The sequence below is a fragment of the Toxotes jaculatrix genome, chromosome 17, assembly GCF_017976425.1.
Source record: "Toxotes jaculatrix isolate fToxJac2 chromosome 17, fToxJac2.pri, whole genome shotgun sequence".
Taxonomy (NCBI): Eukaryota; Metazoa; Chordata; class Actinopteri; family Toxotidae; genus Toxotes; species Toxotes jaculatrix.
This window is the reverse complement of record NC_054410.1, coordinates 13393862-13672524: the sequence shown is the minus strand read 5'-3', so window position 1 is coordinate 13672524 and position 278663 is coordinate 13393862. Positions and strand designations below refer to the sequence as shown.

General features: G+C 41.2%; 26 protein-coding genes across 44 annotated transcripts; 14 read left to right on the top strand and 12 right to left on the bottom strand.

Annotated features, from left to right (window-relative positions):
• Positions 1-2115: 2115 nt before the first annotated feature.
• Positions 2116-23853, bottom strand: LOC121197105 (G patch domain-containing protein 2-like). Its single transcript, XM_041060515.1, is given in 11 exon segments — positions 2116-5627; positions 5629-5690; positions 10626-10711; positions 14891-14982; positions 15099-15138; positions 15255-15319; positions 15421-15500; positions 15699-15857; positions 16490-16551; positions 21972-22637; positions 23820-23853. Coding segments are annotated over 10 exon segments (1371 nt in total). The 5' UTR covers positions 22634-22637; positions 23820-23853; the 3' UTR covers positions 2116-5564.
• A 20520-nt stretch (positions 23854-44373) lies between these two features.
• LOC121197382 (intraflagellar transport protein 43 homolog A) lies at positions 44374-57798 on the bottom strand. Its single transcript, XM_041060971.1, has 9 exons — positions 57720-57798; positions 56351-56452; positions 53685-53755; positions 51113-51148; positions 50209-50255; positions 46250-46322; positions 45378-45453; positions 45178-45240; positions 44374-44923 (listed from the first exon to the last, which is right to left on the bottom strand). The coding sequence occupies exons 1-9, from the start codon at positions 57762-57764 to the stop codon at positions 44813-44815; spliced, it is 624 nt and encodes a 207-aa protein (XP_040916905.1). The 5' UTR covers positions 57765-57798; the 3' UTR covers positions 44374-44812.
• A 1329-nt stretch (positions 57799-59127) lies between these two features.
• tgfb3 (transforming growth factor, beta 3) lies at positions 59128-70078 on the top strand. The gene is made up of 7 exons (XM_041060157.1): positions 59128-59895; positions 64321-64484; positions 65861-65990; positions 66123-66230; positions 67949-68099; positions 68731-68884; positions 68976-70078. The coding sequence occupies exons 1-7, from the start codon at positions 59550-59552 to the stop codon at positions 69132-69134; spliced, it is 1212 nt and encodes a 403-aa protein (XP_040916091.1). The 5' UTR covers positions 59128-59549; the 3' UTR covers positions 69135-70078.
• Positions 70079-70213: 135 nt separating this feature from the next.
• On the bottom strand, positions 70214-114906 carry ttll5 (tubulin tyrosine ligase-like family, member 5). 3 transcript variants are annotated; one of them, XM_041060155.1, is made up of 32 exons: positions 114817-114906; positions 114273-114417; positions 112088-112194; positions 111860-111942; positions 110923-111029; positions 110503-110633; positions 110294-110376; positions 108300-108369; positions 108127-108211; positions 106448-106549; positions 106255-106346; positions 105915-106022; positions 100684-100765; positions 100221-100282; positions 97199-97293; positions 96563-96604; positions 95549-95656; positions 95318-95409; positions 94659-94721; positions 93847-93995; positions 93314-93569; positions 92103-92220; positions 91504-91650; positions 91309-91400; positions 91031-91179; positions 90179-90757; positions 89888-90075; positions 87783-87922; positions 81435-81633; positions 78161-78369; positions 74690-74772; positions 70214-71895 (listed from the first exon to the last, which is right to left on the bottom strand). In XM_041060155.1, exons 2-32 carry the CDS (start codon positions 114329-114331, stop codon positions 71843-71845), a joined length of 3933 nt encoding a protein of 1310 aa, XP_040916089.1. In that variant the 5' UTR covers positions 114332-114417; positions 114817-114906; the 3' UTR covers positions 70214-71842. The 3 variants fall into 3 exon arrangements, with proteins under 3 accessions (XP_040916089.1, XP_040916088.1, XP_040916090.1); XM_041060154.1 differs by lacking the exon at positions 114817-114906 and adding an exon at positions 114499-114575; XM_041060156.1 differs by lacking the exon at positions 114817-114906 and adding an exon at positions 114499-114575 and having other exon boundaries at positions 81435-81627.
• Positions 114907-115604: 698 nt separating this feature from the next.
• erg28 (ergosterol biosynthesis 28 homolog) lies at positions 115605-118012 on the top strand. The gene is made up of 5 exons (XM_041060623.1): positions 115605-115728; positions 115969-116110; positions 116577-116667; positions 116755-116873; positions 117014-118012. The coding sequence occupies exons 2-5, from the start codon at positions 115978-115980 to the stop codon at positions 117100-117102; spliced, it is 432 nt and encodes a 143-aa protein (XP_040916557.1). The 5' UTR covers positions 115605-115728; positions 115969-115977; the 3' UTR covers positions 117103-118012.
• Positions 118013-118239: 227 nt separating this feature from the next.
• flvcr2a (FLVCR heme transporter 2a) lies at positions 118240-137951 on the bottom strand. Of its 4 annotated transcripts, none has more exons than XM_041060621.1 (11): positions 136969-137951; positions 128676-128817; positions 126784-126924; positions 125629-125696; positions 125174-125277; positions 122975-123085; positions 122263-122368; positions 122049-122160; positions 121475-121539; positions 120168-120287; positions 118240-119554 (listed from the first exon to the last, which is right to left on the bottom strand). In XM_041060621.1, the coding sequence occupies exons 1-10, from the start codon at positions 137551-137553 to the stop codon at positions 120213-120215; spliced, it is 1509 nt and encodes a 502-aa protein (XP_040916555.1). In that variant the 5' UTR covers positions 137554-137951; the 3' UTR covers positions 118240-119554; positions 120168-120212. The 4 variants fall into 4 exon arrangements, with proteins under 4 accessions (XP_040916555.1, XP_040916552.1, XP_040916556.1 ...); XM_041060618.1 differs by lacking the exon at positions 136969-137951 and adding an exon at positions 132108-133204; XM_041060622.1 differs by lacking the exon at positions 120168-120287.
• Positions 137952-139045: 1094 nt separating this feature from the next.
• jdp2a (Jun dimerization protein 2a) lies at positions 139046-143977 on the bottom strand. 2 transcript variants are annotated; one of them, XM_041061504.1, is made up of 4 exons: positions 143796-143977; positions 141442-141659; positions 140501-140605; positions 139046-140356 (listed from the first exon to the last, which is right to left on the bottom strand). In XM_041061504.1, exons 1-4 carry the CDS (start codon positions 143881-143883, stop codon positions 140171-140173), a joined length of 597 nt encoding a protein of 198 aa, XP_040917438.1. In that variant the 5' UTR covers positions 143884-143977; the 3' UTR covers positions 139046-140170. The 2 variants fall into 2 exon arrangements, with proteins under 2 accessions (XP_040917438.1, XP_040917440.1); XM_041061506.1 differs by lacking the exon at positions 143796-143977 and adding an exon at positions 143654-143787.
• Positions 143978-144390: 413 nt separating this feature from the next.
• On the bottom strand, positions 144391-147485 carry fosaa (v-fos FBJ murine osteosarcoma viral oncogene homolog Aa). The gene is made up of 4 exons (XM_041060725.1): positions 147132-147485; positions 146198-146425; positions 145769-145876; positions 144391-145673 (listed from the first exon to the last, which is right to left on the bottom strand). The coding sequence occupies exons 1-4, from the start codon at positions 147483-147485 to the stop codon at positions 145005-145007; spliced, it is 1359 nt and encodes a 452-aa protein (XP_040916659.1). The 3' UTR covers positions 144391-145004.
• Positions 147486-148243: 758 nt separating this feature from the next.
• On the bottom strand, positions 148244-155193 carry mlh3 (mutL homolog 3 (E. coli)). 4 transcript variants are annotated; one of them, XM_041060722.1, is made up of 13 exons: positions 152417-155193; positions 152109-152240; positions 151946-152028; positions 151758-151862; positions 151577-151661; positions 151417-151485; positions 151205-151313; positions 150643-150802; positions 150506-150529; positions 150325-150403; positions 150070-150221; positions 149895-149966; positions 148244-148367 (listed from the first exon to the last, which is right to left on the bottom strand). In XM_041060722.1, exons 1-12 carry the CDS (start codon positions 154995-154997, stop codon positions 149895-149897), a joined length of 3651 nt encoding a protein of 1216 aa, XP_040916656.1. In that variant the 5' UTR covers positions 154998-155193; the 3' UTR covers positions 148244-148367. The 4 variants fall into 4 exon arrangements, with proteins under 4 accessions (XP_040916656.1, XP_040916655.1, XP_040916657.1 ...); XM_041060721.1 differs by lacking the exon at positions 148244-148367 and having other exon boundaries at positions 149783-149966; XM_041060723.1 differs by lacking the exon at positions 148244-148367 and having other exon boundaries at positions 149783-149966; positions 152139-152240.
• Positions 155194-156197: 1004 nt separating this feature from the next.
• Positions 156198-157834, bottom strand: acyp1 (acylphosphatase 1, erythrocyte (common) type). Of its 2 annotated transcripts, none has more exons than XM_041060726.1 (3): positions 157750-157834; positions 157458-157545; positions 156198-156596 (listed from the first exon to the last, which is right to left on the bottom strand). In XM_041060726.1, exons 2-3 carry the CDS (start codon positions 157536-157538, stop codon positions 156381-156383), a joined length of 297 nt encoding a protein of 98 aa, XP_040916660.1. In that variant the 5' UTR covers positions 157539-157545; positions 157750-157834; the 3' UTR covers positions 156198-156380. The 2 variants fall into 2 exon arrangements, with proteins under 2 accessions (XP_040916660.1, XP_040916661.1); XM_041060727.1 differs by having other exon boundaries at positions 157735-157809.
• A 627-nt stretch (positions 157835-158461) lies between these two features.
• On the top strand, positions 158462-160192 carry LOC121197619 (zinc finger C2HC domain-containing protein 1C-like). Its single transcript, XM_041061304.1, has 2 exons — positions 158462-159826; positions 160088-160192. The coding sequence occupies exons 1-2, from the start codon at positions 158462-158464 to the stop codon at positions 160190-160192; spliced, it is 1470 nt and encodes a 489-aa protein (XP_040917238.1).
• A 787-nt stretch (positions 160193-160979) lies between these two features.
• LOC121197534 (serine/threonine-protein kinase Nek9) lies at positions 160980-168293 on the bottom strand. Of its 2 annotated transcripts, none has more exons than XM_041061185.1 (23): positions 167853-168293; positions 167003-167180; positions 166845-166900; positions 166695-166765; positions 166459-166564; positions 166052-166183; positions 165847-165957; positions 165636-165700; positions 165456-165506; positions 165174-165366; positions 164936-165080; positions 164631-164831; positions 164416-164462; positions 164114-164275; positions 163916-164024; positions 163656-163817; positions 163350-163517; positions 163207-163266; positions 162909-163096; positions 162637-162795; positions 162417-162521; positions 162279-162332; positions 160980-162193 (listed from the first exon to the last, which is right to left on the bottom strand). In XM_041061185.1, the coding sequence occupies exons 1-23, from the start codon at positions 168036-168038 to the stop codon at positions 162014-162016; spliced, it is 2889 nt and encodes a 962-aa protein (XP_040917119.1). In that variant the 5' UTR covers positions 168039-168293; the 3' UTR covers positions 160980-162013. The 2 variants fall into 2 exon arrangements, with proteins under 2 accessions (XP_040917119.1, XP_040917120.1); XM_041061186.1 differs by having other exon boundaries at positions 163213-163266.
• Positions 168294-170183: 1890 nt separating this feature from the next.
• Positions 170184-172565, top strand: LOC121196892 (CD209 antigen-like protein B). Its single transcript, XM_041060069.1, has 6 exons — positions 170184-170337; positions 170445-170564; positions 170792-171055; positions 171137-171303; positions 171546-171691; positions 171968-172565. The coding sequence occupies exons 1-6, from the start codon at positions 170274-170276 to the stop codon at positions 172113-172115; spliced, it is 909 nt and encodes a 302-aa protein (XP_040916003.1). The 5' UTR covers positions 170184-170273; the 3' UTR covers positions 172116-172565.
• Positions 172566-173369: 804 nt separating this feature from the next.
• On the top strand, positions 173370-175722 carry LOC121196891 (C-type lectin domain family 4 member M-like). 2 transcript variants are annotated; one of them, XM_041060067.1, is made up of 6 exons: positions 173370-173522; positions 174035-174130; positions 174596-174862; positions 174964-175130; positions 175231-175367; positions 175476-175722. In XM_041060067.1, the coding sequence occupies exons 1-6, from the start codon at positions 173420-173422 to the stop codon at positions 175627-175629; spliced, it is 924 nt and encodes a 307-aa protein (XP_040916001.1). In that variant the 5' UTR covers positions 173370-173419; the 3' UTR covers positions 175630-175722. The 2 variants fall into 2 exon arrangements, with proteins under 2 accessions (XP_040916001.1, XP_040916002.1); XM_041060068.1 differs by lacking the exon at positions 174035-174130 and having other exon boundaries at positions 173387-173522.
• A 1420-nt stretch (positions 175723-177142) lies between these two features.
• LOC121196890 (CD209 antigen-like) lies at positions 177143-180231 on the top strand. The gene is made up of 6 exons (XM_041060066.1): positions 177143-177337; positions 177721-177810; positions 178529-178795; positions 178904-179070; positions 179441-179577; positions 179728-180231. The coding sequence occupies exons 1-6, from the start codon at positions 177217-177219 to the stop codon at positions 179876-179878; spliced, it is 933 nt and encodes a 310-aa protein (XP_040916000.1). The 5' UTR covers positions 177143-177216; the 3' UTR covers positions 179879-180231.
• Positions 180232-181183: 952 nt separating this feature from the next.
• LOC121196888 (C-type lectin domain family 4 member M-like) lies at positions 181184-183917 on the top strand. The gene is made up of 6 exons (XM_041060063.1): positions 181184-181423; positions 181593-181700; positions 182478-182738; positions 182844-183007; positions 183097-183227; positions 183455-183917. Exons 1-6 carry the CDS (start codon positions 181273-181275, stop codon positions 183594-183596), a joined length of 957 nt encoding a protein of 318 aa, XP_040915997.1. The 5' UTR covers positions 181184-181272; the 3' UTR covers positions 183597-183917.
• Positions 183918-184263: 346 nt separating this feature from the next.
• Positions 184264-186841, top strand: LOC121196887 (C-type lectin domain family 7 member A-like). The gene is made up of 6 exons (XM_041060062.1): positions 184264-184447; positions 184733-184846; positions 185256-185513; positions 185589-185752; positions 186362-186501; positions 186612-186841. Exons 1-6 carry the CDS (start codon positions 184330-184332, stop codon positions 186766-186768), a joined length of 951 nt encoding a protein of 316 aa, XP_040915996.1. The 5' UTR covers positions 184264-184329; the 3' UTR covers positions 186769-186841.
• Positions 186842-187891: 1050 nt separating this feature from the next.
• LOC121196889 (CD209 antigen-like) lies at positions 187892-191043 on the top strand. The gene is made up of 6 exons (XM_041060064.1): positions 187892-188052; positions 188396-188512; positions 189677-189928; positions 190024-190187; positions 190361-190497; positions 190679-191043. The coding sequence occupies exons 1-6, from the start codon at positions 187935-187937 to the stop codon at positions 190827-190829; spliced, it is 939 nt and encodes a 312-aa protein (XP_040915998.1). The 5' UTR covers positions 187892-187934; the 3' UTR covers positions 190830-191043.
• On the bottom strand, positions 190849-195832 carry ttc8 (tetratricopeptide repeat domain 8). The gene is made up of 14 exons (XM_041060061.1): positions 195663-195832; positions 195021-195141; positions 194865-194928; positions 194604-194763; positions 194299-194388; positions 194175-194219; positions 194005-194090; positions 193820-193907; positions 193575-193685; positions 193329-193468; positions 193054-193228; positions 192755-192877; positions 191982-192065; positions 190849-191873 (listed from the first exon to the last, which is right to left on the bottom strand). Exons 1-14 carry the CDS (start codon positions 195774-195776, stop codon positions 191757-191759), a joined length of 1518 nt encoding a protein of 505 aa, XP_040915995.1. The 5' UTR covers positions 195777-195832; the 3' UTR covers positions 190849-191756.
• Positions 195833-196372: 540 nt separating this feature from the next.
• Positions 196373-231745, top strand: eml5 (EMAP like 5). Of its 4 annotated transcripts, XM_041060732.1 has the most exons (44): positions 196373-196859; positions 202691-202850; positions 205391-205489; positions 205874-205942; positions 209462-209647; positions 210206-210341; positions 210988-211189; positions 211414-211551; positions 211682-211938; positions 212023-212235; positions 212322-212489; positions 213762-213868; positions 213979-214097; positions 214282-214468; positions 214613-214718; positions 215150-215243; positions 217426-217526; positions 217643-217836; positions 218224-218335; positions 218541-218668; positions 219704-219845; positions 219937-220089; positions 221170-221301; positions 221429-221517; positions 222483-222659; positions 222803-223004; positions 223092-223218; positions 223510-223524; positions 224282-224290; positions 225189-225267; positions 225567-225696; positions 225868-225966; positions 226273-226293; positions 226722-226895; positions 227015-227223; positions 227469-227626; positions 227862-227976; positions 228064-228252; positions 228423-228595; positions 229381-229543; positions 229627-229730; positions 229872-230025; positions 230387-230487; positions 230583-231745. In XM_041060732.1, the coding sequence occupies exons 1-44, from the start codon at positions 196663-196665 to the stop codon at positions 230617-230619; spliced, it is 5925 nt and encodes a 1974-aa protein (XP_040916666.1). In that variant the 5' UTR covers positions 196373-196662; the 3' UTR covers positions 230620-231745. The 4 variants fall into 4 exon arrangements, 2 of the variants coding, with proteins under 2 accessions (XP_040916666.1, XP_040916667.1); XM_041060733.1 differs by lacking the exons at positions 227015-227223; positions 227469-227626; positions 227862-227976; ... (5 more) ...; positions 230387-230487; positions 230583-231745 and having other exon boundaries at positions 225868-225962; positions 226722-226886; XR_005896232.1 differs by lacking the exons at positions 225567-225696; positions 225868-225966; positions 226273-226293; ... (9 more) ...; positions 230387-230487; positions 230583-231745 and having other exon boundaries at positions 224177-224290.
• A 333-nt stretch (positions 231746-232078) lies between these two features.
• Positions 232079-234067, bottom strand: isca2 (iron-sulfur cluster assembly 2). The gene is made up of 4 exons (XM_041060734.1): positions 233981-234067; positions 233581-233746; positions 233000-233115; positions 232079-232902 (listed from the first exon to the last, which is right to left on the bottom strand). Exons 1-4 carry the CDS (start codon positions 234040-234042, stop codon positions 232728-232730), a joined length of 519 nt encoding a protein of 172 aa, XP_040916668.1. The 5' UTR covers positions 234043-234067; the 3' UTR covers positions 232079-232727.
• A 295-nt stretch (positions 234068-234362) lies between these two features.
• Positions 234363-237441, top strand: LOC121196790 (NPC intracellular cholesterol transporter 2-like). Of its 2 annotated transcripts, none has more exons than XM_041059919.1 (5): positions 234363-234513; positions 234773-234876; positions 235956-236063; positions 236161-236333; positions 236933-237441. In XM_041059919.1, exons 2-5 carry the CDS (start codon positions 234795-234797, stop codon positions 237017-237019), a joined length of 450 nt encoding a protein of 149 aa, XP_040915853.1. In that variant the 5' UTR covers positions 234363-234513; positions 234773-234794; the 3' UTR covers positions 237020-237441. The 2 variants fall into 2 exon arrangements, with proteins under 2 accessions (XP_040915853.1, XP_040915854.1); XM_041059920.1 differs by having other exon boundaries at positions 234381-234493.
• A 336-nt stretch (positions 237442-237777) lies between these two features.
• Positions 237778-242194, bottom strand: LOC121196791 (gsk3b interacting protein). Its single transcript, XM_041059921.1, has 3 exons — positions 241930-242194; positions 239083-239328; positions 237778-238962 (listed from the first exon to the last, which is right to left on the bottom strand). The coding sequence occupies exons 2-3, from the start codon at positions 239323-239325 to the stop codon at positions 238804-238806; spliced, it is 402 nt and encodes a 133-aa protein (XP_040915855.1). The 5' UTR covers positions 239326-239328; positions 241930-242194; the 3' UTR covers positions 237778-238803.
• Positions 242195-242208: 14 nt separating this feature from the next.
• LOC121196789 (autophagy-related protein 2 homolog B-like) lies at positions 242209-256513 on the top strand. 2 transcript variants are annotated; one of them, XM_041059917.1, is made up of 43 exons: positions 242209-242272; positions 242959-243370; positions 243483-243645; positions 243771-243923; positions 244014-244116; positions 244455-244617; positions 244704-244883; positions 245004-245100; positions 245211-245375; positions 245482-245633; positions 245828-245939; positions 246261-246504; positions 246629-246791; positions 246928-247020; positions 247137-247325; positions 247541-247814; positions 247931-248039; positions 248114-248315; positions 248864-249006; positions 249212-249369; positions 249491-249666; positions 249797-249947; positions 250052-250254; positions 250640-250720; positions 250872-250978; positions 251077-251169; positions 251277-251347; positions 251439-251515; positions 251616-251786; positions 251888-252020; positions 252114-252313; positions 252422-252651; positions 252746-252863; positions 252962-253153; positions 253231-253332; positions 253447-253525; positions 253612-253819; positions 253913-253982; positions 254067-254149; positions 254275-254396; positions 254751-254905; positions 255003-255152; positions 255256-256513. In XM_041059917.1, the coding sequence occupies exons 2-43, from the start codon at positions 243209-243211 to the stop codon at positions 255484-255486; spliced, it is 6228 nt and encodes a 2075-aa protein (XP_040915851.1). In that variant the 5' UTR covers positions 242209-242272; positions 242959-243208; the 3' UTR covers positions 255487-256513. The 2 variants fall into 2 exon arrangements, with proteins under 2 accessions (XP_040915851.1, XP_040915852.1); XM_041059918.1 differs by having other exon boundaries at positions 242261-242388.
• A 123-nt stretch (positions 256514-256636) lies between these two features.
• Positions 256637-258941, top strand: noxred1 (NADP-dependent oxidoreductase domain containing 1). The gene is made up of 6 exons (XM_041059922.1): positions 256637-257006; positions 257129-257313; positions 257766-257946; positions 258045-258199; positions 258286-258484; positions 258727-258941. The coding sequence occupies exons 1-6, from the start codon at positions 256849-256851 to the stop codon at positions 258881-258883; spliced, it is 1035 nt and encodes a 344-aa protein (XP_040915856.1). The 5' UTR covers positions 256637-256848; the 3' UTR covers positions 258884-258941.
• Positions 258942-259350: 409 nt separating this feature from the next.
• Positions 259351-262442, top strand: tmed8 (transmembrane p24 trafficking protein 8). 2 transcript variants are annotated; one of them, XM_041061551.1, is made up of 6 exons: positions 259351-259492; positions 259875-259986; positions 260130-260223; positions 260339-260432; positions 260663-260956; positions 261096-262442. In XM_041061551.1, exons 2-6 carry the CDS (start codon positions 259877-259879, stop codon positions 261311-261313), a joined length of 810 nt encoding a protein of 269 aa, XP_040917485.1. In that variant the 5' UTR covers positions 259351-259492; positions 259875-259876; the 3' UTR covers positions 261314-262442. The 2 variants fall into 2 exon arrangements, with proteins under 2 accessions (XP_040917485.1, XP_040917484.1); XM_041061550.1 differs by having other exon boundaries at positions 259840-259986.
• Positions 262443-278663: the final 16221 nt, after the last annotated feature.

Sequence of the window (278663 nt, the reverse complement as noted above, 5' to 3'; positions counted from 1 at the left end):
AGCGGTGCCCTCCCTCCCTGTGCTGTAAAAGATTATCCGCTCACCCGCTGGAAACAAAGCTGTGATGGAAATTCGTCTCGCATCATCAGCAACAAAATATCTACACGGTGAAGCGGGAGTCTCTCATTTTTCATGGGCTATATATTAAATAAAAAAGGGCATTAAAGAAAAAGGGAAGGGGGTGGTCTGAGTGATAGCGCTAGTTAGTATTTTTTTTTAAATGGGCCACTTGAATCAGGGAGATTATAAGGTTTTTATTGGCTGTCAGGAAACACAACTTTCTGCGTACTTCACCCGCTGAAGCTCGTAACGCTCTGATTAGAATGCCAGCAGAAATGAAAAGGGATGGTGCTGGTGTAAAGACACCGGAGAAGCAGCAGGACAAGCACAGATGCCCTGGAATCTGCTCTCCCTCAAATACACAAGAGGACCAACACACGCACCAATAAAGCACAGAGTGAATGAACAGGCTGCACGTAAGCTTTAGACAGAATTTATACACTGAGTTTCACAGTCGGATCTGGTGTTAGAGACTGAGCCGTGCCTATTCTGAACCGGATACACGAGACACATCACGCAGGGTGTTATCTCTCGCTAAGTGAATATTGCATTCAGCTGATATGTGATATTTGAATTTCCCATTAGAGGGGGAATAAGTGTCGGAGTGAAAAAGCTCAGTGATGCTTGCTCATTTCAGAGCAGGCAGTGAATGGAAACCTTGCTTCACAGTTGCAGTGTGTCTTCGTGGTGATAAGGATGAAGTGATGGGGTGGGGGTGGGGTGGAGGGGAGGCACTCCTGAGGGGGAGACTAGTAGGAAAACTGACTGCTGTTACTCACTGAATCACCTACACAGAAGCCTTTGAGTCTGTTTGAAGACTAACCATCATTTACTAGAAACTCAACCAAGTCAACCTGATGGCTGTGATCTTCTCCAGTGGGCTTCCAAGTGTTTTTAAAAGGGAGAACTGAAAGCAGCAGATTGAAATCAGTCATTATATCGACTTGAGAGACTCCAGTCTGTTCACGTCTGTCACTTTGTTCAAACTCAGCTTTCAATTTCCCATAGTGGAGAGAGAGAGTAAGAGAGGGTAACATCAAACTCCCAAACATGACAGAGCTGGCTCTTTCTGACGAGAGGAAGCCATTGATTTTTCCTCCATTTCACCATCAATCTGGTGGAGAAGAGGTGGCTGTGGGTGCTCAGACAGCTGATGATGTGATTTGTAACCGTGGACCACCGGTGAGCGGAGAGAATTGCTCCGACTCTCAACACGTGGCAAAGTGACTACCACCGTCTTCAGCATTCAGCCGCAAGATTAACAGTGGGGGATCTACTGATAATCTCCAGCGACTGAGGGAGTATTTTCTCTGTCAGCCACACTGCAGCCACACCAACATTTGTATTCAAGAGGATCTCTGTCAAATCTTGTGGGGATTGTGTCAGTCCATTGTGAAAAGTATTCTGGGGCTGCAGCAAATGATTATCTTCTTTATCAATTATTGTTTTCTCAGTCTATCGATAATTATCCTATTAAATAGCAAAAGTTCTCATCACAAGTTCCCAAACATCTGATTGCTTGTTTTGTCCCACTAAAAGTGTCCCACCAAACCCAAAGATACTCGATTTACAATGATACGAAACAGAGAAAAGCAGAAAATCTGAATGACTGCAACACATGATAACTACGTACTTTGGCAACTGCTCAAATATCAATATGTCTGATGATTAATTTTGTCAATCAGCTAACTGATTCATCAACTATTGTTTCACTAATAATGTATGTGGTATCGATGCCAGGGCAATAGAATGTCTAAATAAAAATACTTAAGGTGTCCCAGTGGTTGAGTGATTAAAATGCATACCATGTACTGTAACCACGATGCTCCCAGTTCGATACCAGTCAGAAACCGTTGTCACATGTAATCATCCCCTCTCTCTTCAGGGTTTCCTGTCTCTCCAGACTGGAACACTATCAGACAAAACATGTACAAAAGTCCATTAAAATCCCAAACAATAATACACTGACATATGAATATGTACAAAAAATTATGTACAGACCATTTAACAACGCCAAGCCAAATTGTCACACACTATTTCACAACATAATGATTGCCAAAATTTGTTTATTACACACAAATTCAGTATTTGAAATAAACAGATACTGCAGTTCTTCTTTAAATACTCATGACATGGAGGAATGATTTTAACATGACAGGCAAGACATTACATAATCCTTCAATGACATAAGAAGAGGTACAGAGGTTCTTATTATAACAATCCATAATCATGTTCATACAGAGTTTATTCAAAAGCAGAGTACAAACCTCACACTGACAATTACTTTGACATAACACTGGCTGACGATCACGGAAAACAGAGCTGCTGCATAAACGCTGCGCTGCAGGTTTGACTGAATTTTACCACTGTAACGTCTCTAACATCTAGTGACACCGTGCAGGCTTTCTAAGGGAGGAGTAATCCTCTTTAGATCATTTGCAAAGCAATTAGGCATGCCTCTGCTGCTATTAAATATAAAGATAACAGCCTATGAGATAAGATGCTATTTGTACCACGTATCAAATGTGGATAGCTGCCTAAGAGCCCTGATATCAGGGAGATATATTTAAATCCTTGTAAATGAAATTAAAAAATACGATAGTAAAAATTCAGAGAGACATATCTACTGTACTATCTATCATGAAAATGAATTTCTGCATTTAATGTCTTCAGACCTAAATCCTCAATCAATGGACCTATAATTATGCATCACATCATAAATACTACACATTTTACACAGTGCAATCACTTTAAATGCATGGCTTCATGGATAATATAATCTCTAACATTCCACTGAACAAGGCAAATATATAAATACTTTTAGCTGCCAAGAAAACATGAGATAATGTCAAATATATTGATCACCGCCACACTGACGGTGGCAGGAAACCCTAAGACCGCACAAGCTTGGATTTCATTGTGAGAGACTGCCCAGATCAAACAGGATCACTTCTGAAACCCAAAGTGAACTATGGTGACTCGCAACATGCATTTGTCAGCAGGAACCAGAGAGCCTCTTTTGCATGTGTTTCTGTCATCACTACACACTACATAGCAAGAACAAACGCCACTGACAAGAAAGGAGCAAAAAAAAAAGAAAAAAGAAAGAAAGAAAGGCAAACTCCCTGCTGACCTATGACCTGGGGTACAAAGGTGGGTGGGCTGCCCTGCATGCATACAGAGGAGGTTCAAACAGAGTTTATTACTGCATTATCTCTCTTCTTCCTCATCACCTCTCCACCCATCAGTGGACACTGGAAGCCACCATGCTGGAGCAGACAGACCAGGCATCACTCATTCACTTGCCTCCTAGGTGCCTTTGTCAGGTGATTGCTTGGCGGAAAAAGGAAAACAGATCAATACATCTCCCATGGGTCTGACAGGTAATCTTTACCTGGGATGAAATATGAGTGGTACCAGCCTGCTGGATTCCTTAACTGTAACAGGGCAATTGACTGGCTGCACGGAAACCATTCCCCCACTTCCTGGCCATTGGAAATTCATTTTGGGGCATACGGTCTGGCTGAAATGTCATTATGGTGACTGCTAATTACCAGTGAGGCAGGTGAGGGGGTTTCCCCTCCTGCTACTAATGGAACTGTATCTGAACTGATGCGTCTTCCTCCCCTGTCAATGCCTTGGCACCAAAACACAGACTGACGGATAAGGCTCCGGCGAGAAGCTCTCCTTAAAACACTACACGGTCAATACTTGTCAACGCGTTCAGGGGTATATGTCTTAAAAAAGCCATCAACGTATTTATCAAAAGCTTCTTTTTTTTTCTAATTGGGAACCAGAACCTGTGCTATTCCTATCGATCAGGGATGTATCCCTGGTGTTGGAGGGGTTGGAGATGCTGCTGGACTCCCTGGTCAAGCTGCAGCTGCAGCAAGCTGGGGGTGAGGTGAGGGGTGGGGGTGGGGGTGCTCTCTGCTTCAACACTTTGACTGATTCCTGTGGCAGGATGTCTTGTGTGAGGCATCCATTTAGACGAGTGTGCACACACAGCATTTATAAATGTCATCCCCGGCCAACATGATCACATAAAGCCTTCTCAGACGGATTATTGCAGACATATAACTCACATTAATTGGCAAATCTCATTCTACTAAATGCGATTCTTCTCTTAAATAAGGCTTTAAAGTGTCTGAAAAGACATGCGATACGTGGCTGATGATTATGCAGTTCATTTCACTAAAAAGATATCGTGCAATCATTATAGAAAGTGCACAGTTCCTTCGGGTGCCAAGAGGGTTTTAAGCACGCGTACATTTTTTAAAAACAAGAAAACTTTTGCTCACAACCAGCATCACTCTGCTGTTTCTCTTCAGGTTAACATTTTATTGTAAAATAATTTTTTAAGACTGTACAGCAGAGGGGCCTGGGTTGTATGCAGGAGTTTTTGTCCATGTTTTAAAGACTACAACAGTTATCGCCCATATGGTTCACGTCAAGCAGAATGAATATCACTTGACTCAAATGCATTTTTTTCTGAAAATACTGCTTGTTTACCAGCTTGGCGAGAACTGTTGTGTTTGATCTCACTGTATGATGCCATTGATCTTTTAATGCATCTGATGCTGAGGGAGCCAGGGAAATGTATACCCCAAGGGTAGGTGAAAATAACGTGTACAACTCTCTCCTCTCCTGTCTCCGAGAGCTCCTCCAGCCCCTTTCTGCTGGCTCTCATCCACTCTCTGCACAGCTCCAACAGCAATGCATCCACCTCGGCTGAAAAACAGGCAGTTCAAACAGAGTTTGCGGCTGGCCTTGAACTTAAATACGTTTGGGGGAAAATTTGAATATGGAAGGTAAGCTGGAGAGAACAGAGGCGGCCCTCCGAGGACCGCGACTACACTCCCCCTGTGTTGTGCTAATGAGCACCTTTGTACAAACTGTAGCTTTTCAAATCCATGCTAATAGGAGGCCTGTACTTTGTGTGGCTCACTACCGGTGGTCGCCTCTCTGAACCCGGGAGCAGCATGTGGTAGCTAAACATTCTGATGCTCTCCTTGTCTCAGAGCTAGCTACGTGCTGCTGCACAGCCATTGTTGGCTGCCATAAAGTAGAGCAGACTCCCTCCCCTCCGCCCCTCACCCAGCCTCACCTGACCACTGTTCCCGCTGACAAACACTGCGCTACTAGAGTGGACATAATTGGTGGATTGTGTGGTGGCAGGTGGCCTGGAGACTGTGTGTGGAAACAGGAGGAGCCACAGAGTCTTGAGTCAAACGAGGAGCCTCTTGAAGCTGCCGTCTTTCTTGTGGAGATGACGGAGGGCTTAACAAGGCTTGATTGCATTAACATTTGTCATACTTAGTATACTACCTGGAAAGACTGGATCTAGCAGTAACATGCTGATTTGAGGAGTAATGATGTGCTTTGTATTTTTTTTTTCTTTGTCATAAAGTTTGTGCAGCAAGAGGAGTTGAAGCCTTTTCATTCTCAGGCACAAGGGATTTCCTTTTGTCATGTTCTTCCAAGTCTGGGTACTTGTCCAGTGTTCAGGTGTCCTCATGGTCCCCCTGAAGGACTGCTGCACTTGCTGTCCCCACAGCCTCTGGGGTTGGAGGTGCTGCAGGCTCCCTGTGCCTCTTCTCTCTGGTGATCCTCATGAAATGGGTTGCAAGCTGCAGAGACAAAGGAAGCGCATATCATATTCCGGACATGTAACACACATACACAAAAAAAAGACCAAACAAAGTAAAAGATACTTACATAAATCACATTTTTCTTCACTGTTTCAATGGACTGCCTCTCAAATAAAAATTAAATTTAGTCCACGACTCATGGATCTCTCCCTGTTTTAGGTATATTGAAATAAAACTTTGAAGCAATCTTGTTCTAATAGGTTAAATATTAATGAGGTTTTGGTCAAGTGAGCCAAATCCAATTTGGCCCCATATGACTTGTGGACATGGTTATTAAAAGGCCAATCTGTGCTGCTCCTATGGCTTAACTTCCCCCCTCTGGTTGTGCTGCGAGAAGCTGTATGTTTTTAACTCCATTCATCACACGTTCACATCTCACTGACTGCCTTCCTCTTTAAAGATCCTCTTTTCTCTCGATCTCACTCACCTTTAAAGCTTTTTGTCCCTGTGAGTGAAGGGAAATATCTGAAAGAGAAGCAGGGCCAATTTTCGGACGAGAAAGAGGAACTCCAAAACAATTGCACTCCCTAACGCTCTTTCCTGCTTTTCCTACTTCATGTTGATGAAGAAATCTTTCTAGACGCCCCCCCCCCCTAAAAAAAAAAGTTAGCGGTTAGCGGTGGTCACGTAAGATATTTGTGAGGCAGTCCCAGAGCAGAGGACAAGCGAACTAGAAGTGACATTGTGGCTCTGGGCTGTCTCAAAGGATTAGGCATTACAGCATTCACTGGCATGTGCTTTTGCTCGCTCCCATTATATCTGCTTGTGCTTCTTTCCAGATGACTTCTTCTCCAAACTGATCCGGCGGGCAAGATAATTGATTAATATTTCTTGAGGGAATGATGACTAACTGTTTCTGAGGTTCAACCCAAACACTCAGGTTAAACATAGTCAAAGGCCTGGATTCAAATTCAAGGGTTTTCATATTTGACAGATACAAAGAAATGGCTGGGAACATTTAGTTTGGGATTGTGAGTTAACATCCACAGGGCACAACCTATACTACCCTCTATCCCAGGCTAAGGTCACAGTCAGGGCGAACTGTTGACACACATTTTTACATTGTGACTTATAGAACAGACATTTAAATAAACTTAATATTTACACACACATAAATCTGTGTGTGTGTGTGTCATGTAGTGCGCAGAAGCAGAAAAGCACGGGAGCAAATGTACTCAGCGTCCACCACTGATTGTTTGGAGGTTGTAAGTGAAATAACTTACAGTTCATTCAAATGATATTATTGTTGTATATGAATGTTTCTAATAGAATTCAAAAATTATAAATGCAAATAATCAACTGTTTAAATAAAAGATAAAATAATACATAATGTAGATAAATTAAAAGGCCAGAACACGTCCACCTACACTCAACCTGTTTTACATCAAGGTCAATAAAGAGATTACAATGCAAAGGTTTTCTGTCAGTGGCAGAATTACAGTACATGCATTTGTTGTGGGTGATAATGGGAGGTTGAATGGAACCATCTTACCATCTTAATAAGCTCTCATGTGATGCTCTCTAAAAACAATCATTACAGGCCTTCCTGGAGCACTCCCCTTCCCCCTGTTTATTAATCAGCTAATTACACATTGACAGTAATGGGCCTGCTGATTCCCACACTTAAATGAACAGGGCTGAATAGCTCTTTAATGATTAGCCTTTGTGTTTCTCTCTCCCGCTCTCTCTCTCTCCCCTTCTCACTCTCATACACACACATACACACTGCTCTTTTCACAATTGGAAAAAAAAAAAAACCAGGACATTCAAATCAGAATCCTGGTGAGAAGGTTTGCACACAAGTGAGCTGAGGAGCACCTGACCGCCTGAGCTGCTAAAAACAAATGTGCCTCCAGAAAGAAGAAACCAAAACAATTAGAGTGAGTTACAAAGGCAGCAGGTTTGTGGTTACACTACATCAACTTGTGTGGGTTTCAGTGTTAAGCTAAGCCTCCAGCAACAGCAAAAAAAAAATAAAACACCATGAAAGTTTGGTGGAGCAGTGCAGGCAGGTGCAGGTGGAGACGGAGGAGATGTGGAGGGGGGGGTTTGAAGGACGAGAGCAGGGTGCGGAGTGGAGCCGGAGAGGACGAAATAGTGCGGTGGGCTGCATTTCTGTCAGCAGAAGTGATGGCTGAGTGGTAGCGTTATTTGTCTTGTGCTGCCATACGGCCCTCGCACCAACCTGGGCATTAATGAGAGGGGGCCGGACCGCCGGGCAGGAACACGGCGGGCCTCCGACGCAGGTGATCTGTCACGCAGCCATCTTGCTCGGGCAAGGAGACACATGAAGACAGAGGGGAGAGGAGAGGCGGCAGGGCTGACCGAGGGGCTGGCCTCCACATGGGCACCCTCGTGTGGCACTTAGCAGCACGTAGCGATAACGCGCTAACAGTCTGACAAGGTTAATCAAACTAAATTCAACCCTACTTATTTACTCCAAACTCTTAAGTCTTCCTGAAATGTAGCCCATTGAATAAGTTCAAGTTTGGGTTTATTACCATCATCCCTTTATAGAGATAAAGATAAGAAGGGCATCATAGGAGACAGCAGGGGAGGGGTAAAATTGCAATAATTAATTAGTCTGTGTGTGAGACCAGCCAAGGCTATTAAAATCCATCAGGATCTTTATACTTCCTGATTCATCTCTGCCTAACAAATAATTCTTCCAAAATTGTGGTGTGTGTTTCTAATTCATTTTCATTTTTGATCACTGAGCAGCGTGTGACATTATCTATAATTCACTAATCAACCACAATACAAATTAGTATTCTTATTATTGTATTATTGTATAACGTAAAACCGAGAGCTGGCATGCTTTGTTCGATATCAAGTAAGGATTTGTTGGATTGAGTTGGATTTCTGGATTGATGGTGGTGAGAAAAGTAGAAAATGGCCAATTTAAGGTTGAGAAATAGAGTGGTCATCTCATCCAAACAGATACCTGGCTTGATAAGTTGTGGGGGGGTTTTTCCCCACAACCAGCTTCAGCACTGTCGTGGAAGTGCTAAAAGGGTAAAGAAAGAAGACAAAGCAACAGCTGGGTACCGCCTCAGTAATTCCCCACGGAGCCCTGGAAGACACCTCGAGCTGCAGACCATTTTCACTCCTGATTACAGAGTTTCAAATCAACCACTAACACATACAACAATCCACTTCCTCTAGCCAACTCAAACAAAGACTCGGCTGTCGTGTTCACTAAGAGGAGCCGCGCCGTTCTCTCTGCTAAATGCAGTAAACAGTCTTTCCATGCAAACAAGATGTTTACCAGAAAACAACTCCACTCAGCAAATCACTGAATCTGATTTTGTCTCTCTACAAATTTATGTCAGAACGGCAACAAACGAGAATTTGTACACAGACAGTGTGAAAGCTTGTCAGGGTGAATGTGCATCTCCTGGCGGCGCTGAGATTACTGAGGAGAGACATGGTGCAGCAGGCTGCCAAAGTAAAGATTTATATAGAGCAGTTGCAGCTGCAGAAACTGACATTGGACGACATGGGAAGCATGATAAATCATGGTGGACAGGGGGCACTAGACTCAAGAAGCAGGAAAACACTCTGAACAGGGCTGAGGGGGGATGTGCCAATCAGGGAACTCTCCTTCTGCGCAATTTAGGAAACACATCATCTTTAAGCCACTTACTCCTAAAGACACACACAACGTATCTGAGAGCACATAACAGTGTATCAAGTTGAAAAACATTAAAATATACAGTATTTCTGAAAGCACAGTTATCATTGCCTTATTTGTAGTTTGATATTTTTGCACAGGTAACACTAATAACTGGTTCAATTTATGGAAAACATTTGATTTAAAAACACGCATTTTCCCTTTGCAACAGACAGTGGATCTGTTAACTGTGGAAAAACAGAGCCCCTCGTTCCGTATGTTGAATATGAGGGGTCCTTAAGGGTCAGGGGTGAATCCTTTTTTTACTTTTATGGGAAGTGGTTCAGTACTGGGGAGGTGAAGGACAGAATTGCCGGCCGTTCCATCACTCAGTGCAATAAATGGATGCAATCTGTATCCAAGTAAAGCATTGGCTGTTTTTAAATTCCACCTCTTTTATCCAAATGAATGATGGACCCTGGTACAGCACACTGTGCAGCAATATTAATATACATCAGAGGCCTGCACCCCTCACTAAATCAGGGAACCACCAGCATTTGTTATTTAAATGACAAACAGCAGCTGCAGGAGTGAAGCGCAGAGAGGGGACGCAGAAGAAAAGGTGGACAAACCAATTCAGATTTCAATCCAGCAAAGACACAAGGCCCCAAGCCATCAGTCTAATGAAAAAAGGCAGCTCCACTGGTCCAAGCACACATAACGGCTGCTGCTTGATGCCACCTCCAAAAGGGGCAAACTCCGCATCGCACTACTTCCTCTGCTTCAAACAGAAAGCTCTAAAAATAACACAACTTCCATCTAACTGTACACTTCCCTCTCCTGCTAACTCTACAAATATTTTACTTTTTTTATAATTTTGGTGGACTTACAAATAATCACTTAACAAGACTTCGAGCTAACTAGCTACCTTTGCTACCTAGGCTCTGTGAGGCTGTATTTACGCAGAGCATGCTAACATGCTCAATAGCAATGGTGCAGGTGCAATGTTTAACATGTTCACCGTCTTAGTTCAGTGTGTTGGCAGGCTAACATTTTCTCTAGCATTAAACACCAAGTACAGCCGAGGCTGATGGGAAGTTTTGCAGGTTTTTGACCATAAATTTGAGTTTCAAACAACTTGATATTTTGACCTAATGGAAGAAAAAAAAATCATTCATCATCTGGGCACCATGAGGGTTCACGGCAAACCATCCAAAAACTGTTGAGATTTTTCAGTCTGGACCCAAAGTGGTGGACCAACATCTTAAGAGCAATTCAATAGTATGTGTGGAAGGTGTTACCTGATGTTGTGATGGACACAGCTTCCGTTTCCCTACTTCTCCTCAAGTCTCCTGTGCATGACAGGCTGGGGGTGCTGTTAGTCTGTCTGGGGAGGGGGGGCAAACAGACAGACAGGCAGAGCAAACATTACACACAAATATGATGAAGTAGCTCCCTCCCATAATACACAAGCATACATGTAAAAATTTATAATTTCATAGAAGTCAATAAATGCAAGCGCCGCACATTTGCACAACACTGCAGTTTATATTTAGCCTCAGTGCAGGGTTTTTTTGGCCACATCTTAATTTTTCTTCATTAATCCACGTTTTCAACACAGAGAATATTTAATGAGGTGAGGTGCTGGGGTACATGTGGCTGAGTCATTGCAGAGTTCACATAAACAAATTACACCTGCTCTATGCCTCCTGTGTCATATGTCAGGAGCCCTGAAATAGGAAAAGCCCCCCCCCCCCCACCGGCTTAATAGCCCTGACTTCAGAGATGTAAAGTTAAGGTCAAGGTCCGTTCCATCAGTAAGGGGGGGTGGGAGCAGCTGATGTGATCCCGTGCAGTATGTATGTTTGTGTATGGGGCGAATGAAACAGAAAAAAGGAGAACTATGTGAAGGAGTGTGTGAGTGAGCTACAGTACAATATTTAGGTTAAAATCTTGCATATTTTTCTTGTTATAAACAATTATACAGCATCTCAGAGAGGCATGCTGTTTAAAAATAAACATAACCTGTAAAAATGAGTTCATGACAGACTGCAAAACAACAGAGAACCGTGCAGAAGAAAGCTCCTTGTTAACCAGCATGGCTCATCTCAGGCTGCAGGCTACATAAAGCTCACAACCCTAACAGGCACATGCTACAATAAGGCCCCGTCAGGGCAGCCTTTTAACAGGCAGCATGTTCCGTGACCTCAACACCCATAAATCACATGACGGGTGTGCAAGCATGGGGTGTCGAGAGCTGTGCAGGGCACGCTTTGAGCGAAGTCTCTATGTTGTATAATCAATAGATATAAAAATAAATGGCCTGACCGTTATTCTCTCCCTGCTACCCCTCTCTAATAAAATCCCAGTAATGCATATTTCATTTACTTTTATACTTATTGATTAGCTGTACTCCAGTTAGTAAATCACGCGCCTATCGATCCCTCAATCGTACCTCTGTCGGACAGCACATAACCAGCCATTTGCGCCCCTGATAAAGAGCTCAGGCATTGAACTCCCCACAGTAAATCTTTGCAAACTAACTTTTTAATTCCAAAATCGATCCACGTTTAAACGTTGCATTATTTCACGAGGCACGCCTGTGGTATTAAAAGTAATACCCTGATGCATTTGGTCTTAATGTGTGGAGGTCCATCCCTCCATCTCTTCCCTCATCACACCAAGGCCGAGGCACTCCGGGGTCCCTGGCAGCCTGGAGGGAGGCGAGGGCCCTCCCCTGCCGCTGAGAGCTCCGGGGGCCACCAGGAGCCCACTGAGACACTCAGCACAATGCTAATCAAACATGAGAATGCCATCAGCTGGCTCATTAACCAAGACAAAACACCACCATTCATCTCAGAGCAGAACCCAAAGGCTTTTTATAAGCATGTTACATGGCTCAGTGTAAAACTGAAAGAAGTGGTAAAAAATGCACAACACTGTTTTTATTATTTAACATCTGTTACTTCATCAGTTTTAACAGCCTGACAGATGTTGGCCTGTTGTTTTGTCCCTAAATATACAGAAACTGTGATGAGAAAACAAAGATTGACTTAGAGGCAATGAGCAATGAAAAAACAAGCAATATGTAATGAAGATGGGCAACAACAACTAAATTCTATCAAAGACACAAGGACACTGAAGAAAAAGTCTCCAAGATAGATTTTTTTCAGGTCATATGAGACACTTTTAAATGCAGCGCCGTCCCTTAGGGTATAAAGTAAAACAGCACTGACACAGGGTCAATTGTAATTTTGGCGCCCACATCCAAAAGCAAATATATCAATTAAAAATAATAAATCAAAAGAGTGAGGAGCCGCGGTTACAAAATGGCCATCTATTTTCATTAAGGTACATGGTGCTTCAGGTGTGAGCAGGATCTCAAGATTAATAGAGGTATTCAAATGAATCAGAAAGGATTAGGGTCTCCAGGGAACATAATCGATAGCTCCAAATCAATAATCAATAGGCCACTCACACCAATATACTAACTGCTGACACCGAGATCTCACAATTAAAATGAAAACTGGGAAGGGAGTGGCGTAAGACTATGATTTATCTCACAGCACAAGTGTCATTTAGAAATAAATAAGTCAATAGATAAAAGCTGCTGCTGCCTGGCTCAGGTGGGAGGCAGTTATGCATTTTAACGTGGCTGCCGTCCCCGAGCATTACGGCCCAAATCCCACAAAGCATTGCGCCTATTCACGCGCCGATACCAGGATAAACAGCATGCAACCTCATACAGCCTTTATCACTTAACATCAAATCTCTGATTGTCGCCGCCAAACAGGAGATGACAGCTTTTATTAATACAGTATCATTTCAACCTGGCCGCAGTACAAGATTAATGTTTACACTCTGCCCACAGAGAAAACACTTTTCTCTCAAGGGTGTTTGGAAACAAAAGAAAAGTCAGATGTATGGGAGCTCGGCGTTAGAAATCGATCACACGGGTGAGATGTTCAAAAGAAATGAAAATGTAGTGAAGCGAAATCAAGAGTGGACATTAAAAAGTTTGTTAAGCGCAGGCACGAGCGACTATAGGGTTTCTCACTGCCATGCAAAATAACCTTTCTAACTGTCTGGCGTTGTGTTTGTATGCGAGTGTGTTTTGGAGGAAGTTTAAGGAAGTAAATGGGTGCTGTGCACGAAGCTGGGTCGTGAGGACAGAGCAGCCATCTCACTGGAGAGTGGATTTGAGCAGCTTTGGGAGATAGATTCAGCTCGTGCCGTCCAACGGGACACATCAGAAGCCCCTCTCGTCAATCCCCCCTCTCTCCCTCATTCATTTGGGAGTATGATTTATACTTTTTGAAGTGAAGGGTCTTGAATCCCACTATAAAGGAATTAAGAGGTCTCCCCTGAGTCCGCCATTCAAATGAGAGCATGGCAGGGATATGAGGGCTTTTTAATAGAGAGAAATTAGTATTCACAATGCCTCAAACTGGAATCTGAAGGAACCTTTCAGGTGGAGAAGAAAGGGCCAGTTTAGAAAAGAAAGCCCTAAGAAGTCGGGGGCTTTTCATAGCAGTCGTGTTTTTGCCCCTCATCAAGGAGTGCTGGAGCGCTCTGTGAAATAACCCAAGAGAGTGGGAGGAAAAAGAGTGTGTGTGTGAAACAAAATTAAGAATGCACCATAAATAGACAGAGTGGAAACAATACAATGAGGAGTCCCACAGTCTCGAGGCCAAAGGGGGCTGCTCGGCTCCTCAATAGTCCCCCATGCAGATCCAACAGTTCTGGGGATGACTGGGAGCGATGCGATGCTTTGACAAACATCTTTTGGATAAACCTCTTTTTAATGTTTCCGTGCAGTCCCAGAAATGCAGGGATTAGAATCTGCATTACAACTATGTCAACACATACTATTTCTCCATTTTGGAACAATGACCTTGAAAACTATTGACTTGAAGTGTTACTGCATCCAGCTGTAGCAGTCTCATGTCACTTCAGCTAAGTCTTGGGGCCAGGATTGCCATTAACACTAACACTGGGGTCCCAGAGACCCCTGGGCCTCTGTACTGATTACATGTTTCAGAAGTCTACTACAGAAAATGATCCATTATTTCTGTGTGCTGTAAAACATGGCAAAAAATACGATGGATTTATATTTGATCTACAGCTTCCAAATTCTAAATTAGTTTATTTAAATAACACGGACATTAACATGTTCATCTGTGTGTATTATACACCACTGCAATAGAACATGCACCATGTGTAAATTAAAGATTAAATCTTTCTCTAGCGTATTTGCAATCTGAATATTTTAGCTTTAAGGCATGTCTTGAATTCGCTGACTGAAGCCTAATCTAATTTTGATGGGGAGGAGGAAGAAGATTTGGAGCCATCGACCACAACCCACTGAATGTGTCTGCCCACACACAGTCTCTGAGGCATAATTTTAACAGATTACTTTTGTTAGCACTGACCTGTGCTCTGCAACTGATTCACTTAAGTGACTTGGCCACAGACTTGTCTATCAATATATTGAGCTTTGATTGAAAAGACCTATGTCTCCAATAGGCCCTTGAGAGGCTGTTTTATTTAACATGGCATCAACTACCTGTTTCTGCAGATTGAGGAGGAACATCTGAGATGGGAGCTCTCTGACACCATGTCAATAGGACACACGGGTAATGGGCACAAAGGGTTCAACTGGAAATTGAAAGTATCAATAACATTTAGATTTTGAAATTTTACCACAAGTGTCTGAACAAACTGGGGTCAAAAAGATAATAAGGGCTTAGAAAAAAACTTGTATTGTAACATACCTGGCTTCGGTCTCGTTTTCCAACAGAAGGCAGCCAAAAGCTTAAAGGAAATGGTAAGAGTATAATTACTGGACACAAACAATGGTGGAAACAGATGGACATAATACTATAAGAGTTCTTTATAATGTTTGAAAAGTTTGAAACAGTATATCTTACTCTCTGTGGTAAGGATCTTGGGAGAAATGTCTCAGTCTCTCTACAAACACTGGCACACTGTTACCCTGTTCAACACAAATCAAACGCACACAGTCGGAAACAAACATAAAAATTTTTTTCAGTAATTGCAAGACTACTAACATGAAAGATGCACGTTTGCTGTCACCTTGCTGGGAATCCTCCTCCTATACTTCCTGATGCAGCAGGCGGCGGAGCCAGGCAGAGGTTTAAGACGTGAACGATACCCTGAAACAAAAAAAAAACTTGGCTTTATTTGACAGTGACAAAACCACTGGGGAGCATAATATTTAAATGGTACAGAATTATCTTTAAGATAATTCTAGCACACTGGAAGTCAATGCAGTGAACAAGGACAAGTGGTTTCTTCTCCAGACTGTTGTTAAGATGAATTTGTTTCTAAAAGACAAAATTGTCCTCAATTACCTCTGTGAGAGGGCCTCGCAGGTTGCAGAAAAGTGGGTGCTGGGCGGTTATCCTCAAGGGAAAGCTGGCTGTCTGAGTCCCAGTTGGGCAACAAGCTGGCAACGCCCGTCCCAGCTCCACAGTCCCCTTCGAAGAACCAGTCACTCTGCTCATCATCGCCTACGAACAGGGACAGGGAAGATGATGCTTTGGCTGGTATGTCACAGCTGCATGTTTCTATCAGAGTTTAACAGCTGATATTGGTCTATCACAGATATATTGGTGTTAGTGTATATGTAGTCCAATATGAAAACTTTTTTTTTTTTTTTTAAATGACCATAATGCTATATTAGCTATGTCCAAAAATCAAATGTCCAACTTTAAGCCACAGGCCTGTTCCAGGACAGCCAGCTCTTCTCAGACCTGTCAGTCAGCAAAGCACATGCAGGAACCATGCCTCTCACAGTCAAGGTGTAGTGACAACTGTTAAATCAGGGGCCGCCTGGCCCCGCCACGGCTAATGAGATTAGCAAAGGCTTCAGCGCTCATTAACACGACATGACAACGTCTTATTAGAGTCGCCTGGGTGCCCAGCAACCAGCCCATTGTATCAAAACCTCCCTCTCTAGCCCCAGCATTCCCTCAGAGTCGTCCAAATCTGACAACTCTTCATCTTTCTTTAAACGACCCAGAGAGCTTTGTCTGTGAGCTCCAAATGCTCTAAATCGAATCAGCTGTTTACTTACTAGTTTTGATTGCAATAAGTGATGAAGTTGCTGCACTGTACGTTAAAAGTATTTGTTTTTTAATACCTTGTCTTCCTTCATCATTGGTGAAAAGGCCGGGGTCACTGCTGCACGTACTGCTGGTTTCCCTGCAAAGAAAAAAGGAAAAACGTCACATGTGAATGACCGTAGCTGACCTGTTTCTTTAATACCAATGACATTTGAGGATGGAGAACTCTGTTTTGATCTGTCATCTCAAACCTGATGGGTTCCTTAGGTCAGACAGTGTAATATACTATCTGAAAAGTGAACAATGTAAATCAAAAATTTACATGGCCCTGTAATGTCAATATTTAACATGTAGCATTCAGTGATGAAGATAATGAAGAAGTCCGGAGCTAGAGGTCGACATAAATGGAAATGACACAAAAAGACAGAGCGTGCTGTGTTCTCCCTTGTTGCGATAGCAAACACAAAGGCATGAGGAGAGACTCTGATCGAAGCCACTGAGTGACATGCACAATCTAATTGAATATCCTCCGCTGTCAGCTCCAATCTAATCTGGCCTGCGTTGTGGAGGATGACAGGAGAGCGAAACACATTCCCCTGCCAGCCCCTCCCTCTGGGTGTGCCCCACACAGACAGCGACCCACAGACGTGCCGCTTCCACACAACAACTGGCCAACATCTGCTGTGTGGGCTGCCACTTCTTATTGCCTGGCCTGCTCCATCGCCGCTCCCTCTTCACACCCCCAGGCAACCCCAGCTACACCCCCCCTCTGTGCCCCCCCACCCCTCTGCTCACCCAGACCACCCCGGTGTTTTTTCTGCCTTTCTCACACCTCAGCCACCTTGGACTGGGACCTCCAAACACTCCAAGGTCAAGGGGTGGGGGGACTTATGAAGACAAAGGGACAAGAGCTCAAAGAATGATTCCTTCTTTCTGAAAGTAAACCAGAACACTCAATCCAACAACCCTTATGTTTAAGTCCTGCCCTCACAAGTCCGTAAAATTTTGTCCCATCTATCCCATTCCACTCAGTGCTTTGATGTTTGATACAGAATGCTGCTCAACTTTGTCTCTTCAAAATTCTACACAGGTGCACAACAGGGTTGAGGTCAGGTGACAAACTTGGCCATTGCAGCACTTTCACCTTGTTCTTCCTTAAGAATGCAGCAGTGGCCTTGGAAGAATGCTTAGAGTCATTGTCATGTAGAAGAAGTGCCTGGTGATCTGCAGTGTGCAGAGGGCAACATCTTCTCTTTCAAGATTTTGCAGTAAATCTGTGAATTCATGATGCCATCAGTGAAGTAGGAGTCCCTCACACTTACATTTTGCCAAAATTTGCTCATCTTGAGGTTAAAGCTTACAGCAACGACCTGGACGTTTCCATCCTTTTTGAATTTCGGTGTCACTTTTGCTACTGACTTCTCACTTTCTAATCCTCTTGACCCTTGTCCTTTTTGGTCCATCTCAAGTCTCCAGAAAACTCTCTCCCACATGTTGCCAGTGATGTCAGCATCAAGTCTGACAATAATTCAACGCGTTAAGCGGCACTTTACTTGTCAGCCTGTTTGAGTGAGATGGTTCACAGGCTCATCTGGTGATCAACTCCCCTTAACAAGCATTTTATTAAGTGTTATTTTATAACTTTCAGCAGGGATGTACCTGGCCTTTTACCCTTTTTACATGAAAATCCTATTTTCCTCTATAGTATTGACATATATCATCGATAACTGATAAAGGAGAGCTGCGGTAAAGATCTCATACTCATTTATGCTACGTACTGTAGCTGCCTTGCATTTTGCTTTCTATTCATCATCGTTGACCTTGCTTATAGGAGAAAGCTGGAGGGTCAGATATGCGCTGATACGGTGCTTTGCCATATTGCAGAGGCCGGCCAGTGACGGCATCATCAGAGAAACGTCCGTCCAACCTGCCCGTCTTCCTGGCCAGATGGCCCTCCATCATCTCCCCTCACATCCACGAGAAGCAGATGTTAGAGGGAGCAGGCCTCTCCGGGGGAATCTGGAAGATGTCTGGCCTAGCCGAGAAATCCTGGACGGTCCCTCCAACCCCCGTCCCCACCCCCTCAGCCTTCCTCTCTCCAGACTGATTCCCCAGGCCTCTCCTCAGCTTCACCCCACCTCTGGACACATTGGCTGGCATCTGGAGCACACAACACTCAAACATCAGCAGAGGACACAGCCACAAGATCTACAACAAGCAATAACTACCATTTTGGATTCACGCTTCATTCTACCAGCTTTCTTTGAAATTAGGAACCAGTGATAATTAACTACCAGGACCGTGGCGTCTTCCACCATATTCCAAGTACAAAAATGTGTTTGCTTCTTATTGGAGGGACTCTGTGCAAAGTTTGAAAAAGAATCACAGGTATAAACAATTAATTAGTGACACTCATTAAGTATTTATCTGTATTAAAGGTGTAATGTGATGTCGCTTGGAGCAGCACAGGGCCGATGTGAGACCGTTTCCATTAAGTACTGCCTAATTAATGCCATGAATTATTGAGACCCCCATTTTTCTCGGGACCAAAAGAAACACCTCTTGTCTCTTCAGCAGTGACCTTTGTCAAGAAAAGTTGACAAACATTTCAGGCAAACTTGTCTCACATTGAGATTTAAGTTTAAAGATATCATGGCGGTGTTTGATGAGGGCTCATCAACTGCAGAAAGCCAAGTCCGCACAAAATAGCTCTTCTCCAGTCCAATAGTAAGATATTCTATTGTGGATTAGGTGCCATAGAAACAAATAAGTCTTAATTAGATAAAATATCGCATGTCCATGGTGAAACAAAAGCAAGGGCAAAAACAAAAACTGTATCCCAGTGTTTTAGTGCTGAACTTAACTCCCCGCATGACCCTATTGTCTCTACACAAGCCAGAGAGGTGAAGCAAAACACAGTATCCAGATGAGCACTAATCATTAGGATATAATCCCCAGCTCCTGGGAGAGACAGACCAGTTTGCACAGAGATTACAGGCGAGCCGCCATTTATTGAGCCTGGGCTCATTCTGCAGAGGAATAAAGAAGAGGCAGAGACGAAGGGGGGCAAAGCGCTGATAACAATGGATCTGTGGGCTCTTCAAACAAGCCGCCCCAACCCAAATCCATGCTCTCTTCCATGGGTGTCTGATTATAAGGTTATCCCACCCTCCCTGAGCTGCAGTAATTGGATTAGTCTCAGAGATTTATGAAAATTAACTTCAGCAAATGCTGCACTGCTTTCCCAAAAACTCCTCATAGAGTTTTCAAAATATAAATTACAGCACGATTAAGCTGAGTGTGAGAAAAGCACACATGGTGGCTTTGTTTTCTTTCTTTTTTTTTTCCTTGTGGCAGAACTGGAGTCAACATCACCAGTAGAGGCACACAGCTGGAGATGGAGGCTGAGCCCGGGACAGCGTCTACCCACAGGTGAGGGCTGCCTGCTTGGGCCAGCCTGGGTGCCAGGTGGCCTCACTGCCAGCAGGCTGGGCCAGGCCTAATCAAGGATGTGGAGCCCAACTGGAGCTGCCAACATCTGCTCCCCTTGCACTTGGGTGGCTGAAGGCAAAGCTCCGCTCAGTATGCACATAAGAGGAGTGACCTTGAGAAAGAGGCATGTTTTAAGAGACCAGACACTCCATATAAAAAAGGTTAATGGAATGAACGGAGACCAAAGAAATCCGAGTGCTTCAAAAGACATTTCAGCAACGGCATCTGTGTCTGACATCAAATGGACCGCACACTCTCTGAGTATAAATATTGCTGTTGTACCACTGTCAGCCCCTCATCACTGCTGCCATTTGTTCATATCCTTTGCCTCCGCCAGGGCTTAACCATTAGATCGTTGAGCCCTCAGTACGGCGTGGCAGTCTACTGAGCAGCAATCAAGAGCGTTGACGTTGTGTAAGTGAGAAATGATTGACAGCGTGCCATGGTGTTCCCATTTATTTCTTCTCCGGAGCTGTTTTCTGTCAGAACGGCTATTGATTTTTCCATAAAGTAAGAAAACAAGTACCGTTTAGGGGCTAGGGAGGTCAGCACAAATGAAACCAGAAGATGTAAAGCCTTTTGTCTGTCCCATTACCAGTTACCTCAAATGTCTTCTTCTCACATCTTTTTAAATGATCCACAGATAATGAGGCCACCAAGGAAATACACCATGCAGTATGGCAGGACTGGGAATTACAATGCTTAAAAAAAGCTAAAGTATGACACTATCCAACTGACCAGCACTGTCGAACCTATATGTCTATCAACTCATTATACTAATGTATGGTATTTCATGCTGAAAACACCATTTATATTTTGTGAAAACAATTAACTATTCATTAATATTCATAAAGAAGGGAAAAACTAAACAATTAAAAACTCCTGGTTCTCTCTTCTGATGTTTCTTCCTTTTTTCACCATCAAGGAATTTTTGGTGAGTTCTACCTGAACCAAACCCAGGATCCAAGTCCCTATTTACAATATAGCGCATTATTTTTGCTATCCTCCATGGTGAGAAAGTTTAAATAACGTTGGGTAGTTTAATCTATAACAATGAGACCATTTCTTATTTGCTGATCACACGATTTGCATATAAAATTTGAATCTTCAAAGTAACCAGTAACTACGACTGTCAGATTAATGAAGTGGAAGAGGAAAGAGGCTAAGGTGACAGAAGTTCATGGTCAGAATTCAGATTCTGCCACAATTCAGTCTTTTGATAACACACTGTACTGAAATATTCGCTTCACTGTAATAATAAAATGTCCTGTCTGCTGCCAGTTCCAGCCACATTTAGTTTTGCTAAATAAAATGCAGGGTGCACTCTGGGACACTGGGACACGCACAGCTTTAATTACCCAGCCCAAGACAGGAATTCATTTCAAAACAAATCGATACCACACCAAATCACTTATTTATTTGTGACAATATTTCTCGAAAGGAAATAATGAGCTGGCAGATGCCCGGAGGCGTAACTATCAAAGATCCCTCCCTGGTGATCATTTCAGCTATAGGAGATGAGGATGAAGAGACTCTATCATTCATTTTTAATGTCAACTCAATACTTTAAAGTGGAGTGGCATGATTGTGATACATTTTTTTTGGTTTAGTTGAGGACACGCTGAATATTGACAACTGGCTGGATGAAGACAGGCAGTATAGATCATCTTAAATGTCGCCTTGTTTAATTGCTTCTGTCTGATAGTAGTTATGCCCATGACTTTTATGTTATGGGTTTAACTGCCTTGGTAACTTTCCATTTAAAGGGTAAAAAGGGCTTTTAGAGTTTTGAGCTCCTTATTCGTTATGGTTTTAATCCTGACTCTTTAAACAATGACAGGCTTAACATTTGGCTTGTTGCAAAACTGTAAATTAAATGAAAGGTTTTGAAAGCTGGAAATGCTGATTTTTCACAAATAATGGCCCACAAAGCTCTTTCTATTAACCTAAATGGATGCCAGGTGAGGACTGTGTAACATGAATGAAAGGGTTTGGTTTCACTCGAATGGAAACACAAAACGAGGAAGAAAATGAAAATATCCTTCCTTGAAACAACAACAACATTACCCGTCAGACATGTTTTCATCTGCACCATCTCTGTGTTCCTTGGCCATCTTCCTCTTCCAGCATTCCTTTCCCATCAGCCTGGCTCCTTCAGTGTGTCTGTCTGCTCCCATCCAACCACCAGACCTCTTCTTCGATCTTGACAGGTGCTGCATCCTAGACGACCTGTACCTCCGTTTCCCATCCACACCAGAAACATTTAACTTCTGCTGCAGCCTGACCGTGACGCCTGAGGTCATACGTTTGACCTTCCTTCGTCTCCTGAGTGGCCGTCCTGGATTATTCTCAGTGAAGGAGTCAGACTCTGGCCAGGAGGGATGCCTCGTCCTGGCCGGGCCTCTCATGACGGAGTGCCACTGGTTGGTTGAAGTGAAGTCGTCAGAGTCACTGCAGTTGGCCACAGAGGCAGCGATGGCTGAGGAAGAGTTCTGCCTGTATTGTTTAGCCTCGTCCAAGCTGGACTCTGAGGCCTCAATCCAGCAACGTCTGTGCTCCGTTGGATATAGGGAGGACTCACGGTAGCGCTTGCGGACTCTGCGGCGGCGGATCTGCCGGCGCTGCTGCAGCGGACTCAAAACCATTTCCTCCCACAGCTCTCCCAGCTTACCCTGCTCCGAGGTCTGCTCCAGGGCGGACACTAGGTCCTGCACCAGCTCATCCATCATGGTGCTGAAGACAAGACACAATAGAGGACACTTGTTAGTGGTGTGGTGACAAAGAGTTAACACTGTGGATGATGGTACATTAAAATAACCATATATATATATATATATATATGTGTGTGTGTGTGTGTGTGTGTGTATATATATATATATTTGGGTATAAGCAGGGCAGATGAGTCTTCTGGTTTGCAGGATTTTTGTCACTGACATGATGAATCTTTCAGTCTTTCAGTTCATTGGCCTTTCAGGTTGTAAATTTCCAGAATAATCCACATTCCTATGTGGTTAGTTTTTCTATACACAGTTACTACTACTACTGTCTCAGGCCATTGTACCCTGACATCATGGTTGAGGCGACTTAAGCAAATTGGGGTTTTCTGCTTCCATTGCTGAGCAGTAAATATAATCACTCAACACCATGACATCACTTTAGAAAACTATAACAGCTAAGGGGGTTACAATTGCTAGTGAACCAGAAATAGTGCTAGAGGAGGCAGACAAAACAAGCCTGTCTGCTTAGCACAGGGTCTGCTATGGTTATCTGTGCCTCTCCTACAATGGATTTCTCTCTATACGGTGCAATGGTATAATGGTCAAGTGAAAACTGGTCTATCTAGCAAGAATCTTTCAATGGAAATCTGTAGTTGATGTAGTGGGGAGTTCAGAGATTTCCTATATTATATCCAACTGTGAATGCAGCATCAGTTACATCTGGTCAGTCGATCCTCTAAATGAAAGAGGAAATACCAAAATAGATCTCGCTTTTTTTTCTTCTGAGTAACAGAATATTACCAGGCTGGTTTTCCATTAAGTAACAGCACAAAATTGTGGATTGTGTGATTGCAACGGTTTTTTAAAATGGACTGTTTGAGCGTCTGCTATTCGTTAGCAGCTTCAAAAACACAAAACTGAGAAGCTGCACGGCATCAGCGCAACCAAACAATAGCAGAGGCAGACCGATCTGTCTGCATGCTCAGTGCAGACCGAGTTACATAACAACTCACACGTGAGCTCAGCACAAGGACAGCCTCAATACACACATCCTCCCACTGTTAGCTATCAGCGACAAACACCGTTTAACATAGTTTAACACTGTGTCATATATATGTATATATATACGGCGCACACACAGCAGCTATCACAATGCTACGCAGTAACAGGCAGTAACCCGCTGTGTTTCGGGACTCACCAGTCGCAGCTTGTCTTGTTTTGTTTTCAGCGCAGCTGGGACGCCACACGCACTTCCGCCCTGCTGTCCAGCCAATCAGGTGACGCCGCCTCGCTGTGACACCCCTGCAAAAAAAATAAATAAATAAAAAAAACAAAAAACTGCTACAGCACTACGACGTTCATGCAGATAAGGACCCACACTCAAGTCTGACCCACCTGTCTGCTGCAGATAATACAGTTTAACACTGATCGCCATTACGTTCATTTAATAAGCGGATTCACTGCTGGTGCATTCACTTGAATTTCTGTACTTTTCCTAAAAAGTTCCTGTGTGAACATATGGTGCCCAATAGAATTATGGTGATTCTGTTGTTTTGTTTTTCATTTCAAATGTCTCATATGCATGGGGTAATGTAAGCCTTGTGTATGATTAACTTTTACAACTTTGAATAATGCAATATATGATTTGTAGTGTTATCTGCTGCATCCCACTGTGTTGTGGATATGGCTAAACTCAGTAGTAGCAATAGAAACACTACACAGCAATCCATTGCGATTTTTAAAACCTGAGCAAATGCGTTTGTGTTGAATTGTATTATATTGTCAGATTAAGCAACTTAGCAATACGCCATATAAAATAAGACAGTGTGATACATTACAAAAACTAATGAACTGTCCAGTACAAAACCTTTTCTGACAGAGTTTCAGTGAAAATCAAAGAGGGCAGACTCGACACAGATTGTTTGATGGCTGATAAATGAGTACCAAGAAGTCCATACACAATGTTGCTTCAGACTTCAGGCCATTGTTTTAAATCTACACGTTATGTTAACATTTTGTTAATTTCTTCAAACAAAATCCAAAACCATGTTAAGTTTGTAATTACTGGAGTTGTAGATTATAAGATTACAGTAATTCTATTACATCCACACTTTTTAAAACAATAGTGAACTAATAAGTGTTTTATGATGTGTGACAACTCTCAGTAATGAATTGTCTCTCAAAGCCAGTGTATTGCTGAATGAAGCAAAAAAAAAAAAAAAAAGTCATTTACCACTTCTTTCATCTCTCAGATGAAGGCAGCCCAAATAATAAAAAAGAAAAGTCTGTGAAAATGAGTACAAAAGCCATTTAATCTCTCTCATCTTCCTCTTAATAACTGCAAATTTCCCCTTGGGCCCATGGGAGAGGGCCTCTCTGTGCTGCTGCCACCTTATCTGTCGCCTCCATATTTCAGCATGCTGAGCGGCTCCCTCAGTACCCAGCCCCCGGCCTCCTCTCGCCGGGGCCTGTGGGGAAGCTGGGCTCCTGGGCCCGCCATTGTTCTGGCCTGGGAGGAAAGTCCGGAGAGAGTCCTGAAAGCCGGAGAGTGGGAATATTAAAATAATAAAAAAAAAAAAAAAAAAAAAAACTTGAGCCACTGCTTCATTAAGCGGCAGCCTTTCACAAGCAAACATATCAGAAATAGCCCCCTTTCAGAGGCAGTAATTAGCAATTTGGAAACCTTGCCCCCTCAGGATATACAGTTTCAATTTAGTCAGCAGCTTTAGATTCTTAGGCACTTAATATTCATTGTTTCTGCCATCTTCCCAATTTCTCGACGTACATTGTCTAGTCTTTCACTGGCGATAAAGTGTTTTATCTTTCATGTAATTCTTCTTTTCAATGAGCCCTCTGCAAGAGAAGTTAATTTTTATAAATAATTTTCTAAGGGATTTGCAAAGAATGTGAGGGATGTGATAGCAAAGTGCTCTTCAGGAAGTGCCAGGCTGAATATCATATGGAGCTTGTGCTTGATTGATTAAGTCTGGCAATAAATAGTGTATGGGAAAAGTTCCTGCAACTTACTAGGATGTTATGTTAGAGAAAACCCTCTGCATCTGATGACATGGCCCAAAAAGTAAATTATATTCAAGTTTAAACGATAGACCGTCATCATGCAAAACACATCTTCAGACTTTGCCAGATTTGCAGCTTAACTTTTTGCCATTGTGTAACAATATCTGACTGAGTACTGTTATCATTAATTATTTGCTTTTCTTTGTATCGGTATGGATTTAATGGCAAATGTTTGCAAACTGCTTATTAAGCCAAACCACATATCATACCTCAGGGATACGGAGGGGGGGGCAGAGTGACACTTATCTTTGCCTCCATGGAGCCTTTGTTTCAAAATGCTACCATTTCCATTCATTTCCAATCACCATTGTCTAATAGAAATAATTGATTTTTGCCTCTCCTCCACAAATGAAAAACGCTTGTGATTAAACATTTTGTCTCCAAATCTAAATTCCAAGATCCCCATCAACACATGAGAAAAATAGGCAACTCATTAAAGCAAAAAAATAAAAAAAAATGAGAGAGAGAAGTCGCTAAGATGTGAAAAGAGGAGACAGGGAATGAAATAATGAATGGAGTCCAAGTGAGCTATCTTTCCCAGGCAGAGCGCCACTAGGGATGCAAACTCTCAGCCACAAGAAATGAGCTACCTATCTGTGAAAAGAGTGACTGCTCCATCCTATTTGATTTGGCTCTCCTATCATCTCTTAAGAAGATGTCAGCCTTGCTTCTTCTATTGCTCTGAGCCTTTATCAAGCCGGAGACGATTTCCCTGCTAAAAAAAAAAAAAAAAATGGGAGGGGGGGCATTTCAGTGCCTTTCAGGGAGCAACACTAAAGAATAAGTGTTATGCGATAAAAAGGGGGTTGTTAAATAGATCTGTCTATTTGTATGGTAATAATGATCGCTTAAAGACTCGGTGCTCCGTGACTTGTAGAACAAGGAAACAAATCTGTATTCACGTATTGTGTTAACATGACTCTCCAAACGACCTTGTGAAACTTTCATACAGTAAAAAATGAGTTGGATTCTCAAGTTTTTTTTTCTATGTTTGTATCATTCTTTTCCCTGTCCTTTTAAAGCAGAGGAGTCCCTGCACTGAGCAAACCTGTCCATCTCAAACAAATGCTTACTGGGGCTCTTTGATTACTTACTTACTCTTTGATTACTTTATTTATTATGACCATATCTGGCACAGATTTGAAAGTCAGCATTTAAATCTGTATATTAGAAAAAGAAGTTTGTAACATGATGTTGTTAAATGTGATGGTACAAAAGTATTGATGACAAAATGTACTAAAAGTAACAAAAGTCAAAGTACTTTTCAGAGGTTTCAATTTTAAAATATTATGAAATTATTACTGGTGTATTAAGAAGAATGTGTTGCACATGCTCAAACTGGTGTAAATTTTCATGTGGAATATGTTTTATATTTGGATTATGATATGTTTGGTATGAAAAATTCAAATTTGTAAACAAATATTAATTATAGTAGTATTAAATGTGTTGGAGTAAAAAGTACAAGCACCTTAAATTAGTATCCAAGTAAAGTACTTCCGTAAATGTACTTAGTTACTTGCCACAACTCAATACTGGCTACTATCTTGATCAATTACCATTATAAGTGTGCCCCAGTTTAGCCATAACCATTAAGCCCACAGAGATACCTACTGATTCAAAGGCCCCACTGTTCTGTCCCTTGGCGACATACGCCATTAACAAAAGTATCTGGAAAGCTGGCCCATAAACCTCAGGAGCATCGTTTTGTTGTCAAGCAACTCAAACTGTGGTCTGTTTATTGTTCTACGTACCTGGAGACCGTCCTGTACATTGTTTCAGATGCATCACTGCAGCGGGTAGTCGTGTCAGTCTGCTCCACGAAGGTGTATCTGACATGTCAATTTAGCAGGTGGTGGGTTGGCATTGAGCCTGTTAGATGATCCTTTATCTCCTCTTTTGATGCCTGCATTAAAAAAAAAAAACAGCTCAGCACAAAATTGTCCAACCACGGTTTTGCAATAGGCGCAACTGATTCTTCAAGCAAAGAACTAGACAATTAAAAGCTTTTATTAAGGAAAAGCCCCCATGTCACGCACGGTGACGGTGTATCCTGTGGTAAATGTGGTGTTTGTAGAGTAAAACAACTAAATGAAATTTTCTGACTAGAAAATATTGAGCAGCTTTTTTTCAAATAAACGAAACCTAGTGTAAATATTTCCTTCCTAAAGACTGTAAGAATGTTTTTCTGTGTCAGAGAGGTGTTAATTATTTTAAAACTCTAGCTTGTGAAGTTGAACAGACCTTTAACATTTTGACCTGTCGTAGCAGGAAAAACTGGGAAGCTGGAAATGCAAGTGAGCCATCCTGCTCAGTAGCAAGCTCCTGGAACTGAAGCCTGTAGTAAAAGGAATGCAGCAATTATTAACATCAACAATTATACTTGTGCTTTTCCTTCTAATCAAAGGACATAGTAGGAAAAGTGACTTTCCCACTGGGACATGCCAAAAATTTCTCTTTCCTTGTAATATATGGAATTATTAACAAAGGAACGAGGAAGAACCAAAAAGCTTCTATATTTTGTTCATGGTCCTTTACTGGTTAATAGTGTAAAACATGACAACAAATAAAAGCAATAAGGTCTGAAAACTGAAAATATTAAGGAACATCTACTAGAAAATGTAGTTTTTTGGTCAAAATTAGTTTTTAGTTGTTTTGTTTCTTCTCAGTTTCAATTGTTTATGGTGTTTCTAAAGGTCTGTTAATGTTAATGAAAGAAATGAATGAGACCAATTAAATGACAATGAAATGAAGAAACATTTAAAAATGTAACAAAGTATGAGCAAAATTTAAGGTGTACAGAAACCGCCCTTAAACATCTCACCAATTACATCCCTGTGCATTCTGTATTCATCCCTCACAACTGTATTGCTCTCTACTACTGCTGAACAGAGGAGGAGGTGGAGGAGGAGGAGGAAGAAGAGGAGGAGGAAGAGGAGGAGGAGGAAGATGCAGACTACACGTAGCTCTCCAGGCCCCGCATGGAAAGCACTAGAGGTAGATTGATTAGCCTGCTCAGTTTGGCTGATTAATCAGGGCCTGTTAGGTGGAAACGAGCACCATTTATGGCTGATTATCTTCCCAGAAGGCAAAATCTGAAGGTACAATCCACAGTGGTACTTTTCAACCTCCATTTAAACCTACGAATTTCTATCCCTTTATTTCACTGGTAAAAATGCTGCGTACACGCATGGTTTCAAGTGTATGAGTGCAGGGCTTAATCAGAAGCTACAGGATACACAAGGGGAATAATCCAGTTTGTTTTTATATTTTGATTCCATCTTTCAGACCAGAAAAGGGAAAGCTAGCCTGCATTTAATTCAGCTAAAATGAATATTTTACCAGATAAATCCTGACAGCTAAATTATTTGCTATAGTCTAAAACCCTCAGGCAGGAACATTTTTATCATTTTTTTGCTGCATTTTTTGTTAATTGTTTCATCGAAGAAAAAATGCTGAATTTTCACACATTCTGGCTTTTTATATGTGATGATTCACTGTTTTTTTCTGTTTCACATAACTGCAAACTGAATATCTTTAGGATGGGTCTGTTCATCTGAAGGCGTTCATCCTTTTGGGCTCAAGAAAATTGTGATTATATTTTTCAGAGGTTTTGCAGATCAAACAACTAACTAGTTATCCACTGCACACGCTCTCCAAGTCGAGCAAAAACGGCGTCCATCTTATGCCACAGTAGAAACTGAAGAACCAAAACTAACTAACTCACCACAGGCTCTGCTCCAGTAACAGTGAAACAAAGACTTTATGCAAAGTGTCTGTGACCTTTTACATTCAAGCGAGCTTGATATTATAGTAATGCTGACACCTCCAAATTGGAACGTGAACACCTATCACCCTGAGGACAGTTGCAATCACCCTTTTCATCTTCTACAGTTCATTCTCAATGGAGCTAAACCACAGTGTGACACGGCACTTTAACTTTCTACTCTGTCACTACAGTAAGAGTTAGAAGGTTTCACTAACACAAACCAACCTATACCGAGTGTGTGTACATGCTGTGTTCTAACAGCAGCAACAATTTCTAAGAGGTTTCTCTGTGAACAATCAGCGAGGACGTCTCTGGTGGAAACAGTGTCCTCGTCTCTGTGGTCAGCCCTTTAATGCTCACACTACACCAGCCCGCTGTCAGCCTGCAGAGTGGCCTTCCCCAGCCTGGTCACCTGTTTCCATTTGTCTGCTGGGATAACTATAAAAATCTGTCAGGAGGCAGGGTGGGTTTTTTCGCTCAGCTCAGCCCAGCTGGCAGATTGAGAGCCCCCTGTAATGTACAAGTCTGTTTTTATTATTCTTGCTGGGGGAACACTATTTCATCAAGTGCATGATTCCACAGAAGAGAGGAGATAGCCCCGGCCCAGCTATATTTCTTCCAATCAAACATTCCAAGGGGAAAAAATGAGTGGGTGCCATCAAATCCCAGAATAATGCTGCCAGATTTTATGTAAAAAGAAGGACTGATGGACAAATACAGGAAGGCAAGACAAGTTTAATGACGTGTGTTCAGGAGCTGAGATTGGAAAACTGACAGAGAAAAGCAGCCTCTTTGCTGGAATATAAATTGTTGTGCGCTGTAAAAAGGCTTTTATCTGGAGTGAATATGGGACGTAATACACAGGTCAGGGTTAAGTCATTTTCTCCGGCAAGTTAAGCGAATAATGAAGGCGAGCCCGCGCGGAGAGGAGCACTGCTACTGCCAGTTTGTCTTCATTTATTATGCCAAATCTCATGATTTTGGCGTTGGCGCGGTGAGGGCTCTGGCGCGCACCGGTGGACGACATATCGCTTAATTTACACAAGGTAATGAAAGCAGGGAATGGGAGGACAAAACAATTTACCTGCTGACACGGGGAGAAGTGATTTGCGAACATGGGGGGTGAGCGAAAGAGCAGGCAGAGGGCCAGGGCCAAGGGGTGGAAGAGGAGCAGAGATAGGGGATGAGGGGAAGGAAAGAAGGGATATGGGGGGGGTGGGGGATAAAAAGAAAGGGAGGTGGAGGGAAAAACAAAAGGATGAGCCTGACAGGCAGGGAGGCAACTCACGCTTCAGCCTCTGCTCCTTAGGTGATGATGATGGCTTCAATGAGGCAACAGTAAACTCTCTCACTCAGTCTCTCCCTCCCCCACAGACACACACACACATCACATACACAAACACGTGCAATCAGGGGGCGAAATTGACCTCAAATCTGGAGGGTCTGTGCTGACAAGGCCCTTGTTTTACACCCCCCCCCCCCCCCCCCCCCCCCCCTTCCCCACCCACCCAACAGTTGTAATCACTTATCAGAGAGCCACTTGTGTGGCAGTGATGGGCGGCTTCAGCATCACTCTGCAGCCGCAACAGGTATTTTCTCTCAAAGACCAAATCTCTGTCTGACTGCTGTCTGCTGCTGATTCTGCTGACCAGTTCACTGAGCGCGTGTCTGACTAACATATGTTTTGATTTTTCTAAAGAAGATTAAAAAGCAGAGAAATAACTGACATCATTTCAAATTCAAATGCAGAACTGTTTGCTTTGTATTCATGTTCACTGCCATCAGAGGGTTACCCAAATTAGGATTACCTCACAAATGATCCAGATCTAAATTAGCTCTGACAACAGCCAATCACTCCACAGTATTGATGGATGCGTTCTAAAAGTGCACGATGGCCCATTCAGCTGATGGCGTTTCACACAAATAGAAAAGAGTCTGGCCGAGACTCCCCGACAATATGGCTGGAGCAGCACTGTAATTTTCCAATCACTAGCCCTTCAGGCCAGGCCACTCCTTAGGGCAGTAAGATCAGATGAGCTCCGGCATTTTCTTTTGTAAGAGGCCAAACTCTATTTGTCTGCTCACAGGAACAAAAACAATCAGGGAGCCGAAAGAGACTGGCTTTTTGGTCTCCCTGGAGAAGGGCCAAAGACGGAGCAGGAGAAGGGGGAGAAAGGGGGGGATAGAGGTGGTCAGGGGGAGAGACAGTGCAGTGACACAGATAACCGAGTCTCCCCCCCACCCCACCCCACCCGCCCGCTGTGGGTGGTTGGTTCTGGTGATGATGAACGGGGACGCGGCTCAGCACCAGGTCCCTGCTGTCAAGGCTCGCTGCAGGATGAGACAGAGAGAGGAAGTGTCGCCCTCGGCGGGCCTGCTGGGCCAACCTGGACTCTGCTGAGTCCTGCTGCTCGAGTCTTCACAACAAATCAAACACCATAACACCCACCCCTCCCTGAACATGGCCACACACATAGCTAGGCCTCCTCTAATGTCTGGAAGAATGTGTCAGTAAACACAGCCAGACTTTTAAACATGCTGCATGTGAATATCCGCTTCTAGCTGCTTTCCAAGTGTTTGGTCACGAGTGGACTGATACTGGGGACAACCAGGAGGCCGACGAGAGCTTGGCTCTCCTCTGAAGAGAATCCAGTTCTTGGGCTGTGTTTATATGGGGGGGGGGCTCCCCGCAGCCTCTCTCCTCTGTCCTCCATCCTCTCCTGGCCACAGCTCTCTCCACAGGCTTGTTTCCCCCTCGCAATGAGAGGTGACAGTGAACAGTGGAACTCGTCAGTGTGAATAACACACAGTCACGCTTGGTGAGACCCTCTGGTGGAGCGCGGCACACACACTCACACGCTCGCTCACACAGTGACGCACACACCAAGGCTCAAGGGCCCAGCGGTAGGCACGCTGTCAACCTCAGTGCTCTGCCTTCCATTACAGCTTAACCAGGGACAAATTGAGCAATCTGATGGGTTAAATTTGACATGTTTGCCCGTCTGACCTGTGTTTGCTGTACAGTACAACCACTTTCCTTAGTTCCATGGGGGGGGGGGGGAGAGCGTGTTACAGTACACATATGAGTTCTTAATGAATGCATTCAGCATAACGTGCTGTCTCGGATCATAACAAAGGTCAGAGTGACATTTTTCAAGTTTACAAACTCAGCTGAGCTCACATTACTGTGCCATCAGGTCTGTGGCAGTCACATGTCCCTCACTGATGTGCCGTTCTCTTGAGTCTTGCAGTGTCCTTCAATGGCACCTTATAAGAGCAGTCCATAACACAACCAGTGGTCAGGCTTAATTTACCCACTTTCTCTGTCCACTGCCCCATCAGCATATAGTATCACATAACTGCTAATGGGCTAATGGAGGAAGGAGGGAGGGAGTGGGAGCGAGGGGAAGATGGCGATAGTTAGGGAAATGGAGCTCAGGTTCATCCAAACATTTAATAACTTATCCAATCTGGAGCGTTCACCTCTTACTGGGCTAATTATATGATTTAACTGGCCTGGACGAGAGGGCCAGCGTGGACGCACTGTCTTACAGTGTCATCACATAATTATGACTTATGCCAGCATGGCCTAGCAAGCTGGATGAAGTCAGCCTGCCATAAATTTTAATGATCACTTAGACAATACGAACGTTCCCAGGGCTTCCGCGGAATTAGCAGGGAAATATGGGCGCCATCGCACAGAAAAGCTGAAGTGTGGAAACTGAAGAGAGAAGAGAGAGGGGATGAGAGCCGTGCTACAGGAAGCAAAAAAAGGAGGGGTGTATGTGTGTGTGTGTGTGTGTGCGAGAGAGAGAGAGAGAGACATATTTGGGAAAGGTGAGTTTAGACTGGGCAGACACAGCCGCTTGATTGTGTGGGATCAGGTTCTGTGGTCACTGGGCTGCTAGGAGGCCTGTCAGAGGGCTGAGCACCCGAGTATAGTCTGTTTCAATGGAAAAACAGCAGCTGACATTCAACGCTCGCGGGCCAACTGCTGACCTCATTCTACGGATAAAACGTGGACGGAGGGGAAGAAAGCCTGGCGCGTCAAATATGGAAAGTTGATGCTTTATTCCTCAGTGCAGCAAAAGTTTCTAATAACTTTCAAAAGTCGGGGGAAAAAAAAAAGAGAAATGACCATGATGGTGGGAAAATAGATGGGGCATAATATAAAGGGTTGAGTGTCTTTTTTTAATAGCTGTAAAATGGCTAATTAGTCCTCTATGATTAATCATAGAAGGAGAATGCATTGGGAGGTTTGAGTCTCCTGGCGTTTTATCGTTCTCTGGTAAAATAATTTTACATTTCTGGTGTAATTAAGAAATATTCTGCGACCTCTGTGACCTTTGAGCGTGGCATGTGGAAACATTTTCGCAAGTCAGCTTTGGCTCATTTAATGTTGTGTCCATATGTATGACATTTGTTATATGAAAATGTAGCTTACAATTACAAATATGAGTGTAAACCTATACTACAGGACAAGGAATATTGATTTCAAGATGCAGGTGGCCTACCCAGATATTCTGCTCTTATGAAAAAAGGAGAAGGGAGAGCAGTCCAAAGAGAAGCTGATCTCCCTTGCACTTAATATTAATGTGTGTTTTGTGGCTATCCTGTTTCAGGAGGACCCAGCTCTTGTGGTGGAGCGATTGAATGACAGAGATTACCTGTTTGGAAAGCCCCACGAGACAGCTGTTTGATAATGCATGACAAAAAATTGTTTTTGTTTACCCACAGATATGGCTTTGAGCCTGGTTTCAGTTTCTTGTTTATGCTTCAGAAACCTGATTCACTGGACTGAAGTGGATTGGGGGGACAGTCACGGGTCAGGAGGTCTCGACTGAGAGTCGTCTGGCTCCATAGGTTACCTGTGCCTTCTAGACTGAAGGGGGGGGGGCGGGCAGGTCATCCACATCATATTCATCCCATTCAGCCTGTGTTGTCCTAGAGGGGATATAACAAGAAAACATAATCTCACACCACAATTTCATTCCTTCAGCAGCATTAGATTAGATTGAAACTTCCCTGCACACTTTCCTGGGGCTGTCAAATGAGCTGTCAGTCATGTGTCAGAGCCGGCCCCTTGCTCATCTGCTCTAATACATCACACAGCCTTTTATATGGATCAGTATGAGTGGGACTCTCTACACAAATGCCAGCAGCTCCTCCACTGGGACGCAGGGTGATTGATAACATTTCCCCAGCTCTTCACACTCATGCCCATTTGTATAGTTGGTTGGAGAAGGGCCCCTGGTGTCCACTGACATCTACAGTGCCCGTCATCGCCTTACAGAGAACATGACATCAGCCTGAGAAACACAGATTCATGCCAGGAATGGGCAGCTTTCCATTCATAAAGTACAGTGTGACAGACACTGACAGATGACTTGCACCACATACTGATATTTGTGTTTCCTCAACAATAAAAACAATACGGGAAAGTGGCTCAGGTGACTCCAGCTATTAAATCAACTGTTTAACCCTCATTTTATCGCAACTGATAGATGTTTATTGCTCATTAATATGTCCGTGCAGTTTTAACGCTTCAGAAATCCACAGCTGCTGACTTTACTTTGAGTGCTGAGATCACTGAGGGGAATCCTGAGCCTGTTTTGTGTACAGTCATATTGGCATATTGGCCGAGCTAATGGCCACTTGGCACATAGACAGCTATCCATCCCAATCTCAGCTTCACTAATCCAATTGAGGCGACCTGCTTGGCATGAGAGAGACTCATCTGTCTTTACTGTTCATTAATAGGGCTCCTCCTGCAGCTCGGAGCCCATTCACATTCCTCTGGATCGGCCCGAAAGCAAACCCTATCACTGAAACACTGGATCTGTGCTGGAGCTTCAGCAGAGAGGCGACGGGGGTGGGTGGGGGGGTTGGATATATAATCACTTCTGAGATACATAATCACTGCTGTGTGGGATAAAGTATCAGAAAATATGACACCTCCCTAAGGGATGGGCTACATATTTTCTCAGACAGTATAAAAACACTTTCTTACAGGTATGTGATTCAGCTCAATATCATGACGACCACGCTACGGTTTCTGTTTTCTCAAGCCTGTCTCACCCTGTCCTCAGTAAAAAGCCTTCATGAGACTGTTTTTTTTCTCTTTCAGTGGCAGGCTTTATGTCTAGTGGCTGAATGATAATAATGTTTCTAATCTTGTTACATTGCACACAGAATTGTCTTCCATGTTAATGATGGACCCCCCCCCCCCTCCCTGTTCCACAGAGATGCTTACTTTCAATTTGTGTACTGTCATCTGCCCGCCACGCCGCTGAAATTGATGCACCCTCTTCCTTTTAATTAAATCAAAAAACAGTAGGGGGTCCAGGCAGGTGGGGGACCTGCTCCCATATACAGCCATCACAAAGACCTGGCTGACTCCAGGACGAATCACGGTTGCTTCTCTTCTTCTATGTGGAGCTAAGTCACTGAATGTTTGAAACTGAAGTCAGATTTAAACTATAAGCACAAACAGGACATCACTTAAGTTAATTAAACAGATTTAAAAATCCAAATCAAGCTGTTTGGTTGAGGAAAACTATTTTCTTTTGGGTTAAACTACAACTTTCTTATAATACTGATTTCAGTCAAAAGACAGTGGACATTTTTCCAGGTAAATAAATAAATAACAATCCTGGGAATCTTTTTCAGGTAGGTTTGCCCTCGGGCAGAGCTGGAGCCAAAGTCTAAGAAATGAGAGCGTAAAATTCCCACACATTAGAAGGTGGATAATTGGATTTCCTGTGTCCTGTACGGTGGGCGGTGTGGTTCCTGCAGCTGTGACATTATCAAGGTAACATAACCTGAAGGCTGCGGTGTAGCAGCACAGGCCCCGCAAGGCCTGTCCTCCAGTTCCACATCACTGCCTGCTTGGCTATTCATCCTGTGGACCCTGCAAATGAAATTATGGGAGGAAGAGCAAAGGACATTCTTTGGGAATTAATCCCATTTGTGCCTAAACCCACTTCAGATTTTTATAGTGAGGCCCTCTTTAGATGTAAGGCGCATTTACAATTAGACAAGGCCTTAGGAGGATTGAAAGAAATACTGTGCGTGTTGGTTTGTTTGGTGGGTAATTTGTAAACACAGACAGGAAATAAGAGAGCTCAGAGAAATAAAAACTGAAACTGAGAGTGAATAAACTGAAAGTTATTCTTAAAAATCGTCTGTCATTGAGACACATCTGCATCAAATATCAGGCGATTAAGTGTCATTTCACTTAAGTATCTAAACGCTCCACTGATTTTTATTATTACAGCATAGACGACAGCACGCAGATATGTAAATATATTAATTATGAGATAAATGAAAACTGAAAATACCTTATGTGCTTCTACTGAGAATCTGAAATAATGATTTGACTCAAATACACGAATACAGCAGCTTAAATTATATACAAGGATTTTTTTTTTTTAATTCGTTATCATTATATACTCTAGGATCAGAGGAGATTTTATATTACCAATTAAAAGACACTGGACACATTACAGGCACTGAAGCCAAATCCTATGCAGCACTGACCCAAGCAGCCCTGGACATATACAGTCCACCAGAGTTTGTTTAAAATTTTAAATTTTAAAATATCCTTAAATAAATTAATACTACAATATGTTTTAGTTATCACTGTGATTCTTTAAAATATCATGTTTAAAGTCCTAAATCTAAAACCACAACACTAACATACTTTAACATCACCATTAACTCACTACTGAGAACCACTGAGGCTGTAACTATCCATAAGGATAGTCAGTGGAATTTGCTGAAATATTATGGCGATTTTTGATACAGAGACATTTTGGGACGAATATGTCCAGCATGAATGAGACTGATCAAGTGTTTAGGGCAGAAAATCAAAAAATAAAACTGTACCATCTGTTGTTCAGTAGGAAAGTTTGTTATACCTTTGCCAAAAGCTTGATTTGTTGTTTTATATAATTAATATTTACTTTTTCAGTGGAAGTTGGGCTTCAGTCTCACAGGTCACCACCCTTTTTTTTAATCAATGCATCTCAAATTGAAAAAGATAATAATAATAATAATGAAGCTAACGCTACTACATATATATCTAGCAGTGTAGAACAAAACAGGGGCAGTCTCTTCGCTATTGGCCTTAAATTTTGTCCTAGAAGTCGGCACAGCCCGGGTCAGCCTGCCAAAATACGCTCAAAAGAGAAAAACAAACAAACAAAAACACAACTTATTGTCTTTAAAAGCAATGTTTCCGTCTTACCTCTAACACAGATGCTCTAATTATACTGAATTCTTGTAATATTCTGATTTGCAACTCTGTTTGAACCACACAACCACAGGAAGCACCTGACATCAATTAGCCTCGTCTGTTTACTCTCGCGATGCATTGCAGATAAACACTGCCCCCTAGTGACGAGACGTGAATACAACTGTTCAAACTCAGCCAACAGAGTTTGGTTGATACGGGACAACTTTAGGATTTGATTTGATTTGATTTATTTATTTTTAACTCTTGATTTATTTAATCCTTACAGAGCTGTGTAACTATGGTAGCATTTGGACACATTAGACAAATACTTTGTAATCGATTGTTTAACTTTTTAATTTAAAAAAAAATCTGTAGATGTGTAATTTTGTCTCACACACCACACTACAAATCCTAAAAAATGCAAATTATTGTAATTTCTTGATACAAAAAAATTTATTAAATTAGTTTACATTCAGGAGGTCCTATCGTAAACCTGGAGACAGACCGTACAGCTGAGGACACACACGCGTATTAGTGCAAGGGCTGGGCTGATTACAGCTCCTTCACTGTCCTCATCAAGAGCAGCACAGACCACAGTCAGAGACGAGAGGCCTCAAACACACACACACACAGTGCATACAATAATCTGTCCTATTGCACACACATACAGTACATACTGTACTTATAAACACACACAAGCACAAACAAACACACAGACAAACAGACACACACACACACACAGACACACAGTGACAGCCTCCTCAGACAGCCTCAGAGCTCAGGCAGGTCCCTGCCATTATCCCGTCCTCTACCCTAAACACGCAGTTTTAATTTCAAAGCTCTGATTAGCTGATGATTGCATGACAGCCGCCGACCAGGTTCCCTTTTCGCCCGGCTCCCAGACTGCAACTCAATCATGCCCAATTAGTGGGTCCCCAAACACTCTCTCTTATTAGAGGACTCATAATCGACTCATTGTGTCCTGATTTGGCAAATAAATCACTCTGGAGGCTGCTGACTCCCCTCCCCCCCTCTTCCCCCCTTTTCTCTCTCCCCCACTTCTCTCACTGTCTTTCACTGCCCACTCCCCTTCTTTTCCTTGTCCAGGGGTTCAGTGACAACGTTTTCAGGCGTGCTTTTCATTGGAGCTGACAGTTTGAGCAACGCTGGACTCTTTTTTTTTTTCTTTTTTTTTTTTATTCCCCCTGAAGAATGAAGAATAATTTAGCAGCTAAGGCAAGGCAGGCAGCATGCGGGTGTCCTTGTCCTACAAGGTTAAGAATCCATTCCATCTGAGCAAGAAAGGAGTGAATTAAAATAAATGATGGCCAGATATTTATTGCAAGTTTGTAGATGAAGCCAAGTCACTCCAGTGGACCGGCGGGGCCTGGGCTGCCAGTGGCTCAGCGTAGCCGAGTGACCTCCCTGCCTCTCCCTGCCTAACTGGGGAATAACACTCAATGTCACATTACTCCTATCCTGTATTTGATATATTTATTTATATCTCTCTATATATTTATATCTATGAATGCATGTGTTGGGGACATCAGGGCAAATGAGATAGCAGGACATATATGAAATTATCTGGTTGGGGGGATGCTAAAAATAATTGTAATTTTATTGAAAGAGGGGAATTCTTGGGAAACCTGAGCTTTGGAGACACAGACAAGGAGATCCTGAATGAGACAGGACAGGAAACAGGAAGACACTAACGTCCTTCAGTCTTGGACACACAAAAGTCAAGGCCAGTCTGACATACTGTAAGTGTACCTAGTTGTTTAGTTAAAGGTTAGGCCCACTAACAGATGCTGATGATAATGTTGCATTTTGAATTTCTAAGGAAAAATCTGTTGTCAGTGGGGCCCACAAGTAGAGAGGGCCTTCAAAAATGAATTAGACTTATTTTATTAAAAAGAAGGCAGGGTTCAGTGCAGTATTCCTTCCCAGAATTCATAGCTACGTGCACTTCCTCAGGACATGAGAGCTTTACAGACTCAGCGGGTGGACCAGCTTGAGCCAGGGAGCTTGCAGAGCACTGGGAGGCCTGTGATGTTGCACGCATGCAGGAAACCAGTGGACTGTGATGTAGTGGACTGATGGAGTCAGACCCAGAGAGTAGATTTAGCAGTGTCCCACTGTGACAGTGAGCTCCCTCCTCAGGCTCAAACAGCTTCTCCTGCAGCAGCAGATCCTGTGAAGTCACCTCAGGATGCTGCTTTCCTTTATCCAAACCAAACCAAGCTTTTTCACCTGTCTCCCACCCCCCATTCTTCCAAGGGCTGTGAGAGTGTGTGTGTGTGTATTGAGTGGTCATTAGTCTCTGTTTACAGTGGAGAGAGTCTGGCCAGCTGGCATGTGACGTGTGATGTGCCTGGCTGTGGTCTACCACTGTGAGACCCCCGTGGCAGAGTCGTGGAGGCCCAGCAACCCCCTTCCCCAGGCAGGCCGCAGAGACCGCGGCGAGCCCTCGGCAGATGGAGCCTCTAGCTCTTCTCGTCTCTTTTCCGCAAGCAAAGAAGAGGTGGAGCGAGCGCTGGAGGTGGGAATGGCCCTGGCCCCCATCACAGATGCCAGGAGAAGGCTGAGACTCTGGCGAGGCCCTGCTGGGAGGGTGCTGGGCCGGAACAGGTGCAATCTCAGCCCCTCGATCCCCTCTGTCAGCACCTCAGTGGTGGAGCCAGCGCTCTCTTCCTGTCCTCGCTCCTTCTCATTCACACACTTGAGAGGTGTTGTGGGGCTGCATCCAGCCCCTCCCTCCACCCAGCAATAAATCCAAGCACCAAAAATTAGGGCCAGACACAGTTCTCTTGCTGCCTTGTGACTTCCTCTTATAAGGCACAAAAATAAAAAAGTACCAAGTTCAAAACACAGTAGCAGAAGTGTATGTTTGTGACCCTCAGAGGGCAAACAGTGGAGTTGTGTTGACTCAGGCGTTTTCCTCTGCTGGCCATGATAAGCTCCTCGGCTGACCCCGCCACTGCCAGAGGGCCAGCACAACCACTCTCCCATCAGCCCTTGCTTTATCGCCAGCAGCTACAAGACAAAGAGGTTCTGCTGTATACCTGGCTGCAGCCGGCATCCTGCAAGATGGAAAGAGTTTATGACAGAAGGGGGTGGGTGGTGAGGCCCAACAGGCCACCTTGACCTGTCCCTGCTCAGAGGACCTTGGTGAACCTTTTCCCATTGCCCCCAGCCCCCCACAGTGACCTGGACACTTCCAACCGCCACTGAGTTATTATCATAATTTCCCGGAGAGGCATTGTGGGGCCTCCATGACTAGAGAGGCATCCGTGTTTTACAGAATGTTTTGTGTTTTATTGCCTTTAAGTCACTCATAGGCCAGAGGAGCGGGCCCACAATGATAAGAAAACCAGTCATGTGAAAAATGAAGGACCTCGCTTTCGGGACTGAGAGGTGAAGAAGGGAAATAATAAAATACATGACAAATGTGGAGCTCGACTGTATTTCATGTTCAAACCCGTCTCACCTTCCAACCCTCAGCCGCACTAAAAACATATGAGGGGAAATAATAATAATGAATTCAGCCAATCTCACAGTTACAAAAAGAACAGAAGCTTTTTTTAAACCCCCTCCACCACCCCACCACCCCCCACACACACACACACCTCATGGTTTATACTTGAAAAAAACACTCCCGGCCCTCTCACTCCCCCTCCCGGGTCCTTTGACAACATGACGGTCGTAAGATGCCCAGGGGCATTCCAAGCTGCCACCGTCCCCGCCATTTCATGTCCGAGCCCACCTGGGGTAAACAAAAAAGGACTTGGAGCGATAGAATATTAACTAAAGAAGAGAGGGGAAAAATAGCACTGACAAAACTAAAAATACTTTTCAACCTGTCAAACTTTAGGGTCTTAAAAAATATCACTTTCATTGTCTCTTTTGTGCAGTAATTCCCCCTCCTCGCCCACAATCCCCCGCAGGCTTTTAAAGGTGCAGTATATGAAAAATAAAACATCTGTTTAATCCAGCTATTTCAAAGGCAAATCCCCTTTTGATCAAAAAATGATATTGATCTGGCTTGTGTGGCGAGGATTTCTCCTTTAAACTTGAAATATCATGGAGTCTTTGTGGCAAATCAATACAGTGGCTGCTTTTTGAGGCTTGCTTCAAAGGGCACAAGATCCATTTGAATATGGTTGCATTTGCATTTATTATTTCTACCGTCAGAATTCAAATTGACCTTGCATATATTTATGTTATAAATTAATGTGTAAAACATGATCTCGCCCTGGCGTAAAAATGAGGATGTCTTTATGTTCTTGCCTTTTTAAACTTTTAAATCATCCTCTTGTGGCTGGTTCATGGCACCCAACTGTGATGCAGTGCTGGCCAGGTCAGCGACAGGGAACCTGTGACAGGCACGCGGCCCCTGGTGGAATGAACTGGTCCTAATATTTCTTGAGCTTTAGCGTGTCTGTCCTCACCCCTCACTCTGAGTCTAAGGGGCCCCGACACCGGGCCCCAGCTATCTCCACATCTCCCCATTTTCTTTAATTACACCTCAGCATATTGCTTTTGGGCCATATGGAAGGCAGATATTGAGACCAGATAAGATGTATAAACTTCTGTCAACACCACAGTATATTAGGTAGAGCTGGAAGCATATTATCTCTACTCTATCCTTCCAATTAGCGCCCAATATCAAAATACATTAAGACAAGCCTGTCGACGAGGAGCAGGGGAGCACTGCATTAATGGGGCCTTCGTCCGTTTTTTTTTTGTTTTTTTTTTATTAAAATTGTATTACTTCCTTGCATTTGTTCTCTTTGCCACAAAATGAAAAGTCATTTCCACCAAGGGACCCAATAAAAACACAGATAAATTACCCTTTTAAACCCAGTGGCCTGAGAAATCTGTGTGCCCAGCTGGTCCATACTGGCCTCAAGGTTTTACAGTGGGTCTTAAGTAACAAAACTGCTGCTTTAAAACTAAACAGTGTAGATTCACATGAGAAAACTCCTTTGTTTGTGTAAGCTCTGAGATTTGGTGTGCCGTGGTGTCGCATATGCCCCATCAAATCAAAGGATTTTAAAACTCTGCATCATTACTGGAATATTTTGAGTGAAATATGGGATTACAAACGCACGCGTTGGAGCAATGTGGATTTTTACAACCGTAATGGCTCCCATTATTTTAATAGAAAAATGTCAAGGAAAAACAAATGACACCCTAAACCCATGTGAGGCCTGTATCGTCTGATCTGATATACACAGCATCAACGTGGCCTCGGTGACGGCTAACCTCACAGTGACACCATGTTCATCTGAAAGCTGCCATCATAATCACAAAGATGTTTAACAACACAACTGTCTTCCTCACTAGGAATAATGTAGATATTGTAGCAGTTGAAGAGATCGAATTCAATGCACCCAGACAGTGAGAGGTCACTCTGAGCCTGACTGCAGCATCAGGACGTACTGTATACACTGAGACACATGGAGGGAATAAAGGAGGAGGAGAGAGCAGCAGGATGAGGGAGTGGAGAGAGGTCACTTTGAGAAGCTGGATGCAAGCACATGCCAAACAGCGTCTCTGGATCTCTCTCTCTCTCTCTTTCTATAATCCCCTCTCTGATCCACCGATGCTGGGGCCAATCATTTGAGGCCGGCCACAACCCGTGATCACTGGGCCCTAATCTGAGTCCCCGGCCCGTCCGCAGTCCACCTCAGACAGCACCGGCCGGCTGCCAGCAGAGGAGTGGCAGGCTTAGCCTTCTCCAGAGAGACAGCTAGAGGTTGTCTCTACATGGATGGGCACTTCGCAGCTCGGCAGGGGCGGGAGGAAGGGGCAACATAGCAGCTGCTCAGGGCATATGGGCAGAATTCATTAAGTCTGGCTAAATAAGCCAATTGTGCGGGCGGTAAAAAAAAGTGTGCGTTTGTATGTCTGATAGAGAAACAGAAACAGAGATCACTCACTGAATTTGAGCGCTGAGCTTAAATATTCAGCCACACAAATATTCTGAGCACAAATATCCTGTGTGACAGCTTTGTCCTGAGGTATTACACTCGATGAAGTTGATTCAAGGCCCACCAAATGAAAAAAATCTGGATCTATTTGTGATGGGCAGTGATTGAGCTGTTAGATGCATAGATCGTGTGTCCTTGAGGACTTTGGTGTGCATCTCCAAATGCCATGAGACTGCTCTCGGCCTCAGAAATAAACCTAATCACAATCTGTAAATGTTACAGCTGTTTCCCTAATAGACCTGGCCTGACTTTGGAGGACTGCTTTTATATTCACACACATGAACCAAAGACTAAATTGAATGCTGATACATGCGAGCAGCACATGTTGAAGGCACGGTTTACAATGTGTTTCATAAATTATATCAAAGTTTGTGCCACTGTGTGAGATACAACGTCATGTGGCCTGTCATGTGCTGTCCGCTCTTTATTCAGAGTTATCACATTGGTGTGAGGAATCTCTATTTCTTTCACTTTAAAGAACACATACCTGACACCAGTAGCTGTCTCCTGCCAGACTTACATCCATTTCTCTTTATCCAGCAAAAGGTATAATGTATGCTAATCCCCCTGATGTCAATAGGAACTCTGTTCAATGCATTTGAGATAATAGTGAAGAAGGGGTTGCTCCTATCGAAGAGCTGGAAGATAAAGTCAATGGCACAGTCAATAACAATAAGGTTGTAGGCTTTAATGAGGAATGTTAATTTGAACACAATCAACTGGATTTCAGCTTAGCTGATTATCAACCTTGGACTTGTATGAGGGTGTTGATAATGCTGGCAGTACAAGGAGGGCATATTTGGGACAGTTATTTTCAGGAGGGGCTTTTCGAACAAAATCAGTTTGCCTTTTGGCTGTTTTAGTTAAAAACTAACAAACAAAAAAGGGTGAAGTTCAAAAGCCTAAACAAAGCTGTCAGCCTACATAGCACGGTTAACTGAACAGTGAATTTATTTAGAAAACACGAGAAATCTTGTATATACACTTTACAGAATATAAATCCTGGATAACAAACAGTAATTAAAGTTAATATAACCAAAGTCACTGGCCCTTCTGTGTAATGGACATTCACCCAGTTCCCACTGGAGCCATTTAAAGTCTCAGTCCAAACCTCCTCCTCATGTTACAGGCAAAGCGGCCTGATCCTCACTCTCTCCTTGATCCCATTCCATCAGCAGCTCTGAGGACACCTCTGTAAACAGATGATCCCAGTCCCAGCTCACATCATCCTGCAGTGCAAGAGAGAGACAAAAAAAAAGAGAGAGGGAGTAAAGCAGAATTAAAGACATAGCAAGACAGAGCATGGGGAGCAGAGGGAGCAAAGAGAGGAGAATGGGGGAAGGAGAGCAGAGGGTGTTAATGTACACATCATAAATCTTGATTACCTGGGAGACAGAGTGGCAACCTCCCCTGGTGCTCCAGAAACAGCTGGACAGGCCTTCGCTGGGAGCTCACAAGCTATATTTACTAAAAACTCACTCACCTCTTTCACCTCCTGCTCTGGCGCTAAAACCTTGGTGAGGAGCTTCAAGTCAATCTCTCCGTCCTGAAGAAAGAGTGCAGTAAAATTCACTGAGCTTGCACAAACAGGGATGATGTTGATTGCAAACTTAAATGGACCACCTTGACGAGAAGAGACGTGAGAATATTAAACACATATAAAAATAAATGTTCTTGACTTACTAAGGTCTGAAAGGCAGAGTAATACTTCAGATCGTTGTCCAGATCTTTGTAGGTCAATACCCGGTTCACCTGGACGCTAACAGAGTGACAGGAAGTCAGAAGAGGCCTCTGACACACTAAGAGACTTGTATTTTAAATGGGACAACATGTCACAAAGAAACAGTAGCCGTCCTGACTGCAGTGCTTTCACGTTGCTAGCAAGCCATGACTGAGAAGTGGCTTTCGAGAAGTTTGGAGTTTGTGCACAATGAGGCTCCAAGACTTCAAGCAAAGACCACAGAGAGCAGGAGATGGTTGCCAAGTGGTAAACGCTTCAAATTGAAACCCAGCTGCTTATCTGTGGGTTGGAATTAAGTGAGGGGGGGGCCTCTCAAAGTGGCCGGGGCCTAGCAGTGCATGCCAGTCCTACTTACTGCACATTACACGCTACATTGCCCCCGCAATGAGTTCAATGTGGATATTATCTCGCACAGAGAGCAAGCCCCAGCCTAATAACCTCCACCGCTGTCATAGCCTTGCTACATATTCGACACATGTCGGCGTGTCTCTCACTGCCCTGTAAATCAAAGGGCCCAGTTAGTAAGGACCCTGGTAACAGAGTTGCATAAATCACACCCAACTGTTATTTCTCCATTTCAGCCGGTAAAGCAAGACACTCTGCAATGGCACGAGTAGAGGACAGGTAACCATCAAAGTCACCAGAGCAGGCTACAGATCTGATGCCCTGCGCACGGACAGAGGTTAACTGTCATACATGGGTCTGGGGAAACATGCCGTGTGTGAATGTGAATGTGTGTGTGTGTGTGTGCATACGAATACTGAGCGATCAGGATCAGTTTCTAAGAGTTTAAAGAGTTTAAAGCATACACTACCTTGGTGGAGCTGCAACTTGCATGGTGAGGTCTTCTTCTTGTACTTCTTCAAGGTCTGGAATCACTGGAATATCTAAACACCAAAGACAGAGACCACAACATTTGACAGAGGATCTGATTACCTTTTAAACTGAGTGAGAAAATCTAACTGGTAGCCAGATGACAGAATCATTCATAAAAAATACAGTAAACCCCCTGTGTATGGCTTCTAGAAGTGTGCATTTTCATGTGTGTATGTTTATGTGAGACCATGTCTGTGTGGCACTTTCTCCCCTCCCTCTCTCTTGCTACATCCTCATAAGAGCTGCCCTGTCACAATAGCCATGCGGCCATGAATATTCAGGAGGCGAGGCGGCAGCTCTTCCTGCTGTGAGAGGGCCGCTGGCCAGGGGCTCCCCAGAAAGCACCCCCTGCTACCTTAGCATTTGGGCCCTGTCAGCGCCGCCCACCCCCAGGACCCGCAGTGGCCGGTAGGCCGACCTCCATGTCCACTCTGCCACTCCGACTGGGGCGGCATCCAGCCATGTGCAAGAGTATTTGCTTGCGGGCCCATCTGTGTGGGGTCGGAAGTCACAGTGCGGCCTGGCAGGGGCTGCGGTGCCAGGAGCCGCCAGCCCGCTGCTCAAACAGTGGGAACCCACTTTAATTGGCAAAACGCAACAGGACAGAGGATGGCTCCACTCCCAAGAAGGACAGGGCAAACTTTCACAGCATTTTTCAGATGGACATTTGTTGGAGCAGGGAAATAAGGGAGGCATAATCAGGGATGTAGAAGCATTGGCTGGAAATGAGATAAACGCTTAATGGTGATAAAGAGACTGACTGAAATGCGTTTGGTTAAGTAAAGTCAGAGTATACCTAAAAAAGAATGTACATTTAGCTGTGCAGACAGTTACCAAAAACTACAGAGACTTCACAGGTGTCCTTATAGAAACTGTACTAACTCTGAGTGTGATGTGTCTTTCCTGGGCAATATTTTCTGGGGAGGCAGTAGACTGCACATCCTTATTAGCTCTACAGCCGACAGTGACATGGACAGAGAGCGGGGAAGAGGAAGCAAACGAAGAGCAAGGAACAGACAGATAGTGAGGGGAAAAAGGAGAGCTGGACTGCAAGAGGAGGGTTGTCAGTAATCTCTAACCACAGTACTGCACCCTGAGGGGAAAGTCAATAGAGGAGCTAAATAGAGGTGAAGAGATGGAAGTCTGCATCTGATGTGAGGAAATATCTTGGCATCTATGTCACCGTTCCTTCAAAATAACTCCTGAAAATAAAGTGGAGCTGAAGAAATGTATCGATCATCGATGGAACGCCACATTTCTGTACTCCCTAAAAGTTATGAAGTGTTCGAATGAAGAGAAATTATTTTGATTCTGTACATATTTCTCAGACAGAGGAAGAATTCTGCAGACAACTTGGTCAAAGCCTAACCCATCAACTTTCCACAGATAACAAAACCTTCCCCTCTGTTGATAACTTATTTCTTTCTCTTTTTTAATTAAACCAAATTAAAAATGCCACGCTCGTTTAGCCGCTGACAAGATTCATCTGTGTTTCTGATATCCAAATAAATGCAGGCGCGGGTATTTCATATTCATGAGGCCCCGGTGACACTTTGTCCTCTCATTTACAAAGCACAGCGTTCAGCAGAATCCGTCCCCCCTGGACCCCCAATCAAATTTAATGGTCTTAGCGCAATGACATCAAAAAGCCTTGCTGTCCGACTCTTTGCAAACAGCTTCCCGGGTTGTCTATCCGTCCACACACATACCCTTTTTCATTTCAGCCACTAATGCACTATTAACACACACCATGAGAGTTCAATGTGAAGCACAGAGTCGCATGTTGTCTATATGCAAAGTCTATTATCAAGTGGAAAAAGGAACAACATTTTTAAATGAGCTTCAAATACAACCTAATACTGGAGGTCAAGCAGGGCCTCAAAGCAGCTGCAAACAAGCAACTGCTTTCTTCTGCAGCAAAGGGCAACTCCATCAGGAGGAGAAATCTCTCCTCAGCACAGCACACATCACCTACTCTGGCTTCCTTCCCTCGGTTGGACATGTATCAATGTGGCTTTTGTCTGGCAGCGAGCAGGCCACGCATACCCTTATTACACGGCCGCGTCCGGCTTCCCCGCTGAAGCATGTAAATATCAAAAGGGGATAATTTGCTGTGAATGTAGACACACTCCCGGCAGGCACACGCCAGTCAGCGACTTTGGAGAGAGCAGGATGTCTCTCCACATCACCACGCAAGGGGTACAGTCAAATGATTACCTAGGCACAGAATCCATTTGAAACAGCTTATGGGACAAAATTCAACACATCACTGACTAAGAGTAAGACACTGAGACATGAAACACATGAGTGTGTTTGCGATACTGGTGCTATTTTAAGTGACCAGCAGGAGGCTGTGGGGGCAGCTGATGGGGAGATGGGAGCAGGGGACTGAGCTAGCCTTCTCTCTCTCTTTCTCCCTCTGTGCTTGTAGCCAGTGGACATAAGGGATAAGGGTAGGGGACATAATCAAGATCGCAAGGGCTATCTCACTAACCCTCAGCACTGTAATTTCCAATGCCCCTGCCTCGGGCTCTGTATTAAGAGGTCTCCCTCCACAGAGTAATAATCTTTCCGGTGGCATTAACTGCAAGAGAACCAAACCTCTGGACTCTTCATATTGTCAGCACACTGGCCATTTTAGCCTGGTGCTGACAATATGTGTGTGTGTGTGTGTGTGTGTGTATATGTAAATGTAATAGAAATAGAGACTATTATTAAAAAAAAAAAACCTACAGTAACTTAGACCCAGCAGTTTATCTTGGCAGTTCATTCTTATTTATCATTTTCACTTTTTTAAAACATTTGTAATAATTTTCCCACTTTCAAAAACATGCATCTGCAATTGAGAATTTAAAATGCAAAATAAAATACAGTGTACAATATTGTAGCGAAGAAGGGTGAAATTTACACTAGAGCTGAGTGAGTTTAGTATTATTTTTTACTATCTCTCAAATCATCATCATCATGGGCTCATGGTTCTCAGGAGAAAATGATAACAATAAATGACAAAAAGTTAAATATTTCAATAAAACCCTAAAGAATCGTTTGACTTTATGGGATGAAAATGAATTTCATCAATTTTTTTAACATATTATCACCTATTCATAGCTTCGTTTTGAGCTAAAAAAATATTTTTCTTCTTCTGCCTATTCTGAATTGCATGCATTGCCCTATTATGAATTCTGAAACATGAGTAGTAGTAACCATGACCCAAAGGTAAAGCAAAAAGGCTTAAAATCTAAAATGGTATTTGTTTATGAATCGCATTAAACAATACTGTCTGAGGTACTGATGTGATGAAGTCCTTCGGGACTGTCAGCTGAGAATTTCATGCTGTGAACCTGTCTTTCCTAAGGCAATTTTACCTATTTCCCAGCTGCTTTGCACTGCAAAATAGAACAATTATCCAAGGCAGGGCTTTACTGAAATTTCCCCCCACTCAGTCCTGACATTGTTTGTGGTGAGCAGAGTTGGGCCCTCAGGTGACTCAGTCAAAACAGCAATGTTTCCACTAGATCTGTATTCAACAGCCCCTGCCTGACACTGTGTGTGTGCATGTGTGTGACTGTGTTGCTCTGGGTGCTGAGGGAAACACTTAAATCCTGTCACAATATTCTCCATCAACGATGAATCTAACCTTATTTAATGAGCATAGGCACTTGTCACTTTCATCAAAGGGGCCGTGCTTATACAGTGTCACACTCTTGGTGGTCAAAGGCAGAGTTCTAACACATGAATACATGCTGGATCCAAAGAGAAATATGCGGTGTGAGCCTGATCTGACTGCCTGCTTATCTGCTCTACTTCCAGAGGATGAATGTGCCGGGGAGGAACTGGAGGGCTCCTCTTTACCCGTGAGGAGAGACACGGAGCGGGGGATTGCGAGGGTGCTCTTACCTCCTTCATCATCTGATCCCTGGGGAGTTTGCGGTTGCAGGCGGCGGCTGTAGAAACAGGAAGTGTGAGAGTATGAATTATTTAATGCTTTCAAAAACGGAGCCCAATGGTGAGGTCATCACAGGGAGTGAGTGAGTTGGCTCCTGGGCTACTTTCCTTTGATGATGGGCCTGTTTTGTGTCTTGTCTTTCTCTCATGGTAGACAGGACGCTTGCTCAGTATGCTCCAGTCTGACTGGACTACAGAATAGCGGCCTCTGCCAAAAGGCACTGATGGTGCTATGAGACTCTGTTGTGCTGTCTGGGTGACCAGCCTAGATACCCTGGGCAAGATCACCTCTAGGAATTTAAAAAAAAAACAAACCCAGCTGGAGCAGCAGTCTGAATAAGCCTTACTAAGAGAAGACAGTTGTGACAGAAGCACATCAGGGTTTTTTTTTCTGCAGGCTAACATCTTTAGTCTCACACAAAGCCTCTGACTGACTACGGCCGTTGAGGCACCGGGCTCAAACTGCGATGATGAGTAAAACATACACGACTGCGTCCTCCACCTGCCTCTCCTCGTGGTGATGTCTATTCTAGTCACAGAATGATGTGAGGGAGGGTGAGGGAAAAAAAATAGAATAACAGGAAAACTTGGCTCCTAACGGCAATAAAAGTGATGACAACTCAGTCACTGCTGTTTTTTAATCATGTTAAGTGATTGTTCTTGGAAGGTAGGGACTAGTTGTAACGAAGGACAATCTGAAAGTACAGCCCCATTTCCACTTCACTACAAAGGAAACAAAACATGTAAAATGACCTATTTTCTTTTTCATACACACCAAAATGTAACTGCCATTGAATTCAATCAGCAAGTGCACCAAATACACTAAAACATGGATGTGGTGTCTGAGTCAACTTACTCCTCCAGGTCCTCAGCTGCAAGTCTTCTTGAAGATCTGTATATCAGCAGAAAGAGCAACTGTTAGACACATTAAATAACATACCTTTTAGATGACATTTTACTTCCTCCAGTGTAACAGTAAGAACAAAATATATCTTCTTCTTCTGCATCTAATAATAGTAATTCTGCTATATCAGACACAGTGGGGTCTGCAGTAGTTGTGTCTTCTCTCCCCTCTGTTTTCTCAGCCTTGTCTCCTGCTGGATCAGGCAGCTATTTTCAGACCTCTCTCCATTTACACAGCTCAGCTTGATCAGAGGATGCCAGGTACCAAAATACTGTAATTCTGACACTTCTCTACCTCAACACAGTATTTTTAGCACACAGCCTGTTTTAAGAAGTGTAGCAATCAAACTTGACATCAAAGAAAAAAACAAACATTTGCTGTATTATTTTTTAAGAACCATTCAACCATATTAATCATCATATTAGAAGTGAATCAAAGCAGAGTAAGTTTTGGTATGTTTTGATTAGTGGTCTAAAAATGTGTATAAGAGTTTTTTTTTCCATGATGCCAAATGCTTTTGGTAGATCTTCTGGTTGAGTAGTGCCCCCTACTGGTTAAAGGTAATCCATTCATTATTGTGCCAGCCTTTTACTTAATGGCATTTTCACAGTTTCACACAACCAAAAATAAAGAGTACAGACCTCCAATATTCACTGACATTCAATAACTACTTTTAGTTTATACATAAATATATATGAATCTAAAACACAAGTATTAAGAGTTGCTTATTACAATAAATCAGGTCAGTTGCTTGAATTCAAATCTCTGCATACCTGTGACAGTGTTCAGAGGCTCTTGACACAATGAATATAGTATACATAACATTAGCTAGACATGCCTGGAAAACAAAGCTTGTATGTCAAAAGTGTCATCTGCACAATATGTAATCCCTAATTATTATTTTTTTAACCAAAAGAAGGATCTGCGTTCTGTTGCCCTTACTGAGGCTACTTCCTTTTATAATCCCATGTAAGGGGTTTCTGAGGGGTGTTTTTCCTTTTCAGAACTGTGCTTCTAAGGACACTGGACTTCATAAACAAAACTGTGTTGATTTTACCATCAGAGCAGATGACATTTGGATCTGCTTGTGCATAAAATGTAAAAAGGGACCTCTGAATAACTTTTTAAAATCACACCTCATCTGTCATTAATATAAAACCACAGAACTAGCATTAAAATTATAACGTATTTATTAAGTGAATTGGAAAAAGTCAAAACCTTCTTAGTGCATCTTTTTTAAGCCAGACACAAAAGGAGCTAATGATGAAAAACACAAACAGTTGACCGATTCTCAGCCAATAATCTTAATGCTGCTTTGTCTGTCTTATCCATGCTGTCTGAGCTCAGACCAACAGACTTGAAGCTGTTAGAGTCCAACCAGGCAGGGCAAAGAGGAGCTGAGGGAGCCTACCTGCCTGCCCTTGGACTGTGTCCTGTCTGGGGGGCGGGGGTGGCGACACTTAAGACACATTACAGGCCCCTTGATTAAGACTCATGTAAGGCAAAGCGATAGACATGGTAAAACTGTCTGGAAAAAGTTGTTAGGGATAAAATATATTGTGACAACCTGGTTTCAAAGGTTCATCAATAAACTGACAGATCATTTAGTGTCAATTAGAAGTGATAGATCGACAAATCCCGGGATTTCTGCGCTGGGATTAGTGGGAGGAGGACGGCGGTGATTGAGCATGAGGGGTGACATTGAAGGGAAAAGTCCTTGCCAGTTCCAGGGGGGACCATTACTTACTTTGTTTCAGAGAGGATCAATGCACGTGCAAACCCTTTTACACCTCCTGTATTTCAATCGCTTTGAGACCGGGTATCAAGCTGGGTTATGTAAAAGCAGAGAAGCGACATGCTGACCTTCTGTGAGAAAGAAAGATCTATTGAGTTTGCTGTTTTCCCTGCCTGCACTAACGGTGCAGTAAACTACGCAAATAAGCACAATTGACTGAGCATGTTCACTTCAATGCATCTCCTGTGCCCTCACCCCCTGCGAGACTGAAGAAAAGATGCACACTGGCAGGTGGAAGAGAAAGCAAGAGGTAGTTCTACAGTAGAATAAAAAGTCCCATGTTCAGTTAGTCATGTGCAGTATTTACATTTAGATTTGTTAGCTGCAGACAAAAGCTTTTGGCAAGCAGCTTCCATCTGTTCCAAATATTTCATGAATTCTCCATGTTGTACTCCCCGTGTAAAGAGCAGACTGCAGTGGTAAGGGGTGATTAAGTGGCTTGAACCCCCGTGATGAAGTGGCTAGCTGACTAACAGTGCCCTCCTGTGGCTGATGCATTAACCATGTCAATTACCGCCTTGCTCACAGATGAAGACGAATGGAGAGTTGCCTGTTCAGACAGGCTCCCTCTAACCTTGTTGATTCACTGCCTGAGTGCCAAATATGCACTGATAAATAAGCTCATTCAACAGCATGAGAGTTCATTAATAACACATAACCCAAGACCACAGCTCGAAGTCCATGCCTTCAGTTCAGCCACAGGAGATTGGGGAGGGGGGGGGTACGTACTTGGCAGATCCAGACCCAGAGCTTTCTTCTGCCCAGCCGCCCTGCCGCCGGGCCGGTTTAGGGGGAGGTGCCTGCAGGAAGAGAGAATTTCAATAGCAAACAGCTTCACTGGATGTTTACTCTCTCGCATAGAAGATATAGCATTTTAAGGTTATTAGGCTTTAATGTTGGAAAATAAAGCACAAACCTATGTTTGTTTAAAATATAGCTTTAATCTTTGTCAAAATTATTTGTCACAACAATTTTTCAACATAGTGATGAATAAGCTACATTTTCTGCTTTATGAAGGTACAAAATGCATAAATGAGACATGTAAAGACCTGTCTCAATGAGTTTTTAAAGTCTGAAATTTGCCAGTAGAGGGCTCTCTTGTCTACAGCACAAAATCAAGACCCCAACAGGAAAAAGCAGACCCCAAAGCCTTGCATTAATGTAAAAGAGCAAAAAAAGTACATTGTTTGCTTCTAATCTTGAACTCATGCTACCAAAAAGCTCATGTACAATCAACAATATGTCTGGTATGTGCAGCCCAGAGTAATCTCTATGCACTCCATTGTTTTGTTTATTACAGTTTTCAATACTGCTCATTTCCAGCACCAAAACATATGGAGCAGAGTGTGGGAACTGCCGGGGCCTGTAAGTCTGACCCTAAAATAGATTCAAAGAAAAAAAAAAGGACCCTCTCCCTCTCATTCGTTGATTCTGAAAATAGTGAACTCAGTATGCATCTCAATCCTGAGACCAGGACCCTGAAACCAGCACTTGAATGAATGAATTCCTCAAAGCGCACAAGGGTGGACACTAGACAAATGAATTAGAAGAAAGGAAAAAAACGCACAACATTTCTCATTACTAAATTGGGTCTGCTGAGAACAAAGTGCTCGTGGAGAATTTCTTCTTTCTCATTTACGATGAAAGAAGAAATAATCTTTCATGGCTGGTTCCTTTACCAAAGTCATTTATAAATCTGAATGTCATCATTAAGCAGGGCAGAGGGAGGGGGAGCCCACTCTGCTCCACTGTATATTACCATTAATCGAGAGAGCTGAGGCTGAACAAGCTCGCTCCAATTTGTGTAATTAGTAACTGTCTCTTTATTAAGACCAAGAAAGGATTACAAAAATGACAACTGAGGCGTTTTAAGCAACATTAAAAAATTCCTTCTAGTGATGTGAAATCTCCCTGATGTTTAATGTTTGGTATTTCTGACAATGTCCCATTTTCATGAGAGACAAGATAATAAGGTCAAGTGCCTGTGTCTGTGCAATAAATTCATCTGACCGTTATTTCACTCAACAAAAATGGAGAGGACGATAAGTGTCCTGAGAAACAAAACAAATCTGTGCCTTCATTTCTGCATGACCAAATATGAACCTCACAGTTGTAGTAAAATAGTTATGGCTGTTAAGGCAATTAGCTTAGCCCTTGTGGTTTCTAATTTAGGATTCTCTGATGGTCTCCAGGGCAAGGAACTTGTGGTGGCCAAACCCTACGAGCCCATAAAAGCAATTGAGTCTTTGTTTAAAAGGATGTCAGGAATGCGACCAATCAGTTGGGTATTTTAGGCAGAAGAGGCCAGGGTTGATAAACGAAGACTGCAAATAAACCCACCCAGTCGCACGACACTCTGGAAAAATGTATTGCATGCGTACAGCAGGTCAGAGAGGGCGCGAGAATACTGGTTCATACGTTAGGGAAGTTGGCCTAATTTGGGAAGATTAGCCTAAAGCATGAACATTGCTGAAATTTTTTTGCTTTGGGAATGTTGGCTGGTTTACAGTTTGCCAATCTCAGAGATGTGAGTGATTCCATAAATGCCAACGACAGTGAAGAGAAATTATTTGTTGTAACTGTCACTTATGATCTGAATTCTCTTACATGTTTTTGTCCTACATTTAGTCTAAATTTAGCATCATTACATCCAAGATGTTTCAAGATGCAGAGATCACTGAGAGGACTATGTGACAACATTTCTGCATGACTAAAAGTAATTCACATAAAATTAGGCAGCATTAAAGAGAGGGTTTATGAAAAGCAACGGTAGAGTCATCAGGGCATTTATGAGGTAATCTGCTTGCTGTTAAATCAGACAGTTCACAAGAATACAATTACAGTATTTTGTGAGTCTAAAGTTTAAAAGGGTTTTTGAGCTTGAATGAAGTAACTCTTGAAAACACTTCATGCAAGCCCATAAGATCCAATACAAACAGGACAATAAATAAAGAGCAGCTACTCAGAAAGTTCTGTGTGTACTTTAAAACCTGCTGAAGTAGGAAAATGGCAACTCAAACATCTCAAACAGCATAGATAAGCACTCCATTAAAACTTTATACCATGTGTGTCAAGTTAATGTCACTGTTTGTGCCTGTGTGAGAGGTGGTGAATATCAGCAGGTCTAGATATCAAATTCAACCAGATGAACTGATGCAAAAAATTATGTTCATGAATCCAAGACTACTGTAAATGGTATAAAGTTGATATCTGGAGCATTAGCAAAATAAGCCACACAAAGCCACCAGTTTTTTTTTTTCATTCTACCTACCTCGTCCTCATCCTTTGATTTATGTGTGAGACAAAACCAAAAGGGATATTGATGATGCTTATTGTGATATGAAATTATAACATGCCAATTATAACTACCAGTCTATGATGACATGATCACATACTTCTCCCAGTGAAGCAGAGGTGGAGGACTTCCTCACATAACGAGAATCCTCAAACGAAGACTGATCCGCAGCGAGCCGAGCCCTTCGTCCAGACTTTGCAACCTGGGAAATGTGCAGAATTAGAACACGGAAAACACATTTAGATGCCAGAAGTTGGCACTTGAAATGGCTACAAAGGACTTTGTGGTTTTGCTTTAACTGTGCTGTTTAATGGGCATACCAAATGTTGTCCAAATGTGTTTACACACAAAATACAGAAGGTCAAGTTATTCCACTTGAACAAACCTACCAGCTTAGTACTATCTTCCTTAGCAATTTTATACAACCTCCAATTTTATGAAATCACACAGTACAAACGTGGCATTACTATGTTCTATCACGCATATGTTAAGAGCATTATTCAACAAATGAGCATCTTCTCTATGAATATCCTTGAAGAATGGAGCGTCAGCTCTGCTGAAGGAACATCATTTGGCGAAAAGTGTTCTCTAATATGTTAACTCATTTATCTCTGTGTTTAAGTGGTGCCTGTTGATCTTAGCACTCTATGGGCTATAGTACCACTGGCTCAAGAAACACAAGACAGGAAGACAGTGGACATGCTAATGCTTATTGAGAGACCCGCTTTAGTAATGCTAAATCTGACTGCAGACAGAATCATTAAATGCAGTTGAGGAAAAGGCTGAGTATCCATTCTGAATTGTAGCACTGTTCTCTAAAATCATTCATTCATCATTCATTAAGCAATGTTTTTGTATGGGCCCATTCCCATTGTTAAGGAAACTGTGAAATTACAAGGAGCATTGCAGTAGTTGGGAGATGAACATTACCCCAAGCATCCTAACAAGCTGCAGTATTTCCAGCACTGGGTAAGAGTAGAACTTCAGCGATGAGAAAACTGCCTTTTATGGAGAAAGGCTGTGATAGCAGTTGAATTAAGACAGATACGACAGAGTACGGACGTTCCGTGTAAGTCTTTTGACAGGGTCATTACAGATATCCAGAAAGCCATTCGTTTGACACGGCATCACCAAAACACTGAGCTGTGCATGTCGGAAAGCTTCGGCTAGCAGGGCTAACCGTTTAGTTAACGTTAGCTGGATACTCAGAAACCACCCTCCCTGCTACTGTTGCTCAAAAGCAACAAATGGTAAAGTATCTTTGCTGGTACCAGGCAGCTTAAAAAGCTACCTCACTCCCTGACCGGCTAGTACTGAGGTTTACATTAGCTTCATAGCTAAGTGGCTAGCACTAGCCTCGCTGCACCGTTGCAGTGTGGTCTCAGCTCCGCTTACAGCGCACAACATTAATGTGACCTCTGCCCCTGTCTCCTTACTGCACTCACTGGTGATTCAAACGAGTCACTCACAGTTTTGGCCCCTCCAGCATCTCCGAGCTGAAAGTTGTCGTCCATTTCTCCCCTCCTCACTACACGGCTGGGTATGGCCAGCGTCTTCCTGGATATCAACAAGCGTCACATAGCAACGCTCTCCACGGTAACGCCAATCAGGAGGAAAGTGCGTACCCTTCAACCACTGCGAAGTCTATAGTCTATAAGTCTATAAGTCTATAAATAAATAAAAAGATAAACAAATAGCTACGAATACACAAAAAGTATTTATGATAAACTGGCTGTAATAGTTTTTCCGTTGTTTCTGACTATGATGACAATGGTGATTGACACATTTAAAAATACTGCACTGGGGATTCAAGATGTTTTTTCTCCTGGTGCACCGGAGGGCCATGCACAGCATCATAAAACAAAACACTGTCGAAGAAATGGGGTAAAGGCCAAGATATTTGCTCTGAAGAATGACCTCCGGCGTGAAAACATTTTGAGAATCAAGCTCATCCCTTGCAGGACAGCAGGGTATCTGATGTATGGGATTGTAGACAGTTGATGTCATCTAAACAGTCACAGACAGTTTGCCTTTTACCAAACAAACACCATCTTTCCCACAACTCCCACGTCTTTACAATTTCTGCTTCATCTAAATGGAAAAAAAGAAGTTGTTTTTCCTTCACAACAGAGCTCCATCATCCCCATTATCTCATGCGCTGGTGGCCTGCCACGGGTCAATGTCCACCGTCTGAGAAAGGAAGTAAAAAATTAGACTTAAAGTGTTTTTCTCCCGCTCATCCCCCTCTCCGTTGATGTCCACTAGATGTCACTGTTGTGCATGTTTTATGTTGCTGGGGAGGAACCGCACGGTAGCAGCATCTAGCCGGGGTCATGGCAATTGGCTGGGTTCCCCTGTGCACCTTCAAGATCCCTTTTGTTAACTTTGGTTTAAGTTTCTTCCAGAACTTTATTTTGGATGTTGTCAGTATTGTCAAAAGACAGCTACATTATGAGTCCACTCAGGATTCAGGGTGTGTAATTGTTGGAAATCTGTGAGCACACAGCAAAACACAATTGCCCAACTTCATATTCACCAAAATACAAATGGTACTTGTCCCCTCCGTCCGTAGACAGGACAGAAAACAAAGATGTTCCCTTGACAAATCAGTGCAATGTGGTTTTCCTTTCTTTTCGAGAGCCACGCTCTCTTGCGAAATCACGCATTGCTCAATATTACGCACGTTTTCTAAGGTTTGATTCAAAAACAGCCTTGACAACTTAAAATTTAAAGTCTTATTAAACGCATCTCAGAATAGGTCGGATCTCATTGTCCGAGCACAGGCTGTAACTTGCCGCCCCTCCCTCAGTAAAACGTCACAGCTTCAGACTATAAATTAGGAGTGAGAGTGGAAAGCGTCTGAGTGTGTTTGAGGCTGAACTGCAGGGAGTTGGCAGAGAGGCGCACTGACTCCAAAAGAACAAGTGGATGGATTGAGCCCAGTGCAATGGAGAAACTGAACCACGGTGCAGAGATTGGTGCCCTGTAAACTAAAGAAGAAGGGAAGAGGTGCTTGCATGAGACAAAGGGGAATGAAGAGTAGGATAAAGAGTTTTGATGAAGAGTTGAGGTTATTTTCCAAAATGGCTCGGATTTGCTCCAATGCAAATGCGCATTTTGCAAAGATGACATAGCACTTGAGAAAATGGGATTCCTGCAGGAACAGAACTCACTCACGACCTGAATGAAAAGAGAAAAGGGATTCTATTCAAATCGGAATTTAGTTTTGGTTTGTTTTGCTTTGTTTTTTCCTTCTTTTACTTGACAAGCCTCGGTTGTGAGTGAACGCAGAGTGAAATATGAATCTGGGCAAAGCACTTCTGTTTTTCCTCCTCTCAAACTGTGTGACAATGACTTTGTCGCTATCCACTTGCACCACTGTGGACATTGACCACATAAAGAAAAAGAGAGTGGAGGCGGTCCGGGGACAGATCCTCAGTAAACTCCGGCTGACCAGCCCGCCTCAAACAACAGGTCCAAGTCAAGTACCGTTTCAGGTTCTGGCCCTTTATAACAGCACCAAGGAACTCATTGAGGAGCTGGGAAGAGACAGGCAGCAGAGTTGTGGACAGGATAACACGGAGACTGAGTACTATGCCAAAGAGATTTACAAGTTCAACATGATCAATGGTCCTCCAGAAAACAGTAAGTGAACTGCCTTTTTTAAAATGTTTTCTCCAGTCAATTTTGATAAATTTTATTTGCCTGTGCGCCATGCAGCCAGCATTTTTAGAAGTAGATGTCCAAACTTGATCCAAATTATTTGTTGCGGGTTTTTTTTGTAAACTTACTTGTGCAGATCTAATTAAGAAGACAGGCCACATTACAAAAGCATTATAGGTGAGGTATCAGTGTCAAAAACAGGGATGTAATTTTTCCAGATGGCGTTCAGTCCACTCGTGTCCGTGCAGCTTTTACGCACAGACGCGCCTGTGAGCAGTGGAGCGGCGCGCAAAGGAGAGGGCAAAGTAAACAGTCTAATTGGAATGAGCACCATTCCTCATACATACCTCACACCAAAGCCATGGGAACTCCAGCTTAAGTCTGACACATTCCTGAGTTGGGAAAATTCTCAGGCAGTTAAGTCTAGTATTTATTGCCAACTCCAATACCTCATTTCCATTTTCTGGCCGTGAGTTACCCAATATTTTTCATCCACTGTTACGACTCTCTCACCTCTGTTTCCCTACTATTTCTTTCTAGTAGCGAGGAGCTGAGCAGCTCAGTGTTATGATCTAATTCCCTTGTTCATCCATATTGGTATTTCCTGTATAAACTATGGTCCATTGATTGTTCCAGAAACCAGAAACAGAAGCTGAGTGAGCAGCAGATTCTCCAGAGAAAGTCCATTTGTAAGTGGAGGAGTTGGACTCGTGCCTGTTCACGGTCAGAGGTCGGTTAGTGCGTGGTGTTACCATTTTGAAATCAACAGGTGTTTATGCTGCGCTGTGACATTGAGCAGAGCCTCTGCCAGTTCCAGCATAAGTCCTGAATCAAATCCATTTCACAGGTCCCACAAAGTGCCTCTGACATTCAAAACACACAGCTCGGGGTTTATCCGCTGGTCAGAGGTAGCCAGAGCTCCCAAAACAAACAGAGGTCTAAGGAGTGGGATCAGAGATGGCCAGGTGCCCAGGACACATCACGCTGGTCTCATACAGTAGGCCATACTGTAGGTGATAATACAAGACATGAACTTGACTTAGTACTGGCAGCACTGACTGCCTTAAACAGCTTATGCGAGGCTGCTATTAGTGAAATCAACAAAGGTTGCCAACCTGCATTAATTAGCACTTTTCTCTCGCTTTCCATGATGTAATTTTGAAGAGAGCAGGGCATGTTGCACTGTGTAGGAACATAATGTCTGTCACCTTGATAATTTTGCAGCGTAGTTCATTTTCATTCCTTCTGGATATAATGAGTTTTACATTCACTGTTTTTGGAAGGTGGGAGTGTTTGGGAGTACAGTCAAGTTTTGCCTTTTTTTTTTCATGCACAGTTAAAAAGTTAAACAGAAACTTTTCTCTCATACTCGAATGCGCCACTTGCTCCAGACTACTTTGATAGAAACTACCACTAAAGCAAATCCAGGCATTTGCCATTTACCAGATGAAGCAAAACTGAGATATGGCAACAAACGAAGGATATGTGGCCAATTATATCAGTACAACCCAAATGCTGCTGAAGAAATGAGACGAAGACCTGTTTCAACTGAAGGATGAACTCTGGCACAACAACACTGAGCCTTATAGGTTAAAATTAGAGAGTCCATGCCTTGCACACTGAAGCATGCAGTTTCAGTGAAATGTTAAGCCAATCGTTGACTCAGTGTTGGGTCAGTAAAAAAAAAAAAGAGGACTAACGCTGAGGACAGCAGGGTATCTGATATATGGGATAGTAGAAAGATGATGTCATCTGAACAAACAGAGACAGAAGTCTTTGGCCTGCACCCAAAGAAACAGACCCCCCACCCCCTCCACTCCAACTCCCATGCCTTTACCATTTTTGCTTCCTCATCCTTAATCAAGTGGGAGGAAAAAAAAGTTGTTTTTCTTCAGAACAGAGCTCCATCACATTATCTCATCTGCTGTAGTGGCCTGCCAGTCAATGTCCACAGTCTGAGGAATGAAGACGAGAAACTCAAAAGCAGCATTTGAATCTATTAAAACTTTGATGTTAATTTCCTGGGTAATTGGTAACTGAAACTCAAACTTGAGATGTGAGAGCGCAATGAAAACAAATTCAAATCCCAGATGCTGCAATTTAAGCAGATAATAGAGCACTCAAACAAATAGATTTCGAAAGCAATTTCTGTTGTCCTTTATGAGACCTAGACACCTCAGCAGCTGGCTAGCACCTGCTGCCTTATGCTTTCTATTTCCTTTGTTTACCTCCACAAGCTCTGGAGAGACTGACATCACAGACAAAAGGGCAAAAAGAGGTGATTCCTTGGAGTTTTTATCAGCAAGCTTCTGTGTCATGACAGGAGAGGATCCCAGACACAAGAGGCGAGGCGGAGCTTGTGTCAGGGTGTGAGATGCGGTGGACAGCGTCTGGGCGAGGCGGTTTTATGTGAAGCTTTACTGCCAGAGCTATTCTTCAGGCGTTCTGTACAATGTTACTTCTAAATACCTAATTTAAAGCCCATCTCTGTTCAGATTAATTGAGTGATAATATGAGAATGACATCAACTGGGAATCATTTTGTTATCCAGACTTTTAAATATGACTATAAATAGACTTTTGCAAGCGTGATAATGATAAAGCCCTGCAATAAAACTCCATTTTCTAATTACAGTAGTCTGTAATTTAACTAAATCAGTAGTCATTACTGTAGCTCTAACATGTTTACTTCAATAATGTTTAAACTGTATAGAGTATATTTTTAAATCTAATATTTAACAGAGAAAATTTTTCATTTCTGATTGGATTTACCAGTAGAAATGAAACCCTGTAGCAGCTTAAAGCACATTGATTGGTGTGTCTTCACATGGGTTACAGGTCAAACTTATGTCAGCATCACAACACTCTAAAGAACTATCATTTAAAAATGACGGGGGTCAGAATATTAGTGAATGTATTTCATTTTAATTATACAAGCAATCGCCTCCATTCACCAACATGGAACAAATTACCTTTCAGACCCTTGGCAAAAATAAGCCATAATGTGAAATCCACCTAAAACCATTGCAATGGGAAAAATGAGGTCATCCAAAAGGAAACCAAAGACTTGATTAGAATTTCAAATCTCCCCTCGAAGTGGGGCTTTCCACCTTCTGTGGGGGAGGCAGAGGGGGGGAGAGACGGAGAAGCAAGAAGTGAGGGGGAGGAAAAGGCTACTGAGGTTTCCTCCTTATAGATTGTGTGGAAACACTGGACAGATATCTGGCTGGGGATGAATGCTGAAAAGGTCACCTATAAATAGGGAAAGTTGAAAAAAAAAAACTTTGTGGAAATACCAGATAATGACTGGGAGGACACTGAAATAGGATTATGGGTCAAATGAAGTACAGATACTTGGAGATGTGCAAGTTTTCTTTGCATGACACAGAAAAAGTTTCCATTTGTCCTGAAACAGCTCGAGGTGCAAATCAGCTAAAGGTGCAATGCCCCCTTTCAGCCACCAGCAAATCTGAGGCTTGGTAATAAAGCTTAAGCTTGGGGTAATAAATTAGCCATGGCTTGGCTGTAAATGACTGTTTCCACTTGGCTCATAAAAAGTTTGCTATGTGCTTGTTTTGCTCAACACTGCATGTGCTTGGCCTGTTAAAATAATAAACTGTTCAATGGTATTATGGTATAAAAAAGGGGAAAGGCTTCAGTGTAACAGGAAGCTTTTCAGATAGAATCACAATGTGGCCATTTACTTTGCTGATTCTGCTAAAGGTCAGTGTACAATCACATGCTTACACCCACACAGCATGTTATTGCTTGTCAAGCTAGCCCTCAGTGGAGTTACTGTCATGATGGAGTTGCCCCTCTTCCATGGTTTCTCAGGTAGTGTTCTGCTCGAGCACGTGAGCCCACATGTTCCCAACTAAATCTCTTGGTTCCAGGGAATACTTGGCTTCTGTCCGAGCCCTCGGCGCACCTGTTGGGCTCCAGAGCTGGTGGGAGGAGGAGCATGAGATGCCGTCCCTCTGCAGCCTGCTCCACCACCACATGGGACATTTGGTTTTCATTTCATGACTTCAACTTGTTGCTAACTCGGACCGCACAAAGCATAAGCAGATGGTTTGTGGTAATGGCTCCCTGGAATGGACTAGAAATAGTTAAAAAAATATATATAATAAAATTTGTATTTTTATCTGTAATCTTCAGTGGGAGTGGGAAATCCTCTGCAAAAAAACTGATCAATAATCAGAAGGTAAACATGTCCAGCCCTGTAGGGTTGTCAGTGGAAAATAGGCTTTGATAACATGTACACAATGAGGTAACAGATGGCTAAGAGCTTAACGGGATTCTGACAAAAGAAACAAAGAGAGTTCCAATCTGATTTTTTTTTTTTAAGGAGATATCTAATAACATCTTTAGAGCCACTGTTGAGTCATCATTTCCACTTTACCTGCAGATGACCTCCCCTACTGCCCTAAGGGTATCACCTCCATGGTATTCCGCTTCAACGTCTCGATCATGGAGAAGAACGCCACCAACTTGTTCCGGGCTGAATTTCGAGCCCTGCGGACGCCCAAAAAAGACTCCAAGAAAAACGAGCAGAGGATTGAGCTCTACCAGGTGTGTGAACTGACCGTTCATTTCCACTGTTAGCAGAGCGCAGGTGGGGGGTAATGTGCTCTATTTCTCTCAGAAGGCCTGTGTAGGTCAGCGAGAAAGATGAAAACATTTATATTAGGGTGTCCGACTCCCTCTCTTCTCTTTTCATGCACTGATCATTATTCCATGTGCTTACAGTCAAATGGATTCTACATTTGGACAAATTTAAGAGCTTGCACAGCCGTCTTTAAGAAACCCTAGATTACCATTCGGCAGTTTCTTCTTTCTCAGCTGTCAATCTCAAAGCGGTTGTCCATCCTTGTTAGATCAAGTAAGGCATTATGCTTTCAACAGGGGGTTTATAGATCTGCACCTGCATTTGTGTGTTTATCAGGATTTTTCTGTGAAGTGTGTTAAAGCTTGCATCTGTTAGATGTGTGTGTGTGTGTGTGTGTGTGTGTGTGTGTGTGTGTGTGTGTGTGTGTGTGTGTGTGTGTGTGTGTGTGTGTGTGTGTGTGTGTGTGTGTGAGGTGGCAAGAATGGATTTTTTTTTTTTTTTTCAGTTTCCTCATTAATCCCCCGTGAGAGACTAGGAGTAATGATCAGGTTCCAACATTTCCTGCCAGGGAGACAAGCGTCTCCGGACTGCATACCGCCTTTGAGGCAAGGCTCTAGCCAGCACTGAATACAGACTGTCAGACCCTCAGATTGTTTCCAGGGGCCTAGGAGGAGATAGAGGCAGGGTCACCCACTGGGGGAGTAAATGGAGCCGCTCGCTCACCCCCACACTTTTCAGGCTGGAGCTCATTGGCAGCGGGCTGACGCTCGCAGTCCTCTGGCCTCTCTTTCCCACAGGAAGGGAGATTAGATGCTGACAATGTTCAGGAACCTGGTTATCCATAGCACTGCTGTGGGGCTAAAGTGCTCATACCCACCACCCAAACACACACATTTCTCACTGCAAATAAACACTTTTGTTCAGAGAAGAGGTGGTGAACAAAGGGAATGTCTGAAACACACTGTTACAGGCACTGTTTTGTACATTCGGGGTCTCAACATGACAACACAGTGAGGACCTGAACGCCCGCAGAGATACCTGGAAGCCTGCTCTCTGAACTGTGTGACACTGCAGCTAGGAGCCCAGCTAAACTCAGAATTTGAACTGCTGATGTGAAGGACAGCCAGGTTCTCATTGGCAGGAGGGTAACACGCAGGCATTAACTTGCAAAATGGGGATATCAACACAGGGAGTCACTTTTTCCATGAAGAGTAGACGTTTGGCCCAAGGCATCCTGGAGAGTCTGGCTCAAACAGACAGCTCTGGTTCTGTGTGTCAGTGAGTATGTGCCTAAAAGTGAGTTTATGCAGCTGGGTCACATTTTCATCTTTCCTTGCAGATCCTACAGAAAGACGACCCCAAAATCAAACAGCGCTACATTGGGGGCAAGAACGTCCTGACCAAGGGAACGTCTGAGTGGGTCTCCTTTGATGTTACAGAGACGGTGAGGGAGTGGCTAATGGACCGACGTGAGTGGGACACCTCGAATTTTCCTTGTATCACATATCCAGCCAAAGGGGACTAGTTCATTTAACAGGAAGGATTTTTCCTCAGGGAAAAATGTCAGCTCCTTACATCCTTCTTCTCTAATTTCCCCTCAGATACCAATCATGGCCTGGAGATCAGTGTGCATTGTCCCTGCCATACTTTCAGGCCTAATGGTGACATTATCGAGAATGCCAACGAGGTGCTAGAGGTCATGTTTGAAGGTGAGACTGCATTTGATATCTCAGTGATGTGACATGCACCAGCAAGCGTGTTAGGAGCCTGCCTTCGTCAGTTAAAGTTTCAGTTTAACAAGATACGAGGACAGTTTTGAAAACAAGGATTCAAACTCATTTATATAAATCTGTGTCAAAAATATCAAAATTGGGAAAAAAAACAAGACCTCAAGAGTGAGACTTTGTTACCGGTGGAGAGAGCCAGGCTAGCATTTCTCCCTGTTTTGAATGCTGATATTTAGCTAAGCTAACTGGATGCTGACTATAGCTTAATATTTGTGTGTGCACATCCCCCTCTTATATAGAGTTATCTGCTTCCATCACTTTTTTTGTAAAATGGGGGATCAGTAAATCAAATGTCTTCCAGATTTTCTTTGCTGATTCGATTTGTTTGTACCAGCTGAAGACATCTCGGTCTTGATTTCGCCTGTTGTGCATTGAGTCCAGACTCTTGTTTGGTCTGTATTTGGTCAGAATTCGTCTCTGCTTTTCATCTCTCACAGTGAAAAGATGTTCTGCCAGATTGTATTCATGATCAAGAGCCAGATAACAATTCAGTTTGTTTAAATTGTTTGATTTGTCTAATGTTCCAGATAGGCATCTCGTTTGTTGAAAAATTTGGTTTATTCTGATTAGCGCTATTAGGCAGTGCTGGTTTTAGGATGATTTGCATTAGTAGGTCTCAGTTGCTATTTTCAGGTCCTGGTTTTATTTTTAATGCCTGTTTTAGGTGTTTCCAAAATTTCATAATTTAAATTTTGATTATCAGTGGAAGTTGGCATGTAATGGTTGGTCATTATTTTTCTTTTGATGTTTAATATGGTCCTACAAATCTGTCAGTAGGAAGCTTTATCTGGCAACACAGTTTTGGCAGAGTGGACTCTATACCGTGGACTGGACGAAAGGCAAAATATTTTAGATCAAAAATTTGTTTCTTTTTTTTTCTTGATTTGAACAAAACCTCAATGGGCCTTTGGTTTCACTGTGTTTACTGCCAGGTTAAAGTTACCTTATGTGTTGTTTTATCAGTAACAGTTTGTGTGTTTCTACAATAATGTTTCCAAGGATGATTGAGAATCTGTTTATAATACAACACTGACAATACTCTCCTTATTATGAGACTGGTCTAAAAAAGTTCAGTCCAGTCATCAACAGGTTCCTCTAGCAGCGATACTCTTTGAAGTCTTTTTGTTAAGATAATGAGTTTCCTTTCATGGAGAAAGAGAAAGACACAGAGCATGGGAATACAATTGATCTGGTATCTCACTTAGCACTGGAGCCCCCGGGCCCTCGGTCCTGGGAACACTCCCGACTGGCTTGGCCACAAGGAATGTGCTGCCACGGTGCTCAGACGTTTGGCCCCAAATTAAAGAGGGGTGTACATATCCACCAGCAGCATCTCTCCTGAGATATCCACTGCTTAAGCTATCAGGGGTAGATTGGATGAGCAGACGCAGGCCCAGGGGGGAAAATGGAGGAAAGAAGGAAGTTAGAGGGACCAGTGTTAAATAAGCAGAGGGAAGAAAAGTGAGCCAAAAATGAATGAAGCCCGGCCTGGAGATTACAGTGTCCTTATATTAAAGTTACAACTGACTACACTGATTAGAGTTGCGGTTCTTGAAGCCCAGGCATCTTTACAACTCACAACAAATCTTCTGTGTTTTTGTGCAGTTTTATCCTCCAGACTAACTGACTTGCTCCCGCAGGTATGGAAGCAGACTATGATGAACGGACCCGTGCGAAAAAACAAAAGGAGCAGCCCCACCTCATCCTCATGATGCTCCCTCCCCACAGGCTGGATGCCCAGTCCTCTTCCCGCAGGCGCAAGCGGGCACTTGACACCAATTACTGCTTCAAGTAAGGCACATTTCCTCATCCTGGAAAATGTTATGTGCTGTTGGACTATTTTCATTGTCTTTAACTTTCTAAAATAATTCCTCTGGCTGCACCTGCACAGTTCCTGTCAGTTTTGGAGATTTGACCACTGGGCTAGTTAAAATATTGCAAATAAAAATGGCAGCTATATTTGTCTTGCAGGCAGGGGGGTTACATTATATTGTCAAGTAGTATACCAGCCAAGGCAACATGAAATGGAAATATCAGCTGTCACTTCTCACCAAGATGGCAGGGAAGAGCAGTGCACGGGCACAGGATACATAGAATAAGCTTGTTAACCTTGCAGACGAGCATGACACAGGTATTAGCTGATACAAGTTGGGATCTGTCCCAGTACGAGAAAAAAGTAACCTCCTCCTAACACGGCGTCTCCTCAGCTTTGGATTTCCTCCGTGAGGCTGACAGGCTGCACCAAAGACACCTGGGCTGACTCCAAGAGGGAAAATAAGGGCACACCTAAGAGTGGAATTTCTAAACTTCTTTCTCATCTCTGGCCGTGAGGCCATAGGGAGGAGAATGTATACTACTTTTAAAATTGTGTGTTATCTGTGAAATGAAGAGTGTAATCCTCGCTGTCCTCTCTTGTCTGCAGCAATTATGAGGAGAACTGCTGTGTGCGACCACTTTATATTAATTTCCGGCAGGATTTGGGCTGGAGGTGGATTCATCAACCTGAGGGGTACTACGCTAACTTCTGCTCTGGTCCCTGTCCTTACCTACGCAGTGCAGACACCACCCACAGCTCGGTGAGACAAAGTGCCACAACACATTTAACTCATGAATCTGTTTGGGAGTTTGTGTTTGCTGATCCCTGTCTCCTTCTTCTCCTCCTTGTAGCTGCTGAGCCTCTACAACACCTTGAACCCCGAAGCATCCGCCTCACCCTGCTGTGTTCCTCAGGACTTGGAGCCCCTCACCATCCTCTACTATGTGGGTCGCTCCCCTAAAGTCGAGCAGCTCTCCAACATGGTCGTCAAGTCCTGCAAGTGCAGCTAAACTTCCGAGTTTCAGGGCCCCGGCGAGAGACATGGGATGTGACGGCTCCCAGCACTACTCAGGAGCGGGTATGAGGGGTTAGAGGGGGCGTGGTACAGTTTGTCCTCCATGAGTACCTCTTCCCTCTGCTCCAGCCTTGCCCCGAGCTCTCTCACGTAAAAAAAACAAAGATGCAGTCCACCACTCTGCTCACAATCATTGGCAGCATTTACCTAAAAAGACTCATCAAACACCACTTCACTAACAGCGCTCTCAAACCCATCAGACCTCTTGTTGACCTTCAACAATCGCCTTTTGACATCAGTGTTTCTCATGTTTTTTTTTTAATATTCCAGCATTCTGAGCAGCCTGTACCTCAGTGTTACACGACATTGGTATTCGAAACCCGTTTTCAACGAAAGAGGAAACAGAACAATAATTGTCTTGCAATGACCACTGCATTCTCAAGGACATAAAATAATTGCAGTCAAAAAAAAAAAAGAGAAAATGACTGAGAATGCAGACTGAACTCAGCTTGACAGGAATACGTCAAAGAGGGTAAGATAAAAATGAGTGTTTGCTATGAGCAAACACATCCGTCGCCCCTGACTCACAGGACACCTTCGAATGTCCGAGCTGGAAACAACTGATGCTGTGCACTCCACAGCTCCCTACACTGTTTATTTAGGGTGAATGCTGTCAAATGAAAATGATCTTAGGAAAAAAAAAAAAAGAAAACATGCTGGAAACCAACCTTTATTTCATAGTAGTATTTCCATGGTTATGTTTACCTCTGTAATGCAACAGGACGGTGATTCCAGGGATTGTTTTGTTTTAAAGTGAAGCCTTTCTGTTGTATGAGACGATGTATGTCACTAAGTGAACACTTAACTAGATCACAAACTGTAAATGTTTTACTTATTACTCTTGGAAACACTTTTTTTTAATTAAAAACATGAACAGTTGGATAGAATTGTTCTATTTTCATTATTGTTGAGTTGTTTATGTTTTCATTAAGTATTTCTACAGCACTTTATTTTGAAGGGTGATAGGATAAATTTAGATGACCAAAGTGAATACATCCAGTCCAGTGATTTACAACCTCCAGTGTACAGAACGTGTGGCGAACAAATACATTTACCGACATGATCAGCATGTTGTAATGTCTTCTAGGTATTCATTTCAATGTTGCTTGCTACAAACTGCCTAAATGATTCCAAAAATATTACATGTCCATGCATGTGTGTTGTAAACAATCAGGAACAAAACCAATTAAAGTATCAGACTGTAAACAATGTTGAATAGCCACAGTAGATTATACACAATGATTTGGATTCTACTGTTTCTGATTCTTGTAATGCATCATGCACTGACTTTAACAGTAGTAAATCCACAACATGGAAGTTTAACGTCAATCACTACAAAAAAAATATCCAATACCATCAATTGTAATAAAACCAGTTCTGTTGTACTGCATTGAAAACTACAATCTGTGCAAAACCACTCTGATGGTAATCATCAGTAGATATGACATATACATGCACAAAATTCAAGTATTTTTTGACAGTCATCATAAACATATGCTGAATCTACTGATATATAACAGAGATGTTTTAGTCTATTAACACGCCCTGAGTGAACTCGCTATATGGTCCCAAGAAACAGAATATCCACAAGGATACTGGTCTGCTGGTGCAGCATTAACCTTCATTGTAGGCAAGGCTGTGCATAACCGTAATTCCTCTGTATGCTATGCTCTGAGCTACACAAACGGCTGACCACACCTGTTGGCGGACAATGTACAGTAAATAAATACTGACACAATAACAATAATTTACTTATCATACCAAAGGTATTAAATTTGGTCCATCCAAGGAAAACAACATCAACATATCCACAGTTTACAGAAACAATCACAAGCTTCACTGCATTCTTGATATAAACCCCCCTTCATCATCCTCGTAAAAGGCAGCGAGCAATCCCATTTAAGCTCTAACAATCAGAATTTCCTTCTCAAGCAAAGGATGCTCTACTTTAACACATCCCCAGACAATGGCCATAGAGTCTGATTTGGCAACTGTTTGGCTTCCAACAAGGACTGGCGGTTGGAGCGTCTAAAGCCACAAGCCACACATGGAAGGAGCTTCTTAGCATGCAAGATGAGAAGCTGCTCAGGGGCACTTCCACAATACTTGTATACAACTTAAACCCCCATCTCAACTGTTTGAATAACTTAAGGAAGAAAAAAATCTTCTCAAATGGCTAGCGGTGTACATGAGTAAAGAATAAAAAGCTGAATCCTGTTGTTAAAATACCAATCGGACTTGAAGAACCATCTGCTGACGGCTATCTATCATTGCAATCTTTCTGTGGCATTAGCAGCATGGAGAGAATGAGGGCGGGCAACTGTTGGAATATAGACTGAAGGTAGCTAAGGGGTATGAGGGGAGGCGGGGGGTGGGGGGGCCGAAAAGGCCATCTAATGTTGAGCTGCGCAACAAAATCCCAACCTGCGTCAAAGCTGGGCATTCCTGGCTTGGCAGCCTACCCTCTTCGCATGTCTGTGGCTGTATGATAGAGAATTTAATAGGACCCTGTTTGATGTCTGGCATGCTTTCATCTGTTGCTGTTGTCCTTTCCCAGAATACACCTCTGTGAGGATGTAGTTACATGCAGAGACACCTGTCAGGCCGGCAGAGCGGCAGGATGTGCCTCTGGTCGCCTTCATGTCATCTGTGACTGGGCTCCTGGCCCTGGAACAGCTTGCGGTACACAGAAAGACCTGGAGAGCAACAGATGAAAGACAAATTAGTACAAGAGGTAAAAAGGCAGCTGAAGGTCTTCCCCGTGTGTGCACACGGAAATGTTTACCTCAAACCTGAAAGAGTTTCTTTTCGGATGAGCCCAGCAAAACCCTGGTGGTGAAGGTCCTGTTGATCTTTTTAGTTATTCATGGTCAAGGTGGTTAGCAGCAGATCTGAGCTCAGTCACCTTTTGTCTGACTGTCCCTTCACTCTCTGCCCGCTCGCCCCTCATCCCAAATCGGCTGGCGCGGGGCCAGGCATCCAGTAGAAGAGGCATTCCAAGTACAGTCAGAGCTGCCGCGTTTGTGCTCCCAAACAGTATTCCCTTTCATTCCCTCTCCGCGCACTCTGTTTATTTTGGTGCTCTTTTACACCGTGGGGCCTGACTGAGCTGGAAAACGAAAACATCGCCCCGACTTCCAATCCGATGACATGACCACTGGAAGCAGCTTCCTCCGCCTCAGCAAAAGAGAGATAAAGGGACAATATCCGTCCTAACATATCCCACTCCAAATGTCACTTGGAACGAAAACTGAAAGAAGAAGTGATGTCAACAGTTTGTTCAATGGCAAAGTAACCCCAAACGTCTAACAAGTGTAACAGAATAACAGTACAATCAGTGATCTGCCATAATTATTAACAGTTTGGATCTTTCTGTGCTTGCAGCTTACACTCAAATCCCTGCACTGTAGTTTTTTATCTGCTAGTAGGATACCTACTAATAAAACACACTATTTAAAGAAAGTTATTCACAAAGAAAAAATGTGTTTCAGTGATGGCTACGAATCAAACATCCAACAACTTCCATAACACAACTGAAAAAGGGGACAACTGCCAGTAGCTACCTTTCCTTCCCAACAAGGCATCACACATCACACAGTGTTATTTTGATAGAGGCCTGAGCTATCCGTCCTGACATGATCAGACTCCCATTAAAAAGGCACAAGTGCAGCATTCATTTCCTTCTAAAACCAACTAAAGCAATAAATCTCCTCACAGTCACCAACTGTGAAGCCTTGAGAACGTCGAGAATACTTCAAGGCAAGATTTGTAAAACACGTGGTCGATATAATCTAGGTTTGTAATCTCTGATAGGTCCTCCCCCCCCATCTCATGTCAAAAATTAACACATAAGGAGAAGGCAAAGAAGAGGTGGGGGTGGCGGTCCAGGGTGAAAGGAGCAGGAAAAGTTTTCAGAGGATAAAGGGAGAGTTGTGTGAGCAAAGAGAGGAAGAGATTAAGAGAGAGCACAAGAGAGAGATAAAGGGAGAGTGTGATTTATGATGGTTGACAGCTGATCATAGAGAATGCTCTCCATTTGGACTCGCTTTAACTCCCTGTCAGAGTCGATCAGGGGAGCTCAGTCATCTTGTTACAAAGGTACACTGGGCAGCCAGAGAGACCTGACGCACTCCTAAGCTCCCACAAAGGCTGTGCCCTTTCTAATAACACCAACACCCCCACCCCCCTCCACCTCCTCCCGAAACACCACACAGAGTCTCTGTGTTACATTCTCAATGCATGGTTAAACCTGCCTTGCTAACTGGTTTTGGTGCTTACTGATATTATTATTTTTTTTTTTTGGTTCAGACATTTTTTTTTTTAAAGCCAAGAATGAGGCATCTCCCCCACCCTTTGAGCCCTGAACGACGGAAAAAATGCATTCATGAAATTCAGAAGCTGCTCCCAACGGATCCTATTACAGTAATTGATGAGTTTATAAGATGTTTGTTAACTTAAGCCAGGCTTCATAGTTCGGGGGGAAGAGGGAGAATGAAAAGAAATGTTCTGGTCACAGACACACGCACACATTTCTTTTTTTTTGGGTGGGGGTGGTGGGGGGGAGTGCACAGCTACTGTATTTTTCCGACAAGTTGATCTCTGGGCCGGCTTGACTGTGACACTCACAGATGATGTGATGAATGGTGTGATTTGCTAATGCTAATGTAAAGTGGGTCTCTGGAAAATGCCCTTGATCAGACAAGCAGATGTGTCCATAAGCGCAAACTGCTTAATATCACCGTTACTGCAATAAGCTCAACACTTCGCTCAGGATGGAAAGAACTGTGGAAAGAGGGAAGGGTGACAGGGCAACACGTGAGCGCACGTACCCACGATTCCATACAAAGCCACAATAAAGTTTGCAAAGGCTGGGCTACATTTTCATTCTCCTGGTGTGATTTCTAGGGTAAAACTGGACAGAGCCTCTGGCAGACGGACAGTAATTATGACTGCGTAGGAATGGCCAACAGATGGGAATGCCCGGACTGTTCCCATCACTGGATTTCATTACAAAAGAGTGATGTTATCATTGTTATGCTTCTTCCTCTTCCAGCAGTAATATGACCTCTGGCCTTAGACACATGCAGCTTATAGGATCAAACAGCATGTTACAGTACTGGAAAGTTTGTTTATGCCCCTTCAGTTCTGGCTGCCTCAACTCCAGTAGCTTGTACTCTTCAAACAAAAAATGGTGGTAATGAAAGTTTGTAAAATCATTATTTTGACAGTGTAATTATCTTTTGACTGTATGCAGAATGCACTTATGCATCCTGCACACCACTGAGCGAGCAAGCGCTGGGTAAAAATATCCAGTGGTGTTTATCAGTCCTCCATGTGGAATGTCCACTATGCCTGGCTGTAATCACTGACACTTGCATAGAAAGGGCATAATTCGCCCCCCCCCCCCTGCCTGCAGACTACAGAGCCAACAGGCCAAGTTACAGTATGATAATGTACCAAGCGTGTGCAAAACTGCAGCATCAGACCCACCTGTTTTACTGCAGATGGCTTCATAGACCATATGCTGGCTGCTGGACACGGTTCCGCTGGCTGAACTCTCCGAGGACGTCTGCCTGTTAATCAGACGCAAGATAAGTGTCAGTGAAGACCGAAAAAGGTCCTTCCATGAGGGGTTATACAGTGACAAATCGTATTTGAAAGACCAAGCTTATCTCCACAGTCCTGGACCAAGCTGTTAGGACACACACAGGACTCACACGATTTATCCAAGCGTATTGTTCTGATTAGAGCTAAATATCCAAACAAATATATAAAGATAATTGTTTTTGACAACTGTTTGTGCTCGTGTGTGTGTGTGTGTGCTCGATGTCCGATGAGTCAGTGTGTCAATTTCAAATAGTCTGTGTGTGGGTGTGCAGTCAGCGGAGACTCGCGGGGGTTAAGTGTTTACTGAGTGCCTCTTGTGAGCTATTGTGACAAGAAGGGGGTAAATTCCTGCTCCTTGTCCTGGGTGATGTGATTTTCACATTGGCAAGATTATTGTGGTGATTGCTGACTATGTGGAACTGTAACCAATGGCTACAGACAGAAAAAAGGCACATACACAGTCTTTCTCACAGGGTGAACACAGTAGTACAGCACATCACTGGTATATTTAAATTAAAGAGCTTCATACAGAAGTCTGGAGATTATAGCCAACAGATTACACAGCCCCTTTTCACATAATCAGAGAACCAAATACAGTGTTTTCACAGAGAAAACCATTAAAAGAACTGTTGAAGCGTACAGCAGGAGCAGACACGTCTGTAACCTTATACATTAAATCTGCTAAGCATTTTTTAGGGGGAACAATAAATAAAGCTTAGCTGGCATTAACCTCTCGCCCCATAACAGCAGCTTGCCAAAGGAGCATTAACACGGTAATGAGGGTACACACTGCCTCCTTGTAAGGGGCTGCACAGTTGTTCTTTCATACCATTACACAACCACAAATAGAACTGGCCCACTTTAAGCGTGGCATACCTCGACAGGAAGTAACCCCTTTCATATTGAGAAGGGAAAAAAAAAAAAAAAAAACTTGACCTCTGGGTTCTTCACATCACTTTCTTTGTCAACAGTCTCTCACTCTGTCACTTCAAGAGCCAGGCAGCAGCCAGAAGCACTGTGGGTGAGAACTGAATCCGAACTTGCAGTGTGTGCAGATGATGTATAAGCCTGGAGTTGAAAATTTCACACTGCTCATCGAGAGCTGAAGTTCTTATGTAAACATAGCCGATGTGCAGCTTAGCTTTTTTTTTTTTTGTGCATTCAGGTAGCTGGCATGTCTTAGTGTTACTCAGACTGACCAAAGGGGATAAAGTTTAACCATAAACACACTTTTGGCAGCTTCTGTGTATACAGTATCCTGTGAAAATAACTACTGTTGTGGCTGATTAATAGGGAGTGAAGGCAGCAGCGAGGCTGACATTAATGGCGCGGCTGTAATTGTCACCCTATTAGTAATGCCACACGACAGCCTGGGTTTCCGTCGTTACAGCTGTGACTAGCCAAACCTTGCAAACAAAATACCAAACAGGCTCATTTATTTGTGTTACAAATTGCTCCTTTCAAAGCCTTCACTGAAGTCATACCACTTTGAGTCCTTGCAGCCCCTCGAGTTGGCAGCTGTGGTATGTTGATAGACCAGAGAGCCCTGCCCTGCTGAGCATGATACCAACACGAAGCACATTTACTTAATGCCAGCATACCACTGCATGTTAGTCGAGCTTAAAAATCAAATGCAGTGTCCCTCAGAAACTTTGCCATGGTCTGTTCATCTTAAAACAAAATGCTGACTAGTCACTCAGACCAATCACTGGCTCGAGTCAGCACTTTCAAGCGAAGTTGACTGGATCGCACTCCAGTAGGATTTTGTCTTGCGGGCCTGCAGAGGAAATCATTTGGCCACATCAACAAAAATCTTCACTCTATTTCCTTTGCTAAACAGGAACAAAAACCATATGTCATTCTGATAAATAGCTTCAGCTAACAACTGTCAAAGATCAGCAGTGGTGTATTACTCATGGCAGAAACAGGCAAGATCAGAGCTGGTAAATTTGTAGCAAACAACAGTTTTACAGTTCAACAGCTGGCTAGAGGAAGGTGGTCAGAGGACTGGATAACCTTGAACTGTTTGAATATACCCAGCACAGTGATTCTATTATAAGCTGGAGGAACTTAGGCCTACACTGGGATGCATTTCAGATGTGCCTCAATAACAGAGGTATTGAGTTGCCCCTGAAATGAGTGCTGGAAATAAAGGGAAGCAACTTATTATCCAGCCATTTTCTGCAAACAATCATCTCCTTTCTCCTGGACAGAGTTTACTTTTCTCTGTCATTCTTTCTTTCCCCCTCTCTTTATTCTTTCATTGTTTCCATCGGTGCATTTTTGGTCCTGAAGCTTCCGTTTTTCCCACACTCTCCCCTGTCACACTGGTCGACCACAAGAATGCAGGACAGAGGAGAGTGTGAGGGGGCTCTGGAATTCCACATGCAGAGGGTAAACACAGCAACTGCCAGGCAGACACACACACACACACACAGGAGCAAACACGGCACCTAGCCGGCTGCCCTAACCTATTCTACAACCCCTACGCTGCCCTCTTAACCCTTTACTTGCTAGGCAGGGTTTGTCCAGTCAAGTAAGATGACTGAATGTAACACATCAGCAGAGCGAGGGCTGTGAGCAGTGTAACCTGCTACTCTCAACCACAGTAAACCTGAACTGGTGTGAGTGTCAGCAGGCCTGCAACACTGCAACGAATTAATGAAGTCAGATAGTGGAAAACTAACTCACCCTATGGGCTTCACTAAAAACACATATATTGTAACACGGAAAGAAGAACAAATATTTTCTTCCGGTTTCTGTTCTAATGCAGTTTTTTCCCCCTTTTTTTCTTACACATAAGACAAGTGTGAAGAGCTCTTTATCACTGCAACAAACAATCAGCAGTGATCACAAAGGTTTGCTGTTGTTGTGTAATTTGGCCAGATGTTGCAGTAATAAAGTCATAAAATAAGCAAGGGAAATAGCTGGCAGTTCTGCCCAGTTTCACTCTTTTCCTTTTATTTTCCCTTCTGTGCTCTTCAGCTTATCTCCAAACCAAACAGGATTTGAACAGTGCTCGGAGCCCGGGCCCTTCCACTGAACCACGTTCTGTTTACGGTTCATGCAGAAATCAGGCCTGTGATGAGGTTGTTTACTGAACAGGCAGATACACCCTGCAGCCAAAAGACTGGGAGCACTCCACTGCGCACATATTCTAACTCTCATTAGCATTAGCCGTGTCCTCTTGAACTCACTGATCCCATGAACTCTGTCTCATTCCACAAGCAGAGGGCCAATCAACGCCATCCCACTGCGATCGCTTCATGTGCTATAAATTACATGGTGACTTTGTTAAACTTTCGTCTATATTCTATTTAAATAACACAGATTCAGTTGAGAGGCCGGTCTTACTTGATGAGGCGTTTAGTTGCCGTTTTCCTGATCTGTCCCTTTCGAGCACTGCTGGGTGGCTTCGGGGCGAGAACAGGACTGACAAAGGTCTGGATGTGGCTGTGGCCGTGGCTGTGATTGGGCCGAACATGAAAGCTGGACGGAGGGCAGCTGGATGAGGTTGTGGGAGCCTGGGTGTGTGGAGCACTTGACTGGTCTGGAAATTGAGCCTAAGAGACAAGAAAGGCAACTGTTATTTAAGGTCAATAGCATTAAAACAATGAAACTGCTTTTGATAGTCTCATAAAGTTAGTTTGAAGTGATAACTTTGATTGTAGTTTAACCTTTATGGACAGTAGAGTATAAGGCTGTCAGTGTAGTTAATGACTACAAACTTGTTAACCATTACAAATCCTATTATCAAACAACCTGGATTCAAAGATACATTTATTGAGCCCATAGGATTCTAACATTTCTATCTTTACAGAACAAAACTAACAAAACTAAAAATGGACATCAAATATTTGGCTGAAACTGATCAGTGTACATTACTTTAACTAATTTTAACTGTGTATCACCTCACTCTGTCTAATCTGTATTTGGATGTATTGTGTATATTTTATGTCATGTATGTACTGTTCCAGTAAGCCAGTTCCAAAAGTGGAATAAGGAAGTGGGATCACATTTGGAATGGGTTAGTCATGGGAAAAAAATGTGGCTTCTTGTCATTAAGGTGAAATATCAAAGTGCCTGACATGAATTAGTGCACATATTACTGAAATGCCATCCAGTATCAAAACAAGCTCAACATTTTTTTTTGCAGCTGGCTGCACTGAAAAGCAAATTCTTCACATTATTTATTTGTTTATACAAGATCTCTTCAAAGGCTTGGGAAGGGGGAAAATACTGTTTTCTTTCTGACATAATATTTTAGAGCCACATTTCACTCTGTCCTTGTAGTGCTGGGGAATGCTTTGCATACATTCCTTCCACATCTCATGCCTATGCTATTTTCTCTGCAGCTTTATACGGCTATCTAACAAGCTAATGGTTTTCCAGCTTCACAGTGCAGCCGTTCAAAGGGCCGGCAGTGTGACAAGGAATATCTGATGTAATTTCTGTGTTGATAAATGAGAAGCTGAGTTTCCAGGTTGCAAGGCCTATGGCCGCAATTCAGTTTGAGCGGGGCCAGGAAGGGCACCTTTCTTTGGCTGCCAGGTGGCCCAGGGCCAAGCCAGTGGAGGAGCCGTGCAGTCTGCACCCAGTAACTGGAACGTGGACTGCAGCTCCAGAACAGCCCCCTGTCTCTTTCTCTCACACACGAGTACACACATAGACATATATGTACATGAACACTCACACTCTATGAAGCACTTCCTTTTGTGTCTTTGTTTAATCCAAATGCATCAATTAATTTTCCCACAAGGCCAGAAAAGCCAGCAAGGTGAGTGCATTTGTATGAAAAAGTCTGAAGCCCCTCTCTCATGCTACTCAGAGTATAATCATGTGACTAATACTTTGACCAAGCAAGGTTCATGCGCTGCAAAGACAGATTTAGATAAATCGCATAGAGTCAAAAATAATAAGTAAAATATAAAGTGGTACAACTGCCAGGACAGACAGGCAGAGAGACCCATGTGGGTGGAACAAACAGGGAGGGATGGCAAGGATTTTATGGAGTGTTGTCTGATTTGATGATGAGACAATCAAATCCAGAGTCAGCCTTCTTATGACCTCAGTTCAAACAAGACGATGGCGCTGCCTTAACAGTGTGTGTACTGTACACATGCCACAAACTGTATCAGATTGTAAGAGATATTCCTGCCTCCATATGCTTGGAGGATGATGGGACGTGTCAGCAACAAGAGGAACTTGATCAACTGTGTTCAAACCATGAGGCAAAATGAGAAGAGGAATGGAACAGAGAAAGGCAAGGGATCGCTTTCATAAAGTGCCTTGCGTAAGGCTACTGGACCAAGCCAAGAGAAATATCACCTTAATTGCATTAATTAAGGGCCAACCAAGATGATGAAAAAACAGTGACGTGAGAGCAATTGCATTACTCAGGACCTATTGGAAAAAAGCGGGTGCATCCAATCATTCCACCCCGTAAGCTGTCCCATGGCACTTTCCTGTCTCCATTTCTCTCCGTCCATAGATTGCCTCCACAAAATCCTCTGGAAAATGAATAAATACACTCTTCCTGTTCAGATCCTCTTTCAAAGCAGCTGCACAGAAAGACGGAGGGCCTATCTTTTTTCTCTAAACATTAAAATTACGCTGTGCGAAATGGCCGAGACCTCTCTACCTTTCTAATCTGCCTCTAAAAACAGCCAAATCACATCTGTCACGGCTAGTCAGGCATGGCTAAAAGGTTTTTTGTCGCTACATTACTACTGCTGAGAAAATCATATCCCAAAATTTTATTTGTGTGTGTAATGGGAACACAAATGGAGCTCAAATCTGATATAAACTGTAATGGTAAGACTTGAAACTCATGATGGACTTTGTACTGGTGCCTCTCTTGTGCCCTAATGGGCAGCATTCCTTCATTACTCACCTTCCAATATAAGCCTAACTGAGTCACTCAGCCAAACAGTGTAATCTTGGGGTTAGGAGTCATGTTTGGCTCTCCAGGAATGAGCTTCTGTTGAGAAGGATGTTCCCACCGAACACCATTTTGTTAAGTGGTTTGGAAAGAGATTCTCAGAATAGCTTTGTAAATGCTAACATGAAAGCTTTCCCTTTTATGTGGGTGTATTTGGAACTATTTTGGAAAGCATTGTGCTTAGGTAAGGGGATATTTTGTACAGACACAAATATGAGGGTTTTCCTGAGTTATAACTCAATAGTTCTTGTACACGTCGCTCAGTTTTCATGCTGATTTTAAAAGTAAGACAAAAACAGAAGAAGCTGTAGAACATATTTTCACATAACCCCTTTACTTAATCCCAGTCTAACACAACAAAAAAATTCAGAAATTTTTATACAACAAATTATAAGGAATTTAAACAGGGTCAACAACAAATATCAGTGTCATAGTGTTGCCACAGCTTCTAAACACCCTGGGCAATAGGCAATGGGAAGCCATTTTTTCCACCAAGGACCTGGGTTTAAGTCCATGTGTCTGAAAGTAACTAACCATCTGTGATGTCGTGAAAAGTTGAAGATAAAAGTAGACCTCCACCAGTTGTCTTTGCTTTGTAGACAGGACACTTTTGAGGAAGTTACCCTTTAAAAATGATCAGTGTAATCACACTAACGGGGGAAGCAAATCAAAATCTCTCTTATATACCTGGTGTCTGCAGTGGCTCTGGTCCAGGAATTGTCGAGACTGAAGTTTCTGCTGTTGTAGTTGCTGGATAGCAAACTGAAGCTGGTAGCTACTTTGAGTGGGCTGGTAGCGCTGCTGGGGGTTCACCCCTGTCACCAAGCTATAGGCATTCTGCATCTGCCCATCCCAAAGACCCTCCTCTTCCTTCAGTGGCCTGTGGCTTGGAGAGCAGAAAGGAAGAGACGTCAGCGAAAAGGTAAGACAACTCAAATCAACAAAAACACACAAGAGCTTTCTCTGCTGGATCATGTAATCTGTATTGCTTTGTTGTTAATACCATCTATGTACATTAAAAGTGTCAGCTCAGTGTTTTGTTATCTGCTGCTGTTTATGCTGAGACAAGCTAACGATTCTACTATAGCCCAAAAGCATTTGTTACTATTGAACCACTGATAGTTTAATGCATTGGGTGAATTCTACTTTAGACACAGAGCACAGATAATAGAAAGAGGGAAAGGAGCCAGGGTAGAAAGTAGTGTGACAAACCAGCATTATAGTATAAATTAAGATGTAGGGGTGTTAACACAATGTTGAAGCTATTCCATACAATAGTCTTTCTAACATTTAGATTGGACAAGTGGTGAGATTAGATGAAGATTTGTGCTCTCCACTGTGTGCTTTTCTTTAAATCCCTAAACCTGCAATTAACTCAAAGACATTCCCGTCCCTCAGCTAATAATTACCTGGGATAGTGCCAGTGCAAGTTCCAGTTGCTCAATCGAAAACCATAATAGCACTGTATTTGCTACCATCTTTTCCTTGTCGGTTATTATACCATTCAACCAAGGCAGAGATGTGGTAGTACCTCATTATCTCCCCCATTTCCCTCCATGTGTTGAGTTGCAACACCACCAGCAAAAAGCAAAAAAGACAAGACAGCTCACAGCATCCCAGTCGGAGCCTGCTGGGCCCACAGAAGCCTCAAGTCAACGTGTGCAAATCAGAGTCAAAGTGGAGGGCAAGCCTGTGGCAAACACAGGCTGAACTAAAAACCTTTCCTCTTTGCCTCAGTGCACCCCAAGCTTCACGTTCCATTCACATCACAAAGCCACAAACTGGAAAGCAAACCTTTTGACGAGCTCCACGAGTTTGTAACTGGATTATCTGTCATTAGAACTAAGCCTGTTACAGCCCCCCCCCCCCCCCCCCCCCCCTCTTTGGCCCCTGCTAAAGAAATGAGGTGACCAGCCTCTCTTCAGACACGCTTAAATTGAGTCTATGTGGAGTCTGGTGCTCTGAAGTGTACGTACCATCCCAGCCAAAAATAATGCCATAAAGAGCACTATTGGGAGATGCGAGTTCAAATATGAACGAGAAAAAAAAAAAACAGCGAGAGATACGAGTACAGTTGGAGAAAAGGGATCCCTGGGGGTCTTAATGACAAAAAAGGTTCTTGGAAATTCCTCCCATTACATGCAATAACATTTGTCTATTGGTCTAGGGTAAAAGAAAACACTGTTGACTTAAAATCACAATAGCTGCAATATTTTTAGAACCAAACTATGATATGCTCTAAAATTAGAATTCAATTAGTCTTGAACAACAATGCGCAGTGTGGGATAATAATCTTGTGTCGCTCAAGTGAAAAAATGTTCCTGTCCTGTGTGGCTAAACAAAGACACAAGGGATCTTAAACTCATGTGAACATGCTATCCGCCCATGCATTTCTCAGTTCACATAATGGGACATATATTGCAAAAACAACTGGTGTGACCACGGGCCAATTCAGTTTTTTCAGCTTCTGGAAACAAAGGCTTGTCTGTGAACCTCACAAGGCCAGAGATTCTACAACGCCAGGAGACAAAACAAGAACTCTTTCTTTGTTTACAGCAGTCATTTCCTTTAACTTGGCTGCAGTTTTCACACTGGACCACTGGGACCTTCAGTGCTACCATTTTATTAGCATGTGGCCTAAAACGGACTATTTCTCGGGTCAAGAGCATATGCTTTCCTTGAGCACAATGTCGCTGTAAGACCCCATGGAGAGATCTTTTCAGACAGGGCTTGTCAACACAATACCACGCAAAAAATACTACAGATCACCGTGATTTAAGACCAAGAGGAACCAGAGGTTAGTCCAAAACAGTAACCAATGAAATAGGGAAAAATAAAATGAGAGAGAACAGTTTTACATCTGAGTTTCTCATCACTAGCATAGCACATGTGTGGAGCTCCAAGTATCTGGGACTTCCCTCCCTGCCGGACTTCTGCTCGTGGGAGTCAGCTTACTCCCTGCTGTGCTCACCATCCTTTAATATGCCGATATAACTTACTGTAGAACAACACAGCAGTGCAAGCTGAGCACATGTGCGGCATCAATCTAACTCAGTGTGAATGTGGGAAAATGGTCCGTATGAGTCGAGATGACATCATGCCACAGTATCTGAAAAGCACTGCCTGGTCAGTGTAAACACCAGCCGCCTCAGGAGTGTGAGGGTATTTCCAGCCATTAATCAGTGTTTGTTTACCATGTTTTACTGCAACAACATGACACTGAGTAGAACCATCCGCAAAATACAAAACTGGCTACTATCCAATGATTTGTTGTTGGAGCGGCATAGACAGGGATGCAGAGGCGTTAGTTAGTTCAGCGGTGAGTGAAATGGGATCCTGAAACAACCAGACGTCTGTTCCAAAAAGCAGGTTTACTGAGTTATCTGGATAACTTTGCCAAGTTAAACATATGTGAAACACAAAGGAGACCAGGGGACAACCTTACTTGGAAAACTAAGAAGCAGAGGTACCTTATAGATTTGACTTCAGACAATAACAGAGATGAGTGAGCTACATAGCTGGTGACAAATAAATTCACAAGGGATTTTAAATCATCCAAACCTGAATATTGTCAAACTTAAAAGTAACCAGTTACACCAGTTACTTTTAAGCTCAAACCAAAGCTACTTATACTGGAAGAGATTACATAGTTGATATTGCAGCTTTTGACTGGACAGCACTACAGATGTTTCACATACTTAGACATTTAGATGGTTTTTACTGTCTCAGATTCTTCTTATTTTTTCATGGTGCAATACGTTACTTAGAAAGGGACTTATACACAAACCTAGTAATTGTCACACATTTGACAACTCTGCAAAAAGAATGACACACGTTTAAAGATACTGCGCACTGTGAGTCTTTGTACTGCTATAAAGGTGTGTGTGTGTCCACTCAATAACTTCAATAAATCCATTCACTGGAATTTCACTTGTTCTTACCTTAAGGGTTCTCCTTCATCCCATTACCACATCTGGCTCCAATCAATGTGAATAAAATCTTTTCTTTTAAATTCAAAGGAAGAGACACATCAAACCAATTTTGTGGGACTTTGTCCCTCATCAAAGAAGTCTTAAATTTTCACCAGAGCTTTTCTGATTAGTTCGGTTGTTGGTTCAGCAAATGGGCTGTCATAAAATCCTTTGGAATGCAATGTTCTTACAAAATTCGACCAAGTCAAACAGCAATCTGACAAAGTATTGAACAGAACTAAAAATACTCTGCATAAGCAGGGCTGTGGTATTTCTCAGTTCACAGTGCTGGAGTGAGCATAACACTGCAGGGATAATAGTTTTGTGGTCATTTGTAGGTATAGCAAGGAAACAGGGAGGCCATTTCTGTGGCCAGGATGCTAACGTAGCTCAAAACACATTGAGTGTTCACATGACTAATACAAGTGGTGAAGACCAACCACGACCTGCTGCTGACACAAACTCAAACCACAACTGATACTAACAAACCAAAGCACCAAAAACATTTATTTAATGAGTTGGATAAAAAATAAAGGAAGAATTACCATCTTATTACATTGATAAGGACAACTTGGCTGTCTGAGACTTCGCAAAAGTAACATAACCACACACAACAAACTGATTGCTGCTTTTGAGGCTGTCGCCTTGACTGTCGTCCGAATGTCTGACTGTCTGAGTGTTTTTAAGCTCACATTAGTTCATAAGTACACTGAATGGAAATCATCATAAATGTACCAGGAGGTCCAACACCGGAAACGAACCGTGGGCGTATGAAGACGTGCATTATGGTTCAAAGCCCCCTGGCTGTCAGCACACTGGAGTGAGGGAGCAGCTCTCAGAGTGCTGATGCAGCATACCTGGTAGATCCTGGCAGCAGCACTTCAAAGAGCCATACTACTCTTTGAAACCCATCATACTTCACCCCTGTGGTTGCCTAAAGAGCCAGTGTGCTTAACAGTTTCAGTATGTTTGGCACAAACTGTCAGCCCAAGTGTGTGTGTGTGTGTGTGTGTGTGTGTGTGTGTGTGTGTGTGTAGGGGGGGGGGGGGGGGGCTCAGGAAATTCTCTGTTATAAGAAACAGCGCCGAGGCGAAATCAAGGCAATTTATCCTAATATCTTATTAAAGACATTTCACTGCAGTAAGAGGTGAATGCCAAACCAAGGGCTGGGAGTACTGGGGTACAAGAGAGCTTTTTGTATTACAAGCCAGTGACAAATGGGAAGATAAAGCGAACTATGTATTTTCTGGAGAGATTTAAAACAAGCTTTCTAACAAAAGCTACAGTATATTTCTCCTTCTTTGAATTATTAACCTGAAATGTGAAAAGCTGAAATGTGAGGTACTCGGATTTATCTTCTGATGAATGAAGTGCCAAAACAATAAATGTAAAAGCAGAAATATTTAAAGGGAATGACTAAATTCAGAGAAGAAATATATGATCCATAAAAGCACTAGAGCTCTAACCTGAAATGGGAAACTTGAAAGTGATTTCTGTTTCTTCAGTATCATATAGAAAAGCCATTTGAGGCTATTCAGAAAATTATAAATTCTGTTAAAACTCTCTTTCTTGGTTTGTGGAAATAAAAACATTTTTAAAAAGGGAAAAGGCCAGACATTCCTGGAATTCTCTGACAGCTCGATACACAAGAAAGGGCTGGACTGGAAAAACAGAGTCCAAGATCAGGGCCAAGCTGTCTGAGAGACTGTCACTCACATATCATCAGAAAAATAAAAGGGGAGTGACCACTGACGCTTACATCTCAATGAATTACACACTCAGTCATTTCTAGGTTTATTATCAAGGTCTGGTACCATAGACCACAACTATGTGATCACATTCTGTCCTTCTGTTTCCTTCCTCCTCTTCTCCGAGCAATGTGAGAGGGGTAGGTATGGGGTGAGGAAGGAGGAATTACAATGGTTGCAGAGGCGAGAGCCTGGAGCAGACAGACTATGTGGGTGTTGACACTACACCGTCCACCCCACCACCACCACCACCGCCGCCCCCACCACCCCACCAACGCAATGTTTTAAGCTGCCAGCGTGCTTCACACACTCCCGGCATTCAGCTGCCAATTCCACTGCTACTTAGTTCCACAAAGCACAATTAAAAAAGGAACAAAATGCCCATTTCCAGGCACATATTTAACTAGCTTTCCCAGAGGGGTGTTGGCACTGTGCAATCCTTTTCCAAAGACTAACAATCTTCAATCTAAAAATTCGTCAGAGACCATTAAAAAAGCCTTTAGATTCTATTGAGTGTGACCAAATAGGCTACCACAATGTAAGTGTCTACAGTAAAGACTTTTGTAAAGTTGATCACACACAAAATCCTCAGGACAGTAATTTGGCCAAAGGGAATAATACTTAATACACTTAATGCGACAATATCCCTAAAGTTAAATCCTCAGCTACAGTAGTTTAAATCTTTAGGTCTCATGACGGATTCTGAAAAACACAAACGGCTGTGTCGTGAACATCAGCCCAGCATCTCAGACTCAAGGCTCTCAGAGGAGAGATATGCTGTTTACCTTGGCAGTGAACCCCATTGAGACTGTAACGCACTATTCCCTCTGTGCTGCCTCAGGGGAGGGGGGGGTGAATAAATAGTACACGAGAGCACAATGGTGAAACCCGACCAAAAGGAGAACCACGGCTCTTATAAGGCAGTAGAGGTGTGCGATGTGTGAAGCTGCAAAAGTGGGGTAATAAGGAAGGAACTTTTCAAAGAATAAAAATATATTATGATGGTGCAGAAATGACAATTTTCACTTTCTGATATGTTCATCTATGTCTTCTATACCCTACATTCATCATTTTAATTTTTGAGCTCTATACCAAACACTCTTTTTAAAAAAACAGAGTAATTTAAACTGATTTTCACACTGATGTTTATTTTTTTAAATCAGATTTCCAACTCCAAATTTCTCAAATTTCTCATCAACTCAAAAATCTGATTTTGCGTACTGTTGGTTGACACAGATGTTTCACCTTCACTGTACAGAATAATGTACGTAAATTAAAAACAGCCCACTGCGTATGCCACATTTCTCTGGACTCACCCAGTGCTGCTAAGCAGATCTGTTCCAGAGTGAACAGCTTTCACCGGCCCCTGGCTCGTAGCGGCAGTATGCCGCACCTTAGGGTTCAGAGTGAAGCAGTCTCTGTTCAGCATCCTGTTGGCCAGGTTCAGATTGGTCAACTGTGGGCAGAGGAGAAGACTTTAACGGATGATTCAGCTTTGACAAATTTAAGCTTCATTTTCATTACACTTACTGAATTAGCAGGATGTTGGTATTCAGTTGCTAAATCAATGTTAAGTCACTGCAATTAATCCACTTGCTACCAGCCAGCTAAAAGCAGTGGAAAGGTATGATAAATAACTTGCTTTGTTCCTCCCTACATCGACCTCTACATTCTCTTGTATCTGTGGGCTTTCTGAAATGTACACACAGCACATGGCACAGCTAGTCTCCGCTCAACACTAAAAGCAGGTGGTCCCATCCCCCCACCTCCTCCATCCCTAACAGAATCAGCTATTATGAGTTATCAGGCCAAATCTGTTTACAACCACATCAGCACTACTGCAGCAACTGCACCTCTGTACTGCTCTGTACCCTGGGAATTACACTCGGCGCTGTAATCGAATGTGAGAATTAATCATACTGCTGTGGAGTTTTATTTACTTTATTTCCTGCTGTGTAGCACTAAATGTCCAACGGGAAACTTGTAAAGCTGCCAAGCCTCGTACAGCGTGAAAAATGTGTCAGCAAGGTGTTACACAGCTACAGCCTTGAGTTAGTTATTAAGGTAGACTGGCTGTACTCTTAGGAACTTGTGGACAAAATGCCATATATCACTTAAAGATCAAAATCTGAATATATATGTACCATAATAAACAGTTATTTACCCCACAAGGCCCACTGTATGTATTACCATAATTCCCTATCATCTAAGGGCATGTACACAGGTTTGACTAAGACAAAGTGTTACAAGGATGTCTTATAATAAAGTCTCTACATAAAATACACATGTACACACATGCTGGAAGGATTTGTGTTTATGCATCACAGCTCAGGAGTATACTCACTTTATTGTACATATGTGGCCTAGCATGAGAGAGAGTAATTACTAAAACCTTGGAGGTCAGCTGGTGTAACAGGGTGTTGTTCTTGTTTACAAAGTTCCCCATTTAGTTCGGCGAGTGATTTAATGACTTCAAATCGGAGCCCTGAAAACACTAAATGCACTCTGAGCCTTTAAGTGCAAAACACTGGACTGTTTCACCCTGAAAAATAAACTGCTGCCATGCCCAGGATTAACTATTCATAGGAAATACAGCAAACACCTTTCAGACAGACAGAATAATGTACAGTCAAAAGGAAGCCATAAAAACTGCAGTCTGTGTGGTCTGGTGCCATCACAAAAAACTTTGACAGAAAAAAAAAAACAGTGAGGCAGAAGAGGAGGAGGAGGAGGAGGAGGAAGAGGAGGAGGAGGAGGGAGGAGAGGCTGTAGGGCTCCCCACGCAGAATGACAAACCTTTGGGGAATATAGGAGAAGGTGGTGATGGAGCCAGCGAAGCTGCCGCTCCCCTGCTCAGTGCCAATTTGCCACATTCCTCTATTTATAAGCATCAATTACCACAAAAAAAGTGGCTGCTTGTTAAGTATCAACAGAAATCACTCCCCCATGGTGCATCTGATAATGAGACCTCACACGGAGCCGAGGCTTGATGCGGCTCACCACTGTTTAGGCCAGCCAGCTTCAAACCCCAGTTCCAGACTCACCCCCGCACCAACCCCAGCCCACAGACTGCAGGCGAGCTGGAGGCTGAAGGAGGAAGGTGCGCGGTAAGAGGCAGCAGACCCTCCGGCTCCGACAGGTCTGCTGAATGAATGAGCAGCAAGATGCCGCCCATCAGCATGGGGTCAGAGCCAGGTTTACACATCAACAAAGAGAAATATCAGAGACCTCACAGAGAGAGAGAGACTACTGCAGAGAGGCCAGATTCTTCTTCCTTTCATGAAACGTTACTCAGATCAGTTTACAGTTGCTTAATAACTCAGAATAGTTTATTATTCCAAACACAGAGAAACTTCCTGCTCCAGGTGGCTGTAGATGTCAGCTCAGTGGGTTGTAGAGGTTAAAAACATAATGAACTCACGTGCTGTGTTAGCAGGTTGATGTGACTGGAGCTGGCATACTGGCAAGCGACCTGCTTGTCTGCCAGCTTTTGCAGGGCTGAGATGAAGGCCTGCTGGTTAGACTGGGCCTGGGCGGACAGGGAGTTTAACTCCTTAAAGGCCCCCACTGAGTTTGACTTCAGCTTACTGGAACTGCTCCTCCTGTTCACTGAAAAAGAAAATCACAAGACAAATGTGAGAACATGAGAATGACTCAGATAACAAGGAGGTCAGTGCTGCAAGAGCTGAGTAGCAGGAAGCAATAAGTTTACCTTGGCCTGCAGATGTGGGTCTAGAGAGCTTCTGGCTATAGATGTGCGTGGCACTCGGGATGGAGGAGGCTGCCCCAGAGCCAGATGTGGATGAGGTGAAGGACTGAATCCTCCTGAGCACTTGGGTTGGTTGCCCAGTTGAGATTGTGTTAGAGCCAGTGGAAACAGCTGTCCACGTCGCTCTCGGGGGCTGTGTGATCACAGGGGCAGAGGTGTACGCGGGAGGGTTAGAAAGCCTCTCAGAATGGCAGAGCTGAGACTTTGCCAAGGACTGCACATAGGACGGCGGCTGAGGAGGTGGAGGCGGCGGACAGTGAAGAGGCAGGGATGCTGGAGCAGGAGAGCAGTTCTGCAGATGAATATGTGTGCAGTCTAAAGTCACAGGGAAGCTGGAGCAGTGCTGAGACGCCTGGACATCTGGCTGGGTTTTACCAGTTCCAAACGAAGCCTGTTGTTCTTCAGACAGTGCACGTACAGAAGGTTGACTCTCAGCGGCCTTGATGTCTGGGTCGCTGCTGACTTTCCCTGTGGAGAGCGAGGACTCTGAAGCGCTGGAATCCTCTTTGGCCACAGACAGAGCTGTTCAAAGGGGAAAGGAAGCCAGAGCTCCTTTATCACCATTTAGCCATTCCTCGGCTCTGACACACATTTGTTTTCCCTCAATGAGTGCTAATCATTTGAAGCTGACCTTTTCTTAACCCCGGATGACTCAATCCTTTTCCCTTAATATTTTTGGGTTTACAAATCTAAACAATTCCTGTTTACTGTGCTTGAATGATAAAATATTAAACACAAACCAGACCTACAGCGACAAGAATATGGGGGGAAAAAAAAAACATGGAAGGAACTCACTTTTGGAATTCTCATAGTTGCTTGAATCTCCTGAGGCATTTATTTCATGAACGTCTTTCTTAACACTCCTGACTTTTGTTCCTAGGAAGACGGTGGCTGATTTATTTTTCTGTGTGTAGAATGTCAGTACTTCCTCCAGATCATTTTCACTGTTAATAAAAACAGGAGATAAATGCGTATAGCAGATTGAGATCACTCTTCACTCAGAAGCATATATAACAGGAATGGTAAAGAGCCAAGCCCTGAACAATGGTAAGCGGGCTTGCCAATTCACTAACCTTGCTGCAGTGATGTACTCCTGAAATACACTGGGGTTCACACAATGCTCCTCTTTGCTATGCTCCTGTTTTCTCACCATATGTTCAGTTTCCTGAGAAGATAAGAACGAGACAGCAGATATGCTCAGTTGTTAGTAGAGAAACTGCACAACGTCTCCTGTGTTTGCATCACCTGTGGTGTGTGGGAGTGGGCACCTTGTTATAACAGTGAATAAACTCCCCTAACTGGTGGGACAGGATGCGTCTGCGGTCTTGGAGTGGTAACTGGCGACTGGGCAAGACCACCTTAATGTCTTGCTGAAGGTTACTGGCCGCTCTTCTCAGAAAGCGAATCACCAGCTCCTGTGCAGACAAAAAGCATACATGAGAAATCCCTGAATTCATCAAGCCGAACTTATTCAAACTGCCTCTGTGTGTGTGTGTGTGTGCGCGCTCTGCTTTCAGATTTTAATGCCATTTAAAACACTGAGACCTTTAAATTTAATTACCTAAAGATCGGCCTGAGTTTATATTCATTTTCCCTAAAGGTTTGAGGTCACTGATGATGATGTATGCCATTACACTGCAGACTTTCCAATCAGGCAAACTTTTACAGAGACGACGTTTTCCTTCTGTGTGGCCACAAATGCCTCGTACACATTTCAGCTACGGCCAGGGTACAGATGAGTAACAAAGTAATAATGAGGGGAAATCTGGCTTAAAAAATATGTACATACAAAGGAAACAATGCTCCAGGGTATTCTACCCATGTCCATTGATCAGGAGGAGGAGATTAAAAATGATTATCATTGTACCATTTGGTCGTTGTCCTTGTCTGGCCAAGCTGGGATGGTGTTGGCTCGACTCTCGGATAACAGTCTTTGCTGGACCCGCTGCAGGTATGAGGAAAAGGCCATCCGGGCCTGCACCTTACTAGAGAGGAGAGGCAAAAGCAGAAGAGAGCAAGAAGAGAGGAAAATCCTCATGAACTGCAAAGGTAAAACAGTTAAAAGGGAAGATGTAACAACAGTTGCTGATAAAGATTATCCACTGGGTCTTTAGTCAGTTCGCTTACAACTGACATGACTTTGTTACGTTGGAATCTGTGAAACATCTGTTACACCAGGAACCAGAACAAGCATTTATACTCGTTCCATTTTGCTGACATATCACCCAGAAAAAGAGAGAAAACAAAAACAGGTATGTATCACTTTCAGACAGAAGTTCTGTTGAAACACAATGTATCTTGTCCTGCGCCGCCATCAAAATGATAAACTGTCTTCATGGCCCAGGTGAACCTGGAAAAAGAACTGTCAGAACATCGTAGTCGAAAAAAAAAAAAACAATTTTGGAAAATGCCGCCAAACACAAACAATGATATGCTGTGCTATAATTTCCTTGCTTCATACACAGTCCTGGCAAGCACTGAGGAATTTCTACAAACTCAGACTTGTTATTGTAATTCCTCCTCAAATTATAATTTCAGGCACACTTTTTAAATCAACAGGAGGCCACAGTCTTTGTTGTATGTAAGTATAGCAGTTTATACAGCATACAGTTCTGTATGTCTAACAGTGTATAGTCCTTTTTATTTAAATTAAGGGATTTATGAAAAATTGAAAGGTTTTTATCCTCAGCTAAATTAGAAAGACTTATTTGTGTTTTCATATCATTTTATTCCTCTCTGACTTAATAGTCAAGCATTAGCTAATACTGGGCTATTATGTGACTGTGATTGTAATTGGTATTAATCCAAAAGATTTAATCACCCCATTTCTTTTACTAGTTGGTTAGAATTTGGAAGTAAATCCAAGATCTAACTATCTTGCAGACTGTTTTTGCAGACCACTGTGGTGACATAGGTACACAGAGGTGAGAAATGCTTACACATAACTTTTGCTGGATACATAAGTATTTCTCCGTCTTAAAGAAGGAAGGATGGGAAAGTGAGGGAGAGGAAAATACAGTAAGGGAAGAGGATGGGAGCAGTAGCCAACCTGAGCAGCAGCCCAGAACACAGACTGACCTGAGGTCCCACCCCTGCTGAAGGATGTTGAGCAGGTTGACTCTGGGCCTGGCACCGTGCGTGGCTGCCTCTGAGCTGGACAGAGCCTCACCGTGGCAGAGCTCCAGTGGTGTGGCCACTTGTTTTCTTTGCTCTGTTACCAAAGCCTTGTGTGAGACTGGCTTGGGAACTTGTTTCACCTCCTCTCTTTCCTCCTGAACGCACTTCTCTCCGTCCTGAATGCCGCTCTCAGTCGGGGAGGCCTTGGATTCTTTCCCTGAGGTATGCAGCATTGCAAGAAAAGACAAATGTCAGTTGCATCACTGGCATTTTGGATTAAAGACACGCATACACTCAAAATAGGCTTTTTATTGTTGCTGCAATGAAATGAACTCATTCAGAGTCATATTTGGCCAACCTTACCATGACACAGGGGAGTTATTTATTGGAACAAAAAGTGTATTAGCGTGTGATGTTGTCCCACTTAGCTACGCTCCTCTCAGTTTTCAAAAAAAGCAGTTTCCTGAATCTGAGGCAGAACACATCAGGCCTACCCGATTTTTTCTTCCCCGCAGCAGAGCGATGAGTCAGGTGGCGCTGTCTCCTCTTACGGGCCTCGAGAGACAGCAGCTTCCTCTCATACTGGACAACGTGACAGCCATGGACGGCGTCCACCTGCAGCTGCACATTCCCATTCACATTCCTGAGAGACAGAACAAGACATGTCAACACAAGGGTAATAACAACAACCATAATGATTTATACATATATCATCAGCAATTACAAAGTACTTCTCAGAGCAATACTTATAAATTTTAACTGAGGCCAGTTCTGAGAAAGATTAGTGTGGTTGAGTAGCTTGTCCAGAGGTTGACTTGACAGACAGTGATGGTCCAAAGGAGAGAGGATAAATGGCAAATAATAATAGCAACTGAGGCCTTGAAGCAACAACCGTCTCCCCAAATCTGGCTACCTAACGAATATGGAAAAATCATAGATGGGCTTAGTTGGGGGCCAAATCTCCAGACAATATTGCGCAAAAGTCAGAGCTGTGGTTAAAACTTGAAAGCCCACACTGATTCAAATAACATAAATGCATGTTGTATTAAAATAACAAAAATGTGGTTCAATAAAAAGACACAGTTCATCTATAACTGTCTTTCCCCTCCTGCCCCCAAATCGACACCACAATGCCACATAGACATTGGGCGCGGGCTGGAAAAGTTGAGTGTGCTTCATCTTTTCAGCTGTTCCCCTCACCTATCCAATTGAAAGACCAAACAAACGCCACGTTAGAATCCAACGGTTTCCACAAACTGATGGAGAGATTTATTCCCCCAATCCCGACCACAATGGAAATGCTTACCTTCCATGGAAAAGTCTGTTTGCCAACATGTAGTTCATTGATGTCTTGGACTCCAGATATCCACTGAGAGAAGAAGATAATAAGCAAATTACAATAATCACAAAGGCAGTGGCCCCAATCAGCCTTGACCACCTTATTATGAGGCATATGTGTTAAAATGAGGCCTCTGTGATATAGCTACTCTGGAAGCAGCCGCTATTAAATACACCAATAATTTCCCAGACCGCTCAATAATATGTTTTTTAAAATGCCACAAAATCCCTGCTGCTAAGAGAGCCATGGGTCTAATCAAGCTACAAATCCTCATATAGGAATATGAACTGTAAGCACAAAAATCAGACTTCCTCTCTCATAGGAGTTTCAATGCCATTTTAACAATAAGTCACTGTGGAATATAAGCCTTTCTTGGAACATAATACACAGAGTTCAACAGATACATCCTGACAACAAACAGTAACTGTGTGGCTACACCTTGGTCTGGTAGTTCAATTAGACACAGTGAAGAGGAGTCACGTGGTCTGGCATTAAGAACTGATTGCGTTCATTTAGCCTGAATGTCTACTCTTATTTGAGGACGATATTAATAATGAGTAACATTATAGACAAAAGCCTGTTGGGGATTGCAAGTGATCTGCCTGCTCCTTCTTGGCTCAGCTTACCCATAGAGCTCCCATGTTTCTGCAGTGGGAAAGATCCTGATGAAGCCTCCCCGTCTCTCAAATTCTTCCTTTATCCTCCTCAGCACTTTGATCTATATATGTGGAAAACAGAAAAACAACAAAAAAGATATTTTCTGAAACGGTTTTAAACAGTTAATGTGATTTCAGGTTCCCATAATGTCTCAATTTAGCAAATTCACACACATCATGTCACCATGATTCACACCTTACCTCCTCAGCAGTCAAGTTCAGAGTACTCTCTCCTTGGCTTTGTTTAGCTCTTTGCTTGTCTTTTGACCCCTCTGTTTCTGAGTTACTGGCTGATGCAGGCCTCTGTCGCTGCAGGACATAAGCGTAGAAACAAAATCATGCTATAGTGATACCTACTATATACATCCATTCATCTTTCCAGCACAAAAAAATAGCTGAGTGTTTCACATTTGGTAGGAATTTAGATATGTTTTAAAGGTTTTAAAAGTAGTCTCAAATTTTTGGCAAAGAAGTAATCTTTTACTTTATATGGAAAATGTGAAAAGCTGCACCTTGAGTAACAAAAACACCCTGTCTTCTTTTCTCCCTGTCACATTCAGTAAATAGAGTATTTTGTTATACATTGACATTCCTGGCTGTCTCCCCACTCCATGCACTACCAGGCTGTGACTGACAACTTTGGCATACAGGTTGGAACTTGGGCCAGACAGCAAGGCGCAACCCCACGGGATCACATACAGAATTTGTCATCTAAATAGCAGGGGGATTACATTTAATTTGTCTGACGCGGCTGGGGGGATACAAAGGCAGCCAAAAAGTGACAAGGCCTAATCCCACTGAAACAGACTCAACTGTTGCCCCCAATCAAAGTAAAAGGAGAGGACAGGTTCACCGCTGGCCCTCAGAGTTCTGTGACGGCCCTGGCTTAGTGTTGGGCTTGTTTTAGGTTTTATCTGAGCAACTGAGCCTCCGAACAGAAAACTTTCTGACTTTTTGAGTCAAGTGGTGCATTGCAGGATCTCACGTGCTTGCTTGCAAAGGCCACTTTGCTAATGAAATGAGAATTCTATTAAAATATAGCAAAAGGGGTCGATATGAGCCGTCTGTCTGCCACGATGAAGAACAGTAAAGCCGCATAATCAAATAAGTGAAAAGCAATAAGCAATTTCTTACCGGTAATGTAACAGGCATCAGGGAATTGCAAAGGAACAAGGCAGAAGAAGATTAATATGTCTGAGTCAGAAGAAAACTTACCACTCTGCTGTGTGCAGTGGCTGTCGGTGCAGAAAAAGGCTTCTAAGAGGCAACATTTGAAGACAGTGAGTTGTGGGTGAGCATCAGCATTACAATTTAACCTTTATGAAACCGCACACAGACAACATGCATGCTACATCAAGATGCAACAATGAAACACTGTCACAGTATGTCTAAACAAGCCCTTTACACAATATAAGGTGGAGCAGAAATCTGTCTGATTTAGTAATCTCCCTCCAGCAGACCCTGCGCCAAATCTGGGTGCAGTAGTCGCAGTGGAGAGAGCCAAGTGCATTAGCTGTTGTGGCATCATTAGGCAACAGGGCCTAGAGAGAGCATTAGTCACTAGATTAGAAATGATAAAACAATAAGCCACAGAGAGTAGCACTTACAAACTGATGTCACTCAAACGCTGTAATTACATTAGCAGTTGTTTTGCATTACAGTGAATTTTCCATGAGTTTAAGAGAAGAGCTCAATGACAGTGGCAGGAATGTACTGTAAGCTACAGAGAGACCAAGACAAGAATGGGAATGTTTCACAAGGAAGGGTGAATGAGTGCAACACTTGGCTTGGCTTGTGTGTGTGTGTGTGTGTGTGTGTGTGTGTGTGTGTGTGTGTGTGTGTGTCCAGTACCTGTGCTCTTGGGGCTGCTGGGTTTTTGAGGCTGGAGTCCAGGGTGACTCGGTCAGAGTGTGGCTGTCTCGACAGGGGGTCCTGACACACAAAGCCTGTGGGGAAGGGGGGGGGGGGGGTATCACGGGTCACAAAAGAGTCATAAGGGGGTTATATCAATAACATCGGGTCTTAAATATGTTATTCGTTCCCATGACCTTCATACTGTATATTGCATCAGCTCTTCAGTGTTTGTGCAAGAAACCAAAGTAGAACGAGAGGCACGGAGGCAATAAATTACATGTGGTTCAACAATATCTGTACGAATGTCATGCTAATTCAAAGACGTATTGGCTTTCACATCCTTTTAGGCAGAAAAGGAAGAAATGTTTTAATATAGTGACAGATTGCTGACCAACACAACAAAAACCTCCTGAAGTGGACCACTGACTGGTTTTCTTGATGGAAGGCCTATTTTGGCAAATAGGCTTATTCACTTCTTTGTTGAGAGTTAGAGGAGAAGATAAATACCACTCTTACTGTATGACTCTGTATGACTCACTCTGACTGTTAAATACAACACAGCAGCCAGTTAGCTTAGCTTAGCATAAAGAATGGAAAAGGGGGAAACAGTTAGCCTGGCTGTGTCGAACAGTAACAATATCTGCCTACCAATATATATACAGCCCATTCATGAACACATAATAGCTTGTTTGCTTGGTCCATACAAAAACCCAAGAGTAAAAACAACAACTAACTGTTGAGCTGTAGAGGTGCTGGTAGGTGGAGTTTGTTGATGTGGCACAGCGGCAGGCTGACTGCTGAGGGCTGCAGCCAGATATGAAAGTGGTATCAACCTTATCGTCTAACTCTCTGCCAGCAAGCAAATAAACCTATTTCCCAAAATGACAAACTATTCCTTCAGTTTTGTAGTCAGGCAAAGAAGGTATTTTTCTTATTTTGACACACTAAAGCTCCAAACATTTACATTTAAGTGAATCACAGTGGTGGTGGTTAAGAAGGGTGAGGAAAAATGTTTGTAATTCCCTTGGATGTTCCCACCCTGTCAATATGATTTAAATCTATGATCTTCTGTTTATTAGTTCCCACACTCCACAAAGCTAACTAGTGGTAAAAGTGAAACGTTACAGAAATACAGTATGTTTATGTTGTACCTTGCAGTCATACTTGAGTTGAATTAAGTCTATTGACAGCTTGGAGCTGCAGGCTATTTGTTCTACCTCATCCAAGCCGTCAGGTAAGAATCAGGCCCCTGCCACGCTCTTGCCTAAACACAGCAATTATTACAAACATGGGCGACGCGGAGCTGACAGCTATACACAGGCGGAAAATGAATGCTAATGCAATGCTGTCATTATTTACAGGTCTGGGATGCAGCCCAAGTGTTATCAGCCAACAGCGACTTAGTTTGTTTGGTACATAATAGATGTGCTATGTTTTACATGCCACTGCTCATTTTCCCCAGGCCCACAGTAACGTCTCAGTCCAAAGATAACTGGCAATTTATGATTCTACTCTTTCATTTAATGAGCCGGAGGGGAGGGTTTCAAGCCGCAGCATGGCCTAGGCCGAGACACGCACGTATGTGCACGAGCACACAGACACGCACGCATAATAGCCATTTCTTTAATATCATTAGGCTGAGACCACAGATAGGCCTAATGGTTAAGTGCCAGTTTAGATGAATGCCAGATAATCAGTGGGCTCCATGTATCCTGTGATTGGTAATATGGATAAAGCAGAGGATTAAATTAAATAATCAGGGGAGATGTGAAAGTTTGGTTAATAGTTGTCGTATTTCACAACTTGAATATTTTTAACTCTCATCTATAAGGATTAGGCAAGCTTTCAGAGTGTATGTGTATGCCTGTGTATGCGGTAGTGGTTAGGTTATAAGATTCTACTCGGTTTAAACTTACATATCACAAAACATTGTAAGCTTCTTTTTCTGCATGAGAATTCCATAATTAAAAAGGGAGGAGACATAACAGAGACACATCTCATTCCCTGCTTCAAACACTGCTGTATAAACAGTGTTTATCTCTGCCTTGGGCCAGGCATTTTTTATGTCTTCATGCTAAAGATTGCTTTATTTGACATGTAGGATCCAGTTTCTCAAAAGAGCTTAATGACTACAAAACAACTAAGGCCTGTGTTGACAATTTTGTCCGCAAGTCATTTAATGTTAATTAATTTAGGCTGCGGTTTATTCTCTCAACACTGCAGCTCCCATTATGAAGCCATACAGCTATTTTCGGCAGTTTGCGCAAACTCAACGAGTGGAATGCAGGAAAACATTAAGCATTAAACAATAGACGACTGTCTCCATCAAGCTTAAAAACCTGCTGGATAATGGGAACGGCCAACTAGCATCTATGCCTTGGGAGTGAGACTGGTGAAGAAAATACAGCATAATTACAGCACTTTTCATTTTACATTAGCTTCTCCAAAATTAACATCTTTATCCCAATTATATAATTTTGCAATGAATAATCTCTGAATTGCGCCTCAAGCAAAATATTTTTTCATTCCGATCTTAAGAATAAGTTATCCAAAATTCTGCCTTTAAGTATCTAACAACATCTTGATAGGCTGTGTAAATTGTTTTTAAGCTCTGAATGTTATTTAGCTTGAGTTATTAAAGTTGTTGACTTCTGTTGATATCCAGATGTTCCAGCTTAATTCTGCATTTTGAATTTTTGTTTCTAATGCAGGCTCTGTAATCCTAATATGTTTTCCATGATTTCTAATGTGCTGTATTCAGCAAATGTTTTCCCTCGTTTGTTAATTACCCAGTGGTAATGTAGCTTAAGATGCACAGGTGTAAGTTCACCTTCTGTTCTTAGAGTTTTGAGGGTTTCTACTTTCCTGACATACTTTATTTCACCAGCATGCAGTTTTACGAGTGTAATGGATTTGACTGTGTAGCTATAAGCACTGAATTTATATAATCCCAATGTCTATGAATGGCAATCACTTTGGAACCAAATGGAAGTTAGTCATTGTTTAAGCACGCACTCACCCACAAGCGAAAACATGTCTGCAATCATGCTGGCCTTTATCTTCAGGTCCAAGGGTGCATCACTGTAAATAAGTAGATGTCAAAAAAACGAAACAAAGAAACAAACACAAAAATTACAACACATACACAAGCACAGGGTGGAACAAAATGAGTCAACTATTGTAACAGGATACAGATTTGTTGTCTGACCTTGACTAAGCTGCTAAACTGACTAAACACTTGTGTAGAAGAAACATCATTTTGGCTACATCTCCAGCATGACGGATTGTTTTTACAAACTAAGTGTGAGTGCAATTTCTTTCAATGTGGCAACTTTTTTAAATTAACCTTTCACTTATCAAGAAGAAAAACAAATAAGAATAAAACACTTGTTTACGTTGGTAGGGTGAAAGACATATTTTCAGTTGAGATTCTCCTCAAGCTACAAATGAAAGAGTCAAATAATTGAGACAGCGTCACTCACCAGGCCAGAGAGGGTGAAAGATTCACCTCTAACAACCAAGGTTTGAGGTTGGAGTCAATGAGCACATCAAAACCATAGAGTTCTACAGAGGGAAACACAAAATGAATCGAAAGCTTTTTCTTTTTTTTTTTTTTGTTACCACAGGCCGGGAAGTCGGCAGAGAGAGGCAGAATTAGAAACCTCTCTGATCTGCTCACTGAAAATAAAGGATGAAGGGGTATCAAAGTCACAAGTGTTTCCAGAGTTTTATCATAGCCCCCATTATGGGGCATTTGGCAACATGGCCCGCGTCTTTCTGCTACTGATTACACGCATGTTATAGACCCAATCACTCAAGAAAGAAACATTCACCAAAGTCTGCTACTGAGGGATTGGCTCAATTACATTAACTAAGTACATACACATTTCGTCTGTCATGAAGTTGCTTATGTAAGACAGCAGATCAAAAACAAACTGTGGCTGTGAATATTTTCATACATGCAGTCAATAATTTTCTCATGACTGGGAAGGTTAAGCAGTCTACATATTGTCACTATATATTAACAAGAAAGACGCCACCCTGATGGCTGCCAGGAAAAGCCAAAACCCCATCATAAAGTTAGTATCTTGTCCAACTTAAATAAATATTATGAACTCCAGAAGTATGGAGTTGGAAATGTGATGGTGTGTCCCAGGTGGCAGAAACTTGTGGAATTAGAAAACCTTCAAGATACAGTATATAACTGTATCTATTCCACTGCAGCAGAAGTTTAGCACCAAGTGACACAATAAAAGTCTTTTTCAAAGTGGTCAGGAAGTTCCCTGTGTAAAAATTCATTCATTCTATCCCAATTTGACGCCTTGTTGTCACTGACTGATATATAACTCCCTGTGACTGAGTCTGCCTATGTGCCCTGTGACAGCCCTCGCACTGCTCTGGGGAGTGTCACCCTATAAGCCAACGACCCGCCGGCCCCAGCAGCAGCGTGCAGGAGAAACCACATTATTTTACAGGGATAGGGCAAAGCCCAGCCATAGAGCCAGAGGAAAAAATCCTTCTAATGGCACTTCAAAAGAACAGACTGTGTTGTGAATAAGCCAGGGGGCTTGGGAGTTTCAAAGCTGCCATAACCAGCTCTGTTTGTTCTAGCATCTCAGGTCAATGCCAGTGTTAAGAAAACAAAAGCCAGCGTGACAGCGAGCAATGGTTTGATATTGCACTTGGTTGAATAATGGTGAACAGTTCTAGTTTAAGAGAATGAGTTAAAGTTATTAGGCTGTGTATTTCTAGAAGAAATCAAGGCCATATAGAAAGTTAAAGACACATGTTAAAGACAGAAGTGTTGCATGTGCATATACAAAAAAACTTCTTTGCAGGTGCTGGCTCAAAAGACAAAATGCAGAAGTTGAGCGTGTTCAGCGTAATTCAGCAGGCTACTGTATATCACAAGGTTTTAGAATTCAACCTATGGTAGTGCCGTGAGGTTCAAATTAGTGTAAATTCTATTTTCATGATGGAACTGAATTAAGTTTTCCATACATCCCTGAGCTAACACAAGCTGCCCCTGCCATCTTTACCTCCCTAACATCTAAGGATGGGCTGGATCCCCACTGCTAAACAGCTCTCCCTTAAGCAGAGCACTAAGATTTTATTTTTCACTTGCAGGCCCATTCTATCCACTTTGGTATAAAAACACACACCCAGAAAAGAGCGACGGGGAGAGTGTGTGTGTGTCATAAAACATTATGCATTAGTCCTGGGTAACACACCACTAGAATAAATGGGTTCAAGCCTGCAGTGCCTCATCAGTGGCACCACAACAACAGGGGAAAATGGGGAGGTGTTACACCACCTCACCAGCCCCCGACACGCAGACTCCATGTGCCACGCATTTTCCCCCAATTAGGAGCAGACGCCGCTCCCCTGCCCCATGAGCCTGCCGAGCCGCTCGCTGCTAGACACGTTTGTTCTGTGGCTCGACCGCTGCCGGGGGAGCGCTGTTAAATGCGCCGCAGAGAGCCCACAACAAGCATCACAGACAAGGAGAGAAGAGGCAGTGAACATCCACATCACACCCATTAAAGAGGGAGGGAGAGAAAAACTGTGACAGAGAAAAGGGATGATGATTTTTTTTTTTTTGTTAAATTATTGGATGGGCGCTGCTGGAAACTTCACCACAAGAGACAAACGCCCAAAAACAATAATCTCCCCACCCTGGCCATGCAGCCTGTTGGCCCACAATAACAACAGCAACATAAAGTATTTCCTTCATGTGTGTTTTCTTCATAGGCGAGGACAATTGAATTACTCTTGCATCATTCTGAGATAAATTATTGCTGCTGAACTGTTTCTCGGCTGTTGCAGGGAGCGCAGCGGCACAGCTTGGAGCCACAATCATGAAAACACTCTGAGGACAACAAATTAAATGAATACAGTTAACACTCCATGGCCTTATTTTGATAGCAGGACCCAAGACATTAATCATTCTTAAAAAGACTCAGTTGTACAGCAGCCACACTGTCATCACAGGGACACAAACACTGTGCTGCAGAGGACTGTGGGAGTATCTGATAAATGTAAAACAGGGAGAGTGGTTCACAGACAGGGGATCCAACCACACTCAGCACTTAATGAGGGACATTCAATGGAACACAGGACCAGTAAGTGGAATGTTTTGTGTGTAATAAAATAGGCCTTTGGCTTGGCTAATCAGATCTTAGTCAAAACATCTCGTAATCAGCATCCCTCAGCAAAAAGACTGTCCATTAATCACACAGCAGCGGTAAAGAGCTGCATGGGTGGCATTTTCTCTCCACAGACACACACACACACATATATACACACACTTCTTACGAATGTAAAATGAAAAATCTGTTGTTTTTATTTCTTCCCACATGAGACATTACACAGCTATAAAAAGATTTTGTTACAGTATGCCCATTTAGATACGCAGTGCAATTTGAGCAAAGGGAAGAAATCCCATTTGAAAACAATAAACATTGTATTAAAGCCATTAATAGACATTAAAATGGCAGGGAACAATTTGCAGTAAATTAAGATTATAATGTGCTTTATGGTCTCGCATGGCTCCCTTCCAGACAAGCCAGAGACTGTATAAAAGCTCTAAACAATGGCTGCTTTTATCAGCAAATTCACTGCCCTAACACACATGTATTTGCTGCCCTGAATTCTGAAGCTTTACCTATTTACTACTACAGGCAGCTGTTAAGGCCCAGGATGAAGGCTGGGTGTACTGTAGTTTGCGAAGTGAGAAAGTAAGGATAAGTACACGAGTAAAGAATCTGACAATGGATGACTGAACATGACTCCTTGGTGGTTTGGGTGGGTTTTATTTAAGAGACAGGTAAAAGCCCGCAAAGATACTAAACTGGACTCCTTGAAGCTTAGACAGACCTGTGTGTTTGTAAAAACCCCATGCTTTACACTGGTTCCTACATGTCTCTGTATTCATACTGTCCATACGGACTCACACATGCACAGGGAGCTTGCATGCAACATGACCACACTGTGAGAGACAGATCAACAGAGAGAGGATGAGGGTGGTCCTCTGGAACCGTCAGTGTCTGTCTTTGGAAACTTAATCCTGTAGACAGACTATGAATGCTGTGATTAACTTGCTTGGGGCCATCTGAAGACAGCAAAATTACACTAAATTCAATAGTAAACTGATATGGCTGAAGTAAGATAATGGGCATGTTCACAGCGGACCACAGTGTATTATGTATCTTAGTCAAAGGTGTGGGACCTAATTGCTTTTGTGCAACACAATGACACTGGTGTAGTATCTATGTCGATACAGGTCTCTATAGGCTTACACGTAAAAAAGGGCTACAGTTTCAACATAGCATCTTTAAGGCCTGTTAAATGTTCTCATTTCAAATCAAATGTGGGCAGAACAGAGAAGAGCCACAATATATTGTATATTAATCAGGAATATTTGCAGTCATTCTGTCACACAGCGGTCGCCTACAGATCTACATAATGTAGGCTAATATTACATTACAACACAAAACATGGCTCTGGTGTATTGTCATCAGTAAGCTTGAGTGACTGTGTTTCATTCTACGAGCTGAGTCCTGTTTACATGTGTTAAAACATGCAAAAGATCCCAGTGTGTAAATCTCTATGGACATTCACTGAATATTCCATAGATCATTTTTGTGATTGAGATATGCGGATACGTATAAACGAATAATTCAAAATACAGTCGCACCTGAGTGAAAGAATGAATGAGAAGAGGAGCAAACTTGTTTTTAAATTCCCGTCTTTCACTCTCACACCAAAGATATCTGTCAGCTGGCTGTTTATCTACGTCCCTCAGGTGTTATAAGAGCCAGGTTGAGACTTGGTAAGCCACATTTCCCTGTAAATACCTGCAAGGCCAACATTCATACCCTGGGTTAATGTGGTTTTTCAACGTACCAGCGATGCTCACATGCAGATAGCATCTTTTTGCAGGCGACTGTCTGATGGTTTGAGTTCATGCTGCTATGTGCCCAGTACAGCCCAAACAACCCCCAACTGGGGTGTGGGGAGTGTGTGTGCGTAGGGGGGGTATTATGTCTACAGAGGCCTGTCACAACTGCAAGGCCCTTTATTTTTCTAACATCTGAGAGGTGAAAAAGAGTGTGAGCAGGGGAGGGAGAATTATAAACAAACAGAAGCAGCGAGACAAGAGGAAAAAGAGGGTGAAAAAGAGACAGTGGTGCTGAGGGAGGCTCGGCCAACGCGCTCGCTTTCAAACCCCAAATCTCAGAAAGACTGCCAGACACAGAGAAAGAGCGCAGACAATTAGTGCCAACACTAACATGGGTAATGGCTCCAAAATGGAGTTCACACGAGCCCGCTGCAAGGCAGGAGCAGCCAAGAAAACAGTCAGCCTAAATCAGGCAGACCTGAATGGCAACAGAGGAGAGGAAGCGAATTCCTGCCTCAGGCAACGGGCCCTCAACGACCCGGCAACCACTCAGAGGGCAGCAACACACAGGAAGACTCCACACTGAGGAATGACTGTCTACAGCCTCAGCAGGGCTCAGTGGTGAAACAGTACAGAAGAACTGCAGGACTATGAATCTGAAACTGAAAGGAAATGTGAGGGGTGTGGTGGTGTGTATGACTAAGTACACGTTTAGTTTATCTACACTGTGAGCAGATGTTGATTCATTCATCTGTGGACTAGATCGGTTTTCTTATTGTCAAAAACATTTAAAGAAGAATATGAAACGATTACCAAAGCAGTTTGTCTTGTGTGGAACAAACATCTTGCAGGCAGTGGCGATCTGTAGCTCAGCACTCAGAACAGCTTTGATGACGAGGTCCTCCACCTGTCTCATCAGCACTGAAACAGACAATAAGGAAAAAAACATGAGACATGCGTGGGGGTTTAAAAGTACATTCTTCTGTAAAGCACTGCAAGAGTTCTTTTGTTTTGATAACCTGATAGACAGTCTTTCAGATAGATAAGAATCAACCAGGGGTTGAGAAGTGAACTGCAAGCTGAGAATTTTTTTATTTCCATCATCTCTGTATGTTTATTAAAACCACAAGGAAAAGGTGAAGGTTTGACTCACATGTGGTGTCCTTCCCCTCCTGCTTCAAATACCTCAACACTGCACTCATACTCCACTTGTTCCCATAATCCTCAACTTCAGGGTCATCGCAACTGAAAAGGAAGAAATGCACTTCAAATACGACCAGATGAGTCACTCCGGCTTCCCATAACTGCTCCACAGTCAGTGTGTGTTCACCATTGATGAGGCTCACCTGACATAATCGCTGCTCTTTTTGTTCACACTGTAGTTGGTGAGATGCATGAATGTGTTCTTAATGCTCTTTGAAGTCCGGTCATACTTCACTGTGGCAAACCTGTGCACAGACATTGTTCATTTTTACAAGAGAGTTAAAAAAACAAAACAAAAAAAAAACTTAGCCCGTCATCCAACAGTTTCACTGCATATCTATCTGCCATCATGACCGCATTCACAAGGCTGACACTGGACTGAATGATAGGGGCACTTTGGGAAGAGATTAGTTTCTGGACAGTGTTTGAGAGGAGTGGATGCCACGTGTGCAATGATGAGAATTCCTTGGCACACACTGTGTACCTGAATACCAACACAACCCCGAAGGAATGTCAGGAGATAAAAGTGATATTCAGGATTTGGCCATGATTTATTGCTGCCAGTCGATAATCAAGCCAGGGCGGTGGCACTGCGATTCCAGCACATAACTCTATCAGAGTGAAGTGAAGAGCCAGTCATTCTATAAATCATCTACCCTCTACAGACTTACCTGTGTCGGATAATAGCCTGTTCTAGGATTAATAAATTCTCCTTGCTCTAAATAACCACTTCCAATAAATAGACTGCATTTATACACAGTTATCACAAGACATGATCTATGAACAATGACATAATCAGCAGCATTTAATGAGCACATCCTACAAATGGAACAATAGAGTGCTTTGTTTCAAAGTCACTACCACTAATACTGACGACTCAGACACAGTAGATGGTATAGAAAGTTGAGGCTGCCCTCTTCTGGGCACTGAAAGAGCACCAGTGGATGTAATCAATAGAAATCAGACAGGGTCTACACCAGGTCACTGAAAAACTGTTATAAGCCTCCGTAGACACAAGCTCAATTACTCATAATAAATAACAATGCTAATTTTCAAACAATAATAATTTTCTTCCATTATAAAGCAAGCATAGTATATCTCCTAACTGTGTGGAAAGCACTACAATTTGTGTTATTGGAAAGAATTTGAAATTTTGTGGTATGCTTTATTTTTGTCATTTGCTGCATAGAACACTGGCTGCAGATTCTAATTCAAATTCATTAATAGGGAATATATGTACATAAAGTCCATAAAGTACTGTAAACAGCGATGCTAGCTTGCCCTCTGGATTTGGCCACTTATCCTCTCATCGACACCACACCTTCCACATGTACTCTGCTGCAATCCAGCTGGGAAACGCTGTGACTGTGACTCATCCCTGGAACAGCTTATATATAACAATGGACGAGAGCAGGCATATGGATGTAATGGGGCTGCGAATACATAACTGGTAGAGTCTGAGTGAGATATGAACTGAGAGATGTGGTCACCGAATGCATTTTGTATCAGCTTGCACAGCTTATTTCACAGACTGCCACATTGCTGAGTATTCAGTAGAGTATTCAGTATGTCTAACTTAAAATCTTTTGTTAAATATAGTTTTCCCTGTATCTAATATTAATTACCTACATAGCTTTTATAAAATGTCTTGTTCCTGTCAGAGACTTATTTCCACCCACAGATCTGTCCAGAGGCCTGTGTGTTTAGTTTGCCTTCTATTGTCTGATTTGCTGTAAAATATCAAATGCATAGCAGAAGAAGGTCCGTTATTAATGATTTGTCCAATAATTACAAAAACGATACCAAACCCATAAGCAATCACCTCGCTAGGCCCTCCTCATACACATAGATGATGAGTGGATCATATGATGTTATCAACACGTACAACCGCACGTCAAACTTGAACTCTGGAAACAAAACAAAAACAGATTTTTCAGTTCGAATCTGCCAAAGTGTCACTTGAATATTGAGGAAACTGCGTCTGTCACAACTCACCATCGATCAGCAGTGGGTTATTAATATAGCGAGACACCAAGATGTTTTCATCCATTGAAATCTGATTTGGCTGTAGATGACAAACAGAACACATAAAAGAAAATATAATGAGCAGAGAAAGAAGAAGATGCATGTATGTTGTCCTAATGACTTTTCAACATGTTTAAAGCTACAAGATAATAAATATAGACCAGTGTTACATACTGAAGTCAAATAATTGATATAACACTGCTGTTGAGCATGAACATCAAAGAACAATCAGATCAAGAAAAGGAGACTGCAACGACACTGGCCATAGCAGGTCAGCCTTCAATAACAGCCTATAAAAACACAATCTGGTGGTGGGAGATGGGTCATTTATGAGGTTGAAATGTGTTGCAGGTGGCGAAGTTGAGAAGAGATGGGAAAAGGGGGTGGGGATGAGGGGGTGTTGTAACCTCAGAGCTGGCTATAGTTCAGAGAAAACTCAAACCCAAAAAAATGAACGTATTTCTTTTTTCTCTCCAAATATCGCTCTGACATTCTTTCCACTGTTTCATAAAAATGCCTGAGAAGAAGAAGAATCGTGCATATGTTTTCCAACAGTGGGAACCTTGTTGAGTTCCACCAAAAACCTTAGGAGAGTGTGATTTACTCCACGAAGCTTAATAATGCCTGAAAAAGTCGTTGATACTTTTTTCAAAGACAGCTGTATCTGTAGACCCCTCCCCCCACCCCACCACCACACACACACACACACACACACACACACACACACACATATCTGGCCTGCTGGCTGTTTCAGTTCACACACTATTTTTTAGTCAGTATGCATACATTTAACTCCCACTAGATCTGCCATTAATGTGAATCAGTGCTTACATGAGAATTAGAAGGAACTTAGAAAAGAACTTCACACACAAACAGAAAAGATGTAGTAATATTTGCTTAGCTTAGCTTAGCAGAAAGATTAGCTGTTGCCTCTGTTTCCAGTCTGTGGTAACCTAAGCTAACCGTCGCCTATCAGTAGATTCATAGTTATCCTAAAGGTAAGTGAGTGCTATCACTGCTCCCATGCAATTCTCAGCAAAAACAAAAATAAGCTTGTTTCCCAAAATGTCAAACTATTGTTTTGACACACAGCTTTCACCTGCAAAATAGCATCAGAACTTGGTGTAAACGTCCACTTAAGTGTAATGATCATCCTCTGAGTTTGTTTTCCATTTCTCTCCCATGTCAATGTGCCAAAGGGAGGGGATGTGTTGTAACAATTTTTTAGTCCATTTGCAGTCCATACAAACGGATGTTGATCCATTCACACCCAATCTCAACCACAAGTTTATTTTGGGTGAAGGCATTTGTATGAAGTAGAGCAGTGGTTCCCAACCTGAAAATATTTCAGAATTACATTGAAATATGCCTGAAGGTTGATTCTTGACCTTGGACACGTTTCACAAGGAAAAAAGCAAAAATTTCAGAAAACTTGCAAATAAAATAAACAAAACTTAAGACAAAATAATTCTTATCACAAGGTCAACTTACTTGGTTGCATTTTGCACAGCTTTCAGCCACATCTTTTGGCCTTCATCAGCACAGAAAAGCCCAAAAGATGAAGGGCACAAGATGTGGCTGCAAGCTCTGGAAGAAGGTTTTAGTATTACATTATCATTTATTAATAATTTCAGACCATTTTCGAGCAAAAATTACATTCTCCTAATCCATCTTCTAAAATGTGATCTCTTCTCTGCTTTCCTCTGTTATATCATTAAACCAAAAAAAAACTTAATAAATTAATATTTAAAATTTAATCTTGGGCTTTGGTTGCAGACTTACTTTGTCTTTTCAGGTCTCTAAAATCCTTCAAATATAACAATCCGAGAAGAAAAAAACAAAAAACACACTGTATTCACACTGAGGACATAACTTGTGATGAGGTGTCACAAGTGGACAAAAGCCAAAAAGGTTGGGAACCATTGTATTAGAGAGTGACAGCAGCAGTGGGCAAAATCACTCACATTGCTGACCAGGTAGATGCCTCGTCCTCTCGAAGATGCTACTGGTTTAATAATCCATGGGCCCTTGTCCTTGGCAAAACAATCTGAGATTGAGGCAGAAACAAGGCAGAAAGAAAGGCTGAGATTCAAATAGATTTATACTGTATATGAAAACATATCATAAATTTAGCCCTTGTTGGACCAACAAAGTGAGATGGGAGGCATCTTACTGCAGAATTCCTGGTACTCAGAGGGAAGCACAAAGGTCTGAGGAACGATATGGAAGTTTTTGAAGCCATGAGTCTGCTGCATTCGCTGGATGTTTTTATAGAGACGGTCTTTTCGCGTCAATTCATACGACCTGGAAATAAACAGAACTTCCAGTTTCAAATGCTCCAGTACTACAGTCGCCAGCTTTGACACTGACAGAACAAAAATATATGAATACATAACAGTTACAGAACACCCTCTGCCTGACAGTGTGATTCATTTCATGTTTCAGAGAGGCACCGGTCCAAACTAAATGCACTTTGCAGTGGAAGCCAACAAACACACTGTCTGAACTGAAGAGCTTAGAATGGCTCAGCGGTGATATTTATAACACAGAAAACAGTGGTAATACACTCATGCATTTGAGCACACTATTATACCTGGGAAAGTGGTTGACCTTCTGGAAGTCTTGAAGGCTGCGTAGTGTGTAAGGCTTGAGGTGAGATCCTGTCCACATGAGGTTAAAGTCATTACTGTTCGGGTGAACCTGAAGAAGAGAGACACTGATCAGCTTCAACAGACACGATCCAGGTCCAATAACTTCGATTCAGTATACACAGAATAAACAACCTTTGGCAAGAGATCATTCAAAAAATTAGATATCATGTAAGTGCAAAACCGAGCATAGCAATTGATGTTCATATTAATTGAGCTCTGTTCAGTTTCCAGTCACCAACAGCAGTTTTATATTCTGATGTCCTTCTCATATGACAGACGGGGTGGATTAAATGCAAGAAGCAGATCACACTCTGCCGCTAACCTGGAGAAATACTGCTCGCCTGCTTTTTTAGACATTTTCTCAAAAGGAAGGCCAACTCACTGATTTTCATCATCATCACATGATGTTATCTGTTTTGTTTTATTCCAACAATTCGTTAGGAGGCAGAATTCACATGATCGTTCATTCAGCATGTAGGAGAGAGGCAGATGTTTGCAATAAAAGCTTATTAAAGTTTGGCTCTGAGGAGGCTGTGGTAGACACTCGTCTGCTTTTGATGACGGGTTAGCGGGAGTCAAGAAGCACTGAAATGAAATAAAAAAGGGAATTAATTGTAACTGCTTGGAAAGAGCAATAATGGGGATTGTGTGCCCTCGTGAAACAGGATTAATGGTCATTTTGTGTTTTTTTCCATGGGTGCATTCCCGGGCTTTGACATCGGCATTATCAGTCAAAGGGGGAAAAAAAATGGCCCTACTATCGCTTATCCTACACAGCAGAGCGTGTGAATAAATAACACGTACTTCTAAAAAAACAATCCATTTTTGCAAAATTGAGGCTAATCTTTTGAATTTGTATGATTTAGTGAAGAACATTACCTCATGGAATCCATGATTGGTGAGTATTCCTCGAACCAGACGGCTCTCTGTGCGCACAATCTTGAAGGCCATGTTGTATCGCTCTAATAAATGAAACACATTTGAGACAATAAAATATTCTTAGTATCCAACTAATTAAAAGCTCAATGAATTAAAATTTAGTTATATTATTATTATTACTATTCTCATTCATTCGTCTTTTTGCGGTTTCAACAAATTGTAGGGTACCTCCAACAGAGCAGATATTCCCATCTTTTGCAACGACAGCTTCAGGGAGAAACAAGAGAACTGGGATCGCCTTGCTGAGGCCACTCCAAGTGATGCATGGATGGTCGCTAGTGGACAGACAGTTAGATGAGACACAGAACTGTGATTTAGTAAAAGGCAGATTTTTCAAATCAGACCAAACCACTCATATTTAAAAATATCTGTAGAAACACACAGAACACATACACACACTCAGTAAAAGTGTCACAGAGATGCACTCCAGGGTTCATTTCACTGCCCATAATCTTTGGCGTTCATTCCCTGATGATGTGAACTTGCCTATACGGGTAGCTTACCTCATGCCGAGGGAATGTATCCTGACACAGTGTTTATTTCAGTCAGGCAGATAAAGACAGAACCACACACAGCTTCAGGAGGTGCTGGGCAATAACAAACCAGTGTACTGATACTAACAAACACACTTGTAAAACTGTGGAATATCTGATAGTACCAGACACAGCCTGCTTACTGCTACAAATAAGATAAGGTAGTATGGTGAGGGAGCAGACCTCAATCAGGCATGGCTCGGTCTTGATAAGGGGGGAAGCATGTAAACAATTGCTGCCCCTCGCTTAAGTACGTAGGTATGTCAGATAATACAGCAGATATCTTTCCCAGTGTGGTGGCTTGACTGCACGCCATTAAACAAGGTATTTTGATAAGATTTAAGAAAATTTTGTCTCTGAAGTTTCTCAGTCATCCAGGTCATGGTATTAGTTTGAACATAAACTACCATCAAGATTATTGAGATACTATACACAGTGCTGTCTGTTGTCTTTTACATCACACTAATGAAAATTATTACTGACTGATTATTAAAGTGAAGCTAACATTTAAGTCAGAGTTGAGCAGAGCTCTACTTCCCATGAGAAAAATCAGTATTACTATAGTAACGCAAGAGATGTGTGTTTAGGAGAGAGATGTTTTTGATCATGACATGTCTTAATAGTAATCACAGTCTCCTCAATAAAAGTAGCACTAGTCACCTAGAGATTAAATCGTACTAGTAAGCAATCCAGACTAATTCAGGAGATGGAAATTAGCCTAAAAGCAGGCACAGTGGCTCTCAGTAAGGTATGACTAAGTATGGCTTAAGAGGGAATTAGCTGGCACCAACAAGATAAAAAAGAACAACTGTCGACTACTATGATCTAAAGCGAGATGCTCTTCTCTCTGATTCAGTTCAATGTTCATCAATTATGCAAAATGAAAGCTACCTGAAGGCTTAATTTTGTCTAAATATATCTTGGCATAAATTATTAAACAAGGCTCAGGGCATCTTGGGTAATCCTGTATAGATTATATTACACATTCAATACACTATAGCAAGTTGCAATGACTAAGTCCTTGGTTCAGGAGGGAAAAAAAAAAGACAGAAAAACATTTTTGGTCCAGCATGTTGTCACATTAATACTGTATTTAGAAATAAATCTTGAGAGGTATACCAAGAGGATCAGTAGGCTAAGAACCTAACTGACACTGAAGGAGACCTGCTTAATTCAGACAGCCAAGTCCACAAGCTGCAGGGACAATATCCACCTCAAGCCATTAACCTTGTGAGGATGAGTTATTGCCTACATCACAATTATGAAAATAGTGTACATTATATTAGGTCAGGAGCCTTATATTAAGAGAAAATAATCAAACACAGGTGCCTACGACAAAAAATAAAACAATATTTATAAAGTATTTTTAAAATCTATTATAAATGAAACATTTAGATTTATAGTATCAGTGTAGTCTTGTTCTGTACCTCAGACCTCCATAGTTTGTAAGCGTTTCTACTGGAGTAGATAGATAAATTATACATCTATATTATGATGTAACTACAAATAATTAAAGTTTAAGGAAATGGCAATTCAGCACTGAAGTGATGGTTATGGTTTTGTATTTGGCTGTTCAATACAGGGAGCACACAGGCTCCGGAAAACATGGCAATAGAGATAAAATTACCTCAGAGTTGCTGAGGGTTTTCTCGTTTAACTTCAAGGTTAGAGGCAAATGATTTTACTCAAGCTACTGTGTAACAAGATATCAAGGCGTTTTTATACTAGTGAGTTTTAACAGCACATATTTGGAGCTGACTGGGGCAGACCGCAGTCAATATCATGTGATTCTACAGGAGACACTCTTACACTAGACTTACTCTTGCTCGTCTTCTGAGGAGGACTCCGAGTCCTCCTTATCCCGGATCACAGCTGGCATCTTCACTGTAAGAGGGGACGAGCTGTCCGGTGAACTGTTCCTGGTATCAAGTGTCTAGGTTTTAGCATGGTATCTAAAACAACCACCTGCAAAAACAACAGTCAGTGAATATCTCATATCATATAAACGATGGTCTATTCATGCACAATATTAAAATAACAACTTACGGCTTGCTTATAAAGACTGTAACACTGGTGCCGTCCTATAACAGCGGTTCACAATTAGCACACAGTTAGCTGAGAACCACTGTTTTCTACATCTACCTTGAGGGGCAGTGAAGTTATCTTTGTTGACGTTACAGAAGACAGAACACGTTAAGACTAAACCTAGGCAGACAGCCCAACAAGCGTTAGCTAAACGAGACTTAGGTTTCTGACATGCTACTTTAGGTATGGGAAGCTAACAAGGTGAAGTCTGCCTAGTTTAAGGCCGATTAAGCAGACGTTTTGATCATGCCAGACAATTACACATCAGCATAAACTTGCCTTTTATTTCAATGGAGCCTGCTAACAGAAAAGCTAGCTGGTATCACCAGGGCCAGTTGATCATCGCGGTTAATCTTCCTGGTAACTACAACAACTGAGTAGCAACAGAGCAAGGAGCATGCGCACTAACGGACATCATATATTGCATGGCTGACCAAATTTTGCGCTGCATCCGTTCAGTAACGGGACATTTGTGGACGTTAAAGTAACTGTCAAACCTAAGTGAAAGCCAACGTCCCCTGCCTAGTTAACTGATCTCAAATAGTTTGAATAGCCGCAGGGTGATCACCACCGTGTACGTTAACCTTTAAATTAGGTACTAAAAATAATGAATGAACCTACCAATTTCATATTATGGCACACAAAACGAAACTGCTTAAAATGTATATTTTCTTATGAGTGTTTTTACCCAGCACAAACTGTTTACACGAGAACGGATGAGAAACAGAAACTGAAATAAACTGCCATTAGAGATCAAGGTTACTAATAAACACGTACGGTATTACTTTGACTAAAACAAAAACTGTTTTAAATTAAAATAATTCATGTGTTACGGGTGGCCACTCAATGTTGCTGAATAGTATTAGTAGATAGTCTATGTCTACTCTTTGTTTGAAGCAGCCAAGCACACAGTCTGTAGGTGACAGGACTACCTGATTTCTATTGGTTGGTGATTAAAGTGGGCGGAATCTTAACTCTTAAATGGGGCCAATCATATCAATGGTACGACTGGATGGAGCCATTCTTTGAGCCCTCTCATTGGTCAATCCCACAGTCCAAGATTGAGACTTACTACTGTGAATATAACACCGTACTTGGTTGGCTCGAGTCCCACTTTATTGTTTTTACATCTAATGTTCATGTTTTTCGGTCAGGACTATGGTCACACTGTAGTTTGGTAGCCACCGCCAGGTAAATACATTCACCACTCACTTGACTTTTTTTTTTTATCATAATAGGCACACTAATGATATTAACCAGGTTATAGCAACGTTAGCCTGCTATGTCACATTAGTTATTGATATGTCGATAGCTGATAGATGCTCTCCACATGATGTGCGAGTATCTGTCAGTCTGTCCGTATAACATAACCAGCCAACTGCACTTGTATTGGCGTGTATAGCTTGAAGTTGTGTGTCCTGCATTGGACAGGCAGAGAGGATGAGTCGCTTTCTGAACGTCCTGCGGAGCTGGTTGGTGATGGTGTCCGTCATCGCGATGGGAAACACCGTGCAGAGTTTCAGGGATCACAGCTTCCTGTCCGAGAAGCTCTACACAGGCACGCCGGAGTTTGGTGAGCAAAGCTGACAAAACTTAGCGGACACTGCAGCGTGACAGCAAATGTCATATCACCACATTTCCTCCTCAGCTGAGCATGATGTTGGTGCTGTCATGAGGTATACAGGAGTTGGTGACATGATTCCTCAAAAATATATATGTGAGTTTATAAAATACAAATAGAAAAATATGACTGAAATTTGTATCAATTGTAGTGCAGCTCTTAAGACAACTGTTTACGCATACTAACAGCAACGTAGTGTTTGTGATAAGCTAATAAAGGTCTTATATACTGGCCCAGCCAATTTACAGATCAGGCTCTTATTAAATTTTGTAAATAAAATGAGTTGAACTGAGGAAGATTTGCTCTCTTATGCTTCTCCATTACAGTAATAACAGTAACACCCCCCCCCCCCCCCCCCCCACCCATTTTTGCTAAACTCCAGCCTTCCTGATTTTTCCTTTTCCACCTGTTTCCTCAGTGAATGGTCTCCAAGCTCGAACATTTGGTATTTGGACACTGCTGTCATCGATCATTCGCTGTGCCTGTGCCATTGATATCCAGAACAGGACGTAAGGCAGCTTCTCACTTCCTGCACCTTGTTTCTGTTGGCAGTGTACATATTAAGCTCTTACAGTGTGCCATGCTGTCGCCTGCAGGCTGTATCACATCACATTATGGACGTTTGTGTTGGCGTTGGGGCACTTCCTGTCTGAAGCCTTCATCTACAAAACTGCGCCTCTGACTATCGGAGTCATGGCACCTCTCATTGTGGCAAGTGAGTATGAGGCTTTCATAATGCCTTCATAATCAAAACATAGCTATTATTAGATACCCTTTTTTTTTTCACAATTGAAATACTGTCGGAGTTTAAAAGTTAAATTTAGATGACACATTTCAGTGTTTTTTGTTTTTTAGGTTTCTCTGTCATAGGAATGCTGATTGGATTCCAGTGTATTCCAGAGACACAAGAAGATGTCGGAGCACGACAAAAGAAACGCAACTGAATCTCAGTAGTTTGGGTTTTTGTTGTCCATTGACCCCCACCACCACCAACACCAGACAACTGTGGAGTGGACTGGTCCTAGTGTGCTGCCTTTTGCCCTGAAGAACATGAGATCTGGATATACTTTCAATTTCCTATTGTGGCACTTTCTAAAGACTAAATACATCTCTACTTTGATGTATTTCATGGTTTTTAACTGAACATTTTACAACTGACAGTACAACTATAACATGTTTGACAGAGTCCCTTCTAATGAATGGCCATGTCACAGTACAGTGACTGATACATGCTGGTTTGTAATTACTTCATTTTCAAGTGAGCAATAACATGGAATTTTGATGTCAATCACAGCAAAACGTTATACGTTCCTAACTGAAACTTGTCAGTGCTGAGTGATGCTCATCCAGATGTGTTTCCAAACTCAATTTGTATCCATACAGATAAATTGAGTTTAAAGTGTGTGGTTATGACTGTGGTGTTGCTGAGTGAAATGATTACAGAAATAATCCACAACAGATTTCTCTCAGAATGTTGATTGATTTATTTCACCAGACTTTCATTTCCTATTCATTTTTCAAGAGTTACTAAACAAACTGAGATGAATATACAGTATAAAACTATGCTCTTCATTACAAAGTATCACAAATACTTATATCAGCAATTGTTCTTAATGTTCATCCAGTGCTGTGACAGCTTGTCCACCCTTTGAATTTATGCACAATTATTGTCTGATAAAACCTTTTTAAAAATGACATGATTTGATTTTTGACATTTTCTATACAGTAATAATCAATTGAGATGTATTTATCAACTTAGAAAAAAGAAAATAAGTTGTGAGAAGTATGCAGGCGTCTTGTTTCTAAAGGATGTAATTGTGTCTTTGCATTATTTTTAATAAACCTTTAATATCATATCCTGTTCAGATCTCATATTTGGGTTTAAACAAGGTGTTTTCAACATTACTTTCAATAATAAAGGGTGTGAATTTTTCGCTTTGTAGGATGGATTCGAGTGCAGAAAACACACACACTTTGGAATGTGTTATGGAGTTAAGGTTTGAAAAGAAATAAATTCTTATGCCTTCCTTACTGAATCCAAAAATACATTAAATTTCTCCAGTGAGACTGGGAACACAATAAACTCTCTCAGTCATGTTTTAATGTATTGATTTGTCTTTGCTTGATTGATTTTCTCAATACCTGAGTGTTACACGAGACACTCTGCTGTGTATTGCACTCTGAAGAAAAAATCGAATTTTTAAAAATCAGTTTACAGCATACAAAATGTCAACATGTCCACTTTTTCACAGAACTGTAAAATGTCTGAAAAATGCCACTGAAGTAATAACTAGCACCTTTCACGATCACATCACATCATGATAAAGCAGACAACTAGCCACAACACTTAAGGTATAACATGTTAATGACAAACTGTACAAACAGCGGTTACATAGCATGAACTACATGTCTCAGTAACTAAGCTAAGTATCAAACATAAAAACATTGTCTTGTGCAAAATGACATGGGCAACAGATCAGTTTGCCTGTTCCTCCTGTTTGTTTTGTGCTGTGCTGACATTCTTAATGTTCCAGATCCTCTCACATGTTGATCCAGATATGCATCTCTAAATGTCTTCTTGTAGAGAGAGCGTACAGTAATACAAGGACAAAACTGACCTTCCAAAGTGTACTCAGATGCACGGCATCAATCATATTTATAATCAGCAGTATTCAGAAGTACATACCTCTATGTGATCCTGAATGGCGGGCAGCGATAATATGAAAGCCTTGCTGAGGTGATGCAGAGCCTGACCGCCATGACAGGAAATCACAATACAGTCCTTAGTCTGCATTTAAGATGCATATTCTAAAAACAGAACACTTAAAATGAATATCTTTAGCAATGTAAAGACTGAGTTCAGTTACACACAATGTTAGTCCAATATTAGGAAACACTCACAGTTTAAATATTGCTTATTAGACGTATAGAACACAACATTAACACTAATCCGAAGGGGACAGTAAAAGATTCGGATACAGTAAAAAGCTAAAAATAAGTTAAAGAGTGTAATAATGTTGGAGTCACTTAAGTGTTGGATTGTCAGTTGGATTGTACGGACAAGACATGTAAAATTCCTACAGTATGGCCGGAGGCCACAGAGTGTTGTACAGCAGGTCTGCTGGTTCTTACTCTGTCCATAAAAGGCCTCACAGAGGATTATTCAGTATGATTCAGGCTCCATGTGCTCACTCCTCACAGCAGCTTTTTGTACTCTGCGGCACTATGCATGTTGACAAGTCAGTATTTCGTTGGGGGTTTTTTTTTGTGTTGATGTTTTTTTTTTCTTTGTGTATACGGTGTCGCTGACGGAGTGAACGTCTGTCCTCTTTATAAAGTCCCCTCTTTTAGGATTTCAGGTGGAGAGACGCCTACTTCCAGATCAGCTGTGATTTTCTGTAAAGGACAAGGACAGAAACAATTAAATTAAAACAATTAAAACACGCAAATTCTCAACTCATCACGGCATTCAGAAAGAAAACCAAACATTTAAATAGATAATTCTTCATGTTACTTTCAGTATTAAACAACATATCGTTCACCTCTTACATCAAATCAGTATAATCCACAAATTACATACTTGTTAAAAACGGTCAGTTAGTGCTGTCAGTTAATCACAGATGTCAAGTAATAACTTGAATTTCCTTTAAAAAGACTTTTTGACCCAAATGCTAGAACTCAGTTTTCCTTATACATTAATTTCATCTTCATAATGAGTTTTACAGGAGGCTGAAATCCCAGGATGAATTGTTTTACTCCACAGTAACAGCAGTGAACCTGTTTAATGTAAGAGCTGACTGTGTGGTGGAGCAGGACGAAATGCAGTTCAGCAGTAATGACCTCAGTTATTATTAATACCAGTCTTCCCTTAGGGAGGAAAGAATGAAACCCTCTCAGTTTGTAAACAGAAACACAATGTTACACTTGTCCAGTGTGTGTGTGTGTGTATGTGTTTGTGTGTGGTATAGTAATACTGATGTTGAATCTTGAGAAGAGTGTGTGCCCCTACCTTGGCAGGTGTGTGTTTTGGTTTTAGTGAGGTTGTGGGTTTATGTCAATACTGACGTTGCCAGGGGACGCTGGATGCCGTAGCCTCGTAGTTCGGCACCGATGACACGGACCCTGTTGGCTGGAACAACACTTTGGGTGTCACACCTCTGAGGGGCCCCTGAGGGGCCACCTCACCCTCCACCATCTCACCAACACCACAAATTTGCCTCCACTGAACCCTGCACAGCCAATTAATGCTAACACGCCTGCTACATGTTTGCCAGCCCAGGAGCCACTTACTGAGGAAAATATGAAGCGCAGTTCAATTCAAATTAAGAATGATGTTACTTTAATAAACATTTATCTAGAATATTTTTTTTGGCATTTTTATTTTCATATATCTCAGATATAGATAGATATATTAATCTATTATTACTAATTCAGCAGTTTCATTAGTTCTCTCACTGCTGATCTTCTCATTTCTAACAATTTAACAGAACTGGCTAATAAAACAAAGAAAGTGGTGTTGGTCTGTTAAAGGTATCTTATTCAAAGTTCTGTTAGTGTGCAGAGTTACTGGAGCTTTATATTTAGATGCTTTTGTTTTGTTAGAACTGGGATAATATGAACAGAAAAGGGACGAGGAAACAGCAAGAAAGGTCCCAAGCTTGTCTTAAACAAAAAGGCAACGAGTGAGCAACGGAAGACAGGCAGTGTGAAGTGTTGTGCCATTAATGTGCCATTCATTGTTAAAAATTCAAAGGTGATTTTGAGCAGCTGGACGAGTGTTTTTGATGATCTCCAAATAACAAAAAAATAAATAAATTAAACCTGCTTTCTTGAAAGTGGACTGTGGTGTGTTATTATCACAGTATTACAGGGATTTATAAAACTGATTAATATAGATTACAGATCTGTTTGACAGCTGTCAACTGCACCAGTATGAAAGTGTAAAAAAAGCACAACTTTGCAAGCGTTAACTCGACCTTTGGTTGTTATAACAGAAGTTTGAAAACATGCTGTTTGTTAGAGCGAGTTGGAGAGCTGTCAGACAAGAGCAGAGGTGTGTTTTCTGGAATAAGCATTTCAGAGCAGAGGATGTTTTCAGTGAGTTTAGGGACAAAGCTTCCACCATTGCAGAAGTGCAACCCCTGCACTGAGTCGTGTGCATGCCTGCAGCCGTGCACTGCAGTGTGAGGACTGCAGAGAAGCAGCCAGCAGAGTGCATTTGCCTCCGGAGCCAGGATGGTATCTAACACATTCCCTCTCCACAGGGATGTGAAGATCCCGCCTCTGAATTGATGCAACACACACATATGTACTTACGCTCACTGTCTGCACTTCAGCCTGCAGGTTGGCCTTCTGCCGTCGGAGGTCAGACTTGATGAATCCTGTGATGAGCACAGATGATGTCAGCTTGATGTCACTAATGACTCTGAATTAGTGGCTGTGCAGGTTTTTATGCCAGAGAAACAAGTTGTTGGAATTTATTTTAATGTAAATCCAATATAGCCCAAGAGGTAACGACTATAATGGTTTATAGTTAAGTTATGTAATTTTAAATCAAACAAAAAACATATTTTCTGATATATGATATAGAGCATCAATCAACTATGAAGTTTTTTGTCTTTAACACAATGTTGTTATTCATTCATCCACCAGGAGGCGACTTTATCCAATGAAAGATATGACTCCCTGCACGAGTAACTTGAGGACTGTAAACAGGACCGACAGTGGTTTAAACAGTCACGCTCTGCCACAAAAATATGAAGTGTGTTCAAGTTCCCTTTAATATCACGTGCATGCATGTCCCTAATAGCTGACATGAGTTCAACGTTCACTGCTGTTTGGAAAGCTGTTCTGTCTTGTAAGCACAACAAAGGAAACGTTAATAACTCACCTGTCATTACTGATCCTATTAGCAGGAAGATACACAGGAAGATGTTTCCCGCTAAAGTGCCCCATTTATCAATAATCTTCCCTTGGGAGATGGTGAAAATGATTCCAAAGATCTGAAATGAGTTTTAAATAAACATGATTACAGACCCAAAAGGACATCTTTTCCTGTCGTCTATGTTTAACCTGAGACTGTTAACCATGTTGAAATTAATGACCTGAGCTGAACAGTTGAGAAGTCCAGATGAGGTTCCCTCTGATTCAGGATAGGTGAGCTCTACTGCAAACTCAAAGCCCAGAGGCAGATATCCGGTCATGAAGAAGCTGCCGACAGACACCGAAAGGTCAAATTAAGGGCTGAAGCAGAAGTGTGAGATCTGCAGTCTTATAACTCCTTAACATCAATGACTATTTTCATCCCCACAGGAATATGAAACAGCTCCACAGATGTAAAAGTAGGGCAAGTGTATATTGCTGTATAATACATCCCATCTGGGTCTCAGAAATCAAAACCTGACAAAAGAATTGCTATGGAAACCAGTTACAGACATAAGCAGCTTACCATAAATAGCAATAATTATAAGGACATAGCACGAGGACTGGGGAGTCGGAGGAGCGTTAATTTTTGCTTTGACAAAGCAGCTCTCATGCCAGATGAGAGAAATGCAGAGAAAGTGAACTACATACAGCTCCACTAGAACGTTTTGACACTATTAGCAGAACCTTAAGAGCTGTTCAGACCTGGTCCTGGTGTATCCCTAAGTCTTAGGGTTTTCTTCTTATCGCAGAGTATGATGAGTTTTTAAAGTTTCCATTTACTCTGAGCCTCGAACACCAAATCATGACATTTAATTTTTACCCACATTTGGCTGGTGGTTATGGTTTAATATCAAACCCAAGGAGGACCTCTGCTCTTTAATGGTTACCTACCCTAAAATTCCGGCTGTGACAAACACCACCCACAGGTGACCCAGGTTGAGGGTGAAGGCATAGACCAGCATGCCAATCAGAGAGAGGAGATATACAAGCAGGGTGGTCTGTCTGAAAAGAGAGGAGACAAATATCAGCTGTTTTGTTTAAAAAGCACACAATAAGACAATAAGATTAACCATCATATGCATTTACATACAGAACTTTTGTGGGATATAGACTAAACGACTATTGTAACTCTTTTGACATTGAATTAATGTTTAGGAATTTGAATCTTGTGACAAGGCTCATATTCTGCCAATGCTGATTAGAGGAAGGAAGTCCTCTGGTATAATTCAACAAAAGGTTTTCTGTATTTATAGATTTCTAAAAGCCATTTGGCTTACTTATGTGGAAAGTCTCCTCTTCTTCAGTCTATATGTGAAGATGCTGATTTGGAAACAACTGTGGGGATCAGTTGTCACAGCAAAAGTTATCTGTACAGTCAGAGGGGTTAAACTGGGAGCACTGGGAGTGCCACGTGAATCAGTGACTCCTGTGGTTATTTAACATGTATCATTTCCTGTGCGTGCATTAAATGTGTCCAGTGCATGTTACAGCAGACCCAACAAGCCCTTATGAAAACTATAATAAAGAGGAGTGAGAACTATCCTCAGTCTTTGCCACTACAAAATGCCAGTGAGAGAAAGTATCAAATGGTTTTTGTTTTTTAATGATCTTAAGGAGAAATACTTTCGTATTTTTAATAGGCTTTTTTTGCAAATAAATGTCTCATGTCTTCAGATTAATGCCTCAGTGGTTGAGATGAAATTCCTAATATTTCCTCCAAGTGAATTCCATTAACAGGAAACCTCATGCTGCTAACTATCAACTTTGAAAGACAATACTCCTGAGTCACTGAAGACCCCGGGCCATCTGCACAAACAGGCTTACTGTGGTGAAGCTGTCTCTTGTACAACCACGCGTAAAATATTGCTGCAAAATGTTTTTGTTAATATAACAGTCCTTTGAAACTCTCCCACATGGGACAATAGGACCATGAGGGTCAACAACATAAATCTGGGCCTGGTTGCTTTCACAGCTAAGCATCCTAGTGGCATGTAGGGAATCTGAGCACTGAGGATTTTTTCTAATCACAATAATTTGCATGCCAGATTGCATACCACACATCTAACACTCATAAACGGTAAAAACAAGAAGCAAAAATGTTGATTTGCTTGATCAAAAACAAAAGTATGGTTGAATAATGACATCCATAATCAGATACCAATCAGATATATTCACTTTTAAGATTGCATTATTACAGTTTTCCATGTTCAAGACAGTGGCACCAGGCCTGAGATGAGACCTGAGAGGACCAGCAGAGTATAGCCTGTCAGTTCAGATAAGCAGAGAGGGGCATCAGATTTAAAACTCAGTTCCGCTGGGTTCTCATTCGTGCCCACTTCGAGCAAAACCTTTAATTCACTTGGACATCTCTCTGTGAATGGATCTCAGAGACATTCATGCAAGGGAGCCCATGTTTTAAAACGCAGCTGAGACTGTCGCAAAGACGAGTGACCGTTGACCCTGAAGACTGAACCGTGTCAGAGCACTTCCTCTTCGAGGTCACACTGTGGGTTCAGCTTTTCTGATGAAGTAGATTCACATGAAGCTACAACTACTTTGGTTTGTGGCAAAAAGTGCTAATTAGCAAACATTAGCATGCTAGACTAAGATGGTGTGAACATGCTGAACTTTACACTTGGTACACATCCACGTTAGTGTTGTCATTGTGGTAGCACTTCCCACAAAGCGCCGCTTTGCTTAGCAGCTTTACAGAGGTGCTAGCGTGGCTGTAGACTCTACAGTCGCGTTTTAAAGGAGTGGCTGAAGAACCACAGTCGACATTAAGACATCAATTACCTTTAACAAGTCGAACCTTGTAGACTAAAATGATAAAAGGAAATGAAAACAGCCATTTTCAAATCCTTTTAGTGTCCATGATGCACATGAAGCTCAGCAGAATGTATTTGTCAGAAGACCGCAGCCACATGATTAGCGGGAAAACTCAAGGTTTCCTGACATCAGTGCAAGGAAGAAAAACTAAAGGGAATGTTTGGTTCCTTCTTAGTGTCTGGAGGAATGACTTCAACTCAGTTTGATGATGCTTTCGCCTTTCAGAGTGTACAGATGAGAAATAAACAGTGGTTATCTTACTTGTAGGTTTTAGTCTTGTCCAGCCAAATGCCACATATGAGGGACCCCACCATGCCCGCGATGACAATGGTCAGACCAATTCTCCCAGCATTCACCTCTTCACCCTGAAATTAAAAACATGGGCATTTCTGTTTTTTCAGACCATGTAAGACATGTGTGATGTTTTCCATCCTGCAGTTATCTTGTCCTGGAAGCTCTGGGCCTTAACAATCAGAGTCCCAGACTTGTGTTATCTGCTCCAGGGTCATCTGCTCTGATATAGTTACTGGTGGTGTTGGGCCTGTTTACACTGAGGATATGTTATGAAATAAGGGTAGCAGAGGTGAGAGGAAGGAAGACTTTGAGAGCAAAGAAAGAAACAAACACAGAAAGTGAAATACAGCATAAATTAATTTGGTTGGAAATAAAGGACATGAGGCAGTAAAGTGTTTTCCTGCAGACGTGCCAGGACTTACAGGATAATGTTCAATGATCATCCGGTTCAACAGTGTGGAAACAGCATAGAAGCAGCCGACATTCAGGCCTGCAGACAACAAATAAAAAAAGTTTCTCTTTATTCTGAGAAGACCTGTAGGGAAAGCAGAAAGTCCAGATGGGACCTCATTTCCCCACTAAAAATATTGCGGACAACCCACACAACAAGGCCAAAGTAGCCTTTAGACTTTGTCATTACTTAGCATTTAAGTTTATACCGGAGCACGTGTCAATCAGTACATCTGGGTGTAAACATCTCCCTTGGCTCAAAATGATTTTTAAATCCCACTGTATTTTCATTTTCTTCAAACTATCAATCATTAACAATGTCATCATTAAATAGTGACCTTTGAGCACAAAATGTGACATCTCAAAAGACCTTTAGATCAGCGCTACACATAGTTATGATGACACATCCTCATATCTGCACAGCAGCTGATTAAGACTGTGAATTTCTGCAAAGATGACTTCAACCGCTTACATCTATTTTGAGGGTTTATGTCTTGGTTACCTTTCACCTCGATATTGCAACAACATCCGAGCCTGGACAGACGACAAATGGAAGAGTGGTGAGGTGACCTGCACGTCACAATGATGTAAGAAAGACCCCCGTATGACACTAAAATATCCTGTCACTTCCTCCTCCTTTTCTGTGACCATCCCATGACCCTACAGACTGTATTACAGACTGTATTTCAACTAACCTAAGCCATGTAAGGAACTTTGATGTAAGTGAATCAGCTGTGAGATGAGAGAATTTACCCTCTGAAATGAACTGTTGGATCAACGTTTGAACTCTCTATGGAGCCACTAAATGATGAAAGAGTGAAGAAAAAAATTGCAAGATGATTTGTCACAATATCATTGCAACTACAGTATCTTTAAGTTTTTGTCAGGCAAACCAAGCAGTTGAAAGACGTCATCTTTAGCTCTCAGAAAGTGTCTTTCACAGTTTGACATTTTGCAGATTAATTTTGAATTAAAATCATCATTAGCTGCAGCCCTAGCGGCAAAGCTGTAAATAAACCACTGACAGGCCTCTTCCTCTAGACAAGGTGTCATTTAACAAAAGGTCCCCGGTCCATCGCTTTGTTTGAGGAAGCACAAACAAACTAAAGCAGCAGGAAGAGACCAACCATAGCTGACCACCAGGAGCATGAAGGGCTTGTTGCACAGCAGCCTCAAGATGGAAGCCGTGTACGAGTACTCGTCTGGGGCCATGTTCCTGGCCTGGGCCTGGGATTGGGAGGGAGGGATCTCTGGTTTCTCCTGAAACACTGGAAAACAGACACACAGCATTTCAGGAGGTTATGTGTGTATTTAGGAAATCAGACTTTATAATCTGAGAGAGAAAAATTTCATTTCACAAATCTGGGTGAGATAGAGTCTGTTCTCCTATCAGTCCCTGAGGGTAAAAAGCCCAGAGTGACGCTGGAGGTCAAACTGACAGGAGGAAGCGTAACTAGAAGCTCAGTGGCTATTTGTATGTGTGTGTGTGTGTGTGTGTGTGTGTGTGCAGGTGCTTGTACATAACAGTAAGCCAGGACTGGACATTCCTCTGAAGATAAGATAAATCAGTCTCCATAACATTTGTACTATCACAGATGATGACCTCACCATGAGCATCTACACTGATTCCTGGCCAGCTAATTATCATCTGTTTGACACACCTGTTGTCAATAAGCCAACCAGATGACTTAGCCAAATAAACACGAACCATGAACCATCAGTGTTTTAATTTTATGGATTTTTTTTATTGGCTTTTTAGTCAAACTGTTAGTGTGCTTCCTTAACCTAATTTTACTAGCTTTGATTTCACGCTTGTCTTTATAAACCTTTTTTTTAAATTAAGCATTAAGTTCTAAATAAAACCTTATTATAATCCAAATCAAGAAAAGGCTTTTTGCTATTTCTGTAGGGATAGATACACAGTTTTTATATACAGTTGTATATATATTATATACTGTTTTTCTCTACTACGACTTCTCTTTAAATTCTTCACATAGAGGTTGAAGAGGAATCTGGAATTATGACCTGCCAGCTTCTCTGATGAGCTGTGAAAAAACGTGATATAATCCATAAAACTGTCATCCACCCACAAATTAAGTTATGTACTACCATTCCACAGAAACAACTGTGTACATTTGCTGCATCTCTGTTGAATTGCTGTGTGTTTACTGCACTAAATATGTCATTGCTGGGTTTAACATCGTGCCACATATGTGTGGGGCTACTTTCTTTTAAATTAACAAAATGACATGTTCAGACTAAAAGACCATCTCATCCCCGTTAAACTGACACCACTGATCACAGTGAGAAAGCTGGTCTCACCGAACTTTGTCCTCACACATGTTCAAAGCTCTGATTGAAGACCGAGGATCTTTTTCTGAGCCAGCGAGCATCTTCCAGAAATAAATTAACAGAGCTGAGGGGGGAGATGATTTCATAAAACACTTCTATGACTTCCTGAGTTGCTGCTTGTATTTCACATAGTGTCTGAACACATCTCATCAAAAGGTGAACAATTACAGCAATTACTGCAGCTGCTCATCTAGTGGACTGCAATGCTGGTGAGTTTTTTTCTGGTAGACAGCACATCTCAGGGAGACTCAGCTTTCCAGCAGTGCTGCCTGAGGACCCCAACAACCAGATGAGAAGCTCTGCCATTTAAAAATGAATGAAACCGTCAAACAATAAATTTTAATGTTGTAAAACAGATTATTCCAGAGAACTGTCCGTGTTCTAATCTAAAAATATAATTACAATGCCAACTAAAAATGTCAAATCCCACTGGCATCACTGTAAGGGACAGAGGAGGTGAGGTAACAGCTTTGTCACAGTTTCCAAAAACTGTCACGATGACTTTATTGGCTTTATATACTTTCACAACCACGACTAAGGGAGTTATATGACACTGAATGGAACTTGCACTGAGCTACTATTGCATGAGTGAGCAAAGAGCCCTGACAGTTCTTACCCCCTCTGTGAGCCTGTGGATGGGAATAGACATCTTCCCCTGAAGACTTACCGATCACCACGAGGATGAAGATGAGGGTGGCCACTCCAGCGCTGATGTAGAACATGATTCTGATGTGGTACGCCAGCTCATTCATATCGTCCACATTAGGCACAAGGATGGGTGGAACCAGGAACCCGATGGCGATACCCATCTGTAGTTGAGAGGCAGAAAATTGAAAAATGACTCAATGCCTTCTGCTGATGACTACGCACAGACGCACACATGCACATACACAGATACGTACACAAAATTAAAGGAGAAATGCATCATTACAAAAGTAATAAAAGTTGAAATAAAGAAAGAGAAAAGAAAAGGGGGCTTGAGTCTTACAAATAAAAGGCCATTCTTTACACTACCTTAAAAACAAACTGATACAGCAAAAGTTCACATCTGACTGATGTTTGACTGCTCGACATTTGTGTGAGTGATGGTATACCCAGTATTGTAAACACATCAGAAGTACATGCTTATTTAGCTTATGCAGTGGTATGGTTACATTCAAAACATGTCAAAGAGAGAACGTCAAAGAAATGGTTTGAGATTTTGGGAGATGCACTCATTCACTTTCTTGCCGAGAGTTAGATGAGAAGAACGATGCTACTCTCATGTCTGTTAAATATGGTTAGCTGGTTAGCCTTAACAATGAGACTGAAAACAAAAGCCATCCCATTTGGCTTTATCCAAAGGTAACAACATCTCTTGTTTGTTTCAAAACATCAATCTCCTTTTTTTACTGAGGGTAGAAGGGCTCTTAGATGAATGACTTTCTGATTCAGTTGGACTGTTCCCTCCTGTTTCCAGTCTTTGTGCTAAGATAAGCTAATCTTATATTTAATGGACAATTTATTGGAGTGGTATCAATATTCTCATGTAACGCTCCACCTGAAAGCAAATAATAGTCTTTACCTAAATGTCAAACTATTGCTTTAACGAGTGCAGATAATGATAAAGTAGTTGTATTTTTGAGGGACACGTGATTGGCATGACGTTACAACATCTGTCTGACTTCTCAGATCCCACCCCACCCTTAGCGTCCGACAACAATTCTAGTGTATCTATGATAAAATAAAGCGGGGAGGACGGGGAGTGTGGGGGGTACTAAACTTTCCAAATTTGAATACCACATGAGTAGTGCCCACTTCCTCAGCTTCCTACAGCCTCAAGAGCATTCCAGAGGGGACATCAGCCGAGGTCCCTCCGCTCTAGGGGAAAGGTGAGAAAAGGAAAAGGGCAAAAAGTGACGAGACACGTTCCCTCAGGAGGAACACACCAGTGGACAGTGTCTGACGTGTGCTAGCACAACAAAATATGTCAGATCCCTTCAGACCTCTGGGAATGTTACAATCACCCTAAGTTATAGATCTGCACCTGTTAACCTCTACAGCACACACACACTCTTTACACTTCACTATATTGATGTTACTAACATCAGCTGCTTGAACAATCATTAACTTACCTCGTGGTCATTTTGCTAGAGAAAGCTTTATAAGGTTTTCACAGGAGCCTATAAAAGATCTCTACAACAGAATATCTGGAGAGTCATCTGTCACACATCCAAAGCAAAGAAAACACATTGTATTCCAGTTTTGTGCATTTTTGATAAGTAGAGCAAACCTTGGTAACTTGTCAAAAACAAGCTTATTCTCAACTGGTCCAAATCAAGGATGGCCTCTCTTATGAAATTACTTTTGGCACACAAACTGTTCATCTGTTTGATCTTGAAAGCATCACAGGAATTTATGGAAATCTTACCTCCTTCTTTTTTTTTTTTTTTTAATGTGAACTACTTCTAAACACCCGAGGGGATATGTAAACTACTTTAGCCTGGAAAACTTGGAAGTATCAGGTTTAGGGACTGTCGCCAAAGAAATAAAGTCATGGTGTGCAAGTAAACATCAACAACAATGTGTCCTTTTATGCTTAGCGGCGGGGAGCAAGACTAAAGCACAAAACAAGAACAAGCCTGACAATGACCGGTATACAGTGTTTGGCCTAATGCAGGTGAGGGAGTACACACTTCAAATGAAGAGAAAACAATTTGGCTTCAGAGCTCAAAAATCATCAGAGGGGTCAGACGTCTTTTGATGGACTCTGTTTATGCACAGTGTTAAAGATTGCGACAAGATCACAAGGGAACTATATAAAGCCTGTAAAATAGGAACTGTTTTGCTGGTGCACTCTCCACTGATTGTTTTCACTGGCTTGTACAGGAAGAATAATTTATAGGTAAACTGAATTATGAAGCCAGATTCTTCCCTCAGGAAATGCAGGCCCAGATTGCATCAAAACCTTTAAAACTGTGTGTCACTCTTCTGCAAAACTTGTGTTTGGTCTTCTGAGGCGAAAGAGACATGAACCATGAAATGCTGAAATTTTCCATTACCTTAAGTTTCAGATGACTTAGTAACTTTACAACATGTTCTAATATTTGAGAGCGTTTTCAGAAGTAGACAGTTCAAGCAGTGGAAGTCACCCGCTATCCCCCTGGCTCAGAAAAACAAACTACACACACACACACACCTACACACACACACACACACAAAGGAAATCACTTTGAACAATTAAGCAATTCCGGTATCTCTCTTTTCTTTTTTTGTGAGATAGAGCTGCACTCAGTCATATCTGCCTTCTCCAACCCAACTTTATCACACACCTTTTGCCTGTGCACATCATTAGGATGTGTTATGAAGAAAATCAACACAGGTAAAAGCCCTTTTTACTTTTACTCTAGCACATGTCTTTCTTATTAACAGTGTACTGAGTTCAGAATTGAAGAATATATATTTTGAAAGTGGTAACAATGGGCTTTTGGTGTGTTTAAAGGAAGTAAAGCTTTCCCAAAGAAATGAATAAAAGAAATGAAAAAGCTTTTTACTGGGAATTTGGAAAACAAGCTAAAGTATGAGCTAATGCACAATTGAAAAAAAAAAAAAAATCCACTTAAACCTCCAACTTCCTGTATACTGTACCACATGCATACCAACAGTAGGAATGTAAGACATCCTGAAACTAAAAATCTAGGTGCGTGTTGAGTGCTTGGTTCTGCAAGTTAACATGATTCACTTCTCTAAGATTCTTCTCGCTGTTGTTGGAAGCTGAACCGGTCACCAGTCATAAGTTTTCTCCGCTGGCAGAGAGAGTGATTCTCTTTGTTAAACCTGCTGACTCAAGACCAAGAAGATAGTTGGAAACAGAGTTCAAAAGAACAGAGAGACTCAGTCGCACACCAAAGTTGGCAGGCGCTGACATGACGTAACATGTGCCTGCCTGTTTCTGCTGTTCAGGTATACGACAGAGTGTTAAAGATGATAGAGCTCTCCTTTACCTTCTCACACAGACCAACACACACACATACAGTTCTCACACCACTATGAAAGGTGCAGAACACTAAACACACACTGCAAAAGACTTCCCGAGTCTGGCAGGTAAACAGAGACACACCTGGTTTCCAAGAACACCAATGGAACAAGCGGTGGACACCTCCTGCTGCCCAAACCAGAGGGACGCAAGCCTGGATGGGATGCCCAGGATATAAACTGTGGCCACTGAACACACAAACTGGCCAAAGAAGGTCATGGCGAACATGTCAGGCTCGGCCGTGCTCGTCTTGATCCAAGCCCCGATGCAGTTGAAGGCGGACCCCACCACCACCACGTCTCTGATGCCCCGGTTGTCCAGCAGCCACATGACAGGCAGGATGAGAGGGATGTAGGTGAGGAAATAGATCATGGAGAGCCAGTCAATGGCCAGGGTGTCGACATTGTAGAATCGCATGAAGATGTTACTGATGATGCCGTACTGCAGCCACATGAAGGCATTGCTCATGGAGTAGATGCTAAAGATGAATAGCATGACCCAGCGCCGCTTATACAGCTTGGTCTCCATCAGTGGGAAGAGTTGCTCAGTGTCCAGGACTGAAGGCTCCAAGGTGTCACAGCTGTCTCCCATAGGCAAGTGGTAGTTGTACTCACCCAAACTGGTTCTCCTTGTTCTCGTTGGAGAGCAATCATTTCCCTTGGCCTTGTCAATCCAGTCTTTAGGGAAATCATCCTGAGCGCTCATGTTGCTCCCACTGAAACTCTTCCCTTTTCCTTCAAGCTTCTGTGGCACTTAACAGCTGGAAGGAAGAGCAAATATTTTTCCTTGTGTGTGTGCTGTCTTAAGACCGTGGCAGTTCACCTGACTCAGCCCTCCCACCCAGCCGGTACTTCCTACATGCTGATTGTAAACAAGCTGGCCCGCTGTGCCTAAAGTGGAGATTACTGCTCATTACTTCTGTTGATTTAGCAGAGGTGGATCTGGGTGCAGTTTAAACATAATGAGCTGTGTTGAAAATCTCTGGTCCCTGAGGTAGGACGGTCTTGGACAGAAACTTAATTTTGTTACTTATGTTAGGGCACATGACACATACACACACATATACACAGATGTGTACAGAGGAGTTAAAGTCCACTGGGGGTGTTCCTTGGCAAAGACTGCAAGTGTTAAAGTACAGAGAGGCCAAAGGCAAAGGTAAAGAATATTCTGCGTTATTTTTCAAGCATGAGACTTCTGCCTCAAATGTTTGTGGTTTGCAAACATTCAATGCAAATGAAGTGTGCACAAGTACAGCACTTGCAGATGTGACACAATAGGGACGTAAATCTGCAGCGAAACGCATTTATCACTCCATCCCATCAATATATGGGAATAAAGAATTAACAGTAGATTATCAATCTGTATTACTTCTATAATTAAAACAATCTGTATTACATGGATTTAAAAAAAAGTTTTACACTTCTTTAAAATGCCATGGCCATTAGGAGGAAGTATGCCTCTGTGCTCAAACACAGGCTAACAGTATCCTGCTGTCAGAACACCAGTTATTAAAACTGAGTGTTGTGGTTCAAAAATTGGATTTATTAATGACCAATGACTTTCTATTACATCATCTGTTTATGCACACTGGCAGAACTGAAGCTTGTTGATTTAAGAAGTTGGCTTCAGCTTTAGTTTCAGTATGATGATCAGTGTAAGAGCTGCAGAATGTAGATTTATGCTTTGCCAGGCCCATACTACTGCTATCATTAACTACATATAATTCTAATTCTGACGTATAAAACGTGTAAGATTGATCAGGATATAATCAATATGAACTGAATGACATATGTAAGCCTCAGCTGTTTCAAGCATTTGGCCCTTAAGAAGGCTATGACCTCTGACCTTTGAGCATGTTACTCAAGATAACACACAAAAGGCTGAGTGTTGACATGATGAGGGACTGATATGTTTGACTTGATATCAGGGTTTGAGGTTATAATAAGATGGGGTGCTGATGCTGAGATAATGTCTGGGATGTTAAATATTGAGTTTCTAACGACAAACCATGGTGGAAACTGGGGTATATTGTCATCCTTTTTTACTCAGAGATGGTTTTTCTTGATAGAGCATTAATGCTGTGGCATAATTGTTCTCATGACATCTAAAGTTTCATGAGAAACAGGGTTACAACAATCAATACACTGACTATTTCTGATAATGGATGTCTCTTTTTAAAGCAAATATGTCTTTGGGTTTTGGACAGTAAGTTACACGAAACAAGGCATTGTAGACATCACCATGAGCTCTGGGAACTTGTAATGGACATTTTTTGCTATTTCCAATTAAGATAAATTTTAGCTGCTGCCTAATTCATGTGTTATTGAGTCATTTATCTGCTAGAGTCTATGACACTGTGACCAAAATAGGGAATATTTCATTAAAATGCTAAAATATAATTTAACTTTTGTCTCTAATCATATTTAGTTTGAACAATAACACTGAAATTAAAAAAAAATATTAATACTAATAATGAATATAATTTCCAGGTCTATTTAACTTTATTAAATAGAGCATCGCCTTGGCTCTGTATCCTCTATCATAATGAGTTAAAAACGATCACCACATTGAAGGATGCCTTAGAAAAATGAATGAATGACTTGTAGCCCGAGTTTCCTCCACTGTTGTTGTGACGGTGTCTTCAGCTGCTTTAACAGACTGGAAATTTCCCATGGCAGTGCTGTAGTGCCCCTGCCGTCTCCAGCCTCCAGCTACACCACCTCTGCCAGCATGGAGAAAATCCATGAATCGAAGGAGTGTGGGGGAAAGAAAATGAGAAGCAACACCCCTGTCATGATATTAAAACTGCAACCCCAAATGCACTTTTATGTTCAGGAGGATTCCTGCGTCTTTAAGCAAACAGCCTTTCAATCCATCGACATGGATTCAAAGCTTGATAATGATAATAATTATGTCAGTGTTTTTATGTCTGGTGTGAGGCATAGCATTGATTTAACAGAGACTGCTTTGTTGGCAGCGCCTTCGCCTTATGTCCGTAAAGCAGCGCAATAAAACGCTTAATTACAGTAGATACACCGATCATAAAACAATTTCCGGCTCATATTTGCTGCACATCTAAAATACTTTCGGTATTTGGGCTAAAAGCGTCCAAACGATCATATTACGCTTCCCAAAAGTGAAAGAGATATGAATAACTGAGCTATAGATACACACACACAACAACAGCGTGTTATTCTGAGTGACAATTTTCACAAACATACCAAAAACAAACAAACGGGGGGAAAAACTGTAAAGAAGCGTCAGTTTACCATACCTGGAGCACGGCAGCATTGACATAACTACTATAAGAGTACACTGAATCAATGCTCTCTACCAGCAGAAGATGGCGAAATTGTGCAGAAGGTGCTCACGTCATTTCCCATCTGGTAGCCACCCTCCATACAAATAACTGCCAACAATCGAGGAATAAATAATAAATTCTTATAAATTCCTATGTTTAAAGTTGGCTATTTAAAAAATTATCATTATGAATGTGTAACTAATCTGTAATCTGTCTGGCATCATTTTAGTGGCCATGCAGTTGCCATGTCACTGAAGAGGTACAATCACTGAGTGTCAATAAATAAATAATAAAAAAGTACAGCGACTATATATGTGTGTGTGTGTGTGTGTGTGTGTGTGTGTGTGTGTGTGTGTGTGTACTTTTACTCCACCTGGTAGCTATAGTTGCTTATGTGGTTCAGAACAGAAAGACATAAGAGAACACAAATAATACAAATTTGTGTGGCTGAACTTTTTTTCTTCTTTACCCATTAATTATCTGCCGCTCAGTATTAAAATCCAATAATGTAATATAGTGTGAAGATATCAGTTACAGGGGGTGTTTGTCTGGAGAACCACTACTTCTACTTTTGTTATTTCAAGTACATTTAATTAAGTAGGAGTTTCAATACAGGTCTTGTACTTGTAATATATAGTTTGTGCCTTTTTGTATGGTTTCTTTTACTTTATTAAAGGATCTGAATACTTCTGCCAGCTCTGGAAAGTGTTTTCTTGTAGGCTGAACATGAAGACGATACAGTGCTGCAACAAATCTCAACATGTGCCAGCAAGTAAGAAAAATCCATGAACCCTGATAAGTTTTTTCAAGGTAAGCAGGTGCTGTCAATATGCAGATAAGCCTCACCACTTGAGTGCACACATACATACATACATACACACACACACACACACACACACACACACACACACAAACATATGCTACCATGTATCAGGCAATACTCCCAATTAAAAAACAAACTCCAGAGAATTCTTATAAGGATGTCGGATAGGTTTAGGATCCTGTGTGCTTAGTGCCACTTCAAACAAGCGCATGTTTATATTCAGTAATGTAATGAAGGGTGAAACAACCAAAGGCACACAGGTCAAAATAAATACAGCATGTGGCCACAGACAAATATCAGCAGTAAATAAGGATTGTAGACAGTAGTTCGGCTGTAACTCATATATTGGGTATTCCACCACTCACACTTCAGTCCAGAATCATTATCAGAATGTTTTCTGTCAGTGTTGGTTGGTTTTGACAGACTAGTCTAAACTATTTCCTCTGGAGGTCTGAGGACCTCAGGAGTTTAGGCACGGCTGGACTGACAACCAGACAAAGCGGGCAACTGCTCCAGGACCCACAGACCTGCAGGGACCCCCCCCAAAAAAGCTCCAGGTTCATTGCATGTCATGGGTTGAGGAGGGATGAGGATGGGTTAGAAGGGGCCCAATGGCAAATACTTGCCCGGGGCTATATAAGAGGTTAATCCAGCCATGGGTTTAGGTCACAATCTTTCAAGCTACTAATGTAACTAAACGTGACCATTAAATAGTTTCTGTCATTTGTTTTTTTTTTTTTTTCGGGATAAAAACAAGTCAAACAGAATATTAAAATCTATTGTATCACTTACTTTCCTTTGCGCATCAGACATCAACTCACCTGATTCCCAAATACTCCAATGGAACAGGCGGTGGAAACCTCATCCGCACCGAACCAGACCGACGCCAGACGGGATGGCATCCCAAGGATGAAAACCTGGGCCAGGGAGCTTGCAAACTGTCCGAGCATGGTCACGCCGAACAGGTCGGGTTTGGCGCTAGCCACCTTGATCCATGTTCCAGCGCAGTTGAGCGCGTTGGCCACCAGTGCCGTGACCCGCAGTCCTTTCTTATCCAGGAGCCAGGTGACCGGGAAGATGAAGGGGATATAGGTGAGCATGTAGATCATAGACAGCCAGTCCACAGCGAAGGCTTCCACGCTGTAGAACTTCATAATGATGTTGCTGATGATCCCGTACTGGATCCATTGGTACGCGTTGCTCAGAGAGTATGAGCTGAATAGGAACACGATCAACCAGCGCCTCTTGTACAAACGCGTAGTGAACGCGGAGCCGCGGTCACCGTTGGGGATGCTGCTGAATTCAGTTTGCTCCGCGGCATCTGGACCCTTGGCTCCCAAATGTGGACCATTCTCCTTCTTGTCCTGTGCGCTCCGGTCCTGACAGGCCCGCGTATTTTCACCCATCTTCCGCTTCAGTTAAAACGAGCGCACTTGGAGGGTAAAGAAGTCTTCCAGCACCGCAGTAACCTACTTAAAATGTCTTCAAAACCGGGTAAAATAATAATAACAATAATGAAAATAACAACTGCTCCGACCGTACAAATGAATTTACAGAAGTGCCAATGAAAAAAAATCAGGTATCATTTTCGTTCCACGTGACAGAGGGGAAAAAAATTCTATAGAGTTGTCAGGAACATTGGTTTCCTGCTCTTACAACATCGCTGAGATAACTTCAGACTTATCAAGTGCAGGCTTCATTCCAAAGGACCGACCTGCTCTCCAGAAGTTCATTCAGTAAGACTTGAGCCTCTGAGAAATCCCGTTTATTACAGCCACTTGGTACGAGCTGACCCGACTTTTACTCCACCCAGCTGCTGAGATAAGAAATGACAGTGACTGTTAACAGGGAAATGTATGTTCAGGACAGACGAGACAGACCATAGCCAATAGACAAACACGAACAAACAAACTCTGTATGGAGACTTATGGTGTCTGGAGAACTGTTTGTCCCAACTGCTGCCTGTTTCAGCTTAATCTTCTATTGCAGATTATCAATATGCCACAACAGTGCTCTATTCAATAATATTCTTCTAATTTATTGGAAGGTCATTGTTACTTCTCTACCAGTAGTTCCTTTTGGTTTCTCTTGCCTCAGTCAGTGCCTTGTTAATCTGCAAGTTAAATCCCCCCTGGTAAATACAATGAGTGCCTTGTTTCTTTGTGCTTTCCCTTAGTACATGCTGAGCACTTTAGTTCTTATATATATAAATAGGTATGTGGGTTGAGTTTCAAGTCTAAACTCAACAAAAATGTGAAAACACTGGTCCCCATTGGATTTAGAAAAAAAAACCCAAAAAGAAAGTGACAAGATTTTGGTAGTTTGATGAGATTCAGGATTCAGGATTACATGGGGTGAGAGGAACAAGTTTAAACATAATTATTTTACTTCATGAGACATACAGTTCATTTTACCAGCTTCTGAGCATTTATAATTTCTGTGGATTTACTTGCTGCTAAAACTCTGCAGGATCCCTTGTGATCCTGGAAACCTCTCACAGACCATTGGAGGAAAACTGGATGTTGGAGTTAGTGTATTTAGTATAGAAATTTTAAATGGTTTAAAAGTTTGTATTGGTGTGATTGTACAGGACACAGTGCTGCATGTCTCCACTGAGTTTAGTCATGTTTGCTCTGACACGGCTTGAGCTTCGGCGAATTTCCTGCTAAGCTGCACACTTTGGAAAGTTTTTTTTGTATTGATGGTGGCCATATTTTTCTGACCAATATTACAGATTTATAATCGAACTGTGTATCTCAGTACCACAACATATGACGAATGTAGTGATGAGTCGGAATCCAAACAATCTGTCATATTACCGTTTCTCACTTTCACACTAACTCAGAACTGGAAGTAGAACTCATTGAAAACATATCACATTTTGTAGAACTCAAAAAATTCCAGTAAAAAAAAGAAACTAAACATTTATTTCTTAAGGAAATACAAAATGGGATTTTGTGATAGCTTATATGCTTATATAACATCATATACAAAAGTATAAAAAACATAAACATAATTGGTTGTAACAATATGGTAACAGAAAATAATGTAAACAGTCCATATATATGTGCATACATGACGCCTGCGCCAAAACATAGGAATAAAGGGGAAAAAAAATTCAGCTGCTCTGCCACCAGATGTATAAAAAGAACAAAAATGGCCAGAATATCATGAGGGGTTTTATGTAGTTTAAAAAAAGAACTACTGACTTATTATGTGATGGTTAATGCATTTATCTTTTCTGTTAAAATTCCCAGAATGCATTTTAACAAAGCCAAAACAAGCAAAATAATCCTTGTATAATCCTTGACTTGTTAAACAGACAGAGAAATCTTGCAACCCCTCATTAAATTCAGACATCTATTTGTAGCCCACATACAGTATAACCATTGTTCTTTGAGTCTATCACACCTCCCTCACGTAGAAACAGTAATTGAAATGCTGTTGACCCAACAGTTATATATAACTTGGCTACAGACAGACAGCCATAAATGTAGCACAGTTTTAGCCTTGACTTCTTTTGGGATATTCATAATAAAAATGTAAATTATTAGTTTGTAAATCACAATATGAATTACTGAAATTACTGAACTGAAATGAACTTTTGATGTTTTCAACAGTGGAATTTTTCTCTACCACACTCTGAAGTGATTCCATTTTGCCCAATGGCTAAAGTTAAGAACAGATAAAGGATAAATCTACTATTAATCAACAAACTGAATGTAAGGAATGTAAGATAATGTGTTGTGTTTTTTTGGGGTAACCTCAAACTAATAGTGGCTGGAGCTCTAATGACCAAAATGATGCCTAACTTTGGGAAAGCAAAAGAGAAAAGAAAAAAAGTTTGATTTAACTGCCAATCAACAGTGTTCAGTCATATTGGCTCCACATTTTGTGCTGTGATGCTCTGTGTCTTTGGGTAGGAGGGTTCTGCTGGTTCTCCTCCATGACCGAGGCCCAAAGCTAAGTGCTGCTAGTTGGCTGCTTCTTCTCAACTGTCAAACGTAGGAACTCATCGCACCTTCACTTGGCCTCCAGCTGCTGCAGCAGGGGGTTCACCTCGCTCTCCGGGGTTTTGACACTATCTGTCCTGACAATGCACGTGGGACGATGGCGGTTAAGCATGAGGATCAGTTGCTGTCGTTCAAGCTTCAGCTCCTCGATCTGCGCTTTAAGGTCAGAGTTTAACATCTCTAATCTCTCCGATTCCTGTCAAGAGGATGGAGGGGAAAAGGGAGCAATGAGGGGGAATGACTGAAATTAAGTAAGGATGTTTTTTGGCAATTGCAACAGATAAGATAAATATATGAGAATGGAAAATAATTACAAAGTGAGTATCCAGGCATGTCTCACCTTTTGTAGATAATCTGTCCTCTCTTTCTTTTTGTTTCGACATCGAGCTGCAGCCACTTTGTTTTTCTCTCGCCTTCGTTTCCTCCTCTCTTCTTCTTCATCTCTCTGAAGAACAGAGCAGGGAAAAAAGCTTAAGTTGTGATGGACCTGCTGCACAGCAGGATACCCTCCAAGTATATGAACAAAATAAGAAATTAACACTTTTTTGTCTTCTTTATATTGTTTTTTCCCCCACTAATTTAACATGTATGTTACATACATACATATACACATAAACCTCTTTAACATAATGATGGGAAACTCTGATGGTAGGAAATGTGATTGTACAATGAAACATGAGCTGTAGCAAGTGTTTTGCTGGGCTTTTTGCATATTGATAGTGAGAATGGATAAGGCCCACCTTGTGCACAATGCGACTGCAGTACACAACTTTGTGAGTCACTTTATACCAAACGCCTTCACGCATTCTTTATGAAAACTCGACTAAAACTCAACTCAAATTCAAAACTCAAACTAAAATCAAAGCTAAGAGCCAGAGATCCGCCTGGTTGTATATATCCTGTCACCATGATCATATTTTTCCCTGGACACTAAAGGTGGAGAGGCTCCCACAGGACATTTAACCACAGTAACATGGCTGACTGTGTCCACTAGGTGGTCCCATTGATTAAGATGTGTCACAACGCCAAAGCAGTTTTAGCTTCAGGCAAACCTGTCTCTAAGATGTGAGGGACATCTGTGTGATGCTGTTTAAATGCTGTTTTTGATTGTTGCACTTGTTGTGGTGACATCCCATTAAAAAGAAGACAAAAATAATCCAAAGTAAATTGGTAGAATGACCTAGAATAAGCATTTGGAGTAAAAAAAAAATCAAAATATACAGTTTGCATGCACAGACGTTTAAGAGTTACAGGCTTCCCTCTGCTCAGCGTGTCCTATACCTCTGTTTTGATGACTAGGGGCCTTTTCCCCAGGCTGTCCAAGAAGTGCAGAGGTGACAGCATTGTCCCAAACTCCTGGAGGTCACCAAATTTGAGCTTGTCCGTCAGCGTGGTGGCTGAAATCCCAGCCAGCGGGCCCAGGCTGGGCAGGGAGCCTGCTGTCACAGAGGGATCTGGGATTTGTCCTGGCATCGTGTCAGACTCGGTCGTGACCACAGCTAGGGAGGCAGAGGGAGAAAATGGGAGACAGACTCAGACAAACCAGATCAATGAAAAACACGGGAAAAAAAAACTGTCTGCGCTGCTTGTCATAGAACAAACTGGGGCATACTTTATGGTATGAGGGTAAGAGAGAGCCATTTTCCATTAAGAAATTGGAGGAAAATAGATATGTAAGTGCTTTATTTAACCTGCAGTATTTACCTAAGGTGCACTGCTCCTTTCTAGCAGTCAGACTCGCCTTGCTGTGATGAATTGCTGGTCTGTTATAGGAGCCGGATGCTGAGGCTGCTCTCATTAGGCTATTTTATTATTTTGCTTCTTTCTCTGGGGTGAATATGCTACCATTTACAGGAGCCTTGGCAAGAATTTACCTTATTTAATTCCCAGAGGCCCAAAGAGAGATGAACAACAGTGTACAAAGCAGACTCAGACAAGTTCCCCTTAATTCCAAGGGGACCTAAAGCCAGCCATTGCCAAAAAATACCCGTTAACTGCGGTTTCCTCCTTATGAGACTTAATGTCTGTGGAGCAGAGTGTGGCTGCCAAAACACATCATAATGTGGTGAACCCAATTTGAACTTGTTTTCTTTTGTTAAACCAAAAGAAAAAATAAAGATGACGCTGTTTTCTTATTCTGTCTTGAAAAGATTTTCAGAGTTTTCAGCTGTCTACAACTGGCAAATATGTTAAATATGAAAAAGGTGAACATGGACATTTAAAACATGTCCAAAGACAATGAGAGAGGTGGATGAGAAAAGCCAGCCAAAGACACAGGAAATTACTACAACAGCTCAGCGGATTTCCAAGCCACATGATGAAGCCAAAAACTACTATCTAAGGTCAATTACTCAGAGACCTTTAGCCCACACTACAGGAATAAACAGGCACATATCTGATAGAAATATCGCCACAGAAAACAACCACTTGGCTGGTGAGAATGTGTGAAGGCAGCTCAGGGGGAATTTTAAGGGAAACGTTGTATGTATACCAATCATGCATCTGTTGAACAGCTCGGCAGAGACCATCATGAACTTACAGGAGACGTGAGAACTGCACATGGGAATAACTTTCCATTTTTACACTTCCCCAAACGACAAGTCAAAAATGACAAAGTGGAACTCAGACCATGGTGTTGCCACATGACGGCCAGAAGCAACATTTGCTTTGAAAACAGTGCAAAACACACACACACACACACACACACTGGTAGAGCAGAAGTAATTTGTAATTACATGCAGCAGAATTGTGGTTTGAAACTTTTAATGAAACCACAGCAAAAAGCCAAAACCACCTTAACCCCACTGGTCTTAAACATTTTCATTAAAAAACAAAAAAAAACATTCCCATGCACACAATGTGGACCAATGGCTGCCATGTGGATTTAATATGGTCCACAGAGCAGGTGTGATTAAAACAGTTTCTCTTACTGTGGTAATTATTACACCTGAAGCTGCAAAGAACCAATTAACTTATCATAATTGTTTAGTACTCCTCGCAGTTTGACACGATAAAGCCCCAGTTCAGTTAGTGAATATGAAATTGCAGTATTTTATGAGTATATGTGGATTCTTCAATCTACTGCTCTGTAGTGTAGCATGCAAACCGAAGCCAGTGGTCAACTTGAAAGCGGAAGTTTTTCTTCAGTGCGGCATTTGCCTTACGTAACTTTGTCTTTCCATCAGAGAGCTGCAGTGATAAAAAAAAAAACGCTTACAGCGTTTCGTTCAGAGCCGATTTCGCTTTGAATAAACACCCGTTTTCAGCTTCACCGCGCCAGCAAATGTATCGCAAACGCCGGACTCCACAATATAAGGACATTTTGTTCTGAATTGTTCACGCCGTGGGTCCGTGTTACAAGAGGAGCAATGCAAAACAAAAGACAGTGATGTTTCTGTGGCATGATCAGTAAGATGTGTTGTCTGCCTGGATCAGAAAAAAAAAAAAACGAAAGGAAAAATACATAAAAGTCAGAGAATGCACGGAAACGCACCGTGTAACCGAAAACATCACAGACGTGCCCGCTGCCTGCTCACCAACTATGCTCGCTATGACCGATGCGTGGCGCGCCAATAAGCCACTCAGCGTGTAGAAAAATTATTCAGCTCTCGACTCATGAAGTTTCGTATACCGACCTGACTTTGATCCCAGGTGCAACAAATGTCCTTTCTTCTGGTCAGCCGAGGGTCGAGAGTAGATTTTAAAAAGTGGAAATCGTTGCATCAGCCCGATTTTAAACGTGATCCCAATCTGGGAGGATTTGGGAATGCGGAAATTAGGCTATGCCAGCCAAACGTAAGCAGGGATGTAAAAAAGTACATAGTGGGGGCAGAAGTGGGGAAGTCGCACCGCTCCTCCCATAAAGAAACACTGAGGCTGCAGACTGCTGCAGCCACAGTGTGTGGCTCGGATGGAGGCCTGCACTGCAAATACAATGCCACCACTGATCTACTGTAAACCCTAAAACAAACCGATAATACACTGATATAGTTCAGTCATTTTAACTTTCTTATTTAAAATACTAGTCATGTTTAACCCCCTTCCCCCTTTTACTCTGCCTTGCATATTATACACGTACCATAAGCTCATTTGGAGAACTATAACCTTAGAATTTAATGTATTTGAATACATTTTTTCATCTTGACTAAGAATCAAATTTCTCAAGGACAGACTGCAAACACCAGCACCAGACACCACTCTGAATGTAGATTTATTGTAATTATCCAGCAGCATAGATAAGCAATCAATGCTCATATTATTTTTAAATTTAACAAATAAGTCGAAATCTGAAAGGTAAAAAAATAAATCATAAGTTACATCTTGATAAGATATATAGTATATAGCACTGGATGTTTTCATGGAAAACTTTCAACATTTTAAACAATGAGGTCAAACCACAGTTGATGACATTGAGGTATGCAGGTACTTAACATGGATGACTATGTAAATACAACAGTTACAGCAATCAATACACTATTGACACCAAAACACAAAACCATACTGTAACATTAATTTTCCACATTACATCTTAGATCTAGGAAAAGATCAGATATATATGAGCTTTGAAAATTATTTGGAACTTCTCAGCATGCGTTTTAAAATCAAAACTTACTTCAGGCCCCCTCCTGTTAAAGTAAAAGCCATGCTTTTAGCTACATCACTCTGTTGGCTATGTATCTGGAGAAAGTTTATACGTTTGCTTAGTCACACACGAGACGGTTTCATGAATGTATTCCTTGAAGTGTTACAGCATACTGTGGCATATGTTGTTCGTATCATTTCAAAGTCAGGAACCTGCAAACAGAAAAACCAGAGAGATCAGACAGGTAATCTCCCTCTGTACATTATAAGGCTAGGAGAGTTGGAGAGTTGAGGATATCAACAGATTCAGCTTTGCCCCCTCCACCTTTATGGCTGTCCAGTCCCTCTGCGAGAGAGTCCAGCTCAGGACACGCAAATGTGAACACGGACAGGTAGCTGCTGCAGGTGGGGGTCGAGGTCACCACGGGAGTGCTGAGAGGCTCCAGGTCGCTCGAAACAGACTTGTACAGGGTCTCCCAGTCCGAGACCCCAAGAGAACTGCTCAGATCTATGTCTGGCACAGACCTTGCCGTCTCCATGGGGGTTTTCTCTTCTAGACTGGGTAACATGCTGTCCAGCAGCCCGTCCTTAATGTCCAGAGAGGGCTCGAGATCGCAGATGTTGATTTCAGCACTGGCACACAACAAGATATTGGAGTTCCCAGAGATGGCTGTGGACGGATCGCTGGGGATGTCCATGTCCTGGAGCGAAGGAGCTTCCTGGGTGCCATCCTCTGGAAGTCTGTCCTCATCTGGACTGGGTGGTAGCTCTGGGGACCCCGTGGGTTCCTGGAAAATAGCCTCCAGCTCTTCTGACATTTGGCACACAGGTTTATGTGTAGCAAGGATAAATTCAAGCCGCTCTTTCTCTTTGAGGAGGTTGGCTATTTCCGTCTCCAGGGCTGCTTTTTCCTCCTCCAGCTTGTCTGTCTCCTTCAGATAGATCGACATCCAAAATCATCCACATGGGAAAACACACAACAGCGGGTGCAAATGACAGCTCAGTAAATGCATCACTGTTTACTTACAGCTTGCAGTGTATCTGTGAGTTCCCTCCGTCTGTTGCGACACTTTGCTGCGGCCATTTTATTCCTCTCCCTCCTTATCCTCTTCTTCTCTTCCTCCTCTGGAGACAGCTGGCATGTGAAAGAAATAATTCAGTTATTACTTTGAAGAATCCAGCCATTTCGCCCCCTAATCCACTACATCCGTTGCCAGTTCACCCTCTGAAAAATGGCAAAAGCATGTTTCGCTGCAATGCGTCTAAAAATAGACCATTGTTGCAGACTTGCTGTGACCTGAATATAAATTGACTGCCTAAAGAAGGCACACAGCCAGCACCAGAGGAGCATGCACAATAGCACTGTTGCACACAAGGAATTCAGATTGGCATAGGTAAATTTACACCATTGACTGTCCTGTCCAATAGCAGGTAGACTTCATCTGAGCTAACCTACCTGCTCTGTTTTCCCCTTTCTGACAGCATTTTTTCCCTTATTCCCGCCTGCTTTGGGTGTTGCCTGGCGAGAGCTTTGCGGTTCATTGGCTTGCTTGCTACCCAGAGACGGGGAGACAGATGTAATAATCGTAGGCTGGACCATCCACTGGAAATCTGGGGTAGAGGAAATTGCAGTGACTGTTGGAACAAATGGGGTGTCTTGAACGCTCATATCTTGGCAGACCTCCTGAGAAAAAAGGAAATAATCGACAATGAGGACTACAATAGAGATTTTTTCTTTAAAGAATAATGCCATGCTATTAGTGAATCTTATTATGATGCCAGTCATCAGTGAAACCCACAAATCGCATGTTTAGAGTCTAAAACACAGGGTAGCCTGCATGTGTTATATTTTCTTGAAATATACCCGACCAGAAATAGCCTTCTCCGGATCAATATTTGACTTTATCATTGTTTCTGACGTCAACACTGACGCAGAGCTGCTGTGGAGTCTCCTGAATGGATTTATTTTTCTCAATGAACCGCTGCATCGACACGCTCACATTTGGTCCCAGGACGTCGGAATCATAACAAGACGACCTACAGACCAATTTTGTCACATCTGCACATGCTCTCATCTCTGGTTCAATTATATATCAAGTGTATCAAAAATAAATAAATAATAGTTTTAAAAAAATGATGTTTAAAAAAATTAAACGCACCCAGGTAGCACGAAGATAAAAAAAAAAACGCACCCACCAGCACGAAGATTAAAAAAAAAAAGCATTATGGGACTCAGCTCTGTGGATCACATAAAATGGGTTGTTATATCTGCTTGTTAACGGGGTGCCCCCCCCCCCCCCCCCCACCCCCCCACCCCCCCCACCCCCCCCACCTCCCAGCCCCCTCCGGGCTGCATGTTGAATATATATGATCAACAAAGCCACTCATACCTTTGCATTGCTCTCTGAGGAGGAGGCTGGAGAGCTCGCCTCTTCTGGCGTCTTCTGGCAGAGTGTCCCGACAGGAGACTCTGTCCGGCAGGTGGGAGAGACTGAATCCATGTCAGACGTCAGGTTGTTATGATACATCACGAGGGAAGGAAAAAAAATACACACACACACAGACACACACACACATACATACATAAAAGTCCTGATCAACGACAAATATGACTCTGGCCTTCCGCGGGGCAGAGCGGCTCGGGTCTTTTCTCCAGGTATATACCTGGTAACTGGACGACTAGAATGCAAGCCCCTCCTTTTATGCTCTGCTAGAATTTTATGAATGAACCAAGACTGTACCATTCGCGGAGGGGGGAGGGGGGGTCAGACTGGCAGCCACACAGGCCTACATTTTGGGGTAAAAGAGCATTATTTTGACATTCATCCTCTAGTAGATTCTATTCCACGAATAATATGTGAACATTTTTTTTCTTAGATCTAGTCTCGACCACACAAATAAGCAGTTTTCAGTCCCTGTCACGAATATCTGCTTCATATGAATGCAATGTGGGGTGAGAAACGTGAGTCTTTTTATAAATACACATTTGTAACCATTTCCTGGGCGATGAAAACTTGATGTTCTGGTGCGTTCATTTGATCAAGGGTAAACCCATACATCAGTCATTACGAGTACACAGCCGCCGAGACGCATTTTGCACAACCACTTCAAAAATACAGTAGGCTATGTCGACTATAGCTTATATATACTATATTTACTATAGCTGTCTCCAAAATGATTGATGATGAAATTTCCTTTGTCACATTAAATAAAGGTCTAGTATTTTTTGTTGTTGTTGTTGTTTGTTTGTGGTTTTTTTACGGTCTGACAGACATCTCTCCATAAGCTCCGCACTTTAGGGCTGCTTTATACAAAGATAAGAATCAAGGGCTGTTGGCAGACATAATGAAATGCTGCTGAATTGTTTACTTGGGGGAGGAGGTGGGGGAGAGGAGAGGTTGGACATGTGGGGGCGGGGAAGTCACGTGACATGACCCGGAACTGGAGGGAGGCAGAAGGAGGTGGGGGTGCATTTGACAGCAGCATCAGTAGCTGCAGCATCCATCCTTCACTCCCATCACAACAAGTGAGCGGTACCATGTCCAGATTTCGCCTTTCCCTCCTGTCATATTGGACCCGGTGTTTCCTATTGTTTTTCAGTTGCTCTATTCAACTTCAGGAAATGTCTGCAAGAAGACAAACGCAGAAATGTGCTGATCACAGGAGACTATAAAGTCAGCAAACAGCCACAAACCACAACTAATCTGAAGGTGAGTGAACGCAGCTGTAATTTATGGCAAACTTCTTTAGATTGTTTGTCTGGTATGGGTATGGGTTTAGGCTGCTTGATTAGAGGAGTAAAAGGTAAAATCAAGCTTTTATTTTGCAAAGGGCATTTAACTATTTAACTGATGGAAAAGACTAATATCATATGTTGAGAACATTGTGCTGCCTTTAAGAGATATATAATATTGGTTTATCACCAAGCTTTACTCCAAGGGACTTAGTGTGGCACAGTGCACTGTTTTGGATTCACTGAGTTGAGAATTGAGAGATCTCTGTCTTCACTCAGATCACTGATTCTTTTGGCCACATGTTGTACACAAAGGAGAATGGCACAAAAGGAAAGTTTTCATTCACAACAGAAAATCACGACTAGTTTAACATTTGCTTCACCAGCAGTAATGTATAATTTAAAATAATACGAAATAATGTCTTTTCTCAACTAGCTATCAGTGATAAAGGTGTTACATATACTGTATATATATTATATTATATATTCCAATGTAAACAGAGAAACAAAAGATTATTTTACACTGCATCGTTGAGGTGATGGCAAAAGCCTCTGACAGACTGTAAAAGTGAAGAAACGAACCCTTCTTGAGGCGAAGCTAAGACATCTTCAGTACCTCTCACAATCCACTGTAGAAAACTTAAACTACTTGAGGAAAGGAGGCAAAGAGACGCAAGACACACATGGCCGATGGACAGAGTAGTATCCTATGTATGTGTAAATCAACGTCAGGGCAAAAACCCTCAACTGCACTGTTCTCTATGGAGTAAAATTTCAATTATTTTCCTCTTTTGGCCACATCCCTATGTGTCATGTCATAGTAGGTATTTTAAACAAATGGTGGAAATCACCCGGCCTTTGAAACTATCAAGTTGACTGAGCTGTTAAAAAAAAGTTGTGACAGTTTTAACACGATTTGACTGCCATTTCCTGTCTTAAACAGGTTCCTCCAATGCACAAGTGCTGCTCTTCAGCATCATCTCCGTGTGCCGTTTGATCACACTGGTCACATGGCAGGTTTTTTTTTTTTATTTAAGACAACTCTTCAAGGCAAAGAAGTTGATCGACTGAAGACGTTTTTCAAGCACAACCATGAAGGACACAACTTGATCATCAAGTGGATTTCAAGTTTGGGAATATTTTCATGCTCACTACTGTGTGGCTTTTTCTACTGTTCTGATGATGCATCACATTTCATCACTGTTGATTTATTTTAGTATTTCCTCTTTCTGTGTACTCACCAAACTAAATGTATTATTAATATTAATAGATGCTTTTATTAATAGGTGTTATTAGTAAAAGCATGTCTTTTGGGGAAATCTGAGTAATTGAACCATTTAATAAGGTGTTTTTTTTTTTTAGTTACATTTCGTGTCTTTTTGTCAATAAATTGCACATTTAAAATAAAATACACACCCACTTATCTATTTCCATATAGTTCCCAAGCTTTACGCATTCTTCTCAGTTTTTGGAGGTTGGGCTTCTGTAATTCCTGCAGAGACAAGAATGCTTAGTCACCATCAGATTGTTGTGCTGTATAATGCCTTCAGTGCTACGTCTAGTCCAAAGTTCAGCATGCTACTTCATCCCAGTACCTCCTGGTCTTTGTCCAAATGGAGAATGTCTACGAGGGGAGCAATGGAAGGACGGCCATGGGCACACTGGAAGGGTAGCTGACAGGAAGATAAGGATGCTACCAAGCTGTGGCATTCATCTCTGCTCAGGCTGTCATTGAATTTGATGGCACCTGTTTAATGCATAAACATATACAAATAATAAGGGTAAGGATTACAGGCTCATCACCGCAGAAAAAGTAAACTGAAGGATGGAGAGAAGTAATTTAACTTTACCGTGGCATGCTAGGGAGGCAAGCACTTTCAGCACAGTGAGAGGCAAAGTTCCTCTCACTGTGCCAGTTGAGCGAAGTAACTGAAACGGTAAGAGAAACAAAACATTTTACCTTTCATCAAATAGTAAGAACCTTTCTGCACGATTAAAGTTTAGGAGGTAGAAAGACATTTTCAGCCTTACCTCAATCTGCTCTCGAAGATACTCCTGATGAGATGAAGCAAAGTGGAAAACAGAAAAGAACAGAACTGTAAAACCATCACTTAGCTAAATGAGTGATACGGTAAATGATCGTTATACTGAGGTTTCACAAATCTCACCTCAACTATAGGCTTGATAACAGATGGTCTCCCCCGCCTTAGCTCATTACTCTCCTTTTCAATGAAGCACAGTGGTACCTTCCCCACAAAAACCTGTGGATCAGCTTCCTGTGAGAATTTCACTTCCAGGCCTAAATTCCGTAAATGTGCCTGACAGGACCTGCAGGAGGAAGAGTCCACAATCCATTAAAAATGGATTGACTCTGACTATTAATACAGGCTACCACAACAAGAACACTTGGAGCACTGATTCTGCTGAGTGTGTAGCCAAAGTGCTACTCAGCAGCCCAGAATGAAGAAAATATGAATATGGTGAAATGAGGATGAGGTTGCGTCACTGTCCCCACCCTTTTTTATCATCTTTATTGGTGCCATCCTTCACCTCATTGCCAACATCTGCTGCTGGGTGTCCAGGTTGTTACACAGAGCAGATAGTAGGCTCTTAAAATTAAACCGGTTTAAGGCCAACAGCAGTGTAAATAAATGCATAAAGCAATGACAACATCATCACACCAAAGTTAAAAAGCTGCATGTACTGTAAATATACAGTAGGCAAACACACCTAAGCAGCCTGAGCTCCTCTTCAGTTACACTGATCCGAAGAGGCGGCAAAATGGTTGATGAACACAGACGTCTCTCCCCTGATGCATCTGGGTCTTCCTCATAGGAATCTGTAACAGCACATACAGTTGTGACTGTAGCACGACATCAACACAATTATTAATTTAACATTTAATTCCCAATGTTAACACTGCAAAGTGTCTGTTTTTTTACCTGCCACTAGATTTTCTAGTCGGACTCTCTCATGCGCAGCATGTTGATCCACCAGCACCAGAAGATTTCCTGTGGTTTCAGCATAAAATACACATATATAAAAATGCTTGAGACGTTAGTAGAACAACAAATGACAAAACAGAGAAGTTCTGGTCTGTACCTTCAGTTTCAGTGTGTGCTGCAGCTTCTTCATCTCTTGTGTTGATAAGACATGCAAGAAACTTCTTATCCACCTGATGAATAACCTGTAAGGTAATTAAATAGCAATAAAGACAAACTGCTTGAAGCATTTATGGAAGATTTTGTGAGAATGTTCAAAGAAAGCCTAGAGAGGCACGTACCTTCATTGAGTGAATCATGGCTTTAGAAAAGCGGTATGGAAACAGGATGTTATGGATCTTCACAGCCAGCCCATCAGCTTGCCCAGTTGATATGTCTACACCAACCTGTGGGAACAGATGATAATGATTTATCAAAAACAACCAAAACAATCACAAATCCGTTCTAATACAAAGTAAATGTTGTTTACCACGGGAGGTCGGACAAACACAGGATTATTCCATTTTGAGTACAATGAGGAAAGTGAATTGGAGCCCTCACCACCATCACCGTCTGTGAGGGTAGACAAGAGTACACGTAAACACAAACAAGCTTGTATTCATTTTGTACATGTTGTGTGTTAGGTCCCTTACAGTCTAGAGTCTGATCTGTCTGTGAGGTACCTCTGTCATCAGTCCCTGAACTAAACACTCTTCCTGTCCTGGATTTAGGCAGGAAGGGCAACACTACATCCACCTGAAATGGGTAACACCTGTATTCCATCCCTACATGAACATGAAAGTGAACATGAGCACTATGGCTAACACTTGATCCACATGAGAACAGATGGTAAATCATTTCTCTAGTTTAGATCAATCACAGTGAAGGTATTCTTTTTTACTGATTTCTACTATTTCTTGTTACTATTATATCTATAATTACAGTTTGATTGCTAACTTACCCGTTTCAGAGATGACGCTAACTGCCATATTGGTGACATCAGATGTACAGCACACTTGTGGTTCTTCAGCAGATGGGTCTTCATACTTGCTGAGCCCTGTCACTCTGTTGACGTAAACCGTCTTTCCCACAGATGTATCGTAGTGATGAAGCCAGTCACCCGATGTTGTATCCTCTTCCTTCTCACCCAACTGAGGGTTTGTATTGCAGCTTGAGACTGGCTCAGGATCCGGTGCAACGTCACAGGGATTCTCATTGTTGTTGCTGTCTTGGATATCATTACCACTACTGAGACAGGTATTGTTGTGTGAGCTAGTCCCGGAAAAGTGTGGCAACACTTTTGAACCCTCTGTCCTGTGTTGTTTCAAATGGCAGAGTTTAGCTGCCAAAGATTTTTTGCCTTGGTTCTGAGCTGAGCTTGGTTTTATCTTGGTGAAATGTGAGAATGCTGGTGAGCTTTGGAGACTGCTCTGTGTCTCCTTTTTTTGTGTCTGTGCAACATCACAATCTTGCTGATCTTTCTGGCCAACCAATAAATTCTGAGGATTCAAAATGAGGCTGTTTGTTTGAGGGAGCCTAGTATTACTCTGTAAACGAGTCTCCAGAGAGGGCAGTTTCATTTCATTAGATTGACCAAATATTCTTCTAAACTTGTCAAGAGATCCAGACTCCCTACATAAAGACAACCTTTGACAAGATGCAATTCTGGGAATCTTTGAGGGAATGACAGGAGCAAAATCTTTGCATAGTATCTGACAAGATCTGTCATGGCCTCCATCCAGTGAAATTTTGCACTCACCTTTCTGTGCTAGATTTTGCTGCTGATATACTGACTTGTTGATTTGGGACAGATCCTGAGTCTGTAGACTTTGATGAATGAACGGATCAGACAGACTGATCTTCCTTTTACTTATCAAAGTCTGTCTGTGTCCTGCATCTGGACAGTCATTTAATAATTGCTCAGTATTATTTAAATCAGACTGAATTTGTTGAGTGATGCTGTCTGGTAAAGTCACATTGCTGGTTGGGGTTATATTGTTTAACTGTATCTCTCTTTGCTGTTTTTCATCTTCTAGCTGTGTGACTGAACTTGACATGCATATCATTTGAGAGCCTTCCCCAGGTTTACTGAATGTTCGCTCCCATTCTTCAGAAATGTTATTATCAGATGCAGGGTCCAGACGATCCAGACCACACTGTGGCTCATCTCTGCATTCTTTGTATACGCATCCTTCACTCTGAATCTTTTCCAAGTCATTTGCACGTATCTGTTCAGCCTCATCTTCTTTACATTCCATCAGCTCAGACTCCTGGCAAACACTGTCCACAGAAACACAGTTATCTTTGCATTTACGATGAACAGATTCAGATGCCAGCATCATTCCAAGACTGCAATCTAGTGTGGAAGCACTGCTAGTTGCTTGGCCGCCTTTGCCACTGTTGTTCCCCTCTTGCTCCATATTGTCAGTGCCAAACAGTTGAGGAGATACAGAGTCCAAGTCATCTTGAGAAAGCACAGTCACCAAGTTCTCCCTGCTCAGGAAAGCTTTCACTGCCTCTTCTATGCAGAGCAAAATGCCACCCCAGTCTTTGAACTCTATTAGAGTTTTGGCAGGCTCCAGACAAATGTCATACTCTGAGTAAGAGCATTTGACATTGATGATGTACACTCCATGCAGCTCCTGGCTTCGTTTGTGCTTTGGACTCCTAATGGCAGACAGCCCATCTGGACTGTCATTTTTCGGATTTGAACTGCTCAGTCTGCGCAGGAGAAGGTTCAACAGCTTGTGTATCCGTGTTTTCAGCATCAGTCTGTCATTTACATACAAAAACTGTAAGCTGTTGTTGTAGTGGCCCTCTCTGCCAATGTAACCAGTCACTTCAAACTGTCCGTGTGTGTGGCCTATTTCTCCCAGTTTCTGCGCTCGCCCAAGACCGTGTATCTGAATAAACCTGTGGTAAGTGTTTTTGGCTTTGGGAAGCTGCACCATCATGGCTCCCGTGCAGTCATTCTTCAGGCTGAAAGACACAGAGGGATGCATCAGAGAAACAGCCTCCAGCCTGTGTCTGATCCTCTCACCCTCCAGGACGGCATCCATCCTCTTCCTCCGGACTGGCATGTTGTGGAAGAAGTTGCAAATGACAACAGTGGTCCCTGCAGAAGGTCGAGCAGTCTCTGCTTCGAAGACATCCAAACCTTTGCCATTCTTGAAAATCTTCACGTGTGTTTTCACTGATGACCTGGTCCGGGATGAGATTTCAACAAGTGTGGCTAAAGAAATTAGACTCGCCAAAGCTTCTCCTCTAAAGCCATACCACCTGAGGTTGTCCAAGTCCTCCAAAGAGCTGCATTTGCTTGTGTAGTATCTGTTTCCCACGCACTCCATATCCTCAGCGCTCAGCCCAGCTCCGTTGTCGATTACCTGAACTTTGAACGCCTCCATGTCCATCCTGACCCCCACACAGGTCGCCCCGGCATCGATGCTGTTTAGGATGAGCTCCTCCACGCACTGCTGAAGGGACGGGATGGCGACTCCGGAGCGAAGTTTCCCCTGAACCTCTTTAGGTAAACATTTAATCATGGTGTTCTACTGTATATGTTTAGTCTCTTACCGGTTCAGACCGACTACAAAGTAATAAGATAACTGGTCAGAGGTCTGTTGCTAGCCAACGTCCGGTAACATTAGCTTAACGCCAACTAGTTCCATGAGTTCCAACGATAACATTTTCACCGAGGCTTATTCAAAAAAAAACATATAGCTTAAATAGACAAATAAAATAAACAACAGAAAACCCTGCTAAAACAAACTCAGGTACTGTTTACAGTCAACGTGAAACAATAAGAGATGGACGTAACAGCTAACATCCAAAGCTAATAGTGCCATCTTCTGGTGTGAAGGTCTACATCTTTTTTTTCCTTTGGTCTTTGGAAAATAGCAACTAGCGTTTAATTTGAAAACCGCCACCTACTGTACGAAGTGTGTTGTCTCATGTGTTTACAGACACACAGTTCTGTACTTTATTAACTGCCATTGTATTATCCTTGTATTCTCAATTTGAAGTCGGTGCAGTCAAGTACAAGTGTGATATCACTACAATTTGATTGCTGGACCCTTCCAGCTTTTCTCTTCTTCACTCTTATTAACGTTTCCGGACTCCATTCATGACCCATCTTATATTTAAGTAGTACTCAAATGAAAGGTCAGTATGTACAAAGAATCACATTTTTCTCTATTTAATTTTGAATGTCAGTGGTTGTCTTGAATATCTCGTCTTTTTCTCCCTCTGTCTTTGTATGTTCAGTTTGTTCTTCTTGTAACATCATGAAACCAGAAGACATTTTACTCAGCAGACAGTTTGATTCTGTCACATTAGGAAAGGCACAGGTGTTACTAATAACATTAACGATGGGTCTGTTGTATGGTCACATGGTCTTCACAGGTACTTCCCTCATGGATCAAATTAACACAAACTGATCATAAATTGATTCCACATCTCGTTCAGTGTTTCTCCACAATCATCTGCAGAGCTCACTCCTTGCCAAAGGCAGGCGTTCTCTCGGCTCCCCACAGACTCCTTCAGTCAGTGTTTATGTAGGTCAATGAAGACAGCTGTGACAGAATTTAGAACCGTACCATTGCCTGTTTGATGGATTGTTTGCTAATGCCCCCTTCTAACAAATTTACAGTCTCTGCTAAATTATAATCTGCCTTTTAAAATTAAACTCATCAAATATTCCCTTATTACTGTTACAATAACATTCAAACAACGTGAAACCTGCTGAAAGGAATTTTCCATTTATTAATGTAATTCCCTATATTGTAGAGAGATTAAGGAGATCTAACATACACACATATTTTCAAGTCATTATATGACATATGAGTTACAGTCCAACCAATAAAAAGACTAAATAAATAACACATCTGCTTTAAAGTTAACATTATATGTACAATCTAGGGGTTGTTTTATTTTACTATGTTAAATGATGAGTGTTCTAGGCTGTCAACTGTTTTCTCATTCTTGAACTCTGCCTTGGTTATGTGTGACTTGGGACTCCCAGTGGATCTCAGCCATTCTTGCATTTCTTCCACCTTGCTGCGTGGCCCTTGTAGCTGCCCCTGAACAGTTCCTGCGCTTGTGTTTTGGACCCATCCAACCAGGCCAAGTTTCTTCCCCTCTGCCTGGGAAATGAAACAATGGAGAATATGGTTGGGATTGGTTAGATGTGATTTTATAAGAGTAAATAAAGAGGTGTGCAGAAAATATTGAGCACTAGTTAAGACTCAGATCTCATAGCACTATGGTGGGAAGGAAGATCAGTCTCCAAAGTATCAAAACCAATAATACCAAGCCTTGTGTTATGTATTGATACTAACATCAGAGGTATCGATAAGAAAAAAAACAATGTTAGATCATGTTCTGTGCACATGGAGACTCTTCTTAATGCAGCTGCTGCTGTATTCAGTGATCACCTTATTAATGAACACAATAAACGTGTTATCATTAAAAGTGGTCAGGTGTTTTAAAAGGCATGTGATTGAGTATAATGTTTGGCAGATCATTCCATGTTAATTGAAATACCTGAAGAAGTAGCCTGATAATGATGCAGTCACCTCATAGATCCTGACAGACGTCTCTCCCATATGTATAACATTAGCTTTTTTTTTTAAATAATAAAAAATAATTTAGTAGCATCACTATGGACATCGATATCAGTGATTCTGGCCTTGGTATTATTGAGATCAAATCGTTCATTCCTGTTGTACAACCCAAAGAGATCAAATGAGTGTGTTAAAGCTGAAATACTTTAAACATTAAAGGTAGAATCTTAACTCAAGGTCAAATTAGCTTTTTCCAAAGTTTTCAACCGCTTCTCATGCTCTTCATCAGCAAAAATGAAATGTGTTGATGACAACGTCGGGAGAAGCTAGTTAATAGTACCTTGAGTTAAGATATCTATTTAATTTAATTTATCTTTAATATATTTTATTGTCAAACTATGAGGCCAGGCTGAGCATATAAGGTTAGCTTGTCAAACTCACTTGAGTGTATTTCCGAAAAAACACACCCTGCACTCTGCCAAAAATTTCATAATCCACCGAAATTAGGTCTTCATTGGACATAGTGGACCTAGAAAAGGAGAAATAACACATTACTTGAGTGCTTCTGTAGTGTGCGTTAGGAGCCCACCATGCAGGTGCTACATTACAGCTACAAGCTATGCTAACACTTTCATTTGTATTCAAAGGACTTGCAACCTAGATAATTAGCAGCCTTAGCGTCATATTAACACAGCATGAATATAAAATAGCTCCCTATCTGTAATATAATCACCTGGATATTGTTGGGAAGCTGTAAGCTAACCATCCAGATGCGGCAGACCTCAGTTTGAAAACATACGGGACTCTCCTTCAGGAAGTGAGGTTTAACGGACCAATCAGAGAGCACCCGAGAGACTTGGCTCCTAGGCAACGAATGTAAACGCTGGAAAAGGAGTCGCAACAGTTAAATGGCTGCCCTCCGTGTTTTAGCGAAACTGTGTTACACTTTATTCTGACGACAGAAAAAAAAAGCGGTGATTTTTTTCATATTGGAGACGGGATTTTAGAAAAAAATGTCAATTACAAATGGACTACTTACACTGTTAAATTGACCACAACAAGTGAGTACGTGAACCTAAAGCGGATATTTCTTTTGTCAAGTGCTGTTTTTAAGGCCAAGAACAGTGTTAAGTTGAAATTAAGAACTTCTGCACTTAAATTTGAATCACCAGCCTTCCCAGTTTTTATCTTACTGTGCTGTTTTCTCTGTATTTGCTCTGACTTATAGTGACTAGTAATAGTCACACTCAAGTGAGATCTTTGTCCCCTATACTTTGCCCCCCTCTTTTAGCCTTGCTTTATTTTTCTACCTGTTTTTTTTCCCCTAGAAATTATACAGGAAAAACACTTCAGTGGTTGAGGTGGAGGGCTCAGCAGTCTTTTGCAAAGGTCCATGGAACAACAAGTCAACCTCAAAGATGTGACCTCCTACAACAGATGAAATCATGAGCACATACACAAGAAGAAGACCCAGACCTCAAGGGCAGGACAACATTGCAGCACAAGGCAATGTCTATCCTCAAGCACAACATGGTGTTGTACCTGGTAGGAGAACAGATGGAATAGACCGCCCATTTCCAAACAAGCCTGTCAGCCACAGGAGACCTCTCAACCCCAGGACAAAAGACTCACTTGATCTGTATGATTTTGAAAAAATCAATGTTACCAAACAACCAAGAGGCTCTTTCTTGCCCCAAGAACATAATTTAAGTGGCATCAGAGAGACCACTGGATCCCAGCTTCCAAGAAAAGACTCAGACGGACCGCCGAGTGGAGAACTGCAGATGGCCAGAGCAATTCATGCAAAAGAGCTTGTGCTACAGGAGAAGCTGTGGAGGGTTGAGGAAAAAATAAGGCAAAAGCTCCAGAGGGATAGTGTTGAAGCTTTTGCAGGTATGAAGAATGAGGAGGAGAAGCACAACAGCGGACAGGCAGAAAGGGGAAAAGCTCAGACAAAAACCAGACTGTCTGAGCAGCACAGGCAAGAAGCAAAGAGCAGCAGAGACATACTGATGCAAGAAAGAAGACAGGAAAGACAGGAGGATGTTACGCAACTTAGGAGAAACCAAGATCAGAGAAGCAAGGACAGAATCCAAAAGACACATGAAGAAGAGGAGGCCAGATGGAAAAGAAGAGAAACAGAAGTTGCAGAGTGTCCCCAGTCAAAAAGAAAAGGAAATAAAGGAACTCATAACATTACAGTAAATCATCAAAAAGTGAGCGGAGAGCTGAACAAACTGAGATGGGAGAATGTGAAAGAGTATAGCAGAGGAAAAGGGGATGAAAAAGATCATCACATTTGGGGAAAAGCAGGTGTGAGGCCACAGGATCGAGTGGAGAAAGCAAAGGAAAGAGAGCAAAATAAGACCTCTTTAGGCAATATAGGTTGGACAAGAGAAAAGAAATATAGGGAGAGAGGATATAAGGACATGCACTGCACATATGACGAGCGAGACATACCTCAAGTAAGCCAACAGAAAAACGCTCATAGACTGGCAATAGAAAACCACGGAGGTGCAGAACGTAAATCAAGGGAATCATCTCTCCCACAACTTTCTAGTCCTTCTCATCCCAGCAGACCACAGGAGGACGTGCTGGGACTCACGGATAGCACAGACGGCAGCTTCCAGCTTCTTCTTTGCGGAATCTGCAACAGAAAGTTTGCAAGTGAAAGGTTAGAAAAGCACATCCAAATCTGCGAAAAGGTGAACCAGTCACGTCGTCAAGTCTTCAACTCCTATCTTAACAGGACCAAAGGATCCGCCATAGAGGAGTTCTGGAAAACCCACAGCATAAGCAAGACTCCAGAGGTAGGACAGTAACATTTTTACCTCTTTAAAGGGTTGCCTTATGTTCAGCTTGGAAATTACAAATGTATAACAGCCTGTATTACAAATTGGATGTGTTGGAAAGGCATGCGAATGGAGAGTCCAATGAAAAGATCCTTTTTGTTTCATTATGTAGGATTCAGTTTTTCAGTTTTGTTTCCTAATTTTCAACTCAATGATCAGTTGATCATTTTAATATGAATATATTCCGTTTTTCATAAGTATTTGATGTCTTTTATTCAGGTTTTACCGAAAAAGAACCAAAGACAGAACCACAAGGCCAACGCAAAGAATGTGCAGCAGGGTCGACTCCCGGCTGGAACCTCACACCAAAAATGGTCCAAGTGAACCGACCCAAACGCACCCAGATGCTTTGATCCTGGACCAGTTGAACAACAAATCGTTAGGTGTCAGTGCAAGTTACCCATCACCATCTTGCTATTGTCAATACAGTCTCTGAATTGTATTGTATAATTCTGTCCCTTAATAGAATTTTGTTACAGACCTCTTGTCCCCATTGTTGTAGTTTTGGCTCTTTATTAGGATAGCACATGTTAATATCAACAAGTAGAAACAGCTACGCTATATAGCAGCTTACACTGTGGGAAATATTATACACACTACACAAATGTAACAAAGAATAGCTGTTTTATTTATGGCTTTTACACAAAGTAGGAAGCAGCAGTGTGACTGTGAGAGGAGTGTTTGTTTTAACATCTGTTACATCTGCACAATATTTGGTAAACCATAAACCATACTTAAAATGCTGTCAACACACTGTATAAAAAAAAAATCACCCGGGGCACAATATTGTCATATTTGCTATAATTTTGGTTGCAATAGCTTGAAAGGCACTCTGATTGTATTTAACATTGCATTTTACTGCATGAAAACACTTGTCAGTGTTATACTGTTGACATCTGACAGTTCACTGACCACAAGTTAACAGCTTGTAAGCCAACTATGATAAAGGCTTTTACACATACAGTATATTTGTTATAACACACACAATAAACAAAACCAATGGATCTCAAACAAAACAAAAAGGCATTTGGATATTTGCTTTCACAAATGATGCAACTTTTTTCCTTCCAAAACCTTTCAGAAAGTACCAAAGACAGATAAAATGGTTTAAAAAAATGCAATAAGGAAAGAAAAATAACATTAGAGCTGCAAGGTCAGCTATATTATGAATGTTTTAAAGACCACGTTTTCTACATTCTAAGAAAAATGTTCAAGTGTTCATATGTATCACAAAGAAGACAGACCTACATGTGCTGCGGCAACAAGGATTCAATTGTCAAAGAAGGCAATAAGAAAGAGTAACTTATTTGTTTAAAAAAAATCAGTAGTTTCGTGTTTCACACAAATTCTCTTTATATGACAACAAAACATGCAAATCTAAAAGTGTATATTTGCATGAGATAATTAGAATATGTTTGTAATAGCTAACATGTCCGATAAATATGACAAAGTTTTAAAGGCTCTACTGTTTTTGGCACTTTAACCTTTTAAGAATAACAGATGAAATGAAAATGATTATCGGTAAAGTGATAATCAGGCAAGCTTTGTTTTCACATTAGAAGACTGTGCCAACATGAGTATGGACAACATCCTGGCTGCCAGTCTGAACAAAAAAAAAAAAAAAAGAAACCTTAACTTTGGATGCATTAGCAAAAGGTTTCCTATTTGCTTGAGCTGGTCTTACCTGTTACGTGATAAATGCTAATATCTGAGGCACTAAGGACTGTGGCCTTAATGATGACATCACTACAAACACATGGACTTAACATTCACATTGCAGAGTAACACTATGATCAGATTGTCTCTCGCAGGAGTCAAGGTCCGACGCCTCGTGTTGAATCCAGCCAACATTTCAGTCTGTGCAGAAACTAGCTAGATCGCCGCACCCAGGTGAACACAAGTGTGCATATCAGAGTGTGCAATGTATCATACAGTATTACATGTGCAGTAAAATGTAATCATGCATCTTAAGCGCTCTGCCATACATGTATACTGTAATGTAACCACTGTGAGTGGGCATGAGGCTGCTCTCTCCGCTGCACCTCTAACTGAGCCTCTACTTCCCACCTAACCAGCTTGTTTAATTCAATATGTGCCATGAGTTGTGACCATTCTCCTGTAATCTGGAAATCTCCAGGCTGAGGCTCACACATTGGCCCCTGCGGATCTGCTCCCATGGTTTGTGAATCCGCCTCCCCTGCCTCCTCCATCACCAGGCATACGATCAGAGTGATGGTTTCCGTTATTGTCACGTCCTGCCTCCCGTAGTGCTGAACAATTAATTGCCGCCCAAAGCCTCTCATTCTCCTTCTGCTGCTCACTGACCTAGAGACGGCAAAGAATGCAGCTTAAGCTGACACGTGGATCAAAGTTGGCTCTGAAGTGAGAGGGTGAAAAAAAAAAGTCTCACCTGCTTCTCAAGCATCTGGATCCTCATCTCTTGACGAGTGACTGTCTCTCGCAGCTGCAAAGTAAAACTGCTCGGTTACACACTGTGGCAATGAGATGTTCTCATCAGTTCATGACTTGCACTGTGTAAATCTGATACCTGTGTGACCTCGCTACTAGCACTGCAGCATACACCCGATTCTCCTTTTTTGCAGACGCGAGTCTCCTCCAGTCCATTGACGCTATCACAGCCCATTCGTTTAGTCTGCAGAGAAAACCGCAGAGGATCAAGTCCAGTGTTTGAAATTTCAAATGTTTTTTATTTGGAGCACATAATCAATGTCCACATTAGTGCAAAACAACAGCTTGGTCAGCATTACCGATAGGCCTTTCTTACTGCTGACTGCCGCTGCAGCAGCCTTCAGCTCTTTCAGCTCTTCATATGGTAGAGTGACACTCTCGGAGAAAGAAGAAAGCTGGTCAGGAGTGGATGGCTCAGAGTCCTCAGGCATTGGGATGAACTCTGCGTCCTCAAGCTCCTGTTTGAACAAGAACCTCGCTGAATTAGACAACACTAAGTCTCCGTTCATCTTCCATCTCATGATTCAAACAAAAATATTCTTTACTCCTTGAAGCTTTCAGGATAACAAACCTTCCTAAGCCAGAGAGGGCAGGAGCTGTCCCCTGTCTGATTTGCCATTGACATCATCGGGGTCCCCATGAGGCACTCCTCTGTATTAACCTCCAGTGTACCCCCAAGGCCTCTGTCACGACACTCTGTCTCTGAACCAGGCTCTATGTCCAGATCCACTGTGGATGTAGACGCCCCCTGGCCCAGTCCTTTACACACACAAACAGTGGTAATGCACACAGGCAAACAATGCAGAATGATTCTTCTAGCAAAGAAAATAAATCAATACACAAATGAGTGACCAAAGAAAAGCTTTTACCACTACCAACTGATAGTCCACTGCTGTTAGAGCGAATAGTCTTGGAGTTGAGAACCTTCTCTGCAAAGAAGACAATGTATTTATTAGACAGCTGGCTGCTTGCACCCAGTATACTGTGCAGGTCTCTGCTTCTGATTACTAACCCATTATGATAATGGTGTGCCAACCACGGCAAGAGAGGTCTGGCACGTGATGGAGTGAACCAAAGATGGGCCTCGGCATGGCAGGGCAAACCTCTGAACCAAATCCCTTATCAGGGGGCATCCCAAGTCGCCCGTTTCCTGCGTTTCCCCACGCAAAGATTTGATTGTCTGAAAGAAAAAGAAAAAAGAGATAAACATACAGGCCCCAAAGTCTGCAGCACTCTGTTCCAGAGAGAAATTAAACTGTCCCACAACCATCAACATATCAGTGCCATAGATGCACTGCAGCACTGTATATGTTCTTACCTTCAGTGGCTGCGATGGTGAAGCCATCTCCACAGGACACTTTAGTCACTATCTTTCCTCCAAAGGGTCCAACAAGGACTTGGACGCCCTGGTGTTTCTTGAAGTCCTTCACACCCAGCTGCCCATACTTGTTGCAACCAAAGGTGATCAAACGACCACGTTCTGTAAAAGCAGATATTATATGAAATTACATTTCTTTTTTTAAGATGGTCTCACTTTTCACTTGCAAAGGAAATATCAGCCTCTATCTGCAGCAATACCATCAATTGCAGCTGTATGGGTCTTCCCAGGAACTATGGTCTGGATTGTGAACCTCGACAACTGCTTTACCAAGGTCAGTGTGGTGATGTACGGGATCCCCTGGTAACCCTGGTGTGGTGTACGGAGGGGGGGAGAAACATAGCTGCATCATCCAAAAGTCTCTAAATGAATGCAGTCCTTTAAGTATAACCCAGTACCTCTCCGGGGTGGTTTTTGAGGCCGGAGATTCCCTGGTTCAGACCCAGCTTGTTAAATTCATTGTTTCCACAGGCGAGGACTTTGCCAGTTTCTGTCAAATAGAAGGTTCCATCGCTGCCACATGCTACTGAGGAGATGATGGCACCTTTAGGGATCGCCACCTGGGAAAAGCAGCGAACAGACAGTACGTTTAAAATAAAAATGTTATCATATTGCTTGAAATACCTTATGTCTAAATGGCTCCTGTAAGGCTTTAGGACAGCCAAGAATATGCCGCAACAGGGAACAAAGTCTTACTAACTTGCATCGGAGAAGAGAAGTCATCCTCACATTCTAGGCCGAGACGCCCTGCAGCAGAAAAACACAGCAATTTTGACAAGGAGCAGTCAGTATGACTGTATATTAAAAAGAGCCACTGTCTCCACCTGCTGGCTACAGTCATAACAGCAAAAACAACCTGGCAGAGGCTTAATGGCATCAGCTCAAAACAACAGTAAATACAGCAACCCTATGTACCATACTCTCCGCAGCCCCAGGAGAAGATTTCCCCACTCTGAGTCAGGACCACTACGTGGTTGTCTCCACACGAAACCTGGCGGACGGGTCGCTCCTCAAAAAACTCCAGAAGCACTGGCTCCAAAATCTCGATTCCGAGCACGCCCTCCACTCCAATGCAGCCGTAATAGTCTGACCCAAACATGTACATCTGGTCTTCATCTGCAAAAGCAGCAGCAGTGGGTTCATTACAAAAAAAAATGTGACTTTACAGATTTTTTCCTCACCTCAAGTTCCTGTTTTCACAGGAAGCTTTCTTCACTCACCGGTAACACAGGCAGTGAAGTCGGCCCCACACGCCACCTGTCGGATGGCCTTCCCCTGAAGTTTCTCCACCCTCTTTGGCTGCCGGTACGAGGCCTGGTCTCCATGCCCCAGCTGGCCCACCATCTTGGCTCCGCCTTGGACGTTCTGCACAGAGAGTTGAGAAAGAAAGTTTCTTGTAGTAAAGCACAAGAGCAACTAGATTCATCATATCTGTCTCAGAGTCACATAAATACTCACAGCCCAAGTGTACAGCTCCTTCTCCACTGTCACCACTGCAAAGTGACTCTCTCCCGCACACACATGCTGGGCACTGCTGCCTCCTTTAAACGTGTCCAGTTTCTGGGGGGTGAACTTCCCTCCCCCCCAGAAGTACGCCTCCCTCGAGCGAGTGGTCACCACAGCAACGGGGGTTTCAGTCACTGTACTCAGCCTATGGTATGGCCAGGACAACAAATCAGATATGTATGACAAACTCACACTTTTACAGTGCAGAATATTAAAGAAGTGATAACAACTTACTTGGGTTTCTTCATTGCTGAATTCAACAGGGCAACTCGCTCTTCAAGCTTTCTAACAGAGAATAAAGTTCTCATGGGTGTTTTGGCTGTATATTCATTGCATCCACCAGAATCTAAAATATTTTCTTTTCTAGGAAATCAAAAATTATTCTTTTTTTTTTTAATCTTTCAATTAACTTACTGTCGACAGCAAGAGATGAACGGCTGGTCCAGTATCTGCTCAGCTGTAGGCCTCTTTGCAGGATCCTGTGACACAAAAAGAACACGAGAACTTAACACTGATATTCTTCACAGAGTTTTTTTTTTCTTAGCATGCAGTATTATCTCTGGCCTCAAACCTTTTGTTTTGTAACAATTAGAAACAACACGTTCTGACTGTTCCCCTCACTCACTTGGTCGAGGCACTCATACACCAGCTTGATCAATGCAGGCGAATAAACATCTGAGTTCACTTCCATCGTCCAGTTCCCCTGGACTATTTTCACACACAGGTTCAGGGGGTTCTATATGGACACAAACAGAATTAATTCATTCTGGGGAAATAAATCCAATTTTCAGATTCATGCAAATAATTAAAACAGTTTCTAGCAAACCTACCGTAGCATCAAATGTTCTTGTAAGAGTTAAGACTTCAAAAAGTACACAACCCATGGCCCAGATGTCTGATTTGAAATTGTATTTCGCTCCCTGGCACAATTCAGGCGACATGTAATATGGAGTTCCCACACACTGGATGTACAGAGGAAGATAAAGTGCACAAAGAAGATTAGTAGTGCTATTCCTCAAATAATGAGTATTTGCAAAGTAAAGTCACAATCAAACAAGAACTACAGCCTCATATAGTCTGTGATCAACTGAATTCTCATCAACAACCAGAGCATCCAAGTTGATGACAGAATATTAACTGTAAGATATGCATTTTCATCTCTCTGTGTTGATGAACTAAACAACAGTTATACCTCAGTTTCAAAGTGTTGTAGGGAATGGAAAGGAAACCGACTTACAGTCTCTGCCATTGAAAACTCAGAGTCTAGCTTCTTTGCAAGGCCATAGTCACCCAGCTTAATGAGGTCAGTCTTGGTCAGGAAAATGTTCAAAGTTTTGATATCTCTGCAAGAAAAGCAGAATGGCTCCATTAACAAGAAGAAAAAAAAAAACACTGTCAGAAACAACATAGAAGGTCACGTGACCTACAGGAAGCCTTCAATAAGGGTATGAAAGTGGGCTGAATATATCTAACCTGTGTAAAATCCCAGCCTTGTGAATGTGGGCCACTGCTGAGGCAATCTGGTACAGGTACCATATGACCACCTAAAGAAACATGTTAAATGTAAGGACACAATAGTGCGTTTTTTTGTGAAATAAAGTGCCTGTAATGTTGCACTCATACCTCTTCACTGAAAAGTTTCCCCTTCCTCTGGTTGATCTTATCATACAGATTTCCTCCTATAATGACAAAGACCATTTAGCATTCTGTCACAGCTCAACAGAATTCAAACTAACCTCCATCACATCTTCAGAGTGGACACTGACACTGTATGTTCTTACCATTGCAATACTCCAACTCAATGAGCAGAGTGTTTTTATCCATGAAGTGATTGAAGTAGGCTATGATGTTGTTGTGCTCCAGGATGGAGAGGATGCTGATTTCGTTCATGACATCCCTGCGCTCCTTTTCTGAGAGCGAGTTCAGGTCCACCTCCTTCCATACCACCAGAGAGTTGTCCTGCGGAGGACCAGAGGGGACATCTCCTATCAGTCATACTACTGAGAAGCCCAAAAGGGCACAACTATGTTTCCCTACTGTTATATCTACTTGCTTACAAGATAGGCAGGCAGGGGACAATCTTATTTTGTGATATATAATTAGTTCAAGACAACATTTTCTGGAGGAAAGGGTGGTATGAAAAGGTCTGCAAACCCCTATTCTGCAGTATGTGCAGTCAGGATAAAGAACCAAAGCATGGGAAAGTCATTTATCTCGTTTGCACTCAAGAATTTCTCACAGGGGTATGGAAACAGTGAGGAACAGTGAGCAGTTCAGTTTGCCAGACACATGCTCTACAGTCAATCACAATAATCCTCACAGAAAAAAATAACTAGAAATGTCTGATATCTGCAATTACTCTGTGTTTAAAGGTAAGCTGGGGTTCTCATCATTTCTGAATGCAGCAGTCCAAGAAAAGGTTTTGGGGACCTTGTAAACTTGAGTAAGACATGTTTTGCTTGCCGTGTTGTTGTTGTTGTTGTTGTTGTGTGCAGTGAAAATAAATGTCTTCACTTCAGGGTTTCAGCAACAACGTTTTAATAAAGGAGACTGACTGTTGCATGGCATAATACAATGTATCCCCTTACTTTAAAACACAGAGAACTGTGCTGGGACTGCAACCCAACTTACCTCTGTCCTCCTGTACAGAGTTGCTTCACCAAACGCCCCTCTCCCGAGGACCCGGATAGGAATGTAATGCAACTTTTCCTCTTCGCCATTGAATGTGCCCGACGCTGATCGCTCACTGACCACAGACCCGCCGCCCAAATCTGAATTTAGCGAGTCGAAATGTCTTTCATAGTCCTCTAGTGACATTTCTGTTTAGGGACTTGTTAGCCAGTGGCAGTGATGGAAATAACCTGAACAGGCCTAACGACAACTCTTTCAGAAAGACTCCTACAAGACCATACACGCGTCTAGCATGTTACCCGTGTCGGCTGGAAAACTTTTAAAAAAGAGACCTTTCAAAGTGCGAGCACAGCCAGAAGCCTCAACGCCACTTAAAATATACAATATAAGGAAAAGAAAACGTTGCAAAATGCGTGCAACTACAGTGGTTGTAACAATGTCAAGCACGACTCAAAAGCATTTAAGACGTTCAGCCAACTTTTTAACTTTTCAGAATAAAACGCCTACACTCGGACGTGTGGTGCTGTGTTTTACGATGAAATCCAGGACAGCGCATTTCCGGTAATGTTTAGTTGCCTGTGTAGCTTGACTAGACTTAACAGTCAGAAGGAGAAGGCAGAATGCCGCCTGTCACTGTAAAATCCTTAGCTGTTTTGGTAATGTTATTCCACTAAAAGAGGTTGAGTAAGTTTGCCCATGAAATTAACAACAACAACACAACTGTTTAAAGATGGTTGGACTCATCTGACGCTCAACTAAAAGACAACAACACAGCGACAAAAAAAGTCCATCCTTTCCTGGCGCTCAAACCCGGAAACTGTCAAATTAAACGGTCTCCTTGTCAAGAGGTTTTGCGTGAGGTATTTTTTCTCCATTGTAGCGATTCTAAATCTAAACAATGGACGGTACACAAGTAGCAGATGCAATTTAAGTGCCATAAATATAGCTGTCCACATTTATTTTAAAGTGAGTACACAATTGTTAATGTGAAAGCAAATGTTCAGGACTGTTGTGGTGCTGTGTGACACTTATTCTACTGAGGGTAAGGAAGGCACCTTTTGTGGCTGTTGTGACCTGTGAAAACAATCTTTTTGACATTACAACAGAGGTTAAGACATTCCCAATGAGGATGACTGAATCTAGGCAGAAAACCATTTCCTGGATACAGAACAGAACATTCTGAGATGAATAATTTTGTCCAAAAATATGTCCAAAGACTTTTGGTATCCCACTTAGTACTTTATTACTTTTAATATTAAGTGTAAATCAACCCCAGGCTGCTCTTGTAGCTGAATTTGCTACCAATTCAGATTAAAAACCAGACGGGTAAAACATGCCAGGCTTCTCTTTGAGGTTTTATGTATTGAATCTCTGTGTGGCCAGTAGGGGGGGTTGCTGACTTGATTTTTCTGCAAGTCTGGTGTCTGCTTCCATGGCATTTATCACTGTGGATTACAATCGAACTTCAAGCAAAAGTTCTCACATTTACTTTTACTTCTTTAAGCGTATTCATATTGACAGAGTACAATAAGAAGTGTACGTTTAGGTGTGTGTGAATGATCGATAATCAGTATTATTGGCAGTAATGAAGGGCCCCAAAATCAAATTTTGCTTAGGGCCTCATGGGTGCTTGGGCCTGCCCTGCATACAAATCATTATTTTTACTGAGTATATTTGATAGCATTGGTGAAATTCTTATTTGTGACTCCTGGCCGCCCATTCAGTTTTGCCAATAACTGACCGAGTCACAACTCAGACTTCCAGATGTATAGAATATCAAATTACTACCCACATGTCAGAGGTGTTAAGTTCATTAAATTAACTTATCATTACGTCCATAGAAAGGCTTGAATATATTCCAGTCTTAACAGATTGGTTATAAACAAGTAAATTGCTTTAGCTTACAGCTGTTAACAGAGGGCAAAGAAAGAATGAATTTGACATACAAAAAAGGGGATGGTGGGAAAACAAGTACCCACACACTCACAGTATTTACAGAGCAGTTACCTCATACAGATAAAATGGCTGGTAAACATCGCTGGTGCACAAACAATTGGCACGCAGTGAAGATTTCTGAGTAAGAAAAACCTGAAAATCAGAGGGATATCCAGAGATGAAGAACGTTAAGAACCTAAAATAACAGAGTGACTTTAAGAATGAACTTTAAGTCTTTCAGAAGACATTTTTACATAAAAGAGAGAGCAGGTAATGGGAGCACAAGCACACACACGCACATACACACACGCACACTCTCTCTCTCTCTCTCTCTCTCTCTCTCTCTCTCTCTCTCTCTCTCTCTCTCTCTCTCTCTCTCTCCACATTCAGTCTTGTAATATTTGACAGAGCAGCTGCCTCACACAAATAAAAGTGACATGCTGGGATTCCTGAGCAAAGACCTCAAGACCAGAGAGATCTCCAGAGATGATTTCCAATGAAGGCTACAGCACAGCTGGAAAATCATTAGACGATAACACAAGAAGCAAAGGTTGGCGCAGGGTTTATTTAAACTTCTCTAATAATTCTTTTACTAAACCTATTGCAATATTATTTATTGTTCACTCTGAGCTCTCATCAACGTGTCTGTTTGTTCAGGGTCTACGTGCACAGTCAGATTTGGGTCCAGAAATCTTCCACTGTATCCACACGTTATTGTGTGTTTAGGACTGCTGAACACTATTCTGCTGTTAACGGCTGTTGTTATTGGGATTTACTGTGAGTAAAACTGTGCTGAATCACTGCTTCACTTATTTAGAGTCAGTTTGGCACACACTGTACTAAATAATTCATTAACTAATCTATGAACAACATTTACCATGCTTATTAACTATATTTACCCTTTCTATACCCAGTGACATGAACTAATAAAATATATAAGAACACAATCTCGTTTTCTGAATATCACTTAAAAAAATTGGCCTCCTTATCTCTGTTGATCACAGGTGGCAAAGTCAGTGAGGAAGCCGCTCCCTTCCACATAACAGCACAAGAGCTCTTCACAGAGGTGAAGCAACTTCAGATAATTCAGAGTGAAGTTATCCAAGCTCAAAACAAAGCCAAGCAAGCATTAGAGAAAGAGCTCAGGAGCCATGAGCATCTTAAACTGCAGTTAGAGCGGAACAAGACCCTCAGTGACATCCTTCAGAGGCAGCTTGAGACACTACAAGTGGAGAGAGCGACACTACTGTCTAATACATCTGATATCCGTGAGAAGCTTTGTCATACATTTTTAGTGCATTTTGGAGTGAAATGTTTTCTTCTTTTAACTGATTCTCTCCTTTTAACAGGGGAAAGCTGTGGACGATGCCTTCCAGGATGGTTTTTATTAAACGCATCGTGTTACTTCCATGGTAGGTCATCAGCATCATCACCACTAAGGAACTGGACAGAGAGCAGAACAGATTGTCTCAGCCGTGGGGCGGACCTTGCTGTGATTAATAACTGGGAAGAGCAGGTGAGTCCAGTATGCTTTAAACCAGAAGGGAAATGGCAAGCAGATAGGAAGTGATATTCTTCAAGTCTTTGTGCTGATAACTATGTTAACAATCATTTCTGTAACTATATTAAATTCATCATTCTAATTATAACAACTATCATTTATAATTTATATTAATGTTTGTGTCAGATCAGATTTAATGCCAGAAACTCATACAATACATTAAAAAAGCATTTTTTAATTCACCTCTGTTTACCAAGTTAAATCTCTTTGAGCACCTGCCAAAACTGCACCCAAGCGTTCGACCATGGTGGAGCAGGTCTGGGGGAGTTTGGGTTGGCCTCACGGACATGCAAACAGAGGGCACTTGGGTGTGGATAAATAATGTGACTGTGTTGGACGGAGGGTAAGAGTTTTAACACTTACTGTGCAGTGTTTCTGTGTTAGTGAGTTTCAGATCAGTTGATGTTAGCATCATAACCAAGGATGATTATTAACCTTGTGAACAGTTGTATGAGTAGATGTTTTACTAAGTAAATTCTGAAAGGTACACATTAAATATATATGATTAAATCAATTTTAGCATGTTCTAGCAAGTTCTAATGACCATTACTTGCAAATGTCCATATTTTAATTATTACATCATATAATTACCAACAATGTAACTTGAGCCTTGCTTTAGGTACTGGATACAAGGGGAGCCCAACAACTATGGAGTTCAGGGTGAGAACTGTGGAGCGCTTATGAACATAGACACCCCTAGGAGGACGTGGTTTGATGGAAACTGCCAAGTGAACAGGGAATGGTTATGCGAAATGAGACCCAGCTAGGTGTGGAGTGTCAAAGAAGCCATCCTGTGAGGAGAGAAGACAAACACCAAGTTATGCACAATGTAACCCAGCAAAATGTATTGTTTGTAGGTTTATTTACTCATGAATAAATGCATTGATAATACATAGACAACAGTGGCTGTTCATTGCTGTTGTGCTTTAATTGATTTGTTTTTACCCTGGAGTAGTGCAAATCCAATACAGTACTTTTGATAACAATTGACCCCCACTTATATATTGTAATGTGGAATCACAATTGATATAACAGAACAAATCCATGTGTTAAAAAAACCCAAATTTTTCATTTTGCTATTATAAGCAGATGTAAACACAAAATCATAGATTGTACAAGTATTCGCCTCCTTTAATATGAGCTTAACTAATCACTGGTGTAGCCATTTGTTTTAGAAAACACTTAATACATTTAAATGAGATTATTTCTGTGGTAATTAAAGCACAATGAGTGATTTTTAGGTTAAACACACCTCTGTCTATGCCATAAACATTTGATTTGTGTTTCAGTTTCTTAGTACCAATCAGCGTTAAATGAGAATGTAAAAACATTCCTAAAGGTTATCTCTAAAGGTTTTGTGAAGTTATTTAAAAAAAAAAAAACACTACAGCTTAGACCAGACTGTCTACAAAAACTCGGGAAAGGGGCGTCACCAAGAAGTTTCTGTTCCAAGAACTGTTGTTGCTTCACAAGTCATATCATCAGGAGGCAGTGGCAAAGAGAAAGTTACACATGTGAAAGCTTGGCTAGACAGCCAAAAAATCATTGTGTAAGCCAAATACTGGACATCAGCAGAAAGATAGCTTCCTCATCATGAAGCCTTAGGGTACCAGCGTTTACTATGCTCACTTGCAGGGGACACAGGTAGACTCATGTGCAGCCCACATAATAAATGACCTGGGAGAAGAGTTATTTTCCAGAAACATGCCAAACATAGAGCCAAAGTTTCACAAATATGACAAAAAAAATCTCCTGAAGTAAAGAGTCCAGACATCAATCCAACTGATAAACTCGCATGGACAACTATTGCTCACTTCATACAATACTGAATGTCCTTTACAGTAATCTAGTCTTTGCTCAAGTGAATCCATATTCTCAGGTTTCATTCAATATTCATGTACTTTCATTCCATGTTCTCAAGTTTAGTTTGACGCCTGCACTTTTATAAATATATTGCATAAGTCCAATTATAAGTCAAACGTAGCAGAGGCCAGCCCGCTAATACAAAGAAGCCGTCACATTCAAACAGGTTCTGCTTCTTGTGGATATAAAAGACGTATCAGCTTGATGGATGGGCAAGACCTGCAACACTGCAGTCATGGAGAATCTACAGAGGAGGACAAATTACTGGACAGCCAAACGTTTCCATGCTGTTTATGAAATATTTAGACAAGGTATGAAATTTTCATGTCTGACACATTTCTTCCTTTTTTTGTGAAGTTCTTGTCCTTTTTTTCTTCTTTTACCTCTTCTTCTTCTTGTGTGACTTGGATTGACTTATTTTTGTTACTGTTAAAATGTTACTGAAGATACATTTTAAATATAATTTATGAAGAACTAGGCCTCTTATAGCATATGTCTGTAACTTATAACAATGTAGAAATCACTTTGTATGCAGTGGTATTAAGCTACAGTTCAGATTAGCCAGAGTGTTCAGATTTTCTGTGGATACTGATTATGGAAAATTGTCTTTTTCTTTAGTTTTTCCAGGTTTGTATACATTTTCAATTTACAAATACAAACATAATTCTACTAATTTCCATTTCATTTTTTTTTATAGTATGTGCATGTCTTGATAACACTGGCAGGTAAACAGGGAAATATAGAGGAGAATATTTTCTGTGTTTTATTGGAAACCTGAATCTTAAAGAACTGTAACATCTTTTTCATGGACTGTAAATCACAGGTGGATCCACTTTTACAAACTACCAAATGATTATACTGTGTCTGGGACTGTTGAATGCTGTTTTGCTGATAACTGCTGTTGTTACTGGGATAAAGTGTGAGTATGACAGTTGACAAAAACTTTCATTTCCCTGTTCTGAGAATGTTCACATATTAGAAAGCTGAACAGGCACTTTCCCACTTAAAAACAAAGTGTGCCGGATGTTATGCAAAATTCACAGTTGTTTCAAGCTACGTTCAGTGCAGAACAAGATACTTGGAAACACTTATTTATTTTCATGCGCTATTACTCAAATGACAATTAGTTTTATCAGGGGTTTCCAAAGAATATCATTTTTATGATTTTCAATGATTTACAAATGACATCTCTTACAATCCCTGGAGAAATCACACATTTGAAAGCCAGTTGTACACAATGAAGATATTTCAATTTCAGTTTTCACATGCATTTTAACAAAAACTATAACAATGTACAAGTGTATGGCCCACACCACAAGCACTTTTACGATTCTACATTTTACAGTTCTCGTTATCTTTGTGACACTGTTTTAACTTGTTCAAGGTGCCAAAGTCAAAGAGGGTTCCCTCAACAATTCCCACTCAGCTGCAGCACAGCTCATCAATGAGCTGAACTATCTCCGCAGCAACCACAGCGATGCGATGAAGGCCGAAGAGGAGGCCAAGCAAGCATTAGAGAAGGCGCTCGAAAATCATGCACAGCTAAAGGTGCAAATTGAGCAGCAGAAGACCATCAATGATGGCTATCAGAGACAGGTGGAGGTACTGCGAGCAGAGAAGACAAATCTGCAGGCTAACATATCAGCTTTGGGTGAGATAGAGTTGCATCATAATTTATAAAAACAGTTTCATTTCATCTGCTAAAATACTGAAGAGTTCCTAAAGTGACCAGAAATCTTTTGTTTCTCCCAGAGGGAACCTGTGGCAGATGCCTCCCTGGATGGTTTATTCTCAACTCAACCTGCTATTTCCTTTCTTATACTGAATCCTCTTCTGTCAAAAAGAACTGGCACAACAGCAGAACAGACTGCATCAGTCGTGGAGCTGACCTGGTTGTGATTGATAACCCGGAGGAGCAGGTGGGCTGTAAACAAACACAGACGAGAAAGAATGTAAAGAACATCGGAATTTTACAATTGGTGCATTTATAGCTGTCAACTCCTTTGTTTACTCAAACAGAAATTTGTGAGTGGCAAGATCAAAGGACTGATAAGTGGCCGTAGCTCCTGGTCAAACGGATTCTGGATTGGCATCACTGACATAGAGACAGAGGGCACGTGGGTCTGGATTAATAATGTCACTGAAGTGGAACAAAGGTGAGATCCACAGAATTTTACGGTTAATTTTGAATTCAGTTTAATTATTTCAAATATTATTGATGAAACAAAATGAAATACCTGTTTTTTTTTAATGATTTGTCTAAGGTACTGGATGGATGGAGAACCAAACAACCATGGACTCCAGGGAGAGAATTGTGTGATTGCAGTGTATAGCTCTCCTAATCCCTGGAAGACCTGGTACGATGGAAACTGCCAAGAACATGAGTTATACTGGATATGTGAAATGCCTTCAAGATAAACTCTGTATACACCCCTTAAGTACTGTTCAAGCAGAAAACATATGCAGACGTTTGGAATTGTCTTGAATAAAATATCTTCCTGCTGCCCTGCAGGAGATGATGCTTATTGGGCTGTTTTATATGAGCAAAAAAAATCCATGTGAGGGTGATGACACCAGTGGATTGCCTGGCATAGCATCTAAAATTCTGTATTAATGCAAATAATCCCACTGTGCTAGCAGTTAGCTCATCGTGGTTCCAAACCCGGTCACATGTGATATGGACAAATACCATGATACAGAGCAAACAATGACACAGAAAGTAATATTAGATAGCATTAGCTAGGTTGTGGGTTAGCAAAGTGTTGCTACGGCTCCTAAACCAAAGCTAATATGCAGAGAAGATAAGTTGGTTTTCCCACAGCTAGCACACCAGCTCCAGACAGCAATACTCCGAGCTAAGTGGGCGGGTTCTCGGCCGGCTGACCCGTAGAGTAACCGCCTCTTCGCCAAATATGGAAAGTACACTCCCACTAAAATCCAAGATGGCGCAGCTCAAATGCCCATGGTTTGGTCACAAAACCGACTCCCCGAAACCAATGGGTGACGTCACGGGTGCTACGTCCATGTCTTATACAGTCTATGATCAAAACCCTTTTTCAGTTTTTGCTCCTCTGACCTTTTCCTCTTTGGCTGTGTCTAGGCCCTCTGTGCTTCTTGACACTGATATTACATTGTGGATTTTAGCATGTGCCAGATTTACCGTCTCTCTGTCTCTCCCACTGCCCCCTCTCACCCAGTCTTCCCCAGTCTATTCCTTGTCCTACACATGGACCACAAACATCCCCTGTTGCTGATAAGTGACTCTGGTGTTTCTCCAAGCAACATGTGATCCTCTTAAGGAAACATCTAAACTCAACATTCATTCATTTTTTTACTTGTTTCGAGCACAGTAATACACAACTCCAGAAAAAAAGGAAGAAAAAGCGATTTGCCATCAAAATACAATTCTATATATACACATTTCCATGACTGAAAAGAAGCAGGGAATAGAAAACCATTATTTTGCCTGCCCCTTCGAAACATAATTGAAAAAGAAAAATACCTGGTCTGTGAGTTACAGTTACTGAACTGCCAATACTTAGAGAAACATCAAGTTTTAAGAAAAAAAAAATCAAGAGCCATACACAATAATCCACCATCAATTAAGAAATCACATTACCTGACAACTTCATATAATCTAATTGTTCTTTCTTTATATATTTTCTTGAACTGAAAAATGTTTCCTCTTCATCTGAATTTAAAAAAATGTAAATATTCATGTAATACTCAGATTTTTTTCCCCCTGTACATTACTAATAATGTCTGTAATTCAACTAAATCTTTAAGCTTCAGTCATCCTGACTTGAACAGTCTTGGTGTGCTGTCTTGAATGAATAGTTCTTACTGCTCTTTCCTGTTATATAAATAATGACTTTATGCTGCTCATAGGCACATTGACATCATGGACTGATACACAAGTATTTAGGGGTGGATTCATATTCAGCCAGACATCCTTTTCACAGATAGGAGCCAAACTGATCAGCGGGCAGCACCTCTAGCACTGCAATGGAGCGTCCACAGAGGATGACACATAATGGGCCGAAAATAACATTTATATCAAAGTTTACTGAAGTTTTCTTTGACAGCGACGGATATTTTCACTCAAGCTATCAAATATTTGGACAAGGTAGGACTTAAAAATCTTCAACAGCGTCGGACACATTTCTTACTTCCTCTCCATTTTTCTTCACTTCATGTTTTTTTCACTGTTTCTATCCGTAAATTAACCTGTAACCTTATTGTCACTATTACCTACTACTACCGAGCCTCAAAGATTTTAGTTTTGAAGTTATATTTATCATAGTTATCACCTATAATCCACTTTTTTTTTTTAAAGAATGTGATTTAAAATGAGGCAAAATACTTTTAAAGGGTCACTTCACCTAAATTGATATTTTTTTAAATGTATTTGGCACATCTGCTGAGTCTGTTGCCAATAAAATGGGTGTGAACAGATTTATGGTTGTTTAACTATTAAAAAAAACACATTTGACAAAACAATATTCACAGGTGGAGATGGATCTAACCGACGAGCTATTGTGTGCCTGGGACTGCTGAATGTTGTTTTGCTGATAGCTGCTGTTGCTCTTGGAATTAACTGTGAGTATGACAGTTTATAAGAAAATGAAGCTTCCCTTTGTAGTGGCATTTCACTGTATATGACAAATCTGAACCCTTAACACAAGGGTCTCTTTTTCAGGCAAAGGACCCTGAAACTGATGGAGAGAACGAGCAGGGACCTTCCCGCTAATATGTTCATGTTAATTCATGTTAATTCATGTTAAAGACATTTAAATTTGTGGGACAAAGTGGGGGAAAAAATAAAAAATAGATAAAAAATTGTCCCCTAGGGTGTCTCCCTAGGGGTCACAGACCCCTTGTTGAGGACCTCCGCCTTAACACATTAGGCTCAATGCTGACTTTACATTTACATCAGAATGCTTTAGAAATTGCAGCTGTTTTTGCTCCTTGCAACATGATAATAATGAGGTATAATCAAATTCCAGATCATAGTGTATTACCCCATTAGGTTTGACAAGGCTTTCTGAAAGTGTTTAAAAAAAATTCGGGTGTGTGGAGCATTTGACTGGAGTTTCGGTATGAAATGATTTACAAATGAGATTTTTTTAGTTTTAGTCAGCATTTTTTTTCTAGATTTCATCTACACAGAAGAATTATACATCTACCATGTAGCTACTACGTTTTCCTTTCAGTTGTTCTTCTTGTTTGTAGCAAATGCAGAAGTATAAGTTTCACTTCACATAGTTTAGAGACAGTTCTTGTTATCTTTTTGACACTGCGGTTTAACTTGTTCAAGGTTCCAAAGTCAAAGAGGGATCCCTCCATGTTTCCCACCCGGCTGCAACACAACTCATCAATGAGCTGAACTATCTCCGCAGCAACAACAGCGATGCGATGAAGGCCCAAGAGGAGGCCAAGCAGGCGTTACAGAAGGCGCTCAAAAATCATGCACAGCTAAAGGTGCAAATTGAGCAGCAGAAGACCATCAATGATGGCTATCACAGACAGGTGGAGGTACTGCGAGCAGAGAAGGCAAATCTGCAGGCTAACATATCAGCTTTGGGTGAGACAGAGCTGTATCATAGTTTATAAAAATATTTTTTTATTTCATCTGTTAAGTTAAAATACTGAAAAATACCTAAAGTGACCAGAAATCTTTTGATTCTCTCAGAGGGAACCTGTGGCAGATGCCTCGCTGGATGGAGTATTCTCAACTCAACCTGCTATTTCTTTTCTTATACTGAATCCTCTTCTGTCAAAAAGAACTGGTTCGACAGCAGAGCAGACTGCATTAGTCGTGACGCCAACCTGGTTGTGATTGATAACCCGGAGGAGCAGGTGGGCTGTAAACAAACACAGAAGAGAAAGAATGTAAAGAATAATTGAACAAAACTGAGAGTCCATGGCCAGGCTAGCAGTTCTATGAGGCCGTCCTTGGGCACAGTAATGTTTTGATCTAAATGCTAATTGTGACCTGATGATGGCTCATGAAAGATCTTAAAATTCATCCTGAGGGGATGAATGTTTGAGCAAAAAACAAAAAAACTAAACAAAAAACAGTTTCACCAGTGTCATCAGGACTGAAGGAAAATTTTATGGCAATCAATCTAACAGCTGTTGAGATGTTTCAGCTGAAATAAATAATTACACATTTGAATCTTAAAATTAGGCCCTTTGAAAATGCCAACTCTTTTGTTTGCTTACACAGAGATTTCTGAGTGACTCCATCAAAAATAAGAAAACCAGTTCCAAGTGGTGGGAGAATGGATTCTGGATCGGTATCACTGACATGGAGACAGAGGGCACGTGGGTCTGGATTAATAATGTCACTGAGGTGGAAAACAGGTAAGAGACATTGAATTTCACTGTTATTTGTGCATTAATTTTGAAATATTGTGTTTTTTTTCCCCCTTTGCCATGGTAATATGATGAAAATAAGCCTGTTCATCATGCCTGAACAAAATGGAGTAACTGAACGATTTTGATTTCTCCAAGGTACTGGATGGATGGAGAACCAAACAACCTAGGACACCATGGAGAGAACTGCGGGGTTGCAGTTTACAGCCCCACCAATCCCTGGAAGACCTGGTTTGATGGATTTTGCAGTGTGCCTCTACACTGGATATGTGAAATGCCGTCAAAATAAACTCTGTATACACCCCTTACTGCTCAAGCAGAAAACATAAGCATATGTTTGGAACGGTCTTTAAAAAAATATCTTAAAGATGTGTATTATGTTTCTGGGCATTTCTCACCTGAATTTATTCCAACTGAAATATCTGGTTTTATCAGATCAGAAATGTATTCATTGCTTTTTAAACCAACATCAGGACTTAAAAATAAAATAAAGAAATAAACTCTACAACAGACAGGATGCCAGTGTAAAGATCTGACAACTGAGAGTGATATGATCCACTGTCTTGTTCTTAGTGAGGCCTGAATCAGCTGTAACTGCCAAATCAATGTTTTGTTTTTTTTTAGATAAACTTATAAACACACCATTACTTGTTCCTGGGCATTTCTCATCTCTGATCACAAAGCCCACACTGCTGGCTGAGATGATATGTGTTTTTATTGTTACTTTTAACCAGAAAATAGCCACGTCAAGAGAGCAAAACTCTGTAAAACACTGTAGAAGGCAACAAGTACTGACAGCAAGGAAGACAACTCAGGGGGCACACAAAACACAAGTGAGACTGGCCTATTAAATCAAATGGACCATAATTTCAAATGAAAATGATTTATGACTTACAAGTTCTATGGCCTTTAGTGTGAAAGGCTAAATGTACAAAATTTCATCAAATACTGCAGCACTGTTACATAGAAGGTCTTGGGGTCAGGATTTTCAGGCATTATCGCTGTGAAATGAAAGCTGTATTAAACCGTGAGGTTATGTGATACTGCAGCCCCATTTTTGCTATGTGGTAGTTGTGATTAAACAGAAATGAATTTATGAAAATGCATCATTTATGCAAAGTATCAGCTGAAATCATGAAAGCTAGATTTTGATACTGGTGTCCTCTACAACATCGGGCCCCAAGATTGGGAAAGAAAGCAGAGCCAACCTTAAGGTCCTCACCATGTCATTATTTCAGCAGAGCATAATCAAATTACCACAAACCAAGTGACACACACAGTGAAACTAGGAGAGTTTCCCTCTTTGACTGAGTAGTAGTAGTAGTGGTAGTAGTTATCCTTTGCTTTAGTCACTGACTTGATTACAGAAAATATCAAAGATTAGAGGGCTCCTTAAGAGATATGTCAGTCATCAATATGCTCATTTCTTTGATTTGATTTAACTCTGTACACTAGTAACTCGAGTGTAACTTGAGTGTTTGCTTTCAATTGTTTCACAAGAGGAAGTGCAATCCTTTCCTGAATGTCGAGAATATTAATAAGTTCACTTCTCTTTTCTTATGAACCACAGTTTGGCCACAGATTGGATTAACATGAAGTTATTGTTGATGAGCTCAGCATTGTGAGCTGATGTGTCAACACAGATCAGCATCCTGACAAATTCTCTCTCACTCACATTCTCTTATGACTGATTTCACCTCAACGGTCAGAATGGAGAGGAGAGAAAACTCAGGTTGTAATTTCGATGGCGGATTTAACACTTTGATTTGTCAAGATGACTTGCACGACGAGGAGCACCCCTCTTACTCCCCCTCTAACCAAAACAGGCAACAAGGTAAAGTAAGCTATCATTTACACAGTGCGCTTACGTGAACAGATTTATGATGGTCAGCACATCAACATTAAAATGTTTTTAGAACATGTACCATTTTGGTAATAGTATATTCTTGGCACAGTTTCTGGATTCATGATTTTCACAAAATTGATTCATTGTCTCTGTTTAGTGTTCATGTCTAAAATGACACAAGGGAGACATGGCAGGCTGGCTGTAGTGAGCCTGGTGGCACTCGCTGCTCTTCTACTAATAGTTGATATCAGCCTGGGGATCAACTGTAAGTCAGTGTTTGTAAATGTTTTCTTGATACATCAATTAAACTTGTATGTTAAACTTTTATGTTATATCAGAAAAGTGAAATTTGTCACAATTTCCAAGAGCCCAAGTTCATATCATCATGTTTTGTCTTACTATGGGTCCAAAACCTAAAGATATTCAATTAACTGTACTGTAAGCAGCAAATTCTCACATTTGAGAAACAAGAGCCAAGCATTTTTCTTAAACATTGACTTAAATAATTTGTTTTTAAAATGATTACTGATTAATATTCTGTCAACAAACAATCAATTAATGGACCAATGATTGCAGCTTTGCCCCGAGCTAATGACTCCACTATCTGCTTGATAACTGCTTGTTTTAATGTTTAACAGAGAAAATATTAACATTTTTGCTTGAGAAATTACTTAAATGTCCCAAATAATAACCAAGTAGTTTTCTATTGATCGACTAATTAAATAATCAACAAATCGTTTCAACTCTGCCTTTGATGAAATCGGGTACAGAAATGGCAGACATTGAAAAAACAAAAAAAAAAAACAAAAAAGCAAGTTAGATTAATTGTATGTGTGCAGAAGCTTTGACAAATATCAATGCTGAGCAAATCTTTTTGGCACAGCCTTCACACTCACAACACTTCTAGGAACAGAATGCACTATATTTGTGCTCGTGCTGGAACTTTAAGCCCATTCCATGTATAGGGGATTATTCTGAGGTGCATATCAATCTGCTCTCAATAGTTCAAAAGCTTTTAACAGTTTGTCTTGAACACTCACAGATAACAAACTCAAAGACACCCACCTCGCAACTGATGATACAGAACGTATCGAAAAGGAGATGAACAAACTCCAAGATGCTTACAAGACTGCGATCGAAAACACAGAGACAACCAAGAAGCAGCTGAACAGTGAGATGGGCCGTCAGAAAGAAACCAACTGGGAGCTTGAACACCAGACAAAAAGAAAGCATGAATATGAAATAATGATTGATAAAATTACACAGGACATTGCATCAAAGAGATCCCACTTACCGATGATCAGTGAGACCTCTTTTACTATTAACTTACATCATAGTAGCTCAATGACATGTCTTTTTCTTAGTTTTTTATGTATTTGTTTTTCACTGTTATTTTCTTTGGCAACAGAGGATGGCTGCAAACATTGTCCAGCAGGATGGATTTTGATGAACTTAATGTGTTATTACTTTCCATTCTTGGGCAATACTGGATTAAAAACCTGGCAAAAATCCAGAGAGTTCTGCCAGATGCACGGTGGTGATCTTATGATCATAGACAGCAAAGACAAAGAGGTAAGTTGATATTTCTTTGCAACACTGTTCATGCAAAGTTTTAAATATATATATATATAATTCTTCTGTTTATATTTCTTGTTTGTTAGAACTCAACTGTAAATGTTTTGTTGAAAAATGTTGACCCCTCAACTCCAAACACGGGCTTCTGGTTTGGACTGAGAGATTTCCATGAGGAAGGGACTTGGAAATGGTTGAATGGATCAGTACTGGTTGAGGGGTAAGGTTTAAGCATGTTTCACACTGTGAAAAATGTATAAAACAAGAGCCAGTGGTTGTGGGAAATTCTCAACGCGATGCCACACAGCTGGATCCATTTCTGGCACATCCAGTTATGTAGTGAAGATTTCCAAAATATAGGTTTTTATTTTAACAAAATGGGGGGGTGCGTGGACTAAGAGAAAGCAAATACTATGTCTTTGTAGACTAACCTATGGTTTGTTCCAGGTACTGGAATGATGGAGAACCAAATAATATCAACAATGAGGACTGTGCAGCAGTATATCCCAGAGAAAACTACTTCAAGGCTTGGAATGATGTTTCATGTGGAGCCACAATGAAATGGATTTGTGAAAAAGCACCAATTTAGTCAATATGAATTAAAAGTGTGCACTTTAACTGCATTCTCTGGCCAGCTTTAACTGTTTGTATAAACTGAACTCTACTGTAAAGACTTTTAGACATCTTGAAATCTTCTCTAATGAAGAACAGAATCTTTACCATATCAGTGCCTTGGTCTTGTACATACACACTGCACACATGTGCATGTTACTGTTACACAAATCTCTGAGTTCATTTTAATAAACTAACTACAGTAACATTTCAGCATTTTTATATCTGCTGTATGTACTGATGTCCAGTGGCTGTCACTGCTGTCTGTAAAATATTAAAAAATGATTTACTGGTTTAAGTATGTAGTACCCATGTTTAAGTATGACCTATTAGAAAGTGGCATTGATATACAGTGGAGATGATTTGTTCAGTCTTGTAAGCATTACAGGAATACTTCAACAACCAGCTTCTCCTCCCATTATCAAGCATTCATTACAAGCACAGTGTAAACTGTAATTGTATTTAACATTTTAATGTAAAACTGAGCAACATCACAGTTCTGCATACAGCAGTATTGCACCATACCTAAAACACTGTTTAAATCAAAACTTAAAAAAGCTATGTATGTATTTATACGACTGATACTTTACCAGTTACTTTGCCAGACACACAAAGGCCTCCAGACCAAGGTTCAAACACACACACACACACCTTATCACTGGTATAAGCAGGAGCCAAACAGATCAATAGGCACCACTTTCACCAGTATAATGGAGAACTCACAGTCACAGTCAGAACATGAGGAGGAAATGTCATCTGCACAAGAGATTTCTCAATATTTCAACACAGATGGGCATCTGCGCTCTCACCGTCAAGCTTTTGGACAAGGTAATCTTCTGACCGATGTCCGACTTTTTTCACACCACCACCACCACTTCACTCTTTTCTCCCTTTACTCTCAAAAACTGACCCTGTGTAACTTTAGCTCATTCAGTGACTTAGATTTTAAATGTGTGTAAAAAAAAAAGTGTAATGTGGTGATTTAAACTATAATATTTATGCATTCCCCTGTAACATATGAGAAGGTAAACATCACTGTGATAATGCTCTTGAGGGCTTACTTATGATGATATATAATTATTAAGATATTAATTCAGAGGAACATTTTTCAAGGTCTGTTTACAAAAGGAGGTGGGTCTGCGTTGCCGCCCTACCGACTGGTTATACTGAGCCTGGGTCTGCTCAATGCTGTTCTGCTGTTAGCTGCGGTTGTCATTGGGATTTATTGTAAGTATGAGAGTCTACAGGAAACTTCTGAAGGCCCATATCTGATGTATAGTCCCTGTTCTGTGAAATCTGAACCAGATAGCTGAACTGACATTTAAAAAATCACTGCTAATTCATTTCCTGCTGATCAACTTTTCGATTAAGTCCAAGGTGCTGATCAGAAGGTGTTCCCAGGGACCATAAAGGTGGTCACGCCAGCTAGCCTTACTGTAGCACTTATTGGAAGTTGTGACACAGACATTTTTTTAAAACAAGAATAAGAGTCTACAGTCACACTAAGAGTTGTGCTCACAATGACAATGCTGTTTTCATGAGGGCCACCATCTTAGTTCAATGCAACAAAAACTCAGAACAGTAAAATTTGGCCTGTTCCTTTTTCTGTTTGTTATCACGAGTTGTTGTGCCTCAGGTGCCAAAGCCAAAGACCTTGAGATTCCTTACTCAGCTGCTACACCCCTCATCGTTGAGATGAACTATCTCCGTAACCACAGTGGAATCATCAGAGCTAAAGTGGAGGCCGAGGCAGCATTAGTGAGAGAGCGTGCCAGCCACCTGCAACTAAAGCTGCAAGTGAATCAGAAGAAAACTCTCAGTGATGTCCTACAGAAACAGATTGAGACTCTACAGACAGAGAAGACAAATCTAAAGACAAATAAAACTACTTTAGGTAAGACAGACTTCCAACTTGTCCTTGGCCTTTGACTAGACATTATTCACTTTTTCCAATCTCTTGTTTCAACAGAGCAAAACTGTGGCAGATGCCTACCAGGATGGATTCTTCTCAAATCATCCTGCTATTATTTTTCTCCCAATGAGCTCCTTTCCAGGAAGAACTGGTTGGATAGCAGAGTGAACTGTATTAGTCAAGGGGGTGACCTGCTTGTGATCAATAACTTAGTGGAGCAGGTGGGTCTCACAATTTAATTCTCAGTCTCTATACCTGAAGTCCTATAAGATTTTTTTTTTTCATGGTGTAGCTGTTCAAAGTTTAGTATGTGGGAGTATGCATTAATTATTTTTGATATTACTTTTAATTTGATGTATTTTTTTTCTGTCAGATTAAAGCTGCTATAACTGATGTGTTCATGATCACAATATATCATTGTGACAATGTGTAGAGACGAACCTACAGAGAGTTATCAGAGTTATAGTGAGTTATAAGTCTGCAGTGAGTTCCAGTTGCTCTCCACTGTCTGTTTTGGTTCACCCTCATCATTTTCATAGCATCACACAATAAGAAAATAACTCCACAACTCAAATTACAATTATCTTCAAATATTGTTAAATCCTGACTAGACCATGCATGTCACATAACTTTTGGTTTGGTTTTTAATCTGAGACCTTTGATCCAGTGGGGGAAAAACACATACAGAAAATATCTCATGAAATCACTTTCATTTTCAGAGTAAGAAACTAAATGAGGAAATAGATTTTCAGGGCCTTTAAAGCCTATTTGATGTTTGATTTGACAGTTGTAAAATTAGGGTATTATCTCCTGTGTCTGTGTTCTTACAGCAACTCTTAAATGACAACTTGCCACACGTGAGCAGCAGCAGTAGTGTGTGGTGGCAGAACGGCTACTGGATCGGCCTCACTAAAGCAGTAGTAGAAGAAACATGGGTCTGGGTTAACAACATGACTGACGCGAGAACAGCGTAAGCATGTCCCAGGCTGCTAACACTTATTACTCTAGTTTGAAGTTTAATTGTCATGACAAAAAACGTGTAACTAAATTCTTCTTCTGAATGGTTTTGATTTATCCAAGGTACTGGAGAAATGGGCAACCTAGGCCTAGTGGATCTCAGAGCGGGAACTGTGCTGCCTATTATTACTTCTCTGATGCCATGAAGACGTGGTATAATGGAGACTGCCATAACCATACGTTAAAATGGATATGTGAGATGGAGCCAAACTCGACATGACGTCTCTGAAGCAGAAATCACAACGGGAGACAGAGAATTTTGTGTCCATGTAAAATCATTAAACACACTGAAGCTTGATACATTAGCATCCATGTTGTGTGTGATTATTTTTAATATATTTATTTACAGATATATGTCTTCAGGTACAGTGCTCATGCATAAATGAGTGCACCCCAACAGAATTTATCAGAAAACCTTTCAGAATCAACATTTTCATACTGCATTACAAAATACTCCCACAAATGTGAGCCATTGATTGCAAACAAGATTTGTTAATTTTCCGAACAAATTCATTCAAGACCATGTTGCAAAAATGAGTACACCCCAATGAAAGTCTTAGGAGCAAAGCTAAATTTTGGACTACAAAAGTCTAATTAATAAGGATTCAACCACAGGTGAGTCTAATTATTCATTAAACAGGTGTCCAGCAGCATTTGATTATAAAAAGGCGTTACTTAACAGAGAAAACCCCTTCCCGTTTCATGCTGTCAGCAATGGCACCACATGGAAGAGAAGTGTCACAAGACCTGAGAAAGAAAAGCTTTTCTTTACGCTAGAAAGGCGAAGGCTACAAGAAGATCCGCAAAGTTTTACTTCTCAGTCAGAATACTGTCGAAGGAAGCAACTCCTAAAAGCCCATGCACAAAAAGGCCCGCCTAGAATTTGCCAGGGCCCATGCTGACAAAGATGAAGACTGCTGGGACTCTATACTCTACAGTAGAGTGATAAGACCAAGATAAATGTTTTTGGAATTGATGGCTTCAAAACTGTATGGCGTCGTAAAGGTGAGGAGTACAAAGAAAAATGCATGGTGCCTACAGTGAAACATGGTGGTGGTGATGTCCTTATGTGGGGCTGCATTAGTGGTACTGGTGTCGGGGAGCTGCAGTTCATTGATGGTATCATGGATTCACAGTCAATCAAACAAAAATGACACCTAAAGGATCATGCTTTACTAAACAGATTAAATTAGAAAACCATTTTGTTTGGGTGATCAGAAAATGACACAGCTTTTCGAATTACCTGCGCTCCCTGTAAATATTTAACAGATGAACTCGATTTTCTGTTTGAAATGTTACACACTTACCGTCACGCAGGGGGCAATGTCCTGACAAATAATCTCTCGGGGACAATCACGTCAGACTGCTCTCATCTCAACAGTCAAAATGAAGGACAAAGAAAATTCAGATGGCTCTTATGAGGGCACATATAACAAACTGATTTCTCAAGAGGACGTCAGTGTAGATGAGCACCCTCTCTACGCAAACCTAGAGAAGCACCAAGGTATAGTGAATGAAAAGTAAATTAATGACAACGAGAATCTTCAACAACAAGAATCTGTTTATGTTTAATATTTTCTTTGGTGATAGTGCCAGATACTGAAATAGTGCTGGAAACACATTACTGTGTGTAATTCTTGATATATATTCTTGTTTTCCTGTAAGTCATCAAGTACAGTTTTTTTTTTTTACTGTGTATTTCAATCATTGATTGTCATCAACAACAAACATAAGAAGTCTTAGTAAGATGTTATAAACAACTTTGACTTATTTAATTTTGTAAATCATTTTCCTCTGTCAACTGTCTGTATATGGCTCTGATGTTAATCCGCCATTTCTCTGTGTAGTGTCCATGTCCATGGTGAGACCTGAATTCAGACCGAACCATTACAGAGTGCTTGCAGTCAGCCTGGTTGTGCTTGCTGTCATTCTCCTAATTGTTGACATTGGCCTGGGAGTCTACTGTAAGTCACAACTGACCCATTAAGCTATTCTACTTTCAATAATGTGAAAATGTAGTTATGAGGTGACACTGGATTCAAAACTTAGAAGAGTAAAATTAAGATTTGAAAGTTCATCTTCAGGCAACAAAAGTAAAGTCAACAGCACAGCTGTGGAACATAAATATGATGCTGAACATGATTTACTTTAAAGCTACTGCAAGTGATATATCTTTAACAATGACTATGTGTATTGTAAAATGTCACTCATAGTAGCGAACCCACACAGAACTATCGCCTGAAGCTACCGTTCCCTTCAGTCTACATAGAATTTTAACCTCTTGTAACTCACTGTTTTGGTTCTGCAGCTTGCAGCTTTACTGTTCTAGTTAACTATCTCTGCCTCTCATTGGCTTTGCTTCCATCTGCATGAGGAAGCTGTTCAGTGGAAAAAAAAACCACTGTGCACTATCTGCCCAACATTCAACAGCAGACAGACACGGTGACTATAGCTGGAGCACATTGTGGAGTGTTTAGCAGCCTCAGAGCCAGATATTAATTTCAGGAGATGGCGGAGACCAACACAGCAAAGAGGAAAATGAACATTGGAGCATCATTTCCCAGACAAAAACATGACTGATGTTTCTCTGTGTCTACTAACAACTGTGAAACAGAAAGGAACTTTTATAAAAATGTGAAAACTCAATTTTATATCTCTGTTGGTGGGAATACAGTCATTAGTTCAGTGCCAGCGCTCTGATAGGGACCTCACACACACTGTATCTCTCACAGCTCAACAGCACCCTGCTGTGAGCTAATGCTGTATGACACCTTGCAAATGTTACATACAAAATTGAAGAAAATGCTATAAATTCAACTTTCTGCAGCTGTATGAGAAAATTGAATCCTTTACCAACATCAAGAGTGAAAAGAAGAGAATGAAGACTGGTAATTGTTAAATGTATTTACAAAACGCCGGTGCATCACTAATATTTTTTTCTATTCATGGTTTTAAATTTACTTTTGTCTGCTAGTACTCCTGTGATCACTTTGACTTTTTAATTTATACTGTACATCAGGCAAGTACAGGTGTACATGTGCTGAAAAAAGATGTTCATAATGCATTAAAAAAAAAAAACTTCAGCTGACTATTCAACTCCAGTAACACTATGTCTTCATCGCTTACAGATAACAAACTTACTGGTGGGCACCAAACGATAACGGACATCAACAGTGAAGTGGCCAAACTGCAGGCTACTTACAACCTTGCAATACAAAGGAGGGATGAGGCTAAGAAGCAGTTGGCGGCTGAAGTCAGTGAGCAGCAACGTACCAAATGGGAACTTGAACACCAGAACAGAAGATGCAAAGACTACGAAAATAAAGCTGACAAGATTAAAACGGAAATTGCAGGGCTGAAATCCCACATACCAATGATTGGTGAGAGCCTCTCTCTTCACTTGTTTGTGTTATCAGCATATTAAATTCTCAAAGTGAATTGTAACCCAGACAACACATCATATTTCCATTTTCAGAGGAGGGCTGCAGACACTGTTTACCCGGATGGACTTTCATGAACTCACAGTGTTACTACTTCGCTTTCTCAGAAGCTATTTCACGCAGATCATGGCTGGAAGCCAGACAGTTCTGCAAGAAACAAGGAGGCGACTTGGCAGTGATAGACAGCACAGCGAAACATGTAAGACTCAACATTTAGTCAGCGCATTGATACGTCTGGACAAAATATTTCATCTTCATTTCTCTTTTGTGACACATTTTACTTTTTTGAGCAGCAAAACAGGTCTGTATTACATGGGATCCAATGAAATAAATGGATATATGTTTATGTGTGTATATTTTTGGTGTTGTCAGATGGCAGTGAGTGAATTGCTAAATAATTATCATGACCCCTCGAGACCAATAACCCAGAGTGGCTTCTGGATCGGACTGAGAGATGTAGAGGAGGAAGGGGTTTGGAAATGGCTGGATGGAAGAAGACTGGCTGAGGGGTAAGAGATACATACATGTACATACTGGAAAAAAATGGTAGTGATAGCATGTTCACCTACTGAAAGTTATCACCTGTTTGTAATGACTCTTCAAAATTACTAGGTAATTAATAATTTATCTAAATATAAAGTGTGAGAGCAGATATTATGGCTCAGCAAAGTAACTTTTCATTTGTTTCAGGTACTGGAATGATGGAGAGCCCAACAACCTAAATACTGAGGACTGCGCAGCTGCGTATCCCAGAGCCAACCCCTTTAAGGCCTGGAATGATGCTCCATGCTCTTATAGCCTGAAATGGATTTGTGAAATGGCACCAAGGTTTGAGAATTAATGTCTTTTTTTGTTTAAAAAAATCACATTTTTTGTTTAATTGTCTGAATGAAGAATTAACTCCACCTTAGAGACTTTTACACATCTTCTGAGTTGTTCTTTTTATTGTCATGTTGATATTTGTGGAGACTACAAAATGGCAAGGAAGGCTGAAATATGAAAAATAGATCTGATTTATGAAACAATCTATAAAATGTTAGTTTATTATTTTACTGTAATAAATATTTACCTTAAGTATGTACACATATATTACTACAATACAGATCTGTACACCAGTTTACCAGTTTCTCAAGAAAATGCCTGCCTTCACCTAAAGTGTACATTCCTACAAGTCGTATGGTGTGCGATGTGTGGTGTACATCATGCAGAGCAGCGTATGGCGTGTCATTTAGCAGTGGGTTGTTGAGCTAAGCTTGCAAATGCCACAGACATTAATCATCACATAAACTATCTAAACTACTTAGTGTTAAGTTAATCACTGCAGCTTTGGTTCTAGCAGTTCCCAAACGGCTGTCGTCTTGGCCTTTTCACACCCTGCCGGTGCAAAGATTTCCTAAGAATGATTTGAAAAGCAGAGATTTACCAGTGACCAGGGACTGTGTACGTATAAACAGCTCATGGATCAAATGAACAGACGTGCTATAATGAGGCCAATCACTTCAAAATTCAAATCTGAAAATGCATCTCATATGACAGGGCTAGCTAATGAACCTCCAATTTATTGTCTATGTACCATTCAATAAATAAACACAAACCAAAACTAATGCCCATATATTGATTTCCACATCTGACTAACCTGCCAACCATTCAGCATTTTAATCACTTTGTGTTTTTAAACCTGATGGCTCTCGCTGCAGTGCAGTGTCTCTGATCTCTCACAAACATGATTCAAATCACACCTTTCCTCCTAAGCATGCTGGTCAGACGATCACAGCACCGCAAAGTGCTGTCGAAGTTGCTTGAGAAGCTGCTGAGTGTCAACATGCTCGGGAAAGGCGTCCTCAGACTTTTGGGCTGCAGTGTAGCTGCTCTGAAGGTCTCCAATCTGCACACAGACAAAAATTTCACTTGGGAAAACTTTATCATAGTCTTTATTATCTCTTTAACTACTGCACAGTGTAAATGTACAGATAAATAAATAGTAGCAAATTACCTTTTCAGAAAGAATGGAAAGATTGAAGTGTGGTTCATACATGTGAGGGGCCAGTGAAGCAGCTGTCTGTAGGAAGGCTTTGGACTGGATCAAAGAAGGAACAATCATTTATATTGTCAGCGGCACATTATTTAATGAGAATTTAACTGAAATGAACCTCAACCTTAATCTTTTCATTTTATAGGTAGGAATTGAAAATCTGACATAATATTTCTCATAGCAACTTTGTGTCTGCAGGGCTCCCCTCCACCAGCTCTATGCCAGATGACACATCTTACATCACATGACAGACTGCAGAGGTCTGGCTTGTATTATGGCCTGTACAATATTTTGCTATGTTGTTAGCTAAGTGGCAGTTTAAGTTCAGCTCTAAGACCAGATCTGTTTTTGATTTACTGGAGAATGTACATAAATAGCCTTTATGATATGATGCACTGTTTCAATCAGATTTTTAGGGCAACTAAAGAAAATGAGCTACAGCTATGTTTCTGTGTAGTTTGACATCTAAACATCCCTACACAGTATTAGCATTAGTTCTGCTGCTGATGGGTAGCTCATAGATGCATGTGACACTCAGCTCAGGGAGCAAGCACACAGTCTGTGGTGCTCTAATAAAACCACAACCTCGTGAGTCTAGCAATATCTGGTCTCATATCATGATACTAATGCTAAATTAATTTATCACCCAGCTCTTAGGAAAGCAATATGATCTCATACCTCATATTTTAACAGAGGAAAAAAAAACTCCTCATGATTAAAAGATATGACTTCACCTGTTCAATACGACCTTTGCGCAGCTCCAGCACAGCCAGGTTGTTGTAGGCCTCAGCATGGTCATTATTAAAGGCCAAAGCCAGTTTGAAACACTGATAGGCCAGGGTCAGTTCCCCTATGCCCTATAAACATAGAACACATGCACTTTGTACCAGCTTCTCTTTGTGTGTTGTAAGCTTGTGAGCTGTTCTTGATAACAGTGAATATTTGGATTATTTTAACAATAAACCATAAAAAAGAGGTACATATTATTAAATCACCAGACATTCTGGGATATTTTTGAGCATTGCTAACTGACCACAGCCACGTGTCCTATGTTGTACCAGACATCAGCCTGCTCTTCGTCATTGTCCACCAGGGCCAGAGCCCTCTCAAATGAGGACAGAGTCATGTCATACTGCTGGGCGTAGAAGCAGCACAGGCCCAGGTTGTTGTACAGCTGGCAGTTATACACCCCCATCTGGAGCAGCCGTCTAACAAAGAGAGAAGCATTTTGAATCACAGATGGCATATAGCTCCTCATCACCTATACTGTAACAATACATTAGATAAATTATACATAAAAGTGTAGACCTGTAGAACCGCAGGGCGATCTCTGGCTGATCAGTATAGAAGTGATTGCTGCCTATACAGGCTATAGCCTCCACATGAGTGTTGTCTTGCTTCAGGACATCTTTGTAGTACTCTGTAGCTGATGAAATGTTGTTCATCTCCTGTGAGAATATTACAATATAGACAGTAAATATGGCTTTGTATTTCTTTTGGCACTTGTATCTTGAGAGTGGAGTAAGGGGGAATGACAGTGGTGACATACTGTACCTCATGAATGCGAGCTATTCCTGTTAGAAGGGTGACCTCACCAGGGAAATGGTCCAGGCCTTGCTTGAAAAGATTGAGTGCTGTTATTGGTTGATCAAGGCGCTGGTAAACCTAAGGTGAAGCACACACAAGGTTTTTCACTTCATTTGTTAGCAAGCTTTTGGCTCACAAGTAAGAAAGAGCATTTTCCATTGTGCAACAATTTGGTAAGGTGATGTATTTTTGTATTGTGTCTCCATCATTACCTTTGCCAGGTAGAGATATGTATCCACCACCTCTTGGTGGTTGAGGGCTGATCGAAACTGTTTTTCTGCTTCTCGATATAAACCAAGCCTGCAAAGGTCAGAAATATCAACCATCAAAGTAGATTATAAAAATGCAACAAGAAATGTCAGAGATGCTGAGCTAAATAATTTGGATGTTTACTTGCCTGTAGTAACATTTTCCCAGCTGAACTTTCCACCACCAGTCTTTGAACTGAGCATGTTCAGTAGCCTGAGCAGCCAAATCTAGAGCCTGGTGAAGAAATATTTTTAAGTTTCCGTTGCATAACTAACAGTCAACAATTCTCTTTATAGTGTAAATGTTTGCACCACCTACATTTTTCACATCGTTTTCATGATGGAAGATGTACTCAAACAGTGTCTGAGGAGGGAAATCATTGTTATTTGACATGTGAGAAAAAGCAATGATCCTGGTTAATCTTTGCAAGTCTCAGTCTCACCCTGGATAAATTAGGCTTTTGGGAATACTTGGTCAGATTCAGTCTTGACAAGTTAATAAACGGTCCATCTGGATTGGTAAGCATTGAAGCCTGGAGAGACAGTGAAACAGCATGTCATGCTAAATAATGTATAACGTCTAATAAATAACAAATATTTATATTTTATAGTGCAATTTTATGGTGCAATTGCAAAATTGTATCCACCTGATATATATTAAATCATAGGAGAAATACTATACAAATACACAAATAAAGGCTTATTTTGTTTGGATTGATAGGAAATGTGTGAACTCCTGTTTACTCACTGTTCCCAGACGGATGAATCGACCTGAAGAACTAGTGACAGGCCGAGCAGTGCTTGCAGTGCGGGGAGTTTTGATGGCCTGCTCCATTGTCCCAGGACGCCCTGATTGTGTGCTTGGTCTCACAAATCCTGTGATAGGGCGCCCTGATTGTGTCATAGGCCTTGAATTTTGGAAACTCTGATTAGGTATCTCTTTGTTAAAAAAAAAAATTTAATGTAAAACTTCAAGGAACATTTTCAAGCATTGCCAAGCAGACAGTACCTGACAGCTGGTGTGGGCCCTCCACCTTGACTTGTTCCAGGGAGCCTCAGTGATGTTCCAGGGCCTAGAAGAATGCCAGGTCTTATCAATCCTACAAATTTAACCATTGGGTATTATTTGATCAACTTTTAAGCTCTGAGAAGAGTTTAAACTTACGTGCAACTTGAGCAATAGAGCTCTCATCCAGCATCATCTCAGCAATCCCCTCCTGGTCAACCTCAACCTCATCTATGTATACCATCTCTGTCAGAGCACGGGTTTTCAAGCTCCATGCAGCCTTTAAAACAAACACACAATGTTAAATCATGTGAAGCGCCTCAGATGTCACATCTTCCAAATACATGGATAAACGTGTTACAGTCCGGACCAATGCTGAACTATCCACACGACAAAGTATGAAAAAAGATGACAGAGAGGAGTCTGCAGTCAAGGTTACCTCTGGGATAAGCAAGGAGGAGTCCTTAAGACAGCATGCAGTGAGTTAGTGAGAAAAGAAGAAAGTGGAGGACAGATGTAAAAGGGGGGAAAGGAAAAAAATGAAAATAAGATACGGTCTAGAAGAAATCAAAGGTAAAGTGTGAAATGAAACGTTATGTCCAAGACTATGTTGAAGCAATAACGAGTCGAATAAGTACCAGTAAATTCAGCGATCGCTAAATTAAATTATGATAAACTACAAGGATTAATCGGGATTATGCACCAGTTGCTACAGGTAGTCTGTGTTAGCAAGTTAGCAGGATTTCCTAAATGGATAATCGCTAGCATGCAAGGTTAGCCCGGCTAACTGCACCCCCGTACCTGGTCGTATGGATTGTCTTGTAGTATTTTTGTACAAATATCTGAACACTGTTGGAGTTTTCGCCTCCTGAAATAGCTCCACGCCAGAAACAAAGGGTCCATCGTCACCTCCATTGCTTTGGTCGGGAAGAAAATGGGTACAAAAATGGGTTAGCAAGCTATTTAGCAAAGCTGGGAAGACGGCGAAGCTTCCTCTGTCGCTTGGCAACAACAGTGGAGGCGGTCCTTCGCTGACGTTGTTTCCTCCAGTGAAATGATGAAAAAATTAAAGTGAAAAAAGTGTCTTTATTTTATAAAATCGCAGTATCTGCACAGTTGCTGTATTATTTGTTTGGTGTACAAAACCTTCCTTCAGCTTCCAGCAGAATGCTGTTGTTTTCAAAAAAATCATTTTGCTGGGGACATCTACGAATCTTGAAATACAATAAAGAAGATTTTGAATATTATTGTTGTTGTTATTGTTGTTAAAACAAAGCTTTAATGTTAAATTAATCAAATGAAGTTGTATCAGTTAGAAGTCAGTTATCCTTGTATAACTGTTTCAGTCGTGACGGGTGTGTCCCCTCCTGCTTTTTTTCTCCTCTCTCGCGTTAAAGGATCTGATTGGACGACATGCTTGCCCGTCATCTCTATGGGCGGTGCTTGCGGAATAACAGAAGAGCTCCATCTTTGTAGGATTTGACAGGAGCTTTGACCTGGAGCCGAGGAGGACCGCAAGCCCGGGCTGAAGAAGTGCAAGCAGGTTCTCACAATGAACACAGTAGCTTAGAAACCTGTGTCTTAAACTGAGAAAGAGAGGGCTTTCATCTCTTCAGACACCAAGACGGTTAATTCACACGAGCCTCAAAAAAATGCCTAATTTCAGCGCTCTCCCCGGACTGGTGGAAATCCAACGGAACTAATGGGACACACGGGCTTAAAATAAATCCTTTTTGGTGAATGACACTGTATCAGAAAGCCTACGTGATAGCGACAGAGAGACACACACGGAAGTGCGGACATGGCTGACAGAACTGCTCCCAACTGCCACCTGAGACTGGAGTGGGTGTACGGATACCGGGGACATCAGTGCCGCAACAACCTGTACTACACCGCCGCCAAGGAAATAGTCTATTTTGTCGCCGGTGTAGGAGTTGTGTACAACACCCGGGAGCACAAGCAGAAATTTTACCTGGGACACAACGATGACATAATCAGGTAGTGTAACCATACATAAATAACAGTTTGTTTCAGCACCTCGGACAGCACCTGCCTCACAGTGACAGAAAATGAATTGATCCTGTAGTGTTGTCATTGTAGGTGCTGGTGTCACCTTGTGTAATGTAATGTGATATTTTTGTTTTAGCTCCATAGGGAGTTGAAGGGGAGCACACGCCTACACAGCAGCATCCCCATAGCTTTGAAATGGGGTTTAGTGTCTTGCTCAAGGACACTCCAGCAGGGCAGATTCGCTGAACCAAGCTCTCCAGATTGAAGCTCCATCTCTCTCACTACTAAAGATTACTCTGCTGCCGCTCCTCTTGTCATCTCCTCTAGGGCAGGGCAGCTAGATTTTTATAGGCTATTAGGATTAATAATTAAGCCTATATTAATCATTTAATCTATAAAATAGGTAAAGTGCCTGTCATAATTCCCCCGAGCTCAAGGTGAAAATTGATTTTTGTCCAACTAATAATCCAACTCAAAGATACTTAATTTGTAGCAGTATCACACAGAGCAAAAATCCAGTCATCTGAGAATTTGGAAATAGAAAATATTTGTCATTTTTGCGTAAATGAATGACTTAATGATTAATCTGTTATCTAAATAGCCGACTGTTAATTTTCTGTAGATTGTCTTATCAACTAATCACTGTTGTTGTTTTTTGTTTTTCCTTTGACACCTGGTTACAGACATGTTTCAGAATATTTTAAAGCAGCAGCCTGCTACGTCTTCATCTTTCCATGACAATTGGAGCAGTAAAGTGTGGATCTGAAAAATGCACTTGAACATAGCTGTCCTTGAAAGAATCCTTGGATTGGAAAAGCTTTCTGCAGGTTGTGGTAACTCATCTCTGCGTGGCCAGACAAACCTGTTCTTATAAAAACACAGCAAAGTGACCAGTGTTGCATCACACATGTAGTGATCCTGCCTTTCAAACTGCTTCTCAGCATGCCACACAACAACAACCTGTGTCCAACGCTCCAGTGCTCGTGTTGACATGTATGTGTGGGTTGGCCTGGAGATGACTAGCATTATATTCTGTGTCGGTAGTCAGCTGGGCCTCATGCTCCATTATTAATCGGACAATAGAGATACTAACCGTCCGCTGCCCTGTGGGTGAAGTGTCTTACGCTCAGCTGGAGGAGTCAATGACTGAACCATAGTTTGATATTTGATTCAACAATGCAACACGCATTTGCAAAACAAATGTAGATGCACAAGTAATGAGTTGGTAAACAATAGAATTCATAATGTGTACATCCCTTCTCAGTGCTTGAGGCCGTATGAACGTATTTACAGTACAAGATTTCTTTCCCAGCTTTTGATTGCTGACAGAGTCCAGGTAATAGTCGTAGTCATAATAGTCATTTTAAACTCAGATCTCAGAGGAGTGCTTGTGAAGCTCTCATAAACACTTCCTTAGACTTAGGACTTCTATGGTACAACCAGGAGCAATTCTCAGCAGATTCAGTGCTGAATAACTGTCGGGCTGCTCTCACGTTGCACTAACTCATGTGGAATGGATGCAGCCCCCTCAGACAGCACTGCGATTCAAATCCCTCTTTTCTTTCTGATTCCTTCTCTTATTTTACTTTTCTTTGGTCTATTTCGGTTACTGCTATATCTTATTTGTTCAGCTCCATATAAATTGGTGGCTTACTTCATGAATTAATTGCTGACCCTGTTTCTCCCTTTTGGTTGGTTGTTTTCTCGCCCTGCAGCCTCTTTTAACTGGTCTCCCGGTCTGACATGGAGGAACTAATTTGAAGTTTTTCACATGAATGAAAGGCTGGTCTATTCATGACAATGTACAGGGATGCAAGATAGTCTTCCTTAGCTGGTGTGTGCTGTGTTTTAGTGATGATTTAAGATGAATGTAAATGGACATGGTACTGGGCAGTAACAGCGTAGACTGAGGAGAATCTTAATAGCCTGACAGTTTACTTTGAGGCATGTTAGTGAAGTGAGTGTTGTAAAAACAGCTATTTGCGATTCTTTCCTCACATCTGTTATTTCTCCAGACTGCATTTATTCCGGTCCGAAACTCAAAGAACCTGAGGCTAATGCTAAAAAACCTGCAGGAGTTTGTCCGCACTATAGAGCTTAATTTCTCCTTTTTGCAGCCATGCTGACATATAGGACATGTGTGCACATTAATGCATATAAAAACACAGACATGCACACATGCAATCTATTTGTTGTTTTGGCACCGGTATCTAAGAAATTCTGCTGTTAGATGCTCTGTTCCTCTGTTGTGCTGTTATTCTAAATCTTGGCTGATTCATGGTCTTTGTTGTAATACTGAGTGAGAGTTAATGAGAGGGTGTTACGGACACAGGAATAAAAGGCTGTCTCATTTTACAATATCTTGTTAGCTTTATGATGGACCACAGCCACAGTTATGGATTATAGATGCCCGTCCTGGGCTGGTCTTGTTTCAGTCAGCTTCGAAAAAAAGATGCAGTGAATAATTTCCTATTCATATTGTCGAAGAATTTTCTTTTAGCTCCTAATAAATTATTTTTTCACATTAAAATCAATGTGAAGTTTCATACAATAAAAGTGTCAGGTTTGCAGGCAAGCGTCTCGCAGCTGTGCTCTGTGAACTGTCTGAGCTAATGGCGTGAACTAACTCTGCATATTAATGTGCAAACTAAAGTCAAAAGTACAAAACTGACAACCGTGTTGTGTGAAGTGATTATAGTTTGCTGTAATATGTAGAATATTCAAGTTTCTAGCAATATTACCTTTGCACAATGCACAAGCCTTGTATGTGAAACGAATGACTGTGATGTATTAGGTGAGTGTGTGGGGATGTGCTTTCAGGCTATCGCTGTTGACAGTGACTATGAGAGGTAATAGATATGATTCACATTTCCCAGAATCCATCTTCAATTGTTTTGGCCTGTGGGGATCTATTTCCTCAGACACTGTCTTCTGCTTACGTTCCTCCTGACTTTGGTCTCAGTAGATTATTAGCTGCTCCTGTGCTCAAGTGTTTATGACTGCAAACTGATTTTCTTATTTTTATTCAATTCATGAGCTCATTACTTTTTATAAAGTTGAAATAGCTCTGGTAAAAGAAGATTTAATGAGAAGACTGTAGAAAAAACCCATCATACCTTCACTGGTCTGCTTCCTTTTGCTTCTTACCTTTACACACATTTTCAGGTGCTCTGTGCAGAGTGTCAGTGAGATTTTGAGGTTTTAGGTCTCCATCAATGCAGTGAGTAGCTGCCAGGCCACTCTGTGAAAGGCCGCCTGGTCTCTAAAGAGCAGATCTGTCTTCCCCAATTAGGATCCTCCAGAGTTCAGTACAGTTACTTAGCACAATGGCATGATTCAGCATAGTTGTCGCTGGGATTTAAAAAAACAAACTCGGACAGATGTCGGTTATCTGGTGGTGGAGTTATGAATGTTTAATGCAGATGAAGTGGAGGCAGCTAAACATGCTAAAATATTCTCTTTACCCTGATTTAGATGAAGTCAAACTAGTTTTATTGCAGTTTTGTTGCATTTAAAGTTAATATTGACAAAATTACATATCACAATATTTTCTGACAAAACACCTCAATATTAATAATCTATCAACCTGTATCTAGTTGAGATTTAGACCGGAGGACCAACATGAGGGCCCCACGTTAGGTGCATTGGAAATTGTGATGGTCATTTGACTGTCTCATCAAGCAGAGAATGCCTCTGTACTCACCCACTGCTTTCTTTAATTTTAACTCTTCAGTTTTCAGTTTTAAGCCCCTTTTGCATGGGCAGGTGTTTCATAAGGGATGTGATGAGCATCTGTATCAAAACACTTTGTGGAGTCCTGGGAAATATCCCATTCTGTACAGACCTTCAGAAATGTGCTAATCCTCCCCTTCTTTTTAATCCACTTTAAGCAAAATCAGACAAAGGAAACTCCTGCTGCAGAATGTCAATGAAAGTTGTGACAGAAGCTCACCATATCATGAGGGACTATTGGTTTTCAGCCTCTGTTCATAAGTCAGAAATAGATTGTTTTACTCATGAAGGAAGGAAAAAAAAATGCTGGAATGGGTAAAGGTGTACCTCCTGCCCTGCTGTTTGGCTTAGTCGACCTTCGTCTCCTCCTTTTCTGTATCTAAGTGTCTTCACCATGAGGAATCAGCCCTCCAGACTGTTTATTTGCCTCCTATCTGCACGAAAACAAGTTTTTTAATTGCTGCAGCGATTTAGCTAGTTTTGTACTACAGCACTTGGCAGATGGAAGACAGCCGCATCAAACAGCCACAGCCTATATCAAACAGGAGAACCATGGCGATGCACTGCAGGCTATTAAGTCATTAGCAATGGCGTTTACAAAGCTTTTCAGCTCAGAGACATATAAGGGAAACAGCTGTCTTGTTATAGCCAGTTTAAAGACCACATTGACCTTTACCAAGCTGTAACGTGGACATACCATACTTAGTAAAGCTAGTAGGATATAAGCCATCTAAAGTGAAGATCCAAATAATTACCAGTGCTTCCTGCATATACTTTTGACCTGAGGCCAGCTCCGTAGCTGTGGGAGATTTGATGCCTCGGCCTTCATGCTTTGTGTCATTCCAGTGTGAAACCAGACAGATTTGCTTTGCTGTACCTGCTTGTGCCAAGGCAGTTTTCTCTGCTGTGTCTGTCTGCATCTCAAAGTGTTCCGATCATTTTTCTCTTCCTCTGAGTGCTATTTTTAGCCGCTTTGCTCTGATTATATAATTCATAAAAAGTAAGATGAGAAATTGTGCCAGGTTGGAGAGAGGTTCAACAAAGAAGGTGGGGAAGCGAAGGTGATGGGAGATAACAAGGACAGGGAAGGTTGAGGGAGGACAAAGATCAGGCCTGTCACATCTAACCCACCTCAGCTTTCAGAGATGTTACACCAGCAGAGCTCTGTCAAGCCCTTGGTGGCAGCGTGTTTTTGAACGCTGGTGAGGTTTCACAAGTCAGACAGAAAGATTCAAGCTGAAAACTTGAAAGCGGAAGAAGGCCATGTTTCGTTTTGTCGTGAGCTGCTTTGAGTCAGCAGGTTGATGCTGCCCGGCCTGTGCGAAGCCTCTCTGACCTGCCATCTCAACACACACCAGGATTAGAAATTCTGGAGAGCAGTTGGCAAAACGGGCAGTCTGATTATAATAGAGGGAGCTCCGGCGCAGCGTGAAATATATAGGCCAGAACCAGGCAAGAGGAAGAATTGCCCAGTGAATCACTCAGGCCTGCCTGGAACGTGACTGGCGGCCACTGAAAGGATGGGTGGAGCAGGGGGAGGGAGTGACAGCTTTATACAAGCAGGCTGTTGCTCAGCTGTAGAGTGGGAATGCTTGTAGGTGGGGGAGGTACAAGCGTGGAGGGGAGGGGAGGTGGGGGAGATTATGTAACAGTGTTACAAACATATGCCTGGTGATGCGAGGAAACCCCAGATGAATTAGAAAAGGTGAAAGGGGCAGGGAAGAGTTCAAGGGCCGTCGGAAAAAAATGGACAAAAAAGGGAGAAATATGAAATTCACAGATTTGCCAATACAACTTTTTTTATACTCTATGAACGCCCTGTAGGCACACATGAAGCCAGGCTGCGTGTGTGTGTGTTTGAGCATGACTTGAGTTAATTGAACCATGTCACCTCATCAAGCTGCCCCTCTGCCTCCATAGTCAGACCCATCACAGACTTAATGTGTTCATCTCATCCCAGTGGTTTCCGCAAGGGAGGGTGAATCCCTCAACTGCTCTCGGCGCACACAAACACATACACCCTCACAAGCACGCAAAATTGTAGCGCTAACCAGATGTTTTCTCTCCCTTTCACTCTTTCTGTACAGTTTAGCTCTGCATCCGGAGCGTGTGTTGGTGGCCACAGGACAGGTGGGCAAGGAGCCTTACATCTGTGTATGGGACTCCTACACCGTGCAGACTGTGTCCATACTCAAGGATGTGCACACACACGGCATCGCCTGCCTGGCCTTCGACCTCGAGGGACAGGTGCTGTTAAGACACAATAATACCCTTGTCACAGAGTAAAATGAGCAGTAATGTCTGTGTTTAAATCAGGTTTGTTTTCAGAGAACGGAGACGGAGACGGAGCCGAAAGCGTCTCCAGAAAAGTTCCGTTTGAGCAGCACGGCAGCAGCAATCAAAACTCCACTCAAAAGCTGCGGGCATTTTGCAGCTCGCCTGCTGGGCTGAGTTTCTGAATGACACATCTGTGATTACTCCAGCAATATTAGCTGGACAGCTGCACACAGATATGCTCTGCTTGGGAGGTTTTAGATGCAATGTGTGTGTGTGTGTGTGTGTGTGTACACTACTGCATCACAGGGCTTGGCAGCACCTGGCAATGTTAAGGTGAGAAAAGCTTTAGCACGTGCAAATCCTTAAAATACTGGTGTCAAAATAAGCAACAGAAAGGCATCCAGTCGGTGGGGACCGTGCAACATATACGCATTATTTGTTAATCACTGGAACATTCAGGCAACCTCCTTTTTAGCCTTTTCGCGTTATCTTTTTAGGCAGCTCTCTGCAGACCTGCCACCAGTTGATGTTTACACACTGCAGCCTCCACCTAATAAAAATCAATACTGTGCGGAACCATCTCTAGGTTTTCTTATCTTTGCATGTCTCTCTCTTGCTCCCATAGGAGCACTCAAAGCGGAGTTATACCTCCTGTATTTTGCAGTAAGAGACAGGGAGATGACCCTGTGCTATTTTCCTGCTCGGGTTGAGAGCTGGGGATTTAGATGGAATGTGACAGTGTTTAAAGCCAGAGGAGGCTCCATCGCTTCTCACTTTAGCGGCTCTATTTACTCTCCATCTCTCCCCTTCCTTGATCAGAGGAAGTCAGAGCTGAACAATCCAGAGGAATCCCTGTTGCTGTTACCCCATCCGTCTATTAAAGCAATATCAGAAAACACCCTGATGTTTGAGACATCTCTTCTAGATATTTTAGTAGGAGATGCAGTTGTGCTGCCTGGTACAGAGAGTAAAACTCAGACAAGTTGTTCTGACTATTCTAGCCACTTCTCTACATGCCACATAATGCTCTGGTTGAGGTCGTATATGAGATACAGCAATGTTTTCTTATTTCTCCATTACAAACTTGTCTGCACAGGATTGCTTAGAATATTTCAGCATGGTAATAAGAGTTTCCGCATGAAACTCTCATTAACCCTCAATAAGAGTCTACCTCCATGCTAGTAGCTCTGTGAGGCTGTGCTTTGGCATAGTGCCTTGAGCTAAATGCTAACATCTGCGTGTTAAAATGCTCACAGTGTCAATTCTAACATGCTGGTATGATGTTTACACGGTCCCACTTTAGCATGTTAGTATGTTAACATTTGCTATTTAATGTCGCACTAAACACAAAGTAAAGTTGGGGCTGAGGGGAATATTATTCGTTTTGCAGGTATTTGGCACAGATGTATTATGGGAACATTTAATAGCTCTCTTAATATATCCATGGTATTTGGCCATAAACTAAACTATTGGCCAAAATTATCATATGCAACTAATTTGCAACACCAACTACTTTTTTTTTTTTTAATGAAATGTAATATAATGTATTTTGACCAGATTACATTTTCTATTAAAGTAATGAGGATATGTTGTTTGTCTAAGTATTTGGCAAGTTGCGAATATGTTGATACTGAATGTATCAGTGAAATGTTCACAGACAATGAATTTGTGCTCTGCCAAAATATCCAGTCTTTCAGTACAATAGTCCCTTGTGGTGTCTACAGCACTAAAAAAAGACTTGTGTGGTGTGAAAGTCGAGTGCTTTGTACGGCCATCATCCAGAACAACCACCTGGCAACTCTGCCGTTTTTAATATTCAGTCATTCATTAAAAACTACAAAGTAACTGGGACAATAGTTTAATAGTATATGAATAGAATTTCTAGGAGACAGGATTCCTCATCCTGAGGAGAACATGAATGTCAGTGCAGAAAAGTCAAAATTTCATTGAGACCCCAAGAGCCACACCGCAAGCAGGGCTAAAAAAAAAACAAAAAAAACAAGTTTTCAAACTATGAATGCACTTCCCCCCCCCTTCATCCATATAGTTTCACTGGATTTCGTCACACAGGGCCTTTTTGCTCATCATTAAAATACAGACGTCTCAAATACGAGTTAAACCAGTGTAAGTGCCTCAGCAGAGACTTCTATCCATAGTCAAACACTGATTCAGCAGTGGATCAAAGAGGACATCCTCTAACATGTAAAGCAAGCTGCAGAGTGGGGAAGGATTTCCATAAGAGCTGCTCTCCTCTCTTCTGCTCCACTGCTGCTGCCTACTCACTCAGTCAGCTATAGGAGGCTCCTCCAGCAAAAGCACTCAAATGTGCTCACTGGAAGTGCCAGGGGCTGGACAACTGTTCTGTTCTGCTCCGTAGCCGTTATTAGCGCTTTCATTGTGGCCTGCCATGCTACAGTGGAGGTAGCTAAGTTTGTTTTGCAGGGATTAGTGCAACAGAGCAGAGTGTGTTCAATCTGTGATGTGAGTCTTTTTCTTTGCTCTCTTTGCAGTGTTTGGTATCTGTGGGCTTGGACTCTAAAAACACAATCTGTGTGTGGGACTGGAGGAGAGGGAAGGTTCTGGCAGCCGCTCCCGGTCATACAGACAGGGTAAACACTTTCTTCCTCTCCTGTCTCCATCACAAGCTCTGTATCGACCGCCTCAATTAGCTATAAACGTGGGATGGACCGCCTGCCCAAAGGGGGCATAAACAAGTTAGGCCTGATTGATTGTGAGCTTTTCAGAGCCCGTCTGAGAGGGTGCACGGCTAATGAAAAGGAATTTTAAAAAGATGAAATACAGGCAGCTGTTGTGTTCTAATTCAGCCCACACACATTACAACAACCGGTGCAAATGCACGCACACATGGTTTTTCTCTTTTGATTTCCTCCTTTTGCAACAAATTTGTTGAAGTCCAGGCTTCAAGTGTAATGTTGTGATGTTTATGAAAAAATATGCCAATATTTAATGCAATGTATGTTTTCTTCTCACAGATATTTGACATATCGTGGGATTTGTACCAGCCGAGCAAGCTTGTAAGCTGTGGTGTCAAACATATCAAGGTACAGCTGCTTCCTGGTCATTTTGCATCCTGTAGATTTCAGCTGGCTCCTGAGAGGAGAGCTGAAGTTCTTGTGTCTCATTAGCATAAATATCTGAAAACAGATTATGGTTTTTAGAAAGTCTGAAGAATCTGTTGGCTCCGTGCCCCCTTTCTTCCCTGCCTTCTCTGCATTATCGCCATGACCATATCAAAGCCTTAAAATAGATGTATGCAAATTCACTTTATTCCAGAGTCCATGCTTATTAGGCACTTAACATAAGTAGGAGAGGCAATATCTCTCAGTCTCCTCTCTGAAATGTGTAGTAATCTGCACTGCAGAGAGGGAAAATGTTTCTCTTTTTGTGGGGGACCATGACTCTGTTACTCAGCACCCCTTTCAGCTCTCCTCTTTCGGTTTTCGAAAACCCTCCACTGTACAGACTGCAGCTGTGCATGCTTCCCTTCACCAGCCTATCTCCATCGCTTCTTTTTCACAGAAGAGTGGTGTTCATAAATCTTCAATGAGTTCACGCAGGGTGTCTTCGCCAAGCCTTCCCATGGGAGATGTAGTAGTGCTCCGTGAGTGGCTCGGCCATTAGGAAATAACAAGGAGTTCAGAGCCACAGAGGAAGCTTATTTCCAAAACACTGGGAAAAGAGTGAATCATGCTCAGATAGGAAATGTGCCCACTGGCCCTGTGAGGCCAAACATTGCGGCGCGCTCAAATGGGTTTGATGCAGATGGGAGGCTTAGCCTACTGTACGTATTTCCCGGTGGTGTAACATCTCACTGATGACTCCCTCATCTCAGTCCAGCTTGACCTGCCTCCTCTTGTAGTAATTCCCCCACCACCGTGGCACAGAAACTCCCTCCGGCCACCACACCAAGCCCCATCCCCCCCCCCCCCCCAGTCCCTGCTGAATCTTCCAGTCTTTCTCCTCCTCCTCTCGTTCCCTCCCTTCTGGTTTTCTGATGCCAAGGCAATCCAGCAATTGTCCCACATAATTCCCCAGCCTTCACCCTGCGGACCATGTGACATCTGCTCCCCGGCCCTGTGCTCGCTCAGCGATTATAGCACTCAGAGCATCCAGGAGATTTAGCCCCAGTAATCCACTCACTAGCAGGCTGAGGAAAACACAACCTCTGTGATGAGGACTGGGGCTGCTGGCGGCAGTGTTTTACTCCTCACACGCCTCCCCCGAGCTAATCATATAGACTTTTGTGTTTTGATTTGTTTGAGACCACTTAGACGTTAGCATGCCCTTCTTCAGCCCACACAGACACACACAGATATAAAATATACCCAATAATCAATTGCTGTTTGACTAGTTTCTGATTAGAAGCTGTTTAAAAGACTATCCCACTGGTTTTGGATGTTGTAGCCCAGTGATTTCCTACATTTTTTACTTAAAACAAAACAGTATTTACTTGTAACCCCAAGCATGAATTGCAGTCTTTATTTTTAACTTAAGTTTTTTTCAGATTCTTATGTCGTTAATTGTCTCAGGACCCCTCCGATTTATCTTGCGACCTCTTGTGAGGGTCCCAAACCACAGGCTGTGAACCACTGCTGTAGCCCGTTTACTGTCAATCCTGTATACGTAACATCACTGTTAACCATTTTGCAGACCAGTGGTTCCCACACTCTGATTTCCATTCATCTGGACTCAACCATCAACTTGATGGAATTAACAAAATTATGGAACTGGAGGCGAGCTTGAGTTTGACACCATGTGGATGGATGACGGCAGCTTTCAGGAAATCAGCTTCCAGCAACGCTGATAGCCAGTCATTTAGTTTCCCTTACAGCGAGCTGCCAAAGAACTGACCTCTGTTAGCACGGCATTTAACACTGTGACACCGCTCAGGGTCACTCTAGTCTGACAGCAGGGATATAATGAATGAGATGAAAGGGTGAAGGGTGGTCCGGTGCAGTAGCTGATGAGTTATAACCTTCTCCGCATTAATTACATTTAAAAGGTTTTTCTTTGATTGATGTTTGAGGTAACTGAGCTAATGACATACCACTAATCCTGGGTTAAGAGGAGCTGCTTCCTCTATGCCAGGGGTGTTATGGAGGATGCTTAAGAAATGATATTCCGAGAAAGCCACACTGTTTACTAGATCTTGATTTCAACTCAAAGCAGTCTCATTTTCCAGCACATTTCCACCTTTCTGCCTCGCTCTCCCTCTCCCTCTGTGTCTTTCTCCCCTGTGCCTGGCCTCATTATAAACCCCTCCAGCATCCCGTCTCCTCTCAGTAATTCACCAGCGAAGGGATTAGCCAGCGCCCGCGTCTCACTGCCTTATCAGTTGCGGGCAGGGAGGGCTGTGCAGTCACGCCGCATCTATCCCTGCTGCCTCTGCAACAGGCTGGGCCACAAGACCTCCTCCCTCCTAACCAGCCCTTACACATACCCAGCACTTTACGGTACAGTACACCGTCCCAGATTACTCACCCACCTGTGATCTTCACTACTTAACCTTCAGCCCCCGACCCCATTCGAAGGCTCACGTACATGCAAAGACTCTCTCAGAGCTCAGTTGGGAGCTTAGGATCAGGAAAGTCCTGTTCTGTTGAGGCGTGTACAAGGTGCACCTCAGATGTTTGATGGCAGGGCCGTATCTGCGGCTGTGATGCCTGCCTCTGATAATCGATCCCTCCTGTTAGCGCGCAGCAGCCCTATCAGTCAGGAGAATAGGTGTTAGTGAGGGTGTGACAGGCTGTCGCTGTCTAGGAGCTTGTTTGCTCATTGTGTGAGGGTTTATCAGACCTCTGCAGATCATTTCTTGTGTGGTCACAAACTGGACTACCTACATTTTTTGTGTTTTCTCATCAGAATTGACATGGTTTAAAGTACAGATTTTCTTTTTTTTTGGGGTGAGCCAAATGTCAGCTGATGTGGAGGTAAATCCTCCTTTAGATAGAACAGAAAAAGGCCTGTCCACCTGTCATTTTCCTGCTGCTTTCCGGTGACGAGTGTGTCTCGGTTTCACGTGCAGACGGCCGTGTCTCAGCATTCGAGACGCCCTCCATGAGCTTTCTCCCTGTGATCTCATCTCCATGCAGACAGTGTGTCTCTCTTTCGCTCTCTCCTCCTCCGTTTGATGGATTTAGCCCTCAGACGCGGCCGTGTCCGTGAATCCCAATGACCTTGTTCATAAATAATGAGTCTGTGTGTATGCATGCGTGCACCTGTGTCTGTGCATGCTGATCAGGTGGTTACAGCACTGACCCCCAGCAAGAGTTCCCAGTATCACATGCAGAGAAAGTGGGGTGGGGGAATTTGAATTTGACTTTGCTTTCTTTCGAGGTCTGTGTGTGTGTGTGTGTGTGTGTGTGTGTGTGTGTGTGTGTGTGTGTGTGTGTGTGTGTGTGTGTGTGTGTGTGTGTGTGTGTGAAATCATAAATGACTTGATCATTTTCACTCTGTTGTACCCAAATACAACATAATTGTCCATGTGCTCTTACAGGACAGGATTACATGGCGGATTATTAGCCACAGTACTCTTTCACTCTTTCTGTTTGTGTTTGCAGTTTTGGAGCTTATGCGGTAATGCTCTCACACCCAAACGTGGTGTTTTTGGCAAAACGGGGGATCTCCAAACCATCCTCTGCCTTGCATGCGCCAAGGACGAGGTGACGTATTCAGGTGCCTTGAATGGTGACATCTACGTGTGGAAAGGGATCAACCTGATGAGGACGGTGCAAGGAGCTCATGGGGTGAGTTTAAAAACGTCAGGGTGCTCTGTGCTTTGCGGCTCAGGCTTCCTGCACCGTTTGAAGAAAAACCACAGTAAAAGCATCTAGTAAACTTAACCAGGGTTGAAGCCATGCATGCTGGCTTCATTGGATTCTGCTCAGTAGAAAAGGATCAGCCTTTTGCTCAACAGGATTAAATGATATCTATGGGATCAACAGCTGGGTGAGGGGATGGGCGGATGGGGGAGGGGATAATAACTACAGTACATGTTCATTCCTACTTTATGTACCACCAAATGCCTCACTGGGTCTTCAACTAGGGGGCCTCCCTGCTTATACCGTAACTCTATGACAAATGAGGCAATCATTAAAGCTTTCCAATAAAATAAAACAAAAGAATACAACACCTCACGTTACCTAGTTTTGCGTTACTGCACAGTAGCAGGTTTATAGCTGTGAAAGCCTTGTTAAACAAATGCCTGGCCGGGCAGCAGGACTGTTCGGTCTGTAGCTGGGGCTGGTTCTGTCGTTGCTCATTTATTGCGCAGATCCTTGCTGACAGCCTGTCATTTCCTCCAGTCAGGGATTTTCAGCATGAATGCCTGTGAAGAGGGCTTTGCCACCGGCGGCCGAGACGGCTGCGTCCGGCTGTGGGATCTCAACTTCAAACCAATTACTGTCATTGATCTCAGGGAAACAGATCAAGGATATAAAGGTGATGTCAAACGGCCTTCTGTTTTTTTCTCCTTTCAGTCTGAGTACAGAAAGGTTACAGGCCAAATTGTGGCCTCTGAAGGCGCCAGAAGAATTGTGTAAATCAAACACCCTGTTAGATGCAAAAGCCATTTTTTGCCATTTCTGTTCTCCTTACTAACATTTTCTTTCTTGTTCTCTATTTTCTCCATCTCCTTTGTTTATAATCTTGGACCTAACAGTAGCTAGAGGTGAAAATAGCCGAGGTGGGTAAAGTCATTGGGGGCGGAGTTAACAACCATGTCAGTCTGTTCGTAACAGTCCCCACATTGTTCTGCTGTTCCTCTTGTTGTTAGTAAGTCCAAGCTCTGTTGCAGTTTTACGCCGTATACAGATGTCCTGTTCACATGTGTATACAACACATGCTTCCTCCATCCTATTCTTGATGCATTACCCAGAGTCAGTTGCAGATTGGCTTGACAACATGTGCTGTCATTGTATTTCCTGTTGAAATCTCCGTCCTAGGTAGCCTCCAGATGGCTATTATCAGCTCCTGTCTTTATTATCCCTGTCGTTGGCAAATGTCTGTCTGCATTCATGTTTGCATGTATTTTGTTTTTAAATTTTGCCTCATTTTTAGTGTGTGTATGTGTGTGTGTTTTTGACAGGGCTGTCTGTGCGGAGTGTGTGCTGGCGGGGAGATCACATCCTGGTGGGCACGCAGGACAGCGAGATCTTTGAGGTGGTGGTCCACGACCGCAACAAACCCTTCCTCATCATGCAGGGCCACTGTGAGGGTGAGCTGTGGGCACTGGCCGTGCACCCAACCAAACCTCTGGCCATGACAGGAAGTGACGACCGCTCAGTCAGGTGAAGCTTCAGTTTCAGCCTCAGAGTAGCACTCACAGAGTAGACACATACAGTTTGAATTGGTATCTGTCTTTAGACAATTATCTTTATTTAGCTGCTTGTAAAAAAAAATGTTTTTTTAATTATGTTGAGTACAATAATTTTTGGAATGCTGTTGTTGTTTGAACCTTTGTAAACTCATTGCTGCTTTGTCTCTTCTTGTCCCTCCCCCGCTGTGTCCAAAGGATATGGAGCCTTATAGATCATGCACTGATTGCCCGCTGTAATATGGAGGAGCCTATCCGCTGTGCCGCTGTGAGCACTGATGGCATTCACCTGGCGCTGGGAATGAAGGATGGCTCATTCACTGTTCTACGAGTTAGGTGGGTACACAATTCAAAGGGAAAATGGGAAATTTTGATCCATAGCGAGTGCCCGCTAAAATGAAAGGGTCCATTATAGTGTGCCAGTTTTGGCTCTTTATTCAAGATACATTTCTCTGCTTCCCTTCAGAGATATGACAGAGGTGGTCCACATCAAGGACAGGAAGGAGGCCATCCATGAGCTGAAGTATTCTCCTGATGGGGCCCATTTGGCCGTCGGCTCCAATGATAACTCAGTGGACATCTACGGAGTGGTGCAGAGGTACAAGAAAGTTGGCGAGTGCATCGGGTCCAACAGCTTCATCACACACATGGACTGGTCCACAGACAGCAAATACCTGCAGACCAACAATGGCATTGGCAGGAGGCTTTTCTATAGGATGCCAAGTAAGTACAAGGCTGTGTGTTTCTTGGATGTAATGTTGTTACAGAGCTGCCTTTTGAGATAAAATATATCTGTCCTCTGTTGAGGTGGGAAGGAAGTGACCAACAGGGAAGAGCTGAAGCTGGTACAGTGGGCTTCGTGGACGTGTGTGTTGGGCCCTGAGGTTAACGGAATATGGCCCAAGTACTCAGATATCAATGACATCAACTCTGTGGATGCCAACTTCAACAATCAAGTTTTAGTAACAGCTGATGACTATGGATTAGTCAAACTTTTACGGTATCCATGTGTAAAAAAAGGTAAAGAAGACCTCGTTATATGATATTTAAGTACAAAAGTTTTGATATTATTGTCTAATGTGTTACTGATATGTTTTTGATTTTAGGTGCAAAATTTAAAAAGTATTTAGGTCATTCAGCCCACATAACCAATGCTAGATGGTCACATGACTACCAGTGGGTGATAACTATTGGCGGTGCTGATCACTCCGTGTTCCAGTGGAAGTTTGTTCCTGAAAGAAAGTCTAAAGAAGCTCTGCATATAGCACCGCAAGGTGAGACCATTCTTCAGTCACTTTTTATATTATTTGTTACTACAATGTGAGGATTTATTTCCCTCTCAAAACATGTAAGATTTGCATTTTACCTTCTAATCAGTGCATTTAGGAATATTGCACTGTTGCATTTTGATGTAGCTTTGTGTGGAGACTATTCATTTATTCATTTCGCAAAATCAGTGGCCCTTGCCAACAAGACATTATCAAATTAGGCTAAGTGGTGCACCCTGAAGGAAATTTTGATGTCTACTCAAATAATGCAGAATAGAGTGTGCAGGAGAAATTCTTAAAGAAATTGTATTTGGGGGGGAAACGCTCATATGCTTACTGACTGAGCATTAGATCATGATGCCACTTTACTTTCTGTGCTTTAAATATGAAGCTGGATCCAGGAGGCTATCTGCTTAGCTTGGCACAAACACTGGAAGAACAGGGAAACATTTAACTCGAAGACATGACAACGGTATCAATGTTTCAGTCAAACTGTCTGCAAGAAACCAAATTAGCATATTTCCCAATATATCTAACTATTCCATATTATATAGCATTAGTATCTGTCTGACACTAGGACTGTTTCTGTTATTTCACCAGTACTTGTAAGGTCAACCCGTTAAAAGAAATGTGTCGCAGTACACTTCTAAGTCATCTATAAAGGGTTGTGTGAAGCTTGCTGTTACATAATTTGTGTGCCCATACTGCTCCCACTACCCTCATGAACTTAATGTGCTAAACCACCAGAGAGCAATGTACTAGATTACTTTTTTTAATTTTTATGAACGATCATTTCCATGAAGCTCTACAAAGGAGCGGCCATCACATTAATTAAGATAAATTCAATAAGAGTGAATGAAGCTTGGAAAGTATAATTGCATTGTCATTCCCAAGTCATATTTTTTCCAGAGGCAGAGCGCAGCTGTGCTTTTCTGAAATTAAAGCGCACACTAACTGCCTTTCCTTTTAATTTTCCTAATGGATCTTGTGAGTAGCCGCCCTTAGCTGCCAGTTCTGCTTATTGCCTTGTCTTGGCACAGCTTTGCTGTGCTGCTTCAGCATTTTTATACATTTGTCTTAAGCGATGTCACTGTGAAGCACGACTGCCTGATAAATAGTAGATGTCACGATATTATTACATGATTGACCCCCACTTCTACTGAAACAGGATGCGGTTTATTCTTTTTTTACTGTTTGTGCAGTGGGATGTTTGTCTGATTTAGAGGCAGGGGAAGGTTTTACTGGTGAGCCGTGATGCAACCTTGTTTCTGCTTTCAGAGACCTTGGCAGACTCCAACAGTGAAGAGTCAGACTCTGATCAGTCAGACGTACCTGAGATGGACTCAGAAATTGAGCAGGAGACACAGCTCACGTATCGAAGACAGGTTTGTAACAAAATCAAAGGTGCTCCCTTCTGTAAAAACATGTCTTAATGGAAATCATAGTATTGTGTGTCAAAAATAGAGGAAGCACACGCTTTTCTACATGTGTCCAGGTTTATAAAGAAGATCTACCTCAGCTCAAAGAGCAGTGCAAAGAGAAGCATCGAGCGACGGCCATGAAAAAGAGAGAGCGAGCACCAGGGAGTGGAGTGAAGCTGCACTTCATTCACGGGTAGGCAGAGTCTGTAAAATCATAACAGAGTGAATTTCTATTCGCTGTGATACTGATACTAAAAGATGAACTTAACTTAACTAATCTTTTCCAAAATGGAGGTGTCTCACTTTTAATCCCTTCTTATCCCCCTCTTCCCTTCAATCATTCTATAATAGTTTTTTTTGTTTGTTTTTGTTTGCAGCTACAGAGGCTTCGATTGCAGGAGCAATCTGTTTTACACCCAGACCGGGGAGATAGTCTATCATGTAGCTGCCGTTGGGGTTGTGTACAACAGACAGCAGAATACCCAGCGTTTCTACATGGGCCATGATGATGACATCCTCTGTCTGGCTATCCACCCCCTCAAGGACTTTGTAGCAACAGGCCAGGTAGCTGCCAGCACATCTAACATAAAGTATTCAAGGCTTTTTTCGTGCTGATTTATGGCTCCTCAGAGCTGTAAAATTGCTGTTACAAAAGTCCAGTGGAAATGAGTTTAATTTAATAGAAACTTTTTGTTTTTGTCCATCCAGGTTGGCAGAGATTCCTCCATCCACATATGGGACACAGAAATGTTGAAGCCCATGTCCGTGTTGAAGGGTTTCCACCAGCTCGGAGTGTGTGCTCTGGATTTTTCCGGTAACACTGAGACTGCTTTTAGTTCACCCATCAAGACAGATTCAGTATGACATACTTTGTATATTCACAAATGCTTCCAGACATCCTGCTTTCATAGGGAGACAAAAAAAAATGTCTTTCGCACATAAAAGAAACGGGCCAATTCACAAGACAACCAATTTACAAGCAACACCGAAAAACCTATTTCTGCTGTCTTTTAATCGTGGCAGTCTGACAGCATCAAGGTAGAGCTGTTCATCTCACTTCCCTTAATTGGCCCCAGACAGACGCAGCACAGTATCTGTATGTCAGTGTCAGTGAATCACCTGCTGTAGATCAAACCCACCGGGCTGCTTTCATGGTTGCTAACAAGGGCCAAACTTCACTGAACCAAAGCAGGAGCTGGTTCTGTCTGTGCTGTACTGACATGTTTTCGGGTTTTCCCTCCACAGCGGACGGCAAGCGGCTGGCCTCGGTGGGCCTGGACGACAATCACACTATTGTGCTGTGGGACTGGAGGAAGGGGGAGAAGCTTTCTGCCATGCGGTTAGTTCAGTGTTTACACGGCTGCAGTTCGTCCTTTCATCACGCAGCAGCTGCTGTCCTCCACATCCGGACAAGCTTTGACAAACCTTCCCCTTAATTCTAAAGATTGTTTGATCACTTTTAGTTTAACTATGGACGTTTATAGATGAGGGTTAAATTGAAGCTAATTTACTGTGCAGGGCTGACAGCATGATCAATGGAGGGGAGGAACGAAGGGGAATTACCTTTTAGATTATGAGATTGCTCCACTGCGACACCCTGCCAGAGCCTGAATGGTTAGAGTAGGACTTTAACCCAGGGCTTTAGCTGTGGATGTAAAAATAAAGAGAATTGCTTTTAATTTACATCTTCAGTGGGATTATCCTGGTGAGTTTTTATGCTCAACAGATCTGGTTTTATTTTCAGAAGGAAACGTATTAAGAAAAATGTGTTTTTTTACAGATGCACCCTTTTTCCAAGTCACAAACAACACATTAAAGCAAATGGGTTGCAAAAATAACAAGTGATTAAAGGATAAATAAAAAGTAACAGGAAGCAGCAAAAGCAATCACATGCATTTTATGAGTGTGTCCCAATGGCTGGAACAAATTGGACCATAAAGACTAAGTATAAATGTCTTTTACCTTAAAAATGCATGAAAGATAAAGTAAGACTTTGCATTTGTTTTGAGCCAAGGAGTGTCCTGACCCTGAGCGCAAGTGGGACAGACTGATTTCCTATACCCCCCTGAGACAATGATGCTGCTGATCACTGCTCCGAAGATGTAAACGATACATGCGACCAGATATGGCACACACACACACCAGGCGCGTACATCTGATGCAAGTGGATTACCTTACCAGACCTGCATTATGAATCGCTCCAAAGCATGAGAGGTGTTAATTTGTTCAGAACATAATGTAATGTTCATTTTACATAATGATTTTCAATTTCATGGCAGATAAAATTATATAACCTGGAAACCAGAAGGGCCCAAAAGTATCTCACTGGAAAACATCTGCATCCCAAAATATCTTTCCTTTTGCTTTGTTGCTTGTCCTACTTGATGTTCATATTTAGTATCTACTCCATTGAAACTCCCCCTGGCTAGTTTGGAGCAGTGCATTGTGGGTTGCTCTCCTGCTTGCTGTGTGCCAGGCTCTCACTGCAGCTCAGGGACAGCTTGGAGCTGCACTAATCTCCTTTGCAGACCCTGGTGGGCAGTGCAGTGAGGCGGGCAGAGGGAAATGGGGCCTGACAGAGCCTGACTTGTACTGTAGACTGCCACCGTCTCATCCTCTGCTGGGAGAGCGGGGGGTGTGAGAGGGAGAGGCTGAAAGAGGGTGTCGGGTAGGAATATGAAGAGATGGGAGATATAATAAGGAATGGCTAAGCTAGGAAACAGAGAAACAAAGAGGGAGGAGAGGGGCGTAATGTTTCTCTAGCTTCACTGAGGCTGAGACTAATTCAGCAGCACAAAGGGCAACAATTAGAGGCCTTTAAGTGTCAGGCACGGTCGACTGCATCAGACATGACCAGCCACTCATCCTTAATGTTCATGTTGTGTAAAACAGCAGGCAAAATCAAGGAGGCGTTTACAGTATGCTGGATTCTTCTTCTTCTGGTTTGTTAGTAAGACTTGCTAGGGAGCCAAAAACGAGGAGGGTGGCCACTTTGTTATTATTGCAGCTTTTGCCTTTCAGTTTCCTGCAAAGTATTTAGATGCCAGCTCATAGAACCAATCGTTTAGGATGAAAAATGATGCATCAGTAGGGTTTATCGCACAAAATGCAGGTTCATATTTTTAGCGCTGGCACTGCAATCCCTCTGGTGAAACATTCGGTTTAACCTCCAACTCATTTTTCTTCATTCTTAAACTTTCTTTTTTTTTCACAATATCATATACAGACAAGTCAGTTTGAGCTAGTTCATTGAGCTGCCTGTATAATTTTATTATAGCAACATGCAGTGTCCATGTTGTGGATTTACTATGTAAATTTTGTGCTTGAATTATTATTTACAGCCACAGTTTATGTGACGCTCTTAACTGTAAAAAATAACGTTAAATGTTGTTTCTCTCGAGACCCAGACGTAAAACTAGATGAAGCATACAAGCATCTTAAGAGTATGGGTGCATCAAAAAAAGGGACAAATTTTATGTTTTTGTCTATGCATATTTTGTGACGTGCAACTTGTTTTACAGGGGAAGCAAGGACAAGATTTTCGTTGTCAAAATAAACCCCTACCTGCCTGACAAGCTCATCACAGCTGGTGTGAAACATATGAAGTTTTGGCATAAAGCTGGTAAGACCCCTGTTTTTTGTCTCTTTTTTTTATTAGCCAGGAGCGACTCTAACAAGCAGAACTCTGGCTTAGCTGTGACACATCTTACTGAGTTGACTGTCTTGTTTCTCTTTCAGGTGGTGGTCTAATTGGACGCAAAGGGAATATGGGGAAGACGGAGACCATGATGTGTGCCGTGTACGGCTGGTCAGAGGAGATGGTGTTTTCAGGGACATGCACGGGGGACATTTGCATCTGGAGGGACATGTTCCTGATGAAGACTGTCAAAGCTCATGACGGCCCTGTTTTCAGTATGCACGCTCTAGAAAAGGTATGTCACAAACCCAGAGTTGAAGTGCTCTTTCTCTGACCAGTGAGAACTTTTGTAATATTTGAAAAAAAGAAGAAAAAGAATCTCTATTTCAGTCACTTTTTAGCTGTAAATATGTCATGGCCATTTATCCTACTGTTTTAGTTAATTAGTTAACAAGGAAAAACTCAAATAATGTTCATCATTTTAAATGTATAGGCCTAGTTTTGTGTGCAGTGTGACAGACATTACTGTTCTATCAGTCCTTTCTATTCTATTATGATTATATTGTATCAGAATCAGTCACATCTGAAGTATATTTTTCTACCCACCATATCTAATTGAATGTAAAATGAAATGTTTAGAGATCATTGCAGATTTAAATGTGCCAATATAATATCTCTGTAGGGATTTGTGACTGGAGGAAAGGATGGTATAGTAGCTCTGTGGGATGACACTTTCGAGAGATGCCTCAAGACCTACGCTATCAAGAGAGCAGTCCTAGCTCCAGGCTCTAAAGGTAAAAATGTCATCCTGTTCACAATGGCCCTCCACTGCCCTTGAATCATTCTTATGCCTCCGTGGCTCCATAGATATTATACAACCATTGAATGCAAATCCATTGAAAGCATTCAATGCTTTTAGCTGAAATGAAGATTGCCTCCAGTGTCCCTGTTCAAGTGAAGGTCTCTGACTTCAAGCTATATAATTCATCGACTCGACAGGGTTGCTGTTAGAAGACAACCCCTCCATACGTGCCATATCTCTGGGCCACGGCCACATTCTGGTGGGGACCAAGAATGGCGAGATCTTGGAGGTGGACAAGAGTGGCCCCATCACTCTGCTGGTCCAGGTAAGATAAAAATAACCCCAACTCCTGTCACACATCTACTCTAATATTATACAGTACATCAGATTTACCTTTTCTTTCACTATCTCAGACCGGGTATTCATGAGGAAGCTAGCTTTTTCTGCAGTGTGATGAGTCTGTAAGGTGAACTTTTTCCAAGTTAGTAAAGATTTGAAAAGTTGAAGATGCACTGACTGTCTGGCTGATATCACAGTCAACAACTTCTCTGACTTATTTTTGTCAAAGTGCAAACTTTTCATTGTATTTTAAGGACACCTATACTGTGGTTAATAGGTTAAAATATACAGATCTACAGCACCAGCATAGTCCTGTGTATAACAGGACAACTGTCCATTTTACACTGCACCACAGAATCACCAAGGAGTTGGCTATTAACAGTGATGAATTACTGCTGCTGGATTTAGTTAAGTGTGCCTGCAGCGTCCTCCGGGCTCCACTGATTGTAGACAGACAGAGAAAATGCTATTGATTGCCCTTTTCAAATGCTCTAAAACATACAAGCACATTCTGGTGCACGGGATCAACTGATGGGAGACGAGAACCAAAGGTTGTTCTCATTCGTCTGTTGTATAGGTAACAGGCTGACTGTACTGGTATCCTTTGGACAATCAATGTGCTTTTCATGGAGTTTGTCATGCAAGAAGACTGGAGCCTTGGAAGAAGAGAGTGGAGAATTATCAATCAATCAATCAATCAATCAGTCAGACTTTATTTTTAGCACATTGTAACAAAGTGATTTACATAAATCCTGCCCCTCCCATTGTCCACCCACCTCACACACACACACACCCAAAATCCATCAATAATCAACAGTATAAAGGAAATATGCTGAGGGCAATTATTATACAATATGGGGTAAATAAGTTTCAATTTTTCAAAATAAAATTCACAGTATCCATGTTAAGTACATTCTTTTTCTTCTTTTTTGGCCTTTTTATGCTCATTTTCTCCTGTGTCACCTAAGAGTGCGCTGGCCAACTGTAAATCAAATATTTATGCTTTTGTATGTGTCTGCAGGGTCACATGGAGGGTGAAGTGTGGGGCCTGGCCACTCATCCCCATCTCCCTCTCTGTGCCACCGTCAGCGATGATAAAACCCTGCGCATATGGGACCTCTCACCCAGTCACTGCATGCTGGCTGTACGCAAGCTCAGGAAAGGTGAGTCACTGCTCCAACAGTAACATATGAGCATACTTTCTTTGTCTGTTCAGCAGTCAGTCTGACAGGAAGTGCACCTTTTCCTCCACAGGCGGCCGTTGCTGCTGCTTCTCTCCTGATGGCAAAGCCTTGGCGGTGGGCCTGAACGACGGCAGTTTCCTTATTGTGAACGCAGACACCCTGGAGGACCTGGTGTCCTTTCACCACCGCAAAGACATCATATCTGATATCAGATTCTCTCCAGGTCTGTGCTTCACCCCTGCATTTCTTCACCAGTACAAAACTCCCTTCAGATCCCGTCAGTGAAGCAAATAGACCTCTAAACTCCCCACGTCCTTCAAATCTTCTGAGTTTATGTAGGATGCTGTGCAGAAGTATCAGTAGGTATACATATTTCCTTCCTGCTGTTAGTCAGGGAGATATTGCTGCAGGCTTGACCCAAATTAATGGTTTTCTGTAACAAGGCCAGACAGAGAGACAGCAAGAGAGGAATGAGAAACAGTGGGGGTGGACAAAGTGAGAGCAAGAAACTAAACTCTCTTTCGCCAGGGCACTTAACCTTAATCCACAATGGAAGGGATCTTGTTTCTCAACCCAACACCCATGAATCTCTGAGAGCCTACATTTTAGACTTGAAGTCAGGAAACTGGTATGGTATGTTTAAAATACTGTTAACCTAAAGGAACTTTCTTACTATACAAAAAAGCTTTGCTGTGAGTCTGTACTGACAAATTCATGGAAAATAGTGGAAATGGCCTCCCAAATGGGCCAGTAGCAGTACAAAAAATAAAAAATACAGGCACTTAATTAATAAAGAGCACAAACAAGGCTTGGCCTCTAAACTATTCTTGGTGCTCTGCCTGGTGTTTTGCAGTCTTTTGCAAAGCATTTTCAAAGTGTTTTATGCCATTAAGTTCCCATATTTAGAGTGTACTTAGGCTTTTGCTAGCTCTCTAAAATAACAGTGATAACATGCAGTAGTTTATGGCGTCACAAAAGGAAAGGTCAGGGGATCACAAAAGTATTGAACTTGCAGATGGTATAATATTTCATGGGTCAAGTGAAAACTTTTACCTGCTGGTTGCACTAAAAGAAACTTCAGGGGGTCACCACAGTCAGTAGGATTCATCCCCTGGGTACTGTGAATGTCTGTACAAAATTTTGTGGCTATCCATCCAAGAGCCATTGAGATATTTCAGTCCAAACCACCAACCAACCAACAGACGGTCATGGCGAGCTTGGTTAAAAACCCTGAATTCTTTTGATCCACGGTTAAGATTGCATGTGTGAAAACAACTAAAACTTCCCTCTCTTTTTGGCTCAGGTGCTGGGAAGTACCTTGCAGTGGCATCAGGAGACACTTTTGTGGATATTTACAATGTAATGAGCAGCAAAAGGGTCGGAGTCTGCAAAGGATGCCTCAACTACATTACCCATCTGGACTGGGACAAGAGAGGTAAACATGCTGCCCTTAAATACCATTGTTTCAGGAAATCTTTGTAAATGAATGCCTAAGAACCAGCTATGCTTTCAAAGTCTCTCACATAAAAACACCACGGCCTTCTGGGCCCTTTCATTCACAGGAAAACTACTTCAAGTCAACACAGGTGCTAAAGAGCAGTTTTTTTTCGAAGCTCCTCGAGGCAAGAGGCAGACCATTCCAGCTACAGAGGTAAGCAGGGAGAAAAGGCACAGGAGCAGCCGTGGTTACGGTGCCGTTGGCCCACATTTTCCCCTCGGGAATCAGAGGAGGCTCGGGGAAGGGCAGTGAAGCATTAACACGGCCCACTTTTCACCAGTATCATTCTAATTTTGGCAGTGGAAGTGGGATAATGTTTAGGTTCCCTTTAATACGGTGAGACATTCAGACACCTTGCGAGGCACACGGTGGAGGGGAGCATTAAGAAAATAAGGGTCAGAGATGATAGATGATGCTGTGTTGAGGCTCGGCAGCGCCTCAGATGTCCTCTAGTACCTTTGCCCTTCCGTGTCCTTACACTCCTCTCTTGTGCACTTGATCACAGTATCATCATTAACAGGCTGAGAAAGCAGTCTGTTCCTGGCCTTATTCTATTTTCTAAGTATTTTCACCCATTTGGCCTTTTTATCAGTTGTTTTCGTACTGTGGTGGATCTATGAGGAGTTAGAGGTCCCAAAACTTTCAAAAATTTATTTGACATTTTTGGAAAAATTCTTCTCTTTCTTGCATAGAGTTAGATGAGACGATTCATACCTTTCTAAATATGAAGCTGGAGTTATCTAAATATGAAGCTGGAGTCATCAGCTGGTTAGCTTAGCTTAGCATAAAGACTGGAAACAGGGTGAAACAGCTAGATGGTGCTGATAGGTGGATTGTGTTACCCTTAGACAGGGCCAGGGGAACTGTTTCCCCCTGTTTACAGGAGCAGCAGAGAGAACATTACTCCACTGTTGGCCTCTCTTCATTGACTGTTTGTAGATTTTAGAATTCAGCATAAAATTTTAACCATTATCTAAGCCCCTGAGCAAATTTCTGAATTGTTTTATTTTATTGCTCTTGTGTTCAATATATAATACTTCTTCTAATAATTCTTTTTGTGAAGCACTAAAATATTGGCTATTTAAATACATCATCACTTACTTTCTGACTTGGCTCAGGTGGAGAAGATCGAATGGAGCACATGGACGTGTGTCCTGGGAACGTCTGTTGAGGGCATCTGGCCTGTGATCACTGAGGTTACAGAGGTGACCTCCGCTTGCCTTAGTAACGACAAGAAGGTGCTGGCAACAGGAGATGATTTGGGATATGTCAAGCTCTTCAGATATCCTGTCAAGGTAAGACAGAATTCACATTTCTTGGTATTATTTGGTTTGAACGTCTCATGACTCAAGGCTTAGGTTTAAGGTTTATGCAAATGTTATGTTAATGTCCCTGTTAATGTCACAAGTGTTACATAAATGTTGTCTCTCTGCCACAGGGGAAGTATGCAAAGTTCAAACGCTATGTGGCCCACAGCACCCATGTTACCAATGTGCGATGGACCCATGACGACAGCCTCTTGGTGACAGTGGGTGGGGGTGACACATGCCTCATGATTTGGGCCCACGAGCCCGAGGGCCACCGGGAATTCAAACAGTGTGACAGCGAGGAGTCGGACATTGAGAGCGAGGATGATGGAGGTGAGAGCCCACTTTCTTTTGAGGTTTTTAATTGATAAACGTTGCTGTTGCTAAGGCAAAATCTGTCTCATTCCCGTCTTTCGTCAGGTTATGACAGTGATGTGACGAGAGAGAACGAGATCAACTACACCATCAAGGCCTTATCCACTAACATGCGACCCATGACTGGTGTGAAACCCCACTTACAGCTGAAAGAGCCCTCTGTGGATGAAAGGTATTTTAGATGAAGCTGTTGAGGGAATTTTCAGATGCTCGGTTGCACTTGAGCAGTTAGAAGGCAACTTTTAGGAATTTCAGTGAATCATTATACAAAAAAAATACGGCCCCTACATCAAGATAAAGCCAGTCCTGCTTTCTTCAGTCAGCATATCTTTTCTCTTCCTGCGTGTAACTCTCGCCCTGTCCCTGCCCTTTTGAAATAACTCCTCCTTTTCTGCTTTTCTTCTTTCCTTTGATGGCTGTCCATCTGTCATTATCCTGCTTCGTTCTTTAATTCCACTTGAAGACAAGGGGTGGTCAGGTAAGCTCTTGTGTTCTTCTATGTTGATTTTGCACAAAACATAAAGCATCAGGCAGTGGTAGTTAAAATATGAGCAATAGTAGAGAAAACGTAAAGTGCTTATTGGACTGAAGCATGGTGTCTGTATGACCTATAAAAAACAAAAATAGATGAAAAACATCAAGACTAAAGAAAGCAAGTTTTCCTTTAATGAATATATTAAAGAACAGGGAAGGATTTTATTCTTCCCGTAAGTGTCTTTCCCTTCCTGCAGATTTATAGAAATGCCTGATGTTGGTGAAATGCATCTGAGAAGTCTCTCAGAAGTATCAGTTTTTATAATTCACTTTCAAGCATTTTTTTTTCTTTCCACGTATAAATTAAGTGACTGTTTTGGTGTTAATTCACTCACGAATGAGCTTCTGCTCTGACTGACAAGACAAAGTGGGCTAAAAGTTAAAGTACAGCTTGAATTTTACAAACAATCAAATTCTCCATCATTTCTTTAGGTGCCTCAGGTTTTTTGATTCGTTGATGATTACCAGATTTCTTTTTTTTTTTGTGACAATGATGCAGCATCCCCACAGCATCTTCTGGCAGCAGTTGTCATAGAAATAGACTTTGGTTGTCATGGCTACACAACGGCGCTGACTCCTGTATTTTATGTCCTCAGTGGCTGTGGTGTTGTGTTACGTGTGTCCAGCAAGCAGCAGTGAACACTGCGGGAAACCTTTTTTTTTCTAATTCTTGCTTTTTCTTTGTTATTGCTGCCATGAAGAGGGTCAAGGTAAGTCCCTTATTGTGTTGTTCACTTCTATTTTCTCCCCATTATTACTTTTTTTTGGCCTTATTTGGATATTTGTAGATATGAAGAGTCTGGAGTCTTGCCGTGCCCGTTATAGACATTTGATAGTGTTTCCCCCTCCACACACGGCCTTGACTGTAAAAGAAGGTCATCATGGTAACAGTTTGTCCATACACTCTTTGCATTATTTATTGTTTTCCGTACCACTGTGTTTTAAACATGCACTTAGTAATTATAGACCTGTTTTAGACCTTTAGACCTATAGACCTTTTTCTAAAGGAGTCAGAGAAAGCTGTTATTTAACCGACTTTATGAATGAAAAGGACTTGAAAACTTTACTGTCGGGTTGTTATTCACCAAGAACACAGACAACTGTATTTTTCAGCCCATAATCCTGATATATTTTTAATATTAGTGATGGTTTTGAATCATGTAACAACACTGTATTGATTAACAGTCTGAAGATGTGAAAATGAGACAAAGCAGCAAAGTCTGGTTATGTCTTTGTGATATTTCATGTTTACTGCCACTTTTAGTTTTAGTTTTACCTTTACTTTCTACCTCTATTGACGTGTTCCCACTCAGTCATCTTATTCAAACATATTTCAGAAGAAGAATCCCAGACATTAAAAAAAAAAGTTCTCTGTATCATCCCACCTTGATAATTGTAACTCTTGTTATTTCATTACACAATGATTTTCCTGGATTTCAAGATAAAACTCACTTTTTTGTCTGTATGTGTGCAGATACTCATTTAATATTTTACAGAACAGTCCCAATAGTCCCAATAAACAATGTAATATTATCATCAACATCATTATAATTATCAGTATAATAAACAGCTCCTCAGCCGCCCTCTCATCCCGGCTGTCTGTTTCAGGCCTCCTGTCAGCAGAGCGCTGCCACAGCCGGAGAAGCTGCAGACCAACAATGTTGGCAAAAAGAAGAGACCAATTGAGGTAAGAAGGATTTCATATCCTTACCAAAAAAAAAACAACAACAAGAAACTAATACATATACAGATGGTGAATTTTATGTAAACAGAAAGAAGAATCAAAATGCTGGTCTCTAATATGATTATTTCAGCTGAAGACACTGTGTGCTCATACTCTGTGCAGACAGCCGCTCTGGGGACTCTGATGATTCTGTAATCGAATAACGATGTTCTGCTTCAGCCGCCAGCTGGCTCCGAACATCTTAGTTGTCATGGCGTTCACCTTTCTGACTTTCTGGCGGTCTTTTTCTGACTCTCCCACAGGACCTGGTGTTGGACCTGGTATTTGGTTACCGTGGCAATGACTGCCGCAATAACGTGCACTACCTGAACGAGGGGGCGGACATCATCTACCACACGGCGTCAGTTGGCATCGTGCTCAACTTGACGACCTGTAAGTAGACACAGGACAGTCTAGCAGACGTGCTAGCGGTGTTACTATTTGCTACCTGAAAAGCAAACATAACATACATGTATTTCACTGTGTATCTCTGTGTGGTATGTCTATGTGTGTGTCTGTGTGGTGTGTGGTGTGTGCGTGGTTTGGTGTGTGTTCTTCTTGCAGCCTGCCAAAGTTTCTATGTAGAACACAGTGACGACATTTTGTGCCTGACAATCAATCAACATCCCAAATTCCCCAACGTGGTGGCGACTGGCCAAGTAGGTATGTTTGTGAGAAGTTGACCTCCTGTGTCACCAGCCGCCTCGTTTTTCTTCCCTGTATCCTGTGTTGTGCAACATGCAGGGGGATTATTGTACGTGACTGATAGCCATACCCCTCCTACGGGCTTATGTGCACTATAAAGCAAGAACATTTGTGGGACTGTCATTGTATACTGCATTTTTTTATACAAAAGACAGGACAGGGGAGTTGTGATTGCCACATTTATTGAAAGTAGAGGCTTTTGCAGATAGAAAAAACTTATAATTTGTAAGCTCTGTCAATTAATCCAATTTTCCTTCATTTCAGGTGATACTGGTGACATGTCAGGTAAGGGCATTACAAAATGAGTTCCCATTTAAATCAAGAAAGTGTTTTTATCAAAGAAAATCTGAATGGTTTCAGCTCACTTATACTAACTCACTGCCATCTAGTGGTCATCCGATTCTCTCCCTCATTCAAGTTTGCTTTATGATCTTGAAAAATAAAATTAAAAACCTATGAAAATATGTGTCTAAACTCTAGCCCCTACCATTTTAGTTTACCTTTTGTTTTCATTCAAATAAGACATTCTAAAAACCCAATAGAAACAACAATGATCAATCTGAATTTTAACTTAACATCAAGTAATTCTTAACTTTGGCCAGGTTTTTTTTTCACATGACATGAGAGACAAAGAAAGCAAGCAGGGGAAAAAATGCAATAATGTCATGGTAATTAGATTCCAAAAAGTTCCCCTTGCCTTGTCTCCTCCTCAGCCACATCTCCATCCATTCATGTGTGGGACGCCATGACCAAGCAGACACTGTCGGTGCTACGCTGTTTCCACTCCGGCGGGGTTTGTTCTGTCAGCTTCAGTGCCACAGGAAAACTCCTGCTGTCTGTGGGCCTGGACCCTGAACACACTCTCACCATCTGGAAGTGGCAGGAAGGTAAAACAAGAAGAAGAAAATCATATCCCCTTCAACTTTGGTGATGGGGGAGGATTAAAAAGAAAAATCCACCACGACTGAGAGATCGCACTTTCATTGCACTCTGCTTTGTTTCTCAGGTGCCAAAGTGGCCAGTCGGATAGGTCACACCCAGAGGATCTTTGTGGCCGAGTTTCGACCAGACTCAGACACGCACTTTGTGTCTGTGGGGATCAAACACGTGCGTTTCTGGACGTTAGCCGGTCGAGCTCTGCTCAGCAAGAAAGGTGTGCTGAGCACCATAGAGGACGCCCGGATGCAGACCATGCTGTCTGTAGCATTTGGAGCTGTAAGTGATTTCCAACCACTGTCTCTATCTTTGTTCAAATATCAAATTAATACTCACTAAAAAACAGGTTTTGTGAAATCTTTAAAATGTTGCTTGTTCTTGCTACATGTTACATTTTACCTCTACTAATATTTAAAGCTCATCAGATCCCAAACTGTCTGCTTAAATGTGCTGTGAATTGTTCTTGCATTGCTCGCTCTGCTGTCTTAGGCCACTAGATTAGTGCAGATTTGTTTTCTTTTCAGAATAACTTGACATTTACAGGTACCATAAGTGGGGATGTGTGTGTGTGGAAGGAACACATTCTAGTAAGAATAGTGGCCAAAGCTCATACGGGCCCTGTGTTCACCATGTACACCACACTGAGAGACGGCCTCATTGTCACCGGAGGCAAAGAAAGACCGTAAGCAAACTTTTTTTAACACAATGACAACTCTCATGTCACTACTAATGAGATTAAATATATATGAGAGAGAAACACATACTGTACATTACTGACCATATGATCACCAAGATTTGTTTTCAAATTACCCACATCCTATGTACAGTAAATTGCATCAGGAATTTAGAAAATTAATTATAAGGAGCTGTAATTTTCCTCAGCTAGTGGATGAAACAGGAGATGTTTCCTTCCACAGGTCAAAGGAAGGAGGTGCTCTAAAGCTCTGGGACCAGGAGCTGAAACGCTGCAGAGCCTTCCGATTAGAAACTGGACAGATCATAGACTGTGTTCGCTCAGTATGCAGAGGAAAGGTACTTTACAGATTATACAATACTCTCATTTTACACTTCACCATCTGTATTTTGACATGTTTTTACTGCCACTCTGTTCTGTGTCAGGGTAAAATCCTCGTGGGGACCAGAAACGCAGAGATCATTGAAGTAGGGGAGAAGAACGCAGCATGCAACATCTTGGTGAACGGACACATGGACGGACCTATCTGGGGCTTGGGCACGCATCCTTCTAGAGACGTATTTCTCTCTGCTGCAGAGGACGGCACCGTTCGTCTGTGGGACATCCCAGAGAAGGTCAGCCATGCTACCTCCGACCCCCTCACAACCACTCAGTCTGATGACAACTCAGCACTTACACATTTCTCTCATTTTGTCAGGATGTTCACGATTGATTTCTATAGTGGAAATTTTAAGATAGTTAATAACAATTGGTGATGATCTTGCATTGCCTTGTGGGGAAACAGAAGATGCTGAATAAGGTGAACCTGGGCCACCCAGCGCGTACCATCAGCTACAGTCCTGAGGGCGAGATGGTGGCCATCGGCATGAAGAACGGAGAGTTCATCATCCTGCTGGTTGCCTCACTCAAAATCTGGGGCAAGAAAAGGGACCGGCGCTCCCCTATCCAGGATATTAGGTATTGATAGTAGAGTAGGGCACTTTACACAAAGTGCAGCAGCTTAGTGTTACAAGGGAAAAGTAATGCAGAAAGTAAGAAAATCCAGTACCTGTTAAGCAAATAATGACCTCGGGATCATAGGTGAATGTTGTGGGTACAAATGGACGTGGATTAAGGCCATAAAATATAACTGGGGGACATTATTTGTGTTACATATGAAGGTGACATTTAGGCAAGACCAGCCTTCAGTTCAAATCTGAAATAGCATTGTTTTCTTAGATGAAAAATCAGTTTAGTTTGCATAAAAGGCCAAAACAGAGATCCCTTTTAGTCTGGGGCTAATGGGCACCATACTGGCCCACTACACACTGTTCAGTTTGGCCCCAAATGAAACCCAGTTTAAACGACATGTTGCCTGTTCGGGTAAGCACAAGTAGGTCCTCCAGGGAAGCTACAGACACAGCCAGCTGGGGCCCATAAATCAGCCCAATTACAATCCTGTTTGGGGTCAATGGTTTCCTGGCTTATTGCTTATTCCAACAAAAACTGTAATGTGTATTATCAGGTTTATATGTATATAAATATTTATTAAAACTGCATTATCACTCTGAAAATGTATATTTATTTATTTATGTGCTTCTTTATTTATGTTAAATTTTAATTGTAAAGATGTTAAATATTCAGTACAAAATTATCTATCAGAAATTTAAGAATCTGTATTTATCTTTAGAAACTAAACTGCATCAAACCCCAGTCTGTGCTCTAGAACCTAGATCTGATATTTCTGCGTGTCTCCCTCGCAGGTTCAGTCCAAATTCTCGTTACCTGGCTGTAGGCTCCACCGAGAGCGCAGTTGACTTCTACGACCTGACGCTCGGGCCACAGCTGAACCGCATAAACTGCTGCAGAGACATCCCCAGCTTCGTGATGCAGATGGACTTTTCTGCTGACAGCACTTACATCCAGGTATGGAATATCAGAGGTGCATCTGCTTTTGCACTGAGAGCGTGGTGACTGTTTCAACTCTAACCTCCAATGTCTCGAATCAGATATCCACAGGTGCTTATAAACGACTCGTGTACGAAGTGCCGTCTGGGAAGCAGGTCACAGAACAGTCCCAGATTGACAGGATTACCTGGGCCACCTGGACAAGGTGAGCGTCTCTGTGTGAAGACTGACACACGCCATCAATACGCATGTTGGAAAAGCTAATTGTGAAGTACTGAGTCTGAGCCTCAGATGCTCTCTCTCTCTCTCTCTCTCTCTCTCTCTCTCTCTCTCTCTGTGTATCCAGTGTCCTTGGTGACGAGGTCATTGGGATCTGGTCCCGTAACACTGACAAAGCAGACGTCACCTGTGCATGTGTGTCCCACTCAGGCCTTAACATTGTCACAGGCGACGACTTTGGAATGGTAAAGCTGTTTGACTTTCCATGTCCAGAGAAGTTTGTAAGTATGATTACATAATATTATTATTACTGTTTTTGTTTTTCCAATGTTTATGATTTATTAGGACAGTAATGTGTTTGATGTGAAGGATTTAAGACTTTAATTCATTATAATACCATAAAATCAGCACGCTTTTCAACCTGTGATCTACATTGTTGTGATTTTATATCCATCTATTACTAAGCATGCTTTTCAATCACTGAGAAATTTGTATTACTGAAATTGTGTGATGACATAACTGACTGACAGAATTTTTACAGCCGGAACTGTCAATTCCCCCGACGACAAAACCAAAGAATAAAACTGCTGAGAGTAGTTTGAAAAAACACCTCTTGAATGATGTGAATGTGATCTCTTTTAGGCCAAACACAAACGCTTTCTAGGCCACTCTGCTCACTTGACAAATATACGCTTCACAAACGGAGATCGTTTTGTCGTTAGTGCCGGCGGAGATGACAGAAGGTATGACCCAGGATGCAAATAAATATCCAGGTTTACGAATGACATGGCAATCAAATATTGAACGGTGCATTGTTTCCTTTTTATGTCCTCTCTAGCCTCTTTGTGTGGAGGTGTGTCCATGCCCCTCACTGAGGATCACACCTGGACCATCTTGCCTCAGAAGGTTCCAGGTGTCTCCCAGCATGGCTCTCCCCAGAGTCAGCTAAAAAAGATGTGTCTCAAGAAAAAGGAGGAGGACAGACCTGGCAGCTTGTAAATGAGGAAAAGAGGTGATTCGAATAACCGCCTCAAAACTAGGTGCATGCATATGTGCAAGGCTCATTTTCATCATAGCATCTGTCCCGATTGTGAACACAGGTGGAGGGCGTACGGCCCTGCTCTCACAGCATCACATCATCATTGAGGAAAAAAAAAAAGGTCATCTCTCTAACACAATATGTGCATATCATTTCAGTGACGGATTATTTTTTTAGAATGAGCGAATCTTGTGTACGTGTCCCAAATGGCAGTTTTGCCACTTGGCAGGCCTATGAAATTGTGTTACTGACAATGCCATTTTTTAAAACATGTAGCAAACTGAATTTAGCCTTAATCTGAGTGTTCAACTTATGAGGGTTTGGATTCTTTTTTGTATTATCTTTGTTTTACTTTTTGGATCATGTAGTCATTTGTTTGTTCTATTTTTACTGGTAATTCCAAATCCTGTGGCCTTCCTCCTGAATGTAACATCCACTGTTATGTTCTGGATGTCAGCATGCCAAAGCATACTATGCACTGTACACCTGACCTGGTCACTGTGTTACCCCGACGGTTCATTTACGGTTTGTTTATGTGGTTGTGTTGTTGACTGGTTGACCTCAAACCTCCCTCAGCAGTGTTCCCCTCATAACATGTTAATGTGTGCATACTCGTTTGAGGATCTGTGTGTGGTTACTGGGTGTGCATGGCTTACTGGAAGACAATCTGTCCGAACCAAATTCCTCAGAAAACGAACAGTCGTAAATTGATGTTTCAATGCACTGTTGCAATTCTTTCGGTCACTTTTCAGTGTGCTGCTACTGTATGATGTATTATTATCGCATTTTCATGAATATGAACGGTGTGACTTTTTTCAACAGTACGTTAATGTTTTGTGTAATCAGATATATTGCTTAAATGGAATGTTTTATCAGAGAAAATATGAAAAATGCAAAACATTTTGCTCCTTGTATTAAGACTAACTACTAAAAAAATGTTGCTGCATATTTTGATTTACATTACACCAGTGTAAATATCATTTGTAGATATTCTTTTTGTATAATTTTTGTGAGATGTTTCTTAAATTTCACTTTAATAAAAAAGGCAACTATGAACTTGAGCTTTGAGTGAAAAATGTTCGCTGAGTGAAAATTACATCAGTGATAAAATGATTCATAATGCTGAGGAACCAATGTAATAAACCCAAAAGTGCTCACACTAACCTTTTATCAATTATCAATAAATAGAAAAATTTCCTTGCTGCTCTTTATTCATTCTGATGTTGAGTAATATTTAAGATAAGTAACCATATACAAATTTTCACATTAAAAAGAAAAAAAATACCAAAAATATCTGATATTCACACAGTTTTATTTGAGATTAAGCAAATATAACATAGCTCTTTATTTTCATAGATATGGCCTATATACACATTTTACATACAAAGGCAAATCTAAGTGCTGAATTATCTGAGTTTTGTTTGATGTCACAAAAAACTACAGTTGAATACTGTGAACTCTGCTTTCAGTAAGACTGTCGCTATCGGTAATTATTAATCAATACCTCTGCCTTTCACTCAGTTCAAGTAATTTCACAGCCCCCCCCCAAAAAAAGAAAAGCAAAAGATAATCTACCAGTTTCATTGTTGACAAAATATGTAGTTATTAGCAGTTTCAATTGGGAATTCAAAATATCAGTGTAGTTCAATATACCATAATACCCTGAGTTACCAGTTTATTAGGTACACATTTACTATTAAAAATAATATATATATTGATATATATTACATAATAATATCAAATATATAATATATATAATTGCACTGAAAAAAATTATACCAGTTTTTGGTGACACTGTAAGAGAGGAGTGGATTCATCCCTATGGTAACTGGTTGTAATATAATATGCTTACATCTTTCTAATATCTTATTGTATATTGTACATGTGTACCTGAAAAATTGGTAAATCAGTGTAATATTAAACGCAGGTAACAGGGAAGCAGGGTTATAGTTTGACAGAGAAGGAGCTGCCACAGGAGCAGCCGTGATCAGCTTGAGGATTCTTGAGCACTTGGAAGGTGGAGCGGATCAGCTCCTGGGTGAAGTCCACCGTGGCTCCTTTCACAAACTCCAGGCTGTCCTGGTCCACGATAATGCCCACTCCTCCCTGCTCAAACACTCTGAGGAACAGAGGGTACAGAGGTGATTGGCTTTAGTGAGGATACAATGTGGCTTTCAGGAAACTATGACTTCAAAGCTAGCTTAGTGGCAACTTACCTGTCATCTTCATTCTTACTGTTAACAACAGAAAACTTGTACTGGAACCCGGAGCAGCCTCCTCCCTCCACATGTATTCTCAGGTACTCGCCCTTTTCCATGATCTCCCCTAGTCTCTGGATTAAAAGGGGGGGGCATGAGCATGATGAATGATGCGCAAAGCACAAAAACTTCAACACGATGTCAAACATTTATTGATCAAGTGATTTTAACAAGATTGACAAAACTAAACTACAACTTGACTGGAGGTTGCGTGGAGAAGATGATGCTCATTTTGTTGCAAAGAGACACAATGACTTGATTAAGGGACAGACACTGACGGCCAAAAGAAAGGTTATCGATGCAGTGACACCATAGAGTCTTGTTGACAAATGTCTACGATCAAACATTCGCATCGAATCCTGCACACTGCTGATCACTTGTACTCACATGATTTACAGTGTTTGGGCCTTCAGACCTTCACCAAATACAATATGAATGTGTGAAACCGCTGTTGATTCTGTGAGTACAGTAATGTGAGTCACTGGTTTCTTCACAGGTAAATATGTCAGATGTAGAGGAACCATGACACATCTGCTGACCTTCACACATGACTCAGTGAGGTGTATTTTATCCCCAGATGGACTGGACACCGCTGGCTTCTCCTGGGCTGAGGTGCTACTGAAGCGCTGGAGCCCGGCTGTGGTGTTTTGAGGCAGCCGGTGTAACCGCTGGCTCACTCTGAGGTTGTTCAGAAGGGTAGGTGCCCTGCAAAACATTGACCCTGCGTTAAGTTCAGATCGTATGAAGGCAGAGACACAACGTTTCTGGTCCTATCAGTAGCTTATGACCTAACGGCAGCGTTAAATGCTAGCTTGCTAACTATCTGGCAAAAATTCAACACACAGCTACTTTTTCCCACAAAGAGACTGTTTACAGGTTAAGATTTTTGATCAGGGACATCGTTAGTGGTGTATACGATATACAGCAAATTCAAGTTACCTAGCAAAGCTCAACATTATTGACTTTGACGTAGTTATCATAGCTCCTCTCACGTATGACATCTTCCATAACAAATGCTGGTAAGGTCCACCCACTTCCAGCGACGAGCGGGTTATCGCTTTCTTATTGGCTAAAATTGGTGTTAGCACCAATAGACACGCCCATAACTGTATAATACGGCTAGGTGATTTGTCGGCTTACCTGCCAATCATAAGGAATTTTCGATTGCCTAAGTTTTGCCTGTCAGGCACAGCTTCCCCAAGCTTTATTCCGCCCCCACCAATCAAGTACTAACATGGAGTTTATGTTTAGACATGATTGGTTCCGTGTGTTTTTTGAGGCTCCGATCTGCTAATCACAGAGCAGGAGACGGGAGCTTTAAAAGGAATGGGTTTCCTGACAGGCTAAATTTCGGGCGACAAAAACATCCGATGCTTATAAATAGGCGTTGCTTCAATCTCGTGATACGGCGAAATAAGAAGTGGTGGTCTGCTAGCGTTTGCTCTTCGGGCGGTGAGTGAAGCTATTCAAAGGTACAGTTTGTTCATTGAGAGGTTCTTACACTTTTTGTGCTATATTAATTGGTCGACTTACAGTTTTTGTGCTGTTTACCATGTTGCCAGGTAGTCGAAGAGCATTTGTTCCTCGTTATGTTAAACTTTTCAGTGCTACACTGGGGAACAAACAAGAAATCATATGATTTAACATTTCTGCTGACTAGTCGAAGGCGGACTGGTCAGATGAAGTTTACTTAACTTTATCCATTGCGTCATGGATGTTTCCTCATTTTAGGGTCACACAAAAAGAAAGAAACATGGATGTCCGGACTGGTTTCATCGCTTTGCTGTGCTTGATAGGATTCACCTGTGCGGTGCCAGTGAAATACATAGACTGCGGTAAGTTTCGCCTGAAGTTTCACCATCACCATCTTTATGTGAAGATTTACTTCACAGCAAGATTTACTGAACAACAAATGTATGTTTAACTGGGGAATCGTCGCCTTAAGTGTATATAGTCTCGTTTTTGTTTTGGGTTTTTCACCTGGATCTGGATATATATCTACCTGTCCAGTACACAATATATTCATCACATGCACTCGCACATTAGTCAACTCCCTGATGTGTTCATCCTTGTAGTAGTCCAGTTTCGATTTAATTTTTTTTTTTAATCAGGAGAAATGATACTGTCTGGAATTAAATACTCCAGTGATTTTTGTATTAATTTTCCTCCATAGTCACACAGGAGATATTACAGCCGAGTAGCACTCCTCATGATAAGTAAACTGAACTTGTGTCAAAAAAAAAAAAAAAAAAAAAAAATCCAGTGGCGTGGCCGTTCAACTTCCTGTATCAACTTAAATCATACATACACAGTGAGTTGGTTTACAGTTGGATTGGGTCAAATAGTTTTGAAACAAGGTCACTCAATGAATGCAAAAAATGTATGTGGTTAGTGAGGTAATCCATACTACTAATAACAAAAATTCTCAGAATATTTTTGGATTACTTCGGATTACACAGGTGTCCCACACACATTTACTTTACACTTTATCAAGACAAGAGTCCAATCAGGCTGAATTTAATCTAAAGTGATACTTTATCAAAAGATTTGCCTTTAAACAAAGGTAACAGAATGTGAGGCATCATGAAGGGAACGCTCTTTTCACTGTGTGGAATTAGAGAATAATCCTATAGGTTGTACCTCATCTCCTTTTTATATGTAAAACATTTCAGATTCTGTATGACATACTTTCTGTGGCTTAAAAGAATAATCTGAAAATTTTGAACATTAACAAAATACATTACAAACAGTAAATCCAGCTGGGAATGCAGTTGGATTTACTGTTTGTAATGTGTTGGTCTCTTCTAATGAACATGAATCAGATTTTAACAAGTGATGGCAGCAGTAAAATCTTTTATCTTTTGAAAGTCTACTTTTTGTAAAAGAGGCTGTTCTCATTTGTCTTTTCCCTCAGGGTCCTCCTCTGGAAAAGTGGCCATGGTGGACATTACCCCTTGTGCCAGTCAGCCATGCCAACTACACAAAGGACAGTCCTACAGTGTCAATGTGACATTCAACAGCGGTGAGTGGACTGGATCTTTTTTAGAAATGTCTCCCAATAGTCAGGTTTTGTTTTGTTTTGTTTTTTTGATCTCAGGGCGTCATGTTTCTTGTTTTAGGCGTGGAAAGCCAGACAAGCAAAGCAGTGGTTCACGGTATTATTGCTGGAGTTCCCGTCCCCTTCCCCATTCCTATGGAAGACGGCTGCAAATCTGGAATCCAGTGTCCAATCCAGAAGCAGCAGAGCTATCACTATCTGAACTCGCTGCCTGTGAAGTCTCAGTATCCTGCAGTAAGTACTACATGCGACATTAGCAACTGTTTTTGCAGCCTGAGTCCTATATACTGATAATGATGTACCAGTGCATCATATTTTATCATATCACGTTTTGTATTTAAAACCCCAAATTTTTAAGGTAACTAGCAACTACTACTACAAACCAATCAAATGGAGTAAGGTACAAAATTTCTTCTACAAATTGGCATGAAATCAATGTCAAGTGTGGGTAAATTTTTGGGGAGGGAGGGGCAATTTCAGTAATATGAATATATGTACTGGGTTACGTTACTACTGGAAATCGGATAGCAATTACTGATACCTAGTCAGCCATGGGAAAAAAAGACCAAAAATAAGGCAAGTGTGAGTTGTATTACAGTACCTGCATCTAGTTAATCATGGAAGGTTTGACCCACATACATGTTTGTTTCCTGGACTATAATGAACCGTATCAGTGTCACTGTCGCTTGCCTGACTGAGGTGTTATTTTTGTCCTGCCAGATGTGCTTCGTTTCCTTTTTTTTTTTTTTTTTTTTTTTTTTTTCTTTTTTTTTTCAAAATGTGAAAAACAATGTGCACCGTGTTCACAGACGACTCCTTTTCTGCATTTCTAGATAAAACTGGTTGTGGAGTGGGAACTGAGAGACGACAACAACAAAGACTTGTTCTGCATCAGGTTTCCAGTTCAGATTGTGAGCTAAACTAGCAAGCAAGTCCTCAGACAGATTTTTTTGTGTCTTTTTCATGTTATTTGTTTTCTTTTTTTAAAAGGGATTCAGCTTGGAGTAAAAACCTAAAAGAATGTTAACGATTCTAGTTAAGATCATTTTATTCATTCATCAAATTGATTTTTAAGGTGTATGTCTTTCACTAGTTTGCAAGACTTTGCCGTGCACACACACACATCTTAAATGTGGATGTGAAATAATACAGTTAATGGATGTGTGAATTACCCTGGTTTAAATACATTCCACTACAATGCAAATGTCTTGGCTTACTGGCTGCTGTGTAGTCAGAAAAGGTACACACTGTACTTCTTCATTACTAAAACTTTTGTAATATTTAATACTGACCTCATGTTGCCATATAAAAAGTTAATTCTAATAAAGAAATCTAATGTGTACCCAAGTGCACTGTGTGAATCTGACCTGCATAAATTTTAAGATGATTGAGCGTCGTCTTAGTAAAATGTGTGCTCAAAGGGCCGTTACAGCAGTTTTTGCTTCTCCCTATGTAGTCAGTCACTGTTGATGTACTCAGATAGTTTGCCTGTGATATTTAGTGTACCCCAGAAGCTGATGATGCAGCGACTCAGTATAACTTTTGCTTTGTTTCAGTGTAGTTTGTCTGGCTACTGCTCAGCCCAGCTTTGCAGCAGCAGGTATTAAGATTTTCAGGTGAAGAATGTAGCTATAAAATGAGATGAACACTTCACTGGGCGGAAAAAACATAGTTGACATAGTTCTGAGAATTTATTGGTCTGAGCAAAGGCCAGCAGCAAGGAATAACAGTACGAATGCAAAGGTAACAAGTTTTCTTAAAGCAGATTTCATAAGACTGAAGTGGGATCATAACCAGGTCACAAGTACAATAAACCAACATCAACTTAAAGCAGCTCCACAAGTCCTTGCAAGCTGCAAGCTTGAGATGCAATGCACTGTGCAGTATGGAGGGGAAAAAAAGACAATATCCAAACACAACTAACTTGAAAATTAATATTGAATAAAGTGTCAGTTTAGTTTGTAACATAATCAGAACTTTCAAATAAGTTTTAATTTCTTCTGACCTAGCAATCCATGTGAAATGACAGCCCCACAAAATGCCATTATCTGCTTCAACACAAAATAAGTAAAACACAAATTTATGAGTTAATTTTTGTACTTTTACAACCCAAAGTCAGTCATTAAGGCAATTTACATATAAATGAGTTACACAGAAAGAATGTAGCTTTGGCTCTTTCATTGAGACACCTGCTGAATGTGAACTAGTTGAGTATATCTGAGCAGGTGTCAGTCGGTCACAGCTTCAGTGCAGGCGGGGCAGAGTGTGAAATGTAGTTACTATCAATACAACTTGCTGCTTCTTTCTCAGATTCATTTCGATGAGTAGAAAAGGTGCAGAATCCTTAAACAATGTGCACAGTTACAAAGTTGTAACACGTGGAAGCTGGAAGATTTTTTCCACACTGAAAGTCAACAACACAATGTTGCGACAGATCCTGTACAGCCAGCCCCTAGCAGTCACTGAATTTAAGTATCAAACATGGAGTCATTCAATGATATGAAACTCGGAACAAAGCAAAGTTGATAGGGCAGGGTACCCCTTATTGTAGTGGTAGCTAGGCAGGTGGATGTCACATGATAGGCTATAATATTTGACCAGACTTGGTTATTATTGGCTCATATCCAAATACACCCACATTGTCAGCCCAGTTATTTCACTTGTAGAGCTTACGCAGCATCTTGGTCACTTCTTTCTTTTTTTCTTATTGTCCGTTTTGCTTCAGCCTCTCCAGCCGCTGGAGCAAAGCATTCCCAAAGGCTTCTCTGTAACCCGGACTCAGCGTGTCCAGAAGTGAGTAGACAGTCTCATGATACTGGTTGCTCAAATCCTCGTCCACTTGATCGAAAGCATAGCCCACCACCTGTTTGGGTAGAAATGTGTGTTTTATTGTAAAACTTTGTATGGTTTGGGGTCTTTTAAGTGCATACAATGAGTTATTAAAAATAAACCACTGTGACTCACAATATCACCTCCATCTTACCCTCAGTCCTGCTTCCGTGAGCTCCAGACAATACCGATTTCCCTCTCTTGTTTCCACATTTATGTAGGCCACGTCCGACGCACTGTTGAGACTCTGAGACACGTGCATTTCAGTGACGGCAAAGAGCACGTCATTTACCACTGCTTCCGCCTCCAATCTCATGTCCTTGACGTCACCAAGCTCAACACAGTCCTCGTCAAATGAAGAGACAATGGACTCCTCGGGTTGGCAGTCTACCTCCATCCCCTATAACAGAACAATAACATTACTGACCAACTCAGCTGGAGTCCAGATTTTATTGTACTCTATTAAAGATTCTTGGATGCCAGAATGATAAAAAAAAAAAAAAAAGATCTCCATGTCCACAGTACCACATCAGAAATCCTGCAGATGACTATGACTGTGTCAGGACAAGTTGTTCCTCACTGTCATGGCAACAAGCTATCCTTTTATTATCCGTACTATCCTTTTTTTTATTAAGTATTATTATCTGTAACCTCTGGTCATAAACACTGAGAAGTATATATGTGTGCAACAGTTAGCAGCACTGCAGTATTATAATGGTTAACTCAATTTGTATGATACAGTGAGAGCAGATCACAAGATGTGTCTGAAACAGAAGTGAAACACATGCATCTGACTGCTCTGTGAATCTTTTTTTTTTAACAGTACAAAGTACAAAGACAGTTTTAAAATATCTAACATCCTGCACAAGTGGTTGATCATATGAGGAAGAGCTAAGAGCTAAGCCAGTTTTGAGGAACTTAATCACTATGTTAAACTCGCTTTAATATTACGTTATCTTGCTGGGCTAATCTGTTGTTTTAAATAAGACATTATACAAGTGACAGAGATAGAGGGTTATTTCCCAACCAATTATAAGAATCAAAGATTCAGAGTGAGTGTGTGTTGAGAGAGACACTCCCTTGTTCCAAACCAGTTTAGTCGGTCCCTTCTTGGTTTAGAAGGGACCCTAGTTCACCGACACCTATCCAGTCTGACAAGAGTTTTAAGCTGATCTGCCAGGAGGAAACTGGCCAAATCCAGGTGTGCACAGCCTGCAGAGGCTTTTCCAGGAAGACTCAAAGCTGTAATTGCTGCTAAAATGGTTTCTATGAAATAGCACATTAGGGGTCTGAATACTTTTGTAAATGAGATTCCAGGTTTGATTTTGAATTTACTCTGTCATAGGGGTTATGAGAAAAAGTGAAGGCATCTGATTACTTATACTTATGTATGTATATTTATTTACTACATACCCATTTTTTGTCCTTCGGTGTGTTTGTTAGACAAGCTGTATCATGTCATGTCCCCATTTATGTCAAGAAGCATAACACTGTGCATTCCTTTATGAGCCTTTTTCCACGTCAGCTCTAGCCTGTTGCCCTGTACCTGGCTTCGTCATCATTCATTCTGTCGCCTGGATGCCTTTACTAGCAACGAGCCCTTGTAACTACTGACTGTAAAACACACAGGAACCTTCACTTAAGATGACCCTTCAACCTTGTTGTCATGTTACTGGTAAAGCGCAGCGGCCAAGTAGTTTTTATAGGAGACAGTCTTATTATGATTTGCTCCTTTGTAACTGTACATTAAAGCATCACTCAGTGCACAAACAAATCCCACTGTGGCCATCACTCATTCAATTACATTAGGCAGATTAGAGTTAGATAGAGGTATCAATAGATCCTTTTTTTTTTTGATCAAACTGGCTGTAGACAAGACTTTTGGCAAAACATCTTGTAGACATTGGCCATTTCTGAAAATTTCTAGACTGAACCTTTAATGCTCTGTTAGGCTAATCAACAAATAGATGCAGATTAAAAGATAGTTGAGAACCTACTGGCACATACACCTCCATTCAATAGCGGAGGAAGTATTTAGATTCTTTACTTAAGAAAAAGTAGCAATGCCGCAATGGAAAATACTCACTTAGAATTAAAAGCCTTTCAAAATTGTTATTTCAGTACTAGAAGAATTATCAGTGAATTGCACTGGTGTGACTGTGAGTATTTAAAGTAAAAGGATTCAATATTGGTCCCTGTGAGCATTATATTATTATTATTACTGTTATTATTATTATTACCACATTGATGTGCATGCGACATTATTATAATGGTTGGTCAATAGTGTTGAATACTTTGATCTTTAAATGTGCATCACATTTTATATGATGATCGTATGTTTTGTATGTAAAATCTGAGTAATGTAACTAACAGCTGCCAGATAAATGAAGCTGTTAGTTACAATATTTTCCCTCTGATCTATAGTGGAGTATAAAGCAGGATGAAGTGAAGTACTCAAGTACCTCAACTCTGTACTGAAATCCAGTTGAGTAAATGTTCTTGGTTACTTTCCATCAGTGCCAGTATTACACATGTACTGCCCTTCCTGTAATAACGTTACTTGTTCACTCATACGATTAAAAACATCGACATCACAGCGACATCTTGAGGACTCTGAACAGCCCTCTGTTTAGCTAGGTGAAGCAAAATAAGTCTGGTTGCTGTTGTTACAGGCATCATAGTTAGTAATGAATCAGTGTATGAGTATCGTGCAAACGCTATTCATCAATTCATACAGTTATCTAGACTGATCTTCTGTAGCTAACTTACATGGGAAACATTTGCTCTGTTTTGGGGTAAACTCTGAGAACTGACAGCTAAGTCACTGCACTGTTTAACGGTTGCAAATAAATCTACCGCTCTCTAAGCTATAAACGTATTTCGGTCACTTAGTTTATGTTTTAAAAAGTGAATGTAACAAAACAATAAAATCGGTAATCGCGTTTGAGCTGTGTACGCTGCAAAACTAATTTCTAACCAAACTGCGTTCATTTTTCCTCACCTCTTTGCTGGTTGTGTTCTTCCGGCTTGTGGAAGCTTCCAGCCCACTCTGGGCTCTCCGGAGAAGGTTCAGTCAAATGAGCGTCCTCTAACGTTGGATAGGCTCTAATTTATGGTCAGCCAGATTAAATGAAAAATCACATTAACGCACGCTGCTTCCGGTTTCTAGTTCATCTGTTTTGTGTCTAAATAACTACCTATAAGAAATCTTGACCCAATAATGAGTGTCCGGTTGCCTACACAGTTCCGCCATGTTATGACATCATCGTCAAATCCCATCCCGGAGTGTGTGGGCTCAGTCGGTGCGGAGTCATGAAAGTGTTTGTAAACAACTCAGTCAGAAGGTAACTTAAGCTGCACTAACATCTTCAACTCTGCTCGCTACGCCATGCATGTCGGCGTATCGAACTGGTGTATGTATGTGTAGTGTTTTCTGTCAGAGTACATCTGTTGTGTGATGGTACGTAACTTGGGAAATGTTGGCTTTTAAGTTAGCTAGCTAGCTAACTAACTAGCGAGCATGCAGCGCTACAACCTTAGCCTGCCGTTATCCGGCTATGCTAATGTGTCCTTATCCTGCCGATAGCAGTGATTCATAGGCGGGCTAACAGCGCTAGCCTAACACTTGCTAGCCGGCTAGTTAGCTTAAAGACATGCCTTTGTCTAGCCAACAGTCAGAGCGCAGCTCTCGTCTCCTAACTCCGATGACAGCTCTCTTTAAGTAAACACAGCTAAGGGTAGCTGCTGACTAGCAAGACTATGGCATGCTAACTGCTATTTCGCAAGCGAGTTTGGCTAGTTAATACTGGTTCTAGAATGGGGGCAAATGTATGCTGGGAATAACACCAGGCAATTTATGTTGCACTGTTTTATAACACTACTCAGGAGTAATTTAAATATGTCCCCGTCTTAAACTAACGCATTAATGGTGCTTGTTGTTTTCGGCTGTGCTGTAAACATTTTGTGTTAAGTCCCATGTTGTGTCAAGTGTCAAATTACAAAGGGGGCACCGTGTATGTGTTTTCTGTAGGCGCAGCAAACTGGAGTCGGACCAATTCCCACACACATCCCTGAGTGTCAACACATCCTCCAAAGTGTCCCTGGTCTTGGGATATGAAGGATGTTTGAGCTCACGATTTCTTGATGTCTTTAAGTCGACAGGATGACACAGCTGTAACACCAGTGATTAATTCATAGCAGTTTGAATAGCAATAGCATTCCGGTTGCAGAGCCTCAAAGTCCCTTTCATAACCTGTGTACTGTACACCTGTTGAGTTAAGATGCCTTGGCCATTTTCGGAGTCCATCAAGAAGCGGGCCTGCAGATACCTCCTGCATCGGTATCTTGGCAACTTCCTGCAGGAGAAACTGAGCTTGGATCAGCTCAGCTTAGACCTCTATCAAGGTACTGGATCACTTGCCCAAGTGCCACTGGATAAGTGGGTAAGTGTAATGTCCCCTTTGTAGCAGACAATACTACAGATATATTTGTTTAGTGTAAACACAGAAACTGTATGAACTAAGAGAAATTTCATCATTATGTCTTCTTCCTCAGTCTCTCAATGAGCTCCTAGAGACTGCAGATGCCCCTTTTGAGGTAATTGCAGGGTTCATCCAGACAATTTCTCTAACTGTCCCATGGGCAGCCCTGCTGCAGGAAAACTGTGCCCTAGAAGTCAAGGGTTTGGAGATGGTGCTCAGACCAAGACCGAGAGTGGGTAAGGCCATTACAACTGTGATAAAAAGGGTTGAGAAAACATTGATCTTTTATCACAGATAAACAGATTAGTAATTTCTTTTACTGAAAATTAAATGAACCTGTCACCAATGGCTGTTTTTCCAGCATCTGGCACTGAGCCCATGTACTGGTCCAGTTTCATGACGAGCAGCATGCAGCTTGCCAAAGAATGTCTGAGTCAGAAACTCACAGACGATATGGGAGAGAGTTTCCAGCCTTTTGAGGGATTAGAGAAGTTTGCAGAAACAATAGAGACAGGTAATATGACTGTAATGTTGGGTAACATTTTAAGAGGTTTACTTTGCTGGCACTGGATGAACTCAGTTCTTTTAATGTTCTCTCTTGCAGTTCTGAGAAGGGTCAAAGTGACATTTCTGGACACCATTCTCAGAGTCGAACACATTCCGGAAAATTCTAAAACTGGAATCGCTCTTGAGATTCGAATCAACAAGTAAGTTTGGACAGTCAGTGGGATCGCAGTTCACTTTCCATTGTATTATGAACAGTTTTCAGCTCCAAGTAATTGGTTCCAGGTTAAAGTCACTATCGCATATTAATTTCCTCTCTGAAGTCTAAAACTAAGATGAATCAGACAGGAAAAGATATAGATGAGGGGACGCATAAAAGACGGAATATGAGTGTTAAAAAGGGATGCAGCTAAATATATGGAAGATGTCCCTAATATGTAGCGATATGTGTAATATAAGTGATGATGCATCAGTCACTCAATCAATCACTCTCATACTGTAGGTCCTTTTCAGGCTAATTGTGTTTTGTGGTTTCTTACAGGATTGTTTACTGCGATGAAACAGGTGAGGAGAGTTCGAGTGTAAATGTGCACCAGCCAACCACATTTGCACATAAAAACCTGCAGATGGAAGGCATCACCGTATTTTGGGATGAGTTTTCAGATGTGTCTCGAGCTGGATGTAAATCCTCACCCACTCCAACGGTTGGTGTAGCAATGTAGTCTTTGACTTTTGGCATAAAAGAGTTGTATATATAAGCCTTTTAAAAAATGTATCTCTTCAATTGCAGGAAACTGAGCCAAAGCTCTCTCCTAGCTGGAATCCCAAAATAATATGCGAGCCTCATCCCCAGTTCACAGAGCCTGTATCCTCTACAACACCCTTTGAACCTGTGCAGGTTGGGAGCCTCGGTGGTAGGATTGAGTTGTCCCTCACTCTGAAAAACAACCTAGCTATGCCTGGAGCAAAGGTAATTTAACAATTTCTTGATTACAAACTATTATAAAAAAGTGTCCCTGGCTATATGTTCAGTATAATGCACTTGGTGTAATGTCTATAATCAGGCTATTTGACATGCTTTGCTTTTCAGCTGGATGTAGTTGGACATATTGATACAGTGATTTTTCTGCTGTCCCCACGGCAAGTTCATCTTCTTCTGGACTTGTTTGGAGCTTTCTCTGGTGGAGGTGAGCACCCATCTGTTGATAGATGAGTTGGATCAACCAGGGTAAAAATGACACCAAATGAGTTATTTAGAAATAAATCAGTTAGACTATTGCTTGCTCTTTGTGTGAAGGTGCACAGGAATGGGCCAAGGATAGAAAGAGTCGACCCATGCAGCAGGAAGACGAGTATCGGCTCCATATGGAACTGAACCGCTGTCTGAAGAAGGATACTGCTGTGCCAGGAACAGACCCGGACCTCTTTGACAGCCAGACCACCAGAACTGTGTCAAGTCGAGGTTGGACTCCAACACCATCCTCTAACCCTGTAATTTCTTAAATCATGCGTCATAGTTGTCTCTAGCTAACGAACGTTGTCCTTTCATTCTTTGGTTGCTGATGTAGATGATGTGTTCTTCTCCATGGCGGACATGGACATGTCTCACAGTTTGTCATCCCTCCCTCCACTGGGTGAACCACCCACTGTTGACCTGGATTTGTCACTTAATAGCAACTACTCTGCCTCCCCAGGAGAATCTCCCTCTGGAAATGCAACAGTAAGTCTCAAAGTTATAGAGACACATAATGAAATATAATGTATGTGAGCACATGGACTGTCAGTGGTCTGGTTTCTTAATTACAAAACAAGGAGATATGTAAATAGTTATTTTCATCTTATGTGTTGTAGCTTGTGTGGTGAAAAACAAAACTGCTGTTCTCACATAATCTTGCATCATATCTGTGTGTGTAGGCTCTGTGGGATGATTACATGGATGTACCACGACAAAGAGAGAAACAGGCCAGTGAAACACCCGTCCAGTCACGGGATTCACAACTCCCTCAAAAATTACTGAGACAAACTTGTAAGTATCACGATATAACAATGTATTTTTACACTCTTTATATTAATTACTATTAAAGGAATAGTCTGTCTTCAGTTGTGTGGCTTAGAGAAGGAAAGGAATTTGCATATTTTCATTCCAGCCACAGACTACATCCGCTTTTCTCCCTGACTAGTTCCTCCTTTGTGGTTGGAAGTGTGCTCATCAGTGATTACGTCATTCTTTCAAGGAAAATCTGCAAGTCTTTGTCTTCTGTGATACATGGTTATTGTTGAACTAGAGCTTTTACCAGAGTGAAAATTAAGCACCTATGTGTATGTCTTGTCCATTGTTGTATTTCAGCCCATCCATCCAAAACCCACGGTGATGAGTCAAGGCCAGAGCTGGTGTTAAAGCTGACACTGAGCAGCCTGGCTGTCTCTGTCCTCCACATCGACCCGCTGCCACCACCTGATGCTGCTCCCAGTCCCCTTGGCCCCATGGCTGCACACTTCTTCAGCATAGTGGGCCCAGGCCAGCTCCCACCAGCTGCTTTCCTTCAGTCTCGGACAGTGTTTAATCAGGCCTGTCCCCATGACCACCTCAGGTGCACTTTTTGTTTTTAAACTAATTCCTGTTGTGCATGGTTGTATTTTTTGCCTTGCTTACTCAAGGACAAGTTTATGATTTGAATGTGTAAATACCTGCCTGACCTGGGCTTGTATTTGCAGGTTTGTGGGCCAGGGTCTGAAGATAAACTACGAACACTGTCAGGGATCTAGTTTGCGGACTTTCAGCACTGACGTCTCCCTTAACCAGATGGAATTCTTGGAGTGTCTGTTCCCCTCTGAGGCTGTCGTCAGTGGCTCCCAAAGAGGCATTCAGTACACTGAGGTTAGAGTTTCAAGCCTCAGCTAAACATATTTTGCACTGCACTGAGCTTGAGTTGGTTAAACACTTGCATAAACACTCATTTGCAGCTGGCATGGCATTAGGAGTGTTTCTCACTAGTTTCTCTGTCACACCTCAGCTCCTGACATTTGACACCACAGCCAGTGCTGATGCGCCGCTTACCACCTGCCTTCACCTGCTTTACAAACAGGCTGAGCGCAGGGGACCTCAGGTAACAGCATTTGTTAGTCCAATATGAAACCACAACACTAACACTTAACACACAAATGCTTTTTCTGCATCGTTGTCTGGCATCCACTCAGTCAACCCTCTTGCCTCTCTGAGCAGGGTGGCCAGGTTCGCCTTAGCACCATTCCCAGGAAAGCTGAGATCCAGGTGGAGCTGGGTCCTGTGCGCTCTGAGCTGGACATCAGTATCGTAGACCGCCTCAACTCATTGCTCCAGCCTCAGAAGCTGGCCACCACAGAGATGATGGCCTCCCACATGTATACATCCTATAATAAACATGTCAGCTTGGTAAGGTCGTCAACAGGAACTATTAATTGGAGATTAGAGGAGTTTTTAGCAATATGAACATTTCAGATATAAAAATATGACATTGTATAATGTTGTGATCATGTAAATGATCACTATCTTAAACTCAGATTAAAAAAGCAAAACAGCTGCATATTCATAGGCTCAGTAACCTTGTATATAATCTAGGTCTTTGTGTCTCTACACTAACTTCACAGCACAAGGCCTTTACAGAGGTTTTCCTTGATGACAGCCACACTCCAACCAACTGTCATGTATCACTGACTGTCAATGCCCCAGTGCTGGGCCTTGCAGTCCGTTTCCCCATCCCTGACTTGCGCTCAGATCAGGAGAGGGGCCCATGGTTCAAGAAGTCCCTGCAGAAGGAAGTACTCTTCCTGGAGCTTGAAGACCTTGAAGTGAAAACAGAGTTTATGGGTGGTGGCTCCCCTGATCAAACAAAGATGGAACTCACATTCAGGGACCTTACTGGTATGTGGTCAAAGAGGGGAAAACGTTTCCAAAATGCTCTGAAAAGGTTTTTTGTTTTGTTTTTTAATAAAGGAACTGCTCTTTATCTGCTCTGTGTTTTTTCTTTACTCCACCAGGGAAGTTCCAGGAGGGCCCAGATCAACCAGCTGCCCGGTTCCTCAGAGTGTCTCACACCATGGATGGAGACATGACAACATCTGAAAGTGTGAAGTTTGACTGGCCGAGGTAAGTTTATCTAACCTCAAACTCGCCTGTCCGTTCAGGGCAATCTTTCACTGATGTTAAACTTGTCTGAGCAGGGTCGTGTTGAAGATGAACCCCACTGCAGTCCATTCGATCCTTGAGCGTGTGACGGCTGAAGATGACGAGGGGGCTGAGGATCATTCTCTTGAGGAGGAAGAGGAGGAAGGGGCTGCTCATTCACTGAAGGATGTGTGTGACTTTGGGAAACCAGAGCCATCACCCTTTTCTTCACGTAGGGTTATGTATGAAAATGAAGAGGTGAGTCCTGGTTAAAGGGTCACATTCGTCACAAATGTTAAAACAAAACAGCCAACTACTGTATATATTAGTAGATTTCTTTGTGTTGAGGTGCACCACGTATTGGCTTAGAAATTATAATGCCTGGCTATTTCAAGTCTGCTGTCTTTATACAAATTGTCAAACTCAAAATCCACCTAGTTTGGACTATGACTAACTCGCACAGAGATGCTTTATTTTAAGAAAAGACTCATTCAAAGTCAAGCGGAAAACATATTTCCTTATATTTTAAAACATTTCTCTCAAAATTTGCTTAATAGAAGAATTGGTGTTGCAATGTTGGTGACAACATTGATCCAAAGCAGGTGTGCTTTGTTCAGCTGCGTGAATTTGCATTCAAGAGCGAGGTTATCCTCTGGTTGATTTATAAAAATGGATGGCAGTTGTGTCATTATGCAAAAAGCCATCATAAGCACTGCTTTGCATACCTAAAATGTTGACAGAGCAGGTGGTGATGAGATCATGTTTATAATTTTAATGTACCTATTCTTTTTTTTTTTTAATTACAGATGGTCATTCCTGGCGACGTTGCTGAGATGACAGAGTTCCAGGAGAAAACCATGAATAACTCTCGCTTCATCCTTGAGTTGTGTTTCCCCAATGTACAATTAGTGCTCCCCAGCAAGGCATTTTATGAAAAACTACACAACAGGTGTGGAATTTATATTAAAGGACAGGATGACAATAAAATACAGCAAAACAAATTAGTAGTAGCTGAAAATGAACAGATAACAGATTGGTTAGCTTATTTTGCAGGATTTAACCTCTTCTGTGGTTGAACCCATGGATGTGACTTCTAACAAGATATTTAATCTGTGCCTTTTCCACATCTAAAATGAATGTTCACAATATTTTAGGATAAACAATGACCTGCTGCTGTGGGAGCCCACTGCACCATCTCCAGTGGAGACAGTTGAGAGCATGCCATATGGAGTTGGCCTCTCTGTCGCCAGTCAGTTGATCAACACCTACTCCAAGGACAGCTTCAGCCAGTTCCGCTCTACTGGACCTGAGGGTGAGGCAGCAGAAACATTTCACATGATTTTGCAGACTCTCTGTATTGCACTAAAAAGGTCAAACTTAAACACCTGGCAGCTTTTATCATTTCATAGACACACTTTGTGTTGTGTTTTTAGAGGAGACCAGTGGCTCAGAGGAGGAGAACATGCACTATTACTCCCCTGCCTCTGACCTCGGCCTCAGGTCTCGCAAAAAGAAGAAGCCCAAAGCTCAGAACAAGACCTCCCAGAGTCTGTTCTCTGTCATCCTCAGTGTCAATCACGGCCTGGTGGCTCTTCAAACTAGCGCTAAGGTAGTCTCACATTCTGTTTGAACATTAATGTCCTCACAGATTTATTTAGGTATTCCAAACAGCTTTTTAAATGGACGGTGGGGTTGCGTTTCCATATTGTTTTTTTTTTTGTTTGTTTGTTTTTTCACAGAAGGAGGATAAAACTGCACTGAAAAACAAACATGGCGAGTTCTGGTTGGAGATGAAAAATGCTGTGCTGTTCAGTGTAACTCAGTATGAAGGTTATAAAGACCAACACTACATCTGCTTCCACACCAGTAGCATTTGCATGTATCACCAAGGTAAACCAGCTGCACTTGTTCACTATAATATTACTATTAATATAAATGTACAGAATAGATGTCAGTCATATTTCATCTATGTCCCTCTCTTTCAATCTGCTCAGGACTTATGGATGGAGGCACCTCTGCCTCAGACATCAAGTTGCCATGCAGGACACATCCCCATTGGCTAGAGCCAACTATCTACCAATCAGAGACATCTCCTGAGAGATCCTCAACACCCTCAGAGGGTATTGGTCTGGAGGCCCGCAGCATGGTGTCCGTCGCTGTCAAAATCTCATCACAGAATGCAGAACGCAATGTCAAGGTAGAGCACTCACATCACTTAGAGGGTGGCTTCAGATCACCATGGTATTTATTTTACACGTGTTACTAAGACACCGTTCTCACTCAGATTCTGTGTTGCAGTGGTTCTCAGCCTTTTTGCCTTAAAATGAACTGACCATGGTGGGAACATAATGGGCTGCTAAGTCAACATTTTACGCTGGGAATCACCAGACACGATTCAATATTGATTATTGAATTATGCCCAGAACCACGCCTGTGCAGTAACATTAGTTTCAACACAGATTTTATGCAACGCCACATCCAGTCAAGCTGTAATTCTGTTTGGGCAGATCTGGTGTTGAAAGCATATCAGTCAGCTTGCTTTTGGTTTGCTGCTGACTGTGGTGATGCGTGTGTTAATGCAGGAGTTTCTGGTTGCTGTTGGAGTGAGAGGAGCCACACTTCAGCACAGAGTTGTGCCTCCCAACCTGGGTTGGTATGACCAGGTAAGGCAAAATTGGTCCACAACCTCACTAATTCATACCAAACCTCTTTTATTCTTTGACCTTCACATGAAATGTTCAGAGAGCATATCAAGAAAATGTCATTCATTAAAATCAAGCATTTGTAATCTTATCGCTGATTTATATGTCATAGATGATTGACTTTCTGAATGTTTCTGATGAGCCTGTGCTGGGTTACGCGCCTCCTACATCTGTCACCACCCTACATCTACACCTGTGGAGCTGCTCTCTAGACTACAGGTAAAGAACACCTCAAAACTGCAACTCATTTAAAAGTTATGTGTGTGTGTGTTATCCTTGCATTTACTCTTATGTGCTGTGTGTTCTTCTCCTGACAGACCCCTTTACCTGCCACTCAGATCACTTCTCATCGTAGAGACTTTCAGCATCTCCAGCAGTGTCTCTTTAGATCACTCTTCTTCAACACTCAGGTATTAAACAGTCTGCTGGTTTTGTCACTGATACAAAATTTAGAGATGTAACTGCAGCTGAGTTATACACATATTTGTCTTTGCTAAGTAGAACACGTTGTTTGCAGGATTATTTTGGACGAAGCTGCTCTGTTCCTCTCAGACAAGAGTAATGCAGTGTCTGTCAATCTAGCACGTGGTAGGTTGACTTCAGTGATCATTTTTAATTCATTGCTTGAAGTGTTTAAAATGCAGCTTTGGCCAATGTTTGCTTTTGGTTTTTGTCACAGACTATGTCCAAGTGGTAGACATGGGGACACTGGAGCTGAGGATTACAGCTGTCAAACCTGGATTGGATGGAAAATTGGTAAGAGTTGTGGGTCTCTAAATGGCATGAACTAGATGGTGATGATTCAGAATTTTTCCACATATTTCAAAATACTTTTTCATCGTCCCACGTGTGATAGTCGGAGCCAAGATTTGAGCTACGCTGTTCCAGTGACGTCATTCACATCAGAACGTGTTCCGACTCCTGTGCCGCCCTCATGAACCTTATCCAGTATGTAGCCAGCTATGGAGACTTAATCCCCCCTTCAGAACCAGAGGCCAAGCACAGCAGCACCACACAAAGAAGCAAGGTCAGCAGGGACACCATTCATGAGCCAGTATTACATAGCTGAAATACAGTTTCAAAACCCTGCCAGTCAAACACGCTTAGTGCGAGTGTATTTCTGGACAGGCGGAGTTTCCGAGCCGGCTCACATCTCAGGCTCCCTTGCTCGCCGAGACTGAGCAGCAGATGTTGCAGGACCTGATGAGCGAAGCCATGGAGGAGACTGATGGGCAGCATACGCCAGGGCCGCAGCAGAATGGTGAGGACTTTCTTCAGTAAGGACTAAAGTTGTAAGTCCTTGAGCGATGTAACTGCGCTTCATGAGATTTTATAACGTTTCACTCATGTGCAGGTGCACACGAGGAGCGAGATCATGACCATGAGCCACCCCGCTCAGACCTGTTCCTGTTCCCAGATGAGAGCGGAAATTTTAACCAAGATTCTAGCCCCACCTACCCCATGCTTCACTCGCCTCTCATCACTCCTGTTCCTAGCTTGGCCCAAGAGACAGACGACTTTTGTATCCTGGAAACGCCTGGTTCCAGAGGAGAGGTTGGGATATGCTCATTCACACTATTATGGCTTTGTAACACAGTGATTGACTGTTTTTTTTTCTTTATAAATCTTGTGTTGCCTCATTATAAGAAATGTATGTTTCAGGATCGTGATCAGGAGCCAGTGGTAAAGCTGCTTACTTCAGACCCGGTGGAAATCAAAGATGATCACTTCGGTCAGCCTCTGGATGGGAGCGATTCCAGTCGTGGAGCCATGAACTTTCCCATCCCAGAGGTGCGCTACCTCATCAAAGAGATCTCTGTCATCTGGCACCTTTATGGTGGGAAAGACTTTGGGAGCGTGAATTTCACAGCCTCTCCTGCCAGAAGCCGGGGGTGAGCCACGTGCTGTTGAAGTGTGCATACAATGTTTGAATGTGCTCAAAGGGAAACAGACAGTTTAATTTCTATCCTTCTCTCTTCCTTGCAGGTCGACACCTCATAGCTCCCCCTCTCAAACTCCGGTCAGACAGGCCAAGTCTTCAGGACGAGCAGGAGGTGGAAAAGGAAGGAACCCTGACGTCCTGATGGAGATCCAGCTCAGCAAGGTAAATTATTCTTCGGTTTATTATGATACACTCAATCAGACTATATAAAGGCATTGGGTTATTTCTTCACTGCTTACAACCTTTTTCTTTTACCTCAGGTGAGATTTCAACATGAGGTGTACCCACAGGCCCAGGTGGCTTCTGGGCCAGCAGTGGACCAGCCAGTCTCCCGGCAGATGTTTGTTGTGCAGGACTTGGAGATACGAGACAGACTGGCTACTTCACAGATGAACAAGTTCCTCTACTTATACTCTAGCAAAGAAATGCCCCGCAAAGCCCACTCTAACATGGTGAGCAAGGCAACACACTCACATTAACCCAGCCAGGTGTCTGCTTGGTCTAAATTCTTGTGTTCTTTTGCTCTTAGTTGACAGTTAAGGCACTTCACATGTGTCCCGAGTCAGGCCAGGCTCCTCAGGAGTGCTGTCTGCGTGTTTCCCTGATGCCTCTTCGTCTCAATATTGATCAGGTACAAGACTCAGATACAGACAATTTTTCTAGTCTATCAAAGATATGACAAACTCAGCATCCTCAGGAACATTTTTCAAGTCTGTTTTAAGTCCTGTTTTTTGTTTGTTTGAAGGATGCCCTGTTCTTCCTGAAGGACTTCTTTACAAGTCTTGCTACTGAAGTTGAGTTTTTCTCACCGCCTGCTCAAGAAGGTAAAACCGATCATTCACACAAACATCTTTTGTTGCAAACCTTACTTTCAATTAAAAGTTCCTAATGATGTTTTGTTTTGCATCAGTCTGTGTTTCCACAAAGAAAGCAGCTGCCCCTGAGATCTCCTGCAGCTTCTCCAAGCACGCTGGCAGCAGCCAGGACCCAGCGCCAATCATCTCAGTGCCTGTGCAGAGACGTTTGAGCCACAATGGTTTCTCCACATCCAGCAGGGAAGAAGTGGCTGACAGCGAAGCCTCTGCTCCTTCTTTCACAGACCAGCCGATCTTCTTTAGGTTAGTGTTTAAAAAATACTACATAATGAAACCTCTTGGAATAAATAATCACATTGTTTTTCTGTATTTGGTAATATTTTATTTTTCTGTCAGGGAGTTTCGATTTACCTCTGAGGTTCCCATTCGCCTGGATTACCATGGGAAACACGTTTCAATGGAACAGGTACGTGGTTTTAGAGCACTTTGCATTAATGCCATATTATGTTATTAGTGCTTTATGCATAACTTGATAACTTCTTTCTTTCAGGGAACATTTGCGGGGATCATTATTGGGCTGACACAGCTGAATTGTTCAGAGCTGAAACTGAGGCGGTTGTGCTACAGACAAGGGTATGTTTATCAGTGTTTGCAAATTTCTTTCACACACTACAACACATGATATATTGACTATATGATTCACAATTCGCAAAGGACAAATGGTTTTCCCAGTATACTAATACTTATATGTCTTTTAGATTATTAGGTGTGGATAAGCTGTTTTCCTATGCCATCAACGAGTGGTTAAATGACATAAAGAAGAACCAGCTTCCAGGTCTGCTGGGCGGTGTAGGACCTATTCACTCACTGGTACAGCTGGGTGAGTACATCACATGTTCTTAACCCAGTCACAAGCTTTTTTTTTTTTTTTTTTTTAGATGCATTTATATTTCAGAAATGCACATTGATTGGTTTTATATGTGATAACAGCAAAAACGAAATGCAATAATGTGAGATTGAGCTTCTACTGCTAAACTTTGTCCCACACTTAACTTTCTTCCCATTTTTATCACTATACTCAATACAATCAATGTCTTTGAATCTGAGAGAACACGTAAATCATGGTTTCATTAATATCAATATAACTTACAGTACATGAGCTAACAGATCCATATATATGGATGTATATATAAGTACTGTATTTCCTTGTTCTTAAAATGAATGTTTTATTCAGTTCAGGGATTCAGGGACTTGGTCTGGCTCCCGATTGAACAGTACAGGAAAGATGGTCGGATAGTCCGTGGGTTTCAGCGCGGCACTGCCTCCTTTGGAACCTCTACTGCTATGGCTGCTCTGGAGCTCACCAACAGGATGGTGCGAACTATTCAGGTAAACTGGCCTGTCCACTGTCACTGAAAAGTCTGTAGTCTTTAGTGCTGCCTCCATGAAACATCAAACAAATAAATGGTTTTGTCTGGTGTTGTAGGCAGCAGCTGAGACAGCCTACGACATGGTGTCTCCAGTTCCTGATGAGAGAGACACAAAGAGAATAAAACGGTATTCTCATTATGGACTGGCTCATCAGCCTGTGGACTTGAGAGAAGGTGTAGCCAAAGCCTATACTGTAGTAAAAGAGGTAAACAAACCTAAAGCTGAAATGAGTATTTCCACTGCAGTGACCTTAATGGGAAGAAGATCTGTTGTTAATGCATATGATCGAATGGTGTTTCCATCCACAGGGGATCACAGACACTGCACTGACCATCTATGACACAGCCACCCGGGAACACGAGCAGCGTGGAATGACGGGGGCAGTGGGTGGAGTTCTCCGACAGCTTCCACCAGCAGTAGTCAAGCCGCTCATTATGGCCACTGAGGCAACCTCCAATGTTTTGGGTGGGATGAGGAACCAGATTCACCCTGATGCTCGCCAGGAGGAATCGCAGAAATGGAGACAGGGTGAGGAGTAATTCCTGTTGCCATTGTTTTATTTCAAACCATGACTGTGCAGAAACAACAGCTGATAAATGTGTCGGAAACGTTCTTCAGAGCATTTTTGAAGAGGAACATCTCAGATGTGCATTTCAGCCCTGGTGTAAATAAAATACTGTTCATCTCGTGGCAATTTGAGCTACTGTGATTCAGCTTGTGTCAGCTTACCAGTTCCCTCACAGTGCCTTCATGGTTATCACCATAGTCCAACTGTGTGTTTAGTCAAAGGGATGTAGGAAGAGTGATTAATTAATGAGCCACATTTTGTCTTTATGTGGATTTTGTTCTGTTTTAGAATAGACAATGGCATTTTAAACATAATGAAGAAAGTGGCTGTTGTCTCATGAGTTGCAAACATTTGCTTCATTCTCAAACAGCTGTTTACAAGTTGTGTGTGGTTACATTCACTTATTCTACTTGGTGTTGGCAAACACTAATAATATAGGTGTAATGACCCTTAATTTATAGAACACGTACTGTATGTGGGTCTTGTTATTTACTGTAAATAATCCTAATGTGTAACATTTCATGCACATATAAGAGAACAAATATAGAAACTGAATTTTTCAGATGTGTAAAGTTATGTAATCTGCACTTTTAAGTTTCACAATTTTATTTTGAGCTGTGATCAACATTGTGTCATTTTCACAAAAGCTGCTATCCAGAAAAGCTGCTTTTTACATTTAAAACTATTTCAGATTTTTTTTTTCTGTCAGTCTGCCGCTCACATTTTCAACTTGTAGATGCAGACATGTAGAAGGAACTACACGCTACATGCATACTACTCAAGATCTTCAAGAAAAGTCTTAATATCCTGTTTGATTGTTTCTTCTTTTTTTTAAAGTGTATGTTTGAATATTGGTATTTGGTGTGATATGTTGTGTTGCAGATATTTGATTTGCTCACTTGTTTATCTGGAAAGAGTATTTCATGTACATACGTGTACAGTTGATTCTTGAATTTGTATTAAAAGCATGAAAGGGAATTAAAAAACAGTTCAAGTTACCACAGTGGAGTGTGGTTGGTGTAGCCTGCTTTTCACGATCTGAATGTATTTCACTGACGAGACATTCTTGTAAGTCTGTACAGTTACATTCACATCTGAAAAGGGAGGTTTTGGAGAAACCAAAATCAAGCCGTTATAGTGTTTGAATGGGTTTTCTGTTTTGTTGAAGATAGTTTTGTCCTTAAAAAAAAAAAAAAAAAAAAAATCGAGCTTTATTTTGAAATCGGAAGTTGTTTATGTTGGCATGGCAACAGGACGACGAAGCAGTTTTATTACTAAAAGCTCGACATTGTTCACTTTCTGCAAATATCACCCGTCTTAAAACTTTTGGGCGATGGTGGACGTAGCTGCTGATCTGAGCAGTCTGTCTTTTGAGGCAGGACTGACCGAAGATGAGAGGAAGTTTCTTTATCTTCGTGCACGCGCTGCTGGACTCACATTTTGCGGGTGCGCGCACGCTCTTTACCTGTGCAAACTCGTCCACTCACTGAGGTAATTTATCTGCAAATCTATTTAAAGTGATTGTGATACACAGGACGACTTTTACAGTAAAGTTTAAGCACATTTTATGGTGTCGTTTTAAATCTTTCTAACTGATAGACGGTTGCATTTAGATGCATCATCAGAGATCACACTGCAAACAGAGACTCAGTGGAGGACTCAGGAGAAGACAGTGACCTTTGTGTGGGGATACTTGGGGCGGGTCACATGGGAAAACAGCTGCTTCGCTCCCTCCTGGAAATGACTGGCATCAAACCATCACACATTAAGGTCTCCACTAGAACACCAGAATCTGCAGGTACACTGAAATAGATATTTATCCAAAGCACCTCTATGGCCAAATCAAAGCTCATTCAGTTTTTCTGATGCAGCAAAAACAGCGTGTAATGGTGTTGGCTTATGTTGACTAATCAATAAAAAAGCAATAATAATAAATACATTGTTTTCTGTTTATGAAAATGCCTTTATTGTCAGATGTTAATGTGTCACAAAATCCTACTAATCCTAATTCCAATGTCACAAAAAAAGTAGGCAGCTGTGACAGCTAATGCAAAAGGTTCTGGAGGGTACTTGCTTTGGATGTATGCCTACAAATGAGCCACTGTTAGTTATGACCACAAGATGTTCATGAGTTCATTATTAAATATGAGTTGATTTAACAAAGTTGCACTTTGAGCCAACACTGAAAAAGCAATATTTATATAATCGAGATCCAGTTCTTGTGTTTATTTTGTTGCTTTTGTGCCTCAGTGGAATTTGTCCAGAAGGGAGTGGAGTGTTTCTTCGACAATCGCAGACTGGCAGCATGGGCAGACGTTCTGTTCCTCTGTTGTCTGCCCTCTCACCTCCCCAAAGTCTGCGATGATCTCAGCTGTCACCTGTCAAAACACTGCCTTGTGTACAGCTTCATCTCTGCTGTGCCCGTCACCAGGTACTGCCACACACCTACGTACTGATATAGATATAGATTTTTTTTTTTTTTTAACATTTCCAGTAAGTTAATCTCTCTGTTTTGACTTTGTGTTTCAGATTAGCTAAACTTCTTGGACACGATTTTGTTCTGAAGCCACAATATGACTTTGTGAGTTGTGACACTGCAGATGTGTGGCTGTCCTGCACTGATCTGTCCATGGCTCTGAAAGATCCTTTGCTGATAGAGGCATTGTGTCCTCTTACAATGAATGGTATGTCATGTGGAACTGTTGTAGACTTTGAACTTGCCATGTTGTATAAGATTCTCCATAAACTGACTGGTGACTCCCATATATAGGTGGCATCTCTCTGAGTCTGAAATGGGTGTGTGCAGTGTTGTACAGCCTGCTGAATATCTGCACCTCTGCCAGTGTACGATCCAGTGATGCCCTCTCTCTGATCAACAGCCTCTTCGAGGAAAAATGGACACACACAGTGCAATTAAATGCACAGAGTTTCATCAGTTCATCTTATGCATCTTCCCTTCTAGGAGATGAGTGAGTACAAGACTGTATAGTTAAATCATATAATGCTGCTTGTGTTTACCTTAACTACGATACTGTTATTGCATATTAAGTGATAAGTTAATAATGTTCAGGGAATTAAATGTGAATTTCTCATATTGCCCAACCTCTGAACCTCACTGTGTTACATCAAAGAAAAAATATATATCAGGAAAGATTAAGGATTAAGGAAAAGAAACAAAGCACAAATTACTGTTATGCTTTTTCCCTCAAAGGCCTTTTCCCTGGATTTCTCTCACTGATGCCCAGACCAAGGAGACACCACTGCTGAGGTTTCTATCAGGTGATAAATCTGTGCAGCTGTGCATCTCTGCAGCATACAAATCACTGCTGGAGACACCAGTAACAATAGAGAGTTACACTCTAAAGTAAATCTTATAATTTTTGACGATGTCCAGCACAGTAGTACATTTAAAGACTGCATCTCTTATGTTACACATACAGTTTTGAAAATTGTAATATTTGCAAGAATAAATTTGAATAATTGAACTTGGTGTTTTTGTTTTTCATAAATAAGCGGTATGGTAAATAAACGAACAAAAAACTATATTGTAATATATACTAAACTAAAAATTATACTTTTTTTTTTACAGTGCAGAAAAATCAGCAATAGTTGGTATATTCTTTAATATATTCCAAATACACAATAAAAGAAAAAAATCATGAAAACGTGTCATCTTGACATAAAAGAAGGACAGAGAAGAAAACGAACTGATTCTTTTATGATAGCTGCAGGAAGCCCTCACTGAAGAGGAGTCACCTCGTGTACTGGATCTCTGTGTTGCTTCAGATTCGCCGATTTTCGTCAACACTCGAGAAAATACGGAAGTCTCGAAAAATTCGGCTGTTTTTTCCTGTCAAGCGGCGGCACCGTGGAGGAGTCACATGATTGCAGTGATATGGAGGCGTCTTTTCTGACGGCCTGAGTCGGAATGAAGTAAAAGTGTATCGAGTGTATCAGATTAACAGCGTTACATTGCGGTAAGATAAGTTTGTGCCTCGGTGTTCCCGCTGCTCCGGCTGCACTTTAAATGCTGGGTAGCTGATGTGAGCTAGCCAGCTAGCCAGCTGCAAGCTAATGTCAGTTTAACAAGATGGAGCTAGTTAATGAGGCCGGAACCGACCACACATTCACTCACACTTTCTCTCCAAGGCTTTGGCTATAACTCACAAATCTGTGCAGTAGTTATCATGGTTCAATGGTGTCAAATCGCAGTTTGCTTAGTTTATCCAGCCTGCGTTAGCAGGCTACTTTTAGTGTTGTCATTTCTCTCTCTCCCAGTGGTTGGAAGGGGCGGGGTTTCATCTTTTTTTCTTTTTTTTTTCAGCCACGCAGGCTGAGGTGTTTGCCTTGTCTTTACAGCCATGGAGAGAGTAGAGGCTACATCAGAGCTCCAGTCACGGTTGTCGTCCCTCTCCTTCTCGTCTTTCCCCGGAATAACATCCAAACAGTGCGACAGCAGACCGCTGGACAGGTAACCTGTTGCTGCACAAAGTATTTCTTGTGATGCTACTGAGGGGACTGATACCTTCTGCTAGTTATGCTTATTGCATCCTAATCTCATCACCCTATTATTATCTGTATATCTTTTCTGCTGCTATTCTATCTTCACTTCAGGCTCCAGAATACCGATCTTTCACAGAGCTTTACCCAGTTAAAAAACCAGGCTAACATGGATGAAACCAAGGAGGATTCAGGGCAGCGTTCAGAGGTAGTAAATGTTTTAAGTATGTTGGATAAGCTGTCACTGAATCGAAATTAACAAGGAAGTACAATCTAATATCATTTTCTGTATTAATGTGTCTTGTGTGTGTGTGCATTTTGAGGGTAATGAAGAGGCCCCTGCTGAGCCAGCCCCAGGGGAGGGAGGCGAGGAGAACAACAGTGCTGGGAACTGTCAGCCCTCCGCTGAGATGAAAGGTGAGTACCTGCTGTGTGTGCCATCAGGGCTGCTGCTATGTTTTATCTATGATTTTGATTGAGAGGTTTCATAAATCTGTCACAAATGTGTTCATAGTGTAATACAAGCTCCAAAAAAGGTAAATCTATGGTTTTATAAGACTTATCTAAGTTACATAAATAATGTTCAGAGTTGCTGTTATGCTGTAAATCTTTGTGAACACACTCCCATTTGATCCTCCTGATGGCAGCCCAGATGCCACCCCTGAATCCCCCAACAACATGGACATCTGCTGCTATGAAGGAGCTGAAGGCAAAGCTTCGAACAGAGAAGGACAGCGTGGTGACAGTGTACCGAGGTGACATCATGACAGTTCATGTGCCGACTGTCCCTGAGGCCAAAAAAGTGTGTTGGGAATTCGCTACGGACGGCTATGACATTGGCTTTGGTATCTATTTTGACTGGACCCCTGTCACGAACCGATCTATCACAGTGCACATCAGTGAGTCAAGTGACGACGAAGATGAGGAGGAGGAGCTGGAAGGTCAGTTGGATGAAGTCTATAAAAATACATCAGTTATTGTGTATCTATAAAACACACCCTAATTGGGTTTTTATGTTTTCCTGCAGCTGGGATCTTAGTCAGTGTGTTGACTTTGTGGTTTATATGATATCTATTTCAGGGCCTGTCAGTAATGGAGACGTTGAGAAGGGCTCCAAAACTCAAACCAACTCAAGCCTGGCTGAGATCTTACCTGTATACCGTCAGGACAGTCACCTGTCCGTACACGGGGGAAGCCACGATTTTCCAGGTGAAGGCACTTACCTGCTGAAGTTTGACAACTCCTACTCATTATGGCGAAATAAAACTCTATACTACAGGGTTTATTATAGTGCCTGAGATGCCAATCTTTTGTTTAAGAATGTTAATCTGAATAATGATTAATTATTTTGATTCCATACTTGGGAAAAAAATCAAATTATAATATAAAAAATTAAATAGAGGCATATCTATTTTTTATCTCTACAAGCTTGTGTTGCCACATGTTGAATTTACCTATATTATCAGATAGTTTTGAATGCAACATTTCCCCCAGTGTCTTGCAAGATAGATATCTGAAGAAGCCTTGCATAGGTGCCATGTTCCTATGTATGCACTGTGCTATTTGGTTAAGTGCCCATCATAAAACATATATTATCTTCAGCCGTAACATTTCTATGGTAGCAGTGATCAGGGAACACCTGCACAGAATATATTTCACCAGGCCAGGTGCTTAATCAGCTGTGCTCTAAAGAAATGGAGGTTTTTATCATAGCGTGTGTGTGTGTGTGTATGTGTGTGCACTTCCTGCGATTATGATTGTTCTTTTGCTTTGTTGTTGTTACTCGTATGTACCCTTCCGCTTGCAGTGTAAGTTATTTTTAATCTGTGTTCAATCTGATTATGTGATAATGGAGAATACAATTATGAAGTACAAACTCTGTGCACAGACACGTCTTCTGTCATAGTGGTGTGTTGGTAAACGATATAAGTTGAATGTACTGAAACAAGTTGTAGCAGTTTTTCAGAGTGTGCTTTTTATGACACAAATAAAAGCCATCCCTTATCACATAAAGCTCTTATTATGTAATATAGATTCAATATTTACATTTGCCTCACCCCCCTTCAATTTGCTTTTTCGGAGGTAGGGAGCAGCTGTAATATTTAATCTAAATGTATTTTGTGCACAGGTCTATGTAAGTGAAAGTCATTGTGTTTGTTTTTGAATATCCTCAGTGTGTCAGACATACTTTGGATTTGATTGTGTTGAACAACTTTGTTTCATCCTGTTTTTAAAATCAACGCTTCTACCATGTTCACTCGTGCGCATGTTTTCCAAAGATGTCACAGATTTGGCTGCTAATGCCGCACACGATGTAAAGCAACGGGTTTAAAGCCTCCCCATGTTTGCTGTACTTTACCTTTACTGTAAGTTATGATATTTGTTCCTGAAATTTATATTCCACAATAAAGAGAAGATTGTCTATTTTTTTGTGTGTGATTAATTTGAGGAATACGATTGATCCTTAAAAAGAAAAGACAACACAACCGTGCACCGAAGCTAGATGTTTGCAACATGATTAACTTGAAAAAATGTCATTAGAACCGCTGGTGTGTGTTGTCTCTCATTTCATAACGGGTCTCATTGCAGATTCAGGATTAGAAAGTGCTTCAGGATGGTCCCTTGTGTTTCTATTAAATTGTGGCATTGGGGGATTGATGTAATTGTTACAGAGGTGCTGATGAAACCAGGTTATATTTTCAGCTTTCCCCAAAGACCAAAATCCAGAGTTACATCTAGTGTCACTCACATTTTTCTGGATTACTGAAAAATCAGTAGGAGAAACATATTCTTCAATTGGTCTAATGTAATGATTCTCCAAACATGTTTTTGTTGTAACTCAGGTTCTACATTCATTCAGTTAGACTTTAATGGTGATCTGATGACTTTGAAAGGTGTGGACAGGAAATTTACTGTAGCTTACTCATGACACTTAAAGATATTCAACATTATTTTTTATGTCAGCGATTCTGATTAAAGGTTTAAAGTGTTTAAAATAAATAAAAAAGGGGAGGTGGGACTTTAGTTGAGTGGGACTAGTTGTTTGATTCAGTGGTGTCTTATGATTGATGAATGACGTCTGTGGCCACAACCCCTTTTGTGAATTCTACCAACATGTGAATAAAACAACAAGGTGAGTTTAGGTAGACATTTTTGCCATGTGGATGATTTGGTAATAGTTAAAGCTTTGTATAATTTGTATAGTGTGTTGGTTTCTGGTTAGATGGGGAAGTACAAATGTTGATCTGCATTGTAAGATGAATTATCTGTGCAGATAAAACATGTAATTTGGTTTGATGGACAGTGTGTTGTTTGTAAATCACCTTAGTGTTGGTGAGTTTGTAGATGGAGGTTGAGAATGTTTTAGTGATAAAAACAATGGTTGTGACTTGTTGATCTACACAGGTGTTAATAAAACACATTTAAACAGTTCTAGCTTTGGTGTAGTTGAGAAATGAATCAGAACAGAGATATGTTGCAGTCTTTTTTTACCTGTTTTTCTGAACTTATATTTTTATATGTACTGTATTTTTATTGCTGGAGCACAACAGAGCTCTGGTGCATATTCTACATTTCCACTGTGTTTGCTCTTTACATGTCCAAATCCTTTGCTTTCTCTACTTTCTCAACAAGAACTATTTCAAATCATATACAATCATGTACATCACCACTTACCCACAGATGTAATGCAAAAATACATAACACATTATAGATTATATGTCATAAATCCATGCTTTGATTCTATAACAGTAATACCTACATATATGTCATATACTAAATTCAAAGTAATGTTTTCTTTCCTACATTACAACAGCATTTCCATGAATGGTACACCTAGTACACTAGGGTGGGGTTCAAAAAACGTCATAGTATAGTAAGGCTTCAAAATTGGCCAAAAAACTTACTTTAGAACGGCCTCAAAAACACAATATTTAAGAAATGCTGTTGAAATATAGGTTTTGCTTTGCCTTTACATCACATCAGAAAGCAAAAGGCACTGGTTATAGAACACCTAGTACACTAGGGTGGGGTTCAATTCCCTACAGTGCCCTGGTAATAGATTGATGATGTAAGATCCACACAAAATCCTAAATCTGCACAGCTTGTCATGACAACTCCATTTAAACACATCTATGTAGAATGTATGTATTTCCATTATATAGCTGACATGGCACACTGACATTAACAGACATTTATGGCTCCAAGTAAAAGGAGCTCAACTGCACCAATGCCTCAACTATCTTCTCTTCTTTCCAACAGCCCTAATCTCATCTGCGCTCCAGATATACAGAGACATACACATGTAAAAAAGACATCTTCTCCCCCAGTAGATGCTGTATGTGTGTAGCATAATATGAGAATGTCACTGTGTTCTCTTTTGTATGATGATCAGTTTCTCCCTCTTCATCTGGTCTGCTTTCCAGTGAACTACATGAAAAATAAACATAACTACGCGAAAAATAGACATATTGCCTCAAAATATGCCAAAAAACGTCATAGTATAATAAGACTTGAAAGTCGGCCAAAAAAAGTCAAAATTCAGAATGGCCTGAAAAAAAAGGTCATAGTATAGTAAGGCTTAAAAATCGGCAAAAAACCTCATACTTTAGAGGGGCCAAAGAATTTCATGGTATAGTAAGGCGTCAAAATATGCCAAAAAAAGTCAACATTTTTTTGGACCTCAAAATGTCATAAAAAAGTCATAGTATAGTAAGGGGTCAAAATGTGGCAAAAAAAAAGTCACAGTTTAGAATGGCCTCAAAATGTCAAAAAACATCATACGGCGGTAAGGCGTCAAAATATGCCAAAAAAAGTCATACTTTAGTAAGGCTTCAAAATGTCACAAAAAACGTCATTGTATAGTAAGGTGTCAAAATGGGCCAAAAAAAGTCAACATTTTTTTGGACCTCAAAATGTCATAAAAAAGTCATAGTATAGTAAGGCGTCGAAATGGGCCAAAAAAAGTCAACATTATTTTGGACCTCAAAATGTCATAAAAAACGTCATAGTATAGTAAGGCGTCAGAATTTTTTGGGACCTCAAAATGTCATAAAAAAACGTCATAGTATAGTATGTCATCAAAATCGGCAAAAAAAAGTCAAAAAATTTTTTACCTCAAAATGTCATAAAAAACATCATAGTATAGTAAGAGGTCAAAATCGGCCAAAAAGAGTCACAATTTTTTTTTACCTCAAAATGTCATAAAAAACGTCATAGCATAGTAAGGCGTCAAAATCGGCCAAAAAAAGTCACAATTTTTTTGGAAATCAAAATGTCATAAAAAACGTCATAGTATAGTATGTCGTCAAAATGGGCCAAAAAAAGTCACAATTTTTTTGGACCTCAAAATGTCATAAAAAACATCATAGTATAGTATGGCGTTTTTTTCGGCCAAAAAAAGTCAAAAAATTTTTGGACCTCAAAATGTCATAAAAAAAAGTCATAGTATAGTATGGCGTTTTTTTCGGCCAAAAAGAGTCAAAAAAATTTTCGGCCTCAAAATGTCATAAAAAACGTCATAGTATAGTAAGGCGTCAGAATTTTTTGGGACCTCAAAATGTCATAAAAAAATGTCATAGTATAGTATGTCATCAAAATCGGCAAAAAAAAGTCAAAAATTTTTTTACCTCAAAATGTCATAAAAAACATCATAGTATAGTAAGAGGTCAAAATCGGCCAAAAAGAGTCACAATTTTTTTTTACCTCAAAATGTCATAAAAAACGTCATAGCATAGTAAGGCGTCAAAATCGGCCAAAAAAAGTCACAATTTTTTTGGAAATCAAAATGTCATAAAAAACGTCATAGTATAGTAGGGCGTTTTTTTCGGCCAAAAAAAGTCAAAAATTTTTTGGACCTCAAAATGTCATAAAAAAAAGTCATAGTATAGTATGGCGTTTTTTTCGGCCAAAAAGAGTCAAAAAAATTTTCGGCCTCAAAATGTCATAAAAAACGTCATAGTATAGTATGGCGTTTTTTTCGAGCAAAAAAAGTCAAAAAAATTTTCGACCTCAAAATGTCATAAAAAACGTCATAGTATAGTATGGCGTTTTTTTCGGCCAAAAAAAGTCAAAAAATTTTTTGACCTCAAAATGTCATAAAAAACGTCATAGTATAGTATGGCGTTTTTTTCGGCCAAAATAAGTCACATTTTTTTTCGACCTCAAAATGTCATAAAAAACGTAATAGTATAGTATGGCGTTTTTTTCGGCCAAAATAAGTCACATTTTTTTTCGACCTCAAAATGTCATAAAAAACGTAATAGTATAGTATGGCGTTTTTTTCGGCCAAAATAAGTCACATTTTTTTTCGACCTCAAAATGTCATAAAAAACGTCATAGTATAGTATGGCGTTTTTTTCGGCCAAAATAAGTCACATTTTTTTCGACCTCAAAATGTCATAAAAAACGTCATAGTATAGTATGGCGTTTGTTTCGGCCAAAAAAAGTCAAAAAATTTTTCGACCTCAAAATGTCATAAAAAACGTCATAGTATAGTATGGCGTTTTTTTCGGGCAAAATAAGTCACGTTTTTTTTCGACCTCAAAATGTCATAAAAAACGTCATAGTATAGTATGGCGTTTTTTTCGAGCAAAAAAAGTCAAAAAATTTTTCGACCTCAAAATGTCATAAAAAACGTCATAGTATAGTATGGCGTTTTTTTCGGCCAAAAATAGTCAAAAAATTTTTCGACCTCAAAATGTCATAAAAAACGTCATAGTATAGTATGGCGTTTTTTTCGGCCAAAAAAAGTCAAAAAAATTTTCGACCTCAAAATGTCATAAAAAACGTCATAGTATAGTATGGCGTTTTTTTCGGCCAAAAAAAGTCAAAAAATTTTTTGACCTGAAAATGTCATAAAAAACGTCATAGTATAGTATGGCGTTTTTTTTTCGGCCAAAAAAAGTCAAAAACATTTTTGACCTCAAAATGTCATAAAAACGTCATAGTATAGTATGGCGTTTTTTTCGGGCAAAATAAGTCACATTTTTTTTCGACCTCAAAATGTCATAAAAAACGTCATAGTATAGTATGGCGTTTTTTTCGGCCAAAAAAAGTCAAAAAAATTTTCGACCTCAAAATGTCATAAAAAACGTCATAGTATAGTATGGCGTTTTTTTCGACCAAAAAAAGTCAAAAAATTTTTCGACCTGAAAATGTCATAAAAAACGTCATAGTATAGTATGCCCTTTTTTTCGGCCAAAAAAAGTCAAAAAATTTTTCGACCTCAAAATGTCATAAAAAACGTCATAGTATAGTATGGCGTTTTTTTCGGCCAAAAAAAGTCAAATTTTTTTTCGACCTCAAAATGTCATAAAAAACGTCATAGTATAGTATGGCGTTTTTTTCGGCCAAAAAAAGTCAAAAAAATTTTCGATCTCAAAATGTCATAAAAAACGTCATAGTATAGTATGGCGTTTTTTTCGAGCAAAAAAAGTCAAAACATTTTTCCACCTCAAAATGTCATAAAAAACGTCATAGTATAGTATGGCGTTTTTTTCGGCCAAAAAAAGTCAAAACATTTTTCGACCTCAAAATGTCATAAAAAACGTCATAGTATAGTATGGCGTTTTTTTCGGCCAAAAAAAGTCAAAACATTTTTCGTCCTCAAAATGTCATAAAAAACGTCATAGTGTAGTATGGCGTTTTTTTCGAGCAAAAAAAGTCAAAACATTTTTCGACCTCAAAATGTCATAAAAAACGTCATAGTATAGTATGCCATTTTTTTCGAGCAAAAAAAGTCAAAAACATTTTCGACCTCAAAATGTCATAAAAAACGTCATAGTATAGTATGGCGTTTTTTTCGGCTAAAAAAAGTCAAAAAAATTTTCCACCTCAAAATGTCATAAAAAACGTCATAGTATAGTAAGCCGTTTTTTTCGAGCAAAAAAAGTCAAAAATTTTTTCCACCTCAAAATGTCATAAAAAACGTCATAGTATAGTATGGCGTTTTTTTCGGGCAAAATAAGTCACGTTTTTTTTCGACCTCAAAATGTCATAAAAAACGTCATAGTATAGTATGGCGTTTTTTTCGGCCAAAAAAAGTCAAAAAATTTTTCCACCTCAAAATGTCATAAAAAACGTCATAGTATAGTATGCCGTTTTTTTCGAGCAAAAAAAGTCAAATTTTTTTTCCACCTCAAAATGTCATAAAAAACGTCATAGTATAGTATGGCGTTTTTTTCGGGCAAAATAAGTAACATTTTTTTTCCACCTCAAAATGTCATAAAAAACGTCATAGTATAGTATGGCGTTTTTTTCGAGCAAAAAAAGTCAAAAAAATTTTCGACCTCAAAATGTCATAAAAAACGTCATAGTATAGTATGGCGTTTTTTTCGGCCAAAAAAAGTCAAATTTTTTTTCCACCTCAAAATGTCATAAAAAACGTCATAGTATAGTATGGCGTTTTTTTCGGGCAAAAAAAGTCAAACAAATTTTCGACCTCAAAATGTCATAAAAAAACGTCATAGTATAGTAGGGCGTTTTTTTCGAGCAAAAAAAGTCAAAAAATTTTTCGACCTCAAAATGTCATTAAAAAACGTCATAGTATAGTATGCCGTTTTTTTCGGCCAAAAAAAGTCAAAAAATTTTTCCACCTCAAAATGTCATAAAAAACGTCATAGTATAGTATGCCGTTTTTTTCGAGCAAAAAAAGTCAAAAAATTTTTCGACCTCAAAATGTCATAAAAAACGTCATAGTATAGTATGGCGTTTTTTTCGAGCAAAAAAAGTCAAAAAATTTTTCGACCTCAAAATGTCATAAAAAACGTCATAGTATAGTATGGCGTTTTTTTCGGCCAAAAAAAGTCACATTTTTTTTTGACCTCAAAATGTCATAAAAAACGTCATAGTATAGTATGGCGTTTTTTTCGGCCAAAAAAAGTCAAAAAAATTTTCGACCTCAAAATGTCATAAAAAACGTCATAGTATAGTATGGCGTTTTTTTCGGCCAAAAAAAGTCAAAACATTTTTCGACCTCAAAATGTCATAAAAAACGTCATAGTATAGTATGGCGTTTTTTTCGGCCAAAAAAAGTCAAAAAATTTTTCGACCTCAAAATGTCATAAAAAACGTCATAGTATGGTATGGCGTTTTTTTCGGCCGAAAAAAGTCACATTTTTTTTCGACCTCAAAATGTCATAAAAAACGTCATAGTATAGTATGGCGTTTTTTTCGGCCAAAAAAAGTCACATTTTTTTTCGACCTCAAAATGTCATAAAAAACGTCATAGTATAGTATGGCGTTTTTTTCGGCCAAAAAAAGTGAAAAAATTTTTTGACCTCAAAATGTCATAAAAAACGTCATAGTATAGTATGGCGTTTTTTTCGGCCAAAAAAAGTCACATTTTTTTTCGACCTCAAAATGTCATAAAAAACGTCATAGTATAGTATGGCGTTTTTTTCGGCCAAAAAAAGTGAAAAAATTTTTTGACCTCAAAATGTCATAAAAAACGTCATAGTATAGTATGGCGTTTTTTTCGGGCAAAATAAGTCACATTTTTTTTCGACCTCAAAATGTCATAAAAAACGTCATAGTATAGTATGGCGTTTTTTTCGAGCAAAAAAAGTCAAAAAATTTTTCGACCTCAAAATGTCATAAAAAACGTCATAGTATAGTATGCCGTTTTTTTCGGGCAAAATAAGTCACATTTTTTTTCGACCTCAAAATGTCATAAAAAACGTCATAGTATAGTATGGCGTTTTTTTTTCGGCCAAAAAAAGTCACATTTTTTTTCGACCTCAAAATGTCATAAAAAACGTCATAGTATAGTATGGCGTTTTTTTCGGCCAAAAAAAGTCAAAAAAAATTTCGACCTCAAAATGTCATAAAAAACGTCATAGTATAGTATGGCGTTTTTTTCGAGCAAAAAAAGTCAAAAAATTTTTCCACCTCAAAATGTCATAAAAAACGTCATAGTATAGTATGCCGTTTTTTTCGGGCAAAATAAGTCACATTTTTTTTCGACCTCAAAATGTCATAAAAAACGTCATAGTATAGTATGGCGTTTTTTTCGGCCAAAAAAAGTCACATTTTTTTTCGACCTCAAAATGTCATAAAAAACGTCATAGTATAGTATGGCGTTTTTTTCGAGCAAAAAAAGTCAAAAAATTTTTCGACCTCAAAATGTCATAAAAAACGTCATAGTATAGTATGCCGTTTTTTTCGGCCAAAAAAAGTCAAAAACATTTTCGACCTCAAAATGTCATAAAAAACGTCATAGTATAGTATGGCGTTTTTTTCGGGCAAAATAAGTCACATTTTTTTTCGACCTCAAAATGTCATAAAAAACGTCATAGTATAGTATGGCGTTTTTTTTTTCGGCCAAAAAAAGTCACATTTTTTTTCGACCTCAAAATGTCATAAAAAACGTCATAGTATAGTATGGCGTTTTTTTCGGCCAAAAAAAGTCAAAAAAAATTTCGACCTCAAAATGTCATAAAAAACGTCATAGTATAGTATGGCGTTTTTTTCGAGCAAAAAAAGTCAAAAAATTTTTCCACCTCAAAATGTCATAAAAAACGTCATAGTATAGTATGCCGTTTTTTTCGGGCAAAATAAGTCACATTTTTTTTCGACCTCAAAATGTCATAAAAAACGTCATAGTATAGTATGGCGTTTTTTTCGGCCAAAAAAAGTCACATTTTTTTTCGACCTCAAAATGTCATAAAAAACGTCATAGTATAGTATGGCGTTTTTTTCGAGCAAAAAAAGTCAAAAAATTTTTCGACCTCAAAATGTCATAAAAAACGTCATAGTATAGTATGCCGTTTTTTTCGGCCAAAAAAAGTCAAAAACATTTTCGACCTCAAAATGTCATAAAAAACGTCATAGTATAGTATGGCGTTTTTTTCGGGCAAAATAAGTCACATTTTTTTTCGACCTCAAAATGTCATAAAAAACGTCATAGTATAGTATGGCGTTTTTTTTTTTCGGCCAAAAAAAGTCACATTTTTTTTCGACCTCAAAATGTCATAAAAAACGTCATAGTATAGTATGGCGTTTTTTTCGGCCAAAAAAAGTCAAAACATTTTTCGACCTCAAAATGTCATAAAAAACGTCATAGTATAGTATGGCGTTTTTTTCGGCCAAAAAAAGTCAAAAAATTTTTCCACCTCAAAATGTCATAAAAAACGTCATAGTATAGTATGGCGTTTTTTTCGGGCAAAATAAGTCACATTTTTTTTCGACCTCAAAATGTCATAAAAAACGTCATAGTATAGTATGGCGTTTTTTTCGGCCAAAAAAAGTCAAAAAAATTTTCGACCTCAAAATGTCATAAAAAACGTCATAGTATAGTATGGCGTTTTTTTCGACCAAAAAAAGTCAAAAAATTTTTCGACCTGAAAATGTCATAAAAAACGTCATAGTATAGTATGCCCTTTTTTTCGGCCAAAAAAAGTCAAAAAATTTTTCCACCTCAAAATGTCATAAAAAACGTCATAGTATAGTATGGCGTTTTTTTCGGCCAAAAAAAGTCACATTTTTTTTCGACCTCAAAATGTCATAAAAAACGTCATAGTATAGTATGGCGTTTTTTTCGGCCAAAAAAAGTCACATTTTTTTTCGACCTCAAAATGTCATAAAAAACGTCATAGTATAGTATGGCGTTTTTTTCGGCCAAAAAAAGTCAAAAAAATTTTCGATCTCAAAATGTCATAAAAAACGTCATAGTATAGTATGGCGTTTTTTTCGAGCAAAAAAAGTCAAAAAATTTTTCGACCTCAAAATGTCATAAAAAACGTCATAGTATAGTATGGCGTTTTTTTCGGCCAAAAAAAGTCACATTTTTTTTCGACCTCAAAATGTCATAAAAAACGTCATAGTATAGTATGGCGTTTTTTTCGAGCAAAAAAAGTCAAAAACATTTTCGACCTCAAAATGTCATAAAAAACGTCATAGTATAGTATGGCGTTTTTTTCGGGCAAAATAAGTCACATTTTTTTTCGACCTCAAAATGTCATAAAAAACGTCATAGTATAGTATGGCGTTTTTTTCGGCCAAAAAAAGTCAAAAAAATTTTCGACCTCAAAATGTCATAAAAAACGTCATAGTATAGTATGGCGTTTTTTTCGGCCAAAAAAAGTCAAAAAATTTTTCGACCTGAAAATGTCATAAAAAACGTCATAGTATTGTATGGCGTTTTTTTCGGCCAAAAAAAGTCAAAAACATTTTTGACCTCAAAATGTCATAAAAAACGTCATAGTATAGTATGGCGTTTTTTTCGGGCAAAATAAGTCACATTTTTTTTCGACCTCAAAATGTCATAAAAAACGTCATAGTATAGTATGGCGTTTTTTTCGGCCAAAAAAAAGTCAAAAAAATTTTCGATCTCAAAATGTCATAAAAAACGTCATAGTATAGTATGGCGTTTTTTTCGAGCAAAAAAAGTCAAAAAATTTTTCGACCTCAAAATGTCATAAAAAACGTCATAGTATAGTATGGCGTTTTTTTCGGCCAAAAAAAGTCACATTTTTTTTCGACCTCAAAATGGCATAAAAAACGTCATAGTATAGTATGGCGTCTTTTTCGGCCAAAAAAAGTCAAAAAAATTTTCGATCTCAAAATGTCATAAAAAACGTCATAGTATAGTATGGCGTTTTTTTCGAGCAAAAAAAGTCAAAACATTTTTCGACCTCAAAATGTCATAAAAAACGTCATAGTATAGTATGCCCTTTTTTTCGGCCAAAAAAAGTCAAAACATTTTTCGACCTCAAAATGTCATAAAAAACGTCATAGTATAGTATGGCGTTTTTTTCGGGCAAAGTAAGTCACGTTTTTTTTCGACCTCAAAATGTCATAAAAAACGTCATAGTATAGTATGGCGTTTTTTTCGGCCAAAAAAAGTCAAAAAAATTTTCGACCTCAAAATGTCATAAAAAACGTCATAGTATAGTATGCCCTTTTTTTCGGCCAAAAAAAGTCAAAAACATTTTTGACCTCAAAATGTCATAAAAAACGTCATAGTATAGTAGGGCGTTTTTTTCGGGCAAAATAAGTAACATTTTTTTTCCACCTCAAAATGTCATAAAAAACGTCATAGTATAGTATGCCGTTTTTTTCGGCCAAAAAAAGTCACATTTTTTTTCGACCTCAAAATGTCATAAAAAACGTCATAGTATAGTATGGCGTTTTTTTTCGGCCAAAAAAAGTGAAAAAATTTTTTGACCTCAAAATGTCATAAAAAACGTCATAGTATAGTATGGCGTTTTTTTTTGGGCAAAATAAGTCACATTTTTTTTCGACCTCAAAATGTCATAAAAAACGTCATAGTATAGTATGGCGTTTTTTTCGGCCAAAAAAAGTCACATTTTTTTTCGACCTCAAAATGTCATAAAAAACGTCATAGTATAGTATGGCGTTTTTTTTCGGCCAAAAAAAGTGAAAAAATTTTTTGACCTCAAAATGTCATAAAAAACGTCATAGTATAGTATGGCGTTTTTTTCGGGCAAAATAAGTCACATTTTTTTTCCACCTCAAAATGTCATAAAAAACGTCATAGTATAGTATGGCGTTTTTTTTTCGGCCAAAAAAAGTCACATTTTTTTTCGACCTCAAAATGTCATATAAAACGTCATAGTATAGTATGGCTTTTTTTTCGGCCAAAAAAAGTCAAAAAAAATTTCGACCTCAAAATGTCATAAAAAACGTCATAGTATAGTATGGCGTTTTTTTCGAGCAAAAAAAGTCAAAAAATTTTTCCACCTCAAAATGTCATAAAAAACGTCATAGTATAGTATGGCGTTTTTTTCGGCCAAAAATAGTCAAAAAATTTTTCGACCTCAAAATGTCATAAAAAACGTCATAGTATAGTATGGCGTTTTTTTCGGCCAAAATAAGTCACATTTTTTTTCGACCTCAAAATGTCATAAAAAACGTCATAGTATAGTATGGTGTTTTTTTCGAGCAAAAAAAGTCAAAAAAATTTTCGACCTCAAAATGTCATAAAAAACGTCATAGTATAGTATGGCGTTTTTTTCGGCCAAAAAAAGTCAAAAAAATTTTCCACCTCAAAATGTCATAAAAAACGTCATAGTATAGTATGGCGTTTTTTTCGAGCAAAAAAGTCAAAAATTTTTTCCACCTCAAAATGTCATAAAAAACGTCATAGTATAGTATGCCGTTTTTTTCGGGCAAAATAAGTCACATTTTTTTTCGACCTCAAAATGTCATAAAAAACGTCATAGTATAGTATGGCGTTTTTTTCGGCCAAAAAAAGTCAAATTTTTTTTCGACCTCAAAATGTCATAAAAAACGTCATAGTATAGTATGGCGTTTTTTTCGGCCAAAAAAAGTCAAAAAAATTTTCGATCTCAAAATGTCATAAAAAACGTCATAGTATAGTATGGCGTTTTTTTCGAGCAAAAAAAGTCAAAACATTTTTCCACCTCAAAATGTCATAAAAAACGTCATAGTATAGTATGGCGTTTTTTTCGGCCAAAAAAAGTCAAAACATTTTTCGACCTCAAAATGTCATAAAAAACGTCATAGTATAGTATGGCGTTTTTTTCGGCCAAAAAAAGTCAAAACATTTTTCGTCCTCAAAATGTCATAAAAAACGTCATAGTGTAGTATGGCGTTTTTTTCGAGCAAAAAAAGTCAAAACATTTTTCGACCTCAAAATGTCATAAAAAACGTCATAGTGTAGTATGCCATTTTTTTCGAGCAAAAAAAGTCAAAAACATTTTCGACCTCAAAATGTCATAAAAAACGTCATAGTATAGTATGGCGTTTTTTTTCGGCCAAAAAAAGTCACATTTTTTTTTTACCTCAAAATGTCATAAAAAACGTCATAGTATAGTATGGCGTTTTTTTCGGCCAAAAAAAGTCAAAAAAATTTTCGACCTCAAAATGTCATAAAAAACGTCATAGTATAGTATGGCGTTTTTTTCGGCCAAAAAAAGTCAAAACATTTTTCGACCTCAAAATGTCATAAAAAACGTCATAGTATAGTATGGCGTTTTTTTCGGCCAAAAAAAGTCAAAAAATTTTTCGACCTCAAAATGTCATAAAAAACGTCATAGTATGGTATGGCGTTTTTTTCGGCCGAAAAAAGTCACATTTTTTTTCGACCTCAAAATGTCATAAAAAACGTCATAGTATAGTATGGCGTTTTTTTCGGCCAAAAAAAGTCACATTTTTTTTCGACCTCAAAATGTCATAAAAAACGTCATAGTATAGTATGGCGTTTTTTTCGGCCAAAAAAAGTGAAAAAATTTTTTGACCTCAAAATGTCATAAAAAACGTCATAGTATAGTATGGCGTTTTTTTCGGCCAAAAAAAGTCACATTTTTTTTCGACCTCAAAATGTCATAAAAAACGTCATAGTATAGTATGGCGTTTTTTTCGGCCAAAAAAAGTGAAAAAATTTTTTGACCTCAAAATGTCATAAAAAACGTCATAGTATAGTATGGCGTTTTTTTCGGGCAAAATAAGTCACATTTTTTTTCGACCTCAAAATGTCATAAAAAACGTCATAGTATAGTATGGCGTTTTTTTCGAGCAAAAAAAGTCAAAAAATTTTTCGACCTCAAAATGTCATAAAAAACGTCATAGTATAGTATGCCGTTTTTTTCGGGCAAAATAAGTCACATTTTTTTTCGACCTCAAAATGTCATAAAAAACGTCATAGTATAGTATGGCGTTTTTTTTTTCGGCCAAAAAAAGTCACATTTTTTTTCGACCTCAAAATGTCATAAAAAACGTCATAGTATAGTATGGCGTTTTTTTCGGCCAAAAAAAGTCAAAAAAAATTTCGACCTCAAAATGTCATAAAAAACGTCATAGTATAGTATGGCGTTTTTTTCGAGCAAAAAAAGTCAAAAAATTTTTCCACCTCAAAATGTCATAAAAAACGTCATAGTATAGTATGCCGTTTTTTTCGGGCAAAATAAGTCACATTTTTTTTCGACCTCAAAATGTCATAAAAAACGTCATAGTATAGTATGCCGTTTTTTTCGAGCAAAAAAAGTCAAAAAATTTTTCGACCTCAAAATGTCATAAAAAACGTCATAGTATAGTATGCCGTTTTTTTCGGCCAAAAAAAGTCAAAAACATTTTCGACCTCAAAATGTCATAAAAAACGTCATAGTATAGTATGGCGTTTTTTTCGGGCAAAATAAGTCACATTTTTTTTCGACCTCAAAATGTCATAAAAAACGTCATAGTATAGTATGGCGTTTTTTTTTTTCGGCCAAAAAAAGTCACATTTTTTTTCGACCTCAAAATGTCATAAAAAACGTCATAGTATAGTATGGCGTTTTTTTCGGCCAAAAAAAGTCAAAAACATTTTTGACCTCAAAATGTCATAAAAAACGTCATAGTATAGTATGGCGTTTTTTTCGGCCAAAAAAAGTCAAAAACATTTTTGACCTCAAAATGTCATAAAAAACGTCATAGTATAGTAGGGCGTTTTTTTCGGGCAAAATAAGTAACATTTTTTTTCCACCTCAAAATGTCATAAAAAACGTCATAGTATAGTATGCCGTTTTTTTTCGGCCAAAAAAAGTCACATTTTTTTTCGACCTCAAAATGTCATAAAAAACGTCATAGTATAGTATGGCGTTTTTTTCGGCCAAAAAAAGTCAAAAAAATTTTCGACCTCAAAATGTCATAAAAAACGTCATAGTATAGTATGCCGTTTTTTTCGGCCAAAAAAAGTCAAAAACATTTTTGACCTCAAAATGTCATAAAAAACGTCATAGTATAGTAGGGCGTTTTTTTCGGGCAAAATAAGTAACATTTTTTTTCCACCTCAAAATGTCATAAAAAACGTCATAGTATAGTATGCCGTTTTTTTCGGCCAAAAAAAGTCACATTTTTTTTCGACCTCAAAATGTCATAAAAAACGTCATAGTATAGTATGGCGTTTTTTTCGGCCAAAAAAAGTGAAAAAATTTTTTGACCTCAAAATGTCATAAAAAACGTCATAGTATAGTATGGCGTTTTTTTCGGGCAAAATAAGTCACATTTTTTTTCGACCTCAAAATGTCATAAAAAACGTCATAGTATAGTATGGCGTTTTTTTCGGCCAAAAAAAGTCACATTTTTTTTCGACCTCAAAATGTCATAAAAAACGTCATAGTATAGTATGGCGTTTTTTTCGGCCAAAAAAAGTGAAAAAATTTTTTGACCTCAAAATGTCATAAAAAACGTCATAGTATAGTATGGCGTTTTTTTCGGGCAAAATAAGTCACATTTTTTTTCCACCTCAAAATGTCATAAAAAACGTCATAGTATAGTATGGCGTTTTTTTTTTCGGCCAAAAAAAGTCACATTTTTTTTCGACCTCAAAATGTCATATAAAACGTCATAGTATAGTATGGCTTTTTTTTCGGCCAAAAAAAGTCAAAAAAAATTTCGACCTCAAAATGTCATAAAAAACGTCATAGTATAGTATGGCGTTTTTTTCGAGCAAAAAAAGTCAAAAAATTTTTCCACCTCAAAATGTCATAAAAAACGTCATAGTATAGTATGGCGTTTTTTTCGGCCAAAAATATTCAAAAAATTTTTCGACCTCAAAATGTCATAAAAAACGTCATAGTATAGTATGGCGTTTTTTTCGGCCAAAATAAGTCACATTTTTTTTCGACCTCAAAATGTCATAAAAAACGTCATAGTATAGTATGGTGTTTTTTTCGAGCAAAAAAAGTCAAAAAAATTTTCGACCTCAAAATGTCATAAAAAACGTCATAGTATAGTATGGCGTTTTTTTCGGCCAAAAAAAGTCAAAAAAATTTTCCACCTCAAAATGTCATAAAAAACGTCATAGTATAGTATGGCGTTTTTTTCGAGCAAAAAAGTCAAAAATTTTTTCCACCTCAAAATGTCATAAAAAACGTCATAGTATAGTATGGCGTTTTTTTCGGGCAAAATAAGTCACATTTTTTTTCGACCTCAAAATGTCATAAAAAACGTCATAGTATAGTATGGCGTTTTTTTCGGCCAAAAAAAGTCAAATTTTTTTTCGACCTCAAAATGTCATAAAAAACGTCATAGTATAGTATGGCGTTTTTTTCGGCCAAAAAAAGTCAAAAAAATTTTCGATCTCAAAATGTCATAAAAAACGTCATAGTATAGTATGGCGTTTTTTTCGAGCAAAAAAAGTCAAAACATTTTTCCACCTCAAAATGTCATAAAAAACGTCATAGTATAGTATGGCGTTTTTTTCGGCCAAAAAAAGTCAAAACATTTTTCGACCTCAAAATGTCATAAAAAACGTCATAGTATAGTATGGCGTTTTTTTTCGGCCAAAAAAAGTCAAAACATTTTTCGTCCTCAAAATGTCATAAAAAACGTCATAGTGTAGTATGGCGTTTTTTTCGAGCAAAAAAAGTCAAAACATTTTTCGACCTCAAAATGTCATAAAAAACGTCATAGTATAGTATGCCATTTTTTTCGAGCAAAAAAAGTCAAAAACATTTTCGACCTCAAAATGTCATAAAAAACGTCATAGTATAGTATGGCGTTTTTTTCGGCCAAAAAAAGTCACATTTTTTTTTTACCTCAAAATGTCATAAAAAACGTCATAGTATAGTATGGCGTTTTTTTCGGCCAAAAAAAGTCAAAAAAATTTTCGACCTCAAAATGTCATAAAAAACGTCATAGTATAGTATGGCGTTTTTTTCGGCCAAAAAAAGTCAAAACATTTTT

Excerpts from the sequence above, each read along its gene's own strand:
- LOC121197382 (XM_041060971.1), bottom strand. The coding sequence starts at position 57,764 with ATGGACGACAACTTTCAGCTCGGAGATGCTGGAGGGGCCAAAACT. Across the intron at positions 45,241-45,377 it reads ACTCTGCCTTTCAGACCTTA|GACGGAGAGATTGACTTGAA; the intron begins GTAAGTCAAGAA and ends CTCTTTCTTCAG. Across the intron at positions 44,924-45,177 it reads CAGAGCAGGAGGTGAAAGAG|GATGATGTGAGCTGGGACTG; the intron begins GTGAGTGAGTTT and ends CTTGCACTGCAG.
- tgfb3 (XM_041060157.1), top strand. The coding sequence starts at position 59,550 with ATGAATCTGGGCAAAGCACTTCTGTTTTTCCTCCTCTCAAACTGTGTG. Across the intron at positions 59,896-64,320 it reads CAATGGTCCTCCAGAAAACA|ATGACCTCCCCTACTGCCCT; the intron begins GTAAGTGAACTG and ends CTTTACCTGCAG. Across the intron at positions 65,991-66,122 it reads GGAGTGGCTAATGGACCGAC|ATACCAATCATGGCCTGGAG; the intron begins GTGAGTGGGACA and ends ATTTCCCCTCAG.
- ttll5 (XM_041060155.1), bottom strand. The coding sequence starts at position 114,331 with ATGCCAGCTGTGATCCGGGATAAGGAGGACTCGGAGTCCTCCTCAGAA. Across the intron at positions 110,634-110,922 it reads AAGGTCAACCACTTTCCCAG|GTCGTATGAATTGACGCGAA; the intron begins GTATAATAGTGT and ends GTTTATTTCCAG. Across the intron at positions 100,283-100,683 it reads CTTTCACCCTCTCTGGCCTG|TGATGCACCCTTGGACCTGA; the intron begins GTGAGTGACGCT and ends ACTTATTTACAG.
- erg28 (XM_041060623.1), top strand. The coding sequence starts at position 115,978 with ATGAGTCGCTTTCTGAACGTCCTGCGGAGCTGGTTGGTGATGGTGTCC. Across the intron at positions 116,111-116,576 it reads CACAGGCACGCCGGAGTTTG|TGAATGGTCTCCAAGCTCGA; the intron begins GTGAGCAAAGCT and ends CTGTTTCCTCAG. Across the intron at positions 116,874-117,013 it reads GGCACCTCTCATTGTGGCAA|GTTTCTCTGTCATAGGAATG; the intron begins GTGAGTATGAGG and ends TTTGTTTTTTAG.
- flvcr2a (XM_041060618.1), bottom strand. The coding sequence starts at position 132,728 with ATGAGCGCTCAGGATGATTTCCCTAAAGACTGGATTGACAAGGCCAAG. Across the intron at positions 123,086-125,173 it reads GACAAGACTAAAACCTACAA|ACAGACCACCCTGCTTGTAT; the intron begins GTAAGATAACCA and ends CTCTCTTTTCAG. Across the intron at positions 120,288-121,474 it reads CTGAAGTGCAGACAGTGAGC|CCAACAGGGTCCGTGTCATC; the intron begins GTAAGTACATAT and ends GTGTTGTTCCAG.
- jdp2a (XM_041061504.1), bottom strand. The coding sequence starts at position 143,883 with ATGCAACGATTTCCACTTTTTAAAATCTACTCTCGACCCTCGGCTGAC. Across the intron at positions 140,606-141,441 it reads CCCTAGTCATCAAAACAGAG|AGAGATGAAGAAGAAGAGAG; the intron begins GTATAGGACACG and ends TCTGTTCTTCAG. Across the intron at positions 140,357-140,500 it reads GGACAGATTATCTACAAAAG|GAATCGGAGAGATTAGAGAT; the intron begins GTGAGACATGCC and ends TCCTCTTGACAG.
- fosaa (XM_041060725.1), bottom strand. The coding sequence starts at position 147,485 with ATGGTACAGTCTTGGTTCATTCATAAAATTCTAGCAGAGCATAAAAGG. Across the intron at positions 146,426-147,131 it reads CCTCAGAGAGCAATGCAAAG|GAGGTCTGCCAAGATATGAG; the intron begins GTATGAGTGGCT and ends CTTTTTTCTCAG. Across the intron at positions 145,674-145,768 it reads TCACAGATACACTGCAAGCT|GAGACAGACAAGCTGGAGGA; the intron begins GTAAGTAAACAG and ends ATCTATCTGAAG.
- mlh3 (XM_041060722.1), bottom strand. The coding sequence starts at position 154,997 with ATGATTAAATGTTTACCTAAAGAGGTTCAGGGGAAACTTCGCTCCGGA. Across the intron at positions 151,863-151,945 it reads TGTTTGTCCGACCTCCCGTG|GTTGGTGTAGACATATCAAC; the intron begins GTAAACAACATT and ends CTGTTCCCACAG. Across the intron at positions 151,486-151,576 it reads AGCACACACTGAAACTGAAG|GAAATCTTCTGGTGCTGGTG; the intron begins GTACAGACCAGA and ends CTGAAACCACAG.
- acyp1 (XM_041060726.1), bottom strand. The coding sequence starts at position 157,538 with ATGTCCAATGAAGACCTAATTTCGGTGGATTATGAAATTTTTGGCAGA. Across the intron at positions 156,597-157,457 it reads TTTTTCGGAAATACACTCAA|GCAGAGGGGAAGAAACTTGG; the intron begins GTGAGTTTGACA and ends TTCATTTCCCAG.
- LOC121197619 (XM_041061304.1), top strand. The coding sequence starts at position 158,462 with ATGAGCACATACACAAGAAGAAGACCCAGACCTCAAGGGCAGGACAAC. Across the intron at positions 159,827-160,087 it reads GCATAAGCAAGACTCCAGAG|GTTTTACCGAAAAAGAACCA; the intron begins GTAGGACAGTAA and ends TCTTTTATTCAG.
- LOC121197534 (XM_041061185.1), bottom strand. The coding sequence starts at position 168,038 with ATGTCACTAGAGGACTATGAAAGACATTTCGACTCGCTAAATTCAGAT. Across the intron at positions 164,832-164,935 it reads CTTCACTGCCTGTGTTACCG|ATGAAGACCAGATGTACATG; the intron begins GTGAGTGAAGAA and ends CTGCTTTTGCAG. Across the intron at positions 163,818-163,915 it reads CCATACAGCTGCAATTGATG|AACGTGGTCGTTTGATCACC; the intron begins GTATTGCTGCAG and ends CTGCTTTTACAG.
- LOC121196892 (XM_041060069.1), top strand. The coding sequence starts at position 170,274 with ATGATTTCCAATGAAGGCTACAGCACAGCTGGAAAATCATTAGACGAT. Across the intron at positions 170,565-170,791 it reads TGTTGTTATTGGGATTTACT|GTGGCAAAGTCAGTGAGGAA; the intron begins GTGAGTAAAACT and ends TGTTGATCACAG. Across the intron at positions 171,056-171,136 it reads GTCTAATACATCTGATATCC|GGGAAAGCTGTGGACGATGC; the intron begins GTGAGAAGCTTT and ends TCCTTTTAACAG.
- LOC121196891 (XM_041060067.1), top strand. The coding sequence starts at position 173,420 with ATGGGCAAGACCTGCAACACTGCAGTCATGGAGAATCTACAGAGGAGG. Across the intron at positions 173,523-174,034 it reads TTATGAAATATTTAGACAAG|GTGGATCCACTTTTACAAAC; the intron begins GTATGAAATTTT and ends TGTAAATCACAG. Across the intron at positions 174,131-174,595 it reads TGTTGTTACTGGGATAAAGT|GTGCCAAAGTCAAAGAGGGT; the intron begins GTGAGTATGACA and ends AACTTGTTCAAG.
- LOC121196890 (XM_041060066.1), top strand. The coding sequence starts at position 177,217 with ATGGAGCGTCCACAGAGGATGACACATAATGGGCCGAAAATAACATTT. Across the intron at positions 177,338-177,720 it reads CTATCAAATATTTGGACAAG|GTGGAGATGGATCTAACCGA; the intron begins GTAGGACTTAAA and ends CAATATTCACAG. Across the intron at positions 178,796-178,903 it reads GGCTAACATATCAGCTTTGG|AGGGAACCTGTGGCAGATGC; the intron begins GTGAGACAGAGC and ends TGATTCTCTCAG.
- LOC121196888 (XM_041060063.1), top strand. The coding sequence starts at position 181,273 with ATGACTGATTTCACCTCAACGGTCAGAATGGAGAGGAGAGAAAACTCA. Across the intron at positions 182,739-182,843 it reads ATCCCACTTACCGATGATCA|AGGATGGCTGCAAACATTGT; the intron begins GTGAGACCTCTT and ends CTTTGGCAACAG. Across the intron at positions 183,228-183,454 it reads GGATCAGTACTGGTTGAGGG|GTACTGGAATGATGGAGAAC; the intron begins GTAAGGTTTAAG and ends GGTTTGTTCCAG.
- LOC121196887 (XM_041060062.1), top strand. The coding sequence starts at position 184,330 with ATGGAGAACTCACAGTCACAGTCAGAACATGAGGAGGAAATGTCATCT. Across the intron at positions 185,514-185,588 it reads GACAAATAAAACTACTTTAG|AGCAAAACTGTGGCAGATGC; the intron begins GTAAGACAGACT and ends TTGTTTCAACAG. Across the intron at positions 186,502-186,611 it reads ATGACTGACGCGAGAACAGC|GTACTGGAGAAATGGGCAAC; the intron begins GTAAGCATGTCC and ends GATTTATCCAAG.
- LOC121196889 (XM_041060064.1), top strand. The coding sequence starts at position 187,935 with ATGAAGGACAAAGAAAATTCAGATGGCTCTTATGAGGGCACATATAAC. Across the intron at positions 188,513-189,676 it reads CATTGGCCTGGGAGTCTACT|ATAACAAACTTACTGGTGGG; the intron begins GTAAGTCACAAC and ends CATCGCTTACAG. Across the intron at positions 189,929-190,023 it reads ATCCCACATACCAATGATTG|AGGAGGGCTGCAGACACTGT; the intron begins GTGAGAGCCTCT and ends TTCCATTTTCAG.
- ttc8 (XM_041060061.1), bottom strand. The coding sequence starts at position 195,776 with ATGGAGGTGACGATGGACCCTTTGTTTCTGGCGTGGAGCTATTTCAGG. Across the intron at positions 194,929-195,020 it reads CTCTATTGCTCAAGTTGCAC|GCCCTGGAACATCACTGAGG; the intron begins GTAAGTTTAAAC and ends GCATTCTTCTAG. Across the intron at positions 194,091-194,174 it reads ATGAAAACGATGTGAAAAAT|GCTCTAGATTTGGCTGCTCA; the intron begins GTAGGTGGTGCA and ends TTTCTTCACCAG.
- eml5 (XM_041060732.1), top strand. The coding sequence starts at position 196,663 with ATGGCTGACAGAACTGCTCCCAACTGCCACCTGAGACTGGAGTGGGTG. Across the intron at positions 209,648-210,205 it reads CGGTGCAAGGAGCTCATGGG|TCAGGGATTTTCAGCATGAA; the intron begins GTGAGTTTAAAA and ends CATTTCCTCCAG. Across the intron at positions 228,253-228,422 it reads TGTGGGACATCCCAGAGAAG|AAGATGCTGAATAAGGTGAA; the intron begins GTCAGCCATGCT and ends GTGGGGAAACAG.
- isca2 (XM_041060734.1), bottom strand. The coding sequence starts at position 234,042 with ATGTCATACGTGAGAGGAGCTATGATAACTACGTCAAAGTCAATAATG. Across the intron at positions 233,747-233,980 it reads ATAATGTTGAGCTTTGCTAG|GGCACCTACCCTTCTGAACA; the intron begins GTAACTTGAATT and ends AATGTTTTGCAG. Across the intron at positions 233,116-233,580 it reads TCACTGAGTCATGTGTGAAG|AGACTAGGGGAGATCATGGA; the intron begins GTCAGCAGATGT and ends CTTTTAATCCAG.
- LOC121196790 (XM_041059919.1), top strand. The coding sequence starts at position 234,795 with ATGGATGTCCGGACTGGTTTCATCGCTTTGCTGTGCTTGATAGGATTC. Across the intron at positions 236,064-236,160 it reads CAATGTGACATTCAACAGCG|GCGTGGAAAGCCAGACAAGC; the intron begins GTGAGTGGACTG and ends TTCTTGTTTTAG. Across the intron at positions 236,334-236,932 it reads TGAAGTCTCAGTATCCTGCA|ATAAAACTGGTTGTGGAGTG; the intron begins GTAAGTACTACA and ends CTGCATTTCTAG.
- LOC121196791 (XM_041059921.1), bottom strand. The coding sequence starts at position 239,325 with ATGGAGGTAGACTGCCAACCCGAGGAGTCCATTGTCTCTTCATTTGAC. Across the intron at positions 238,963-239,082 it reads TCACGGAAGCAGGACTGAGG|GTGGTGGGCTATGCTTTCGA; the intron begins GTAAGATGGAGG and ends CTACCCAAACAG.
- LOC121196789 (XM_041059917.1), top strand. The coding sequence starts at position 243,209 with ATGCCTTGGCCATTTTCGGAGTCCATCAAGAAGCGGGCCTGCAGATAC. Across the intron at positions 245,376-245,481 it reads CAGAACTGTGTCAAGTCGAG|ATGATGTGTTCTTCTCCATG; the intron begins GTTGGACTCCAA and ends TTGCTGATGTAG. Across the intron at positions 253,333-253,446 it reads TTCGTCTCAATATTGATCAG|GATGCCCTGTTCTTCCTGAA; the intron begins GTACAAGACTCA and ends GTTTGTTTGAAG.
- noxred1 (XM_041059922.1), top strand. The coding sequence starts at position 256,849 with ATGGTGGACGTAGCTGCTGATCTGAGCAGTCTGTCTTTTGAGGCAGGA. Across the intron at positions 257,314-257,765 it reads TAGAACACCAGAATCTGCAG|TGGAATTTGTCCAGAAGGGA; the intron begins GTACACTGAAAT and ends TTTGTGCCTCAG. Across the intron at positions 257,947-258,044 it reads TCTGCTGTGCCCGTCACCAG|ATTAGCTAAACTTCTTGGAC; the intron begins GTACTGCCACAC and ends TTTGTGTTTCAG.
- tmed8 (XM_041061551.1), top strand. The coding sequence starts at position 259,877 with ATGGAGAGAGTAGAGGCTACATCAGAGCTCCAGTCACGGTTGTCGTCC. Across the intron at positions 260,433-260,662 it reads GCCCTCCGCTGAGATGAAAG|CCCAGATGCCACCCCTGAAT; the intron begins GTGAGTACCTGC and ends TCCTGATGGCAG. Across the intron at positions 260,957-261,095 it reads TGAGGAGGAGGAGCTGGAAG|GGCCTGTCAGTAATGGAGAC; the intron begins GTCAGTTGGATG and ends TATCTATTTCAG.